At 47.6% G+C, this 283,111-nt stretch overlaps 1 protein-coding gene and 1 long non-coding RNA gene across 4 annotated transcripts; one reads left to right on the forward strand and one right to left on the reverse strand.

The window, feature by feature from the left end:
• Positions 1-87,586: 87,586 nt before the first annotated feature.
• On the forward strand, positions 87,587-194,340 carry ZNF592 (zinc finger protein 592). Of its 3 annotated transcripts, XM_063926571.1 has the most exons (11): positions 87,587-87,908; positions 88,883-88,926; positions 104,420-104,469; positions 106,512-108,820; positions 131,346-131,524; positions 134,378-134,554; positions 134,891-135,050; positions 143,309-143,572; positions 171,061-171,170; positions 186,199-186,349; positions 186,621-194,340. In XM_063926571.1, exons 4-11 carry the CDS (start codon positions 106,532-106,534, stop codon positions 187,065-187,067), a joined length of 3,777 nt encoding a protein of 1,258 aa, XP_063782641.1. In that variant the 5' UTR covers positions 87,587-87,908; positions 88,883-88,926; positions 104,420-104,469; positions 106,512-106,531; the 3' UTR covers positions 187,068-194,340. The 3 variants fall into 3 exon arrangements, with proteins under 3 accessions (XP_063782641.1, XP_063782642.1, XP_063782640.1); XM_063926572.1 differs by lacking the exon at positions 88,883-88,926 and having other exon boundaries at positions 87,587-87,971; XM_063926570.1 differs by lacking the exon at positions 88,883-88,926.
• Positions 194,341-194,630: 290 nt separating this feature from the next.
• LOC134932278 (uncharacterized) lies at positions 194,631-241,523 on the reverse strand. The gene is made up of 4 exons (XR_010179292.1): positions 241,441-241,523; positions 229,165-229,325; positions 225,329-225,438; positions 194,631-194,771 (listed from the first exon to the last, which is right to left on the reverse strand). It is a non-coding gene; the product is annotated as an uncharacterized LOC134932278 (long non-coding RNA).
• Between the last annotated feature and the right edge of the window lie 41,588 nt (positions 241,524-283,111).

Below are 283,111 nucleotides of genomic sequence, written 5' to 3' on the forward strand. Positions count from 1 at the left end.
CCCCTTTCCCCCGCCCAGCGACCACCTCTGCCTGTCACTCAGGCAGAGGCGATTGTAGCGCAGCGACGACCTTCGGCCGTCGGGCATGCGCCGTGGCATGCGCACTTCTGACCCGATCGCGACGCTGCGATAAACTGCAGCATGACATCGGGTCAGCATGACCCTCTATATATGATAAGCATTATCTAGCATGATCAGAAGTGTTGGAAGACATCTCAGCTTCCAACTCCCGAGCCCACGCTTTAATAGCCTCTGCAGCCCATGTCGCTGCAATGGTGGGCCGATGCGCAGCACCTGCTAGGGCAGTGATGGCTAACCTTGACACTCCAGCTGTTGAACTACACATCCCAGCATGCCCTGCATCAGTTTTAGCAAGGCCAAATAGCAAAACTGTAGCGGGGCATGCTGGGATGTGTAGTTCAACAACAGCTGGAGTGTCAAGGTTAGCCACACGCTTATTTGTCGGTTCTTTCAGAGACGTGACGGTAGTTACTTGCAGAGCTGAGGATACCACTAGCTGCGCCACCTGTGAATACACTGGCGTGGGTGTTTCCCAATTTTTACTTAGCTCCGCAGCGAGGGGATAGCGAGCTAGCATCTTCTTGTGAGGCGTGAATTTCTTTCCTGGATTTTCCCAGGACTCCTGACGTATGTCAACTAAATTATCAGAATGAGGTAAAACTTGTTTAACCACTTTCTGACCTTTAAATCTGTCCGGTTTCTTAGGGGCAGTATCAGGCTCCGGGTCATCAGTAATATGAAGAATGAGCCTGATAGCCTCCAACAAGTCAGGAACATCCACCTGTGAAACAGATTCCCCATCAGAAGCATCAGGATCAGAATCTGTGGGGTCAGTATAAACGCGTTCCATCTGCGTTCCGTCTCCAATTGGAACTGACGGAACGCAGTTCCGCCCCGTTCCGGCTCACTTTAACCCCTGGCACACACACATAGTCACATTGTACAATGCAGAAATTATGACATGCAATAAAACTGCACTGGACTAGCAATACAATGTAGTACTAAGTATAGCTATACACTCAATAGATATAACAATGCACAGTAAAGACTGGATTTTTATCACAGGGTACTTGTACTATATAATCCTGACTAAATGCACTCTTTCTTAACTAACACTGTCAGCAGACATGTAGAATACTTAAGTGTCCTGTAAAATTCACAGCGCTGACATGCAGGCAGCTTTACAGAGGAGGATTTGCCCAAACAGTCCCAGGATCAGCTCTGCTTGCTATAATGGCGCCCAAACGCTGACAGGGAGTGAGGGAGAGAGAGAAAGAGATGCAGCTCCAGGGCAGGAACATTTACTCTAAATTGCACCCTGGGGCTGTGGGAGGGGCTATAGGGCAAAGCCTTATCCACTGGGTACTGTGGCACTTCACCACTGGGTACTATGAGCTATTAATAAATGTTGTTTTTTTTATATCAAAACTGACCTGTGCCCTTGCCCTGGTGGTCTAGTGGGGTCCCTGTACTGCCACAGTGTCCACGCCTCCCACAGGCCGTGCGGGATTGCGATTTCCAGCCGCTCCCGTCAGAGGGACCCACTTACCTCCTCCCTGAGTGCGGCCACGCGATCCTGGAGAGCAGCGGTGGTGTGTGTGACTAACTTGAGGGAAACCGGAGCCTCCGCTGTAGGTACCCGGCAACCAGGGCGCGGGAGTGTACAGCACCGCTGGGGGAGGTGATTGAGCTGCAGCAGGAGATGTCTGACTGACATCTAACACTTACAGTGCCTCTGCTGCAGCCCTTGAAGTCTTCATTTTTCACTTTAAAAGCTCTTCTCAGGGCTGCTGGAGCAGCCCCCTGTTGTATGCCTGCACTGCATGGCACCAACTACAAAACTGAGCTCCTGTGCACGGGGATTTATAGAGGAGGCAGCACTATGCATTCTGGGAACAGTCAAAGCTTTTAGCCTGTTGGTGCCTCGGATCAAGATCCTACTCTACACCCCAATGTCATTCCCTGTGGAGCCCAGTGTACCCCGTAGCAGAAATATTTATTTCACATGCAGAAAACCTCTTACTACTTATCAATTCATATCTCTACTATGGAATCAGGGGCGTTTTATGACAGGAGGGAGCCCGTGTGCAGACTCCGGGTGGGCCACCTCCTCTCCATGGCACCATAGGCTCCGGCAATGTGCCGGAGTCTACTGCGCATGCGCAAGTCTCTGGAAACATGGCGGCCGCCATGTTCCAGAAACGAATTTGCTACTGCGCATGTGCGTGGTGGCCATTTTTGGGGTGTATTATTGCCGCGACTGCTGCAGCTTCAGGGCCCGTCGCGGGACTCCGGAAGGTAAGTTTTAACACAGCATGGGTGCCCGTGTGCGCCGCACACATTGCACCCATGGTAGAAACGCGAATGTATGGAATATACTTGTGCTATTGGAGAGAACTGTGCAATATTTATATACAAGGCATTTATACAACCAAAAAAATCTTTTACTTATCATCAACTCTCTATTGTAGAAAGACTTGTATTATTTTAGAGGATTGTGTACAGCAAAACATTTAATAGTGCAAGTTTGAAAACTGGCAAGCATACTCAGAGCCGGTCCTAGGCATAGGCAAACTAGGGGCATAAGCAGATTCTGCTGTTTAAAATGATATGCGGCATGCCAATATTTTGTGTGTGACTGCAGATGTATCTGCATATGAAATGCTATGTTACAGTGTATTCCTGGAAATCACTGTAACGTAGCATTTCCTATGCAGATACAGCCACAGTCACACACATAATATAGGCATGCTAATTATCATTTTAATCAGCAAAAGATGCTTGTGCATCCTACTCACAAAGCAATGAGAATAAGATGCATTTTCTGCGAAAAAAAGGCGCCCAATGTTAGCAGAGCTGGACGGGAGCTGCATGGCATATTGAGGCAAGATGTATTAGGACACATCTGTATCCAAGCAGAGGCAGGGGTCACAGTGTTAGTGGCAGTGTGAGTGCTGTGTGTGGGTGGGTAGGTTCGTTGGGGGTGATTCCGAGTTGTTCACTCGCTAGCTGCTTTTAGCAGCATTGCACACGCTAAGCTGCCGCCCTCTGGGAGTGTATCTTAGCTTAGCAGAAGTGCGAACGAAAGATTAGCAGAATTGCGAATAGAAATTTCTTAGCAGTTTCTGAGTAGCTCCAGACTTACTCAGCCATTGCGACCAGCTCAGTCCTTTTCGTTCCTGGTTTGACGTCACAAACACACCCAGCGTTTGCCCAACCACTCCCCCGTTTCTCCGGCCACTCCTGCGTTTTGCAACTCGAACGTCTGCGTTTTTCCGCACACTCCCATAAAACGGCCAGTTTCCGCCCAGAAACACCCACTTCCTGTCAATCACACTACGATCAGCACATCAATGAAAAAGCTTTGTTATGCCGTGAGTAAAAATACCTAACTTTTGTGTAAAATAACTAAGCGCATGCGCACTGCGAACCTTGCGCATGCGCAGTAAGCGACTAATCGCAGTATAGTGAAAATCGGCAACGAGCAAACAACTCGGAATGACCCCCGTTGTGCAATAGAGTTCGTCATATGTGTAAAGGGTATTATGTGTGTCATATGTATAAATGCATTAATAATGTGTGACATATGTGTAAGGGACATTATGTGTATCATTATGTGTAGAAGGGCATTCATTAAGGTTGGCATAATGTGTTAGGTGTTTTATAAGGACATTAATAATGTGTGTCATATATGTAAGGGGCATAACTGTGTGGTATTATGTGTATAAAGGCATTACTAATGTGTGGCATTATGTGTATAAGGTGCTCTAGTGTGTGGCGTAATGTATTGAAAAGGCACTACTGTGTGGTCTAATGTGAATAAAGAGCAATATGGTGTGGTGTAATGTGAATAAGGATCAAGGCAGGAGCACTGAAATGAGGACTGCTATTACTGAGGGGTGATGGTGATGGGAAAGGGGTGCAGGGTCAGAGACGGAACTAGCAGTGGTGCTAGGGGGCACAAGCCAAAATCTTGCCTAGGGCATCATATTGATTAGGGCCAGCTCTGAGCATACTCTTCAGTGAAGACTGCCCGTGCTATACTGAAGATCTGGCATGCTGTTTTCTGTTTAGTTTTAGAAATTCCTGTTCCCTTTAAATATATGTGTCTGTAGTTGAGGTATGCAGTGCGCGCTCAGTGGGTAATTCAGATCTGATCACTGGGCTGCGTTTTTTGCTGTCCTGCGTTCAGATATTCAATCACCTTGTGAACGCCCGTGTGAACGGATTTTTTGCACCATCCTGCCGCTGACCAGCGATGCCTTTTGTTGTTGTCCGACGCGCATGCGCACTGCGGTGCATGCACATTTAGTACCTGATCGCTCGCTGTGTGAAAACAAACAGCAGAGATCAGATCTGAATTACCTTCCCAGTTTGGCAACCGTCCTTCTGAATTTTCAGTCGTATGATGTCTGGACTGTGCGCATACCATGTTGATAATCTTTTTCTTGTCTTACTTATCAGTAATTTGTTGACGATGTAGTTCTAATAACTTAAAAAAAATCAATAAAAAATACATTATTTAAAAATATATATATGTGTCTATGATCTTGAGCTTACACTACTTAGAGTTGAAGTCCTGGCAGCTGAGTACCAGTGAACGACTGTAGTTCCAGGAAAGGGGGCTGTTATATGCAAAGCACTCGCAAAGTGTGTTCTGTATGGTCAAGATCACAGTAGGCACTCATAACACTTAGCTACACACGTGTATCGTGAGAGGGGTGGTGCGGTGCGATGCGATGCCTGCTGCCATGCAGGTGTAGTTCACTGCTTACCTCGCGTCACACTCTCTCACCTTCAGGTCGTGGAAACTTCAATGGACCTGGAACCTCTACTTGGACCCGGACACGGTTATCCCGTTCCAGAAAGAAGACGATGGACGAGCTAGGAAGGAAAACAAACCAATTAATGGGTATCAACTCTTCTCCCAGAAGAAAAGAGGATACGCCATGGGTGGCGGTGACCGGTTGGGTGAAGGGTCATCACAGGCACAAAGCCTCACCTACCCAATTTTCACCTAACAGTGCTCTCATGCTGAGGTGTACTCTGGACCTCACATGGCCATGCAGGATCCACCGACCCGGCGATCAAGGGACAGACAAACATAGAGACAAACGGACACAGATGGATTTCACCATTGCAAATCTTGTACTCCGATCCTCTCCATTTACAGATCCCTGTAAGGAGGCAAAACAAATAACAGCCGTGCAGAGCCTAACCCTAGCCTAGTGTACAGATATAACCTGTGCAGAGAGCGTTAGATTTGGGTGGGTTATTTTGTTTCTGTGCAGGGTAAATACTGGCTGCTTTATTTTTACACTTTCAGTTTGAACACACCCCACCCAAATCTAACTCTCTCTGCACTTTATATCTACCCCACCTGCACTGCACATGGGGGGGTCATTCCGAGTTGATCACACGTAGCAACGTTTTGCTGCCCATGCGATCAACTAGACGCCGCCTATGGGGGAGGGTTTTTTTGCATAACAAGACTGCGAGCGCTTGTGCAGCCCTGCTGTGCAAAAAAAGTTTTGTGCAGAACTGGACCAGGGTAAGAGTTACTTACCCTGTGCGATGAATCCAGCGTTGCAGGTCCCGGGAATAATTCAGACCTGATCGCAGCAGCAAACTTTTTCTCTAATGGGCATAGCCATCGGGGTCATTCCGACCCGTTCACATGCTGCTGTTTTTCGCAGTGGTGCGAACGGGTCAGTTCTGCACATGCGCGGCGGACGCAATGCTGTAGCGCTGCTCTCCCCTGTCTGCCCGCAGCTCTCCCCCGTCTCTGCTCCTGCATCACAGCCACCGCTCACGGCAGCGTCCACCCGGCTCCAGCAAGCGAGGTCTCGCTTACTGGAGCCGGGTGAACACTGCTGTGAGCGGAGGCTGTGATACATCCTCCGGCTCTGCTCTCCCCCGTCTGCCCGCGGCTCTCCCCCGTCTCTGCTCCCGCATCTCAATTCATCTTTTTCAAAGTCGAATTGAGATGGTCGAAAAGGGGTCCAAAACCTGTCGGTTTTGGCCCCATTTTCGACACAAGCACGCGGATCAGCAGCTATTCCGCCGATCTACATGCCTTTCGACAAGTTGAATTCCTCGACTTGTCGAATAATTTGGGGTTAGAATGAATAGGTCGGAACCCCTTCCGACCTAAAAAAGTCGATAACTGCCGTCTTTTCGACAGACGGCAACTTTCGACTTCAACTGAATATACCCCATAACCTAAAAAAGGCATGGAGCATTGTTCAAAGGGGTTCACTACGGCTGGCCGGCGGTCGGGCTCCCGGCGACCAGCATCCCGGCGCCGGGAGCCCGACCGCCGGCTTACCGACAGCTTGGCGAGCGCAAATGAGCCCCTTGCGGGCTCGCTGCGCTCGCCACGCTACGCTCGCCACGCTACGGGCACGGTGGGGCGCTACGCGCGCCACACTATTTTATTCTCCCTCTATGGGGGTCGTGGCCCCTCACGAGGGAAAATAAGTGTCGGTATGCCGGCTGTCGGGCTCCCGGCGCCGGTATACTGAGCGCCGGGAGCCCGACCGCCGGCAAACAGAAGACCACCCATTCAAAGATGCACTTTTCTAATTTGCAATACAAGTGATTCTTGCGCAATCTGCGTAGGATCTCCTGTACATGCTGATGGTGATCTTCCAGGTTAGAGGAAAAAAATTGTATATCGTCTAAGTAGACTACTACAGATTAGTATAGCAGATCCTGAAATATTTCATTAATGGAATTTTGGAATACAGCAGGGGCATTGCTGAAGCCAAAAGGCATGAAAGTGTCCATCTCAAGTATTGAATGCTGTTTTCCACTCGTCCCTGGCTCGGTTGCGGACACGATTGTATGCTCCCTTAAATTAAGTTTGGAAAAGATTGTGGCCCCTTTTACTCGATCAAAAAGTTCTGCAATCAAAAGTAAAGGGTAGCGATTTTTTTATAGTAACATCATTTATTCCCCTGTAGTCAGTACAGGGACGTAATCCTCCATCCTTTTACTGAACAAGGAAGAATCCGGCTCCTGCTGGAGAAATGGACGGACAGATGAAGTCCTTGGCCAGATTTTCCCGAATGTACTCTGACATAGCTTTGGTTTCTCAAATTGAGCGAGGATAGGTATGGTCCCTTGGATGGCTTTTCCCCAGCAGCAAATATATGGGACAGTCCCATTCCCTATGAAGAGGTAAGACTTCTGCTCCCTGTTTACTGAAGACATCTGAATAAGAGACATACTGCAGAGGAATCTGTGAAGAAACTGTAACTTGAACTTTGAGTGGCTTAACATCTTGAAGACAAAAAGAAAACCAGAACTCTACCAGGACATAATTTGCTTTGACTGCCAATCCAGACGAGGATTATGTTTACACAACCAAGGATAACCCAACACAATTCCATGTGAAGCTTTGGGTATAACCAAAAATGTAATCTGCTCTTTATGAAGAACATCCACTCGTAATTGTACAGGAAGAGTCTATTGAGTAATGACTCCATCTGAAATGCGGCTTCCATTAACCGCAGACAACCAAATGGAGTGTTGCAAAACTTGTACCGGAAACTGGAGCTTTTGGACCAGACCTGCCGTAATAAAGTTTCCTGCGGCTCCGGAATCTAAAAAGAGAAGAAACATGCTTAGACCCTTGGGAAAGCTTAAACAAAACGTCCAAAGTGGGCTCAGTGTGGCTTGGGTACAGAGAAAGTGTTCCTAACCTAGTGTCCCTGTGGCTGGTTAGGAGTGGATGTTTCCCGGATGCTGGGTGGAGGAGACTACCATTTGTACAGAGGCTCCACAATAGAGACAAAGGTTCTCTCGCCGTCACTTCAGCCATTCCTCGGGAGTAAGTCAGGTCTGGTTAATTTGCATAGGCTCCTCAGACAGTGCTGTTACAGGTGCACTCGGCTGTGTCAGTGGAGGAGGTCGCACAGTGATCACCTCGACTTTTTTCTGACTGATGCTCCTGGAGACGTAGATCTACTTTATTGCACAAGGATCATCTAGCTGTGGTGGGAGATCTTGCGTTGCTAGCTCGCCTTTTAAATGTTCCGACAATCCAGTCCAAAAGGCTAAGACCAACGCTTCCTCTTTCCATTGGAGCTCAGATGCAAAAGTCTGAAATTGGACTGTATACTACCCAACTGTCCGGTTCCCCTGACGGAGTCGCATGATCTCAATAGAGGCAGAAATTACCCTCCCTGGCTCACTGAAAATTTTCCGGAATGTGGTCAGGAACTCTGAATAGTTTGTCAAGAGTGGGTCAGCTCTTTCCCATAGTAGAGAAACCAACTCCAATGTAGGACCAGTGAGAAGAGAAACAATATATGCCACCTTGGACTTCGGCATGGGAAAATTAGCCGGCTGTGGCGTAAAATGAACATCACACTGGTTTAGAAAACCACAACATAACCTCGGACTCCCGTCAAACGTATTGGGTGTTGGCAAACGTGAGTTGATAAAGTAACCGTTGGGTCTAGAGCTGATAGACTAGCCTGAGGCTCAATACGTCTTGCGGTGATCGTATCCGCCAGGGTTGCTTCTATGGCATCCTGATGAGTGGCTCTTGCAAGCATTGAGCGAGTTGTCGCTGAGTACCTCCAATCCTTCCAGATGTCCAGCAATACTCTGTAACAAGTACGGTCCAGTATCCTGTCCATTTCCCAAATCCATGGGGTCTGTGCAAACTGTAAGACTAGGTGCGGGTTGTGGAACCTGCTCAGATACAGGTGGCTGGGTCAGATCAGAATCTTTGAACAATAAGCGAGCAGGTCGAGTGAAGGTTCTTCTCATGGATTTATTAACTGAAGAAACATGTTGGAATGTACATATGCTTTGTTCTATGTGGGCAAAACAAGCAGAAACCTAAAAACACACTTAGTGGAACATTTATATATAATATTAGAAAAGGCTTGCTTTCTCATTTCTGCTCCTTTTAAATGCATCCATTGCTCCAAAGGATATTTTATAAAAAGCTTTTGTGGTATTGAACAAGTTTTACTCAAGTGGAGAGATACTTACATTGAGCCATTGAGCTATTGGAGAAAGTAGGTACATGCATCTGCTTTAACCCTAAGTGCAACAGTGGTACAGATTTCATGACTGGATTAATGAGAAATTCCTTTATGTGGACACATAGGGGGTATATTTACTAAAAATCGTATTTTCCCGATCGAGGTTAAAGTTCAATCACGAATGACATCGAAAGTGTAAAGTTGCAACTTTTTGAATTTATTACGACTAATTTACTAAGCTGTCGTATTCTGCATTTTCGTATTTACCGATGTCTATGTAATTCGTATTTTTTTGCAGTGTTTTACGTGAGTGACTTGTGAAACACTGCCGACTTTAACACAATGAATCTCGGCCGGATCTGTGAGATCCGTGCTGGGCTTCATTGTGCAACTTTATAAAAAATAAAATCATTGTTAAAATCGTGGGGAAAAAAATGCGTGGGGTCCCCCCTCCTAAGCAAAACCAACCTCTGGCTCTTTGAGCCGGTCCTGGTTGAAAAAATATGGGGGAAAAAATGACAGGGGTTCCCCCATATTTAAACAACCAGCACCGGGCTCTGCGCCTGGTCCTGGTTCCAAAAATACGGGGGACAAAAAGCGTAGGGGTCCCCCGTATTTCTGAAACCAGCACCGGGCTCCACTAGCCAGATACATAATGCCACAGCCAGGGGGACACTTTTATATTGGTCCCTGCGGCCCTGGCATTACATACCCAACTAGTCACCCCTGGCCGGGGTACCCTGGAGGAGTGGGGACCCCTTCAATCAAGGGGTCCCCCCCCTCCAGCCACCCAAGGGCCAGGGGTGAAGCCCGAGGCTGTCCCCCCCCATCCAATGGCTGCGGATGGGGGGCTGATAGCCTTTTTGTCAAAAAATGAATATTGTTTTTAGTAGCAGTACTACAAGTCTCAGCAAGCCTCCCCCGCAAGCTGGTACTTGGAGAACCACAAGTACCAGCATGCGGTGGAAAACCGGGCCCGCTGGTACCTGTAGTACTACTACTAAAAAAATACCCCAATAAAAACAGAAGACACACACCTTGAAAGTAAAAGTTTAATACATACATCCACACCTCCATACACACATACTGACCTATGTTCACACGAGGGTCGGTCCTCTTCTCCATGTAGAATTCATGGGGTACCTGTTGGAAAAATTATACTCACATAATCCAGTGTAGATCAGTCCTCTTCTTTTCTATTTGTAATCCACGGACACCCGACCACGCACTGAAAGGGGCCCCATGTTTTCACATGGGACCCCTTTCCCCGACTGCCAGGAACCCCCCCTGACTTCTGTCTAAGAGGGTTCCATCAGCCAATCAGGGAGCGCCACGTTGTGGCACCCTCCTGATTGGCTGTGTGCTCCTGTAGTGTATGTCAGGTAGCACACGGCAGTGTTACAATGTAGCGCCTATGCGCTCCATTGTAACCAATGGTGGGAACTTTGTGGTCAGCGGTTGACCGAAAGTAACCTCACCGCTGACCACAAAGTTCCCACCATTGGTTACAAAGGAGTGCATAGGCGCTACATTGTAACACTGCCGTGTGCTACCTGACATACACTAAGGACCTCGTGTGAACATAGGTAAGTATGTGTGTATGGAGGTGTGGATGTATGTATTAAACTTTTACTTTCAAGGTGTGTGTCTTCTGTTTTTATTGGGGTATTTTTTTAGTAGTAGTACTACAGGTACCAGCGGGCCCGGTTTTCCACCGCATGCTGGTACTTGTGGTTCTCCAAGTACCAGCTTGCGGGGGAGGCTTGCTGGGACTTGTAGTACTGCTACTAAAAACAATATTCATTTTTTGACAAAAAGGCTATCAGCCCCCCATCCGCAGCCCTTGGATGGGGGGGACAGCCTCGGGCTTCACCCCTGGCCCTTGGGTGGCTGGAGGGGGGGGGACCCCTTGATTGAAGGGGTTCCCACTCCTCCAGGGTACCCCGGCCAGGGGTGACTAGTTGGGTATGTAATGCCAGGGCCGCAGGGACCAATATAAAAGTGTCCCCCGGCTGTGGCATTATGTATCTGGCTAGTGGAGCCCGGTGCTGGTTTCAGAAATACGGGGGACCCCTACGCTTTTTGTCCCCCATATTTTTGGAACCAGGACCAGGCGCAGAGCCCGGTGCTGGTTGTTTAAATATGGGGGAACCCCTGTCACTTTTTTCCCCATATTTTTACAACCAGGACCGGCTCAAAGAGCCCGAGGCTGGTTTTGCTTAGGAGGGGGGACCCCACGCATTTTTTTTTGAAAAATTAACACTTTCCCACCCCTTCCCACTGAAAAACATGCACGGATCTCATGGATCCGTGCATGCCTATCCGAACACGGTAAAAAAAAGCAGGTCTGGTTTTTTTTACCACTTTTTCACGATTTGTATTTAATCACGGCAGTGTTTGGCTATTGTCGGCAGTGTTTGTGTTTTGTACTTTTTAGTAAATGACCGATTTCTACCAAATTCCAGGCGAATTTGACCGATGGTGTATTGATTTGTAATTTTTTCCTAGGACTTCCAAAAAAATACGAATGCCCTCATCACTGCTGTGATTTGAGTTTAGTAAATTCCCGAGATGACACGTTGATGAAAAAAACACCATCTCGGTCAAAATCGGGACCTTAGTAAATATACCCCATACTGTTTTTAACAGGAAATAAGGACTAGACTAGCGCGATTACTTTTTTATTGCTTTTTCATATGTGTATAACAGTATGTGATGTAGATATGTGACCGGCGGTCACTATAACCCCGCCAGGACTCCACTCGCTTAAAAGCCAGACAGTCGGCATGCCGACTGATAGGGACTATTCCCGCTCGAGGGTGTCCACAACACCCATAGAGTGGGGATAGAATCTGTGGCGAGCGCAGTGAGCCACCAAGCCCACTGTGTGGCAAGTGCAGCGAGCCCACAAGGGGCTTCATTGTGCTCCCCCCCACCGGCAATCTAAAGCAGGGATGGGTAACTTTCGGCTCTCAAGCTGCTGTTGAACTACACATCCCAGCATGCCCTGCAACAGTTTTAGCATGACCAAATAGCAAAAATGTAGCAAGGCATGCTGGTATGTGTAGTTCAACAACAGCTGGAGGGCCGAAGGTTCCCCATCCCTGATCTAAAGCTTGGAATCCCGACGTCTGTATGGATCCCGGCGCCGGTCACACAAACTCAACCCAACAGTATCATGCGTGTATTACTTACATGGTTACAGTTCATTGCCATAGTATTGTACTTCAAAGAATTCACAAAATGAGCATCCAAATTTGCACCATGGGTGCCCAGTTTAATCTCCAATTGTCAAATGAAAAAAAAAATACCCTGAATAATATATATAGTTATACATTAGATCTTGAATGAAGTCATCATCAAATATACTAGAAGACCCTCTCTGGTTATAAACTATATGAATTTGGATGTCTACACCACACTATAAACCATTTTAAAAGTGTTGGAATGCATCTGGAACACATTTTCAGTAGCCATCTTTATCCAAGAAAGCCGTAATGCATATTGGAACACTAACAGCAGGGACGGACTGGGGGACGAAATCGGCCCTGACATTTGCATGCATGACAGGGGCATGTGCACCCCAAAAGAGGGCGCATGGACACTACCGATGGGGGCGGGCCACAAGTCGGGGGGAGAGGGGGTGCGTGGACTCGCAGCACGCCCCTATTTCCATGGAGATGCGGGGGCGTGCGACACGGCACACGGGGGCGTGCCACGAGTCAGGGGGCGTGGACTCGTGGAACGCCTACCTTTCCATAAAGATGGGAGGGGGAGCGGCGCAGCCTTCCCAGCTCTCTTTGTGACAGGACCGGCCCACCAGCCCATCGGTCCTTCTGGCATTTGCAAGAAGTGCCAGATGGGCAGTCCGACCCTGGCGAATAGTATAAAAATGTATTTGGAAACATTTAATATTTATAGTTTCCTAACACAAATATAAAATATTTGATTTTTACAATTTTAGACAGCTTGTAATGCTGGGGATAGACGTTCAGATAAAATGTCTGCCAATATCCAGGACATACACTGTTAGATCTCTCACACTTGCCTGCCATAATGCAGTAGCGGATCTTGCCATGGGCAAGCAGGACTTTTGCCCGGGGCGCCGCCTTCCGGAGGGCGCTGGCGCCTTCCGGAGGGCGCCGCACCATGGCAAGATCCGCCACTGCTGTGCCCTCCGCTGCCCGCTGTGTCCCCCGTGAAGGGAACTAGACGCTACGCGTCTAGTTTCCCTTCGTGGAGAGGACCTTTTGCTGTGCGGTGCGCAATGACGTCATCGTGCACCGCTCAGCATTTAAGCGGCGCTACTACTGTACAGGGGGCGTAACTGACCGCGCCCCGTGTTTAGCCACGCCCCCATTTTCTGCCCGGGGCGCAGAGAGGGCTCGAACCGGCCCTGCCATAATGTGTAAAAAGGGGACACTTGCCTGCCGTAATGTGTAAAAAGGGGACACTTGCCTGCCATAATGTGTAAAAAGGAGGACACTTGCCAGCCATAATGTGTAAAAAGGGGACACTTGCCTGCCGTAATGTATAAAATGGGGACTCTTGCCTGCCGTAATGTGTAAAAAGGGGGACACTTGCCTGCCATAATGTGTAAAATGGGGACTCTTGCCTGCCGTAATGTGTAAAAAGGGGGACACTTGCCTGCCATAATGTGTAAAAAGGGGGACACTTGCCTACCGTAATGTGTAAAAAGGGGACACTTGCCTGCCATAATGTGTAAAAAGGGGACACTTGCCTGCCGTAATGTATAAAATAGGGACTCTTGCCTGCCGTAATGTGTAAAAAGGGGACTCTTGCCTGCCGTAATGTGTAAAAAGGGGGACACTTGCCTGCCGTAATGTGTAAAAAAGGGGACACTTGCCTGCCATAATGTGTAAAAAGGAGGACACTTGCCTGCCGTAATGTGTAAAAAGGGGACACTTGCCTGCCGTTATGTGTAAAAAGGGGACACTTGCCTGCCGTAATGTACAAAATGGGGACTCTTGCCTGCCATAATGTATAAAATGGGGACTCTTGCCTTGCGTGATGTGTAAAATGGGGACTCTTGCCTTGCGTGATGTATAAAATGGGGACTATTGCCTGCCGTGATGTGTAAAATGGGGACTCTTGCCTGCCGTGATGTGTAAAATGGGGACTCTTGCCTGCCGTGATGTGTAAAATGGGGACTCTTGCCTGCCGTGATGTGTAAAATGGGGACTCTTGCCTGCCGTGATGTGTAAAATGGGGACTCTGCCGTAATGAGTAAAATGGGGACTCTTGCCTGCCGTTATGTGTAAAATGGGGATTCTTGCCTGCCGTAATGTGTAAATTGGGGACTCTTGCCTGCCGTAATGTGGGGATTTAATGTATCAAGGGCATTGCGGTGTGTGGCATAATATGGTGCAGGGGGAATTACTGTGTGGGGCTTAATATGGTAGAATTTTTTTTCTCCTATGGTGGGCGTTATCTGTTGGTGCAGGGTCAAATACTGGGGTGTGAGGTAGTCTTTTCAGATGAGGCCACGCCCATTAAAATGAGGCGACGCCCCCTTGCCAGGTTTTTTCCCCCATCTAAGAGGGGGGCCGCATTTTTTTTATGTCATGGGGGGGCGCATTTTTAAATCTCGCACTGGGAGCCAGAAACAGCCCTGGGAACAGGGGAAATATCCGTCGGCCACTGTAGGGCATACAATGCCTGATGCGGCTGACATGACACTTTAAAATGTTGCATTGGACAATCCAACATGCCCGACCGATCAATATTTTCGGATAGGTAGGTCACATAAACGCTGCAATTATCTGGCTGATCCGCTGATATCGGGTGTATCTGTCAGATAATTGTAGCGTGTATGCCCAGCATTAGGATTTAATCTATTAGTAGCTTCTTCTCTGCCACGCAGGTTTCCCGCCTGTGTTCTCAGAAGTTTTTCTGGCTTAGCTGTACCATCTCAGACTACGTGTTACAGCATGCTCGATAATATTCTCGGAGTAACTCCGAATTGGCAATAGAAGTGGGTACTTGAGGCACATTTTACTTACACGGGGTGTGCAATAAGTTTCCGGATGTGCAGTGCATAGGTAGAGTAGACAATCTGATTATCTGGTTGTGAACTGTAATCTCTAACTAAAGTTTTTTTGTGAAACATCAAGGCTCAAAATCGTATATAAGCAGCAATGCACACCGTAGAAGTCAACATGTTCATTTCCTTCACAAACTCGTTATGAAGTTCAACAGAGGCCGCTGGAGAGCTAGGATCTTCTACGACTACAAGAGTGGTCTGCGACAGCAGGAGTGTTTTGACCGACTGTGAGCTGCTTTTGGGGAGGAAGCACCGTCCCGAACCACTGTCTTTGAGTGGTTTGCAGAATTTTAGCACGGGAGATGTCCCTGGAAGACAAGGCTTGCTGCTGCTGACCTGTGTTCACCATCACCGGGACAATGTTGCTGCCGTGCGATCCATAGTTGAGAAGAGCGCCAGGCTGACCATGGCCCAGACATAGGAGATAGGCACCTCATCCTCTTGACACTCCACAAAAAGTTTGGCCTCAGCAAGATTTCTGCACGCTGGATGCCCCATCAGCTAATCTACAGTTTCGACTCTGAGATCAGACAACAATTGGCCCAGTGGACCCAAGTTGAAGGTGCGCCGCCACAGAAGTTCTGACATGAGCACAGTGTGGCCAAGCAAATGGTGATTGCTTTTGTGACAAGACTGGTCATGTAGCTACTGTGCCACATGTGCAGCAGCCAACTAATGCCTGCTGCAAGTGCTAAAAGCCATTTCCAGGCACCGTCCAATAACGTTTGTGGTACCCTTCTCCATCACGACAATGCACCTACCCACAAGTGGTGGATTTTCTGGCCCACGAATGCATCCAGGAGCTTGGTCATCCATCATACAGTCCAGACCTGGCACCCTGCAACTTCTTTGTGTTCCCAAAAGCAAGCACAACATCTTGGGATTTGTTTTGACTTACCAGAAGCTGTAATGGAGACCATCTTCCAGTTCGTAGAAGACATACCTGCTTCGGACTGCTCCAGCTGCTTCACCAAGTTAGTTTGAGTGCATGCAACTTTATGCAACAAATACTTTTACAAAATTTATTTTTCACTTTGTTTGTAAATGTAATATTTTTTGTGCATCTGAAAATTTTTTGCACACTCCTCATATTTTATTTTGTATGTTTAGTTTTTCTAATATCAATTGATGTATTTGCCTTTCTAACTTATAGGTCAGTGGAATTTCTTTATGAACCCGAAAAATACATCCATTAATTACATGCACATACTGGGGGTTATTCAGGTTTATTAGCAATCAAATAAAGCACACTAATGGGCAAAACAATGTTACACGGCAGATGTAACATGTGCAGAGAGAGTTAGATTTGGGTGGGGTGTGTTCAAACTGAAATCTAAACTGCAGTGTAAAAATAAAGCAGTCAGTATTTACTCTGCACAGAAACAATACCTAAATATAAATCTCTCTGCACGTTACATCTGCCCCACCTGCAGTGTAACATGGTTTTGCCAAATTGCTAACTTTTTTGGTTTGCTAACAACTCTGAACAACCCTCATTGTCCGACTGGAACATACATAAGTGCATGCTCACATTCCACTTTTGGGAACTGTCCTCTTAAAATATGGGCAGGAAGATAAAAATATTAGCTGCTGTAAATTACAGCGGCTAAAGGTCTTGCTGTAGGCTATCCTATTAGCCCTAATAAGGCAGCGCGAGCCATGGCTTATCAAAGATTTGTTTCACCTGCCTCAGGCAGGCGAAACCAAATCCTCGGGAACAGCTCTGTTTACATGCGAAAACTGGGCTGTTTCTACCGAAAGCACACAGGTAACCTGTGTGTTTTAGAGGGGAAAGCTGTTTTTGTACAGTCGATCCTAATTAGATAGCCTGTAAAAATAAATCTGTGAAACATCGGAAAAAAGTGTGAAAAATGTCCGATGTTTTAACTCCTATAACAGATTACCGCCCAATCTGTGTAGTCATTCAATGACCACATACACTGCCAGAATTTAGTCACTCTCCATCTGCATTTGGAAATTGTTTAGGATTATGGATAGCCGTATTCTGCAGAAAAATGTAACACCGCGGCTTCACATGTATTAAGATTTCTCAAGTGGCATATCTTTTCTCACTCCATAGGCTGTGGTTGGTGACGTAGGAATCAAATTTTACAAGCTCAGCTTTTCGTTGATAGTGGCAAAAACATAGGGCCTAATTCAGATCTGATCGTAGATGTACTAAATTGAGCACATCTACAATCAGTTTCACAGACATGTGGGGGGATGCCCAGCACAGGACTAGTCCGCCCCGCATGTCTGGCTCTGCCCCCCCCCCCCCCCCCCACACACACACACACAGGTACAAAAGCATTGCACGGCGGCGATTCTTTTGTACCTTGCGAGTAGCTCCCTGCCAGCACAGCTCCTGCGCACTGGCAGGCCGCTACTCGCCGCATCCTGGGTCGCAGCGGCTGCATGTGGCATCACACAGCCGCCGTGGCCGCCCCCCAATGGTCGGGATACGCCTCCGTTGTCCAGACGGCGCCCCCCAACGGCGTTCAAACGCCATTGGCACGCCCCGCCTCTGCCTGTTAATCAGGCACAGGCGATCGCATTAGTGAGATGCTGATAGCATCTCACTGGGCTCCCGGGCTGCGCATGCGCACACAAAGTAATTCAGACTGCGATCGTTGCCGCTGCAGCGATGCAATCTGAATTACCCCCATAATGCCGTTTCAGAATGGTGTCATGCTCATTAGGACCACATACTGTGCATCCAGATGCTTGAGTTTAAACTGTGCATGTGTATAAGGAAAGAAGTTGCATATCCTACATGCATAAGATTAATGGATCACACAGTATTGACAGACAAGGAAGGTGCTTACTGGGCATGCACTCTTATCAGTTCGGCATTGACGGAGAGGTAGGTTTAAGCATGATACCTCTGGCCATTGCAAATTTGATAACTAATGGCACTATCACACAGAGCCGTAACTACGTGTGTGCCAGGTGTGCCTGGCACACAGCGCAGTCGCCCTGAGGGCGCAACTGCCAGTGGCTTGTAATAAGTCAAATTTACTCATTACAAGCCGCCTGTGCTGTGTGCGCCGCACTGGAGAAGAGGATAGCAGCAGCGCCGAAGGCAGGGGAGGAGGGAGGGGGACTGGAGCCGCAGCAGCGCTATGTAATTGGTAGTGGCGCCGCTGCAGCTGTCCCTCTCCTTCCGCATTGGCTGCCTGGCGCTACTGTGAATGCTGGGATGCGCTTCCCTCATCCCAGCATTCACATCGGCGTTGGCCAGCCAATGAGGAAGGAGAGGGACTGCTGCAGCGGCGCCACCACCAATTACATAGCGCTGCTGCGGCTCCAGTCCCCCTCCCTCCTTCTCCCCTGCCCGAGATCTGCTGCATGAAGCCTGCACCGAGGAGCCCGAGCCAGCGGGGAGAGATGGTAAGTATCTATCTATCTGTCTGTCTGTCTATTCTGTCTGCCGCAATGTGTAAAAACGGGGACTGGCTGCCGTAATGTGTAAAAACAGGATTTTGATACCTACCGGTAAATCCTTTTCTCCAAGTCCGTAGAGAATGCTGGGGACCACATCAAGACCATGGGGTATAAGCGGTTCCGCAGGAGCCATGGGCACTCTCAAGACCTTTCAATGGGTGTGAACTGGCTCCTCATCCTATGCCCCTCCTCCAGACCTGTTATAGGAACTGTGCCCAGAGAGACGGACATTTCGCGGGAAGGACTTACTTTAATACTAGTGGTGAGATACACACCAACTCACACCCTCAACCATGCCGCACGCATGGCATTCAACAGAACACACGCCAACAGGCATGAAACAATTGCAGCAACATGCTGAAACCAAGATAACACAACTTGTGTAACTCGAATAACTAAACTGCAGGTAAAGTATACACTGGGACGGGCGCCCAGCATCCTCTACAGACTAGGAGAAAAGGATTTATTGGTAGGTATCAAAATCCTGTTTTCTCATACGTCCTAGAGGATGCTGGGGTCCACATCAAGACCATGGGGTTTATACCAAAGCTCCAGTACGGGCGGGAGAGTGCGGATGACCCTGCAGCACCGATTGACCAAACTTTAGGTCGTCATCGGCCAAGGTGTCAAACTTGTAGAACTTTGTAAATGTGGTTGACCCTGACCAAGTAGCTGCTTGGCACAGTTGTAATGCCAAGACCACCCGGGCAGCAGCCCAGGATGAGCCCACCTTCGTAGTAGAGTGGGCCTTTACCGACGTCGGTAACGGCAATCCAGCCGTAGTATGAGCTTGCTGAATCATATTTCTGATCCAACGTGCAATAGTCTGTTTAGTAGCAGGACACCCAATCTTGTTGTGAGCATACAGGACAAATAGGGCCTCTGTTTTCCGTATACAAGCCGTTCTAGCAACATAGATTTTCAAAGCTCTAACCACATCTAGAGACTTTGATTCAGTGAATGTGTCAGTAACTACTGGCACTACAATAGGTTGGTTTATGTGGAAAGATGAAACCACTTTAGGAAGAAAATGTTGTCGAGTTCTCAACTCTGCCCTATCTTCATGGAAGATCAGGTAGGGGCTCTTGTGAGACAAGGCCCCCAATTCAGACACTCGTCTTTCAGATGCCAAAGCCAAAAGCATCACCACTTTCCAAGTGAGAAACTTCAACTCTATCTCTTGTAGAGGCTCAAACCAATCCGATTGAAGGAACTGCAACACCACGTTAAGGTCCCATGGTGCCACTGGAGGCACGAATGGAGACTGGATGTGCAGAACCCCTTTCACGAAGGTCTGAACCTCAGGAAGAGAGGCCAATTGTTTTTGGAAGAACATTGACAAGGCCGAAATCTGGACCTTGATTGATCCCAATCGTAGGCCCGCCTCCACACCAGCCTGTAAAAAAATGGAGGAAACATCCTAAGTGAAACTCTTCCGTAGGAGCTTTCTTGGATTCACACCAATACACATATATTCTCCAAATACGGTGGTAATGTTTAGACGTTACTCCCTTTCTGGCCTGAATAAGAGTAGGGATGACTTCCTTGGGAATACCCTTCCTGGCTAGGATCCGGCGCTCAACAGCCATGCCGTCAAACGTACAGTAGCCGCGGTAAGTCTTGATACACGCATGGCCCCTGCTGCAGCAGGCCCTCGCGAGGAGGAAGAGGCCGAGGATCTTCTATGAGTAACTGTTGAAGATATGGGTACCAAGCCCTCCTTGGCCAGTCTGGGGCAATGAAGATTGCTCAAACCCTTGTTTTTCTTATGATCCTGAGTACCTTTGGGATCAGCGGAAGTGGAGGGAAGACATACACTGACAGGAAAACCCACTGGGTTACTAGCGCATCCACTGCTACTGCTTGAGGGTCTCTCGACCTGGAACAGTATCTCTGAAGCTTCTTGTTGAGGCGAGATGCCATCATGTCTACTTGAGGAACTCCCCAAAGACTTGTCACCTCTACGAAGACTTCTTGGTGGAGACCCCACTCTCCTGGATGGAGATCATGTCTGCTGAGGAAGTCTGCTTCCCAGTTGTCTACTCCCGGAATGAAAATTGCCGACAGAGCTTGTAGATGTTTTTCTGCCCAGCGGAGGATTTTTGTCGCCTCTGCCATTGCCGCTCTGCTTTTCGTTCCGCCCTGCCTGTTTATGTACGTGACTGCTGTTACATTGTCCGCCTGGATCTGCACGGGACGGTCTTGAAGAAGATGTACCGCTTGTTGAAGGCCGTTGTAAATGGCTTTCAGCTCCAGCACGTTTATGTGAAGGCAGGCTTCCTGATGTGACCAGCGTCTTTGGAAGTTTTCTCCCTGAGAGACTGCTACCCAGCCTCGGAGACTTGCATCCGTGGTTACCAGGACCCAGTCCTGAATCCCGAACCTGCGTCCCTCTAGTAGGTGAGAGCTGTGTAACCACCACAGGAGCGAAATCCTGGTTTTTGACGACAGGATTATCTTTCGGTGCATGTGTAGGTGTGACCCCGACCACTTGTCCAACAGGTCCCACTGGAATACCCTGGCATGGAACCTGCCAAACTGTATGGCCTTGTAGGCCACCACCATCTTCCCCAACAACCGAATGCACTGATGGATCGACACACAGGATGGTTTCAGTATCTGTTTTACCATTTTCTGTATTTCCACAGCCTTTTCCAACGCCAAAAATACTCTCTGAACTTCTCTGACCAGAATCATCCCGAGGAAAGACAACCTTGTCGTCGGTTCCAACTGTGACTTTGGATAATTTATGATCCACCCGTGTTGTTGGAGTATTGACAGAGAGAGTGAGATGTTTTGTAACAACTGCTCCCTGGATTTCGCCTTTATCAGGAGATCGTCCAGATAAGGAATTATATTGACTCCTTTCTGACGAAGGAGGACCATCATCTCCGCCATCACTTTGGTGAATACCCTCGGCGCTGTGGAGAGGCCAAAAGGTAACGTCTGGAATTGGTAATGGCAATCCTGAACCGCAAATCTCAGATAAGCCTGGTGAGGAGGATAAATGGGAAAATGCAGGTAAGCATCCTTTATGTCCACGACACCAAGTAGTCCCCCTCCTCCAGACTGGAAATCACCGCCCGAAGTGATTCCATCTTGAACTTGAACCTTTTCAGGTAGCAATTCAGATCTTTTAGGTTTAGGATCGGTCTGACCGAGCCGTACGGCTTCGGAACAACAAAGAAGCTTGAATAAAAACCCTGCCTTTGTTGTGACAACGGTACCAGTACTATGACCTGGTCCTGACATAATTTTTGGATCGCCGCTGTTACTGCTTCTCTCTCTGGTGGAGAAACTGGCAAGGTCGATTTGAAAAATCGGCATGGGGGAACGTCTTGAAACTCCAGCTTGTATCCCTGGGATACTATTTGCAACACCCAGGGATCCAGGCCAGACAGAATCCAACCTTGGCTGAACAGTTTGAGACGTGCCCCCACCCAAGCGGTCTCCCGCAAGGGAGCTCCAGCGTCATGCTGAGGAAGTAGGGTAGACTTCTGCTCTTGGGAACCTGTAGCCGCCGTGGGCTTCTTTCCCCTTCCTCTTCCTGCAAAGAAGGGGGAACCTCTCGTCTTTTTGTATTTATTGGGCCGAAAGGACTGCATTTGCGGGTGATAGGTCTTTTTTGCCGGTGCAGGCGCAGAGGGCAAAAATGTCGACTTACCTGCGGTAGCCGCCGAGACTAACGCATCCAGGCCATCGCTAAATAAGACCTCACCTTTATATGGGAGAGCCTCCATGTTTCTCTTGGAATCTGCATCCGCATTCCACTGGCGAATCCACAACGCCCGCCTAGCCGATACTGCCATGGTAGCGGCTTGTGAACTTAAGAGTCCAATATCCATTATTGCTTCAAGCATGTAGGCGGCAGCGTCCTTGATATTCCCTAACTTAAGGAGTATCTCATCTTTATCAATCGTGTCAATTTCTGATGACACGCTTTCTGACCATTTTTCAATAGCGCGACTAACCCACGCGCAGGCAATAGTGGGCCTGAGCAGTGTACCATTGGTTACATAAATGGATTTCAATGTCGTTTCCATTTTACGGTCTGCCGGCTCCTTAAGTGATGCTGTGCCAGGTGCAGGGAGAATTACCTTCTTTGTCAACCTGGAAAGTGCACTGTCTAACACAGGGGGTGACTCCCATTTTTTCCTATCCTCAGCAGGGAAAGGGTAAGCTATCTGAATCCTTTTGGGAATACGAAATTTTTTATCAGGATTCACCCACATCCCTTCAAAGAGAGCATTTAGTTCGTGTGAAGGAGGGAACGTGACTGGATTTCTTTTCCTTACAAAAATAAGCCTTCTCCTGAGGTACAGTAGTGGTTTCTGTAACCTCCAACACGTCCCTTATAGCCACAATCATATATTGTATACTTTTCGCCAATTTATGATCTATCTCTCTGGAGTCACTATCGTCGACACAAGAATCAGAGTCCGTGTCGGTATCAGTGTTCACAACATTCGCAAATGGTCTCTTATGTGACCCAGAGGGGCCGTCTGCATAAGGGATAACAGCATCCTGAAAAATCACATCTTCCACAGATTTTCTCCAGCATGCAGCCTTAGATTCAGACTTATCTAATCTTTGGTTAATCAGATGCATACTGTCACGTATCTCTTTCATCCATGCAGGTTCTTCGTGTGCCAGCAGCGCCATCACATTACAACTCTGTGTCCCTAACATGGTTTCCTCCGGGGAGGAACTCCCTGCCTCAGACATGCCTCACACGTGTACAGCACACTCACAGACACACTGGGACTTATTTGGGGAGAGACCCACAGTAAAATCTGTCAGAGGGACACAGTATAGGAGCAGCCAGTTCACAATCCCAGCGCCAGTATGTAATGAGTGTGAACAGAGAATGCTCACAGCCCAAAAGCGCTTTTATACAGATAATCACACTATAAAATGCACCCCAACGCCTTGTGCCCCCCCAAATATCACCCTGTACTTGTCAGAAGTGGAGGAGAGGACCAGCGTGTTCTCTGCAGCCTGAGGAGAGAAAATGGCGCTGAGCAGTGTGCTGGCTGCCTGAGGAAGAAGCTCCGCCCCCGCAATGGCGCGTCCTTACACTCAGAAATCACTGTAATATTTATACTGGTGGGGGCAGGGCTGTGCCAGCGGCACCTTATGCCCCCTTTTAGCCAGTTTTGAGGTGTATATTTGCTGCCCAGGGCGCCCCCCGCACCCTGCAGTGCCTGTGTGTGTGGGCAGCAATGGCGCGCTGTGCTCCCGCCAGCCGCGCCGGACCTCAGCCGTCACTTACTTGATAGAAGATCATTCTTCTTATACTCACCTGTCTTCTGACTTCTTCTGGCTCTGCGAGGGGGGTGACGGCATGCTGTTGGAGTGAGCATCTAGACACGGCTAGCATTCAGTACCCTTCAGGAGCTAATGGTGTCCTGTCAGCCAGAAGCAGAGCCATGAAACTCTTTAGGAAGTTGGTTCTGCTTCTGCCCCCTCAGTCCCACGAAGCAGGGAGTCTATTGCCAACAGATCTCCCTGAAAATACAAAACCTAACATAAGTCTTTTCCAGAGAAACTCAGTAGAGCTCCTCAGAGTGCATCCAGTCTGCCTGGGCACATTTCTAAAACTGAGGTCTGGAGGAGGGGCATAGGGGGAGGAGCAAGTTCACACCCATTGAAAGGTCTTGAGTGTGCCCATGGCTCCTGCGGAACCGCCTATACCCCATGGTCTTGATGTGGTCCCCAGCATCCTCTAGGACGTATGAGAAAAGGGGGACGCTGTATGCCTTAATGTGTAAAAAAATAAGAATTTACTCACCGGTAATTCAATTTCTCGTAGTCCGTAGTGGATGCTGGGACTCCGTAAGGACCATGGGGAATAGCGGCTCCGCAGGAGACTGGGCACAACTAAAAGAAAGCTTTTGGTCTAACTGGTGTGCACTGGCTCCTCCCTCTATGACCCTCCTCCAGACTTCAGTTAGGATACTGTGCCCGGAAGAGCTGACACAATAAGGAAGGATTTTGAATCCCGGGTAAGACTCATACCAGCCACACCAATCACACCGTATAACTCGTGATACAATACCCAGTTAACAGTATGACAACAACTGAGCCTCTCAACAGATGGCTCAACAATAACCCTTTAGTTAAACAATAACTATATACAAGTATTGCAGACAATCCGCACTTGGGATGGGCGCCCAGCATCCACTACGGACTACGAGAAATAGAATTACCGGTGAGTAAATTCTTATTTTCTCTGACGTCCTAAGTGGATGCTGGGACTCCGTAAGGACCATGGGGATTATACCAAAGCTCCCAAACGGGCGGGAGAGTGCGGATGACTCTGCAGCACCGAATGGGCAAACTCTAGGTCCTCCTCAGCCAGGGTGTCAAACTTGTAGAATTTAGCAAATGTGTTTGACCCCGACCAAGTAGCTGCTCGGCAAAGTTGAAGAGCCGAGACCCCTCGGGCAGCCGCCCAAGAAGAGCCCACCTTTCTCGTGGAATGGGCTTTCACCGATTTAGGATGCGGCAGTCCAGCCGCAGAATGTGCAAGCTGAATCGTACTACAGATCCAGTGAGCAATAGTCTGCTTTGAACAGCAGGTGCACCCAACTTGTGGGGCGCATACAGGATGAATAGCGAGTCAGTCTTTCTGACTCCAGCTGTCCTGGAAACATAAATTTTCAGGGCCCTGACTACGTCCAACAACTTGGAAGCCTCCAAGTCTTTAGTAGCCGCAGGCACCACGATAGGTTGGTTCAGATGAAAGGCTGATACCACCTTAGGGAGAAATTGGGGACGAGTCCTCAATTCTGCCCTATCCATATGGAAAATCAGATAAGGGCTTTTACATGACAAAGCCGCCAATTCTGATACACGCCTGGCCGAAGCCAAGGCCAACAACATGACCACTTTCCACGTGAGATATTTAAATTCCACGGTTTTAAGTGGCTCAAACTAGAGATGAGCGCCGGAAATTTTTCGGGTTTTGTGTTTTGGTTTTGGGTTCGGTTCCGCGGCCGTGTTTTGGGTTCGACCGCGTTTTGGCAAAACCTCACCGAATTTTTTTTGTCGGATTCGGGTGTGTTTTGGATTCGGGTGTTTTTTTCAAAAAACCCTAAAAAACAGCTTAAATCATAGAATTTGGGGGTCATTTTGATCCCAAAGTATTATTAACCTCAAAAACCATAATTTACACTCATTTTCAGTCTATTCTGAATACCTCACACCTCACAATATTATTTTTAGTCCTAAAATTTGCACCGAGGTCGCTGTGTGAGTAAGATAAGCGACCCTAGTGGCCGACACAAACACCGGGCCCATCTAGGAGTGGCACTGCAGTGTCACGCAGGATGTCCCTTCCAAAAAACCCTCCCCAAACAGCACATGACGCAAAGAAAAAAAGAGGCGCAATGAGGTAGCTGTGTGAGTAAGATAAGCGACCCTAGTGGCCGACACAAACACCGGGCCCATCTAGGAGTGGCACTGCAGTGTCACGCAGGATGTCCCTTCCAAAAAACCCTCCCCAAACAGCACATGACGCAAAGAAAAAAAGAGGCGCAATGAGGTAGCTGACTGTGTGAGTAAGATAAGCGACCCTAGTGGCCGACACAAACACCGGGCCCATCTAGGAGTGGCACTGCAGTGTCACGCAGGATGGCCCTTCCAAAAAACCCTCCCCAAACAGCACATGACGCAAAGAAAAAGAAAAGAAAAAAGAGGTGCAAGATGGAATTGTCCTTGGGCCCTCCCACCCACCCTTATGTTGTATAAACAGGACATGCACACTTTAACCAACCCATCATTTCAGTGACAGGGTCTGCCACACGACTGTGACTGATATGACGGGTTGGTTTGGACCCCCCCAAAAAAAGAAGCAATTAATCTCTCCTTGCACAAACTGGCTCTACAGAGGCAAGATGTCCACCTCATCATCATCCTCCGATATATCACCGTGTACATCCCCCTCCTCACAGATTATCAATTCGTCCCCACTGGAATCCACCATCTCAGCTCCCTGTGTACTTTGTGGAGGCAATTGCTGCTGGTCAATGTCTCCGCGGAGGAATTGATTATAATTCATTTTTAATGAACATCATCTTCTCCACATTTTCTGGATGTAACCTCGTACGCCGATTGCTGACAAGGTGAGCGGCGGCACTAAACACTCTTTCGGAGTACACACTTGTGGGAGGGCAACTTAGGTAGAATAAAGCCAGTTTGTGCAAGGGCCTCCAAATTGCCTCTTTTTCCTGCCAGTATAAGTACGGACTGTGTGACGTGCCTACTTGGATGCGGTCACTCATATAATCCTCCACCATTCTTTCAATGTTGAGAGAATCATATGCAGTGACAGTAGACGACATGTCCGTAATCGTTGTCAGGTCCTTCAGTCCGGACCAGATGTCAGCATCAGCAGTCGCTCCAGACTGCCCTGCATCACCGCCAGCGGGTGGGCTCGGAATTCTGAGCCTTTTCCTCGCACCCCCAGTTGCGGGAGAATGTGAAGGAGGAGATGTTGACAGGTCGCGTTCCGCTTGACTTGACAATTTTCTCACCAGCAGGTCTTTCAACCCCAGCAGACTTGTGTCTGCCGGAAAGAGAGATCCAAGGTAGGTTTTAAATCTAGGATCGAGCACGGTGGCCAAAATGTAGTGCTCTGATTTCAACAGATTGACCACCCGTGAATCCTTGTTAAGCGAATTAAGGGCTCCATCCACAAGTCCCACATGCCTAGCGGAATCGCTCCGTGTTAGCTCCTCCTTCAATGTCTCCAGCTTCTTCTGCAAAAGCCTGATGAGGGGAATGACCTGACTCAGGCTGGCAGTGTCTGAACTGACTTCACGTGTGGCAAGTTCAAAGGGCATCAGAACCTTGCACAACGTTGAAATCATTCTCCACTGCACTTGAGACAGGTGCATTCCACCTCCTATATCGTGCTCAATTGTATAGGCTTGAATGGCCTTTTGCTGCTCCTCCAACCTCTGAAGCATATAGAGGGTTGAATTCCACCTCATTACCACTTCTTGCTTCAGATGATGGCAGGGCAGGTTCAGTAGTTTTTGGTGGTGCTCCAGTCTTCTGTACGTGGTGCCTGTACGCCGAAAGTGTCCCGCAATTCTTCTGGCCACCGACAGCATCTCTTGCACGCCCCTGTCGTTTTTTAAAAAATTCTGCACCACCAAATTCAAGGTATGTGCAAAACATGGGACGTGCTGGAATTTGCCCATATTTAATGCACACACAATATTGCTGGCGTTGTCCGATGCCACAAATCCACAGGAGAGTCCAATTGGGGTAAGCCATTCTGCGATGATCTTCCTCAGTTGCCGTAAGAGGTTTTTAGCTGTGTGCGTATTCTGGAAAGCGGTGATACAAAGCGTAGCCTGCCTAGGAAAGAGTTGGCGTTTGCGAGATGCTGCTACTGGTGCCGCCGCTGCTGTTCTTGCGGCGGGAGTCCATACATCTACCCAGTGGGCTGTCACAGTCATATAGTCCTGACCCTGCCCTGCTCCACTTGTCCACATGTCCGTGGTTAAGTGGACATTGGGTACAACTGCATTTTTTAGGACACTGGTGAGTCTTTTTCTGACGTCCGTGTACATTCTCGGTATCGCCTGCCTACAGAAGTGGAACCTAGATGGTATTTGGTAACGGGGGCACACTGCCTCAATAAATTGTCTAGTTCCCTGTGAACTAACGGCAGATACCGGACGCACGTCTAACACCAACATAGTTGTCAAGGCCTCAGTTATCCGCTTTGCAGCAGGATGACTGCTGTGATATTTCATCTTCCTCGCAAAGGACTGTTGGACAGTCAATTGCTTACTGGAAGTAGTACAAGTGGGCTTACGACTTCCCCTCTGGGATGACCATCGACTCCCAGCAGCAACAACAGCAGCGCCAGCAGCAGTAGGCGTTACACGCAAGGATGCATCGGAGGAATCCCAGGCAGGAGAGAACTCGTCAGAATTGCCAGTGACATGGCCTGCAGGACTATTGGCATTCCTGGGGAAGGAGGAAATTGACACTGAGGGAGTTGGTGGGGTGGTTTGCGTGAGCTTGGTTACAAGAGGAAGGGATTTACTGGTCAGTGGACTGCTTCCGCTGTCGCCCAAAGTTTTTGAACTTCACTGACTTATTATGAATGCGCTGCAGGTGACGTATAAGGGAGGATGTTCCGAGGTGGTTAACGTCCTTACCCCTACTTATTACAGCTTGACAAAGGGAACACACGGCTTGACAAATGTTGTCCGCATTTCTGGTGAAATACTTCCACACCGAAGAGCTGATTTTTTTGGTATTTTCACCAGGCATGTCAACGGCCATATTCCTCCCACGGACAACAGGTGTCTCCCCGGGTGCCTGACTTAAACAAACCACCTCACCATCAGAATCCTCCTGGTCAATTTCCTCCCCAGCGCCAGCAACACCCATATCCTCCTCATCCTGGTGTACTTCAACACTGACATCTTCAATCTGACTATCAGGAACTGGACTGCGGGTGCTCCTTCCAGCACTTGCAGGGGGCGTGCAAATGGTGGAAGGCGCATGCTCTTCACGTCCAGTGTTGGGAAGGTCAGGCATCGCAACCGACACAATTGGACTCTCCTTGTGGATTTGGGATTTCGAAGAACGCACAGTTCTTTGCGGTGCTTTTGCCAGCTTGAGTCTTTTCAGTTTTCTAGCGAGAGGCTGAGTGCTTCCATCCTCATGTGAAGCTGAACCACTAGCCATGAACATAGGCCAGGGCCTCAGCCGTTCCTTGCCACTCCGTGTGGTAAATGGCATATTGGCAAGTTTACGCTTCTCCTCCGACAATTTTATTTTAGGTTTTGGAGTCCTTTTTTTACTGATATTTGGTGTTTTGGATTTGACATGCTCTGTACTATGACATTGGGCATCGGCCTTGGCAGACGACGTTGCTGGCATTTCATCGTCTCGGCCATGACTAGTGGCAGCAGCTTCAGCACGAGGTGGAAGTGGATCTTGATCTTTCCCTAATTTTGGAACCTCAACATTTTTGTTCTCCATATTTTAATAGGCACAACTAAAAGGCACCTCAGGTAAACAATGGAGATGGATGGATACTAGTATACAATTATGGATGGACTGCCGAGTGCCGACACAGAGGTAGCTACAGCCGTGGACTATTGTACTGTACTGTGTCTGCTGCTAATATAGACTGGTTGATAAAGAGATGTAGTATGTATGTATAAAGAAGAAAGAAAAAAAAAACCACGGGTAGGTGGTATACAATTATGGACGGACTGCCGAGTGCCGACACAGAGGTAGCTACAGCCGTGGACTACCGTACTGTACTGTGTCTGCTGCTAATATAGACTGGTTGATAAAGAGATGTAGTATGTATGTATAAAGAAGAAAGAAAAAAAAACCACGGGTAGGTGGTATACAATTATGGATGGACTGCCGAGTGCCGACACAGAGGTAGCTACAGCCGTGGACTACTGTACTGTGTCTGCTGCTAATATAGACTGGTTGATAAAGAGATGTAGTATGTATGTATAAAGAAGAAAGAAAAAAAAAACACGGGTAGGTGGTATACAATTATGGACGGACTGCCGAGTGCCGACACAGAGGTAGCTACAGCCGTGGACTACCGTACTGTACTGTGTCTGCTGCTAATATAGACTGGTTGATAAAGAGATGTAGTATGTATGTATAAAGAAGAAAGGAAAAAAAACCACGGGTAGGTGGTATACAATTATGGATGGACTGCCGAGTGCCGACACAGAGGTAGCTACAGCCGTGGACTACTGTACTGTGTCTGCTGCTAATATAGACTGGTTGATAAAGAGATGTAGTATGTATGTATAAAGAAGAAAGAAAAAAAAACCACGGGTAGGTGGTATACAATTATGGACGGACTGCCGAGTGCCGACACAGAGGTAGCTACAGCCGTGGACTACCGTACTGTACTGTGTCTGCTGCTAATATAGACTGGTTGATAAAGAGATGTAGTATGTATGTATAAAGAAGAAAGAAAAAAAAACCACGGGTAGGTGGTATACAATTATGGATGGACTGCCGAGTGCCGACACAGAGGTAGCTACAGCCGTGGACTACTGTACTGTGTCTGCTGCTAATATAGACTGGTTGATAAAGAGATGTAGTATGTATGTATAAAGAAGAAAGAAAAAAAAACCACGGGTAGGTGGTATACAATTATGGATGGACTGCCGAGTGCCGACACAGAGGTAGCTACAGCCGTGAACTACCGTACTGTGTCTGCTGCGACTGGATGATAAATAATGATATAAAAAATATATATATATCACTACTGCAGCCGGACAGGTATATATTATATAATGACGGACCTGCTGGACACTGTCTGTCAGCAGAATGAGTTTTTTATAGAATAAAAAAAAAAACACCACACAAGTCACACGACGAGTGTTTAACTTTTTCAGGCAATCACAATATAGTATACTACTAACTATACTGGTGGTCAGTGTGGTCAGGTCACTGGTCAGTCACACTGGCAGTGGCACTCCTGCAGCAAAAGTGTGCACTGTTTAATTTTAATAATATGTACTCCTGGCTCCTGCTATAACCTATAACTGGCACTGCTCCCCAGTCTCCCCCACAATTATAAGCTGTGTGAGCACAGTCAGATATATACATAGATGATGCAGCACACTGGGCTGAGCAGTGCACACAGATATGGTATGTGACTGAGTCACTGTGTATCGTTTTTTTCAGGCAGAGAACGGATTATATTAAATAAAACTGCACTGTCTGGTGGTCACTGTGGTCAGTCACTACTAAACTCTGCACTCTCTACAGTACTCCTAAGCTCCAGTAAATCAAGTGTCTCTGTCTCAAATCAATCTCACTCTCTCTCTTCTAATCTAAATGGAGAGGACGCCAGCCACGTCCTCTCCCTATCAATCTCAATGCACGTGTGAAAATGGCGGCGACGCGCGGCTCCTTATATAGAATCCGAGTCTCGCGAGAATCCGACAGCGTCATGATGACGTTCGGGCGCGCTCGGGTTAACCGAGCAAGGCGGGAAGATCCGAGTCGCTCGGACCCGTGAAAAAAAACATGAAGTTCGGGCGGGTTCGGATTCCGAGGAACCGAACCCGCTCATCTCTAGCTCAAACCAATGTGACTTTAGGAAATCCAACACCACGTTGAGATCCCAAGGTGCCACTGGAGGCACAAAAGGGGGCTCAATATGCAGCACTCCCTTAACAAAAGTCTGAACTTCAGGTAGTGAAGCCAGTTCTCTCTGGAAGAAAATCGATAGAGCCGAAATCTGGACCTTAATGGAACCCAATTTTAGGCCCATAGTCACCCCTGACTGTAGGAAGTGCAGAAAACGGCCCAGCTGAAATTCCTCCGTTGGGGCCTTCCTGGCCTCACACCACGCAACATATTTTCGCCATATGCGGTGATAATGGTTTGCGGTCACTTCTTTCCTAGCTTTAATCAGCGTAGGAATGACTTCCTCCGGAATGCCCTTTTCCTTCAGGATCCGGTGTTCAACTGCTATGCCGTCAAACGCAGCCGCGGTAAGTCTTGGAACAGACAGGGCCCCTGCTGCAGCAGGTCCTGTCTGAGCGGCAGAGGCCATGGGTCCTCTGAGATCATTTCTTGAAGTTCCGGGTACCAAGCTCTTCTTGGCCAATCTGGAACAATGAGTATAGTTCTTACTCCTCTTCTCCTTATTATCCTCAGTACCTTTGGTATGAGAGGAAGAGGAGGGAACACATAAACCGACCGGTACACCCACGGTGTCACTAGAGCGTCCACAGCTATCGCCTGCGGGTCTCTTGACCTGGCGCAATATCTTTCTAGCTTTTTGTTTAGGCGGGACGCCATCATGTCCACCTGTGGCCTTTCCCAACGGTTTACAATCAGTTGGAAGACTTCTGGATGAAGTCCCCACTCTCCCGGGTGGAGGTCTTGCCTGCTGAGGAAGTCTGCTTCCCAGTTGTCCGCTCCCGGAATAAACACTGCTGACAGTGCTAACACGTGATTTTCCGCCCATCGGAGAATCCTTGTGATTTCTGCCATCGCCGTCCTGCTTCTCGTGCCGCCCTGTCGGTTTACATGGGCGACTGCCGTGATGTTGTCTGACTGGATCAGTACCGGCTGGTTTTGAAGCAGGGGTTTTGCCTGACTTAGGGCATTGAAAATGGCCCTCAGTTCCAGAATATTTATGTGTAGGGAAGTCTCCTGACTTGACCATAGTCCTTGGAAGTTTCTTCCCTGTGTGACTGCCCCCCAGCCTCGAAGGCTGGCATCCGTGGTCACCAGGACCCAGTCCTGTATGCCGAATCTGCGGCCTTCTTGAAGATGAGCACTTTGCAGCCACCACAGCAGAGACACCCTGGTCCTTGGAGACAGGGTTATCAGCCGATGCATCTGAAGATGCGATCCGGACCACTTTCAGGTCCCACTGAAAGGTTCTTGCATGGAACCTGCCGAATGGGATTGCTTCGTAGGAAGCTACCATCTTTCCCAGGATCCGCGTGCAGTGATGCACCGACACCTGTGTTGGTTTTAGGAGGCCTCTGACTAGAGATGACAGCTCCTTGGCCTTCTCCTCAGGGAGAAACACTTTTTTCTGTTCTGTGTCCAGAACCATCCCCAGGAACAGTAGACGTGTCGTAGGGACCAGCTGTGACTTTGGAATATTTAGAATCCAGCCGTGCTGTTGTAGCACCTCCCGAGATAGTGCTACCCCGACTAACAACTGCTCCCTGGACCTCGCCTTTATCAGGAGATCGTCCAAGTACGGGATAATTAAAACTCCCTTCTTTCGAAGGTGTATCATCATTTCGGCCATTACCTTGGTAAAGACCCTCGGAGCCGTGGATAGACCAAACGGCAACGTCTGGAATTGGTAATGACAATCCTGTACCACAAATCTGAGGTACTCCTGGTGAGGATGGTAAATGGGGACATGCAGGTAAGCATCCTTGATGTCCAGTGATACCATGTAATCCCCCTCGTCCAGGCTTGCAATAACCGCCCTGAGCGATTCCATCTTGAACTTGAATTTTTTTATATATGTGTTCAAGGATTTAAAATTTAAAATGGGTCTCACCGAACCGTCCGGTCCGGTACCACAAACATTGTGGAATAATAACCCCGTCCTTGTTGAAGTAGGGGCACCTTGACTATCACCTGCTGGGAATACAGCTTGTGAATTGCCTCTAGCACTGCCTCCCTGCCTGAGGAAGTTGTTGGCAAGGCAGATTTGAGGAAACGGCGGGGGGGGGGGGGAGACGTCTCGAAATCCAGCTTGTACCCCTGAGATACTACTTGAAAGATCCAGGGATCCACCCGTGAGCGAGCCCACTGATTGCTGAAATTTTTGAGACGGGCCCCCACCGTACCCGGCTCCGCCTGTGGAGCCTGTCACGATCCGGGTATCTGGACGCCATTTCTTACCCATCAGATGCCTCCTAAGGTTGGCTCAGCGCTCCAGGACCGGATCCCATCTGTTATTCTGATGTGTACATTCCTGTATCCTCTCCTGTCACTCTGGGACGCTGTCACAGTAAACGCCATATTACACCTGGCATGGCGTCTCCCGCGGCCTCCGCCGCCGTCCCTGAACTTCTGCATGCAGAGTGTCTGAGTGGCGATTACGTCAGCCGCGGCCTCCGCTGTGTCCGCGTGGTAGGATGTGCATCTGTCAGCCTGGCGCCTCCTGTCTCCGGTGGCCGGCGCCACCATTACTGTTTTCATTACCACATGGATTACAAACCAAACTTCCCTCCAAGTGTCTGCATGGGCGCAGCCATCTTGGATTCTGTCAGCTGATCATTTCCACCAATCTGTTCTCAGTATTGATAATCTGCATAATTGCCTAGCCAATCCCTTCCTTGCTGCAGGTATAAATACACTGTGCCTGAGCAAGGAAGGCGTCAGTGCTTTGGTTGTCAAACCTAGTTCCTGTTTGTCTCTCTCCTGTGATTGTCTTCCAGGTTCCAGCTCCTGTCTCAAGACTTCCACCATAGAGACCCGCACCAGCATTCCACCTGCGGTGTAGCCTGACTCTCCAATCCATTGTGGATTCATCTGTTTCCAGCTACAACATTACCTGCTTCCAGCTCAGCTTCCAGCAGAGTACAGCTTTCCTTAAAGGGCCGGTGTCCTTTCTACACTTTACCACTCTCCACCGGTATTATTATTTCTCCGCTCTCAAGTTCTACATTTCAGTTCATATTTCATCGCTCCCAAGTTCATTTATTATTTAACTGGTTCCAGCCAGTATCCACTCCGTGCTAACAACAGTCTGGTTCCAGCCAGTATCCACAGCAGCTGTTTTATCTTCAGCAACCCAGCTTTTCCTGGAACACCAGCTGGCACAATCCTGGGTTATCTCCATTGCTACAGTCGGGCCTGGTAAGGACTTTCCATCTAGAAGATCATAAGAACTATCTCACACTACCAGTGCCCTGTGGCTCCTGCCATCCTGTAGTACCCAGGAACTGTATTTATTCTTTGCTGACTTTTACGTTTTCTTTTACTGCTGCTGTGTTGCGGAGTTGTCATAATAAACATCATTGACTTTTATCCAAGTTGTCGTGGTCACGCCTTCGGGCAGTTATTATTCATGTTACTTACATGTCCAGGGGTCTGATACAACCTCCCAGGTTCCGGTACATCTCAGCCCCTACAACTGAGGCTGCCTCCCGTCAGCTCAGGCCCTCAGTTGTGACAGTAAGCACTGACCTAATGAATCCAGCCGGAGACCAGGATCAAGCGGCCAGGCCGATGCAAGAACTGGCAGCCCGACTAGAACATCAGGAGGCTGCACAGGGCCACATCATCCGCTGTCTCCAGGATCTCTCTACTCGGCTGGATGGGATTCAGACAACTCTCCGTGGATCAGGCGCGTCTGGTGCGTCAACCACAGTGACTCCAGCTATAACCCCACCCACCTTACCCATTTCTGCTCCACGTCTTCATCTTCCAACGCCAGCAAAATTTGACGGATCTCCAAGATTCTGCAGGGGATTTCTCAACCAGTGTGAGATTCAGTTTGAGCTACAACCTGGCAATTTTCCCAGTGACCGTACAAAAATTGCCTACATTATTTCTCTTCTCAGTGGCTCAGCCCTTGATTGGGCATCACCGTTATGGGAGAGGTCCGACACCCTGCTATCTTCCTACACTGCCTTCGTGTCAACATTCAGGCGCATCTTCGACGAGCCAGGCCGGGTAACCTCAGCTTCATCCGAGATTCTCCGTTTACGCCAGGGGTCACGTACTGTAGGACAATATCTGATACAGTTCCAGATCCTGGCATCCGAACTGGCATGGAACGACGAGGCCCTGTATGCTGCATTCTGGCATGGCTTATCTGAGCGTATTAAAGATGAGTTAGCTACCAGAGACTTACCTTCTAAGTTAGATGAGCTAATCTCACTCTGCACGAAAGTTGATTTACGCTTCAGAGAGAGAGCAACTGAGCGTGGAAGATCATCTGCTCCAAAATCTTCTGCTCCTCCTCCTCGTCAACTGTCACCATCTAAAGATGAGCCCATGCAACTTGGCCGTTCCCGTTTAACTCCTGCTGAGCGCCGAAGACGTCTCTCCGAGTTTCTCTGTCTCTATTGTGCAGCTCCGTCTCACACCATTAATGCCTGTCCCAAACGTCCGGGAAACTCCAAATCCTAGCTCGCCAAGGAGAGGGCCGGCTAGGAGTAATGATCTCCTCTCCATCTCCTCAAGATTGTAATCTCCCAGTCTCGCTTCAAGTTGCTCAACGTTATCGGAACGTCATTGCCCTCCTTGATTCCGGAGCAGCTGGGAACTTTATTACCGAAGCCTATGTTAAACGGTGGTCCCTACCCACCGAGAGACTTTCTTCGTCCATTTCTTTAACTGCCGTGGATGGCAGCAAAATTTTTAATGCAGTTATTTCTTTAAGGACTCTACCAGTTCGTCTGAGAGTGGGAGTTCTTCATTCCGAACTTATTTCTTTTTTAGTGATTCCAAGAGCCACACATCCTGTGGTCCTGGGCCTTCCATGGCTCCGTCTTCACAATCCTACAATTGATTGGACGACTACGCAAATCCTGGCATGGGGTTCCTCCTGTGCTGAGACATGTTTGTTTAAAGTATTGCCTGTCTGTTCTTCCTCCCCCAGGTCGTCTGATGTTCCACCTCCTCCATATCAAGATTTCACGGATGTGTTCAGTAAAGCTTCTGCTGATATCCTTCCTCCTCATAGAGAATGGGACTGTCCGATTGATCTCGTTCCAGGGAAGGTTCCACCTCGAGGCCGAACTTATCCGTTGTCTCTGCCTGAGACGCATTCTATGGAGGAATATATTAAAGAGAACCTAGCAAAGGGGTTCATTCGACCTTCTTCTTCTCCAGCCGGCGCAGGCTTCTTTTTTGTAAAAAAGAAAGATGGTGGTCTGCGGCCGTGCATCGACTACAGAGGTTTGAACGACATTACCATCAAGAACCGTTATCCTTTACCCCTGATTATTGAGCTCTTTGACAGAGTTAGCGGAGCTACCATCTTTACAAAGCTGGACTTGCGAGGTGCATACAATCTCATCCGGATCCGTGAGGGTGACGAGTGGAAGACCGCCTTTAACACCCGTGACGGACATTATGAGTACCTCGTCATGCCCTTCGGATTGAGCAATGCTCCAGCTGTCTTCCAGCATTTTGTCAATGAGATCTTCAGAGACATTCTATACCGTCATGTCGTGGTCTATCTAGACGATATCCTCATTTTTGCCAACGATTTAGAGAAACATCGTTTTTGGGTTAAAGAGGTTCTGTCCCGTCTCCGTATCAATCATCTCTATTGCAAATTAGAAAAATGCGTCTTTGAAGTCAAGTCCATTCCGTTTCTAGGGTACATTGTGTCCGGTTCCGGACTAGAGATGGATCCTGAGAAACTACAAGCAATCCAAAATTGGCCGGTACCCTTAACCCTCAAAGGGGTCCAGAGATTCTTAGGGTTCGCCAACTATTACCGAAAGTTTATACGAGACTTTTCCACCATTGTGGCGCCTATTACTGCTTTCACTAAGAAGGGTGCTAACCCGTCCAAGTGGTCTGAAGAAGCCATGCAAGCATTTCATCTTTTAAAACAAAGGTTCATCTCTGCGCCTGTTCTGAAACAGCCTGACATCGACTCTCCTTTCATCTTAGAGGTGGATGCCTCCTCCGTTGGAGTAGGAGCAGTGTTATCTCAGAGGGCTAAAGATGGCCATTTACACCCTTGCAGTTTCTTCTCCCGGAAGTTCTCCCCAGCTGAGCGCAACTATGCCATTGGCGACCAGGAGTTGCTAGCCATCAAGCTCGCTCTAGAAGAGTGGAGGTATCTGTTGGAGGGAGCTTCTCATTCAATCACCATACTTACAGACCACAAGAACCTTTTATACCTGAAGGGCGCACAATGTCTCAACCCTCGTCAGGCCAGATGGGCACTTTTCTTTTCCAGGTTCGACTTTAAACTCCAGTTCTGTCCGGGCTCTCAGAATCGCAAGGCCGATGCCCTTTCCCGCTCATGGGAGCAAGAAAATGAGTCAGAGTCTTCAGACAAGCATCCTATTATAAATCCGTTGGCATTCTCCACGGTAGGGATGGACTCTACGCCCCCATCAGGGAAAAGTTTTGTGAAGCCGATGCTAAGGAAGAAGCTCATGCATTGGGCCCATGCTTCCCGTTTTGCCGGACATACAGGTATCCAAAAAACCCTGGAGTTTATCTCTAGGTCCTATTGGTGGCCAACTCTGAAAAAGGACGTCTTGGAGTTTATTGCATCTTGCCCAAAGTGTGCCCAACATAAAGTATCCCGCCAGTCGCCTGCGGGGCAACTGGTTCCACTATCCGTTCCCCGTCGACCATGGACCCACTTGTCGATGGATTTCATTACAGACTTACCCATGTGTAACAAGTTCAATACCATCTGGGTGGTAGTTGACCGGTTCACCAAGATGGCACACTTCATTCCTCTCACCGGTCTTCCGTCAGCTTCCAAGTTGGCTCAAGTATTCATACAAGAGATCTTCCGACTCCACGGTCTTCCTGAAGAAATTATCTCAGATCGAGGAGTTCAATTCACAGCCAAATTCTGGCGAAGTTTATGTCAAGTCCTCCAAGTCAAGCTAAAGTTTTCCACGGCTTACCATCCTCAGACCAATGGTCAAACCGAGAGGGTGAATCAGGACTTGGAGGCCTTCCTCCGCATCTATGTGTCCTCCTCTCAAGATGACTGGGTTCAATTACTTCCCTGGGCCGAGTTCTGTCATAACAACCAGTATCATTCTTCATCTGCTTCAACACCATTCTTCACTAACTTTGGATTCCACCCTAAAGTCCCTGAGTTCCAACCGCTTCCAGCAACTTCTGTTCCCGCAGTGGATATCACCTTGCATCAGTTTGCCAATATCTGGAAGAGCGTACGATCAGCTCTGCTCAAGGCATCGTTCAGGTACAAGAAGTTTGCGGATAAGAAGCGTCGAGCAGTTCCTGCTCTCAAGGTGGGTGATCGGGTATGGTTATCCACGAAGAATTTGAGGTTAAGAGTTCCCAGTATGAAGTTTGCACCTCGCTATATCGGTCCTTTCAAGATTGAACAAGTCATCAATCCTGTTGCTTACAGACTCCAGTTGCCTCCCTTCTTAAAAATACCCAGGACATTCCATGTTTCCCTGTTAAAACCGCTGATCTTGAATCGGTTTCATTCCTCACTTCCTCCAACTCCGAAAGTCCAAACTCAACGAGGCGTTGAGTATGAAGTGGCCAAGATCCTGGACTCACGTCACCGTTACGGTCAACTACAATATCTTATTGACTGGAAGGGTTATGGTCCTGAGGAACGTTCATGGACCAATGCTTCTGATGTCCATGCTCCTGCCTTGGTCCGGAGATTCCATTCCAAGTTTCCTCAAAAGCCAAAGAAGTGTCCTGGGGCCACTCCTAAAGGGGGGGGTGCTGTCACGATCCGGGTATCTGGACGCCATTTCTTACCCATCAGATGCCTCCTAAGGTTGGCTCAGCGCTCCAGGACCGGATCCCATCTGTTATTCTGATGTGTACATTCCTGTATCCTCTCCTGTCACTCTGGGACGCTGTCACAGTAAACGCCATATTACACCTGGCATGGCGTCTCCCGCGGCCTCCGCCGCCGTCCCTGAACTTCTGCATGCAGAGTGTCTGAGTGGCGATTACGTCAGCCGCGGCCTCCGCTGTGTCCGCGTGGTAGGATGTGCATCTGTCAGCCTGGCGCCTCCTGTCTCCGGTGGCCGGCGCCGCCATTACTGTTTTCATTACCACATGGATTACAAACCAAACTTCCCTCCAAGTGTCTGCATGGGCGCAGCCATCTTGGATTCTGTCAGCTGATCATTTCCACCAATCTGTTCTCAGTATTGATAATCTGCATAATTGCCTAGCCAATCCCTTCCTTGCTGCAGGTATAAATACACTGTGCCTGAGCAAGGAAGGCGTCAGTGCTTTGGTTGTCAAACCTAGTTCCTGTTTGTCTCTCTCCTGTGATTGTCTTCCAGGTTCCAGCTCCTGTCTCAAGACTTCCACCATAGAGACCCGCACCAGCATTCCACCTGCGGTGTAGCCTGACTCTCCAATCCATTGTGGATTCATCTGTTTCCAGCTACAACATTACCTGCTTCCAGCTCAGCTTCCAGCAGAGTACAGCTTTCCTTAAAGGGCCGGTGTCCTTTCTACACTTTACCACTCTCCACCGGTATTATTATTTCTCCGCTCTCAAGTTCTACATTTCAGTTCATATTTCATCGCTCCCACGTTCATTTATTATTTAACTGGTTCCAGCCAGTATCCACTCCGTGCTAACAACAGTCTGGTTCCAGCCAGTATCCACAGCAGCTGTTTTATCTTCAGCAACCCAGCTTTTCCTGGAACACCAGCTGGCACAATCCTCGGTTATCTCCATTGCTACAGTCGGGCCTGGTAAGGACTTTCCATCTAGAAGATCATAAGAACTATCTCACACTACCAGTGCCCTGTGGCTCCTGCCATCCTGTAGTACCCAGGAACTGTATTTATTCTTTGCTGACTTTTACGTTTTCTTTTACTGCTGCTGTGTTGCGGAGTTGTCATAATAAACATCATTGACTTTTATCCAAGTTGTCGTGGTCACGCCTTCGGGCAGTTATTATTCATGTTACTTACATGTCCAGGGGTCTGATACAACCTCCCAGGTTCCGGTACATCTCAGCCCCTACAACTGAGGCTGCCTCCCGTCAGCTCAGGCCCTCAGTTGTGACAGAGCCCCAGCGTCATGCGGTGGACTTAGAGGAAGCGGGGGAGGACTTTTGCTCCTGGGAACTGGCTGTATGCTGCAGCTTTTTCCCTCTACCTCTGCCTCTGGGCAGAAAGGACGCGCCTTTAACCCGCTTGCCCTTATGGGGCCGAAAGGACTGTACCTGATAATACGGTGCTTTCTTTGGCTGTGAGGGAACATGGAATAAAAATGCAGACTTCCCAGCTGTTGCTGTGGAAACGAGGTCCGAGAGACCATCCCCGAACAACTCCTCACCCTTATAAGGCAAAACTTCCATGTGCCTTTTAGAATCTGCATCACCTGTCCACTGCCGAGTCCATAACCCTCTCCTGGCAGAAATGGACATTGCACTTATTTTAGATGCCAGCCGGCAAATATCCCTCTGTGCATCTCTCATGTATAAGACTGCATCTTTAATATGCTCTACGGTTAGCAATATAGTGTCCCTGTCTAGGGTATCAATATTTTCCGACAGGGAATCTGACCACGCAGCTGCAGCACTGCACATCCATGCTGAAGCAATAGCTGGTCTCAGTATAATACCTGTGTGTGTGTATATACAGACTTCAGGATAGCCTCCTGCTTTCTATCAGCAGGTTCCTTTAGGGCGGCCGTATCCGGAGACGGTAGTGCCACCTTCTTTGACAAGCGTGTGAGCGCTTTATCCACCCTAGGGGATGTTTCCCAACGTGACCTATCCTCTGGCGGGAAAGGGTACGTCATTAGTAACCTTTTAGAAATTACTAGTTTCTTATCGGGGGAAGCCCACGCTTCTTCACACACTTCATTTAACTCCTCAGATGGAGGAAAAACTACTGGTAGTTTTTTCTCTCCAAACATAATACCCTTTTTTGTGGTACCTGGGGTAACATCAGAAATGTGCAACACATTTTTCATAGCCTCAATCATGTAACGTGTGGCCCTATTGGAAGTTACATTAGTCTCATCGTCGTCGACACTGGAGTCAGTATCCGTGTCGACATCTGTGTCTGACATCTGAGGTAGCGGGCGTTTTAGAGCCCCTGATGGCTTTTGAGACGCCTGGGCAGGCACAGGCTGAGAAGCCGGCTGTCCCATATTTGGTATGTCGTCAAACCTTTTATGTAAGGAGTCGACACTGTCACGTAATTCCTTCCACATAACCATCCACTCAGGTGTCGGCCCCGCAGGGGGTGACATCACATTTATCGGCATCTGCTCCGCCTCCACATAAGCCTCCTCATCAAACATGTCGACACAGCCGTACCGACACACCGCACACACACCGGGAATGCTCTGACAGAGGACAGGACCCCACAAAGCCCTTTGGGGAGACAGAGAGAGAGTATGCCAGCACACACCAGAGCGCTATATAACACAGGGATTACACTATAACTGAGTGTTTTCCCTTATAGCTGCTTATAAATATATATTGCTGCGCCTAAATTTAGTGCCCCCCCCTCTCTTTTTTACCCTTCTGTTGCTTGAAACTGCAGGGGAGAGCCAGGGAGCGATCCTTCCAGCGGAGCTGTGAGGGAAAAATGGCGCCAGTGTGCTGAGGGAGATAGCCTCGCCCCTTTATCGGCTGACTTTTCTCCCGCTTTTTTTATGGATTCTGGCAGGGGTATTTATCACATATATAGCCTCTGGGACTATATATTGTGATTTTTTTGCCAGCCAAGGTATTCATATTGCTGCTCAGGGCGCCCCCCCCCAGCGCCCTGCACCCATCAGTGACCGGAGTGTGTGGTGTGCATGAGGAGCAATGGCGCACAGCTGCAGTGCTGTGCGCTACCTTGTTGAAGACCGAAGTCTTCTGCCGCCGATTTCCAGGACCATCTTCATGCTTCTGGCTCTGTAAGGGGGACGGCGGCGCGGCTCCGGGACCGAACGATCGAGGTCGGGTCCTGTGTTCGATCCCTCTGGAGCTAATGGTGTCCAGTAGCCTAAGAAGCCCAAACTATCTCCAGTCAGGTAGGTTCGCTTCTTCTCCCCTTAGTCCCTCGTAGCAGTGAGTCTGTTGCCAGCAGATCTCACTGAAAATAAAAAACCTAAAATATACTTTCTTTTCTAGGAGCTCAGGAGAGCCCCTAGTGTGCATCCAGCTCAGCCGGGCACAAGATTCTAACTGAAGTCTGGAGGAGGGTCATAGAGGGAGGAGCCAGTGCACACCAGTTAGACCAAATGCTTTCTTTTAGTTGTGCCCAGTCTCCTGCGGAGCCGCTATTCCCCATGGTCCTTACGGAGTCCCAGCATCCACTTAGGACGTCAGAGAAAGGGGGACGCTGTCTGCCATAATGTGTAAAAAGGGCATGCTGTCTGCCGTAATGTGTAAAAAGGAGGCGCTATCTGCCGTAATGTGTAAAAAGGGGGACGTTGTCTGCTGTACAGTGTAAAAAGGGGGACGCTGTCTGCCGTACAGTGTAGAAAGGGGGACGCAGTCTGCCGTTATGTGTCAAAAGGGGGATGCTGTCTGCCGTAATGTGTAAAAAGGGGACGCTGTCTGCCGCAATGTGTAAAAAGGGGATGCTGTCTGCCGTAATGTGTAAAAAGGGGGACGCTGTCTGCCGTAATGTGTAAAAAGGGCACGCTGTCTGCCGTATTGTGTAAAAAGGGGATGCTGTCTGCCATAATGTGTAAAAAGGGGGAAGCTGTCTGCCGTATATATATATAAAAGGGGGACGCTGTCTGCTGTAATGTGTAAAAAGGGGGACGCTGTCTACCGTAATGTGTAAAAAGGCACACTGTCTGCTGTAATGTGTAAAAAGGGGACGCTGTCTGCCGTAATGTGTAAAAAGGGGGATGCTGTCTGCCATAATGTGTAAAAAGGGCACGCTGTCTGCCGTAATGTGTAAAAAGGGGGACGCTGTCTGCAGTACAGTGTAAAATGTGGACGCTGTCTGCCATAATGTGTAAAAAGGGGGAAGCTGTCTGCCGCAATGTGTAAAAATGGGGACGCTGTCTGCCATAATGTGTAAAAAAGGGGAAGCTGTCTGCCGTAATGTGTAAAAAGGGGGACGCTGTCTGCTGTAATGTGTAAAAAGGGGGACGCTGTCTACCGTAATGTGTAAAAAGGGGGACGTTGTCTGCTGTACAGTGTAAAAAGGGGGACGCTGTCTGCCGTAGTGTAAAAAGGGGACGCAGTCTGCCGTACAGTGTAGAAAGGGGGACGCAGTCTGCCGTAATGTGTCAAAAGGGGGATGCTGTCTGCCGTAATGTGTAAAAAGGGACGCTGTCTGCCGCAATGTGTAAAAAGGGGACGCTGTCTGCCGTAATGTGTAAAAAGGGGATGCTGTCTGCCGTAATGTGTAAAAAGGGGGACGCTGTCTGCCGTAATGTGTAAAAAGGGCACGCTGTCTGCCGTAATGTGTAAAAAGGGGATGCTGTCTGCCATAATGTGTAAAAAGGGGGAAGCTATCTGCCGTATATATATAAAAAAGGGGGACGCTGTCTGCTGTAATGTGTAAAAAGGGGGACGCTGTCTACCGTAATGTGTAAAAAGGGCACACTGTCTGCTGTAATGTGTAAAAAGGGGACGCTGTCTGCCGTAATGTGTAAAAAGGGGGACGCTGTCTGCCATGTGTAAAAAGGGCACGCTGTCTGCCGTAATGTGTAAAAAGGGGGACGCTGTCTGTAGTACAGTGTAAAATGTGGACGCTGTCTGCCATAATGTGTAAAAAGGGGGAAGCTGTCTGCCGTAATGTGTAAAAATGGGGACGCTGTCTACCGTAATGTGTAAAAAGGGGATGCTGTCTGCCATAATGTGTAAAAAAGGGGAAGCTGTCTGCCGTAATGTGTAAAAAGGGGGATGCTGTCTGCTGTAATGTGTAAAAAGGGAGACGCTGTCTACCGTAATGTGTAAAAAGGGCACGCTGTCTGCCGTAATGTGTAAAAAGGGCACGCTGTCTGCCGTAATGTGTAAAAAGGGGGACTGGCTGCCGTAATACAGTATGTAAAAAGGGGACGCTGTCTGCCGTAATGTGTAAAAGGGGGACGCTGTCTGCCGTAATGTGTAAAAGGGGGCTCTACCTGGTGTAGTCGCGCTACTGTGCGGCGTAATTTGAATAATGGAGACTACTGTGCACCGTAGTATGAATTGGTATTATTTTGTGGCCACACCCCTTCCCCATGAAGCCACGCCCCTATATATTTTCTGTGTGCCTGCGGCGTGCACTGCCCTTTTCTCATACGTCCTAGAGGATGCTGGGGATGCTTCAAGAACCATGGGGTATAGATGGGATCCGCAGGAGATATGGGCACCCTAAGACTTTAAAAGGGGTGTGAACTAGCTCCTCCCTCCATGCCCCTCCTCCAGACCCCAGTTAGATTATGTGCCCAGTGAGACTGGATGCACACTGAGGAGCTCTCCAGAGTTTCTCAGAAAAAAGACTTTGTTAGGTTTATTATTTTCAGGGAGACCTGCTGGCAACAGGCTCCCTGCATCGTGGGACTGAGGGGAGAGAAGCAGACCTACTTCTCTGAGTTCAAAGGCACTGCTTCTTAGGTTATGAGACACCATAGCTCCAGAGGGTCCGATCACTTGGTACGCCTAGCTGCTCGTTCCTGGAGCCGCGCCGTCACCCCCCTTGCAGAGCCAGAAGATAGAAGCCGGGTGAGTATTAGAATATCAGAAGACTTCAGTGACAGCAGAAGATGGCTTTTGCGGTACCGCGCAGCGGCCGCGCTGCGCGCCATGCTCCCACATTCAGAACGGCACTGCAGGGTGCAGGGCGCAGGGGGGTGCCCTGGGCAGCATTAATCCTCATTTTAGCCACTAGCAAAAGAGTATAACATGCCTGGGCACTGAATACAGACCCCCGCCAGTATAAAAAATATGAAAATAAGAGGGACTGAAGGGCGCCATGAAGGAGGCGTGGCTTAGCCCTCACAGCTCTGACCAGCGCCATTTTCTCTTCACAGAAGCTGCAGAGATGCTGAGCCTGGCCTCCCACACTACTGTACAAGTGACAGGGTGCAAAACGTGGGGGGCACAAGAGATTTGGTGCTAATTATTGTAATGTAAAAGCGCTAGCAGGTCTGGGCAGTATTTTACTCGCTTCAGAACTGGGTTAGGCGCTGGGTTGTGAGCTGGCAGAACTCCCTCTGTGTTTCTGTAACAAGCTTTGTTGTGGGTCTGTCTACTATAGCCCCAGTGTGGTTGAGGGTGTCGGTACGTGTGTGTCGACATGTCTGAGGCTGAGTGCTCTTCTCAGGAGGAGGCTGGAGTGGGAACAGAAAAGGCTGGGGGAGTGACCGTGTCGGCTCCGTCGAATGCTGATTGGGTAAATATGTTGGGTGTTTTGAATGCTAATGTGGCTCGGTTGACGAAGAGATTAGATAAATCTGAGTCTAAAAGCCAGACATGGAGGAAATCCATGGAAGATGCAATGTCACAAGCTCAGACCCCTTCGAGGTCACAGAAACTTGCATTTGCCCAGTTAACAGATACAGATACCGACACGGACTCTGATTCCAGTGTCGACTATAGTGATGCCAGATTAAATCCTAACCTGGCTAAGAGCATTCAGTACATGATTGTGGCGATAAAAGAAGTGTTGCATATAACAGAGGACCCTGCTGTTCCTGATACTAGGGTCTGTATGTATAAAGGTAAGAAACCTGCGGTAACTTTTCCTCCCTCTCATGAACTGAACGCTCTCTTTGAAAAGGCTTGGGAAAATCCTGACAAGAAGGCACAGGTTCCAAAAAGAATTCCAGTGGCATATTCGTTTCCCTTTGGGGACAGGTAAAAGTGGGAGTCAACCCCCACGGTGGATAAAGCTCTATCGCGTCTATCCAAAAAGGTGGCGCTTCCGTCTCCTGACACGGCAGCCCTAAAGGATCCTGCGGATCGCAAGCAGGAAAATACACTAAAATCCATTTATGTCACTACGGGTGTGCTACTCAGGCCTGCCGTTGCTTCGGCATGGGTGAGTAGCGCTATTGAAAAGTGGGCAGATAACTTGTCATCTGAGATATAGATTCCCTAGACAGGGATAACGTGCTTTTGACTCTGGGTCATATCAAGGACGCTGCAGCATATTTAAAAGAAGCTGTAAGGGATATTGGCCTTTTGGGATCAAGGGCCAATGCCATGGCAGTCTCAGCTAGGAGAGCATTGTGGATTCATCAATGGAATCCTGATGCCGACTCTAAGAAGGCAATGCAGTCTTTACCGTTTAATGGTAGTGTCTTGTTTGGTGACGGCCTCACTGACCTGGTATCTACGGCTACCGCGGGTAAGTCGTCATTTTTGCCTTATGTTCCTGCACAACAGAAGAAAACGCCCCACTATCAGATGCAGTCCTTTCGGCCCAATAAATTCAAAAAAGGACGAGGGTCCTCCTTCCTTGCTGCGAGAGGAAGAGGACGGGGAAAGAGGTCACAGGCTGTGGCAAGTTCCCAAGAGCAGAAGTCCTCTCCGGCTTCTACCAAATCCACCGCATGACGCTGGGGCTCCTCTTCGGTAGTCCGCATCGGTGGGGGCATGTCTCAAACTCTTCAGTCAGGTCTGGATACACTCGGACCTGGATCCTTGGATATTAGAAATAGTAACCCAAGGGTACAAATTAGAGTTTCAAGACGTGCCCCCTCACTGATTTTTCAAATCGGCCTTGCCAGCTTCTCATCTAGAAAGAGAGGTAGTATGCGCGGAATCCGGATGGCTCAGTCAGACCGATTCTGAACCTAAAATCCCTCAATTTCTTTCTGAAAAAGTTCAAATTCAAAATGGAATCTCTCCGAGCAGTGATCTCCAGTCTGGAGGAGGGGGATTTTATGGTGTCGGTCGACATAAAGGATGCTTACTTACACGTTCCCATATATCCTCCACATCAGGCATACCTGAGGTTTGCTGTTCAGGATTGTCATTACCAATTTCAGACGTTGCCGTTTGGTCTGTCCACGGCACCACGGATTTTCACCAAGGTTATGGCAGAAATGATGGTTCTCCTGCGCAAGCAGGGAATTACGATTATCCTGTACTTGGACGATCTCCTCATAAAGGCGAGATCCAAGGAGCAATTGCTGAAGAATGTTGCGCTTTCACTGACGATTCTGCAACAACATGGCTGGCTCCTAAACTTGCCAAAATCACAGTTGGTTCCGACGACATGGCTGTCGTTCCTGGGTATGATTCTGGATACAGAATTACAGAGAGTTTTTCTTCCAGTGGAAAAGGCTCTGGAAATACAGAACATGGTAAAACAGATTCTGAAACCGGCAAAAGTGTCAGTTCTTCAATGCACTCAGTTGCTGGGGAAGATGGTGGCGTCCTACAAGGCCATTCCGTATGGCAGGTTCCATGCCAGGGTGTTTCAGTGGGACCTGTTGGACAAGTGGTCCGGGTCTCACCTGGACATGCACCGGAAAATAATCCTATCTTCCAGGACCAGGATCTCCCTTCTGTGGTGGCTGCACAGTTCTCACCTTCTGGAGGGATGCAGGTTCGGGATTCAGGATTGGATCCTGGTGACCACAGATGCAAGTCTCCGAGGCTGGGGAGCAGTCACACGGGAGAAACTTTCAGGGAAAATGGTCAAGCCAGGAAGCTTGTCTGTACATAAACATTCTGGAATTAAGGGCCATTTACAATGGCATTCTGCAAGCGGAACATCTTCTTCGCAGTCTGCCCGTCTTGATTCAGTCAGACAACATAACAGCAGTGGCGTACATAAACCGCCAGGGCGGAACAAAGAGCAGAGCGGCGATGGCCGATGCCACGAAAGTTCTTCGCTGGGCGGAGAGACATGCAAGCGCTCTGTCAGAAGTCCAGGAGTGGACAACTGGGAAGCAGACATACTCTGCAGACACGATCTCCATCCAGGAGAGTGGGGTCTTCATCAAGAGGTCTTTGCAGAAGTGACAAGTCATTGGGGAATTCCTCAAATAGACATGATGTGAGACAAAGCCGCCAATTCGGACACCCGCCTCGCAGATGCCTAGGCCAACAACATGACCACTTTCCAAGTGAGAAATTTTAACTCCACCGTTTGAAGAGGATCAAACCAGTGTGATTTAAGGAACTGGAAAACCACGTTAAGGTGCCACTGGGGGCACAAAAGGAGGTTGGATGTGCAGCACTCCCTTTACAAAAGTAAAAGTACCAAGAAATATATTTCCTCCAGATACAGTGATAATGCTTCGCCGTTACCTCCTTCCTAGCTTTGATTAGAGTAGGGATGACTTCCCACGGAATACCTTTTCTAGCTAGGATTTGGTGTTCAACCGCCATGCCGTCAAACGTAACCGCGGTAAGTCTTGGAACACACAGGGCCCCTGTTGCAACAGGTCCTCCCTGGGAGGTAGAGGCCACGGATCTTCCGCGATCATTTCCTGAAGATCTGAAAATCAGGCCCTTCGAGGCCAATCTGGAACAATGAGTATTGTCTGCACTCTTGTTCGTCTTATGATTCTCAATATTTTTGAGATGAGTGGAAATGGAGGGAACACATAGACCGACTGAAACACCCACGGTGTCACTAGTGCGTCCACCGCCACTGCCTGAGGGTCCCTTGACCTGGAACAATACATCCGAAGCTTTTAGTTGAGGCGTGACGCCATCGTGTCTATTTGAGGAAGTCCGCAACGACTTGTTATCTCTGCAAAGACCTCTTGATGAAGTCCCCACTATCCTGGATGGAGATCGTGTCTGCTGAGGAAGTCTGCTTCCCAGTTGTCCACTCCCGGAATGAAGACAGCTGACAGAGAGCTTACATGATTTTCCACCCAGCGAAGAATCCTGGTGGTTTCTGCCATTGCTGCTCTGCTCCTTGTCCCGCCCTGGCGGTTTACATGCGCCACGGCTGTGACATTGTCTGATTGGATCAGAACGGGTAGGTTACAAAGAAAACTCTCCGCCTGTTGCAGGCCGTTGTATATGGCCCTTAATTCCAGCACATTGATGTGTAGACAAGCCTCCCGGCTTGACCATATTCCCTGAAAATTTCTTCCTTGTATGACAGCTCCCCATCCTCGGAGGCTCACGTCCGTGGTCACAAGAACCCAATCTTGAATGCCGAACCTGCGACCCTCTAGAAGGTGAGCACTCTGGAGCCACCACAGGAGAGAGACCCTGGCCTTGGGGGACAGGCTTATCCTCTGATGTATCTGTAGATGGGACTCTGACCATTTGTCCAGAAGGTCCCACTGAAAAGTTCTTGCATGGAACCTGCCGAACGGAATGGCCTCGTAGGCCGCCACCATCTTTCCCAATACTCGAGTGCATTGATGAACTGACACTCTTTTTGGTTTCAGCAGGTCCTTGACCATGCTCTGGAGTTCTTGGGCTTTTCCATTGGGAGAAAAACCCTCTTTTTTCCGTGTCCAGAACCATGCCCAAAAATGACAGCCGAGTCGTCGGAACCAACTGCGACTTCGGTAGATTTAGAATCCAGCCGTGTTGTTGTAGTGTTAGGGTCTCCTGCCCTGTGCTGCCACGTCGTCATGGCAACCGGGAGACAAGTGCTAGTGGAGTAACCTGAGCGCAGCTGATACTCCGGTTCGGGTCTTTTGCTGTGCAGTGGTTATAGGCTCTGTGCACGGCAGGGGATCCGGTGCTGGTTTTTGTGCTCACAGTCTGTGAGGTCTGAGTGGGGCGTGGACAGCACCTGCTTTATAAGGCCTCTTTTCAGGGTAAGCAGATGCTGCTGAATCTTTGTTGGTTAGTCAGTTCATGAAAGTTAGCCAGTACTGTGTAGCTTTGTATTTGTTTGTTGCTTACTGCAAATAGGCCTGGGAATTTGGTATTACACTCTGCCAATCCAGACCTAGCAGTAAGACTGGAGTCAGTCGTTTAGCTTGCTGGGGTTCTGTTACTACTCTGTGAACTTAGCAAGTTTGCGGCTGTATTCTAAGACTTGCCTGTCTAATCCTGTCTCACTGTGCTAGGTGTCAGGGGTCAGTTTAGTGGCAGTAAGCTAAAACCTGTGCACTGCAAGTGAGAATTAGGATTGTGGAGATTCTCCTTGTGTCTATCAATCCATCTCTGACCAAGGAGTTTACTGCCACACCCGTTGGTAACCCTTTAGGGTTTTGCTGTTGCCCTTAGCAACAGCATTTCGGGTTCTCTACGTATTAAAACACAACATCTTGCTTTTTCCATCTTAGCAGTTCTAATACAAGGGAGATACCCAGTTCCTTAGCCTCTGGGCTTCTCTGTTCACTTTGTGTGTATTTTGTTACCCTATCACCTTCTGTGTACGTTATGTCATATCCCCCAGTTTGTCTGTGAGTCCATCTGTTTTGCATAACAGTTCAAACACCAGTACATTCCTGCAGACACTGGAGTGCATAACAGTTCTGACACCAGTACTTTCCTGCTGGCACTGGTGTGCATAACATATTCAGCAGCCTAATACTCCTGTTGAAATTTTGTGGGAATATGGAGCATACCCCTCAAAATACGTTGCAACAGGTGGTCGATAAGGTGCAGGTCCTGACTCGACAATTTAATGATTTGTCCATTAAAATGCACACCTCCCAGGCTGCTGGCGGAGCTCCCGCAGCAGCAGCACCTGCAGGGGTTAAGGAGCCGAAAGTAAATCTCCCGGATCGTTTTTCTGGAGATCGCTCGCAGTTCTTTTGTTTCAAGGAGAGCTGCAAGCTATACTTCCGGCTTAGGCCTCAGTCTTCTGGGTCGGAGATTCAGCGGGTGGGCATAGTGATTTCCTTGCTACAAGGAGACCCACAGGTCTGGGCATATGGGTTGCAGCCTGACTGTCCGTCGCTTAAAAGTGTTGATGCTTTTTTTACGGCACTGGGCATGTTGTATGATGACCCTGACAAGACGGCCTCAGCCGAGGCTCAGATTTCGATCCTTAAGCAAGGGCGAAGGCCAGTTGAGGTTTACTGTACGGAGTTTCGGAGGTTGGCCCATGATACCCAGTGGAATGACCCAGCCCTGAGACACCAGTACCGAAGAGGTCTTTCTAACCAGATAAAGGACCAACTGGTACAATATCCCTTGCCTGATAGCTTGGATCAGCTCATGCAGTTATCCATCCGGGTGGATAGACGGCTGAGAGAACGTAGGCTTGAAAGGGAGACTGAGATTTCCTTCCTTCCCAAGGGAACCTCAGACTCTGAGGAATTTTCTGAGGAGCCTATGCAGATTGGGGCTACCCGCCTCTCCTCGCGTGAGAAGACGCGGAGGAGACAGCAGGGGTTGTGTTTGTACTGTGGGAATAAAGGTCATGTGGTAGTATCATGCCCAGAAAAGCCGGAAAACTTCAGGGCCTGAGGGTGATGGGAAATATCCTGTCAGGCCAGAAGTCAGAATTTCCCAAGAAGACTTTTATCATTCCGGTGACCTTGAAGATCCTCGGTCAAACTGTCAAGACTGAGGCCTTTGTGGACAGTGGGGCCGACGGGGTTTTTATGGACCGCCAATTCGCCCTGAAACACTCTGTTCCCTTAGTACCCTTGGCATCGGAAATTGAGATTTGTGGGTTAAACGGGGAACCATTATCCCAAGGTAAAATTACCTCTTGCACTAGCCAGATTTCTTTGTTTATTGGAGCCACACACTCTGAAAAATTGTCCTTTTATGTGACTGTCTGTACTTTTGCCCCATTGGTGTTGGGGTTACCCTGGTTAAGGGCCCACAATCCTCAATTTGACTGGGTCTCTGGGGAGATTCTTAGTTGGGGTACTGATTGTTTCAGGAGTTGCTTGAGCCTTCCAGTCAGGCTCTCGCAGCTAAGTTTGCCAGGATTGCCAGGGTGTTATGCAGATTTTGCGGACTTGTTCTCCAAAAAAGTTGCAGAGGTACTACCTCCCCATCGCCCCTATGACTGTGCCATTGATTTGTTGCCAAATGCTAAGCTTCCCAAGAGCAGGTTGTACTCCCTGTCACGTCCTGAGACTCAGGCTATGGCAGAGTACATTCAGGAGAACTTGGCTAAGGGATTTATCAGACCTTCACAGTCTCCAGTTGGGTCGGGGTTCTTCTTCGTGGGTAAAAAGGACGGTTCGTTGCGACCCTGCATCGACTTCAGGGAATTGAACCGTATCACGATTAAAAACTCATACCCACTGCCTCTCATTTCGGTCTTGTTTGACCAGCTTCGTACTGCCACCATTTTTTCTAAGATTGACCTACGCGGTGCGTACAATCTAATCCGAATAAGAGAGGGGGATGAATGGAAGACTGCCTTTAATACCCACTCAGGGCATTATGAATATTTGGTGATGCCTTTTGGGCTCTGTAATGCCCCGGCAGTCTTCCAGGATTTCATGAATGATGTGCTCAGGGAATATTTGGATAGATTCTTAGTTGTATACTTAGATGACATCCTAATCTTCTCCCATTCCCTGGAGGAACATCGGAAGCATGTACGCTTAGTCCTCCAGAAACTCAGAGACCACCGGCTTGGGGCGAAGCTGGAGAAGTGCGAATTTGAAGTTCAGCAAATCGCATTTCTAGGATATATTATCTCCCCAGAAGGTTTCCAAATGGAGGGTTCCAAGGTACAGGCAGTCCTGGATTGGGTGCAGCCCACTAGTTTGAAGGCGCTTCAGCGTTTCCTGGGCTTTGCGAATTTTTATAGACGATTTATCGCTGGATTTTCGTCTATAGTGGCGCCCTTGGTGGCACTCACTAAGAAAGGGGCGGATGTTGCTCACTGGTCTTGTGAGGCTAAAGCGGCTTTTGCCCGTCTCAAAAGGGCATTTGTTTCGGCCAAGGTGCTGCGACACCCAGATCCAGAGCGTCCTTTTGTGGTGGAGGTGGATGCCTCTGAGATGGGTATTGGGGCAGTGCTTTCTCAGATGGGAGTGTCTGATAATCGCCTTCATCCCTGTGCTTACTTTTCCCGTAAATTTTCGCCTGCCGAGATGAATTATGACGTGGGTAACCGGGAATTGTTGGCTATTAAGGATGCACTCGAGGAGTGGAGACACTGGCTTGAGGGGGCTAAGTTTGTGGTCTCAATTCTCACTGACCATAAGAATCTGGCATATTTAGAGTCAGCGAAGCGTCTCAATGCCAGGCAGGCACGATGGGCTTTGTTTTTTGCTCGCTTTAATTTTTTGATAACATATCGCCCTGGGTCAAAAAACATCAAGGCTGATGCGCTCTCGCGGAGTTTTGCTCCAATCCAGGAGACCACCGAGGAGCCGTTGCCCATTGTTTCCCCATCATGTATTAAAGTGGGCATTACCCAGGACCTCTTATCATTAGTCCTTAGAGCACAGGAGCAGGCTCCTCCAGACCTTCCGGTAGGTCTTTTGTTTGTGCCTCCTAGGTTAAGACAGCGAGTGTTCCTGGAATTCCATGCCAAGAAGTCGGCAGGTCACCCGGGTATTGCCAGAACTCGGGAGTTGCTATCTAGGGCGGTGTGGTGGCCCTCGGTGGCTAAGGATGTGGATCAGTGGGTTCGGGCATGTGACATCTGTGCCCGAAATAAGACTCCTAGAGGGGTTCCTGTTGGCCCATTACATCCACTCTCTATCCCATCTAAGCCATGGACCCACATTTCAATGGATTTTGTGGTGGACTTGCCCAAATCCTCGGGGATGACAGCCATCTGGGTTGTCGTTGACAGGTTTTCGAAGATGGCGCACTTCGTTCCACTGGTTGGGCTGCCATCAGCCAGACGCCTGTCTGAATTATTTATGCTGCATGTTGTGCGTCTCCACGGGTTGCCACTTGATGTGGTCTCTGACCGCGGATCCCAGTTTGTGGCCAAATTCTGGAGGGCATTTTGTTCCGATCTCCAGATTTCTGTCAGCTTGTCGTCAGGCTACCATCCGCAGTCTAATGGGCAGACTGAAAGGGTGAACCAGTCCTTGGAGCAGTTCCTCAGGTGTTATGTCTCCAAGTGTCAGACTGACTGGGTTGCTCATCTGTCCATGGCGGAGTTTGCCTATAACAACGCGGCTCACTCTGCTACAGGGATCTCTCCCTTCCTTTGTGTGTATGGGCATCATCCTAAGGCCAATTCTTTTGACCCCCTGGACTCCACGCCTGGTGGTTCCTCTGTGGTTTCGGTCCTTAGAGGTATTTGGCGGAAAGTGAAGAAAGCCCTTGTGTCTGTGTCATTAGTGACCAAAAGGGTTTTTGATAAGCGGAAAAGACCCTGCAGCTTCAAATTAGGAGACTTCGTCTGGTTGTCTACCAAGAATTTGAAGTTGAGACAGCCATCTCATAAGTTAGGGCCCCGGTTCATCGGCCCTTATAAGATCACCAGGGTTATCAATCCGGTGGCATTTCAGTTAGATCTGCCCCGTTCTTTGGGTATCAATAAAACATTTCATTGTTCCCTTTTAAAACGGGCGATTAGTAATCCTTCTTCCAGTGGAAGACCTTCCCCTCTTCTGATACGTGGCCAGAGGGAGTTTGTTGTTGAAAGGATTCTTGACTCCAAGGTGGTTCGGGGTCGGCTGTCATTTTTGGTGCACTGGAAGGGGTATGGCCCGGAGGAGCGGTCGTGGGTGCGCAGTTGTGATCTTCATGCCCCCAGACTGATACGCTCTTTCTTCTCGCAGTTCCCCGATAAACCCGGTGGTAGGGGTTCTTTGACCCCTCGTCAGAGGGGGGGTACTGTTAGGGTCTCCTGCCCTGTGCTGCCACGTCGTCATGGCAACCGGGAGACAAGTGCTAGTGGAGTAACCTGAGCGCAGCTGATACTCCGGTTCGGGTCTTTTGCTGTGCAGTGGTTATAGGCTCTGTGCACGGCAGGGGATCCGGTGCTGGTTTTTGTGCTCACAGTCTGTGAGGTCTGAGTGGGGCGTGGACAGCACCTGCTTTATAAGGCCTCTTTTCAGGGTAAGCAGATGCTGCTGAATCTTTGTTGGTTAGTCAGTTCATGAAAGTTAGCCAGTACTGTGTAGCTTTGTATTTGTTTGTTGCTTACTGCAAATAGGCCTGGGAATTTGGTATTACACTCTGCCAATCCAGACCTAGCAGTAAGACTGGAGTCAGTCGTTTAGCTTGCTGGGGTTCTGTTACTACTCTGCGAACTTAGCAAGTTTGCGGCTGTATTCTAAGACTTGCCTGTCTAATCCTGTCTCACTGTGCTAGGTGTCAGGGGTCAGTTTAGTGGCAGTAAGCTAAAACCTGTGCACTGCAAGTGAGAATTAGGATTGTGGAGATTCTCCTTGTGTCTATCATTCCATCTCTGACCAAGGAGTTTACTGCCACACCCGTTGGTAACCCTTTAGGGTTTTGCTGTTGCCCTTAGCAACAGCATTTCGGGTTCTCTACGTATTAAAACACAACATCTTGCTTTTTCCATCTTAGCAGTTCTAATACAAGGGAGATACCCAGTTCCTTAGCCTCTGGGCTTCTCTGTTCACTTTGTGTGTATTTTGTTACCCTATCACCTTCTGTGTACGTTATGTCATATCCCCCAGTTTGTCTGTGAGTCCATCTGTTTTGCATAACAGTTCAAACACCAGTACATTCCTGCAGACACTGGAGTGCATAACAGTTCTGACACCAGTACTTTCCTGCTGGCACTGGTGTGCATAACATGTAGTACTCTCAGGGAGAGAGACACGCTCTTTAGTAACTGATCTCTCGATCTTGCCTTTATCAGGAGATCGTCCAAGTATGGGATAATTGTGACCCCCCTGCTTGCGCAGGAGCACCATCATTTCCGCCATCACCTTGGTGAAAATTCTCGGGGCCGTGGAAAGCCCAAACGGCAACGTCTGAAACTGGTAATGACAGTCCTGTACAGCGAATCTCAGGTACGCCTGATGAGGAGGATATATGGGGACATGAAGGTAAGCATCCTTTATGTCTAGCGACACCATAAAATCCCCCCCTTAGAGGCTGGAGATCACTGCCCGGAGAGATTCCATCTTGAATTTGAACCTTTTAAAATATAGGTTTAGGGATTTTAGATTCAGGATTGGTCTGACCGAGCCATCCGGCTTCGGGACCACAAATAGGGTTGAATAAAACCCTTTTCCCTGTTGTCCTAGGGGAACCTTGATAATCACCTGCTGTTGACACAGCTTTTGTATGGCGGCTGAAACTATTTCCCTCTCTGGGGGAGAAGCTGGCAAGGCCGATTTGAAAAATCGGTGTGGAAGCACATCTTCGAACTCCAGTTTGTAGCCTTGGGATACAATTTCGATCACCCAAGGATACAAATCCGACTGAACCCAGACCTGGCTGAAGAGACGAAGACGTGCCCCCACCAGTGCGGACTCCCCCAGCGGAGCCCCAGCATCATGCGGTGGATTTTGTAGAGGCCGGGGAGGATTTTTGTTCCTGGTAACTAGCTGTAGCTGGTGTTCTTTTCCCTCTACCTCTGGCGAGGAAGGAAGAGCCCCGACCCTTTCTGAACTTATGCGACCGAAAGGACTGCATCTGGTATTGAGGTGTTTTCTTTTGCTGTGGGGGAACATAAGGCAAAAAAGAAGACTTACCCGCGGTAGCTGTGGAAACCAGGTCCGCGAGGCCCTCCCCAAATTAAACTTCACCCTTGTAAGGTAAAGCCTCCATAAGTCTCTTTGAATCAGCATCACCCGTCCATTGACGGGTCCACAGGGACCTTCTAGCAGAAACTGCCATGGCATTGGCTCTTGAACCCAACAGCCCAATATCTTGCGCAGCCTCTCTCATATATAACGCTGCGTCCTTAATGTGACCCAAGGTCAACAAAATACTATCCTTATCTAAGGTGTCAATGTCCGATGACAAGTTATCTACCCACGCTGCAATTGCGCTACCAACCCATGCCGACGCTACTGTAGGCCTGAGTAGGGCTCCCGTATGCGCGTAAATTGATTTTAAGGTAGTTTCTTGCCTGTGATCCGCAGGATCCTTTAGGGCCGCCGTGTCCGGGGACGGTAGCGCCACCTTTTTGGATAAGCGCGTTAAGGCCTTGTCCACCGTGGGCGAGGATTCCCACCATAACCTGTTCTTTGAGGGGAAAGGATACGCCATAATAATTCTCTTGGGAACCTGCAGTCTCTTGTCTGGAGTTTCCCAAGCCTTTTCAAATAAAGCGTTCAGCTCATGAGATGGGGGAAATGTTACCTCAGGTTTCTTTTCCCTAAGCATGCAGTCCCTCGTGTCAGGGACAGAAGGGTCCTCTGTGATATGTAAAATAAGATTTTACTTACCGGTAAATCTATTTCTCGTAGTCCGTAGTGGATGCTGGGGACTCCGTAAGGACCATGGGGAATAGACGGGCTCCGCAGGAGACAGGGCACTTTAAGAAAGAATTTGGATACTGGTGTGCTCTGGCTCCTCCCTCTATGTCCCTCCTCCAGACCTCAGTTAGAGAAACTGTGCCCGGAAGAGCTGACAGTACAAGGAAAGGATTTTGGAATACAGGGCAAGACTCATACCAGTCACACCAATCACACCGTATAACTTGTGATAAACTTACCCAGTTAACAGTATGAACAACAACGGAGCATCAGATCAACCCTGATGCAACCAAACATAACCCTTATTTAAGCAATAACTATATACAAGTATTGCAGAAGAAGTCCGCACATGGGACGGGCGCCCAGCATCCACTACCGACTACGAGAAATAGATTTACCGATAAAGTAAAATCTTATTTTCACTAACGTCCTAGTGGATGCTGGGGACTCCGTAAGGACCATGGGGATTATACCAAGGCTCCCAAACGGGCGGGAGAGTGCGGATGACTCTGCAGCACCGAATGAGCAAACACAAGGTCCTCCTCAGCCAGGGTATCAAACTTGTAAAACTTTGCAAAAGTGTTCGAACCTGACCAAGTAGCCGCTCGGCAAAGCTGTAATGCCGAGACCCCTCGGGCAGCCGCCCAAGAAGAGCCCACCTTCCTTGTGGAGTGGGCTTTTACTGATTTTGGAAACGGCAATCCAGCCGCAGAATGAGCCTGCTGAATCGTGTTACAGATCCAGCGAGCAATTGTTACGCACACCAGTGCTAACAGGAGTATACCGGTGTATAAACAGAGAGGGATGCGAGGCAAAACGAACTCACAGACAGTATAACACAACATACACAGGAGGTGATGGAATAACTAATAAACACAAAATGAACGGGGAAGCCCAAAGGCTCAGGAATTGGGTGTCTCCCTAGTGTCAGGAATGCTCAGATGAAATAGAGCGGACAATGAAGCGAGATGTAGTGATTTAACTTGTGGAGCACCCAAAATGATGTTGCTAAGAGCAACAGGAAAAACCCCAAAGGGTTACCAACGGGTGTGGGAATAAACTCCTTGGTCAGAGATAGAAATATAGACACAAGGAGAGTATCCACAATCCTAACCCCCACTTGCAGGGCACAGGTTCAGCTTACTGCCACTAAACTGACACCTGGACGCTCTGCACAGTGAGGGAGGATTAAGCAAGCAGGTCTGAGAGTACAGCCGCAAACCTGCTGGGTTCACAGAATAGCAAAAGAACCCCAGCAGGTTAAACAACTGACTCCAGTCTTACTGCTAGGTCCGGATTGGCAGAATAAAGTACCGAATCCCAAGGCCTATTCGCAGTAAGCAACAAGTAAATACAAAGTAACACAGTACTAGCTAACTCTCTAGAACTGACTAACAAACAAAGATTCAGCAGCATTTGCCTAGCCTGAGAGGATGGTTTATATAGCAGATGCTGTCCACGCCCCACTCAGACCTCACAGACTGTGAGCACAAAACCAGCGCCGGATTCCCTGCCGTGCACAGAGCCTGTAACCACTACACAGTAAAAACCCGGACCGGAGTATCAGCTGCGCTCAGGTTATTTCGCTAACACTTGCCTCCCGTTTGCCATGGCGACGTGGCAGTACAGAACAGGAGATCCTAACAGTACCCCCCCTCTGACGAGGGGTCAAAGAACCCCTACCACCGGGTTTATCGGGGAACTGCGAGAAGAAAGAGCGTATTAGTCTGGGGGCATGAAGATCACAACTGCGCACCCATGACCGCTCCTCCGGGCCATACCCCTTCCAGTGCACCAAAAATGACAGCCGACCCCGAACCATCTTGGAGTCAAGAACCCTTTCAACCACAAACTCCCTCTGACCCCGTATCAGAAGAGGAGAAGGTCTTCCACTGGAAGAAGGATTACTAACCGCCAGTTTTAAAAGGGAACAATGAAATGTTTTATTGATACCCAATGAACGGGGCAGATCTAACTGAAATGCCACCGGATTGATAACCCTTATGAGATGGCTGTCTCAACTTCAAATTCTTGGTGGACAACCAGACGAAGTCTCCTAATTTAAAGCTGCAGGGTCTTCTCCGCTTATCAAAAACCCTTTTGGTCACTAATGACACAGACACAAGGGCTTTCTTAACTTTCCTCCAAATACCCCTAAGGGCCGAAACCATAGAGGAACCACCAGGCGTGGAATCCAGGGGGTCAAAATAATTGGCCTTAGGATGATGCCCATACACACAAAGGAAGGGAGAGATCCCTGTAGCAGAGTGAGCCGCGTTGTTATAGGCAAACTCCGCCATGGACAGATGAGCAACCCAGTCAGTATGACACTTGGAGACATAACACCTGAGGAACTGCTCCAAGGACTGGTTCACCCTCTCAGTCTGCCCATTAGACTGTGGATGGTAGCCTGACGACAAGCTCACAGAAATCTGGAGATCAGAACAAAATGCCCTCCAGAATTTGGCCACAAACTGGGATCCACGGTCAGAGACCACATCAAGTGGCAACCCGTGGAGGCGCACAACATGCTGCATAAATAACTCAGACAGGCGCCTGGCCGATGGCAACCCAACCAGTGGAACGAAATGCCCCATCTTCGAAAACCTGTCAACGACAACCCAAATGGCTGTCATCCCCGAGGATTTGGGCAAGTCCACCACAAAATCCATGGAAATGTGGGTCCATGGCTTAGATGGAATAGAGAGTGGATGTAATGGGCCGACAGGAACCCCTCTAGGAGTTTTATTTCGGGCACAAACGTCACATGCCCGAACCCACTGATCCACATCCCTAGCCACCGGGGGCCACCACACCGCCCTAGACAGCAACTCCCGAGTTCTGGCAATACCCGGATGCCCTGCCGACCTCTTGGCATGGAATTCCAGGAACACTCGCTGTCTTAACCTAGGAGGCACAAACAAGAGACCTACCGGAAGGTCTGGAGGAGCCTGCTCCTGTGCTCTAAGGACTAATGACAAGAGGTCCTGGGTAATGCCCACTTTAATACATGATGGGGACACAATGGGCAATGGCTCCTCGGTGGTCTCTTGGACTGGAGCAAAACTCAGCGAGAGCGCATCAGCCTTGATGTTTTTTGACCCAGGGCGATATTTTATCAAAAAATTAAAGCGAGCAAAAAACAAAGCCCATCGTGCTTGCCTGGCATTGAGCCGCTTCGCTGACTCTAAATATGCCAGATTCTTATGGTCGGTGAGAATTGAGACCACAAACTTAGCCCCCTCAAGCCAGTGTCTCCACTCCCCGAGTGCATCCTTTATAGCCAGCAATTCCCGGTTACCCACATCATAATTCATCTCGGCAGACGAAAATTTACGGGAAAAGTAAGCACAGGGATGAAGGCGATTATCAGACACCCCCATCTGAGAGAGCACTGCCCCAATACCTATCTCAGAGGCATCCACTTCTACCACAAAAGGACGCTCTGGATCTGGGTGTCGTAGCACCTTGGCCGAGACAAATGCCCTTTTGAGACGGGCAAAGGCCGCTTTGGCCTCACAAGACCAGTGAGCAACATCCGCCCCTTTCTTAGTGAGTGCCACCAAGGGGGCCACTATAGACGAAAATCCAGCGATGAACCATCTATAAAAATTCGCAAAGCCCAGAAAACGCTGAAGCGCCTTCAAACTAGTGGGCTGCACCCAATCCAGGACAGCCTGTACCTTAGAACCCTCCATTTGGAAACCTTCTGAGGAGATAATATACCCTAGGAATGCGATTTGCTGGACTTCAAATTCGCACTTCTCCAGCTTCGCCCCAAGCTGGTGGTCTCTGAGTTTCTGGAGGACTAAGCGTACATGCTTCCGATGTTCCTCCAGGGAATGGGAGAAGATTAGGATGTCATCTAGATAAACAACTAAAAATCTATCCAAATATTCCCTGAGCACATCGTTCATGAATTCCTGGAAGACTGCCGGGGCATTAGAGAGCCCAAAAGGCATCACCAAATATTCATAATGCCCTGAGTGGGTATTAAAGGCAGTCTTCCATTCATCCCCCTCTCTTATTCGGATTAGATTGTAAGCACCGCGTAGGTCAATCTTAGAAAAAATGGTGGCAGTACGAAGCTGGTCAAACAAAACCGAAATGAGAGGCAGTGGGTACGAGTTTTTTTTAATCGTGATACGGTTCAATTCCCTGAAGTCGATGCAGGGTCGCAACGAACCGTCCTTTTTACCCACGAAGGAGAACCCCGACCCAACTGGGGACTGTGAGGGTCTGATAAATCCCTTAGCCAAGTTCTCCTGAATGTACTCTGCCATAGCCTGAGTCTCAGGACGTGACAGGGAGTACAACCTGCTCTTGGAAAGCTTAGCATCCGGCAACAAATCAATGGCACAGTCATAGGGGCGATGGGGAGGTAGTACCTCCGCAACTTTTTTGGAGAACACATCCGCAAAATCTGCATAACATCCTGGCAATCCTGGCAAACTTAGCTGCGAGAGCCTGACTGGAAGGCTCAAGCAACTCCTGAAACAATCACTACCCCAACTAAGAATCTCCCCAGAGACCCAGTTAAATTGAGGGTTATGGGCCCTTAACCAGGGTAACCCCAAAACCAATGGGGCAAAAGAACAGACAGTCACATAGAAAGACAATTTTTCAGAGTGTGTGGCTCCAATAAACAAAGGAATTTGGCTGGTGCAGGAGGTAATTTTACCCTGGGACAATGGTTCCCCGTTTAACCCACAGATCTCAATCTCTGATGCCAAAGGTACTGAGGGAACAGAGTGTTCCAGGGCGAATTGACGGTCCATGAAAACCCTATCGGCCCCACTGTCAACAAAGGCCTCAGTCTTGACAGTTTGACCGAGGATCTCCAAAGTCACCGGAATGAGAAAAGTATTTTTGGGAAAATCTGACTTCTGGCCTGACAGGATATTTCCCATCACCCTCAGGCCCTGAAGTTTTCCGGCTTTTCTGGGCATGATACTACGACATGACCTTTATTCCCACAGTACAGACACAAACCCTGCTGTCTCCTCCGCATCTTCTCACGCGAGGAGAGGCGGGTAGCCCCAATCTGCATAGGCTCCTCGGAATATTCCTCAGAGTCTGTGGTTCCCTTGGGAAAAAAGGAAACTGCGGTCTCCCTTTCAAGCCTACGCTCTCTCAGCCGTCTATCCACCCGGATGGACAACTGCATGAGCTGATCTAAGCTATCAGGCGAGGGATATTGTACCAGTTGGTCCTTTATCTGGTCAGAAAGGCCCCTTCGGTACTGGTTTCTCAGGGCTGGGTCATTCCACTGGGTATCATGAGCCAACCTCCGAAACTCCGTACTATAAACCTCAGCTGGCCGTCGCCCTTGCTTTAGGACCGTAATCTGAGCCTCGGCTGAAGCCATCTTGTCAGGGTCATCATACAAAATGCCCAGTGCCGTAAAAAAAACATCAACACTTTTAAGCGACGGACAGTCAGGCTGCAACCCATATGCCCAGACCTGTGGGTCTCCTTGTAGCAAGGAAATCACCATGCCCACCCGCTGAATCTCCGACCCAGAAGACTGGGGCCTAAGCCTGAAATATAGCTTACAGCTCTCCTTGAAACAAAAGAATTGCGAGCGATCTCCAGAAAAACGATCCGGGAGATTTACTTTCGGCTCCTTAACCCCTAAACTTGCCGCTGCTGCTGCGGGAGCTCCGCTAGCGGCCTGCGGGGTGTTCATTTTAATGGACATCTCATTAAATTGTCGAGTCAGGACCTGCACCTGATCGACCACCTGTTGCAAAGTATTTTGAGGGGTATGCTCCATATTCCCACAAAATTTCAACAGGAGTAGGGCTGCTGAATATGTTACGCACACCAGTGCTAACAGGAGTATATCGGTGTATAAACAGAGAGGGATGCGAGGCAAAACGAACTCACAGACAGTATAACACAACATACACAGGAGGTGATGGAATAACTAATAAACACAAAATGAACGGGGAAGCCCAAAGGCTCAGGAATTGGGTGTCTCCCTAGTGTCAGGAATGCTCAGATGAAATAGAGCGGACAATGAAGCGAGATGTAGTGATTTAACATGTGGAGCACCCAAAATGATGTTGCTAAGAGCAACAGGAAAAACCCCAAAGGGTTACCAACGGGTGTAGGAATAAACTCCTTGGTCAGAGATAGAAATATAGACACAAGGAGAGTATCCACAATCCTAACCCCCACTTGCAGGGCACAGGTTCAGCTTACTGCCACTAAACTGACACCTGGACGCCCTGCACAGTGAGGGAGAATTAGGCAAGCAGGTCTGAGAGTACAGCCGCAAACCTGCTGGGTTCACAGAATAGCAAAAGAACCCCAGCAGGTTAAACAACTGACTCCAGTCTTACTACTAGGTCCGGATTGGCAGAATGAAGTACCGAATCCCAAGGCCTATTCGCAGTAAGCAACAAGTAAATACAAAGTAACACAGTACTAGCTAACTCTCTGGAACTGACTAACAAACAAAGATTCAGCAGCATTTGCCTAGCCTGAGAGGATGGTTTATATAGCAGGTGCTGTCCACGCCCCACTCAGACCTCACAGACTGTGAGCACAAAACCAGCGCCGGATTCCCTGCCGTGCACAGAGCCTGTAACCACTACACAGTAAAAACCCGGACCGGAGTATCAGCTGCGCTCAGGTTACTTCGCTAACACTTGCCTCCCGGTTGCCATGGCGACGTGGCAGTACAGAACAGGAGATCCTAACAGCAATAGAGGAGAGGTTTATTTGGTCAGAGCAATAGTTTGCTTTGAAGCAGGAGCACCCAGCTTGTTGGGTGCATACAGGATAAACAACGACTCAGTTTTCCTGACTCTAGCCGTTCTGGCTACATAAACCTTCAAAGCCCTGACCACATCTAGTAACTTGGAATCCTCCAAGTCACGAGTAGCCACAGGCACCACAATAGGTTGGTTCATACGAAACGATGACACCACTTTTGGCAGAAATTGTGGACGGGTCCGCAATTCTGCCCTGTCCATATGGAAAACCAGATAGGGGCTTTTATGTGACAATGCCGCCAATTCTGACACACGCCTAGCTGAAGCCAAGGCTAATAGCATGACCACCTTCCACGTGAGAAATTTTAACTCCACGGTTTTGAGTGGCTCAAACCAGTGTGACTTCAGGAAACTCAACACCACGTTAAGATCCCAAGTTGCCACTGGAGGCACAAAAGGAGGCTGAATATGCAGCACTCCCTTTACAAACGTCTGGACTTCCGGAAGAGAAGCCAGTTCCTTTTGAAAAAAAATTGATAGGGCCAAAATCTGGACCTTAATGGAACCCAATTTTAGGCCCAAAGTCACTCCCGACTGTAGGAAGTGAAGGAAACGGCCCAGCTGGAATTCCTCCGTAGGAGCATTCCGGGCCTCACACCAAGCAACATATTTTCGCCATATACGGTGATAATGTTTAGCCGTCACGTCCTTCCTAGCCTTTATCAGCGTAGGAATAACCTCATCCGGAATGCCTTTTTCTGCTCGGATCCGGCGTTCAACCGCCATGCCGTCAAACGCAGCCGCGGTAAGTTTTGGAACAGACAGGGCCCCTGTTGCAACAGGTCCTGTCTTAGAGGCAGAGGCCATGGGTCCTCTGTGAGCATTTCTTGCAGCTCTGGATACCAAGTCCTTCTTGGCCAATCCGGAACAATGAGTATTGTTCTCACTCCTCTTTTTCTTTTGATTCTCAGCACCTTGGGTATGAGAGGAAGAGGAGGAAATACATAAACCGACTGGAACACCCACGGTGTCACTAGTGCGTCTACAGCTATCGCCTGAGGGTCTCTTGACCTGGCGCAATACCTCTGTAGCTTTTTGTTGAGGCGGGATGCCATCATGTCCACCTGTGGCAGTTCCCACCGACTTGCAATCTGCGCGAAGACTTCTTGATGCAGTCCCCACTCTCCCGGGTGGAGGTCGTGCCTGCTGAGGAAGTCTGCTTCCCAGTTGTCCACTCCCGGAATGAACACTGCTGACAGTGCTCTTACGTGATTCTCTGCCCAGCAAAGAATTCTGGTGGCTTCCGCCATCGCCACCCTGCTCCTTGTGCCGCCTTGGCGGGTTTACATGAGCCACTGCGGTGATGTTGTCTGACTGAATCAGCACCGATTGGTCGCGAAGCAGGGTCTCCGCTTGACTTAGGGCGTTGTATATGGCCCTTAGTTCCAGGATGTTGATGTGAAGGCAAGTCTCCTGACTTGACCACAGACCTTGGAAATTTCTTCCCTGTGTGACTGCCCCCCACCCTCGGAGGCTTGCATCCGTGGTCACCAGGACCCAGTCCTGAATGCCGAATCTGCGGCCCTCGAGAAGGTGAGCACTCTGCAGCCACCACAGAAGAGACACCCTGGCCCTGGGGGATAGGGTGATCAGCCGATGCATCTGTAGATGTGATCTGGACCACTTGTCCAACAGATCCCATTGAAAGGTCCTCGCATGGAACCTGCCGAAGGGAATGGCCTCGTATGATGCCACCATCTTTCCCAGGACTCGCGTGCAGTGATGCACCGACACCTGTTTTGGTTTTAATAGGTCTCTGACCAGTGTCATGAGCTCCTGAGCCTTCTCCATCGGGAGATAAACCCTCTTCTGGTCTGTGTCCAGAATCATGCCCAGGAAGGGCAGACGAGTCGTAGGAATCAATTGCGACTTTGGAATATTTAGAATCCAGCCGTGCTGTTGTAACACTTCCCGAGAGCGTGCTACACTGATCAGCAACTGCTCTCTGGACCTCGCCTTTATGAGGAGATCGTCCAAGTATGGGATAATTGTGACCCCTTGCTTTCGCAGGAGCACCATCATTTCCGCCATTACCTTGGTAAATATTCTCGGTGCCGTGGACAGACCAAACGGCAACGTCTGGAATTGGTAATGACAATCCTGTACCACAAATCTGAGGTACGCCTAATGAGGTGGATAAATGGGGACATGAAGGTATGCATCCTTTATGTCCAGAGACACCATAAAATCCCCCCCTTCCAGGCTTGCGATGACCGCTCTGAGTGATTCCATCTTGAACTTGAACCTTTTCAGGTATATGTTCAGGGATTTTAAATTCAATATGGGTCTGACCGAACCGTCCGGTTTCGGTACCACAAACATGGTCGAATAATAACCCTTTCCTTGTTGAAGGAGGGGAACCTTGACCACCACCTGCTGAAGATACAATTTGTGAATTGCAGCTAACACTATTTCCCTCTCTAAGGGGGAAGCTGGCAGGGCCGATTTGAGGTATCGGTGAGGGGGCATCTCTTCGAATTCCAGCTTGTATCCCTGAGACACAATCTCTATCGCCCAGGGATCCACCTGGGAGTGAACCCACTTGTGGCTGAAATTCCGGAGACGCGCCCCCACCGGGCCTAGCTCCGCCTGAGGAGCCCCAGCGTCATGCGGTGGATTTAGTGGAAGCCGGGGAGGACTTCTGTTCCTGGGAACTAGCTGTGTTATGCAGCTTCTTTCCTTTGCCCCTGCCTCTGGCAAGAAAGGACGCACCTCGGACTTTCTTGCTTTTTTGTGATCGAAGGGACTGCATTTGGTAATACGGTGCTTTCTTAGGTTGTGAGGGAACATACGGCAAAAAATTTGACTTTCCAGCAGTAGCTGTGGAGACCAGGTCCGAGAGACCTTCCCCAAACAATTCCTCACCCTTGTAAGGTAAAACCTCCATGTGCCTTTTTGAGTCGGCATCGCCTGTCCATTGCCGAGTCCACAGGACCCTTCTGGCAGAAATCGACATTGCATTTATTCTAGAGCCCAGAAGGCTAATGTCTCTTTGAGCATCTCTCATATATAGGACAGCGTCTTTTATATGGCCCAGGGTCATTAATATAGTATCCTTGTCTAAGGTATCAAGTTCCTCTGATAAGGTATCCGTCCATGCTGCTACAGCACTACACACCCAGGCCGACGCAATTGCCGGCCTTAGTAAGGTACCTGAATGTGTATAAATGGACTTCAGGGTACTCTCCTGCTTTCTATCAGCAGCATCTTTAAGGGTGGCCGTATCCTGTGACGGCAGGGCTACCCTCTTGGTTAAGCGTGTTAGAGCTTTGTCCACCCTAGGGGAGGATTCCCAGCGTAACCTGTCCGATGGCGGTAAGGGATACGCCATAAGCATCCTCTTGGAAATCTGCAGTTTTTTATCTGGAGATTCCCAAGCCTTTTCACATAACTCATTTAGCTCATGTGAAGGGGGCAAGGTCACCTCCTGCCTTTTCTCCCCATACATATGAACCCTCTTGTCAGGGACTGGGGTTTCCTCTGTGATGTGCAACACATCCTTTATTGCTATAATCATATAACGGATGGCTTTAGCCAATTTAGGCTGTAACTTTGCATCATCGCCATCGACACTGGAGTCAGAATCCGTGTCGATATCTGTGTCAACAATTTGGGATAGTGGGCGCTTCTGAGACCCTGACGGCCTCTGCGACATAGGATCAGGCATGGGCTGAGACCCCGACTGTCCTAAGGTTTCAGCTTTATCCAACCTTTTATGCAAGGAATTAACATTATCATTTAAAACCTTCCACATATCCATCCAATCAGGTGTCGGCGCCGTCGGCGGCGACCCCGCATTCATTTGCTCCCGCTCTGCTTCCACATAGCCTTCCTCGTCAAACATGTCGACACAAGCGTACCGACACACCACACACATACAGGGGATGCTCTTTTTGAAGACAGTTCCCCCACAAGGCCCTTTGGAGAGACAGAGAGAGAGTATGCCAGCACACACCCCAGCGCTATATGTCCCAGGAATCACACAGTAACTTAGTGTTAACCCAGTAGCTGCTGTATATAAAGCTTTTGCGCCTAATTTATGTGCCCCCCTCTCTTTTTACCCTCTTCTACCGTGTTTCTGCAGGGGAGAGCCTGGGGAGCTTCCTCTCAGCGGAGCTGTGGAGAGAAAATGGCGCTGGTGAGTGCTGAGGAAGAAGCCCCGCCCCCTCAGCGGCGGGCTTCTGTCCCGCGTTTCTGTGTAAAATAATGGCGGGGGCTCATGCATATATACAGTGCCCAACTGTATATATGCTCACTTTTTGCCAAGAGGTTCCTAATTGCTGTCCAGGGCGCCCCCCCCCCTGCGCCCTGCACCCTACAGTGACCGGAGTATGTGGGTTTAATATGGGAGCAATGGCGCACAGCTGCAGTGCTGTGCGCTACCTCAGTTTGAAGGCTGGAGTCTTCTGCCGCGATTTTGAAGTCTTCTTGCTTCTGTCACCGGCTTCTGTCTTCCGGCTCTGCGAGGGGGACGGCGGCGCGGCTCCGGGATCGGACGACAAAGGGTGAGATCCTGTGTACGATCCCTCTGGAGCTAATGGTGTCCAGTAGCCTAAGAAGCAGGACCTATCTTCTGTGAGTAGGGCTGCTTCTCTCCCCTCAGTCCCACGCTGCAGAGAGTCTGTTGCCAGCAGATCTCTCTGAAAATAAAAAAACCTAACAAAATACTTTCTTATAGCAAGCTCAGGAGAGCTCACTAAGTAGCACCCAGCTCGTCCGGGCACAGATTCAAACTGAGGTCTGGAGGAGGGACATAGAGGGAGGAGCCAGAGCACACCAGTATCCAAATTCTTTCTTAAAGTGCCCTGTCTCCTGCGGAGCCAGTCTTTTCCCCATGGTCCTTACGGAGTCCCCAGCATCCACTAGGACGTTAGAGAAAACATCTTTTATTGCAATAATCATATATTGAATACTCTTGGCCACTCTTGGGTGTAACCTCGCATCATCATAGTCAACACTGGAGTCAGAATCCGTGTCGGTATCAGTGTCTGCTACCTGGGAAAAGGGACGTTTATAGGACCCTGAAGGGTCTTGTGACACAGTCAAAGCCATGGATTGACTCCCTGCTCTGTCCTTGGACTCTGCTTTGTCCAATCTCTTATGTAATAAAGTCACATTAGCATTTAACACATTTCACATGTCCAACCAATCAGATGTCGGCTGTGCCGACGGAGACACCACCACCATCTGCTCTGCATCCTCCCTAGACGAGCCTTCCGCTTCAGACATGTCGACACACACGTTCTGACACCCCCACACACACTGGGATATATGAATATGGCGACAGCCCCCCCAATAAGGCCCTTTGGAGAGACAGAGAGAGAGTATGCCAGCACACACCCAGCGCCACTAGACACTGAAAACACAGTCCCAGCCTATACAGCGCTTTTTTATAAATATGATTTGCGCCAAATAAATGTGCCCCCCCTCGTTTTTTGTCCCCTGTTACTTGGTTCATCAGGGGAGAGTCCGGGAGCAGCTTCTCTGCAGCATGCTGTGGAGAAAATGGTGCTGGTTAGTGCTGGAGGATCAAGCTCCGCCCCCTCGATGGCGGGCTTCGGTCCCGCTCATTTTTTTTATGGCGGGGGGTTTTATAATATACTGCCTCCGCAGTATCTAACAATGGTGCCAGTGTTATTTGAGATAATTATTGCTGCCCAGGGCGCCCCCCCTGCGCCCTGCACCCTTGCTGTGCCTGTGTGTGGGAGCAATGGCGCGCAGCGCGACCGATGCGCGGTACCTCTCTGAAGAACTGAAGTCTTCTGCTGCCTTTGTTGTCTTCTTACTTCATATACTTACCCGGCTTCTATTTTCCGGCTCTGTGAGGATGGCGGCGCGGCTCCGGGACGAACAGCAAGGACGACACCTGTGTTCCGTCCCTCTGGAGCTAATGGTGTCCAGTAGCCTAAGAAGCAGAGCCTATCAGTAAAGTAGGTCTGCTTCTCTCCCCTCAGTCCCACGAAGCAGGGAGCCTGTTGCCAGCAGTGCTCCCTGAAAATAAAAAACCTAACAAAGAATTTTCAGAGAAACTTAGTAGAGCTCCCCTGCAGTGCAGTCTCCTCTGGGCACAGGATCTAACTGAGGTCTGGAGGAGGGGCATAGAGGGAGGAGCCAGTTCACACCCATCTAAAGTCTTAGAGTGCCCATGTCTCCTGCGGAGCCCGTCTATACCCCATGGTCCTTACGGAGTCCCCAGTATCCTCTAGGACGTAAGAGAAATAAAAATTAAATAAATCCTTTTCCTCTAAATGTCCGTCTCCCTGGGCACAGTTCCTATAACTGGGGTCTGGAGGAGGGGCATGGAGGGAGGAGCCAGTTCACACCCCTTTTAAAGTCTTAGGGTGCCCATGTCTCCTGCGGATCCCGTCTATACCCCATGGTTCTTGAAGCATCCCCAGTATCCTCTACGGACTAAGAGAAAATAAGATTTTACTTACCGGTAAATCTATTTCTTGTAGTCCGTAGTGGATGCTGGGGACTCCGTAAGGACCATGGGGAATAGACGGGCTCCGCAGCAGACAGGGCACTTTAAGAAAGAATTAGGAATACTGGTGTGCACTGGCTCCTCCCTCTATGTCCCTCCTCCAGACCTCAGTTAAGGAAACTGTGCCCGGAAGAGCTGACAGTACAAGGAAAGGATTTTGGAATCCAGGGTAAGACTCATACCAGCCACACCAATCACACCGTATAACTCGTGATAAACTTACCCAGTTAACAGTATGAACAACAACAGAGCACCAGATAAACCTGATGCAACCATAACATAACCCTTATTTAAGCAATAACTATATACAAGTATTGCAGAAGAAGTCCGCACTTGGGACGGGCGCCCAGCATCCACTACGGACTACGAGAAATAGATTTACCGGTAAGTAAAATCTTATTTTCTCTAACGTCCTAAGTGGATGCTGGGGACTCCGTAAGGACCATGGGGATTATACCAAAGCTCCCAAACGGCGGGAGAGTGCGGATGACTCTGCAGCACCGAATGAGCAAACACAAGGTCCTCCTCAGTCAGGGTATCAAACTTGTAGAACTTTGCAAAAGTGTTTGAACCCGACCAAGTAGCTGCTCGGCAAAGCTGTAATGCCGAGACCCCTCGGGCAGCCGCCCAAGAAGAGCCCACCTTCCTTGTGGAATGGGCTTTTACTGATTTTGGAGGCAGCAATCCAGCCGCAGAATAAGCCTGCAGAATCGTGTTACAGATCCAGCGAGCAATAGTTTGCTTTGAAGCAGGAGCACCCAGCTTGTTGGATGCATACAGGATAAACAGTGACTCAGTTTTCCTGACTCCAGCCGTTCTGGCTACATAAACCTTCAAAGCCCTGACTACATCTAGTAACTTGGAATCCTCCAAGTAACGAGTAGCCGCAGGCACCACAATAGGTTGGTTCAAATGAAAAGAGGACACCACTTTTGGCAGAAATTGCGGACGAGTCCGTAATTCTGCCCTGTCCATACGGAAAACCAGATAGGGGCTTTTACATGACAAAGCCGCCAATTCTGACACACGCCTAGCCGAAGCTAAGGCCAATAGCATGACCACCTTCCACGTGAGATATTTTAACTCCACGGTTTTAAGTGGCTCAAACCAGTGTGATTTCAGGAAACTCAACACCACATTAAGATCCCAAGGTGCCACTGGTGGCACAAAAGGGGGCTGAATATGCAGCACTCCCTTTACAAACGTCTGAACTTCAGTTGAAATCTGGACCTTAATGGACCCCAATTTTAAGCCCAAAGTCACTCCCGACTGTAGGAAGTGAAGGAAACGGCCCAGCTGGAATTCCTCTGCAGGGGCATTCCGGGCCTCACACCAAGCAACATATTTTCGCCATATACGGTGATAATGTTTAGCCGTCACGTCCTTCCTAGCCTTTATTAGCGTAGGAATAACCTCATCCGGAATGCCTTTTTCTGCTAGGATCCGGCGTTCAACCGCCATGCCGTCAAACGCAGCCGCGGTAAGTCTTGGAACAGACAGGGCCCCTGTTGCAACAGATCCTGTCTGAGAGGCAGAGGCCATGGGTCCTCTGTGAGCATTTCTTGGAGTTCCGGATACCAAGTCCTTCTTGGCCGATCCGGAAACAATGAATATTGTTCTCACTCCTCTTTTTCTTACGATTCTCAGCACCTTGGGTATGAGAGGAAGAGGAGGAAACACATAAACCGACTGGAACACCCACGGTGTCACTAGTGCGTCCACAGCTATCGCCTGAGGGTCTCTTGACCTGGCGCAATACATTTGTAGCTTTTTGTTGAGGCGGGATGCCATCATGTCCACCTGTGGCAGTTCCCATCGACTTGTAATCCGTGTGAAGACTTCTTGATGAAGTCCCCACTCTCCCGGGTGGAGGTCGTGCCTGCTGAGGAAGTCTGCTTCCCAGTTGTCCACTCCCGGAATGAACACTGCTGACAGTGTGTCACGATCCGGGTATCTGGACGCCATTTCTTACCCATCAGATGCCTCCTAAGGCTGGCTCAGCGCTCCAGGACCGGATCCCATCTGTTATCCTGATGTGTACATTCCTGTATCCTCTCCTGTCACTCTGGGACGCTGTCACAGTAAACGCCATATTACACCTGGCATGGCGTCTCCCGCGGCCTCCGCCGCCGTCCCTGAACTTCTGCATGCAGAGTGTCTGAGTGGCGATTACGTCAGCCGCAGCCTCCGCTGTGTCCGCGTGGTTGGATGTGCATCTGTCAGCCTGGCGCCTCCTGTCTCCGGTGGCCGGCGCCGCCATTACTGTTTTCATTACCACATGGATTACAAACCAAACTTCCCTCCAAGTGTCTGCATGGGCGCAGCCATCTTGGATTCTGTCAGCTGATCATTTCCACCAATCTGTTCTCAGTATTGATAATCTGCATAATTGCCTAGCCAATCCCTTCCTTGCTGCAGGTATAAATACACTGTGCCTGAGCAAGGAAGGCGTCAGTGCTTTGGTTGTCAAACCTAGTTCCTGTTTGTCTCTCTCCTGTGATTGTCTTCCAGGTTCCAGCTCCTGTCTCAAGACTTCCACCATAGAGACCCGCACCAGCATTCCACCTGCGGTGTAGCCTGACTCTCCAATCCATTGTGGACTCATCTGTTTCCAGCTACAACATTACCTGCTTCCAGCTCAGCTTCCAGCAGAGTACAGCTTCCCTTAAAGGGCCGGTGTCCTTTCTACACTTTACCACTCTCCACCGATATTATTATTTCTCCGCTCTCAAGTTCTACATTTCAGTTCATATTTCATCGCTCCCAAGTTCATTTATTATTTAACTGGTTCCAGCCAGTATCCACTCCGTGCTAACAACAGTCTGGTTCCAGCCAGTATCCACAGCAGCTGTTTTATCTTCAGCAACCCAGCTTTTCCTGGAACACCAGCTGGCACAATCCTGGGTTATCTCCATTGCTACAGTCGGGCCTGGTAAGGACTTTCCATCTAGAAGATCATAAGAACTATCTCACACTACCAGTGCCCTGTGGCTCCTGCCATCCTGTAGTACCCAGGAACTGTATTTATTCTTTGCTGACTGTTACGTTTTCTTTTACTGCTGCTGTGTTGCGGAGTTGTCATAATAAACATCATTGACTTTTATCCAAGTTGTCGTGGTCACGCCTTCGGGCAGTTATTATTCATGTTACTTACATGTCCAGGGGTCTGATACAACCTCCCAGGTTCCGGTACATCTCAGCCCCTACAACTGAGGCTGCCTCCCGTCAGCTCAGGCCCTCAGTTGTGACAGTAAGCACTGACCTAATGAATCCAGCCGGAGACCAGGATCAAGCGGCCAGGCCGATGCAAGAACTGGCAGCCCGACTAGAACATCAGGAGGCTGCACAGGGCCACATCATCCGCTGTCTCCAGGATCTCTCTACTCGGCTGGATGGGATTCAGACAACTCTCCGTGGATCAGGCGCGTCTGGTGCGTCAACCACAGTGACTCCAGCTATAACCCCACCCACCTTACCCATTTCTGCTCCACGTCTTCATCTTCCAACGCCAGCAAAATTTGACGGATCTCCAAGATTCTGCAGGGGATTTCTCAACCAGTGTGAGATTCAGTTTGAGCTACAACCTGGCAATTTTCCCAGTGACCGTACAAAAATTGCCTACATTATTTCTCTTCTCAGTGGCTCAGCCCTTGATTGGGCATCACCGTTATGGGAGAGGTCCGACACCCTGCTATCTTCCTACACTGCCTTTGTTGTTAACATTCAGGCGCATCTTCGACGAGCCAGGCCGGGTAACCTCAGCTTCATCCGAGATTCTCCGTTTACGCCAGGGGTCACGTACTGTAGGACAATATCTGATACAGTTCCAGATCCTGGCATCCGAACTGGCATGGAACGACGAGGCCCTGTATGCTGCATTCTGGCATGGCTTATCTGAGCGTATTAAAGATGAGTTAGCTACCAGAGACTTACCTTCTAAATTAGATGAGCTAATCTCACTCTGCACAAAAGTTGATTTACGTTTCAGAGAGAGAGCAACTGAGCGTGGAAGATCATCTGCTCCAAAATCTTCTGCTCCTCCTCCTCGTCAACTGTCACCATCTAAAGATGAGCCCATGCAACTTGGCCGTTCCCGTTTAACTCCTGCTGAGCGCCGAAGACGTCTCTCCGAGTTTCTCTGTCTCTATTGTGCAGCTCCGTCTCACACCATTAATGCCTGTCCCAAACGTCTGGGAAACTCCAAATCCTAGCTCGCCAAGGAGAGGGCCGGCTAGGAGTAATGATCTCCTCTCCATCTCCTCAAGATTGTAATCTCCCATTCTCGCTTCAAGTTGCTCAACGTTATCGGAACGTCATTGCCCTCCTTGATTCCGGAGCAGCTGGGAACTTTATTACCGAAGCCTATGTTAAACGGTGGTCCCTACCCACCGAGAGACTTCCTTCGTCCATTTCTTTAACTGCCGTGGAGGGCAGCAAAATTTTTGATGCAGTTATTTCTTTAAGGACTCTACCAGTTCGTCTGAGAGTGGGAGTTCTTCATTCCGAACTTATTTCTTTTTTAGTGATTCCAAGAGCCACACATCCTGTGGTCCTGGGCCTTCCATGGCTCCGTCTTCACAATCCTACAATTGATTGGACGACTACGCAAATCCTGGCATGGGGTTCCTCCTGTGCTGAGACATGTTTGTTTAAAGTATTGCCTGTCTGTTCTTCCTCCCCCAGGTCGTCTGATGTTCCACCTCCTCCATATCAAGATTTCACGGATGTGTTCAGTAAAGCTTCTGCTGATATCCTTCCTCCTCATAGAGAATGGGACTGTCCGATTGATCTCGTTCCAGGGAAGGTTCCACCTCGAGGCCGAACTTATCCGTTGTCTCTGCCTGAGACGCATTCTATGGAGGAATATATTAAAGAGAACCTAGCAAAGGGGTTCATTCGACCTTCTTCTTCTCCAGCCGGCGCAGGCTTCTTTTTTGTAAAAAAGAAAGATGGTGGTCTGCGGCCGTGCATCGACTACAGAGGTTTGAACGACATTACCATCAAGAACCGTTATCCTTTACCCCTGATTACTGAGCTCTTTGACAGAGTTAGCGGAGCTACCATCTTTACAAAGCTGGACTTGCGAGGTGCATACAATCTCATCCGGATCCGTGAGGGTGACGAGTGGAAGACCGCCTTTAACACCCGTGACGGACATTATGAGTACCTCGTCATGCCCTTCGGATTGAGCAATGCTCCAGCTGTCTTCCAGCATTTTGTCAATGAGATCTTCAGAGACATTCTATACCGTCATGTCGTGGTCTATCTAGACGATATCCTCATTTTTGCCAACGATTTAGAGGAACATCGTTTTTGGGTTAAAGAGGTTCTGTCCCGTCTCCGTGTCAATCATCTCTATTGCAAATTAGAAAAATGCGTCTTTGAAGTCAAGTCCATTCCGTTTCTAGGGTACATTGTGTCCGGTTCCGGACTAGAGATGGATCCTGAGAAACTACAAGCAATCCAAAATTGGCCGGTACCCTTAACCCTCAAAGGGGTCCAGAGGTTCTTAGGGTTCGCCAACTATTACCGAAAGTTTATACGAGACTTTTCCACCATTGTGGCGCCTATTACTGCTTTCACTAAGAAGGGTGCTAACCCGTCCAAGTGGTCTGAAGAAGCCATGCAAGCATTTCATCTTTTAAAACAAAGGTTCATCTCTGCGCCTGTTCTGAAACAGCCTGACATCGACTCTCCTTTCATCTTAGAGGTGGATGCCTCCTCCGTTGGAGTAGGAGCGGTGTTATCTCAGAGGGCTAAAGATGGCCATTTACACCCTTGCAGTTTCTTCTCCCGGAAGTTCTCCCCAGCTGAGCGCAACTATGCCATTGGCGACCAGGAGTTGCTAGCCATCAAGCTCGCTCTAGAAGAGTGGAGGTATCTGTTGGAGGGAGCTTCTCATTCAATCACCATACTTACAGACCACAAGAACCTTTTATACCTGAAGGGCGCACAATGTCTCAACCCTCGTCAGGCCAGATGGGCACTTTTCTTTTCCAGGTTCGACTTTAAACTCCAGTTCTGTCCGGGCTCTCAGAATCGCAAGGCCGATGCCCTTTCCCGCTCATGGGAGCAAGAAAATGAGTCAGAGTCTTCAGACAAGCATCCTATTATAAATCCGTTGGCATTCTCCACGGTAGGGATGGACTCTACGCCCCCATCAGGGAAAAGTTTTGTGAAGCCGATGCTAAGGAAGAAGCTCATGCATTGGGCCCATGCTTCCCGTTTTGCCGGACATACAGGTATCCAAAAAACCCTGGAGTTTATCTCTAGGTCCTATTGGTGGCCAACTCTGAAAAAGGACGTCTTGGAGTTTATTGCATCTTGCCCAAAGTGTGCCCAACATAAAGTATCCCGCCAGTCGCCTGCGGGGCAACTGGTTCCACTATCCGTTCCCCGTCGACCATGGACCCACTTGTCGATGGATTTCATTACAGACTTACCCATGTGCAACAAGTTCAATACCATCTGGGTGGTAGTTGACCGGTTCACCAAGATGGCACACTTCATTCCTCTCACCGGTCTTCCGTCAGCTTCCAAGTTGGCTCAAGTATTCATACAAGAGATCTTCCGACTCCACGGTCTTCCTGAAGAAATTATCTCAGATCGAGGAGTTCAATTCACAGCCAAATTCTGGCGAAGTTTATGTCAAGTCCTCCAAGTCAAGCTAAAGTTTTCCACGGCTTACCATCCTCAGACCAATGGTCAAACCGAGAGGGTGAATCAGGACTTGGAGGCCTTCCTCCGCATCTATGTGTCCTCCTCTCAAGATGACTGGGTTCAATTACTTCCCTGGGCCGAGTTCTGTCATAACAACCAGTATCATTCTTCATCTGCTTCAACACCATTCTTCACTAACTTTGGATTCCACCCTAAAGTCCCTGAGTTCCAACCGCTTCCAGCAACTTCTGTTCCCGCAGTGGATATCACCTTGCATCAGTTTGCCAATATCTGGAAGAGCGTACGATCAGCTCTGCTCAAGGCATCGTTCAGGTACAAGAAGTTTGCGGATAAGAAGCGTCGAGCAGTTCCTGCTCTCAAGGTGGGTGATCGGGTATGGTTATCCACGAAGAATTTGAGGTTAAGAGTTCCCAGTATGAAGTTTGCACCTCGCTATATCGGTCCTTTCAAGATTGAACAAGTCATCAATCCTGTTGCTTACAGACTCCAGTTGCCTCCCTTCTTAAAAATACCCAGGACATTCCATGTTTCCCTGTTGAAACCGCTGATCTTGAATCGGTTTCATTCCTCAGTTCCTCCAACTCCGAAAGTCCAAACTCAACGAGGCGTTGAGTATGAAGTGGCCAAGATCCTGGACTCACGTCACCGTTACGGTCAACTACAATATCTTATTGACTGGAAGGGTTATGGTCCTGAGGAACGTTCATGGACCAATGCTTCTGATGTCCATGCTCCTGCCTTGGTCCGGAGATTCCATTCCAAGTTTCCTCAAAAGCCAAAGAAGTGTCCTGGGGCCACTCCTAAAGGGGGGGGTGCTGTCACGATCCGGGTATCTGGACGCCATTTCTTACCCATCAGATGCCTCCTAAGGCTGGCTCAGCGCTCCAGGACCGGATCCCATCTGTTATCCTGATGTGTACATTCCTGTATCCTCTCCTGTCACTCTGGGACGCTGTCACAGTAAACGCCATATTACACCTGGCATGGCGTCTCCCGCGGCTTCCGCCGCCGTCCCTGAACTTCTGCATGCAGAGTGTCTGAGTGGCGATTACGTCAGCCGCGGCCTCCGCTGTGTCCGCGTGGTTGGATGTGCATCTGTCAGCCTGGCGCCTCCTGTCTCCGGTGGCCGGCGCCGCCATTACTGTTTTCATTACCACATGGATTACAAACCAAACTTCCCTCCAAGTGTCTGCATGGGCGCAGCCATCTTGGATTCTGTCAGCTGATCATTTCCACCAATCTGTTCTCAGTATTGATAATCTGCATAATTGCCTAGCCAATCCCTTCCTTGCTGCAGGTATAAATACACTGTGCCTGAGCAAGGAAGGCGTCAGTGCTTTGGTTGTCAAACCTAGTTCCTGTTTGTCTCTCTCCTGTGATTGTCTTCCAGGTTCCAGCTCCTGTCTCAAGACTTCCACCATAGAGACCCGCACCAGCATTCCACCTGCGGTGTAGCCTGACTCTCCAATCCATTGTGGACTCATCTGTTTCCAGCTACAACATTACCTGCTTCCAGCTCAGCTTCCAGCAGAGTACAGCTTCCCTTAAAGGGCCGGTGTCCTTTCTACACTTTACCACTCTCCACCGACATTATTATTTCTCCGCTCTCAAGTTCTACATTTCAGTTCATATTTCATCGCTCCCAAGTTCATTTATTATTTAACTGGTTCCAGCCAGTATCCACTCCGTGCTAACAACAGTCTGGTTCCAGCCAGTATCCACAGCAGCTGTTTTATCTTCAGCAACCCAGCTTTTCATGGAACACCAGCTGGCACAATCCTGGGTTATCTCCATTGCTACAGTCGGGCCTGGTAAGGACTTTCCATCTAGAAGATCATAAGAACTATCTCACACTACCAGTGCCCTGTGGCTCCTGCCATCCTGTAGTACCCAGGAACTGTATTTATTCTTTGCTGACTTTTACGTTTTCTTTTACTGCTGCTGTGTTGCGGAGTTGTCATAATAAACATCATTGACTTTTATCCAAGTTGTCGTGGTCACGCCTTCGGGCAGTTATTATTCATGTTACTTACATGTCCAGGGGTCTGATACAACCTCCCAGGTTCCGGTACATCTCAGCCCCTACAACTGAGGCTGCCTCCCGTCAGCTCAGGCCCTCAGTTGTGACACAGTGCTTTTACGTGATTCTCCGCCCAGCGAAGAATTCTGGTGGCTTCCGCCATCGCCACCCTGCTCCTTGTGCCGCCTTGGCGGTTTACATGAGCCACTGCGGTGATGTTGTCTGACTCAATCAGCACCGGATGGTTGCGAAGCAGAGGTTCCGCTTGACTTAGGGCGTTGTATATGGCCCTTAGTTCCAGGATATTGATGTGCAGACAAGTCTCCTGACTTGACCACAGACCCTGGAAATTTCTTCCCTGTGTGACTGCCCCCCACCCTCGGAGGCTTGCATCCGTGGTCACCAGGACCCAGTCCTGAATGCCGAACCTGCGACCCTCGAGAAGGTGAGCACTCTGCAGCCACCACAGAAGAGACACCCTGGCCCTGGGGGATAGGGTGATCAGCCGATGCATCTGAAGATGCGATCCGGACCACTTGTCCAACAGATCCCACTGAAAGGTCCTCGCATGGAACCTGCCGAAGGGAATGGCCTCGTATGACGCCACCATCTTTCCCAGGACTCGCGTGCAGTGATGCACCAACACCTGTTTTGGTTTTAAGAGGTCTCTGACCAGAGTCACGAGCTCCTGAGCCTTCTCCGTCGGGAGAAAAACCTTCTTCTGGTCTGTGTCCAGAATCATGCCCAGAAAGGGCAGACGCGTCGTAGGAATCAGCTGCGACTTTGGAATATTCAGAATCCAGCCGTGCTGTTGCAACACTTCCCGAGAGTGTGCTACGCTGATCAGCAACTGCTCTCTGGACCTCGCCTTTATGAAGAGATCGTCCAAGTATGGGATAATTGTGACTCCTTGCTTTCGCAGAAGCCATTACCTTGGTAAATATTCTCGGTGCCGTGGACAGACCAAACGGCAACGTCTGGAATTGGTAATGACAGTCCTGTACCACAAATCTGAGGTACTCCTGATGAGGTGGATAAATGGGGACATGCAGGTAAGCATTCTTTATGTCCAGAGACACCATAAAATGCCCCTCTTCCAGGCTTGCAATGACCGCTCTGAGCGATTCCATCTTGAACTTGAACCTTTTCAGATAACTGTTCAGGGATTTTAAATTCAATATGGGTCTGACCGAACCGTCCGGTTTCGGTACCACAAACATTGTCGAATAATAACCCCTTCCCTGTTGAAGGAGGGGAACCTTTACCACCACCTGCTGGAGATATAATTTGTGAATTGCCGCTAACACTATTTCCCTCTCTATGGGGGAAGCTGGCAGGGCCGATTTGAGGTAACGGTGAGGGGGCATCACTTCGAATTCCAGCTTGTATCCCTGAGATACAATCTGTATAGCCCAGGGATCCACCCGTGAGCGAACCCACTGGTGGCTGAAATTTCGGAGACGCGCCCCCACCGATCCTGGCTCCACCTGTGGAGCCCGAGCGTCATGCGGTGGATTTAGTGGAAGCCGGGGAGGACTTCTGTTCCTGGGAACTAGCTGTATTGTGCAGCTTCTTTCCTCTACCCCTGCCTCTGGCAAGAAAGGACGCACCTCGGACTCTCTTGCCTCTTTGTGATCAAAAGGGACTGCATTTGGTACTATGGTGCTTTCTTAGGTTGTGAGGGAATATATGGCAAAAAACTTTGACTTCCCAGCCGTAGCTGTGGAAACTAGGTCCGAGAGACCGTCCCCAAACAATTCCTCACCCTTGTAAGGTAAAACCTCCATGTGCCTTTTTGAGTCGGCATCACCTGTCCATTGCCGAGTCCACAGGACCCTTCTGGCAGAAATCGACATTGCATTTATTCTAGAGCCCAGTAGGCTAATGTCTCTCTGGGCATCTCTCATATATAGGACAGCGTCTTTTATATGCCCCAGGGTCAGTAATATAGTATCCTTGTCCAAGGTATCAAGTTCCTCAGATAAAGTATCTGTCCATGCTGCTACAGCACTACACATCCAGGCCGACGCAATTGCCGGCCTTAGGAGGGTACCTGAATGTGTATAAATGGACTTCAGGATACATTCCTGCTTTCTATCCGCAGGATCGTTTAGGGTGGCCGTATCCTGTGACGGCAGGGCTACCTTCTTAGATAATCGTGTCAAAGCTTTGTCTACCCTAGGGGAGGATTCCCAGCGTAACCTGTCCGTTGGCGGGAAAGGATACGCCATAAGCAACCGTTTGGAAATCTGCATTTTTCTATCTGGAGATTCCCAAGCTTTTTCACATAACTCATTTAACTCATGTGAAGGGGAAAAGGTCACCTTTTTTCCCCAAACATATAAACCCTCTTGTCAGGGACTGGGTTTTCCTCTGAGATGTGCAATACATCCTTCATTGCTATAATCATGTAGCGGATGGCTTTAGCCATTTTAGGCTGCAACTTTGCATCATCGCCATCGACACTGGAGTCAGAATCCGTGTCGATATCTGTGTCAACAATTTGGGATAGTGGGCGCTTCTGAGACCCTGACGGCCTCTGCGCTGTAGGAGCAGGCATGGGTTGAGACCCTGACTGTCCCAAGGCTTCAGCTTTATCCAACCTTTTATGCAAGGAATTAACATTATCATTTAAAACCTTCCACATATCCATCCAATCGGGCGTCGGCGGCGATCCCGCATTCATTTGTACCTGCTCTGCTTCCACATAGCCTTTCTCGTCAAACATGCCGACACAAGCGTACCGACACACCACACACACAGGGGATGCTCTATTTGAGGACAGAACCCCCACAAGGCCTTTTGGAGAGACAGAGAGAGAGTATGCCAGCACACACCCCAGCACTATATGACCCAGGAATTACACAGTAACTTAGTGTTTACCCAGTAGCTGCTGTATATACTGATTTTGCGCTAAATTTATGTGCCCCCCCTCTCTTTTTACCCTCTTTCTACCGTGAATCTGCAGGGGAGAGCCTGGGGAGCTTCCTCTCAGCGGAGCTGTGGAGAGAAAATGGCGCTGGTGAGTGCTGAGGAAGAAGCCCCGCCCCCTCAGCGGCGGGCTCCTGTCCCGCGATTTTGTGTAAAATAATGGCGGGGGCTCATGCATATATACAGCGCCCAACTGTATATATGCCCACTTTGCCAAGAGGTCTCTAATTGCTGCCCAGGGCGCCCCCCCCCCCTGCGCCCTGCACCCTACACCTGCACCCTACAGTGACCAGAGTGTGTGGGTTTAATGTGGGAGCAATGGCGCACAGCTGCAGTGCTGTGCGCTACCTCATATGAAGACTGGAGTCTTCTGCCGCCGCTTTTGAAGTCTTCTTGCTTCTCACGCCGGCTTCTGGCTCTGCGAGGGGGACGGCGGCGCGGCTCTGGGATCGGACGATCCCTCTGGAGCTAATGGTGTCCAGTAGCCTAAGAAGCATGACCTATCCACAGTGAGTAGGGCTGCTTCTCTCCCCTCAGTCCCACGTAGCAGAGAGTCTGTTGCCAGCAGATCTCTCTGAAAATAAAAAAAAATCCTAACAAAATACTTTCTATTTAGCAAGCTCAGGAGAGCTCACTAAAGTGCACCCAGCTCGTCCGGGCACAGATTCAAACTGAGGTCTGGAGGAGGGAGGGACATAGAGGGAGGAGCCAGTGCACACCAGTATTCCTAATTCTTTCTTAAAGTGCCCTGTCTCCTGCGGAGCCCGTCTATTCCCCATGGTCCTTACGGAGTCCCCAGCATCCACTAGGACGTTAGAGAAAAGGATTTACCGGTAAGTATTACAATCCTATTATCTTGCATTGGTAAGCGGGGGGGGGGGGGCAATGCCATTTCTTGCACACCGCGCTAAAATGCCTAGTCATAGCACTGCTATCACATTCTGTAATATGGCAAAAACTGTTAATGTGTGTTAGCGTAGATGTAAGACAGATAAACATACCCCTATATATATGCAGCAATATTCACCCAATGGGGTAAATTTACTAAGATTCGTGTTTTCCCGTTTGAGGTCAAAGTTCAATCACGAATGACATCGAAAGTGTAAATATGCAACTTTTTGAATTGATTACGACTAATTTACTAAGCTGCTGTATTTTGCCTTTTCGTGTTTTCCGATGTCGATGTCATTCGTTTTTTTTTTCCAGTTTTTTACGGCAGTGATTAGCAAAACACTGCCGACTTTTTCAAAATGAATCTCGGCCAGATCTGTGTGATCCGTGCTGGGGTTCATTTTTTTTTTTTTTTTTCAATAAACACTGTAAAACTTAAAAACAAATTGCATGGGATCCCCCCTCCTAAGCATAACCAGCCTCGGGCTCTTTGAGCCGATCCTGGTTGCAGAAATATGGGAAAAAAATGGACAGGGGTTCCCCCATATTTAAGCAACCAGCATCGGGCTCTGCGCCTGGTCCTGGTTCCAAAAATACGGGGGACAAAAAGAGTAGGGGTCCCCCGTATTTTTAAAACCAGCACCGGGCTCCACTAGCTGGACAGATAATGCCACAGCCGGGGGTCACTTTTATATAGTGCCCTGCGGCCGTGGCATCAAAAATCCAACTAGTCACCCCTGGCCGGGGTACCCTGGGGGAGTGGGGACCCCTTCAATCAAGGGGTCCCCCCCCCAGCCACCCAAGGGCCAGGGGTGAAGCCCGAGGCTGTCCCCCCCATCCAATTGGCTGCGGATGGGGGGCTGATAGCCTTTTGTGAAAATGACAAGATATTGTTTTTAGTGGCAGTACTACAAGGCCCAGCAAGCCTCCCCCGCATGCTGGTACTTGGAGAACCACAAGTACCAGCATGCGGCGGAAAAACGGGCCCGCTGGTACCTGTAGTACTACTACTAAAAAAATACCCAAAAAAAGACAATACACACACACCTTGAAAGTAAAGTTTTATTACATACATCCACACAAACATACATACATACTTACCTTATGTTCACACGAGGGTCGGTCCTCTTCTCCAGTAGAATCCAAGGGGTACCTGTTGAATAAATTCTACTCACCAGATCCAGGGTCCCAGGCTCCTCGTAGCATCCATTTGTAATCCACGTACTTGATTAAAAAAAAAAAAACGGACACCCGAGCCACGCACTGAAAGGGGACCCATGTTTGCACATGGGCCCCCTTTCCCCGAATGCCAGAAACCCACTCTGACTGATGTCTAAGTGGGTTTCTTCAGCCAATCAGGGAGCGCCACGTTGTAGCACCCTCCTGATCGGCTGTGTGCTCCTGTACTGACTGACAGGCAACACCCGGCAGTGTTACAATGTAGCGCCTATGCGCTCCATTGTAACCAATGGTGGGAACTTTCTGCTCAGCGGTTGACCGAAAGTGACCTCACCGCTGAGCAGAAAGTTCCCACCATTGGTTACAATGGAGCGCATAGGCGCTACATTGTAACACTGCCGGGTGTTGCCTGTCAGTCAGTACAGGAGCACACAGCCGATCAGGAGGTTACTACAACGTGGCGCTCCCTGATTGGCTGAAGAAACCCACTTAGACATCAGTCAGAGTGGGTTTCTGGCATTCGGGGAAAGGGGGCCCATGTGCAAACATGGGTCCCCTTTCAGTGCGTGGCTCGGGTGTCCGTTTTTTTTTTTTAATCAAGTACGTGGCTTACAAAAGGATTCTCTGAGGAGCCTGGGACCCTGGATCTGGTGAGTAGAGTTTATTCAACAGGTACCCCTTGGATTCTACTGGAGAAGAGGACCGACCCTCGTGTGAACATAAGGTAAGTATGTATGTATGTTTGTGTGGATGTATGTAATAAAACTTTACTTTCAAGGTGTGTGTGTATTGTCTTTTTTTGGGTATTTTTTTAGTAGTAGTACTACAGGTACCAGCGGGCCCGTTTTTCCGCCGCATGCTGGTACTTGTGGTTCTCCAAGTACCAGCATGCGGGGGAGGCTTGCTGGGCCTTGTAGTACTGCTACTAAAAACAATATCTTGTCATTTTCACAAAAGGCTATCAGCCCCCCATCCGCAGCCAATTGGATGGGGGGGGACAGCCTCGGGCTTCACCCCTGGCCCTTGGGTGGCTGGGGGGGGGACCCCTTGATTGAAGGGGTCCCCACTCCCCCAGGGTACCCCGGCCAGGGGTGACTAGTTGGATATTTGATGCCACGGCCGCAGGGCACTATATAAAAGTGACCCCCGGCTGTGGCATTATCTGTCCAGCTAGTGGAGCCCGGTGCTGGTTTTAAAAATACGGGGGACCCCTACTCTTTTTGTCCCCCGTATTTTTGGAACCAGGACCAGGCGCAGAGCCCGATGCTGGTTGCTTAAATATGGGGGAACCCCTGTCCATTTTTTCCCCATATTTCTGCAACCAGGATCGGCTCAAAGAGCCCGAGGCTGGCTATGCTTAGGAGGGGGGACCCCACGCAATTTTTTTTGAGAAAATAATCACTTTCCCACCCCTTCCCACTGATATACATGCACGGATCTCATGGATCCGTGCATGCCTATCCAATCACGGATAAAAAAAGCAGGTCTGTTTTTTTTAAGCACTTTTTTACGAGTTGTAATTTTTCACGGCAGTGTTTTGGTTTTTTTTGCTTTGCACTTCTTAGTAAATGACCGAGATTCATACTTAAACAGCCGCGTTTTGACCGATGGTGTATTCATTCGTGATTTTTTCCTAGGACTTCCAAATATTACGAATGCCCTCATCACTGCCGTGATTTGAGTTTAGTAAATTACCGAGATGACACTTTGATGAAAAAACGGCATCTCGGTCAAAATCGGGACCTTAGTAAATTTACCCCAATGTGTCCCAACTCACTAGAACAGAATGTAGGGACTTAGTTGGTTTTAGCCTTTCCTTTTCTGATTCCAGTCTTTTTATTTCCCCTCCTCTCTTAAGACCACTCGGTGAAATAGAAACACAGAATTTGATGTCATACAAGAACCTACAGGTCATTGTAGTCTATTCTTTTTTTTATATATATGTAGAAGACTTAACAGCAGCAATATGTTTGTCACGGCTATTCTTACATTTCTTATACTTTTCATTGTATATGTAATTCCCTCTCATTCTGAGCCTGCGTCCTGCCAGGTTTCTTCTCTCCATAACATTGGGGTCAATTCTATTCGGCAACTAAAGAATAGCGCCGGGAATTAGCTCCCGACGCTATTCAATTCAGCTAAAGTTAAGTCGGCGATGTCCCGTTCTCGCCGACTTAACAGGTAGTTTTGTCGGGAGAACGGGCATTCTCCGACTTAACTACCCGGCGCGAGGCTGATTCCCGACAGAATCAGCCTCGCGCCGGCCGCGAGGCAGCACTTTTGTCGGGTTTCTTCTCTCATCCCCCGGGGATGAGAGAAGAATTCCCGACAATTGCGGGCAACTAGTAGCAGAATTGAATAGCGTCGGGAGCTAATTCCCGGCGCTATTCTTTGGTTGCCGAATAGAATTGACCCCATTGTGTTGTTATTATTATACCTGGCCTGCTATGCTCAGTACTCCTGTGATTCAGACCTGTTTCTTCACCCCCAGGGAATCAGGGATATATTTACTAAAGCACAGGTTTTTATAAGTAAAGATGTTGCCCAGAGCAACCAATCAGATTCTACTTATAATTTATCTAGCACCTTGTAGAAGATAATAGCTAGAATCTGGTAGGTTGCTATGGGCAACATATCCACTTCTAAAAAACCCGCACTTTAGTAAATATACCCCCTAGCATCAGTCTCCGTCTCCCATTGCTTCCATTTCAAGCAGCGGCAGCAGCGGACCATCACCAGTGCCCTGTCGTTGCGATGTACGGCGCATGCTCAGTGCCTCCCGGCGTCTAGAGCCAGTGTCTGTATCCGTCTCCTGTGCGCCGTAGACCCCACCTCTAGCCGGCCCCTCCTTCAGCAGCAGCCTCAGCAGCAGCAGGCCCAGTCTCCCCTCCCAGTGTGGGTTAGACGCCTCCTCTTCATCAGGCCCAGTCTCTCTCCGCCATGTTAGTTTCTCCCGGTCCCGGCCTACTGATCTGGCCGATTTCTTTGAATACCGTCTGGTTTCCAGCTCCGTTCCCACCTCGGTGCCCGTGCGTGTGAGCGGCGGCCCCGGGCCGGTGCGGGGTAAGGCGGAGATCCGGTCTCTGAGCAGAATTAGCCAGGACCGTGGTGATTTGTGGAGGGGCGGTATGCATCACCTTATGTACAGCTCTACATGCACATTGGTAGATCCTGCAAATAGCGCCCGGGAGCCCCTTGCTGTCAGGCTGCGCTGTGCCAGGGGCAAGAGCTGGGGAGCGCTGTGCAGCCTGTGGCAGAATGCATTTGTGTTTATGTTGCTTGCTCCTATACAGTGACAATTCCGGGGTAGCTGCATTTGTATGTTACTTATATAGGAATGAATGGTGTTTAGGTGCATGTTGTTTTACCTGTGTCTCTGTTGCCCTATGCATATGGCAGTGTCTGTGAGTATAGCTGGTGTGAGCACTGACATTTCCATGCAGCACACTCCGCATGTGAGCTACACACTGCTTGTGTTTATCCACATGATTGTGCATGCAGAAGTTTTGGAACTGCAGTTGTCAGTGCATGCTGTGGAGGGGCAGCAGCCCCCCCTCTCCCCTCCCTCTCCCCTGTCATGCAGTAGTACATGCACTTTATTTTCTGGAAGTCCCCCTGTCCTACAATGACACGGGTGGTCTTCTGTATACCGGCGGTCGGGCTCCCGGCGCTCAGTATACCGGCGCCGGGAGCCCGACAGCCGGCATACCGACACTTATTTTCCCTCGTGGGGGTCCACGACCCCCATAGAGGGAGAATAAAATAGTGTGGCGAGCGCAGCGAGCCCGCAAGGGGCTCATTTGCGCTCGCCACACTGTCGGTAAGCCGGCGGTCGGCCTCCCGGCTCCGGTATGCTGGTCGCCGGGAGCCCGACCGCCGGCCAGCCGTAGTGAACTCCAATGACACACATGCTGCTTTTTCACTTGGCTGCTTCCTTTATTGCAGTGGTACTCGCCTTCTGTGGCTATACAGTTATGTTGACATCTGATTCTTATGATGCATGTCCTTAAACAATCTATGCACTTCTTTCTATATAGACCTCTGTTCTGCAGTGATTACTTGGGAATCTGTTTTCTCACTAGTAAGTTATTAATACATCACACGCATATTATGCAGCGTTTTATTGAGAATGTGTTCGTTATTCACAAAAGTTTACAGTCTATATTGTCTATAACATGGATACACACTAGAATTAATATTTTTTATTTAGTGTTTTTGTCAAGGATGAAACTGGAGCACTCAGAGGAAACCCACCCATTTCTGGGGGCACATACAAACTCAACACATTGTCTTTGTCAGCAATTGAATAAAGTGGAAGCACTAACCACAAAATGCCACACTCACTTCCTACTTTGCTGATATCCAGTCAGAGTAGTAGACGTGTTTTGCGTGTTGATCTCTGGTCACACACTGGTCTTTTTAGGACAGACTGACCCATGTTCAACTGCTGTTCATATAGAACCCTTCGCCCTTCAAGTTATTGTTTGAATATTTCCTACTACCATAAAGATCTTTATTTTGTAGATTTTTTTTGTCTCACCTTGATACATACTGCTTTTCATTTTGGAGCTTTTGTCTTCCTGCACATTGGTACATTCATTCCTACTGTGAACCTCCTTGATATCAACATAAACACTAAATGGATGATTTGAAATAGTCTTGCACATTATTTTTCCATATATAATGTAGCAAATACAAATCAGTTTAGTAGACTTGCAGTAATCGTGTCTGAAAATATGGCTTCTCTGTATCGTCACCATGCTAGGCCTGTCACGTACCACCTCTCTGTATCGTCACCATGCTAGGCCTGTCACGTACCACCTCTCTGTATCATCACCATGCTAGGCCTGTCACGTATCACCTCTTTGTATGGTCACCATGCTAGGCCTGTCACGTACCACCTCTCTGTATCGTCACCATGCTAGGCCTGTCACGTACCACCTCTCTGTATCGTCACCATGCTAGGCCTGTCACGTACCACCTCTCTGTATCGTCACCATGCTAGGCCTGTCACGTACCACCTCTCTGTATCGTCACCATGCTAGGCCTGTCACGTACCACCTCTCTGTATCGTCACCATGCTAGGCCTGTCACGTACCACCTCTCTGTATCGTCACCATGCTAGGCCTGTCACGTACCACCTCTCTGTATGGTCACCATGCTAGGCCTGTCACGTACCACCTCTCTGTATGGTCACCATGCTAGGCCTGTCACGTACCACCTCTCTGTATCGTCACCATGCTAGGGCTGTCACGTATCACCTCTCTGTATCGTCACCATGCTAGGCCTGTCACGTACCGCCTCTCTGTATCGTCACCATGCTAGGCCTGTCACGTACCGCCTCTCTGTATCGTCACCATGCTAGGCCTGTCACGTACCGCCTCTCTGTATCGTCACCATGCTAGGCCTGTCACGTACCGCCTCTCTGTATCGTCACCATGCTAGGCCTGTCGCGTACCGCCTCTCTGTATCGTCACCATGCTAGGCCTGTCGCGTACCGCCTCTCTGTATCGTCACCATGCTAGGCCTGTCACGTACACCTCTCTGTATTATCAGCATGCTGTCACATACCACCTCTCTATTGTCACCATGCTAGGCCTGTCCCGTACCGCCTCTCTGTATCGTCACCATGCTAGGCCTGTCGCGTACCGCCTCTCTGTATCGTCACCATGCTAGGCCTGTCACGTACACCTCTCTGTATTATCAGCATGCTGTCACATACCACCTCTCTATTGTCACCATGCTAGGCCTGTCACGTACCGCCTCTCTGTATCGTCACCATGCTAGGCCTGTCACGTACCGCCTCTCTGTATCGTCACCATGCTAGGCCTGTCGCGTACCGCCTCTCTGTATCGTCACCATGCTAGGCCTGTCACGTACCGCCTCTCTGTATCGTCACCATGCTAGGCCTGTCACGTACCGCCTCTCTGTACGGTCACCATGCTAGGCCTGTCACGTACCACCTCTCTGTACGGTCACCATGCTAGGCCTGTCACGTACCACCTCTCTGTACGGTCACCATGCTAGGTCTGTCACGTACCACCTCTCTGTACGGTCACCATGCTAGGCCTGTCACGTACCACCTCTCTGTACGGTCACCATGCTAGGCCTGTCACGTACCACCTCTCTGTATGGTCACCATGCTAGGCCTGTCACGTACCACCTCTCTGTATGGTCACCATGCTAGGCCTGTCACGTACCACCTCTCTGTATTATCAGCATGCTGTCACATACCACCTCTCTATTGTCACCATGCTAGGCCTGTCACGTACCACCTCTCTGTATGGTCACCATGCTAGGCCTGTCACGTACCACCTCTCTGTATCGTCACCATGCTAGGCCTGTCACGTACCACCTCTTTGTATCGTCACCATGCTAGGCCTGTCACGTACACCTCTCTGTATTATCAGCATGCTGTCACATACCACCTCTCTATTGTCACCATGCTAGGGCTACCATATACCACCTTTTAGTGTCATCACCATGCTAGGGCTGTTATGTACCACCTCTCTGTATCGTCACCATGCTAGGGCTGTCATGTACCACCTTTTAGTGTGGTCACCATGCTAGGGCTGTAGGGCTGTCCCTTACCACCTCTCTGTATCGTCACCATGCTTGGGCTGTCACTTACCACCTCTCTATTGTCACCATGGTGTCACGTACCACCTCTCTATCGTCACCATGTTAGAGCTGTCGGGTACCACCTCTCAGTGTCGTCACCATGCTAGGGCTGTCATGTACCACCTCTCTATCGTCACCATGCTAGGACTGTCACGTACCACCTCTCTATCGTCGCCATGTTAGGGCTGTCACCACCTCTCTGTATCGTCACCATGCTAGGGCTGTCAGGTACCACCTCTCAGTGTTGTCACCATGCTAGGGCTGTCACGTACCACCTCTGTGTCGTCACCTACCACCTCTCTATCGTCACCATGCTAGAGCTGTCAGGTACCACCTCTCAGTGTCGTCACCATGCTAGAGCTGTCAGGTACCACATCTCAGTGTCGTCACCTTGCTAGGGCTGTCACCTACCACCTCTCTATCGTCACCATGCTAGGGCTGTCACTTACCACCTCTCTGTATTGTCACCATGCTAGGCCTGTCACGTACCGCCTCTCTGTATCGTCACCATGCTAGGCCTGTCACGTACCGCCTCTCTGTATCGTCACCATGCTAGGCCTGTCACGTACCACCTCTTTGTATCGTCACCATGCTAGGCCTGTCACGTACACCTCTCTGTATTATCAGCATGCTGTCACATACCACCTCTCTATTGTCACCATGCTAGGGCTACCATATACCACCTTTTAGTGTCATCACCATGCTAGGGCTGTTATGTACCACCTCTCTGTATCGTCACCATGCTAGGGCTGTCATGTACCACCTTTTAGTGTGGTCACCATGCTAGGGCTGTAGGGCTGTCCCTTACCACCTCTCTGTATCGTCACCATGCTTGGGCTGTCACTTACCACCTCTCTATTGTCACCATGGTGTCACGTACCACCTCTCTATCGTCACCATGTTAGAGCTGTCGTGTACCACCTCTCAGTGTCGTCACCATGCTAGGGCTGTCATGTACCACCTCTCTATCGTCACCATGCTAGGACTGTCACGTACCACCTCTCTATCGTCGCCATGTTAGGGCTGTCACCACCTCTCTGTATCGTCACCATGCTAGGGCTGTCAGGTACCACCTCTCAGTGTTGTCACCATGCTAGGGCTGTCACGTACCACCTCTGTGTCGTCACCTACCACCTCTCAGTGTCGTCACCATGCTAGAGCTGTCAGGTACCACCTCTCAGTGTCGTCACCATGCTAGAGCTGTCAGGTACCACATCTCAGTGTCGTCACCATGCTAGGGCTGTCACCTACCACCTCTCTATCGTCACCATGCTAGGGCTGTCACTTACCACCTCTCTGTATTGTCACCATGCTAGGCCTGTCACGTACCGCCTCTCTGTATCGTCACCATGCTAGGCCTGTCACGTACCGCCTCTCTGTATCGTCACCATGCTAGGCCTGTCCCGTACCGCCTCTCTGTATCGTCACCATGCTAGGCCTGTCACGTACCGCCTCTCTGTATCGTCACCATGCTAGGCCTGGCAAGTACCGCCTCTGTATCGTCACCATGCTAGGCCTGTCACGTACCACCTCTCTGTATCGTCACCATGCTAGGCCTGTCACGTACCACCTCTCTGTATCGTCACCATGCTAGGCCTGTCACGTACCACCTCTCTGTATCGTCACCATGCTAGGCCTGTCACGTACCACCTCTCTGTACGGTCACCATGCTAGGCCTGTCACGTACCACCTCTCTGTACGGTCACCATGCTAGGCCTGTCACGTACCACCTCTCTGTATGGTCACCATGCTAGGCCTGTCACGTACCACCTCTCTGTATGGTCACCATGCTAGGCCTGTCACGTACCACCTCTCTGTATTATCAGCATGCTGTCACATACCACCTCTCTATTGTCACCATGCTAGGCCTGTCACGTACCACCTCTCTGTATGGTCACCATGCTAGGCCTGTCACGTACCACCTCTTTGTATCGTCACCATGCTAGGCCTGTCACGTACACCTCTCTGTATTATCAGCATGCTGTCACATACCACCTCTCTATTGTCACCATGCTAGGGCTACCATATACCACCTTTTAGTGTCATCACCATGCTAGGGCTGTTATGTACCACCTCTCTGTATCGTCACCATGCTAGGGCTGTCATGTACCACCTTTTAGTGTGGTCACCATGCTAGGGCTGTTATGTACCACCTCTCTGTATCGTCACCATGCTTGGGCTGTCACTTACCACCTCTCTATTGTCACCATGGTGTCACGTACCACCTCTCTATCGTCACCATGTTAGAGCTGTCGGGTACCACCTCTCAGTGTCGTCACCATGCTAGGGCTGTCATGTACCACCTCTCTATCGTCACCATGCTAGGACTGTCACGTACCACCTCTCTATCGTCGCCATGTTAGGGCTGTCACCACCTCTCTGTATCGTCACCATGCTAGGGCTGTCAGGTACCACCTCTCAGTGTTGTCACCATGCTAGGGCTGTCACGTACCACCTCTGTGTCGTCACCTACCACCTCTCTATCGTCACCATGCTAGAGCTGTCAGGTACCACCTCTCAGTGTCGTCACCATGCTAGAGCTGTCAGGTACCACATCTCAGTGTCGTCACCTTGCTAGGGCTGTCACCTACCACCTCTCTATCGTCACCATGCTAGGGCTGTCACTTACCACCTCTCTGTATTGTCACCATGCTAGGCCTGTCACGTACCGCCTCTCTGTATCGTCACCATGCTAGGCCTGTCACGTACCGCCTCTCTGTATCGTCACCATGCTAGGCCTGTCACGTACCGCCTCTCTGTATCGTCACCATGCTAGGCCTGTCACGTACCGCCTCTGTATCGTCACCATGCTAGGCTTGTCACGTACCACCTCTCTGTATCGTCACCATGCTAGGCCTGTCACGTACCACCTCTCTGTATCGTCACCATGCTAGGCCTGTCACGTACCACCTCTCTGTATCGTCACCATGCTAGGGCTGTCACGTACCACCTCTGTCGTCACCTACCACCTCTCTATCGTCACCATGCTAGAGCTGTCAGGTACCACCTCTCAGTGTCGTCACCATGCTAGTGCTGTCAGGTACCACATCTCAGTGTCGTCACCATGCTAGGGCTGTCACCTACCACCTCTGTATCGTCACCATGCTAGGGCTGTCACTTACCACCTCACAGTGTCGTCACCATGCTAGGGCTGTCAGGTACCACCTCACAGTGTCGTCACCATGCTAGGGCTGTCAGGTACCATCTCACAGTGTCGTCACCATGTTTGGGCTGTCACGTACCACCTCTCTATATCGTCACCATGCTAGGGCTGTCAGGTAACACCTCTCTGTATCGTCACCATGCTAGGGCTGTCACGTACCACCTCTCTGTATCGTCACCATGCTAGGGCTGTCACGTACCACCTCTCAGTGTCGTCACCATGCTAGGGCTGTCACGTACCACCTCTGTGTCGTCACCATGCTAGGCCTGTCACGTACCACCTCTCAGTGTCGTCACCATGCTAGAGCTGTCAGGTACCACCTCTCAGTGTCGTCACCATGCTAGGGCTGTCACGTACCACCTCTCAGTGTCGTCACCATGCTAGGGCTGTCAGGTACCACCGCTCTATCGTCACCATGCTAGGGCTGTCAGGTACCACCGCTCTATCGTCACCATGCTAGGTCTGTCAGGTACCACCTCTCTCTATCGTCACCATGCTAGGCCTGTCACGTACCACCTCTCTGTATGGTCACCATGCTAGGGCTGTCACGTACCACCTCTCGGTGTCGTCACCATGCTAGGGCTGTCACTTACCACCTCTCTGTATCGTCACCATGCTAGGGCTGTCACTTACCACCTCTGTATCGTCACCATGCTTGGGCTGTGACTTACCACCTTTTTATTGTCCCCATGCTAGGGCTGTCACGTACCACCTCTCTCGTCACAAGGCTAGGGCTGTCAGGTACCACCTCTCAGTGTCGTCACCATGCTAGGGTTGTCAGGTACCACCTCACATTGTCGTCACCATGCTTGGGCTGTCACGTATCACTTCTCTTTCTCTGACGTCCTAGTGGATGCTGGGACTTCCGTAAGGACCATGGGGAATAGCGGCTCCGCAGGAGACTGGGCACAAAAGTAAAAGCTTTAGACTAGCTGGTGTGCACTGGCTCCTCCCCCTATGACCCTCCTCCAAGCCTCAGTTAGATTTTTGTGCCCGAACGAGAAGGGTGCATGCTAGGTGGCTCTCCTGAGCTGCTTAGAAGTAAAAGTTTAAATAGGTTTTTTATTTTCAGTGAGTCCTGCTGGCAACAGGCTCACTGCATCGTGGGATTAAGGGGAGAAGAAGCGAACTCACCTGCGTGCAGAGTGGATTGGGCTTCTTGGCTACTGGACATTAGCTCCAGAGGGACGATCACAGGTTCAGCCTGGATGGGTCCCGGAGCCGCGCCGCCGGCCCCCTTACAGAGCCAGAAGAGCGAAGAGGTCCGGAGAAATCGGCGGCAGAAGACGTTCCTGTCTTCAAATAAGGTAGCGCACAGCACTGCAGCTGTGCGCCATTGCTCTCAGCACACTTCACACTCCGGTCACTGAGGGTGCAGGGCGCTGGGGGGGAGCGCCCTGAGACGCAATAAAACACTGTAAAAACCTTATATGGCTAAAGAAATGCATCACATATAGCTCCTGGGCTATATGGATGCATTTAACCCCTGCCAGTTTTCCTGAAAAAAGCGGGAGAAAAGGCCGCCGTGAAGGGGGCGGAGCCTTTCTCCTCAGCACACAAGCGCCATTTTCTTTCACAGCTCCGCTGGAAGGACGGCTCCCTGACTCTCCCCTGCAGTCCTGCACTACAGAAACAGGGTAAAACAGAGAGGGGGGGCACTATTGGCAGCTAATATATAAATACAGCAGCTATAACAGGGAGTAACACTTATATAAGGTTATCCCTGTATATATATAGCGCTCTGGTGTGTGCTGGCAAACTCTCCCTCTGTCTCCCCAAAGGGCTAGTGGGGTCCTGTCCTCTATCAGAGCATTCCCTGTGTGTGTGCTGGGTGTCGGTACGATTGTGTCGACATGTATGAGGAGGAAAATGATGTGGAAACAGAGCAATTGCCTGTGTTAGTGATGTCACCCCCTAGGGAGTCGACACCTGACTGGATGGTCGTATTTAAAGAATTACGTGACAATGTCAGCACTTTGCAAAAAACTGTTGACGACATGAGACAGCCGGCAAATCAGTTAGTGCCTGTTCAGGCGTCTCAGACACCATCAGGGGCGCTAAAACGCCCGTTACCTCAGATGGTCGACACAGACCCAGACACGGATACTGAATCCAGTGTCGACGGTGAGGAGACAAACGTAATGTCCAGTAGGGCCACACGTTACATGATCACGGCAATGAAGGAGGCATTGAACATTTCTGACACTACAAGTACCACAAAAAAGGGTATTATGTGGGGTGTGAAAAAACTACCAGTAGTTTTTCCTGAATCAGAGGAATTAAATGAGGTGTGTGATAAAGCGTGGGTTTTCCCCGATAAAAAAACTGCTGATTTCTAACAAATTATTGGCACTATACCCTTTCCCGCCAGAGGTTAGGGCACGTTGGGAAACACCCCCTAGGGTAGATAAGGCGCTCACACGCTTATCAAAACAAGTGGCGTTACCGTCTCCTGATACGGCCGCCCTCAAGGAACCAGCTTATAGAAGGCTGGAAAATATCCTAAAAGGTATATACACACATACTGGTGTTATACTGCGACCAGCAATCGCCTCAGCCTGGATGTGCAGTGCTGGAGTGGCTTGGTCGGATTCCCTGACTGAAAATATTGATACCCTGGATAGGGACAGTATTTTATTAACTATAGAGCATTTAAAGGATGCATTACTATATATGCGAGATGCACAGAGGGATATTTGCACCCTGGCATCAAGAGTGAGTGCGATGTCCATTTCTGCCAGAAGGGCATTATGGACGCGACAGTGGTCAGGTGATGCAGATTCCAAACGACATATGGAAGTATTGCCGTATAAAGGGGAGGAGTTATTTGGGGTCGGTCTATCAGACCTGGTGGCCACGGCAACGGCTGGAAAGTCCACCTTTTCACCCCAGGTCACCTCTCAGCAGAAAAAGACACCGTCTTTTCAAACTCAGTCCTTTCGTTCCTATAAGAACAAGCGGGCAAAAGGCCACTCATTTCTGCCCCGGGGCAGAGGAAGGGGAAAAAGACTGCACCAGGCAGCCTCTTCCCAGGAGCAGAAGCCCTCCCCCGCTTCTGCCAAGTCTTCAGCATGACGCTGGGGCTTTACAAGCGGACTCAGGCACGGTGGGGGCCCGTCTCAAAAATGTCAACGCGCAGTGGGCTCACTCGCAAGTGGACCCCTGGATCCTGCAGGTAGTATCACAGGGGTACAAATTGGAATTCGAGACGTCTCCCCCTCGCCGATTCCTGAAGTCTGCTCTTCCAACGTCTCCCTCCGACAGGGAGGCAGTATTGGAAGCCATTCACAAGCTGTATTCCCAGCAGGTGATAATCAAGGGCGAACCTGGAGAAGGGGACTATATGGTATCTCTGGACATCAAAGATGCTTATCTCCATGTCCCAATCTTCCCTTCTCACCAGGTGTACCTCAGGTTTGTGGTTCAAAACTGTCATTATCAGTTTCAGACGCTGCCGTTTGGATTGTCCACGGCACCCCGGGTCTTTACCAAGGTAATGGCCGAAATGATGATTCTTCTTCGAAGAAAAGGCGTCTTAATTATCCCTTACTTGGACGATCTCCTGATAAGGGCAAGATCCAGGAAACAGTTAGAGTTCGGAGTAGCACTGTCTCAGGTAGTGCTACGTCAGCACGGGTGGATTCTAAATATCCCAAAATCACAGCTGATTCCAACAACACGTCTACTGTTCCTGGGGATGATTCTGGACACAGTCCAGAAAAAGGTGTTTCTCCCGGAGGAGAAGGCCAGGGAGTTATCCGAGCTAGTCAGGAACCTCCTAAAACCAGGCCAAGTGTCAGTGCATCAATGCACGAGAGTCCTGGGAAAAATGGTGGCTTCTTACGAAGCAATTCCATTCGGAAGATTCCATGCAAGAACTTTTCAGTGGGATCTGCTGGACAAATGGTCCGGATCGCATCTTCAGATGCATCAGCGGATAACCCTATCTCCAAGGACAAGGGTGTCTCTCCTGTGGTGGTTACAGAGTGCTCATCTTCTAGAGGGCCGCAGATTCGGCATTCAGGATTGGATGCTGGTGACCACGGATGCCAGTCTGAGAGGCTGGGGAGCAGTCACACAGGGAAGAAATTTCCAGGGCTTGTGGTCAAGCATGGAAACGTCTCTTCACATAAATATTCTTGAACTAAGGGCTATTTACAATGCCCTAAGTCAAGCAAGGCCTCTGCTTCAGGGTCAGTCGGTATTGATCCAATCGGACAACATCACGGCAGTCGCCCACGTCAACAGACAGGGCGGCACAAGAAGCAGGAGGGCAATGGCAGAAGCTGCAAGGATTCTCCGCTGGGCGGAAAATCATGTGGTGGCACTGTCAGCAGTGTTCATTCCGGGAGTGGACAACTGGGAAGCAGACTTCCTCAGCAGACACGACCTCCACCCGGGGGAGTGGGGACTTCACCCAGAAGTCTTCCAAGTGATTGTAAACCGTTGGGTAAAACCAAAGGTGGACATGATGGCGTCCCGTCTCAACAAAAAACTGGACAGATATTGCGCCTGGTCAAGGGACCCTCAGGCAATAGCTGTGGACGCTCTGGTAACACCGTGGGTGTACCAGTCGGTGTATGTGTTCCCTCCTCTGCCTCTCATACCTAAAGTACTGAGAATCATAAGAAGGAGAGGAGTAAGAACTATACTCGTGGCTCCGGATTGGCCAAGAAGAACTTGGTACCCGGAACTGCAAGAGATGCTCACGGAGGACCCGTGGCCTCTACCTCTAAGAAAGGACCTGCTCCAGCAGGGACCTTGTCTGTTCCAAGACTTACTGCGGCTGCGTTTGACGGCATGGCGGTTGAACGCCGGATCCTGATGGAAAAAGGCATTCCAGATGAAGTCATCCCTACCCTGATCAAAGCCAGGAAGGATGTAACCGCGAAACATTATCACCGCATTTGGCGGAAATATGTTGCGTGGTGTGAGGCCAAGAAGGCCCCCACAGAGGAATTTCAACTGGGTCGTTTCCTGCATTTCCTGCAAGCAGGACTGTCTATGGGCCTAAAATTAGGATCCATTAAGGTTCAGATTTCGGCCCTGTCGATCTTCTTCCAGAAAGAACTGGCTTCAGTGCCTGAAGTTCAGACGTTTGTCAAGGGGGTACTGCATATACAGCCTCCTTTTGTGCCACCAGTGGCACCTTGGGATCTCAATGTAGTTTTAGGGTTCCTAAAATCACATTGGTTTGAACCACTCACCACTGTGGAATTAAGATATCTCACATGGAAGGTGGTCATGCTGTTAGCTCTGGCGTCAGCCAGGCGTGTCTCAGAATTGGCGGCTTTGTCATATAAAAGCCCTTACCTAATTTTTCATTCAGACAGGGCAGAATTGAGGACTCGTCCTCAATTTCTCCCTAAGGTGGTTTCAGCGTTTCACATGAACCAACCTATTGTGGTGCCTGCGGCTACTAGGGACTTGGAGGACTCCAAGTTGTTGGACGTAGTCAGGGCCCTGAAAATATATGTTTCCAGGACGGCTGGAGTCAGAAAATCTGACTCGCTGTTTATCCTGTATGCACCCAACAAGCTGGGTGCTCCTGCTTCTAAGCAGACGATTGCTCGTTGGATTTGTAGTACAATTCAGCTTGCACATTCTGTGACAGGACTGGAAAGTGGGCTCATCTTGGGCGGCTGCCCGAGGGGTCTCGGCTTTACAACTTTGCCGAGCAGCTACTTGGTCAGGGGCAAACACGTTTGCAAAATTTTACAAATTCGATACCCTGGCTGAGGAGGACCTGGAGTTCTCTCATTCGGTGCTGCAGAGTCATCCGCACTCTCCCGCCCGTTTGGGAGCTTTGGTATAATCCCCATGGTCCTTACGGAAGTCCCAGCATCCACTAGGACGTCGGAGAAAATAAGAATTTACTTACCGATAATTCTATTTCTCGTAGTCCGTAGTGGATGCTGGGCGCCCATCCCAAGTGCGGATTGTCTGCAATACTTGTATATAGTTATTGTTACAAAAAAATCGGGTTGTTTATTGTTGTGTGCCATCTTTTCAGAGGCTCCTACGTTTATCATACTGTTAACTGGGTTCAGATCACAGGTTGTACGGTGTGATTGGTGTGGCTGGTATGAGTCTTACCCGGGATTCAAAATCCTTCCTTATTGTGTACGCTCGTCCGGGCACAGTATCCTAACTGAGGCTTGGAGGAGGGTCATGGGGGGAGGAGCCAGTGCACACCAGCTAGTCTAAAGCTTTTACTTTTGTGCCCAGTCTCCTGCGGAGCCGCTATTCCCCATGGTCCTTACGGAAGTCCCAGCATCCACTACGGACTACGAGAAATAGAATTATCGGTAAGTAAATTCTTATTATTGTCACCATGCTACGGCTGTCACTTACCACCTCTCTGTATCGTCACCATGCTTGGGCTGTCACGTATCACTTCTCTATTGTCACCATGCTACGGCTGTCACCACCTCTCTGTATCGTCACCATGCTTGGGCTGTCACGTATCACTTCTCTATTGTCACCATGCTACGGCTGTCACTTACCACCTCTCTGTATCGTTACCATGCTAGGGCTGTCAGGTACCATCTCTCTATATCGTCACCATGCTTGGGCTGTCACGTACCACCTCTCAGTGTCGTCACCATGCTAGGGCTGTCAGGTACCACCTCACAGTGTCGTCACCATGCTAGGACTGTCAGGTGCCACCTCACAGTGTCGTCACCATGCTAGGACTGTCAGGTGCCACCTCACAGTGTCGTCACCATGCTAGGGCTGTCAGGTACCACCTCACAGTGTCGTCACCATGCTAGGACTGTCAGGTGCCACCTCACAGTGTCGTCACCATGCTAGGACTGTCAGGTGCCACCTCACAGTGTCGTCACCATGCTAGGGCTGTCAGGTACCACCTCACAGTGTCGTCACCATGCTAGGACTGTCAGGTGCCACCTCACAGTGTCGTCACCATGCTAGGGCTGTCAGGTACCACCTCACAGTGTCGTCACCATGCTAGGGCTGTCAGGTACCACCTCACAGTGTCGTCACCATGCTAGGGCTGTCACGTACCACCTCTCTATATCGTCACCATGCTAGGGCTGTCACTTACCACCTCTCTGTATCGTCACCATGCTAGGGCTGTCAGGTACCACCTCTCTGTATCGTCACCATGCTAGGGCTGTCAGGTACCACCTCACAGTGTCGTCACCATGCTAGGGCTGTCAGGTACCACCTCACAGTGTCGTCACCATGCTAGGGCTGTCAGGTACCACCTCACAGTGTCGTCACCATGCTAGGGCTGTCAGGTACCACCTCACAGTGTCGTCACCATGCTAGGGCTTTCAGGTACCACCTCTCAGTGTCGTCACCATGCTAGGGCTGTCACGTACCACCTCTCAGTGTCGTCACCATGCTAGGACTGTCAGGTACCACCTCACAGTGTCGTCACCATGCTAGGGCTGTCAGGTACCACCTCACAGTGTCGTCACCATGCTAGGGCTGTCAGGTACCACCTCACAGTGTCGTCACCATGCTAGGGCTGTCGGGTACCACCTCACAGTGTCGTCACCATGCTAGGGCTGTCAGGTACCATCTCACAGTGTCGTCACCATGCTAGGGCTGTCACGTACCACCTCTCTGTCGTCACCATGCTAGGGCTGTCACGTACCATCTCTCTGTATCGTCACCATGCTAGGGCTGCCATGTACCACCTCTCTATCGTTACCATGCTAGGGCTATCACGTACCACCTCTCTGTATCGTCACCATGCTAGGGCTGTCACGTACCACCTCTCTGTCGTCACCATGCTAGGGCTGTCACGTACCATCTCTCTGTATCGTCACCATGCTAGGGCTGCCATGTACCACCTCTCTATCGTTACCATGCTAGGGCTATCACGTACCACCTCTCTGTATCGTCACCATGCTAGGGCTGTCATGTACCACCTCTCTATCGTCGCCATGCTAGGGCTGTCACGTACCACCTCTCTATCATCACTTGCCAGGACTCTCACACATTACCTCTCTCTATCGTCACTGTGCCAGGGCTCTCGCACTGCACTGCTCTCAGTTGTCGTCATGCCAGGTCTGTTGCACAGCACCTCTATTATAACAATGCCAGGGCAGTCGCACAGTATTTCTCCATTGTCACCCTGCCAGGGCTGTCGCACAGCATTTTCCAATTCATAGAGAGCTCCTCCAGTTAATTTACATTCTTCACTCTTGTTGCTCTTTACTGTAGCTGTTCATTTTTCTGTCATTTATAGTATTATGCTTTTCACTCTTAAATTTCACAGAGTTATGGTGGGTACACGCTGATATATCTGCAGATCAGTTAATCTGCAGATATACTGCCCGATCTGTCGGGGACTGACGTCATGAACTGTGCGGGTGTGTACACGCTCCCGCCCAGTTCAGCTGTCAATCACCACCGTTTGCCACAGCTTGCGTACGGGCTGTCGGCTGGATGCCCGTATACCAGTAGATATGTTGGCTGTCGGCTGTGCTGCTGGGCCGACACGATATGTCTGTGAACAACGGAGTTCACAGACATATCACCCGTACACACTGGCAGACGGACCCGCGATATATAGGCCAGTGTGTACGGGCCTTTAGGCTGGTTACTAACAATTGTGTATGACGTGGTGGAAACCAGCACCTGTGGTCCAGGTAGGAATCAGTGAGGTCACACAAATGATCCCAGTGTATTTTAGTTTCAAAGAACACAAATAATTAGAGCAGACTGCATAAAAAAACCCCACTATGGAGACAGACTTAAGGTCCATACACGCTTGCCGAGTACATGAGCAATGTCGCTAATTTCCCCTCTTCCTGAGCAACGTCGCTCATTTTCTCAGCCAGTTTGTATGCCGTCAGCGACGATCGATGCGCTGGTCCGCGGGTCTGCAACAATCGTCGCTGTCGGCAATGCATACAGCTCAATCTGGACTGTTGTCCAGGAGCTGCATGCACGGCTGGCGGATGCGTGACGTCACTGAGTGATATGAGCGGTCATATCGCTCAGTGTGTACGGGTGGCCGCCGACTGCCTGGCCCGGGAGGGGAAACACTAGATGACGACGTCTAGTGTGTATGGACCATCAGCCTGGGTGCAGGTGTGAAAGGCCCATTTGAACCAGTGGGTTTAATCCACATAACCGATTACATGGGTCACGCTGTCACTGTTCCCAATAAACCTCTTCCTGTCACACATTGTTACTCTGTCTCTGGAGGACCCCTTGTTATTTTGTTTTACTCCGTTACAACCTTTTTCATACTGTGATGCATTTTTTTTCATTTCTCTCTTGTCACACCTTGGAAACAATGTAAACCAAAATACTATATTTACGATAATAGGCCTGTAAACCATTTCAGTACAACACATTCCACTTTGCTTTTCAGTGGTTACTTGAATGTAAACCATTTTTTTTTTTACTACAGTGCACTGCATCTTCAGCAGTAATGAAATAAAGATTTTCATTTAAATATGAATGAACGTCCATGTTTTAAAGGTGAAGGAGAGGAATCTGTGCACTGTGACCCATTGACTGGTTGAGAAGTTTGAATACAATTATACTAGGATTTATTTAGTGAATTCTTCCATTATTTTGGCTGCTAAATTAATCTTAAACTTGAGCAAGAGCTATAGTGTATACTGCTTCGTAATTATAATATAACCTACTTTGCGAAACTGTTTCTTGCTATCATTTCACTGTGGCTTTCTCTGTCTTTATTTTCCAAGTTGCATTCTCAGGGAACATGTTATACAATGCAATATGGATATCCCTGACCCTTGTACGACCTCCACTGTTTCTCATTTCAATATCTCTATTCCAGGTTTGTGAGTGGTAGCTACATTAAGTGGAACCATGCATTAAAACTACCAGGTTAGTCTACTTATTTTATCGAATGAAATTTACAAAATTACCAGATAATTTATGTAAAGCCGGGGTTCTCAACTACAGTCCCATACCTCCCAACATGACCCTCTCCAGGAGGGACAGAATACTCTGCTCCTGGACGTCCATCTTAATTTGTGATTGCCAACACCTGTGGTGAAACACCTTTCTTATCCATTAACCTGTTCAACCCAGGTGATGGTAATCATAAATAAAGAGAAGTCCAGAAGCAGAGCATTTTGTCTCTCCTGGAGCGGGTCATGTTGGGAGGTATGCAGTCCTCAAGTACTACCACCAGGTCATGTTTTGTGAAGTTCTTTAATCATGTGCAGGTGAGTATCTATTTACAGGGTCAGTACTTGTCACACCTGCCTCCACAGAGATACTAAAAACATGACATGTTGGAAAAACGGTTGAGGCTGAGAACCACTGCTGTAGAGAAATGGCAGGTTGTTTATTTGAGTTCTGCAGGTCCATTGTCACTATAAGAACGTCTGCTGGTGCAAGGTCTTGTTTGTGTTACAGTATTTCTCACTACATCCATTCAGTTACAATATTGAAGCTATGATGTACACAATAAATTAACAAAAATATGATTTCACTGAAGATTTTTATCACTGGCATACCACAGCTCCCAACAGAACCCTAAAGCTCTTGGCTTCAACTGGGGAGTCTTATCAACCTGTACCTGCTGTTTGTAATCCTGTGCTATCCTGTTTATTTTTCTACCTGATTTATAAACCACCCTCTGGTTAAGTTAAGAATAACCTCCATTTGCACACCTTTGTTACCTACCACCAATACGGTTAACTTCAGCTCATTCCCCATCGGCGCATCCTCCTGCACTGTGTGGGGAGAGACTGCGTGATGTCATACTGTTGTATACGAGGAGCCATGGATATATACACCGTCTGTGCATTGACTGAGCAGCTGCCCCCCAGCAACAGAGGCACATTTGCTGTAAGTGCAATGAAGGAGTGATGGGCATAAAAATATAATTGGGCAAGGGGGCATGATGAGCATAAACATACTGTATGTGTGATGATGGGCAAGTAGGGGTGATGCATACGTACCTACTGACCCGGTTTTGTAGGGACAGTCCCACATTTTGTGCACCATCCCACTGCAGTAGATAGGAGGTTGGCAGGTGCCCTCTCTCTTGCTGCTCTGTTTAGCAGAGCAAGCATGATTAGATGCCATGCACATGCATGCAGGAACTATTCACTAGAGATAGATACTGGGGCATGCCCAGCAGATTGTCAAAAACAGGTGGCGAGGCCATACCCCATATTTTTGGCGCTTGCCTTTGGTGTGTGCAAAGGTTCCTCTCTGCTCTTCTGAAAAGTTGGGAGGTACGTGGTGCGCAAAACACATAAGTGAGATGATATGCATAAAAATATAAATGGGATGGTGGACATAAAATGTATGGGATTGATGGGCTCTATCTATCAATATAAATAGAGAGAGAGGGTGTGTGTGTGTGTGGGGGGGGGGGGGGATCCTGTAAAAATTGCTTTTGTCAAAGAGGGTCCCAGAGCAAAATAATTTGAAAACCCCTGATGTACTTGATAGAGTTGCACCTTGTCACTAATTCATTAACATGCATGCAGATTCTTTCTCTCGAATAATTAGCTCTACCTAATTTGTTAATATCATTTAATTTGATGTCTTTGAAATGTTCAGAGTACATGTTCATTCAGTTTTTGGTACCAAGTCCAGATAAATGAGGCTGCACTTTACAGTTTAGATTATTTTCTACAGCAAAGAAATGGAACCATCTTGTCCTAGATTTGTTAAATATTAAGATGGCTCTGTGGCTTGTTAATATTGGTTAGCTTCTACAGCCCATATATATTTATATCCTTCATTTAGAAGTGTGATGTTTTCGAACAGTCTAGTTATCTGTGTATTATTTTGTGTATTTAATGCAAGACTTGCTATTAAGAAGAGCTTTCTATGTCTTAGGGCACGTGGTGGATATTTCCCTAAATTGAGAGTCGACGTACTCACTTTCTTCATTGCCATTGCAGATATTGTAACATCTCCAGTCATGGGGGACATGAAGACTCCAGACTTTGACGATCTTCTTGCCGCTTTTGATATCCCAGATGCCACAAGTTTGGATCCTAAAGAAGCTATTCAGTCTACAAGTGATGAACAAGAGAACCATCTGAAACCGTCAGGAATGTGTTTGGATGAGAATCTGTCCTTGGCTCAGTCTGTTCCTGCTGCTGATGTTCCTGCGGTTAGTGTGATTGTGAAAAACACCAGTCGTCAGGAGTCCTTTGAAGCAGCTGAGAAAGAAGGAAATCACATGGGTCCAACTCTACTCCAGAATGGGTTTTGTGGCCCAGAAGTGGGTTCTGAACCCCATACTGTGGGTCCAGGCTATGGAAAATTTGAGCCAGGTTTCATTAATGGCGATAGTTCAAGAAGTTACACTGACAAACTAGAGTCTCTCAAGACAGAACCATTACCAACATTTAGCCAGTTTAGTCCAATTTCTAGCCCTGAACCAGAAGACTCAAAGGATAATGGAGTATTGAGCAAGCAAAACTCAGCAGAGTCATCTTATTTCCCACAGTCTTCCATGTATATGCCTGAAGAAGGCTGCATGGTGGATTCTCTGAGAAAATCCTCAGAGCCTGAGCTGAGTATGTTTGATGAATACTGCAAAAAGGAGCAGAAATCAGATTGCATGGAGGTAGATAAGGGTCGGTCTTCTGAGCAAAGCAGAGATGGTGAAAAAGCCAGTTGTTTCCTCGGCTCATCCTTGGCATTCGGAGATGTTCAAGACAACAGCATCTCTGAGGAGAAAGTATTTTCAGGGACAGGGGATGCTTATGGTAATGCAGCTGGTTCCTCAGCTGTACCACCTCGCCAGCGTATTAAACCAGCTCACTCTAAATTATCATCTTGTGTAGCTGCTTTGGTTGCATTGCAGGCCAAAAAAGTTGCAGTGGTCCCTAAGGAAGAACCTTTAAATATCTCTAAGGAAGTTAATGTACCATTAAAAGAAAGTATCAAAGGGAGTCCCAAGATGCCAAAGTCCCCAAAGAGTCCAAGAAGTCCATTGGAGGTGGTTAAGAAGATTATTAAAAACCCAGACAGCCCTATGAGTGTCTGCAGTGACACCAGTAGTAAAGACTCCCCTTCAGTCTGTGCTGGTTCTCCTCCTGCAATTCCCAAAGTAAGAATAAAAACTATTAAAATGTCTTCTGGTGAGATCAAAAGAACTGTTACTAGGATACTGCCAGAAGTTGACTCGGATGATCTGGCAAAATCTCCAGAGGACTTACAAGATGAAAACTCATCTGGGGAGGATAACAAATCGCTTGTGCACATGGAAGATGTGGCCGATTCAGAAAAGGAAAGGACAAGGAATTCTGGAAGGAGTTCAGCCACAACTAGCAGCCAAGGACAAAATGCTGCCAATACCCCTGCAACCAATGCTAAAGGGGATAAAAAGAAAACTGTGCAAACTTCGAAACTTCAGAACCCCAGCAGTAGCTCAGTAAAGACCACCAACCCCTCACAGAACAAGAAGCAGCCAGCGGCTCCCACAAAGGTTGCATCTAACGCAACCCCCCTACTCCCCAAGGCTGTTCACCTTGCCAACCTTAATTTGGTTCCTAATAGTGTCTCTACCACTGTGGGCACTAAGGCTACAGCTTTAAGGCAGACCCAGGGACAGGGGGCAACTATGGCAGTGCCACTGGTACACCAAGTTAAAATAGCAGCTCCTGTCATTGTGGATGCATTTAATAAACTTCTGCATAGTGCCAATCCTGTTCCAACTTATACCCCCAATTTGAACCCTCCTCCTGACTGCAATATTACACTGCCAGCCTCTGGTTACAATTGCCTGGAGTGTGGAGACTCCTTTGCCCTGGAAAAGAGCCTTGCTCAGCACCACAATAGACGGAGTATCCATATTGAAGTGATGTGTACCCAATGCTCTAAAACAGTCCAGTTTTATAACAAGTGTAGCTTACTAGGTCATGCCAGGGAGCACAAGAGTAAAGGATTGATCATGCAGTGCTCCCAGCTTATGATGAAACCCATATCTGCAGAACAGATGTTGGCCCCTCCATCTTTAATTGTCCCACTGATAGCATCTCAGCCTTCATCCTCCACTCAACGAACAATAGTTCCAGCATCCTCACTTGGGGTATGGTCTGGAACTTCCACCTATGCCCCGCCAGCCATGCCACTTTATGCAGACCCATATGGACTTATACGCCATGGGTTCAAGTGTTTGGAATGCAGCAAGCAGGTCGAGGACTACACTTGTCTGGCAGGACATTATCAGAGAGTGGCTGAGGAAAAAGATGGACTGGTGAGTGAGACTTCACACAGATATATTAGCAGCTATCCTCTTATTGTGTCTGGTGTGTGTGTGGGGGGGGGGGGGGGATATGTTTTTGTTAATCCTTTTATGTTGTATGCGTTGTTACAGCTGTTCAAAAGCCTGGATTTGACAATCACTAGTTTAAAGACAACATTGTCAGCGTGACATTGTTTAACCAAAATCAGTATTTATGACCACTAATGATAGTTTACCTTAACTTAGAGATTCTATTTTCTCTGACGTCCTAGTGGATGCTGGGGACTCCGTAAGGACCATGGGGAATAGCGGCTCCGCAGGAGACTGGGCACAAAAGTAAAGCTTTAGAACTACCTGGTGTGCACTGGCTCCTCCCCCCATGACCCTCCTCCAAGCCTCAGTTAGATTTTTGTGCCCGAACGAGAAGGGTGCACACTAGGTGGCTCTCCTGAGCTGCTTAGTGAAAAGTTTAGTTTTAGGTTTTTTATGTTCAGTGAGACCTGCTGGCAACAGGCTCACTGCATCGAGGGACTAAGGGGAGAAGAAGCGAACTCACCTGCGTGCAGAGTGGATTGGGCTTCTTAGGCTACTGGACATTAGCTCCAGAGGGACCGATCACAGGCCCAGCCATGGATAGGTCCCAGAGCCGCGCCGCCGGCCCCCTTACAGAGCCAGAAGACAGAAGAGGTCCGGAAAATCGGCGGCAGAAGACGTCCTGTCTTCAACAAGGTAGCGCACAGCACTGCAGTTGTGCGCCATTGCTCTCAGCACACTTCACACTCCGGTCACTGAGGGTGCAGGGCGCTGGGGGGGGGGGGCGCCCTGAGACGCAATAAAAACACCTTGGATGGCAAAAAATGCATCACATATAGCTCCTGGGCTATATGGATGAATTTAACCCCTGCCAGAATACACAGAAAAACGGGAGATAAGGCCGCCGAGAAGGGGGCGGAGCCTATCTCCTCAGCACACTGGCGCCATTTTCCCTCACAGCTCCGTTGGAGGGAAGCTCCCTGGCTCTCCCCTGCAGTCACTACACTACAGAAAGGGTTAAAAAAGAGAGGGGGGCACTAATTACGCGCAGTATTAAAAAATACAGCAGCTATAAGGGGAAAAACACTTATATAAGGTTATCCCTGTGTGTGTATATATATATATATATATATATATATATATATATATATATATATATATATATACATATATATATATATATATATATATATATATATATATATATATAGCGCTCTGGTGTGTGCTGGCAAACTCTCCCTCTGTCTCCCCAAAGGGCTAGTGGGGTCCTGTCCTCTATCAGAGCATTCCCTGTGTGTGTGCTGTGTGTCGGTACGTTTGTGTCGACATGTATGAGGAGAAAAATGATGTGGAGACGGAGCAGATTGCCTGTAATAGTGATGTCACCCCCTAGGGGGTCGACACCTGAGTGGATGAACTGTTGGAAGGAATTACGTGACAGTGTCAGCTCTGTATAAAAGACAGTGGTTGACATGAGACAGCCGGCTACTCAGCTTGTGCCTGTCCAGACGTCTCATAGGCCGTCAGGGGCTCTAAAGCGCCCGTTACCTCAGATGGCAGATATAGACGCCGACACGGATACTGACTCCAGTGTCGACGGTGAAGAGACAAATGTGACTTCCAGTAGGGCCACACGTTACATGATTGAGGCAATGAAAAATGTTTTACACATTTATGATAATACGAGTACCACCAAAAAGGGGTATTATGTTCGGTGAGGAAAAACTACCTGTAGTTTTCCTGAATCTGAGAAATTAAATGAGGTGTGTGATGATGCGTGGGTTTCCCCCGATAACAACTGATAATTTCTAAAATGTTATTGGCATTATATCCTTTCCCGCCAGAGGTTAGGGTGCGTTGGGAAACACCCCCTAGGGTGGATAAAGCGCTCACGCTTGTAAGAACAAGGGCTCTACCCTCTCCTGAGATGGCCGCCCTTAAGGATCCTGCTGATAGAAAGCAGGAGGGTATCCTAAAATGTATTTACACACATACTGGTGTTATACTGCGACCAGCAATCGCCTCAGCCTGGATGTGCAGTGCTGGGTTGGCGTGGTCGGATTCCCTGACTGAAAATATTGATACCCTAGATAGGGACAGTATATTATTGCCTATAGAGCATTTAAAAGATGCATTTCTATATATGCGTGATGCACAGCGGAATATTTGCCGACTGGCATCAAGTCTAAGCGCGTTGTCCATTTCTGCCAGTAGAGGGTTATGGACACGTCAGTGGTCAGGTAATGCGGATTCCAAACGGCATTTGGAAGTATTGCCTTATTAAGGGGAGGAGTTATTTGGGGTCGGTCTTTCAGACCTGGTGGCCACGGCAACAGCTGGGAAATCCACGTTTGTACCCCAGGTCGCCTCTCAACATAAGAAGACGCCGTATTATCAGGCGCAGTCTTTTCGTGGGCAAGGGGGCAAAAGGTTCCTCATTTCTGCCCCGTGACAGAGGGAGAGGAAAAAGGCTGCAGAAATCAGCCAGTTCCCAGGAACAGAAGCCCTCTCCCGCCTCTGCCAAGCCCTCAGTATAACGCTAGGGCTTTACAAGCAGAATCAGGCACGGTGGGGGCCCGTCTCAATGAATTTCAGCGCGCAGTGGGCTCACTCGCAAGTAGACCCCTGGATCCTTCAGGTGATATCTCAGGGGTACAAATTGGAATTCGAGGCGTCTCCCCCTCGCCGTTTCCTAAAGTCGGCTTTACCGATGTCTCCTTCTGACAGGGAGGCAGTTTTGGAAGCCATTCACAAGCTGTATTCCCAGCAGGTGATAATCAAGGTACCCCTCCTGCAACAGGGAACGGGGTATTATTCCACACTGTTGTGGTACCGAAGCCGGACGGCTCGGTGAGACCGATTCTAAATCTAAAATCTTGAACACTTACATACGGATGTTCAAATTCAAGATTGAGTCACTCAGAGCAGTGATTGCGAACCTGGAAGAAGGGGACTACATGATGTCTCGGGACATCAAGGATGCTTACCTTCATGTCCCAATTTACCCTTCTCACCAAGGGTACCTCAGGTTTATGGTACAGAACTGTCACTATCAGTTTCAGACGCTGCCATATGGATGGTCCACGGCACCCCGGGTCTTTACCAAGGTAATGGCCGAAATGATGATACTCCTTCGAAGGAAGGGAATTTTAGTTATCCCTTACTTGGACGATTCCCTGATAAGGGTAAGATCCAGGGAACAGTTGGAGGTCGGTGTAGCACTATCTCAGGTAGTGTTGCGGCAGCACGATTGGATTCTCAATATTCCAAAATCGCAGCTGATTCCGACGACTCGTCGTCTGTTCCTAGGGATGATCCTGGACACAGTCCAGAAAAAGGTGTTTCTCCCGGAGGAGAAAGTCAGGGAGTTATCCGAGCTAGTCGGGAACCTCCTATAACCGAGCCAAGTCTCAGTACATCAATGAAAGGGTTCTGGGAAAAATGGTGGCTTCCTACGAAGCAATCCCATTCGGCAGATTCCACGCAAGAACTTTCCAGTGGGACCTGCTGGACAAATGGTCCGGGTCGCATCTTCAGATGCATCAGCGGATAACCCTGTCACCAAGCACAAGGGTGTCTCTCCTGTGGTGGTTGCAGAGTGCTCATCTTCTAGAGGGCCGCAGATTCGACATTCAGGACTGGGTCCTGGTGACCACGGATGCCAGCCTGCGAGGCTGGGGAGCAGTCACACAGGGAAGGAATTTCCAGAGCTTATGGTCAAGCCTGGAGACATCACTTTACATAAATATCCTGAAGCTAAAGGCCATTTACAATGCTCTAAGCTCAGCAAGACCTCTGCTTCAAGGTCACGCGGAGTTGATCCATTCGGACAACATCACGGCAGTCACCCACGTAAACAGACAGGGTGACACAAGAAGCAGGAGGGCAATGGCAGAAGCTGCAAGGATTCTTCGCTGGGCGGAAAATCATGTGATAGCACTGTCAGCAAGTGGGGACTTCACCCAGAAGTCTTCCACATGTTTATAAAACTCGACAAGTATTGCGCCGGGTCAAGGGACCCTCCGGCAATAGCTGTAGACGCTCTGGTAACACAGTGGGTGTACCAGTCAGTGTATGTGTTCCCTCCTCTGCCTCTCATACCCAAGGTACTGAGAATTATAAGATGGAAAGGAGTAAGCACTATATTCGGGCTCAGGATTGGCCAAGAAGGACTTGGTAACCGGAACTTCAAGAGATGCTCACGGAGGATCCGTGGCCTCTACCTCTAAGAAGGGACCTGCTCCAGCAAGGACCCTGTCTGTTCCAAGACTTACCGCGACTGCGTTTGACGGCATGGCGGTTGAACGCCGGATCCTGAAGGAGAAAGGCATTCCGGATGAAGTCATTTCTATCCTGATCAAAGCCAGGAAAGATATAACCGCAAAACATTATCACCGCATTTGGCGAAAATATGTTGCGTGGTGCGAGGCCAGTAAGGCCCCGACGGAGGAATTTTCAACTAGGTCGATTCCTACATTTCCGGCAAACAGGAGTGTCTATGGGCCTGAAATGGGGGTCCATTAAGGTTCAAATTTCGGCCCTGTCAATTTTCTTCCAAAAAGAACTAGCTTCAGTCCCTGAAGTTCAGACGTTTGTGAAAGGGGTACTGTATATACAGCCTCCTTTTGTGCCTCCAGTGGCACCTTGGGATCTAAATGTAGTTGTTGGGTTCCAAAAGTCACATTGGTTTGAACCACTTAAATATGTGGAGTTAGAATATCTCACATGGAAAGTGGTCATGCTGTTGGCCCTGGCCTGGGCCAGGTGCGTGTCAGAATTGGCGGCTTTATCCTGTAAAAGCCCTCATCTGATTTTCCATTCGGACAGGGTGGAATTGAGGACTTGTCCTCAGTTTCTCCCTAAGGTGGTTTTCAGCGTTTCACCTGAATCAACCTATTGTGGTGCCTGCGGCTACTAGGGACTTGGAGGACTCCAAGTTGCTAGACGTTGTCAGGGCCCTGGAAATATATGTTTCCAGGACGGCTGGAGTCAGAAAATCTGACTCGTTGTTTATTCTGTATGCACCCAACGAGCTGGGTGCTCCTGCTTCTAAGCAGACTATTGCTCGTTGGATTGGTAGTACAATTCAGCTTGCACATTCTGTGGCAGGCCTGCCACAGACAAAATCTGTAAAAGCCCATTCCACAAGGAAGGGGGGCTCATCTTGGGCGGCTGCCCGAGGGGTCTCGGCTTTACAACTTTGCCGAGCAGCTACTTGGTCAGGAGCAAATACGTTTGTAAAATTCTACAAATTTGATACCCTGGCTGAGGAGGACCTGGAGTTCTCTCATTTGGTGCTGCAGAGTCATCCGCACTCTCCCGCCCGTTTGGGAGCTTTGGTATAATCCCCATGGTCCTTACGGAGTCCCCAGCATCCACTAGGACGTCAGAGAAAATAAGAATTTACTTACCGATAATTTTATTTCTCGTAGTCCGTAGTGGATGCTGGGCGCCCATCCCAAGTGCGGATTGTCTGCAATACTGGTACATAGTTATTGTTACCAAAAAAATCGGGTTATTGCTGTAGTGAGCCATCTTTTCTAGAGGCTCCTCTGTTATCATGCTGTTAACTGGATTTAGATCACAAGTTATATGGTGTGATTGGTATGGCTGGTATGAGTCTTACCCGGGATTCAAAATCCTTCCTTATTGTGTACGCTCGTCCGGGCACAGTATCCTAACTGAGGCTTGGAGGAGGGTCATGGGGGGAGGAGCCAGTGCACACCAGGTAGTTCTAAAGCTTTACTTTTGTGCCCAGTCTCCTGCGGAGCCGCTATTCCCCATGGTCCTTACGGAGTCCCCAGCATCCACTACGGACTACGAGAAATAGAATTATCGGTAAGTAAATTCTTATTTTTTTTTCTTTGTTATTGTTATGATCAAAAAGGTGACAAAACTTTCCGATATTTCTGTAAGGAGCTATTATGAATATGATAATGTTCTCTGTCGACTAGAAGAGCAAACCTTGTATATCTGCAACTTGAGAAATTGAAGTCAATCAGGCATTATGGATTGAATTATTTATTATTGGGTACTAGTGGTTTAATTTGATGGTTTGATCTGATATAGGTGCTGATAACTTATGTTATACACACAAAGCGATATATCGGCTATTAGAGAGAACAGAAGATATATTGCGGACGTGTGTATGCAAACGATATGTCTGTGAATGACGTTCAGATATTGCATCTGGCTGTGTGTGTACGGGCGTAAATGCTTTGGAGGTATGCTAACACCACCTTCCCGGCGCTCTACAGGTTAATAATATTATAGCCCAGCTGCACGTGCTTAGAGACTGGTTTAAGGTCTCCAGCAAAATTAAATAAGGTTTTAGAAAACAGCACTGTGCTTTTGGTATTTAACTATCATATAGGCAATAAAGTATGAGTGGCTGCACATTTACTGAAATAATTTACTAGGAGTCTTTTTCTTCAGACAAAAATACAATTATTTCTGCTGCGGGGTACACTGGGCTCCACAAGGATTCACATCGGGGTGTAGAGTAGGATCTTGATCCGAGGCACCAACAGGCTCAAAGCTTTTGACCGTTCCCAAGATGCACAGCGCCGCCTCCTCTATAACCCCGCCTCTGTGCACAGGAGCTCAGTTTGTAAGTTGGTGCCATGCAGTAAGCAGGCACTTAACAGGAGGGCTGCCTGAGGCAGCCTATTGATAGCTTAATTGAAAGAAAAGAACAGAAGATTTTTCTTACAAGACTTCAAGGGCTGCAGCAGACAAAGTCTATTAGACTTTTCTGACTGCAGCTCCATTACCCCCAGTGGCGCTGTATACTCCCGCGCCCTGGTTGCCGGGTCACTGCAGCGGAGGCTCCGGTTCCTTCCTAAACTTCAGTCACACACATGCCGCTGTCCTCCCAGATCGTGGGGCCGCAGGTACGGGGGAGGTAAGGGGTCTCTTTGGTCGCACTTTACCGTGATCCAGTGCGGCCGTGGGAGGCGGGCCGCGCGCGCTGGCGTGGACACTGTTATTGGGCAGCCGCTCCACTAGCTACCAGGGACGATTACAGGGCACAGGTCTGGGGTTTTTTAAAATTAAAATCACCCCATTTTTTAATGCCCGCAGCGCCCGGTGGGGATGCCAGCAGGGGGAGTAGGCCTGACCTGTAGCCCCTCCCCCAGGGCGCCATTTCTGCAAATATTCCCGCCCTGGAGCTGCATTTCTCTCCTTCAATCCTGGTCAGCAGCCATCATACAGTGCTGAGCTGTTCCTGGGATTGCTGGGGTAAATCCTCCTCTGTAGAGCCGCCTGATTGCCAGTGCTGTGCTTCCTACAGGACACTTAAGTATTCTACCTGTCACTGGGACAGTGTTAGTTAAGAAAGAGTGCATACAGTCAGGGTTGTGTGGTACAAACACCCTGTGATATACATTCAGTACCTACTGTGCTTTGTTATATCTATTGTTAACACACATAGCCATACTGAGTATTACTTTGTATTGCTAGTCCAGTACAGTTTTATGGTGCATAATTTCTGCACGATACGCTTGTGACTATATACGTGTGTGTGCATGTAGCTGCTGCGTGGCTGCCTTATTAAAGGGTATTTCACTCAGTGGGCTATGCCTATATTGCTACACCTGAGGAGGCTAAGTGTATCAGGTTTTTCTGCATGATATAGGTGTTGTATCACAAGTTATACTTGCTGTGTATTTTTACCTGTGATTTATAATAAATGTGTGTGTGTGTGTGTGTGTGTGTGTGTGTGTATATATATATATATATATATATATATATATATATATATATACACACATCTCTCTCTCTCTCTCTCTCTCTATATATATATATATATATATATATATATATATATATATATATATATATATATATAATCTTGAACTCCCGGTTGTGCTGTCTTTGTCACTTCACTGGGAGTTCTTGCTAGGTATATCGCTGCTTCATCTTGTACCAGGTTGCCCAATATTGTACACGTTATTATGTCAGCTACACGTGTCAATGGCGCTGGGGTTTCTCCCACATTGCGTGGTAGTGAGGCCGCAGACGTGATGGAGGATAATATGGCAGCTGAGAGTTCAGGTTCAGGGGGTTCCTTACCCCCCAGTGGGTTTGTAGCACCGGGGGCAACAAATGACCCACCTTGGGCTACCTTTTCCACGCTGTTAAATATGCTTGTAAAGAAATTGGCACCCCCTGTGTGACCACCTGTGCCACTGCAGCAGTTTATGATCCCTGCTATTAATCTGCCATGGGCAGATCAAATCTCCACTCAGTTACAGCATTTGAACCGGTCATTGTCCAAATCTAAGTGTCACTCTCTCCCGCCTAAGACTAAGTCGTCTTCTAAACGGGCCATTACCTCCTCCCAATCCACTGCTATCCCATACACATCCTCTGAGGAGGATGGTGCATATACTGACCCCACAGGCACTGACTCAGATGTCTCTGATGGGGAAGGGAAATCAATGGTGGATGTCCCAGATTTGATTGAGGCAATTAGGCTCATTCTCCAGGTGTCTGATGAGCCTGAGGCTCTCTAAGAAACCAGATAGGTTTAAACGTAAGAAGGTGGTTAAACAAGTTTTACCTCATTCTGAACACCTGGTTGACATACGTCAGGAATCCTGGGAAAATCCGGGGTCAAAATTCACCCCGAATAAGAGACTATTGGCTCGCTATCCTCTCTCTGCGGAGGTATGTAAAAATTGGTAAACTCCTCCGCCCGTTGATTCTCATGTGGCGCGCATGGTAGTTTCCTCTGCTCTGCCAGTTACTACAGTCACCTCTCTGAAAGAACCGACGGATAGACGTGTGGAGGGCTGTGCATAGGCCAACCATTGCAGCGACATGGGCTACTGAAGCTGTTGAGGCGTGGGCTCAGGAGCTTGAGGCGGAACTGCCTTCCAACACTTCTGAGCATGCTCGACAATGTCTCTTATATATTACCACGGCTTCTCTGTACCTTAAGGAGGCGGCCTCCGATGCCGGGGTGCTGGCGGCCAAGGCTGATACTACGTCCATCTTGGCCAGACGTATCCTTTGGTTAGGATCCTGGTCGTAGGATATGGATTCCAAGAAAACCCTGGAGGTGCTTCCTTTCAAGGGAGACCTTCTCTTTGGAGAAGACCTCAATAAGATTGTGGCTGATCTGGCTACTGCTAAAACAGCTTGCCTACCTAGTACGTCTTTTTCCGCACAGAAGGCTAAAAGTACTTTCCCTCGGCCCTTTCGTCCTCCAGGTAAAGCAAAAGGTCAGGCGTATCCAAAGCAAATTCGTGCTTCCAGACCTGCCAAGCCCAGACCTAAGCGAGCCTGGGCTGCCCGTCAGCCTGCTTTCAAAACTGACAAGCCTGCTGCATGACGGGGCGGGCCTCCCTCTGGGGGATCCCAGGGTGGGGGGCCGACTTCTAGGTTTTGCCCAGGAATGGTGGAAGACCACTTTAGATACCTGGGTAAGGGAAGTTGTCACTCGAGGTTACACCGTACCCTTCAAGAATCGTCCCCCTCATCGATTTTGCCTGACAGATGTTCCTCTGGACCCAGCAAAACCAAACACTCTGCATTCGGTGGTACATTCCCTCCTGACCACAGGAGTGGTAGTACAGGTGCCTCTGGCTCAGAGAGGCAAGGGGTACTATTCACAGCTGTTTCTACTCCCGAAACAGAATGGGTCCTCGGGGCCCATTCTCAATCTGAAGTCCTTGAACAAGTATGTGCGGGTCTCGTATGGAAACTCTGCGCTCTATTGTTCTGGCCTTAGAGCTTGGGGACTATATGGTCTCCCTGGACATACAGGATGCCTACCTGCATATTCCCATTGCAGTGTCATCAGCAGTACATGAGGTTCGCGGTGGGCAACCTTCATTACCAATTTCGGGCATTACCCTTTGGTTTGACAACGGCTCCCCGAGTTTTCACCAAGGTAATGGCGTTCATAACTGCTTCACTTCGCCGTCAAGGGGTCAGGATCCTACCGTACCTAGATGATTTGTTGATCCTGGCGAATTCCCCAGAACTTCTCCTGTGTCATCTCGATCTGACGGTCCAGTGCATGAAAGCCCACCGGTGGCTGATCAACTAGAAGAAATACTCCCTGGTTCCTGCTCGGGACATGGTACACCTTGGAGCGTTATTGGACACTCACCACCAGCGGTTGTTCTTGTCTCAGGAGAAAGTCCTGAAACTTCAGGACAAGATCCGATGCTTCCTATCTCGTCCGCAAGTGTCTATTCATTCGGCGATGCAAGTGCTAGGTCTCACGGTGTCTTCTTTTGAAATGGTGGAGTATGCTCAATTCCATTCTCGCCCTCTGCAGAAGCTGATTCTGTCCAAGTGGGACGGCCTGCCTCACCGGATCAGATCTCGCATGATCTCCCTATCTCCGGAGGTCAGCCTGTCACTGAGCTGGTGGCTTCAGGACCAACGATTGAGCAGGGGCCGTCCCTTCTGGATATCCAGCTGGGTCCTGCTGACAACGGATGCCAGTTTGAGAGGTTGGGGCGCGGTGTTGGAACAACACTCTCCAGGGTCGGTGGACCGTCTCTGCTCCCGATAAACATTCTGGAACTGCGGGCAGTGTTCAATGCGTTGACAATGGCCCAGCATCTCATACAGAACAGACTTGTCCAAGTACAGTCGGACAACGCCACCACGGTGGCGTACATCGATCATCAAGGTGGCACTCGAAGCCGCATGGCAATGAGGGGGAAGTATCAAGGATTCTTCAGTGGGCAGAACGCCTACTGCCGGCCATATCAGCAGTGTTCATTCCGGGCGTTCTGAACTGGGAAGCGTACTATCTCAGTCGTCAGGATGTGCACACCGGAGAATGGAGCCTACATCCAGAAATGTTTCAACTTTTCGTAGACAAGTGGGGCCTCCCAGATGTGGACCTAATGGCGTCTCGACACAGTCACAAGGTTCTGGTCTTTGGCGCAAGGACAAGGGATCCTCAAGCAGTGTTCGTGGATGCTCTGTCAATCCCGTGGAACTTTCGGCTGCCGTATGTGTTCCCTCCGGTGTCACTCCTGCCCAGAGTAATAAGGAAGTTCAAACAAGAAGGAGGAAACCTACTTCTGGTCGCTCCAGCATGGCCCAGGCGGCACTGGTTCTCCGATCTACAGGGCCTCTCGTTGGATCGTCCCCTTTTACTTCCACAACGACCAGACCTCTTCGTTCAGGGCCCTTGTGTTTACCAGGATTTGGCCCGTCTGGCTTTGACGGCATGGCTCTTGAAGCTTCCGTGCTGAGGGCCAAGGTTTTTTTTGAGGCGGTCGTTCAAACTATGTTGAAGGCCCGTAAGCCGGATTCTGCTCGGATTTACCATAGGGTCTGGAATGCTTACTTTACTTGGTGTGCATCTCACAATCATGACGTTTTCAAGTTTTTTCTACAACAGGGCCTGGACTTAGGCCTGCGTCTGGCCTCCCTCAAGGTTCACTTCTCTGCCTTGTCGGTTTGGTTTCAGAGAAAGATTGCTACCCTTCCTGATGTCCATACATTCACTTGGGGTGTGTTGCGGATTCAGCCTCCTTATGTGCCACCTGTGGCCCCTTGGGATCTGTCGGTGGTTTTGGAGGCCTTACAAGAGTTTCCGTTTGAGCCTTTTCCCTCCGCTGACCTTAAGTGGCTTTCCCTTAATGTGGTGGTCTTGCTGGCTATTGCTTCAGCGAGAAGGGTCTCGGACTTGGGTGCCTTATCCTGTAAGTCTCCCTATTTGATTTTTCACCGTGACCGGGCGGTTCTTAGAACACGGCCAGGTTATTTACCGAAGGTGGTGTCTTCCACCTTAACCAGGAGATTGTGGTTTCCGGCCTTTAATTCTCCTGAGTTGTCTACCAAAGAGCGGTCTTTGGATGTGGTACGGGCTCTCCGTATCTATGTGAAGAGAACTTCCTCCATTAGGAAATCCAATTCTCTTTTCGTACTGTTTGGTTTTCACAAACGTGGCTGGCCTGCTTCCAAGCAGACTCTGGCCAGATGGATTAGAATGGTGATTGCACATGCTTATGTACAGGCTGGTCGTCCGGTTCCTGCTACCATCAAAGCCCATTCTACTCGGTCGGTTGGACCTTCTTGGGCGGCCCAAGGTGTGCGACCCTTGAACAATTGTGCAAGGCGGCTACGTGGTTCTCAGGGTTAGGTAAGGTTCTATGCCTTCGATACTTCCGCCTCCCAGGATGATTCCTTTGGACGCTGGGTTCTTGTGCCCGCTACAATGCGTCCCCTCCCATTAGGAACTGCTTTAGGACATCCCAATGTGAATCCTTGTGGAGCCCAGTGTACTCCGCAGCAGAAAACGAGATTTATGTTAAGAACTTACCGTTGTTAAATCTCGTTCTGCGAGGTACACTGGGCTCCACAAGGCGCCCACCCTGACGCACTTAGCTTCTTTGGGTTGGTATGGCATAGCCGCTGACGCCCTCTTCTGTGGCGAGTGTGTGGTGTAATTGGCTACGAGCGATTGTCGTCTCTGGTACCTGCTACTGCATTGTACTGGTTAACGAAACTGAGCTCCTGTGTACGGAGGCGGGGTTATAGAGGAGGCGGCGCTGTGCATCTTGGGAACGGTCAAAAGCTTTGAGCCTGTTGGTGCCTCGGATCAAGATCCTACTCTTGTAAATCCCCAATGTAAATCCTTGTGGAGCCCAGTGTACCTCGCAGAAAGAGATTTAACAACGGTAAGTTCTTACCATAAAGCTTGTTTTTTAAATAAAATATACATATAAATAATACATTCCCCTAACACATCTTAAGAAGTGTACTTAGTGTTCCAGATGTCCTGTGGAACATATAAAAGTCCTTATACCGTTCCACTGTTACTACTGAAATAGTAATGAACTGAAGAAATATAGACACTTTGGGTGGAATTCAAATGTTTGAAAAGTTGGTTGGGTGTCTGTTTTTTCCTATGTATTAGATAGGAAAAAACAGACTCCCAACTGACTTTTCAAACATTTGAATCTCCCCCTTTGTATTTAGTAACTCAAAGTGATATTGTTGCAATAACCGTTTTAAATAGGTAACATGCCACGGTGTATCCACAGGCTGTTTAATGCTGACACTGTTTCCACTCTCATGTATAGAAGAAGCCGGTGTCCGCACTATATTTAATAGTACTGTCCAAATACAAAGCGTGACCGTTAATATAATTACCCGTTTATGGTTGATGACGTGCTTTCCTTTTTTATAGGACACCTTATCCTCTTCCTGGGGATATTGCGAACGCCGCCCCGAGTAACATGGCGCTGCTGGTGCTGTCTCACTCGCTCTGTTCAGCGGTGAGCGCGGCGCTGCTAATGCTGTCTCTACCGCTCTGTTTAACGGTAGGCAGTGAGATCTCTCCTCTCTCCTCCCGGTGGTGAGGCTCTCACTGTCTCGGATAGGATGCACAATGACTGGAATAGGCAGTTGATATCTTACCGCTGTAGATGGGTCCTGGGAGCCAAATTAAATACGGTCACTGAAGCAGTATAATCTCTGCAGCCCATGGCACTGATCAGGTACATGTGAATTAATTGTCTGTCAGTGCATTTCGTCCCACAATGCACAGGCAGTCCACTGACCATCTGTAGATCTGTACCATCTGTACACCTGCTACAGGGACTAAAATCAAAGCTGTTCAGGTATTTGAATGCCCAAAGCCCCATGTGTACCCAGCATAAGTGTTATGTCGCCTCAGCTTTCAAATGAAGCAATGTTTTTTTTAATTAATATTTTCAGAAAATGTATGCCCACTATAAGTTGGGCATATATGGTACCATGATAGGAAGACAGCAAATAAAAACCATAATAGTAGGGTATGCAGAAGATAAATAAAACCATAATATGCATACAAAACTTAAAACCCCTGGCAACAGTTACATCAAGTCAGAAGACCCCATAACAAAGTAGGGGTTAATTGGCAATAGAAAATAAACAAAAAAGGGGATCATAACTAGGGTAAATAAGGAAAGTGTAAAGGTGCATACACACTTGTCGATAAAATGAACGACTTCGCTCATTTTCACCCTTCCTGAGCAACGTTGTTCACTTTTTAAAGTATGTATGCCGGCGATGCGTGGCCCTCTGGGTCATTAACGACCCTCGCTGTCAGCCATGCATGCTCAATCTGGACTGTTGTCCAAGAGCTGCCTGCACGGCCCGGCCGCTGCGTGATGTCACTGAGCGATATTAACGTCATATCACTCAGTGTGTATGCCCGGCCGCTGCCCGCCTGGCCCGGGAGGGGGAAACACTAGACGACGTCACTCATAGAGCACGTCGTCTAGTGTGTAACATAGAAACATAGAATTTGACGGCAGATAAGAACCACTTGGCCCATCTAGTCTACCCCTTTTTTTTTTTTTTTTAATCCTTTAGGTATTCTCAACCCTTTTTGAACCTTAGTTCTTTGTAAGGACATTCATATGCCTATCCCAAGCATATTTAAATTGCTCTACAGTCTTAGCCTCTACTACCTCTGATGGGAGGCTATTCTACGTATCCACTACCCATTCTGTGAAGTAATTTTTCCTTAAATATCCCCTGAACGTGTCTCCTCCCAGTTTGTGTATGTACTCGAGTTCTAATTCTTCTCTTCCTTTGAAGAATGTTTCCCTCCTGAACTTTAAGACCCTTGGTGTATTTGAAAGTTTCTATCATGTCCCCCCTTTTCCTTCTCTCCTCCAAACTATACATGTTAAGATCTTTTAGCTTTGCTCAGTAAGTTTTGTGATGCAGGCCATGCACCATTTTAGTTGGCCTTCTTTGTACACTCTCTAATGTATTTCTATCCTTCTGGAGATATGGTCCGCAGAACCGGATACAGTATTCCAGATCAGGCCGCACCACCGTACCAATGACCTATACAGTGGCATTATTACTTCTTTTTTTTCCTGCTACGGATTCCTCTCCCTATGCAACCAAGCATTTGACTTGCCTATCTCATTGCTTTGTTGCATTGCTTTCCTGGCTTTATGTGACTTGAAATAGTTCTTGACCATTTCTCAAGCCTACCTAGGTCATCAGTCATTTGTTTTACCCCTCCCGGTGTGTCTACCCTGTTGCATATCTTTGTATCATCTGCAAAAAGGAATACTTTTGCTTCAATACCATTTGCAATGTCACCAACAAAGATATTGAAGAGAACTGATCCAAGTACAGATCCCTGGAGTACTCCACTGGTAACCTTTCCATAGATTGCACTCCATTTACTACAACTGTCTGTTTCCTATCCTGCAACCAGGTTTTTTTTTTTTTTTTAATAATAAATAATAATTTTATTGACCGGTTCAGAAGCACATAATAATGACATACAATTTGTGTTCACATACATTCATGTTGCAACAAGAGACTTCACGCAGCCGTTGTGATCACGCCCTCAATGCCCCTGTTCGCACCGCCCCCACAACGCTCCGTCTCCTCCCTGGAAACAGAGCATTGCCCATCCCGCCCCGCGAACGCCTCTGCCTGATTGAAAGGCAGAGGCGATCGCATTTTCTGTGGCCCCCCACAGAAAGTGTGGTCAAATGCGCAGGACGGGCGCTGCGCATGCGCCCGCGGGGCAATCTCAAAAATTCCGGTTGGGTTGCGGTTTGTGATCCAACCTGAATTAGCCCCTAAATACATGTACAAACTCTAGTCCGAAGCCCTGGTAATGAAAGATGCGAGAGAGATGTGCCCAAGAAACGCAATCAAACGCTTTATCAGCGTCGCAGCTCAGGACTGTATTGTCTAACTCACGATTTTGGTGTGTCCTAAGCATGGCAGCTAAAAGAGTCTTTACATTATTTACTGAATGGTGGTTTTTAATGAAACTGGTCTGTGCGGGATGTAAAAGTTTAGGTAAGAGAAATTGGAGAAGGGAAGCTAATAGTTTTGTGAATATTTTAAAATCTTGGTTCAAAAAAGAGATTGGCCTGTAGGACACAACCAACTCATGGTCCTTATTGGGTTTTGGGTGTACAATCATTCGAGCTATATTGAATTCAGGAGGGGCAGCATGACCCTGGAGGATAGAGTTATACAACTTGGTATGGTAGGGGAGAGTTTGTGGGGAAAGAAGTTTGTAGTAGGCGGCGGAGAGCCCATCAGGGCCCGGTGTCTTTGCTGTGGGCAAAGATTTTATAATTAACTCAAGTTCCTCATCAGTAATGGAGGAAAGTAAGTATTCCCTGTCAGCATCAGTAAGTTTAGGGAATCCTGCCTGATCTAGAAACTCCAGACCTGCCATCGGGGAATCTGGGGGAGCCTTATATAAAGTTTCAAAAAAAGGAGAGAAATTCTTTGCTAATGCCATCTGGGTGGGTTATTACCGATCCCTGGGAGTTTCTAATTGCAATAATTGGTTTATTGGTTTGGGTGGTTTTCACCAAGTTCGCTAGTAGTTTCCCAGGCCTGTTACCCCATCTGAAATATCTATTTTTCTGAAAGTTAAGGTTCATATTAGCCTGTTTAGTACATAGATTGTTATATATGGACTTGGCGTCTTTATAAGATGATCTGTTGGCTTCAGTAGGATTGGCCAACAAGATAGAATAAATCGACGAGACCGTGGCAGCAGCTGAAGCGAAACTATCTGAGTTTCTTCTTTTTTACTGGCCACATATGACAATATACGTCCCTGTAACACTGCTTTAGAAGCCTGCCAAAAGAGGTTAATATCTTCGTGAAACAAATTATCGATCGTATAATTTCGAAAGGACTGTGACAAATAATTAAAATCAACAGAATGGGCAAGATAGTCTGGAAATCTCCTGTTAAAGGAGGTTATTTAGGGGTATCTAATTTAATGGACAGCCAAATTGGGGCATGATCTGAAATCAAAATATCGGCAACATCTTAAATTCTGTGTAGAAGAGTGTGGGATATGAGCCAATAGTCCAAGCAGGAAAAAGAGTTGTGGGGATTAGAGAAAAAGGAGTATTCCCGAGACACTGGGTGGAGATACCGCCAGGGGTTCAATAATTGCAATGAGTCAATTAATAAAGAGAGAGATGGTGGAGTGATGTGTCCACGACCTTGCTGTCTGGGACCTCCAGAAACATCTAATGAGGAGTCTAGCGGGATGTTAAGATCTCCACCTATAATTAAAGATCCTTCCAACCAATTCTGTAGCCGTGCATAGATGTCTGGGGGGAAAAAATGCAGCATTAGGGCCCGTGGGGGCATAAATACGGGCACATCTCCCCCTCCTATAGACTCCTTCAAAAATAAGAATCTACCATCCTTATCTATCCACTTATCTGTAATGGAATAATTAAGGGCGGTAGTAAACAGCAGCAGCACACCATGGGATTTGGTGGTAAAAGAAGCACTACGAAATTCCCTCACCCACCTATCTTTCAAAGTGTTGGGGTCAGAGAGTTTCCAATGCGTCTCCTGTAAGAAGACCGCGTCCGGACGGAATTTAAGATGCGTCAGTACCTTCTTCCTCTTTATCGGAGTGTTTAAGCCTTCCACATTCCAAGATAACAATTTAATATTGCGTTTAGTGGTAATAAGGGATGGGTCAGGTAATGAGGCCATTTATATTAGCCAACTCCAACCCTAGGGAATCTGAAAAGCTTAAGGGGTATATGCAATTAGCGGCAAATTATCGGCCGTTTTTCAATTCGACACAATTCGACAGGCTAATTTCGGCAAGTGGGTGCCGAAATTGACCATATGCAATAAAAAACTGATTCGACAGTCCCGCTGCCGAAAAACGGCCGATTTGACGGATTTGTTCCGTTTTTTTAAAAACAGGAAAAAACACGGAAAAAAATGGCGTGGGGTTCCCCCTCCAAAGCATAACCAGCCTCGGGCTCTTCGAGCTGGTCCTGGTTCTAAAAATCCGGGGGAAAAATGGACAGGGGATCCCCCGTATTTTTAAAACCAGCACCGGGCTCTGCGCCTGGTGCTGGTGCAAAAAATACGGGGGACAAAAAGAGTAGGGGTCCCCCGTATTTTTTACACCAGCATCGGGCTCCACTAGCTGGACAGATAATGCCACAGCTGGAGGTCACTTTTATACAGCGCCCTGCGGCCGTGGCATTAAATATCCAACTAGTCACCCCTGGCCGGGGTACCCTGGGGGAGTGGGGACCCCTTCAATCAAGGGGTCCCCCCCCCAGCCACTCAAGGGCCAGGGGTGAAGCCCGAGGCTGTCTCCCCCCCCCCCCCCCCCCCCCCCCCCCCCCATCCAAGGGCTGCGGATGGGAGGCTGATAGCCTTGAAAAAATGTAAAGAATATTGTTTTTTTCCTGTAGTACTACAAGTCCCAGCAAGCTTCCCCCGCAAGCTGGTACTTGGAGAACCACAAGTACCAGCATGCGGGAGAAAAACGGGCCCGCTGGTACCTGTAGTACTACTGGGAAAAAAATACCCAAATAAAAACAGGAGACACACACCTTGAGAGTAAAACTTTATTGCACACCTGCCGACACACACACACTTACCTATGTTGACCCGCCGACTGCCACGTCTCCTGATCCGACGATGCGGGGTACCTGTGAATCAAATTATACTCGCCTCAATCCAGTGTCCAGATATAAATCCACGTACTTGGCAAAAAAACAAACCGCATTTACCCGGACCACGCACTGAAAGGGGTCCCATGTTTACACATGAGACCCCTTTCCCCGAATGCCGGGACCCCACGTGACTGCTGTCACCGAGGTCCCTTCAGCCAATCGGGAAGCGCTACTTCGTTGCACTCACCTGATTGGCTGTATGCGCGTGTGACCTCAGACAGCGCATCGCAAAGCCTCTCCATTACTTTCAATGGTGGGAACTTTGCGGGTAGCGGTGGGGTTACCCGCGGTCAGCCACTGACCGCGGGTGACCTCACTGCTGACGCAAAGTTCCCACCATTGAGTATAATGGAGAGGCTTTGCGAGGCGCTGTCTGACAGCTCAGACGTGCAGCCAATCAGCAGAGTGCCTGGACGTTGCGCTCGCTGATTGGCTTAAGGGACCTCGGTGACAGCAGTCACGTGGTGTCCCGGCATTCGGGGAAAGGGGTCTCATGTGTAAACATGGGACCCCTTTCAGTGCGTGGTCCGGGTAAATGCGGTTTGTTTTTTTGCCAAGTACGTGGATTTATATCTGGACACTGGATTGAGGTGAGTATAATTTGATTCACAGGTACCCCGGATCGTCTGATCAGGAGACGGGGCAGTCGGCGGGTCAACATAGGTAAGTGTGTGTGTGTCGGCAGGTGTGCAATAAAGTTTTACTCTCAAGGTGTGTGTGTCCTGTTTTTATTTGGGTATTTTTTTTCCAGTAGTACTACAGGTACCAGCGGGCCCGTTTTTCTCCTGCATGCTGGTACTTGTGGTTCTCCAAGTACCAGCTTGCGGGGGAGGCTTGCTGGGACTTGTAGTACTACAGGAAAAAACAATATTCTTTACATTTTCTCAAGGCTATCAGCCTCCCATCCGCAGCCCTTGGATGGGGGGGACAGCCTTGGGCTTCACCCCTGGCCCTTGGGTGGCTGAGGGGGGGACCCCTTGATTGAAGGGGTCCCCACTCCCCCAGGGTACCCCGGCCAGGGGTGACTAGTTGGATATTTAATGCCACAGCCGCAGGGCGCTGTATAAAAGTGACCCCCGGCTGTGGCATTATCTGTCCAGCTAGTGGAGCCCGATGCTGGTGTAAAAAATACGGGGGACCCCTACTCTTTTTGTCCCCCGTAATTTTGCACCAGCACCAGGCGCAGAGCCCGGTGCTGGTTTTAAAAATACGGGGGATCCCCTGTCCATTTCCCCCCCGGATTTTTAGAACCAGGACCGGCTCGAAGAGCCCGAGGCTGGTTATGCTTTGGAGGGGGGACCCCACGCCATATTTTTTCCGGGATTACCATTCCATTTAAAAAATAAATAAATACATTTTAAAAAAATATATAAATAATACTTGTGCCTCCCAAAAAGACAAACCAAGTACCTAATCCCTTCTAATATAAATAGATATGCTATTACCAATTAAAAAAACACCAAAAAAAAACATGTTTTAAATTTTTTTTATTAGATTCACCCACCAAAGTGTGGCGGATTGAAAATGACGAATTCACTGTCTAAAAGCACTGTTGTCGAATTTCCAAACTTCAATTGAATATACTTTTGTCGAATTGCCGCATTTGTACCATTGCAGAAAAGTCGAATTTGACAAATGTCGAATTTCAAAAAGTCGAATTTTGAAAGTCCGTTTTTTTGACGGAAAGTACTGAATTGCATTGTCGATTTTTTTTTTTTTTTTTAATTTTTTTTTGGCGAAAAGTCCCGTTTTTCGACAATTTCGGGAATTCGACCGCAATTGCATATACCCCTAAACCACATAAGAGACTTCTTTAGTCTGACAAAGAAGAAATTACGAAACCACTAAACATTGAGGCATACAAGTAAAATGAGACGATGAACCCAAATTGCAGTGAGGTAGCAATAACAGAACAAAGAGAATACCTGTCAAAATTAACATTTTAATGGAACCCAGGATGATAGATTCTGAAGCTGTCTCAGTATATATGTAACATGGTATATGAGAGAGAGCACATTTGAACAGAGGTGGCACACAGCCACCCGAACAGCATGGAAGCCATCCGGAAGCATACTCTAAGTAAAAGAGAAACATTACGAACAACAATAATAAGAGCATTAAGATTATTTGTGTATCTGGCTCTGCTGGGGGGCATTATTTGTGTATCTGGCACTGCTGAGGGGCATTATTTGTGTATCTGGCACTGCTAGGGGGCATCTGGCACTGCTGGGGGGCATTATTTGTGTATCTGGCACTGCTGGGGGGCATTATTTGTGTATCTGGCACTGCTGGGGGGCATTATTTGTGTATCTGGGTGCATTATTTGTGTATCTGGCACTGCTGAGGGGCATTATTTGTGTATCTGGCACTGCTGAGGGGCATTATTTGTGTATCTGGCATTATGCGGTGGGCAATACTTGTAGTTGTGAGGCCACACCCACTTTCACAGGAACGCGCGGGCATTGGGTGGAGGGGGTAGCTCTTTCAGAGGTTTTATTTTCCGAAAGTAGCTCACACCCCAATTAAGGTTGGAGACCACTGGCCTAAAGCATTAATGGCCGAGTCTTGGGTCTGTAACAGAGACTTGGCTTCATGTAGCTCGTCTTCCAATGTAGAAATACGGTCTTCGGCTTCAGCCAGGCGTTTAGTATGTTGAGAGAGTTGAGCTGCAGCCGAGTTAACAGCTTCAGTGAGGGGAGCCAGCTTAATATCGAGCAGTGGAGAAAAAATATCAGAAATTTCTTTAGCTCTTTGCACCGCAATAGTGCTGTATTTAGTATAATCAAATAAGGCAGCAGTGGAGTCATCCCTGTGTGGAGATGCAGGGGGCTCAGAAACAGGAGCCTTATCTTTTCTCCTAGTAGTTTGAGATCCTCTGGGTATTTTAGGTGCTTTGGACACAAATTTCTCCATCGTGAATCAATGTGAGCCAAGTCCCAGCCGAGAAAGACACACATAATATGAGAACAGGGTACTTAAAGCAGTGAGGAGACTGAAGCCTGTCACGTATAGCGAGTAGGGCAATATGCTGTGTGCTGGAAGTGAGGAATACTGCATTTTTGTAATCCAAGATGGCGCTGCGTGTTATTGGAGCTGTGAGAGCCTAGAGTACTCACCGAACCCAGGGAAGGAAAGAGGAATCCACAGTCTACCTTCCTGGTCCCCAGCACCAAACAGACTGTGGCCAGCATGATGTCCGCCGTCTGGAGAGGTAAGCAGGCGCACACGGGAAGACGCCAGCCGAGTCCCGGACCTCCAGGTCTTGTACCGGTGGTGTGTGTGTGGAGCAGGGAGCAGGCACCGATAGCGCACCTTGCCTACACTTATCCCCAGCTGATCCGCCGTTACCACGGAAGGTTTGGAGGCGGCAGGGACCCCTAAAGTGTTGTTTATGGAGAGGGGCCTGGGAGCTCTCTTAAATGCGGCAGCTGCGTTGGGCCCGCCCACTGGAAGTCCTGCAACTAGGTTCTTATTCAATTAACTGTTTTATAATCCAACCCCACGCTTTCAAGTTTATTTTGCAGTCTACTATGTGGGACAGTGTCAAATGCCTTACTAAAGTCTAGATATGCTACAGCTCCCCCTTGATCTATTATTTTTTATCACGGACTCAAAAAAGTCAAGATTTGTTTGGCTTGATCTCCCATCAGTAAATCCATGCTGTTTTCGATCCTGTAAATTGTTTGGTTTAAGATATTCCACAACTCTTTCTTTTAATAGTTTTTCTTTTAATAGTTTTTCCATTACTTTCCCTACTACTGATGTAAGGCTTACTGGTCTGTAGTTACTTGCTTCTTCCTTGCGTCCACTTTTGTGCAGTGGAATTACATTTGCTCTTTTCCAGTCTTGAGCAAAAAAGGTAGTCTGCACAAGCCAGATCGCATGGGACCGGGCAGCTCACTCGCTCTAGGCATCTCACGCCACAGTGCGTATTGAAGCTAGGTGTTTGAGGACACATCTGTATCACTATTTTTCACTCTCTGAATTCAATTTATCAACTTTCTTTTTTTTTTTTTTACTTTCCTCTGTAGACTTGCCAGGTGTGCCAGATGATGCTCCCAAATAAATGCAGCTATGGGGCTCACCAGCGCATTCACACACACAAGTCTCCATACTGCTGCCCAGAATGTGGGGTCCTGTGTCGATCTGCTTATTTCCAGACGCATGTTAAGGAGAACTGCCTGCACTATACTCGCAAAGTGGCATTTCGGTGAGTGTAATATACCTGAACCAAGATAAAGCAGCGTAGCGTACACTGTACAGTTGAAGAGTGGCTGTATTTTGGGTACATTAGTCAACCACATACCTGTAAAGAAACCTAAAAACAGTTTGATATGCTCATGTATGAGCCTCAAAGTTGATATGCATTATTCTTGCTTGTATTGTCCTTTCTTGAAGAGTAAATGTATTACTCTTAATCCCTGATTTGTACACTGCTGTAACCACCCTGACAGTACATGAAATTGCAAAGGAGAAGGAAAAACACCCAAAGGTGGATTTTACTCCAGGCGCTGATTGGGGAGGTGCAACACAGCAGCTAAAACAAAAGGGGGTTGGTCAGACCCCAAGCCACAAACACAATACAAAAGAAAATTGAAGCGCTGATTAGTCATATATGAGAGAAGAAGGTCACATGAGAAATCACATATTTATTTAAATAATAAAAGAGAGTAAAAAATGTTAAAAAACACAATGTGAAAAAAATTGGAGAACACAAATGGGTGTTAGATCTCGAAACAGCTGTGCCCCTCTCAGTCTCAGTGGGAATTTAATGAGTAGAGTTCAAACCTGTTCCAAAAGACAGTCCCCTATTAATAGAGTCTGGGTTTCCCGTTAGTAATCCATCGTGTAAATATTTACCACCAGCAGTTGTCCAAGGCGTTTAAGCGGTTGGCATCCGCAGGAGCTTGTCCCTTGTATGGCTGTGTAAAGGTTCCACGGTGGAAAGATGTCCTTCTAACGGGGTCCGCAAATGGAGGCAATGGTGGGGACCTGGTCCAGGTAGAAATTCCTCAGGAGATTGAATTGTAGACAGTGGCGAACCTTTACACAGCCATACAAGGGACAAGCTCCTGCGGATGCCAACCGCTTAAACGCCTTGGACAACTGCTGGTGGTAAATATTTACACGATGGATTACTAACGGGAAACCCAGAGTCTATTAATAGGGGACTGTCTTTTGGAACAGGTTTGAACTCTACTCATTAATTCCCACTGAGACGAAAGGGGCACAGCTGTTTCAAGATCTAACACCCATTTGTGTTCTCCAATTTTTTTCACATTGTGTTTTTTAACATTTTTTACTCTCTTTTATTATTTAAATAAATATGTGATTTCTTATGTGACCTTCTTCTCTCATATATGACCAATCAGCGCTTCAATTTTCTTTTGTATTCTGACAGTACATGAGTCTACAGAACATTTTCCCCCAGGGACCCTGCAAGCCAGTCACTTTCTCTGGCTTCCCTGCACATCTTAGAGTGGTACGAGATCTACAAGGTCTGAGAAAATATCTTACAGCATTGTCATGTGACATAGCATCTGAGCAGATTTAACGTAGTGTAAATACGTTATTTTCTTTATACAGTATAATCATCTTATTAATTCACAGGCTTTGATATTTTGTTTAATAAATAGTGTTTGACTGCCAAATGGGTACTTTACATCCTGTAAACCCATATTGACGATTTCATCACAGATCGGTATATGTACTATGATTTACTAATTGTGCTACATCATTTTGAGAGTTTTTACATGATGTTACTCTTTCATCCCTTAATAATTATGCTGCTACATTATCCTACACCAGAGATTTTCAACCTTTTACAACTCGCGGCACACTGAACAAGATTTAAATATTGCCAAGGCACACTCAAATATAATGGTGATGCGTGGTGCAGTTGCGTGTCCTAGGATGTCATGTTGCAGCTTCTCCCATAGGTAACACCTGAGCCACATCTGAGAAAGCCAGAAGAGCCCAATAATGCCCGGGCCCAAAATTAAAACTGGCTCTGCAACCACAAAACCCACCAGTATTGATCGTTCCAGGGCTTCAGTAGCGGCAAAACACTAGACGGGCCTGGCCCTGCTTCTATTGAGGCACACCTGGAGACTGCTCAGGGCACAGTGGTTGAAAAACACTGTCCTACACTCTTTGATGGTGATTCAGTTACAGGCGATTTGCTACACATCATGTTCTAGCACATCAGGGTCCACCAACATCATTGATTTTGCCTTGCACCCATAGAGATGTGCAGGGAAATCATTGATGTTTTTGGTTACTGGATAGAAACATACATAGAAACATAGAATTTGACGGCAGATAAGAACCACTTGGCCCATCTAGTCTGCCCCTTTTTTTTGATCCTTTAGGTAATCTCAACCCTTTTTGAACCTTAATTCTTTGTAAGGATATTTATATGCCTATCCCAAGCATGTTTAAATTGCTCTACAGTCTTAGCCTCTACCACCTCTGATGGGAGACTATTCCACTTATCCACTACCCTTTCTGTGAAGTAATTTTTTCTTAAATTTCCCCTGAACCTCCCCAGCCCCCTCCAGTTTCAGTGTATGTCCTCTGATATGTGCACAGTCACAATGCTCAGCGGCACATCATCTGTAATGGAATTGATCCCTTTATGTATAACTACAACTGTTTGCTTTCGCTGTTTACAGAGCAGTGGAAATAAGTAGACTTGATTACCTGTCACTTTGTCAGTCCCATTGATATGCTTGACAGTCAGTTGTATAAAACTTTGTGGCGTTCCATCATGTTAGCCCATTGATTCCACTGTCAATCAGGAGACACTAGTTTGATTAGGCCGCTGTTGTGTAGGTAGGTTTACTGCAAAAACTGACTGCTCTGTAGCATCCCATTTACAAAAATGTTGAACCACATTATAATGACAGAGTAAAATAAGAGTAATACTTTATAGATAGTAGGACAACTCCTTTTATTGTTTTGTCTTTTACGTAAACACCTTATACTTTCATTGCAGAAGTTTATTGACATTACATCCCAGCTGAATTGTAACTTTCATTTTAACTTGGGACGGTTTTAACAGGTGCATACACTGTGGGGTAGTGTTTATGTCTCTGGGGTTGCTGAAGGTTCACATCCAGGACAAACACTGCGAAGTTTTCCACAAGTGCTCCTTCTGCCCCATGGCCTTCAAGAGCACAGAAAGTACAACTGCTCACATCACAGCGCAGCACCCCACCGCAAGCCACAAGAATGCACAGTAAGTGGCTCCTATATCCCATGGCTGTATGAATAGATTTTGAATGCAGGCAGAATATTGTTGGGTTTATGTGCAGACAGTACTATACGTGCATATACGTTTCCTAGATCACTGTGTGTGTCTGATGCAGACTACTTGTAGAGAAAGCTTTGTAGCAGTGTCGCCAGTATGATTGTGGCAAATAAGCAGCCACAGACTGGTATTAAAACTTAGGTTTATGGGAACATCCGCATGTATAATGTATTGTTGGGTTCCGATCATTAATTGCCTTTTGTCTTGTCTTTCTTGTTTTAAAGACTCATTCACTTATTTGCTCCTGGAATTTCTGTTTTGCAGGATAATCTACAAGTGTTCGTGTGAGACTGTTTTCAATAAGAAAAGACTTTTACACCAGCATTTCTACCAGAATACAAACACTCTACTAGTGAGTGTCTTCAAGTGTCCAGAGTGCCAGCTGGCGTACATGCAGAAACAGCTACTAGTGCAGCATCTCAAGGTAAAATGTGTCAATTCTCACTTGCTAATTAGCACATCAGTGGTATTGTAATGTCAAAATTCAGTTCATCGTAGTTGTATCACACTGAACAGTTTTCCCACATGATTCATTGGAAAATGTTCTTCCATGGAAATATATAATTAATAACCCAGCACGTACAGTGTATTCACTGTTGTCATGCAACCGTTTGTAACGTTTTGTGTCTGCGCATGTTTACACCTCAGAATTACGAGAAAATTCTAAATATCTAGAGTACTAATTGTTGGCATCAGAAAGTCCTTTTGAAAGTTTGCTCATTAAATTTAAATGGGAAATGACCACTGCAGAATCACCAGTGTGATACTCTTACCCTGCTTTTGTACATTATACTGGATATAGCCTATCCTTATTTACCTTTTTTGACTTTCACTAAACCAAACCTATCTTGAATACTAAAAGACAAATATGTAACTATTCCGGGCGCATCCTGATAGCCCCAAGTACAAACCCAATACATGTCACCAAACTTGATAATGAACAATACAAGACCGAAATAAACTGGGTTAGTAAGTCTTGCGCCGCTCTTGTTTCAATCTTTATATTGACTCTGAAGAGTTCACGAGGTCTTCTTTATGAAGCCTTTTATGTGTTGCTGAATCCTCAGATGTTTTTGTCTAAAAATAAAAAACATCAATTAAAATAGTCTGAATATACACAATATTCTCAAGCGTATGTATCCCAGATTGTATAAATTTCCTTTTCACCCACTTATATGTATAGTGAAAACCAGGATGCTCACTTCTGTGCTTACATGCAGTAAGTAGAATGAACTCCCATAAAGGTATCTTTCAAATCATGGGTCTTCAACCTGCGGCCCTCCAGCTGCTGTGAAACTACACATCCCAGTATGTCCTGCCGCAGTTTTGCTATTAAGGTATGCTAAAACTGAGGCAGGGCATGCTGGGATGTGTAGTTTCACAGCAGCTGGAGGGCCGCAGGTTGAAGACCCATGTTTTAAATAGTCCCTCTTTGTTGAAACCACCTCAGTGAATAGCTGTGACAGTATTTGCTTAACTTGTGCTTACATAAAACCTGCATTTTACATTCATATCACGGTTTCTTTACCACTTTCGATATGCAAAATAACCAAAAAAACCTCTTGTGGTGCAGTATAAAAACATTTAATTCTAACACACATGAACATAAAATATAGGGAGAGTGGCTCTGTACCAGATATAGTTCTTAAACAGTCCAAAAGTATACCAGTAAAGCAGATAGAACCCAGGTCTCTTCTATTGCTGGCACTATCATGGATGTGCTGATGAAGGTGGCTGCTTACTCTCCAATCACTCCACCAACATGTTTCAACACCATGGGGTGTCTTTCTCAAGACCTTGAGACAGACTCCCCATGGGGTTGAAACATGTTGCAGGTCCCGAATGAAGGTTTGCCGGTGCTGTGGGGAGGTAAGCCGTGGGGGTTAGGAGGTTAGGTTTAAGCACCCCTGGGGGTGTGTTAGAGTTAGGCGTGTTGGGGAGGGAGGGTTAGGTTTAAGCACCACTGGGGAGGGTTAGGGTTAAACTGCGGAGGGGAAAAGGTTAGGTTTAGGTTGCGCAAAGGGAGCATTAGAGTTAAGAGGGCATTGGGGGAAGGTAAGTATACTAGCCCCTGTTGGGATTCTCACCATTGGGATGCCGCGGTCGGTCTTCTGAACGCTGGCATTCTGACCGCCGGCATATCATACCCAACCTGGCTTGTAGTAAAAATTAAAACCTATTTATCAGCTTATAAGATTCCAGGCTTAGAGAGAGTTGGAACACTAAAAATGTGGTGTAGAGCCTAACTGTTTGTTGATGGATGGCTCCCAAGATTTTCATGGAGGTTTAGTTGAGAAACCAGTTAGCTGAATATGTAGATGTTGGGGACAGGTACTTTCAATAGAAAAATTCCTACAATTGCAAAATCTAGAAACGTGTTAGAAATGCAAACCATAAAATATTTTAACTAGCTGACTGCCATATAATGTAACTTTAGTATACTGTACTTCTGTTTAAAGCGTCCTTTCCATTTTTGTAGGTCATCCCTTTTTATTTTACGATTGTATGGTACAGCGTCAACTATTCATGTTCAATGTTTCTCTTACGTCCTAGAGGATGCTGGGGTCCACATTAGTACCATGGGTAAAGACGGGTCCACTAGGAGCCATTGGCACTTTAAGAGTTTGAGAGTTTTGGCTGGCTCCTTCGTCTATGCCCCTCCTACCAGACTCAGTTTAGAAAATGTGCCCGGAGGAGCCGGTCACAGCTAGGGGAGCTCTACAGAGCTTCTTTAGTTTAAGTTCATTTTAGAGTTCATTATTCCTGAGGGGATCGAACGTTCCCCGCCACAGGGGATCGCTCACCCCAGCAGCATGCCGCCACCCCCTTACAGAGCCAGAAGATCAATGGCGAGTCAGTCACCGACCCCCTAGCAAGCGGGGAGCCGGTGTGAAGATGGCGGCAACAGGGTATGGTGCGGAGTACTAACTGCGCTCCGGGGCTCAGCGGTACATAGTGCAACGCTGTGAGGGGCGCCCTGAGCCAGCGCCTACACCCTACACTGACCTCTTAAGCCTGTCAAGGTCCCGGGATCGCTGCCAGCATGAATCCTCAGGCCAATATAATCTCATGAAGAGCGGGAAGACGGCGCCATTAAGGGGGCGGAGCTTCTCAGAGCGGACCCAGCAGCGTTCTGCGCCATTTTCCTGCCTGCAGAAACGCTGTCAGTGAAGTGCAGTCCCTCCAGAGCAACTCCAGCTATCTCTCACGGTAGAAGGGGGGGCTGTGTAGAGACTGTGTAACCTATTAAGGTGCAATCAGCGCTGGTTGGGGTCTCCCTATACCTTGAAAGCGCTGTGTGTTGGTTGGCTCCAATCTCTGTGTCTCTCTTGCCATTCTTGTTGGTGAAACTCTGTCTAGCCTCCCCTGTGTGTGTGGGGAGTGTTTGGGGTCTCCATTTAGCTATGTCCGGGGACTCTGTGTCATATGGTGCAGAGGATATGTCCTCTCAGGATGATCTCATTCCATGTAATCAGGATTGCACTGTTTTAGCGCAGATACCAGCAAGGGAGCCTGAATGGTTATCCTCTACTAGGGTTGCACAGAATGAATCTGCAACTCGGGTTTTACAGAACTCTATGGCAGTTTGGTCCGGTTCTGTTACCTCAGGACCCCCCTCTGTAGGTTCCCACAAACGTGCTCTTGCCCAGATTATGTAAGGTGACACGGATACCGATTCTGACACGGCAGACAGTGATGGGGATGTGCTCAGGGGGGCCGCATCTCTTGCTAAAGGGGTGCAGTTAATGATAGAGGCTATTAGGGATGTGTTGAATATTGCTGATACAACACCTGAGCAGGTTGAGGAGGCTTACTTCACTGACAATAAGAAAGCCTCGCTAACCTTCCCTGCATCCAAAGAATTAAATGCTATTTTTGAAAAAGCATGGGAAAACCCGGAGAAAAAATTCCAAATCCCTAAAAGGGTTCTAGTTGCCTTCCCCTTTCCTGAGGAGGATAGAATGGGAAAACTCACCCATAGTGGACGGGAAGCGTCTGTATCCAGACTCTCGAAAAAGGTGGTTTTACCGGTTCCAGGATCAACCGCCTTAAAGGAGCCGGGTTATCGCAAAGTTGATACTAAGCTCAAATCCATATACACGTCTTCAGGGGCGATACTACGTCCTACTATTGCTTGTGCATGGATTTCCAAAGCTATAGTAAAGTGGTCAGGCACATTACTTGAGGATTTGGATACGATGGATAAAAGTGATGTTGAATTGTTTTTACTTAACATTCAGGATTCTGCAGGATTTATGGTGGAATCCATGAAAGACCTGGGTTCAGCGGCTGCAGGAATGTCTTCCATGTCTGTTTCAGCTCGTCGAGGACTGTGGCTGCGCCAGTAGTCTGCCGACGTGGAATCCAGGAGAGGTGTGGAGACCCTACCCTACACAGGTCAGGCTCTCTTTGGGGAAGCGTTGGATGCGTGGATCTCCACGGCTACAGCGGGTAAGTCACCTTTTCTTCCCTTAGCTGCACCTGCTACGAAGAAACCTTTTTCTTCAGCTGCATCACAGTCCTTTCGAGTTGCTAAAACCAGAAAGGCCAAACCGTCCAACACCTTCTTTAGAGGAGGTCGACCAAAATCCAAGAAACCTGCTGCTGCGGGTTCCCAGGAACAGAAACCCACTTCAGGTACGCTAAAGTCCTCAGCATGATGGTGGACCGCACGGCCTAGAGGTAGGACCAGTGGGGGCGAGACTCAGACATTTCAGTCACGTCTGGGTGTCTTCCGGCCTGGATCCCTGGGTACAAGATATTGTGTCCCAGGGGTACCGGCTGGAATTTCAAGATATCCCTCCTCACCGGTTCTTCAAATCAGGCTTGCCGGCAGACAGGGCTATCCTACAGGGGGCCATTCAGAAGTTGGTGGAGGCACAGGTTATTGTACCAGTTCCTACACAGATGCGAAACAAGGGTTACTATTCAAACCGTTTCGTGGTACCGAAACCGGATGGTTCGGTCAGGCCCATTCTGAACTTAAAATCACTGAACCCCTTTCTGAGGGAATTCAAATTCAAAATGGAGTCTCTATGGGCGGTGATATCCGGTCTGGAGGAGGGGGAATTCCTGGATATCAAGGATACGTACCTTTACATTCCAATTTGGCTGCCGCATCAAGCTTATCTACGTTTCGCACTGTTGGACTGTGACTATTAGTTCCAGGCCCTGCCATTCGGGCTCTCCACAGCACCGAGGGTATTTACCAAGGTGATAGCGGAAATGATGGTTCTCCGCAGACAGGGGGTGAACATAATTCCATATCTGGACGATTTGCTAATAAAGGCATCGTCCAAGGAGAAGCTGTTACAGTCCATTCTTCTCACGACCCACCTGCTCAGGGAACACGGTTGTATCCTGAATCTTCCAAAATCACATTTGGAACCAACCAGGATGTTGTCCTTTCCGGGAATGATCCTCGACACGGAAGTGCAGAGGGTGTTTCTTCCAGAGGAAAAAGCGTTGGTGATACAAACAATGGTCCGGGATGTCCTGAAGCCAGCCCGGGTGTCTGTTCATCAGTGCATTCGCCTTCTGGGAAAGTTGGTGGCCTCTTACGAGGCTCTACAGTATGGGAGGTTTCATGCTCGGTCCTTCCAACTGGATCTCCTGGACAAGTGGTCGGGATCTCACCTACATATGCACCAGAGAATACGTCTGTCGCCAAAGGCCAGGATTTCACTCCTCTGTCGGCTGCAATTACTTCACCTTCTGGAGGGCCGCAGGTTCGGGATTCAGGACTGGATCCTTATAACCATGGGTGCAAGTCTCCGGGGCTGGAGCGCCGTCACTCAAGGGGAAACCTTCCAAGGAAGGTGGTCAAGTCTGGAAGCCGGCCTGCCGATAAACATTCTGGAACTAAGAGCTGTCTACAACGGTCTCCTCCAAGTGGCCCATCTTCTGAGAAAAAGGGCCATTCAAGTGCGGTTGGACAATGTAACGACAGTGGCTTACATAAACCAGGGCGGAACGAAGAGTAGAGCTGCAATGTCAGAGGTCACAAGAATCATCCTCTGGGCAGAAAAACACGCGTTGGCGCTGTCAGCAATCTTCATTCCGGTAGTAGACAACTGGGAAGCAGACTTCCTCAGCAGACACGATCTCCATCCAGGGGAGTGGGGTCTCCATCCGGAGGTGTTCAAGGAGGTAACAGATCTTTGGGGTGTACCTCAAATAGACATGATGGCATCTCGTCTCAACAAGAAGCTTCGGCGATATTGTTCCAGGTCGAGGGACCCACAAGCAGTGGCGGTGGACGCCCTAGTGACTCCGTGGGTGTTCCAGTCGGTGTACGTGTTTTCACCACTTCCACTCATTCCAAGAGTGCTAAAGCTCCAGACTGGCTAAGAAGGTCTTTGGACGCGGATTTTCTGGATCTACTGCTAGAAGAGCCGAGGCCTCTTCCGGAGGACCTGCTGCAGCAGGGGTCGTTCGCCTATCAAGACTTACCACGGCTACGTTTGACGGCATGGAGGTTGAACGCCAGATACTAGCTCGGAAGGGCATTCTGAACAAGGTTATTCCTACCCTGATACAGGCTAGGAAAGGAGTAACGTCTAAACATTACCATTGTATTTGGAAAAAATATGTATCTTGGTGTGAGTCCAAGAAGTTTCCTACGGTGGAGTTTCAACTGGGACATTTTCTCCTCTTCCTGCAAGCAGGTGTGGATATGGGCCTGAGGCTTGGATCCATAAAGGTCCAAATTTCGGCCCTATCCATTTTCTTCCAGAAACAGTTGGCTGCCCTCCCTGAGGTTCAGACTTTTTTGAAGGGAGTTCTGCACATCCAACCTCCCTTTGTACCGCCTACGGCACCCTGGGATCTTAACGTGGTGTTGCAGTTCCTCCAGTCGCACTGGTTTGAACCTCTACAGGAGGTTGAGGTCAAGTTTCTCACTTGAAAGGCTGTCACTTTGTTGGCCTTAGCTTCTGCTAAACGTGTGTCGGAGTTGGGGGCTTTGTCCTGTAAAAGCCCATATTTGATCTTCCATGAAGATAGAGCTGAGCTTCGGACACGTCAGCAGATCCTTCCGAAGGTTGTGTCGGCATTTCATATCAACCAACCTATTGTGGTGCCAGTTGCGACTCACTCCTCAATTTCGTCAAAGTCCTTGGATGTTGTAAGGGCTCTAAAAGCTATGTGAGGAGGACTGCTCTTCACAGAAAATCGGACTCTGTTTGTCCTGTATGATCCCAAGAAAATTGGGTGTCCTGCTTCTAAGCAGACGATCTATCTCGCTGGATCAGGGTCACTAACCAGCATGCGTATTCTGCGGCAGCCTTGCCGTGTCCTACGTCTGTTAAGGCCCACTCTACTCGTAAGGTGGGTTCTTCCTGGGCGGCTGCCCGGGGTGTCTCGGCTTTGCAACTCTGACGATCAGCTACTTGGTCTGGGTCGAACACGTTCGCAAAGTTCTACAAGTTTGATACTTTGGCCTCTAAGGACCTTAAGTTTGGTTGATTGGTTCTGCAGGAGCCTCCGCGCTCTCCCTCCTGTTCTGGGAGCTTTGGTACATCCCCATGGAACTAATGTGGACCCCAGCATCCTCTAGGACGTAAGAGAAAATAGGATTTTAATTACCTACCAGTAAATCCTTTTCTCGTAGTCTGTAGAGGATGCTGGGCGCCCGCCCAGCGCTTCGTTTTCCTGCAGTGGTTATCTGGTTCAGTACAACTTTGTTTTAGTTGAGTACTGCATTGTTACTTGGTAAGTAAAGTTTCAGCCATTGCTGTGTTTCAAGCTGGTTGGCTTGATTTGCCTTGTATGTGTGAGCTGTTGTGAATCTTGCCACTATCTGTGTAAAATCCTTCTCTCGAAGATGTCCGTCTCCTCGGGCACAGTTTCTAGACTGGTAGGAGGGGCATAGAGGGAGGAGCCAGCCCACACTCTCAAACTCTTAAAGTGCCAATGGCTCCTAGTGGACCCGTCTATACCCATGGTACTAATGTAGACCCCAGCATCCTCTACGGACTACGAGAAAAGGATTTACCGGTAGGTAATTAAAATCCTATTTTAAGCATCTCCTATTCTAAGGAATCCACATCCAAGGGGAAAGAGTACAAGGCCCCCAACCTAGGATGTCCACTGTTAGGTATTGAGCAAATGCCAGGCTCAATTTTCTGTGAAAAAAATCTTACTGGGATTCTTGTTCTACTGTTCCATGTAGCACATTTAAGGAATGAGCACCCCTGGCAGATCCTAAGCCATAATTGGTCCAGTGCCTTGTGCAGTCCATCTTTATTATCCATTGGGGACACGTGAAATCTGTTTTGGGTAGTTCCCTTTCAGTCCAGTATGGCCAATTGGAGTTAGATTAAGAGCTTGCAGAAAGGTTGTCCTCCTTCCCTAGCGATAAGGCTAAACTCTTGTGGAATGTTTCAGACAAGTCAGTGAAGGCCCTTCAAGAGGAAGGTGAAATCAGAGAAAACAACCCAGACAGTCTTTCCCTGTGACCATTTCATAGGGGAGTTGCTTATCTCTCAAAATGCAAATGTAGCACCTTCATTAACTTTAAAAATGTGACCTTAAACCAAATGCAAAGTACCCTTGAAAAACTACTTACAATTTCATGAAGCCGATGTATTGAAATGAGCTGGTTTAAGCTTGCTGCAGTGGGTATTATTTAGTAGTATCAATTCTCACACATTATTTATTTTATGTGGCTTGTGTTTGTAGAGTGTCCATGGCCTTCCTAAATCCACTGAAGATTCCTCCGGCCCTCCGAAAAAGCCAGAGACTGCTGTGGAGAAAAATGAAGACTCTTCAGCATCAAAACCCTCTGGAAAGAGTGAGGGAACGTCTTCGTCCAGCAAGAAAGACAGTGGATCTTCAGAGTCGCAGCACAAGCAGAAGCTGGCAGGCTGGACATGTGGAGAGTGCTCAGAGTGGATTCTAGACAGAGAGACCTATGTCTTCCACATGAAGAAAAGTCATGGAAGGGTAAGTTTGAGTTGGACTTAATCGTAGTAGCAAATGTCCATCTGTTGCCCCACAAGTTGGTTATCGCAGTGCAATGAAATACCAATTGGCTTCTTCTACTAAGCCAAAGAGCTTGGTTACTGTAATAAGGCATACACAATAGCGTCTAAAATTATATTCTGGATATATTGCAATTTGCTGATTTTGTTTTTGCATTGAGCATTAAGATAAGCTGCTTTACTGTCATGTGAGCTTTGCACAATAGTCTGAGTACCATTCGTCTCTAACTATAGCTATGAAATTGGTGACCTTTACATACTCCTTATGCTGAGTCCCACCTTCTTCCCAAGACAGAAATCCACAAAACCTGACCCCTCAGTGGTGCTTGGGGATATTGGTTGGAAACCCTGACGTGTGTGTTTGTTTCAGCCCAATATTATGTATACGCAAACTAATTATTTAAAGATGGCTATTTTTGGTCCATATTTTCTAAACCGGAAAGAGATGGGAGCTGTATGTGTTGTCAATGCCTTTGTTTTACGTGCAGAATTTCTTTTGTTGTAGTATTGCGCTGTCCTTGATGTTAGTTACATTGATGCATTAAAGCAGGGCTGGCCAAACCGGTCCTCGAGATCTACCAACAGTTCATGTTTTCCAGGCCTCCTGGAGATCTGTAGAATTGTCAGTTAGGAATGAATGCAGCACATCTTAATTAGTAATTACTACACCTGTGCATCAGCTAGGAGGTCTGGAAAATGTGAACAGTTGGTAGGTTTCGAGGACTGGTTTGGCCAGCTCTGCATTAAAGGATGTATTCCGTAGTCTCATGCTTAAATTGTATGGCCTTAAATTGATTTATTATCGTTTATTAGAGTGCACACATTAAGCAGTATTTACAGAGAATATTTGGGCTCTCATATCAGTCATTTGTTTTAAATAGCAGCAGATAGCACATGTCAACACATAGAAAAAGCAATTCAAATGCATAAGTACAACCAGTAGAGAGTAGACTTTTGTGTTGGTCCAATTTTGAATAAGGTAAAGAAAGCAGAGCGGGACAAAGGAAGAAAGGAGGAAAAAAAAGAGGAGAGCTGTGACAGACCAATAAGGGGTGAAGGGAGAAGAGAGAGGGATTGACCTCCATTGGAAAATAGAGAGTGAGTGTTAAAGTGGGAGGTCCATAGGCCCAAATGTATTAAGCCTTAAAAAGTGATAAAGTGGAGCACTCAGAGTGATAAAGTACCAGCCAACCAGTCACCTAACTGCTGTGTTACAGGATGTGTTTGAAAAATGACTGTTAGGAGATGGTTGGCTGGTACTTTATCACTTTTTATCCGTCTCCACTTTATCACTTTTTAAGTATTAATGCAGTTGGGCCATGGTTCCCAGAGCTTGATAAAAGATCCTGAATATTTGTGTTTTATACTAGTGATGTATTCCATTTTATAATTGTACCATATATGATTAATAACTATTATTTTTTGTCACTAGCCAATTAAGCTACCAGTTTTTGAAATGAGGGCTAAAAACAGCACACCTAGTGGAAACCCATACAAACATGGGAATAATATTCAAACTCCACACAGATTGTGCCCTGCTTGAAATCATACCCATTACCTCCAGTGATCGCGTGGAGCGAACAAACAAGTGGGTTCCAGGGACCTCTACTTTAAAAAATTGGGGTTCTTCTCCACTTTTTCTGGGTCCCAACACAATTTATGCTTGTGAGCTCTCCCTATGTCCACCCGACATGCCCTACACAGATTGAGATTGAAATGCTGGCGGTCAAAATACCGACCGCGGCATCCCGATGTTGAGAATCCCGACAGGTAGAATGTAAGTATACCTACCTTGCCACAATGGCCCTCTAACCCTCCCTTCCAGCAGCCTAAACCTAACTCCCCCCCGCCTGAACCTCTCCAAGGGTGCCTAAACCGAACCCCCCCTCCCCCACGACTTAACCCTTCCCCCACAGCTTAAACCTAACCTTTCCCTGCAGCTTACCTATCAGATGGTCCAGGCTTGCTCACTGTAACAGAGTCCACGTCACGATAACTGCGCAACTGTTGTCTTCTAGCTACTCCCAGTCTGCGTAGCAGTGGCCTCGGCGACAGTGGTATCCCTGGGACACAATCAGCACCCAGTGTCTGCATATCCATGGTAGGGGACAGGGCCTTCTAGCAGTGTGTGGAACAATTGGGATGGGGAGACAGAGTCTGAGGATTCCTATTTGTGCAGAGCAACACAGTGTGTCCTATGGGACCTGCTCATTTTCCCACACCAGGTCCCTCACTTTCTGTAGCGTATATTTTGAGATCACGGACATAGGTAGCTGCATGAATGATATTATTCAAAGGGATGTAGTTATCATTCTGGCAGCCGCGATCCTGGCGTTGGTATGCTGACCGCCGGGATCCCGGCTGCTGGTCATACATACCCAACGTGATAAAAAAAACAAAACAGAACAATAAATTACTAAATACACATTATTAAATATTACATTTCTCTAACGTCCTAGTGGATGCTGGGAACTCCGTAAGGACCATGGGGAATAGCGGGCTCCGAAGGAGGCTGGGCACTCTAGAAAGATCTTAGACTACCTGGTGTGCACTGGCTCCTCCCACTATGACCCTCCTCCAAGCCTCAGTTAGATTTCGTGCCCGGCCGAGGTTGGATGCACACTAGGGGCTCTCCTGAGCTCTTAGAAAGTTATAGTCTTAGAATTTGTTATTTTCAGTGAGACCTGCTGGCAACAGGCTCACTGCAGCGAGGGACTAAGGGGAGAAGAAGCGAACTCGCCTGCTTGCAGCCGGATTGGGCTTCTTAGGCTACTGGACACCATTAGCTCCAGAGGGATCGACCGCAGGCCCAGCCTTGATGTTCGGTCCCGGAGCCGCGCCGCCGTCCCCCTTACAGAGCCAGAAGCAAGAAGATGGTCCGGAAAATCGGCGGCATGAAGACTCTGTCTTCACCAAGGTAGCGCACAGCACTGCAGCTGTGCGCCATTGCTCCTCTCACACACTTCACACTCCGGTCACTGAGGGTGCAGGGCGCTGGGGGGGGCGCCCTGAGGCAGCAATAAAAACACCTTGGCTGGCTAAAATACCTCAATATATGGCCCCAGGGGCTATATATGAGGTAAATACCCCTGCCAGAATTCCATAAAAAACGGGAGAATAGGCCGCGAAAAAGGGGCGGAGCCTATCTCCTCAGCACACTGGCGCCATTTTTCCCTCACAGCTCGGCTGGAAGGAAGCTTCCTGGCTCTTCCCTGCAATTCTACAGTACAGTAAGAGGGAAAAGAGAGGGGGGGCATTAAAATTGGCACTGTATACAGTATATTATATAAAAAGCAGCTATTAGGGACATAACTCAGTTAGTCCCTGTATATATATAGCGCTCTGGTGTGTGCTGGCATACTCTTACTCTGTCCCCCCAAAGGGCTTTTGTGGGTCCTGTCCTCGTTTAGAGCATTCCCTGTGTGTCTGCGGTGTGTCGGTACGGCTGTGTCGACATGTTGAATGAGGAGGCTTATATGGTGACAGAACAGAGGCCGATATATGTGATGTCGCCCCCTGTGGGGCCGACACCAGAGTGGATGGATAGGTGAAAGGTATTAACCGACAGTGTCAACTCCTTATATAAAAGGGTGGATGACGTAACAGCTGTGGGACAGCCGGCTTCGCAGCCCGCGCCTGCCCAGGCGTCTCAAAGGCCATCAGGGGCTCAAAAACGCCCGCTCTCTCAGATGGCAGACACAGATGTCGACACGGAGTCTGACTCCAGTGTCGACAAGGTGGAGACATATACACAATCCACTAGGAACATCCGTGACGTGATCCCGGCAATAAAAAATGTGTTATACATTTCTGACTTTAACCCAAGCACCTCTAAAAATGGGTTTTAAGTTTGGGGAGAAAAAACAGGCAGTGTTTTGTTCCCCCATCAGATGAATAAATGAAGTGTGTGAAAGCGTGGGTTCCCCCGTTAAGAAACTGGTAATTTATAAAAAGTTACTGATGGCGTACCCTTTCCCGCCAGGTGGATAAGTTACGCTGGGAGATATCCCCTAGGGTGGATAAGGCGCTCACACGTTTGTCAAAAAAGGTGGCACTGCCGTCTTAGGATACGGCCACTTTAATAGGTGCCTGTTGATAAAAAACAGGAGGCTATCCTGAAGTCTGTATTTACACACTCAGGTACTAGACTGAGACCTGCAGATAGTGCTGCTGCAGCGTGGTCGGTGACCCTGTCAAACAGGGATACTAGTTGGCAAACATAAAAACATATTAAAGACGTCGTCTTATATATGGGGGATGCACAGAGGGATATTTTGCCGGCTGGCATCCAAAATAAATGTAATGTCCATTCTGTCAGGAGGGTATTAGAGACCTGTCACTGGACAGGTGATGCTGACTTAAAAAGCGCATAGAGAGCCTTATAAGGGTGAGGAATTATTTGGGGATGGTCTCTGGGACCTCGTATCCACAGCAACTGCTGGGAAGAAATTATTTTACCTCCGGTTTCCTCACAGACAAAGGTACAGTCCTTTCGGCTTCAGAAAAGCAAGCGGGTCAAATGGCGCTTCCTTTCTGTACAGAGACAAGGGGGAAAAAGCTGCACCAGTCAGCCTGTTCCCAGAATCAAGATTCTTCCCCCGCCTCCTGTGAGGCCACACCATGACGCGGGTGCTCCACAGGTGTAGCTAGGTACGGTGGGGGGCCGTCTAAAAAATTTTCAGCAATTAGTGGGCTCGCTCACAGGTGGATCCCTGTTTCTTTCAAGTAGTATTTCAGGGGTACAAGCTGGAATTCGAGATGTCTCCCCCCAGCCGTTTCCTAAAATATGCCTTGCTGACAACTCCCTCAGGCAGGGAGGCTGTGCTAGAGGCAATTAATAAGCGGTATTCCCAGCAGGTAATACTCAAGGTGCCCCTACTTCAACAAGGACGGGGTTACTATTCCACACGGGTTGGGGTACCGAAACCGCATGGTTCGGTGTGACCCATTTTATATTTAAAATCCTTGAACACAAAAATTCAAGTTCAAGATGGAATCGCTCAGGGCGGTTATTCCAAGCCTGGACGAGGGGGATTACATGGTATCCTGGGACATCAAGGATGCTTACCTGCATGTCCCCATTTACCATCCTCGCCAGGAGTACCTCAGATTTGTGGTACAGGATTACCATTACCAAGTCCAGACACTGCCGTTTGGACTGTACATGGCACCGAGGGTGTTTTATCAAGGTAATGGCCGAGATGTTGATACTCCTTCAAAAAAAGGGAGTTGTAATTATCCCGTACTTGGACAATCTCGTTATAAGGGCGAGGTCCAAGGAGCAGTTGGTAGTCGGGGTAGCACTATTTTGGAAAGTGCTAAACAGTCCAAAGTCACAGCTTGTTCCTATGACACGTCTACTGTTCCTGGGGATGGTTCTGGACATAAACCAGAAATAGTGTTTCTCCCGGAGGAGAAAGCCAAGGAGTTGTCATCTCTAGTCAGAGACCTCCTGAAGCCAAAATAGGTAGCAGTGCATCATTGCACGCGAGTCCTGGGAAAAATGGTAGCTTCCTACGAAGCAATCCCATTAGGCAGGTTCCATACAAGAACTTTTCAGAGGGACCTGTTGGACAAGTGGTCCGGATCGCATCTTCCGATGCATAGGCTGATAACCCTGTCTCCAAGGACCAGGGTATCTCTACTGTGGTGGCTGCAGAGTGCCCATCTTCAAGAGGGCCGCAGTTTCGGCATACAGGACTAGGTCCTAGTGACCATGGATTCCAGCCTTTGAGGCTGGGAGGCAGTCACACAGGGAAGAAATTTCCAGGGACTTTGGTCAAGTCAGGTTATTTCCCTACACATAAATATTCTGGACCTGAGGGCCATTTACAATGCCCTGAGGCCGGCAAGGCCTCTGCTTCAAAACCAGCCGGTACTGATCCAATCAGACAACATCACGGCAGTCGCCCATGTAAACCAACAGGGCGGCACAAGAAGCAGGATGGCGATGGCAGAAGCCACAAGGATTCTCCGATAGGCGGAAAATCATGTGTTAGCACTGTCAGCAGTGTTCATTCCCGGAGTGGACAACTGGGAAGCAGATCTTCTCAACAGACACGACCTCCACCCGGGAGAATGGGGACTTCCTCCAGAAGTCTTCCAATAGGATTGTACACCATTGGGAAAGGCCACAGGTGGACATGATGGCGTCCCGCCTCAACAAAAAGCTATAAAAGATATTGCACCGGGTCAAGGGACCCTCAGGCGATAGCTATGGACGCTCTGGTAACACTGTGGGTGTACCAGTCGGTTTATGTGTTCTCCCCTCTGCCTCTCATACCAAAGGTACTGAGAATAATAAGAAGGCGAGGAGTAAGAACGATACTCGTGGATGGCCAAGAAGAGCTTGGTACCCAGAACTTCAAGAATTTATATCAGAGGACCCATGGCCTCTGCCACTCAGACAGGACCTGCGGCAGCAGGGGCCCTGTCTGTTCCAAGACTTACCGCGGCTGCGTTTGTTGGCATGGCGGTTGAACGCCGGATCCTGAAGGAAAAGGGCATTCCGGAGGAAGTCATTCCTACGCTTACTAAAGCCAGGAAAGAGGTTACAGCAACTCATTATCACCGCATATGGCGAAAATATGTTGCATGGTGTGAGGCCGAAAGGGCCCCAACAGAGGAATTTCAACTAGGTCGATTTCTGCATTTCCTGCAAGCAGGAGTGACTATGGGCCTTAAATTGGGTTCCATTAAGGTACAGATCTCGGCTCTGTCGTTTTTCTTTCAAAAAGAACTAGCTTCAGTACCTGAAGTTCAGACATTTATAAAAGGAGTGCTGCAGAGTCAGCCCCCGTTTGTGCCTCCTGTGGCACCTTGGGATCTCAACGTGGTGTTGAGTTTCTTAAAATCACATTGGTTTGAACCACTAAAAACCGTGGATCTGAAATATCTCACGTGGAAGGTGGTTATGTTATTGGCCTTGGCTTCTGCCAGGCGAGTATCAAAGTTGGCGGCTTTGTCTTGTAAAAGCCCTTATTTGATTTTCCATATGGAAAGGGCAGAATTGAGGACTCGTCCCCAGTTTCTCCCAAAGGTGGTGTCAGCGTTTCACCTGAACCAGCCTATTGTGGTGCCTAGGCTACTAGGGACTTGGAGGACTCCAAGTTGCTAGACGTTGTCAGGGCACTGAAAATATATGTTTCCAGAACGGCTAGAGTCAGAAAATCTGACTCGCTGTTTATCCTATATGCACCTAACAAGCTGGGTGCTCCTGCTTCTAAGCAGACTATTGCTCGTTGGATTTGTAGTACAATTCAGCTTGCACATACTGTGGCAGGCCTGCCACAGCCAAAATCTGTCAATGCCCATTCCACAAGGAAGGTGGGCTCATCTTGGGCGGCTGCCCGAGGGGTCTCGGCTTTACAACTTTGCCGAGCAGCTACTTGGTCAGGGGCAAACACGTTTGCAAAATTCTACAAATTTGATACCCTGGCTGAGGAGGACCTGGAGTTCTCTCATTCAGTGCTGCAGAGTCATCCGCACTCTCCCGCCCGTTTGGGAGCTTTGGTATAATCCCCATGGTCCTTACGGAGTTCCCAGCATCCACTAGGACGTCAGAGAAAATAAGAATTTACTCACCGGTAATTCTATTTCTCGTAGTCCGTAGTGGATGCTGGGCGCCCATCCCAAGTGCGGTTTATCTGCAATACTTGTACATAGTTATTGTTAACTAAATCGGGTTATTGTTGAGCCATCTGTTGAGAAGCTCTATTGTTTCATACTGTTAACTGTGTTTCATATCACGAGTTGTACGGTGTGATTGGTGTGGCTGGTATGAGTCTTACCCGGGATTCAAAATCCTTCCTTATTGTGTACGCTCGTCCGGGCACAGTACCTAACTGAGGCTTGGAGGAGGGTCATAGTGGGAGGAGCCAGTGCACACCAGGTAGTCTAAGATCTTTCTAGAGTGCCCAGCCTCCTTCGGAGCCCGCTATTCCCCATGGTCCTTACGGAGTTCCCAGCATCCACTACGGACTACGAGAAATAGAATTACCGGTGAGTAAATTCTTATTTTTATATATGTAATGGAGTTATGGTGCTACAATGACAGGGGCCACGGGCCACAGACTGGATTTAGACACTACAAAAGTGTGGGGGGGGAGTGAGAGGGTGACAGTGCTGCTGGGCTGTGTAGCATACAGGACACTCGGCACAGCCACTGGGATTCGAGTGATGTTGCCTGTAATTTATTTGCTGAGTGATCAACTTCAGTGACACTCTCTGTGCTGTCTGCCTTTGCTGGTAAATGCACTCAGCACATGACTTACAGCCAACTCTGAGGTATGCCTCTCAATGTATCCCTTTCTGGCCTCCCTAAAGCGGTATGATCAGCCTCCCCAGCCGCCACCGCAAGTCCAGGCACCTGCTACTCCGCCGCTCTTCTTCTCCCCCCCCACAGCATACTGTATATGCAGTCACTCCTGGCGCTCACCTCCAGGCTGCAGCACATATGCCATCACACCCTGCCCCGTAGCACATACAGACAGTGTAGCACACAGGGCCCGGCCTCTTCATGCTCTGTCCGTCCCCCGTGAAGCCGCTTCATGTGACCAGGAGGGGGGCCGCTGGCAAGGCTCCGCCTCACAGCTAGAAAGCATCATTAACGCAATTCACAACCAGGGATTGGCTGCAGTGGAGCGCGTCCCCGGGGACCCACCCATTTTACAAAAGTGAGTTCTCGGACCTCAGAATGGAGTAAAATATGCGCTATAGCACATATTTGCGAACACTGACTAAGTGCTGTGCTGCACTTCAGAAGCTATGTAACTAATTCATTGATTGGAAACTCCCAAGTATGTCACTGTTTAAAGTCTTCCTCCTCATATCAGGATACATATGATTTCCCGGCACCCGGGTTGCCGGCTGTCATAATCCCGACAGCGGCACCCCGGAGTTCAAAATACGGACAGCAGGTTAAAAGGTACCTTAACCCACCTTTACTGCAGCCTGACCCTAACCCCCCCTCCCCCCACTCCTGCAGCCTAACCCTAACCTTACCCAGTGGTCCCTAACTCTCCCTGCCCCGCAGCCTAACCCTAACCTTCCCTAGGGGGTGCCTAACCCTAACCCCCCTCCCCTAACCTCCCCGGGCTGCGGCCTAACCGTACCGGTGGAGACTTGTGTTACTTCGCTCCGGATACCAGCGTTCAGCATCCCGGTTTCGGCATTGTTATCCATGTCGCAACGCTGGCATCTTGACTGCATCCCCTTATATCCATATGGAGGGGGTCACTTAATTTTGGTGACGTAAGATTGGAAATGCTGGTGGTTAAAGCTCTGAGACTTTCATATATGATGAAGTCACTGCAATGTAGCATAATTCAGTGGGAGTCAGAGCCAACAGAACAATTCAATTTTCCATTTAGTTCTGTACATTTTGTCATATTTTCCTGCAAATCATACCTCTTACCGTTATTATATGCCTATATAAAGTAAAGGGTTGCAAATGTCCTTTAGTCACATTATCTGCACAGTCTCCTTTTTCTTTGGACCTTGATCCTTCCATAAAAGCACAATGGAATCTGGGGAGATTGGAAAGAGCGTGTTAAAGCAAGGTATTTTTGTCCATTTTTCTCTATCGTCCTAGTGGATGCTGGGGTTCCTGAAAGGACCATGGGGAATAGCGGCTCCGCAGGAGACAGGGCACAAAAAGTAAAGCTTTAGGATCAGGTGGTGTGCACTGGCTCCTCCCCCTATGACCCTCCTCCAAGCCAGTTAGATTTTTGTGCCCGGCCGAGAAGGGTGCAATCTAGGTGGCTCTCCTAAAGAGCTGCTTAGGAAAGTTTAGCTTAGGTTTTTTATTTTACAGTGAGTCCTGCTGGCAACAGGATCACTGCAACGAGGGACTTAGGGGAGAAGAAGTGAACTCACCTGCGTGCAGGATGGATTGGCTTCTTGGCTACTGGACATCAGCTCCAGAGGGACGATCACAGGTACAGCCTGGATGGTCACCGGAGCCTTGCCGCCGGCCCCCTTGCAGATGCTGAAGTAAGAAGAGGTCCAGAATCGGCGGCAGAAGACTCCTCAGTCTTCTAAAGGTAGCGCACAGCACTGCAGCTGTGCGCCATTTTCCTCTCAGCACACTTCACACGGCAGTCACTGAGGGTGCAGGGCGCTGGGAGGGGGGCGCCCTGGGAGGCAAATGAATACCTATTTTGGCTAAAAATACCTCACATATAGCCTCCGGAGGCTATATGGAGATATTTAACCCCTGCCAGAATCCGTTAAGAGCGGGAGACGAGGCCACCGAAAAAGGGGCGGGGCCTATCTCCTCAGCACACAGCGCCATTTTCCCTCACAGAAAGGCTGGAGGGAAGGCTCCCAGGCTCTCCCCTGCACTGCACTACAGAAACAGGGTTAAAACAGAGAGGGGGGGGCACTAATTTGGCGATATGCTTATATATATATTAAGATGCTATAAGGGAAAACACTTATATAAGGTTGTCCCTATATAATTATAGCGTTTTTGGTGTGTGCTGGCAAACTCTCCCTCTGTCTCTCCAAAGGGCTAGTGGGTCCTGTCCTCTATCAGAGCATTCCCTGTGTGTGTGCTGTGTGTCGGTACGTGTGTGTCGACAGGTAGGAGGACGATGTTGGTGAGGAGGCGGAGCAATTGCCTGTAATGGTGATGTCACTCTCTAGGGAGTCGACACCGGAATGGATGGCTTATTTAGGAAATTACGTGATAATGTCAACACGCTGCAAGGTCGGTTGACGACATGAGACGGCCGACAAACAATTAGTACGGTCCAGACGTCTCAAAAACACCGTCAAGGGTTTTAAAACGCCCGTTTACTTTAGTCGGTCGACACAGACACAGACAGGGACACTGAATCCAGTGTCGACGGTGAATAAACAAACGTATTCCTTATTAGGGCCACACGTTAAAGGCAATGAAGGAGGTGTTACGTATTTCTGATACTACAAGTACCACAAAAGAGGGTATTATGTGGGATGTGAAAAAACTACCATAGTTTTTCCTGAATCAGATAAATTAAATAAAGTGTGTGATGATGCGTGGGTTCCCCCCGATAGAAAATTATGGGCGGTATACCCTTTCCCGCCAGAAGTTAGGGCGCGTTGGGAAACACCCTTTAAGGTGGATAAGGCGCTCACACGCTTATCAAAACAAGTGGTGGTACCGTCTATAGATAGGGCCGTCCTCAAGGACCAGCTGACAAGGCTGGAAAATATAATAAAAAGTATATACACACATACTGGTGTTATACTGCGGCCAGCGATCGCCTCAGCCTGGATGTGCAGAGCTAGGGTGGCTTGGTCGGATTCCCTGACTAAAAATATTGATACCCTTGACAGGGACAGTATTTTATTGACTATAGAGCATTTCTATATATGCGAGATGCACAGAGGGATATTTGCACTCTGGCATCATGAATAAACGCGATGTCCATAACTGCCAGAAGATGTTATGGACACGACAGTGGTCAGGTGATGCAGATTCCAAACGGCACAGTATGGCCGTATACAGGAAGAGGACTTGTTTGGGGTCGGTCCATCGGACCTGGTGGTCACGGCAACTGCTGGAAAATCCACCGTTTTTTACCCTAAGTCACATCTCTGCAGAAAAAGACACCGTCTTTTCAGCCTCAGTCCTCTCGTCCCTATAAGATCATATCTGCCCAGGGATAGAGGAAAGGGAAGAAGACTGCAGCAGGCAGCCCATTCCCAGGAACAGAAGCGTTCCACCGCGTCTGACAAGTTCTCAGCATGGCGCTGAGACCGTACAGGACCCCTGGATCCTACAAGTAGTATCCCGGGGGTACAGATGGGAATGTCGAGACGTTTCCCCTTCGCAGGCTCCTGAAGTCTGCTTTACCAAGTCTCCCTCCGACAAGGAGGTAGTATGGGAAAAAATTCACAAGCTGTATTCCCAGCAGGTGATAATTAAATTACCCCTCCTACTACAGAAAAGGGGTATTATTCCACACTATATTGTGGTACTGAAGCCAGAAGGCTAGGTGAGACTTATTCTAAAAATTTGTTTTTGAACACTTACAAAGGTTCAAATTAAGATGAAGTCACTCAGAGCAGTGATAACGAACCAGGAATAAGGGGACTATATAGTGTCCCGGGACATCAGGGATGCTTACCTCTATGTCCCAAATTTGCCCTTCTCACTAAGGGTACCTCAGGTTCGTGGTGCAGAACTGTCACTATCAGTTTCAGACGCTGCCGTTTGGATTGTCCACGGCACCCTGGGGTCTTTACCAAGGTAATGGCCGAATTGATGATTCTTCTTCGAAGAAAAGGCGTCTTAATTATCCCTTACTTGGACGATCTCCTGATAGGGGCATAGTCCAGGGAACAGTTGGAGGTCGGAGTAGCACTATCTCGGATACTGCTACAATCAGCACGGGTGGATTCTAAATATTCCAAAATCGCAGCTGATCCCGACGACACGTCTGCTGTGCCTAGGGATGATTCTGGACACAGTCCAGAAAAAGGTTTCTCCCGGAAGAGAAAGCCAGGGAGTTATCCGAGCAAGTCAGGAACCTCCTAAAAACAGTGCATCATTGCACAAGGGTCCTGGTAAAAATGGTGGCTTCCTACGAAGCAATTCCATTCGGCAGATTTCACGCAAGAACTTTTCAGTGGGATCTGCTGGACAAATGGTCCGGATCGCATCTTCAGATGCATCAGCGGATAACCCAATATCCAAGGACAAGGGTGTCTCTCCTGTGGTGGTTATAGAGTGCTCATCTTCTAGAGGGCAGCAGATTCGGCATTCAGGATTGGATGCTGGTAACCACGGAGCCCAGCCTGAGAGGCTGGGGAGCAGTCACACAAGGAAAAAATTTCCAGGGAGTGTGATCAAGTATGGAGACTTTTCTCCACATAAATATACTGGAGCTAAGGGTAAATTTATAATGCTCTAAGCTTAGCAAGACCTCTGCTTCAAGGTCAGCCGGTATTGATCCAGTGGGAAAAACATCACGGCAGTCGCCCACGTAAACAGACAGGGCGACACAAGAAGCAGGAGGGCAATGGCAGAAACTGCAAGGACTTTTCGCTGGGCGGAAAATCATGTGATAACACTGTCAGCAGTTTTTCATCCCGGGAATGGAAACTGGGAAGCAGACTTCCTCAGCACGACCTCCACCCGGGAGAGTGGAAACTTCATTGAGAAGTTTTTTCCACATGATTGTAAACCGTTGGGAAATACCAAAGGTGGACATGATGGCGTCCCGTCTGAACAAAAAACGGGACAGGTATTGCGCCAGGTCAAGAGACCCTCAGGCAATAGATGTGGACGTTCTGGTAACACCGTGGGTGTACCAGTCGGTGTATGTGTTCCCTCCTCTGCTTCTCATACCTAAGGTGCTGAGAATTATAAGACGTAGAGGAGTAAGAACTATACTCATGGCTCCGGATTGGCCAAGAAGAACTTGGTACCCGGAACTTCAAGAGATGCTTACAGAGGTCTTATGGCCTCTGCCGCTAAGAAGGGACTTGCTTCAGCAAGTACCATGTCTGTTCCAAGACTTACCGCAGCTGCGTTTGTCGGCATGGCGATGGAAAGCCGGATCCTAAGGGAAAAAAGGCATTCCGGAAGAGGTCATTCCTACCCTGGTCAAAGCCAGAAAGGAGGTGACCGCACAACATTATCACCACGTGTGGCGAAAATATGTTGCGTGGTGTGAGGCCAGGAAGGCCCCACAAAGAAATTTCAACTCGGTCGTTTCCTGCATTTCCTGCAAACAGGAGTGTCTATGGGCCTCAAATTGGGGTCCATTAAGGTTCAAATTCGGCCCTGTAAATTTTCTTCCAGAAAGAATTGGCTTCAGTTCCTGAAGTCCAGAAGTTTGTCAAGGGAGTATTGCATATACAAACCCCTTTTTTGTGCCTCCAGTGGCACTGTGGGATCTCAACGTAGTTCTGGGATTCCTCAAATCACATTGGTTTAAAACCAGTCAAATATGTGGATTTGAAGCATCTCACATAAAAAGTGACCATGCTCTTGGCCCTGGCCTGGACCAGGCGAGTGTTAAATTGGTGGTTTTTTCTCAAAAAAGCCCATATCTGTTTGTCCATTCGGACAGGGCAGAGCTGCGGACTCGTCCCCAGTTCTCTCCCTAAGGTGGTGTCAGTGTTTCACCTGAACCAGCTTATTGTGGTGCCTTGCACCTACTAGGGACTTGGAGGACTCCAAGTTGCTAGGAGTGTCAGGGCCCTGAAAATATGTTCCAGGACAGCTGGAGTCAGAAAATCTGACTCGCTGTTTATACTGTATGCACCCAACAAGTTGGGTGCGCCTGCTTCTAAGCAGGCGATTGCTCGTTGGATTTGTAACACAATTCAACTTGCACATTCTGAGGCAGGCCTGCCACAGTCTAAATCGGTTAAGGCCCATTCCACAAGGAAGGTGGGCTCATCTTGGGCGGCTGCCCGAGAGGTCTCGGCATTACAACTCTGCCGAGCAGCTACGTGGTCAGGGGAGAACACGTTTGTAAAATTCTACAAATTTGATATCCTGGCAAAAGAGGACCTGGAGTTCTCTCATTCGGTGCTGCAGAGTCATCCGCACTCTCCCGCCCGTTTGGGAGCTTTGGTATAATCCCCATGGTCCTTTCAGGAACCCCAGCATCCACTAGGACGATAGAGAAAATAAGAATTTACTTACCGATAATTCTATTTCTCGGAGTCCGTAGTGGATGCTGGGCGCCCATCCCAAGTGCGGATTATCTGCAATACTTGTACATAGTTACAAAAATCGGGTTATTATTGTTGTGAGCCATCTTTTCAGAGGCTCCGCTGTTATCATACTGTTAACTGGGTTTAGATCACAAGTTGTACGGTGTGATTGGTGTGGCTGGTATGAGTCTTACCCGGGATTCATAATTCCTCCCTTATTGTGTACGCTCGTCCGGGCACAGTACCTAACTGGCTTGGAGGAGGGTCATAGGGGGAGGAGCCAGTGCACACCACCTGATCCTAAAGCTTTACTTTTTGTGCCCTGTCTCCTGCGGAGCCGCTATTCCCCATGGTCCTTTCAGGAACCCCAGCATCCACTACGGACTCCGAGAAATAGAATTATCGGTAAGTAAATTCTTATTATTTGTTCATGTTCATTTTAAGTGCAAACTTGGAGCAAGCATGGCAAACTAGTAAATACACTTAACCTATGAACTTATCCCGGATTCTATGGGTTAATTTGCATTAGCACGTGATATACAGCACCAGGAAGAGGTTCAGTAATTGGGTCCTTAGCTAGTTTTTCTCCGGCCGACTCCACAGGTTATCCTCAGGATAACAATAGGATATGATGGAGCGACAGCGGATTGGCACCAAACGATCAAAAGCTTTCTGGCCTCCCAGGATGCAACGGGCCCGTCCATATATCCCGCCCACTGGCTCAGGCAAATCGTTTTTTCTCTTACGTCCTAGAGGATGCTGGGGACTCCAAAAGGACCATGGGGTATAGACGGATCCGTAGGAGACATGGGCACACTAAAAGACTTTGACTGGGTGTGAACTGGCTCCTCCCTCTATGCCCCTCCTCCAGACCTCAGTTAGATTCTGTGCCCAGGAGAGACTGGACACACACTAGGGGAGCTCTACTAAGTTTCTCTGGAAAAGACTTTGTTAGGTTTTTACCTTTCAGAGAGACCTGCTGGCTACAGGCTCTCTGCTTCGTGGGACCGAGGGGAGAGAAGTCAGACCTACTTCTACTGAGTTAAGGGCTCTGCTTCTTAGGCTACTGGACACCATTAGCTCCAGAGGGTTCGATCACTTGGTGCGCCTAGCTGCTTGTTCCCGGAGCCGCGCCGTCACCCCCCTCACAGAAGCCAGAAGTAAGAAGCCGGGTGAGTATTAGAAGAACAGCAGACTTCAGTGACGGCAGAAGACTTCAGTAACGGAGGTACAGCGCAGCGATCGCACTGCGCTCCATGCTCCCACACACCAACAGCACTCACAGGGTGCAGGGCGCTGAGGGCAAGCGCCCTGGGCAGCAAGTTACCGAGGGTCTTTTGACTGGCAAGAGATGCATATTCTATGCCCGTGCACCGTGTACGATACCCCCGCCAGTATAAAAAATTTAAAATTTAAGCGGGACTTCAGCGCACCGGGAAGGGGCGGGGCTTAGCCGCACAGCTTACCAGCGCCATTTTATCTCTTCACAGCCACTGCAGAGACGCTGGCCCAGACCTCCAGTCTCCTTACAAGTACAAGGGAGCAAAACGGGGGGGGGGGGGGGGGGGGGCACAGGCAATTTGGTGCTATATATACAGCGCAGCCATCATATATTATTTATTTGGTAGTATATGGGCGCTAGGGTGTGAGCTGGCATACTCCCTCTGTGTTCTCTCTGCAGCCTTCCCTGTGGGTCTGTCCCCTTTTTGGCCGGTGGGTGTGTCGGTACTGCGTGTCGACATGTCTGAGGCTGAGTGTTCCTCCCCGGAGGAAGTTACTGGGGGCGCGGAGAAAGTTTTGGGAATGACTGTCGGCACAGCCGACTGCTGATTGGGTAAATATGTTGAGTACATTGAATGCAAACGTGGCATTGTTGTCTAAGAGGCTGGATAAATCTGATTCTCAGGCACAAACATGGAGAAAATCCATGGAGGACGCTTTGTCTCAGGTACAGACCCCCTCAGGGTCACAAAAACGTTAATTTACCCAGATGGCAGATACAGATACCGACACAGACTCTGATTCCAGTGTCGATTTCAGTGAGGCCAGTTTACATCCGAAAGTGGTAAAGAGTATTCAGTACATGATTGTGGCTATTAAAGATGTTTTACATATTTCTGAGGAACCCCCTGTTCCAGATACGAGGGCTTGTTTATTTAAAGGGAAAAAGCCTGAGGTGAAGTTTCCCCCCTCTCATGAACTGAACGCTCTTTGTGAGAAGGCTTGGGAGTCGCCTGACAAAAGGTGGCAGATTCCCAAGAGAATTTTTATAGCATATCCTTTCCCCTCTGACAGGGAGAAATGGGAGTCGTCTCCCAATGTGGACAAGGCTCTGTCCCGACTGTCCAAAAAGGTGGTGCTTCCGTCTCCTGACACGGCTGCCCTCAAGGATCCGGCGGATCGCAAGCAGGAGACGACATTGAAGGCCATTTTCGTTACTACTGGTGCACTACTCAGGCCTGCTGTGGCGTCGGCGTGGGTGATTAGTGCTATTGCTAAGTGGGCTGATAATTTAGCTTCTGACATGGATACCCTTGATAAGGATAACATTCTTTTTTCTCTTGGTTATATCAAGGACGCTGTTGATTATCTAAAGGATGCGGCGAGGGATATTGGCCTCTTGGGATCAAGGGCCAATGCCATGGCGGTCTCGGCCAGGAGGGCGCTGTGGATTCATCAATGGAATGCTGATGCCGACTCCAAGAAAGCTATGGAAGTTCTCCCTTTTAAAGGTACTGTCTTGTTTGGTGATGGCCTTGCTGACCTGGTGTCTACCGCTACTGCGGGTAAGTCATCTTTTCTTCCTTATGTTCCCACACAACAGAAAAAGGCGCCCTATTATCAGATGCAGTCCTTTCGGCCTAATACAAAAAAGGAAAGGGCTCGTCCTTCCTCGCTTCAAAGGGTAGAGGAAGGGGAAAACGGTCGCATGCTGTGTCTGGCGCCCAGGACCAAAAGTCCTCCCGCGCCTCTACCATGTCCACCACATGACGCTGGGGCTCCCCTGCGGGAGTCAGTGCCGGTGGGGGGGTCGTCTCCGAATCTTCAGTCAGGTCTGGTTTCAATCGGCACTGGATCCTTGGGTCTTAGACATAGTGTCCCAAGGGTACAAACTGGAGTTTCAGGAGATGCCCCCCTGCCGCTTTTTCAAATCAGCCTTGCCAGTTTCTCTTCCAGAAAGAGAAGTGGTAAATGCTACGATACAAAAGCTGTCTCAACAGAGGGTCATTGCCCCGGTTTCCCCGTCCCAAAGGGGGGAAGGGTTCTATTCGAGCCTCTTTGTCGTACCGAAGCCAGACGGCTCAGTCAGACCAATTCTGAACCTAAAATCTCTCAATCCTTACTTGAAAACTTTCAAGTTCAAGATGGAATCTCTTCGAGCTGTGATCTCCAGCCTAGAAGGGGGGGGATTTTATGGCGTCAGTCGACATAAAGGATGCCTACTTCCATCAAAGTGCAGATTTCGGCTTTATCTATTTTCTTTCAAAAGGAATTGGCCGCCCTTCCTGAGGTTCAGACTTTCGTGAAGGGAGTGCTGCATATCCATCCCCCGTTTGTGCCACCCATGGCCCCGTAGGATCTTGAAGTGGTGTTACAGTTTCTTATGTCTCACTGGTTTGAACCTTTGCGAAAGGTTGAGTTAAAGTTTCTCACTTGGAAAGTGGTCATGCTTTTGGCCTTGGCGTCTGCCAGATGAGTGTCAGAATTGGCGGCTTTGTCTCATAAGAGCCCATATTTGATTTTTCATGTGGATAGAGCGGAATTGAGGATTCTTCAACAATTTTTGCCGAAGGTGGTTTCTTCGTTTCCAATAAATCAACCCATTGTGGTACCTGTGGCTCCGGAGTCTTTTGATGTCGTAAGAGCTTTAAAAATTTATGCTGCCAGAACGGCTCTTGTTAGGAAAACGGAAACACTGTTTGACCTGTATGCTTCCAACAAGATTGTTAATTCTGCTTCCAAGCAGACTATTGCACGCTGGATTTGTAATACGGTTCAGCATGCTCACTCTTCGGCTGGTTTGCCATTGCCGAAGTCCGTAAAGGCCCATTCTACCAGGAAGGTGGGCTCGTCTTGGGCGGCTGCCCGAGCGGTCTCGGCACTTCAGCTTTGCCGAGCAGCAGCATGGTCGGGTTCAAACACTTTTGCTAAGTTCTACAAGTTTGATACCATGGCTGAGGAGGACCTCATGTTTGCTCAATCGGTGCTGCAGAGTCGTCCGCACTCTCCCGCCCGGTCTGGAGCTTTGGTATAGACCCCATGGTCCTTTTGGAGTCCCCAACATCCTCTAGGACGTAAGAGAAAATAGGATTTTAATACCTACCGGTAAATCCTTTTCTCCTAGTCCGTAGAGGATGCTGGGCGCCCATCCCAGTGCGTACTGTTACTTGCATTTGTATTGTTGGTTGTTGGTTTCGGTTACACGAAGGTTGTGTATCGGTTATGTTCAGCTTGTTGCTGTTTTTCGTTCATACTGTTATCTGGTATTCCTGCTAATCCAGTTGTACGGTGTGAGCTGGTATAAACCCTTAGTTTAACAAAAATCCTTTTCCTCAAAATGTCCGTCTCCCCTGGGAACAGTTACTATAACTGAGGTCTGGAGGAGGGGCATAGGGGGAGGAGCCAGTTCACACCCAGTCAAAGTCTTTTAGTGTTCCCATGTCTCCTGCAGATCCGTCTATACCCCATCGTCCTTTTGGAGTCCCCAGCATCCTCTACGGACTAGGAGATAAGGATTTACCGGTAGGTATTAAAATCCTATTTTTGTTTGGTGCGGTAGGAGCCGGACCATGGTCAGAGGGCTGCTGTTTCCTTAGCAGCCCCAAGGTTTCTAATTTTATTTTTATAGTCTTACAATTTTTTGAGTAATCTTTCTAAACAGCATCTTATACGCATATTGGAAAGAGTCGCTCCAACAACTCTCCGCTTACCCACGAGTACAGTGCTGTTTCGGCGGGCGTCTGTGTCTGATATCCTAGCAGGTCCATCAGATGTTACCAGGCTGTGGCCGGAGCACGGAGAGAAGGTAAGGCATCGGTTCCGCTTAGTAGATGGAATACGGACACAGCCGCACTGTTTTGGGAGGAGACTACCAAACAGTAGCTGACGCGCTGCCACCACGGGTGCTCCAGCATTAGGCCTTAGGGATCTTAGGCACCAGGAATAGCATGAGGCCGCGATCCCTCGGGTTGATGTCAGCAGTGGGGAGTCAGACGCTCTCCTGGTTGCCCCTCCCCCTGGCTCATGACCAGTTTCCGCCGAGTCTCCTGCCATGATCTGATTCCTCGCTTCAGTCTCAGACGCTACCAGAGGGGACTCGGTCGCAGCATAGACCGCTGCGTCAGTGTTCACTAAGCGCTACCATGAGAGATTCGGTCGCAGCATAGGCGGCTGTGTGACCACTGCGTCTGTGTTCACTGAATGCTACCATGAGACCGGTGCGTCTGTGTTCAGTGAGCGTCTCTGTCCGCTATAGGTTCCTGGCGCGGCAGTGTACACTAGTAGCATCTGGATCCACTCAGCATTCGCTAACATATTGATCGATCACTGGAAGCGAGTTAAGTCTGCCTGTATCCCACTCTACTGAGTACAGACTATACAGCACTAAATTTCGATCTACATTTTCAGTACGAATAGTTAAGTTAAGTGCCTATTGCATATGAGTCTGTATACATCGCATTGCGTCTGAATACGTTAGATCTGTTTATACAGGATTCAGTAAATGTTCATCTACATACTTTACAAAGTGTTTGTAGTTGATGATGTGCTCATATGACTAATATATAACATGTGACTGACTGCTAGTGTGATTGCTGACTTTAATATATGTTTGTCAGTTGTTTCTTCTGATCCTCAATGCTGGGCATGGGTAGGGTTAGATTGATATCACTTGAGGATTAAGGTGATTACAGTCACAAATTGTGTAGTACACTGTGAAAGTGCTGATTATTTATCATGTCTAAGAGCGGCAAAGGTGACGAAGGTACACTTACAGCAACACTCATATCATGTTTGTCTTGCAAAACTGTATTATCCTCTCAGGATCTGGTTCAGGATAGTTTGTGTTTTTTTTTTTCTACTTTTCAGCAGAACACAAGGCAGATCCCTGTACAACATCAGGTACAGATTTTTCCACCTTGGGCTATGTTTGCACAGACTTTGTCCAGTATAGCTGAACGGATAATTCCTACAGCTTCGGTACCAAGTATAGTGTACCCATACATGCAGCTCCCTACCTACGGTATATGATTTTCCCCAGCAGTTTCTCAAATTAAACAAGCTGATAAACCGATGGTAAGTAAATCTTCACCTTCACAGGCGATTCATCGGAAGATAAAAGCTCAGTTTACTCTACTGTGACATATGAAGAGGAGGAAGGTCTCCGCTCAGTAGAAATAGCTGAATTAATTAGAGCAATGAATGCCATTCTATCCTTAGAAGATTCAGCAGAGCCCGTGTTAAAAAAAAAAAAAGGCACCTGTGTTTAAATGTCCTAAAACAGTTAAGACTGAGTTTCCAGGGTCAGACCAGCTGACGGAAATCATGGAAGAGGCTTGGGTAACACCCAACAAAAAATACAGAATTTCCAAAAAAATGGGATTCCAATTATCCTTTTCTAGCCGGGGACTATTCAGTAAGGGAGGTGGCTCCTAAAGTAGATAAGCATGTGATTCGATTAGTGCGAAAATCTATATTGCCTTTGCCGTCAATGTCATAAAATGATGTCGTGGATAGGAGAGTGGATGTTTTTCTTAAAAAACATATTTTCCCTGCCTGGAGCAGTCATAAGGCCGGCCATGGCATCAGTTTGGATAGCAAAGGCAGTGGCTGCTTGGGCTGATGCATTGGAAGGTGATTTTTCATTAGCTTCTAGAGAGCAAAAATCCTATATAGCCCATATTAAACAGGCTGCGGTATTCTTGGAAGAAGCTGCATTAGATATGGGTACTATTGCTTCTAGGGCATCAGCCTCAACAATAGATGCTCGCAGAGCAGTTTGGTTGCGTAGGTGGAAAGCTGATTCAGAATCTAAGAAGGTTTTGGAATTTTTGCCTTTTTCTGGAACTATTCTGTTTGGTAAAGAATTGACAGATATTCTGGAGGCAGAAGCAGACTCCAAGAAGGTCAAGTTTCATTCCACATATAACCCCAAACCTAGGGGTCCGGTTTTTCGTCCATTTCTGTTTTGAGGAAAACCAAAGGGAAAAAGTGATTGTAAACAGCCCCAATACAATAAATTTGGTAAGTCAAAAAAGCATTGGGCTACCTGAGGGCCAGCTTCCAAACCAGAAGATAAACCATCAGCCTGATGGTGCGGGTCTCCTCCTGGTGGATCTCAGGGTAGGGGGACGACTTCTTCAGTTTGCACAGATCTGGCGGCAGTCTACAACAGATGCCTGGGTGCAAGAAGCGGTTTCTCTGGGTTGTGTGTTTCCCTTCAAGAAGCATCCTCCTTGAAGGATTTTTCTGCACTAGCCCATCTCGGGTAGAGACAAAGGCCAGGGCTTTGCAAGAAGCAGTTCAGAAATTGCTTCAGTCAGGAGTAGTCATTCCAGTACCCCCTGCACAACGGGGACAGAGTTTTTACTCCAACCTATTTTTGGTTCAGAAGCCAAATGGGTCATTAAGGCCCATTCTCAATCTCAAAATGCTAAACAAATATATTTGGGTACCAAGGTTTCACATGGAGACGTTACGCTCCATAGTTTTGGCCATGGAGCGAGGGGATTATATGGTATCCCTGGATATTCAGGATGCTTACCTACATGTTCCTATAGCACTGTCCCATCAGTGTTATCTCAGGTTCGCTATCCTTCAGCAGCATTTCCAGGCCGTACCATTTGGGTTAGCCACAGCCCCCAGAGTATTTACCAAGATTATGGTGGTTATGGCAGCTTATCTCTGCAAGCAGGGGATAAGAATTTTTCCATACCTCGATGACCTTTTAATCCTGGCACAATCACAGGAATTGCTCCTGTGCCATCTCCAACAGACGACAACATGTCTGCAGAGGCACGGGTGGCTCATAAATTGGGCAAAATCATCTCTGGTGCCGTCACAACGTATAATTCACTTGGGGGCTGTACTGGATTCAGGTCTGCAGAAAGTATTTTTATGTCTGAACAAGATATCCAAGGTACAGTCAAAGATTCAGGACTTTTCTACACAGAGGGTATCCATTCACGCAGCTATGCGAGTGATTGGGTTGATGGTGTCAACATTCGACATGGTGGAGTATGCACAATTCCACTCGAGGTCTCTGCAGCGTCTGATTCTGGCCAGATGGAATGGAGTACATCAGACAAAGAAACAGACAATGGTACTTCCAGTAAAGGTAAGAAAGTCATTAGCCTGGTGGCTACAGACATCCCATCTAAACAAAGGGAGACCTTTTTGGATATCAGATTGGGAGAACCTGACAACAGATGCCAGTCTTCAGGGCTGGGGAGCAGTGTCCGGAAAATTGTGGTTCCAGGGACTATGGACCAGAGAAGAAAGTTGCCTGCCGATAAACCTGTTAGAACTTCGTGCCATATACATGGCACTGATTCAGTCAAAGGAAATCCTTCAGGGAAAACCGCTCGGACAATGCGACGGTAGTAGCGTACCTCAACCATCAGGGAGGAACTCGCAGCCAAAAAGCAATGAAGGAGGTAAGTCACATACTAAAGTGGGCAGAACTCCATCTTCCAGCCTTCTCCGCAGTGTTCGTTCCGGGATTCCTAAACTGGGAAGCGGACTTTCTCAGTCGACGCACCATTGAAGCAAGCGAATGGGCCCTACACCCTGAGGTCTTTCAGACTTGAGTAGACAAATGGGGGTTGCCAGAGATAGATCTCATGGCATACCATCTGAACAACAAAGTGCCTGCATTCGGGTCAAGGACAAAGGATCCCGGAGCAATCTTTGTGGACGCCTTGTCGGTGAAATGGGACTTTCATCTGGCTTATCCGTTTCCTCCGATCACCCTGTTACCCAGGGTGATGAGGAAAATAAATCAAGCAAAGGGTGCCGTGATTCTAATAGCTCCGGCTTGGCCCGGAAGGCATTGGTACACAGATCTGTAGAGAATGTCGATGGACGCTCCACTTCTGCTTCCTCAACGTCCACATCTACTGATGCAGGGTCCCTGTTATCACAGACATCTGGATCGACTGTTTTTGACGGCGTGGCTCTTGAAACCTCTATCCTAAAGTCAAGAGGATTCTCTAAACAGGTAATTCAAACAATGCTCAGAGCAAGGAAACCCTCCTCAGCGCGTATTTATCAACGAATATGGCAGGCCTATATTCATTGGTGCAGTGAAGGAGGTATGGACCCGAAATCGTTTAGAGTTTCCAGTGTCCTGCATTGCTTCAGGCAGGAATAAGGATAAGGGTTTGAAGGTGGCTTCCTTGAGAGTGCAGGTATCGGCATTGACTGTATGGTTCCAAAAGAAAATTGCCATTATACAGGATATGTGTACTTTTTTCCAGGGAATGCTGCGCATTCAACCTCCTTTTGTTCCACCTACAGTACCGTGCAGGGGCGTTTCTACAGAGGAGGGGGCCCGTGTGCACCTCCAGGTGGGCCCCCTCCTCTGTACGGCGCTGTAGACTCCAACATTGTTCCGGAGTCTACTGCGTATGCGCAGGTCTCCGGAAACATGGCGCCCGCCATGATTCGGAGACCAATTTGGCTACCGCACATGCGCGGTGGCCATTTTGGAATCTATTTCCACCGCGATCGTAGCTCCTGGCGCTGGACTCCGGAAAGGTAAGTATTAAAATAGGTGCTGTGTGGGCCCCCCTGGACACAGGGGCCCGTGTGCACCGCACCCATTATAGAAACGCCAATGGTACTGTGGGACTTATGTTTAGTCCTGAAAGCCCTTCAAGTTGCCCCATTTGAACCACTTAGCAAGGTGGATCTTAAATGGTTGACAGCAAAAGTACTCTTTCTACTGACTATGGCATCAGCTAGAAGAGTATCCGATTTAGGAGCGCTGTCATGTCGTTCCTCATTTCTGATTTTTTTTATCCAGATAAAGCAGTTCTCAGAACTAGGTCTGGGTATCTTCCGAAGGTGGTGTCTACCTTAATGAAGAAATTGTAGTCCCGGGTTTTCAGGAATCTGGATTTTCTGCAGGAGATGCATCGCTGGACGTAGTCCGGGCATTAAGGATCTACGTGGATCGTACCAGTGCCATCAGAAAGACAGATTCTCTCTTCGTTCTCTACGGATTTCACAAGAGAGGATGGCCTGCTACTAAACAGACGCTGGCAAGATGGCTTCGAAAGACGATTTCAGAAGCCTATTCTCAAGCTGTTCTCCCTGTTCCGACTAATGTCTCTGCTCACTCTACTCGTAAGGTAGGTCCTTCATGGGCAGCACAACATTGTGCTTCAGCAGAACAGATATGTAAGGCAGCCACATGGTCTTCCATTAACATATTCATTAGACATTATACCTTGGATACTTTTGCCTCTCATGACGCTGAATTCGGGCGCAAGGTTCTCCTGTCCAATCAAGAGCGTCCCCACCACTAAATTGCTTTGAGAAATCCCATTGTTATCCTGTGGATAACCTGTGGACCCTGCCGGAGAAATGTATGTTATGGTAAGAACTTACCGTTGATAACGGTATTTCTCCTAAGTCCACAGGTTCCACAGGGATCCCACCCTGACGCACCTGATTTGAGGATCCTTCTACTCACTAACCTCTTCCTTCTTCTATGGAAGGGTGTGCATGTGTGTTCTTCTCGCCTGATTAGGGCTCTACATGATGCTCCTGCCTTGTGCTTTGGAATACAACTGATTTGCCTGAGCCAGTGGGCGGGATATATGGATGGGCCTGTTGCATCCTGGGAGGCCAGAAAGCTTTTGATCGTTTGGTGCCAATCCGCTGTCACTCCATCATATCCCATTGTTATCCTGTGGAACCTGTGGACTTAGGAGAAATACCGTAATCAACGGTAAGTGCTTACCATAACGTGTATGTATGTATATATATATATATATATATATATATATATATATATATATATATATATATATATATATATATATATATATTTATTATATATTTTCTTGCCGGGAAGCCAGAGATTCTCTACTGGAGTATACTCATTGTCGTCGGTGCCACTGCCATGCGGTATGCCAATGGTTCCATACTATTGACTATGCTTTTTGCAGTATACATTCTCCCATTGGGTGAAATAATCAGATGTCATGGTCTGGTTTAACACTGCTATGCAGATTATATATAACACAGTACCTGTCCTTTGCTCTGGGTACTGAGAACCCAATAACAACCCTTAATGGCTAATCTAGTTGAGAACCATGAGCTGATGAGTGCCAGTTGGCTGCAACTGAATACTGATAAATCAGAAGTCCTTGTGATAGGTCAAAGGACAAGACTACAGCATAGCCAACCAACTGGACTTGCCCGTTGGGGCTTGGAATTACAAAACACTGAACATGTATCCAGAACAACACCAGGTTTCACCCACAATCTAGTCCTCATTCTTTCATCTGAGGAACATAGCTAGAATCAGCACTTAATTCCCTCAGAAGATCTGCCTAAAGTCATAAATGCATTTGTATCATCACGCCTAGACTAGTTGCCCTCTACTTGGGGAACTAGTACAAAATGCTGCAGCTGAGCTATTAACCAACCAGCTAGTGTTATACTCATTCTCTACTCCCTTCATTGGCTGCCTGTAAGGTGGCAAATCTATTTCAAAATTAGCTACTGACTTTCATAGCCTTACATGAACAAGGGCCCAAGGTACCTGATGTGTCTTTTAATTCCTTACTACCCCGCTTGATTACTGTGATCTGTAGTTGAAGGACTATTAGCAGTACTTATAAACTCTCTGAATTCATCTGGAGGTCGAGTTTTTAGGTTTGCATCTCTGACTCAAGAGGACTCACTGTCTAGCACAGTTCCAGAGGCTTCCACTGTAGAATCATTCAAAAACAGACTCAAGACTTAGGGGTGAATTCATTTAGTTGTGGTAATTTACCATGGACTAATTGACCCCCTTCCCCCCCCCCCCCCCCTTCCAGGTGATCAAATTAGCTCTGAAGCGCGGTCACCGTTGACTGTTATTGAGGATTTTTTTTCTCAGAACCTCAACAGGCGCTGAAAATAAAAATCCCCAATAATTAGTGTATTAAAAGCCGGCAGTGAAAACACATAAGTCTGTGAACTTATCAGGGATTCTATGCATTTTTGGACGAGAGCAGATAATTTTTCAGGCGCAAAAAACACTGGCACTAATTGAATTGCAAAAAAATCCTGTTTTTTGCATTTGAAAAATTATTGGGACTAATTGAATTCCCCCCTTCCTGTTTACACAAGCATTTTGGTAATGTGCCATTAGTTCCTAAAAAATTGCAACCCACATACTTGACTCTCTTCTTTTTTTTTTTTTGTTTAAGCTTATTTCGTATTTTGTTTGTAAATGCAAATGTGACCTGCTGACTATCATCCTCAGAAGGCAGTGTGTGTTCCTCTACATCAGATAACGTGATTATATTAATACTTCAGTTTTTTTTTTTTGTTTGTTTTCTATCTGTGGCCCGAGTATTTTAATTCTAGTAATATTGTTTACCAGTTCAGATAGGTCCTGCGATATTTGATTGTGTCATAAATACATTTTATGTGCCTTATATATTGAATTATTAAAAATGTGTTATTCATTTTCAAACAAGCGGCTGCTTGTGAGTGCTTTTGTTGTTTTTACCCCTTTTTTTTATTGTAAAATCTGACTTCCTTGAGGTTAACAGAGCATCCTCTTTTCTGCAGAGTATGAAGAGGTATCCATGCCGGCAGTGTGAGCGTTCCTTCAACTGTTCAGCCAGCTTACGGCGACATGTTAGAAACAACCATGATACAAAGAAAGATTACACCTGCTGGTAAGAGTCCAATAGATACCCACTTAGTGGCTGCAGGGTGTCTCCTATACAGCCATTTTTATTACTTTATGGTGACTTAACATAATATTCCAATCAGTAGCTTGCTCTCATTAAGTCATGACATGGTTGTAAAGGAAAGTGTTTCCATTTTTGCTGTATGGTGTGACTTAGAGCAATGCCACATATCTATCTATCTATCTATCTATCTATCTATCTATCTATCTATCTATCTATCTATCTACATATATATCACATAGTTCACATGAGAGTATCCTTTATATAACTTCTATTATGGAGGAGGGTGAAATAGGACTTTTGCGCATGCACAGGGTGGAAAAAAAAATTGGCGTCAAAGCCCTATTTTATCCCCCCCCCCCCCTTAATAGAGAGTATGCTGTATAATGCGTACGCCAACAATGGTTGCCATGGTAATATACACAACAGGTCAAGTACCTTCATCACGTCAAAACAATAACAAAGCAGTCAGGAAAGACATTTGTTAGTGCTACAAGAGATTCTAAACCGCAACGTAGTAGGCCCATGTAATAATCTGGTAGCAGAATAAACACACTCACCTTCAGTCTTAAAAGTGCATCAAAATACTTGTTTTAACACAGCCTTACCTATTCATCATGGACATTCAACCATCTTCACAACAAAATCTTTAATTTTAGGATTTGTCTGGACTAGCAATTGTCCACATATTCTCATATAACCCATTTGTGGTAGTTAGGGGATTCAGAAACAGATTGTCTTCCAGCTATAATAACAAAATGCAGTCTGCTTTCTTCAACATTCAGACCAAAAGACATGTTAGATTATAAACTGCACCAAATTTTAGAGTTGAAAATAGAACATAATCTAAAAGGTGCAGAAAAAAAAAAGTGCAAATTTGTGCGATGGGGAATAGATGTAAACCAAACTGCATTTTGTTGCCACTGACCTAGAGTAAAGACCACTTTCTTGTGTCCCTTGGCAGAACTATAAGAATTAACTTTTAGGATCATTTTCTGGAAGAGTACATAACAATAGACTAAAAAGTACTGCTTTAAGCTCCTTCATGTATCTCAGTAGCTCTGTGTTTCTCTTTTTGATAGTTTTTGGGACCTGCTGTATGTACTTTTTGAAAAGTAGCATCTTTAGTGGAAAACTATACAGCCGTGAAGGCTGCAAGCCTAAGCCTATGTTAGCCCTGAATTCCTACTCTTGTTTTGCATTTGAGGTTGGAGATGGCACCTCATAGTCTGACAATGGGAGGAGATAGTACCTCGCAATGGTGAGAACATAGAAGCTTGGTGTGCAGCTTATACACTAATCAAGTGGTTTCCCAAACTCTGCCATTATAGTCCAGGTTTTAAGGATTTTCATGCTTGTGTCAAGATGGTTAAATCAAATTGACTGAGGTACTAATTAAGTCACTTTTGCTCAAGCATGTATATCCTTTAAACCTGGACTGTATTGCCAGAATTTGGGAAACTCTGCACTAATCAGTCCCTCTTATGATTGGTCTCCCATATGATCATGGAGACCAACAGCACAAAGGAGGAAGTTCCAGGAGAGAAACACCCATACATAGAGTAAGGAGTTTGGTCGTTATTTCTCAAAACTTTTAATGAAAAAATTGAATTTCTGCAGTGGGGTACATTAGTTTCCACAGGGAAACATTGGGGTGTAGAGATGGGTCTTGATCCAGGCACCAACAGGCTAAAGCTTTAGAGTGTCCCAGGATGCATTGGGGCCTCCTCTATAACCCCGCCTCCAGGCACTGTGAGCTCAGTTTTACAGTTGGTGCCTGCAGAAGCAAGTCACTTAATAGGGAGGCTGCACTGGGCAGCCCTGAAGAAGATTTTAGAAGACTTCAAGGGCCGCAGCACTTACATGTCAGGGTGACTGCTCCGTCAACTTCCCAGCGGCGTCGCATACTCCCGCTGACTCTGTTCCCGGGTACTTGCGGCGGAGACCTCCGGCTCTAGGCACACGGTTGCAGACGCTCTCCTGGTTCGCGTGGCTGCTACTGAAGGGAGGAGGTAAGAGGGTCCTCCAGGCGGCACCCGCCATTAAATCGCGTTCCGGTCGCAGTCTAAGGAGACAGAATGCGACGCTGGCGTGGACACTGTAATAGAGCAGCCACTATATCCACAAGGGCGCGGAGGAGTATAGGTCTGATATATAAATATCCTCTTTATTAAGACTCCATTGTACCAGGTGGTGAGGACCAGCATAGGGGAGAAGGCGCTTCACCTGTAGCCCCTCACCCAGATCCGGGCGACATCTACTGCTGGTGTTCCCACCCTGGAGCTGCCTCACACTCTCTCCCTCACTCCTTGACTGAGACACTGGGTGCCATCTTATAAGCGTAGCTGCGATTGGTCACTGGGACTGCAGGGCAAGGTCTCCTCTGTAAGTCCGCCTGTACATCAGCGCAGTGATTTTACAGACACTTAGGTATTCTACATGTCATAATTAAGACAGCGTTAGTTAAGAACAAGTGTACCTGTGCCAGAATATATTGTACACGAGTATTCTGATATATACACCCGGTCTCTGACCACGCATTGTTATATATATATTTTTCTTACGTCCTAGAGGATGCTGGGGACTCCGTAAGGACCATGGGGTATAGACGGGCTCTGCAGGAGACATGGGCACTATAAAGAACTTTAGATGGGAGTGCACTGGCTTCTCCCTCTATGCCCCTCCTCCAGACCTCAGTTAGATCCTGTGCCCAGAGGAGACTGGGTGCACTACAGGGGAGCTCTCCTGAGTTTCTCTGAAAAATAATTTTGTTAGGTTTTTATTTTCAGGGAGCACTGCTGGCAACAGGCTCCCTGCATCATGGGACTGAGGGGAGAGAAGCAGACCTACTTAAATGATAGGCTCTGCTTCTTAGCCTACTGGACACCATTTGCTCCAGAGGGTCGGAACGCAGGTCTCAACCTCGCCGTTCGTCCCGGAGCCGCGCCGCCGTCCTCCTCACAGAGCCGGAAGATAGAAGCCGGGTGAGTATAAGAAGAAAGAAGACTTCAAAGGCGGCTGAAGACTTCAGATCTTCTCTGAGGTAACGCTGCGCGCCATTGCTCCCACACACAACACACACAGCGGGCACTGAAGGGTGCAGGGCGCAGGGGGGGCGCCCTGTGCAGCAATTATAAACCTCTTGGGACTGGCTAATAATATATATAGAGGCTGCGGAGGCACTATATTATAGAATCCCCGCCAGTAAGAGAAAAAAGCGGGACCGAAGCCCGCCGCTGAGGGGGCGGAGCTTGAACCTCCAGCACTAAACCAGCGCCATTTTCTCCACAGCACACTGCAGAGAAGCTGGCTCCCCGGCTGAACCTGGTGACAGAGGGCAAAAAAAGAGGGGGGGGGGTGGGCACTTTTTATTGGCGCAGTGAGTGTATATTTATATATTTATTATAAAAGCGCTGTTTGTCTGGGAATTTGGTTTCCAGTGTCAGTTGGCGCTGGGTGTGTGCTGGCATACTCTCTCTCTGTCTCTCCAAAGGGCCTTATTGGGGAACTGTCTCCATATAGAAATATCCCTGTGTGTGTGGGGGTGTCGGTACACGTGTGTCGGCATGTCTGAAGCGGAAGGCTCATCTAAGTAGGAGGTGGAGCAGATGATTGTGGTGTCTCCGTCGGCAACGCCGACACATGATTGGATGGATATGGTGAATGTTTTAAATGCAAATGTGTCTTTATTACATCAGAGGTTGGACAAAGCAGAGTCCAGGGATAGAACAGGGAGTCAATCCATGGCTTTGGTTGTGTCACAGGGCCCTTCAGGGTCTCTGAAACGTCCTCTGTCCCAAGTAGCAGACACTGATACCGACACGGATTCTGATTCCAGTGTCAACTACGATGATGCGAGGTTACACCCAAGGGTGGCCAAAAGTATTCAATATATGATTATTACAATAAAGGATGTTTTACATATCACTGATGACCCCTGTCTCCCTGACAAGAGGGTACACATGTTTAAGGAAAAGAAACCTGAGGTAACAAGAAACTGCAGATTCCCAAAAGAATTCTTATGGCGTATCCTTTCCCTGCGCAGGACAGGTTACGGTGGGAATCCTCACCCAGGGTGGACAAGGCGTTCACGCGCTTGTCCAAAAAGGTGGCGCTGCCGTCTCCAGAGGGGGCCTTGCTCAGACCGGCAATAGCGTTGGCTTGGGTTTGTAGCGCTGTTGCGGCTTGGACGGATACCTTGTCAGCTGACATTGATACCTTGGATAGGGATACCATTTTATTGACCTTAGGTCACATTAAGGACGCAGTCTTATATATGAGAGACGCTCAGAGAGACGTTGGTCTGCTAGGTTCGAGAGCCAACGCCATGGCGATTTCTGCTAGGCGAGCCCTGTGGACCCGCCAATGGTCGGGTGATGCCGACTCAAAGAAGCATATGGAAGTTTTGCCTTACAAAGGTGAGGATTTATTTGGGGAAGGTCTCGCAGACCTGGTTTCCACAGCTACCGCGGGCAAATCTACTTTTTTACTTTGTTTCCCCACAGCAAAAGAAAACCCCGCAATATCAGATGCAGTCCTTTTGGTCGCATAAGTCCAGAAGAGGTCGGGGCTCTTCTTTCCTCGCCAGAGGTAAGGGAAGAGGGAAAAAGCAGCTTGCTATGGCTAGTTCCCAGGAGCAGAAGTCCTCCCCGGCTTCTACTAAATCCACCGCATGACGCTGGGGCTCCACTGAGGGAGTCTGCGCCGGTGGGGGCACGTCTTCGACTCTTCAACCACGTCTGGGCTCAGTCAGACGTGGATCCTTGGGCAATGGAAATTGTATCCCAAGGCTACAAGCTAGACTTCGAAGACATGCCTCCTCGCCGGTTTTTAAATCGGCTCTACCGGCTTCTCCCCCAGAGCGTGAGATAGTTTTAGCTGCAATTCAAAAACTGTGTCGACAACAAGTGGTTGTCGAGGTTCCCCTAGTTCAACAGGGGAAGGGGTACTATTCTACCCTATTTGTGGTCCCGAAACCGGATGGCTCGTCAGACCCATTCTAAATTTAAAATCCCTAAACCTGTACTTGAAGAAGTTAAAATTCAAGATGGAATCACTCCGGGCAGTGATCTCCAGCCTGGAGGGGGGGGGGGGGGGGGATTTATGGTGTCACTGGACATAAAGGACGCATACCTTCATGTCCCCATATAACCCCCTCATCAGGCGTACGTGAGATTCGCTGTACAGGACTGTCATTACCAGTTTCAGACGTTGCCGTTTGGGCTTTCCACGGCCCCGAGGATTTTCACCAAGGTAATGGCGGAAATGATGGTGCTCCTGCACAGGCAGGGAGTCACAATTATCCCGTACTTGGACGATCTCCTGATAAAGGCGAGATCGAGAGATCAGTTGCTGAAAAGCATGGCGCTCTCCCTGAGAGTGCTGCAGCAACATGGCTGGATTCTGAATCTACCAAAGTCACAGTTGGTTCCAACAACTCGGCTATCGTTCTTAGGCATGATTCTGGACACGGAACAAAAGAGGGTTTTTCTCCCAATGGAAAAAGCCCAGGAACTCCAGAACATGGCCAGAGACCTGTTAAAACCGAAAAGGGTGTCAGTCCATCAATGCACTCGAGTACTGGGAAAAATGGTGGCGACCTACGAGGCCATCCCCTTCGGCAGGTTTCATGCGAGGACGTTTCAGTGGGACCTTCTGGACAAGTGGTCCGGGTCCCATCTTCAAATTCATCAGAAAATACACCTGTCCCCCAGGGCCAGGGTGTCTCTCCTATGGTGGCTGCAGAGTGCTCACCTTCTAGAGGGTCGCAGGTTTGGCATTCAAGACTGGGTTCTGGTAACCACGGACGCGAGCCTCCGAGGATGGGGAGCAGTCACACAAGGAAGAAATTTTCAGGGGTTATGGTCAAGCCAGGAGGCTTGTCTACACATCAACGTACTGGAATTGAGGGCCATATACAACGGCCTACGTCAAGCGGAGAATCTTCTTCGCGACCTACCGGTTCTGATTCAATCAGACAACGTCACAGCTGTGGCTCATGTAAACCGCCATGGCGGAACAAGGAGCAGAGTGGCAATGGCGGAAGCCACCAGGATTCTGCGCTGGGCGGAAAATCACATAAGCGCTTTGGCAGCAGTCTTCATTCCGGTAGTGGACAACTGGGAAGCAGACTTCCTCAGCAGACACGATCTCCATCCAGGAGAGTGGGGACTTCATCAAGAAGTTTTTGCAGAGATAATAAGTCAGTGGGGACGTCCTCAATAAACATGATGGCGTCACGCCTCAACAAGAAGCTTCGGAGGTATTGTGCCAGGTCCAGGGACCCTCGGGCAGTAGCTGTGGACGCCCTGGTGACACCGTGGGTGTTTCAGTTGGTCTATGTGTTCCCTCCTCTTCCACTCATCTCAAAGATATTGAAAATCATAAGACGGAAAAGAGTGCAGACAATACTCATTGTTCCAGATTGGCCTAGAAGGGCCTCGTATTCCGATCTTCAGGAAATGCTCACAGAAGATCCGTGGCCTCTTCCTCTCAGGGATGACCTGTTGCAACAGGGGCCCTGCGTGTTCCAAGACTTACCGCAGTTACGTTTGACGGCATGGCGGTTGAACACCGAATCCTAGCTGGGAAAGGTATTCCGGAAGAACTCATCCCTACTCTGATGAAGGCTAGAAAGGAGGTGACGGTGAAACATTATCACCGTATCTGGAGAAAGTATGTATCTTGGTGTGAAGCCAAGAATGCTCCTACGGAAGTTTTCCACCTGGGCCGTTTTCTCCACTTTCTACAGACAGGAGTGGATATGGGCCTAAAATTAGGCTCCATTAAGGTTCAGATTTCGGCCCTATCAATTTTCTTTCAGTAGTAATTGGCTTCTCTCCCAGAAGTCCAGACTTTTGTAAAGGGAGTGCTGCACATACAGCCTCCTTTTGTGCCTCCAGTGGCACCATGGGACCTTAACGTGGTGTTACAGTTCCTAAAATCTCACTGGTTTGAACCTCTTCAAACGGTTGAATTGAAATTTCTCACTTGGAAGGTGGTCATGTTGTTGGCCTTGGCATCTGCAAGGCGGGTGTCTGAATTGGCGGCTTTGTCTCACAAAAGCCCCTATCTGATTTTCCATGTGGATAGAGCTGAATTAAGGACTCGTCCTCAATCTTTGCTTAAGGTGGTTTCATTGTTTCATATGAACCAGCCTATTGTGGTACCTATGGCTACGAAGGACTTGGAGGATTCCAAGTCCCTTGATGTAGTCAGGGCCTTAAAAAATATATGTAGCCAGGACGGCTCGGGTTAGGAAAACAGAGGCACTGTTTGTCCTGTATGCAGCCAACAAGGTTGGCGCTCCTGCTTCTAAGCAGACTATTGCTCGCTGGATCTGGAACACGATTCAGCAGGCTCATTCTACGGCTGGATTGCCGTTACCAAATTCGGTTAAGGCCCATTCCACTAGGAAGGTGGACTCTTCTTGGGCGGCTGCCTGAGGCGTCTCGGCATTGCAGCTTTGCCGAGCGGCGACTTGGTCGGGTTCAAACACTTTTGCTAAATTCTACAGGATTGATACCTTGGCTGAGGAGGACCTCATGTTTGCTTAATCCGTGCTGCAGAGTCATCCGCAATCTCCCGCCCGGTCTGGAGCTTTGGTATAATCCCCATGGTCCTTACGGAGTCCCCAGCATCCTCTAGGACGTAAGAGAAAATAAGATTTTAAACCTACCGGTAAATCTTTTTCTCCTAGTCCGTAGAGGATGCTGGGCGCCCGTCCCAGTGCGGACATATTTCTGCAAGGCTTGTATATAGTTATTGCTTACATAAGGGTTATGTTACAGTTAAGATTAGTCGTGGGCTGATACTGTTTTGTTCATACTGTTAACTGGTTGCGTATATTCCATGTTATACGGTGTGGATGGTGTGGGCTGGTATGAATCTTGCCCTTAGATTAACAAAAATCCTTTTCTCGTACTGTCCGTCTCCTCTGGGCACAGTTTCTCTAACTGAGGTCTGGAGGAGGGGCATAGAGGGAGGAGCCAGTGCACACCCATCTAAAGTTCTTTATAGTGCCCACGTCTCCTGCGGAGCCCGTCTACACCCCATGGTCCTTACGGAGTCCCCAGCATCCTCTACGGACTAGGAGAAAAAGATTTACCGGTAGGTTTAAAATCTTATTTTTTATATATATATATATATATATATATATATAAGATACAAATGAGGAGAAGGTGCGCTCATAGTGCAGGTAAATATTTTAATGGATAAAACAACACTGTGTACAATCCAGGACAGGTAATTCAAAGACTCGTACCCTGATTACCCACTCTGTGGGCTGATTACCACATGATATAAATGTTTCCACAAGGCTGTCTCAATGATCGCCTACCACAGTCCGGGGCAAAGCACCGTATCCAGCCGTGAACACGTCAAGATCCGTCCAGCCACCGTGCCGTGCAATCGACCAGATCAACCAGTACACTTGTGGAGAAAAACGTCCGACAGACCACGCCCCAACGCGTTTCGTATACCACTTCGTCAGGAGGCTGGTCTGTCAATTGTCAAGAGGGATTTTATAGGGGAACGAAGCCGCTCCCATGCAGCATCATCATACTACATTTAACAGAGCCGCTAATTGTCACAGCTTGCCGTAATTACATCTTTATACACAATCTAACAAAATATACACACAAGTATCTATCTTGGATTTCTACAAATAAGAACGTATATTCAAAATACACATAAAAATACGTACACCCATATATATATAACACATCATTGATATGCTTATCACATTATCATTAAAAATCAAAATAAAAACACACACATCGGGTCTATTAGTAAATGCTCGCTCGTCCTGTTTAGAAAAGCTCTTGAAAAAAGTCAAATAGACTGAAACGTTGACACGCAGACGCTGTTCGTCTCTTTATTCGTCGATTGAAAGCCTCACGAGTGCCGCCCATATATGCTATATATATATATATATATATATATATATATATATATATATATATATACAGGTTGAGTATCCCATATCCAAATATTCCGAAATACGGAATATTCCGAAATACGGACTTTTTTGAGTGAGACTGAGATAGTGAAACCTTTGTGTTTTGATGGCTCAGTGTACACAAACTTTGTTTAATACTCAAAGTTATTAAAAATATTGTATTAAATGAACTTCAGACTGTGTGTATAAGGTGTATATGAAACATAAATGAATTCTGTGAATGTACACACACTTTGTTTAATGCACAAAGTTATAAAAAATATTGGCTAAAATGACCTTCAGGCTGTGTGTATAAGGTGTATATGAAACATAAATGCCTTCTGTGCTTAGATTTAGGTCCCATCACCATAATATCTCGTTATGGTATGCAATTATTCCAAAATACAGAAAAATCCGATATCCAAAATTCCTCTGGTCCCAAGCATTTTGGATAAGGGATACTCAACCTGTATATATATATATATATATATATTAGTCCAGTGCAGTTGTATTGTCTTTCTAAAATAATTATCTGCATTGTCACTGTGACTGTGTGTGCCTGTATCTACTGTGTGGATTTCACTTTCAGTGTATCCCAGCTTTAGCTATCACTGTATTCTGTACCCTAAGGGACTAGGTGCCTCTGCTTCACAGTATTTACCGTCAAGTGTATTCTACTGTGTACTCAGTCACATAATACCGAATTTATTCGCTGGTGTTGTGTACTGTGTACGCAGTTACATAGTGCTGGATTTAGACGCTAGTGTTGTGTACTGTGTACGCTGTCACATACTAGGGGATTTATTTGCTGTTTTTTTACTCTGTCTGGCTGTATCGTACTTATACGCTCTGCGGTAACATTCACTAAAATGTCTAACACAAAGGGTGGGAAATCCACAGACGCTCCTGTATCATGCAGCGCATGCGCCAGGGATTTGCCTGAGGGGGAAGCTTTGTATGACTGTCTGTGTACTGTGTGCCATACATCTCCCAGTCAGTCCGCAGCTCCTGTAATCAATAAGGAGCCACCTTGGGCCACGTTCTCAACTATGCTCAATACGCTTGTGACACGCCTTACGCCCCCTATGGGACCTCCTGTGCCATTGCAACCACATATTGTCCCTATGGTAAATCTGCCTTGGGCGGATCATTTGTCTACCCAGTTGCAGCAATTGAATTAATCTTTGGTTAGACATAAACCTACCCCACGTCACTCTCGTGTCAAGGGGTCATCTAAGCGGGCCACTTCCTCCTCACCATCCACTAATCTCTCGGAAGATTCTTCTGATGAGGATGGGGAGTATACTGACCCGTCAGACACTGAATACAGCTGCTTCTTACGAGGGATCTAATATTCAGGTTGATGTGCCTGATTTAGTGGTTGCTATTAAGCAGATCCTACAGATCACCGATGATGAGGATTCCACTACAGTTTCTAAGAACCCTAATAAGTTTAAACGTCAGAAGGTATCTAAAACATTATTACCGCATTCTGACCATTTAGTAGACATACATCAAGAACCCTGGTCTTCGCCAGGAAAGAAATTCTCCCTCTCTAAAAAGATGGTAGCTCGTTATCCTCTCCCTTCTGAGTTGTGTAACAAGTGGGAAAATTGACTGCCGGTGAATTCCCATGTCACCCATCTCGTGGTATCATCTACTCTGCCTGTCACCACTGTCACCTCACTGAAGGAACCAACAGATAAGCGTGTGGAGGGATGCCTGAAGTCTATTTACTCCCTTACAGGTGCTGTACATAGACCCACTATAGCAGCCTCTTGGGCTGCAAAAGGAATTGAAGCATAGGTTCAGGCATTAGAGGAAGAGCTGCCTCAGGATATATCTGACATTGCCAGACAGTACCTGTCTCACATTGCCACCGCCGCCTATTACATTCAGGAGCCATCCTCTGAGGCAGGTGTGTTGGCGGCCAAGGCATCGACTGCGTCCGTCCTGGCTCGCTGTTTTCTGTGGTTGAGCTCATGGAAGGTGGACCTGGATTCCAAAAAGACCTTTAAGGGAGACATCCTATTTGGGGAAGATCTCAATAAGATTGTGACTGACTTAGCGGCTGCTAAGACTGCGTTTCTCCTGAATACTAATCCTTCTGCACAGAAGGCAAAAGATACCACTTTTTGCTCCTTTCGGCCTCAAGGGAAAGCAAACGGTCAGGCATTCCCGAGACAATCTCGTGCTTCCAAAACCACCAAGCCCAAAGCAAAACAATCCTGGGCCGCTTATCAACCTGCTTCTAAACACGACAAGCCTGCTGGATGACGGTGCGGGCCTTCCCCTGGGGGACTCCTGGGTGGGAGGATGACTTCTGCAATTCACCCAGGTCTGGTTAAGACCACTTCAGATGCATGGGTGCGAGAAGTTGTCACTCACAGGTACGCAGTCTCTTTCAAGAGATGTCCCCCTCGCCAGTTCTGCACAACGGTTATCTTTTCGGATCCATTGAAGACACAAACTCTACAACTGGTTGTGCATTCCCTCCTGGATACAGGAGTGGTAGTGCCGGTACCTCTGTCCCAGAAAGGCAGAGGATACTATTCGACCCCGTTTCTAGTCCCGAAACCCAATGGGTCTTTCCGGCCTGTACTCAACCTCAAATCACTGAACAAGTTTGTGAGTGTCTCCAAGTTCCATATGGAAACACTGCGCTCAATTGTTCTGGCCATGGAACCCGGAGACTATATTGTATCCCTGGATATATAAAATGCTTACCTGCATATTCCTATTGCCATATCGCATCAGCAATATATGCGGTTTGCTATTGGCAACCTCCACTATCAATTCCAGGCTCTGCCGTTTGGACTGGCAACGGCCCTTCGGAGCTCTACCAAGGTTATGGCCGTGATGCCGGCTCATCTCCGTCACCAGGGAGTCTGAATCCTGTCGTATCTGGACGACTTGCTGATTCTGGCAAACTCCCAAGATGTACTCCTCGGTCATCTACAACTGACTAAACTTCCTACAAGCCCATGGGTGGCTAATCAACTGGAAGAAGTCCTTGCTAGTCCCTGTTTGGAGCATGGTGCACCTGGGGGCACTTCTGGACACACACACAGACAACGGCTGTTCCTGCCTCCAGAGAAGGTCCTGAAACGTCAGGACAGGATCAGATACTTCCTCTCTAGCTCAAGAGTGTCAATACACTCTGTGATGTAAGTACTAGGCCTCATGGTGTCTGCTTTCGACATGGTGGAGTACGCTGAATTTAATTCCCGCCCTCTGCAAAGTTTAATCCTTTCCAAATGGGGACGGCCTGCCTCATCGGATCAGGTCTCATATGATCTCCTTAATTTCTGAGGTTCGTCTGCCTCTGACCTGCTGGCTACAGGACCAGCAGTTAAGCAGGGGCCGTCCCTTCTGGATCCCCAACTGGTCCTACGGACTACGGATGCCAGTCTGAGGGGTTGGGGTGCTGTGTTGGAGCAACACTCCTTCCAGGGTGAGTGGACCAAGGAGGAGTCACTCTTCCTGATAAACATTCTGGAATTGCGGGTGATGTTCAATGCTTTTTCTCTCGCCCTGGACTGTTCAAGTACGGTCAGACAACGCCACCACGGTGGCATACATAAACCATCAAGGAGTCACTCGAAGCCGCATGGCACTGATGGAAGTACTGTATCAAAAATCCTTCGTTGGGCGGAACGCCATCTGCCAGCCATATCGGCAGTGTTCATTCCGGGAGTCCTCAACTGGGAAGCGGATTTCCTCAGTCGTCAGGACGTGCATGCCGGAGAGTGGAGTCTTCATCAGGAAGTCTTTCAACTCCTAGTGGACAAGTGGGGCCTACCAGATGTAGACCTAATGGCGTCTCGACACAGTCACAAAGTTCCGGTCTTCGAGTCAAGAACCAGGGATCCTCAAGCAGCGTTCATGGACGCACTAGCAATTCCATGGAACTTTTGGCTGCCCTATGTGTTCCCTCCAGTGTCACTTCTGCCCAGGGTACTGCGGAAGTTCAAACAAGAAGGAGGAATTCTACTTCTAGTCGCTCCAGCGTGGCCCAGAAGGCATTGGTTCTCAGACCAGCAGGGTCTATCGATAGAGCGTCCTCTTCTACTTCCTTAATGCCCAGACCTCCTCGTTCAGGGCTTTTGTGTCTACCCGTACCTGGCCAGACTGGCTTTGATGGCATGGCTCTTGAAGCGTCACTCCTGAAGACAAAAGGATTCTCCGAGGTGGTTATCCAAACTATGCTGAAGGCCTGCAAACCGGCATCTGCGCATTTATTATAGGGTCTGGCATTCTTACTTCACCTGGTGTGCTGCTAAGAATTACGATGCATACACATTCAGAACTTCCAGACTTATGGCTTTTCTGCAACAAGGCCTGGACTTAGGCCTTCGTCTGGCCTCCCTCAAGGATCATATTTCTGCCTTGTCGGTGTGGTTTCAAAGGAAAATTGCATCTATTCCTGACGTTCATACTTTCACTCAGGGTGTGTTACGGATTCAACCTCCCTATGTCCCTCCCGTGGCTCCATGGGATCGGTCTGTTGTCCTGAATGCCATGCAAGAGACTCTATTTGATCCTCTTGAGTCAGTGGACCTTAAATGGCTTATGGTCAAGTTCCTGTTCCTACTTGCTATCGCCTCTGCTAGGAGGGTGTCGGACAGGCGCTTTGTCCTGTCATCCACACTTCCTGATATTTCACCGTGACCGGGCAGTTCTTAGAACTCTCCCCGGTTATTTACCGAAGGTGGTGTCATCTTTTCACCTTAACCAAGAGATTGTGGTTTCCGGCTTTCATCTCTTCTGGTTTGTCCTCCAAAGAGCGTTCTTTGGATGTGGTACGGGCTCTCCGTATATACGTGGAGAGGACTGCCTCTATCACTAGGTCAGATACCCTTTGTGTTTGGTTTTCACAAACGTGGCTGGCCTGCTAATAAGCCTTGGTCAGATGGATTAGATTGGTGATTGCATGAGCATATGCACAGGCTGGACTCCCAGCTCCTGCTGCTATTAAAGCCCATTCTACCCGGTCTGTTGGACGTTCTTGGGCGGCCTGCCAAGGCGCATTCGCTGAACAATTGTGCAAGGCGGCTACGTGGTCCTCAGTTAACACGTTCATTAGGTTTTATGCCTTCGATACTTCCGCCTCCCAGGATGCTTCCTTTGGATGCCGGGTTCTCATACCCGCTACGGCGCGTCCACTCCCATGAGGTACTGCCTTAGGACATCCCAGATGTTTCCTTCTGGAAACCAATGTATCCCGCTGCAGAAAAGGAGATTTATGGTTGACTTACCATGGTTAAATCTCTTTCTGCGAGGTACACTGGGTTCCACAGGGCACCCACCCTGACGCATTTAGCTTCTTTGGGTTTGTATGGCATTAGCCACTAGTCCCTTCTCCTATCGTGAGAACGTGGTTCAATGTGACTAACATCTGCCTTCTCTTTTACCTGCTTCTGCATTGGACTGGTTAACGAAACTGAGTTCACAGTGCCTGGAGGCAGGGTTATAGAGGAGGCCCCAATGCATCCTGGGACAGTCTAAAGCTTTAGCCTGTTGGTGCCTGGATCAAGACCCATCTCTACACCTCGATGTTTCCCTGTGGAACCAATGTACCTCGCAGAAAGATTTAACCATGGTAAGTCTACCTTAAATCTCCTTTTTCCTTTTAAAGTATTTAGAAAACTTTGTATTTTTGTTCTACCCGATGTAATGCCCCTAAATATTGTCCTAAAAATAATCCTTATGCCCCTATACACACCCACAAAATGCAGTTGTATAAGATGAAATTGTATTTATTCCCAGTAACAATACATAAATATTTATTTTTGTATTTACCTATATTCTTAATATTTGATTTTTTATATTTAACCTGGTCATGATCAAAAATCAATATTCCACTAAAAATACGTATTGAGCATTGCTTTCATGTCCGAGTTTTGTGACCTCTAAATACATTTTAATTAAGGCAATTCTTATCTTAATTTTAGGTTTAATTTGGCAAGTTAAATAGCAGCATGTAAAACAATATAATAATTTGCACATGAGCTCTAAACATTGCATCTTTGCATAAGGGCACATTACCAATACTTTATCATCCTGTGCTTTCAGCTACTGCACTGAGAAGCCTACTTTTGCCAAGCCATCCATGTTGGCCAATCATATCATTTTAATGCATGGCATCAAAAACCCTGAACTTCCTCAGATGTCCTCTCCTTTGTTGAAATCGGAGTCCCCTGCAGGAAGTGGACATCAAGAGCAGGTACATATTTTCTCTCTTTTGTGTGTTTGTGTATTGTATGGGCCAGATTCATGGAATGTGTCTCAGAGGATTATTTCTGCTCGCAACCTGAGGAGATGAGCTCACATCTAATGGAATTGGCCCCTATATTGGAAAATGTGAAACTGACAGGGTGCCTGGAATAAGCAGTGTTGGTTTATTGTTTTAATGATAGATGAACTGCAACAGGTTTGTTTTGTTTGGGGCTTGTCTTTTTTTTCTTCTTTCTTAAGCTTTTTCCTCTACCTACTAGACCACCGGTTCCAAGAAGGCTGTTAAGAAGGAACTTGAGGATTCAGAAGCAAAAGATTGCCCTGATGCAAAGAAACTGAAATCCGTATACAAGTGTGCAAAGTGTGGCTTCACTGCAGACAGCAGAACAGAATTTTTAGAGCACATACCTCAGCACAAGAATGATAACTCCTCATGCCAGTGTGTGCACTGTGGATTGTGTTACACATCACAAATATCACTAAACAGACACCTCTTCATTGTGCACAAGGTGAAGGAGGATGAGGAAGACGAGAGCCAAGCAAGTCCTAATCAGAGAGCTTCAAAGAAGCAGACTCTAAGTTCAAAGTCGGAGCAGGGAGGATCATGGGAGTGTGTCCAGTGTAATTTAACCTTTGATCTTGAGAGTGCGCATGCTGAACACATACGGACTCACAAAGAGAGCACTCATACCAGACAGAAAACATGATCCACTGTAGCTTAATAAATCTTGGACAATGACAAAATCACATGTTTTGAAGCGAAACAAAGCCGATATTAATGACTAAAAGGAAAGTTTTAAAACAAAAACTATTTTTACTGAGAGGGATGTTGATTTAAATTAAAACAGAGAAAATGAGGTTTAAGGTACTGTTTGTTTGTGTGGACTGTCATTTAGGACACATTTGTCCTTTACATGGAACGACAAGGCTCAGCAATATGTGGGGGACAACAGAAAGACAAAAAGGGAAGGTGGGAAATGTAAGAAGTTTGGGTTTTTCCATTTCTATAAAATAACAGTGCTTTTTCTCTTTGGTATCCTTATACCATAGTGTTCACCACCATTGCAGGAGCTTTCTGTCTCTTTGAAGGGTTCTATAAATTTGCTGGTGGGAAAAAGATAAAAAATTTAATTCACTCTGGACAGATTTTTCCACATAAATGATGCAGCATTTTTATACTTGGTTCTGTACATTTCAGAAAAGTGTTTCATTGTATAGTACAATGATAATCTTATGAGCATGGCTGATGATAGAGATCTAAAGATTGATTGCTTCAGGTCACTATAGGAACAAGTGGCATTACCTGAAGCGGTTCAATGAATACGACAGCTCTTAAGTCACACAGGAGCACATATAAGGGACCCAGCTATAACTAAGCACATATGGATGCCAACAGCATTTATGCATATTCATTCATGAATAAATATGACTCTCCTTAATTATGTAGAATATATTAATCATGTGACCCATATGTTGTTAATGAAGCCTACAAGGTGTTGAGGGGAGGCGGAGCAAGTGATAGTTGTCTTGGTAAAACTAGAGGGGTTACAGTGTCATAGTAGTTTAGTTACTTAAAGCATTTATCTACATTTGGAAACCTATGCCAGATCTTTCTCCATCCCACCGCTCTAAGTACAAGCTAGGAGGGAACGATAAATATACAGACGTATACAGCAAACACTTGCTTACATTACCTAATGTAAATCTTTTCCCTATCCATGGCATATATAATTTTACTTGCCTTGTTAAATAACGCATCATTTCAGCATCCCATGTAGTCATTATTTGGCATATGCTACTTTTTATTTATTTACTTTTTCAACAAACATGAAAGCTATACCAAGTTATTGCTCTGGGATTTTGCGGTTACTTATTTTCAGAGCTTGTCCTGTTTTAAATTATTGAATGCACTTCTTACACAGTACACATTTGCCTACGAATTCAGGTCAAATGGCAGTCCCCCATATGTCTTTGGTTTATGCAGATTAATGAGCTGGGAGAACACATATATTTAATAATTTTCAGGTATTAATGTGAATTTTGTATGTATGAGGAAAGCCACCATTGTCTTGTCTTTCATCATCATCTGTACATGGGTTCAAGCAACTGATACATACATGCAACCTTAATCCATAGGCTGAGTTTTAGTCATTTAACAAATAAACCTGTGCTGTTTTGATAGCGATCATGTTATTAAATACCCAGAGAGCAACTACTGTAACTTAGTAACCCGCTGGAGTAATGGCAATCCCATATTATGGTGGAACAAATGGCAGTGTATCAGGCTTTAGAAATTGTGTTGATCACCCTTTCAGGTATGTTTACCATTGATTTGAATGGCGTCCAGATTACAAGATTAAAGTTGTCTAAAATGTTTTTGGTGCGTTCACTAGAAGCAAAGATGTGGATGTTGTGTTTAGAAAAATAATCTTAGATTTATACTCTTTCTTTTCTGGTTAATAGGGAGATAACAAAAATGTATCATAGCTATGCAATCAATCATGATAAGAGAAGATTTTGATTTATAGTGGAAGGTTTCGCCACAGATGATGACATTTAAAGAACGTATAGGAAGAAATGTATGTGGGTTGGAACAATTCCTTTTTTTTTTTTGGCTGTTTTTTTTTTTTATTATTTAATGCAAGATTATACCATATTTACAATGGTTTATTATTACTATGTTTTTCTAGTTCTCTTCAGCATTACATATTGGCATACATTGTTAAATGGAGGATTTAAATACTTATAAATACAGTTTATATGAGTGGGAGCTGTCATATTGATTTCTATTGCCCATTTCCACCAGCAGAACCCTGCCCTAGCGACTCTATTCCCGTTCTTAACATTTGACTGTTTGCGTTAAATGACCATGCAATAATGTTTACAATTAGCATTTTTTAAATAGAAATGGTCTAGTTTGATTCAGCAGAAAGAGTCCAACATTGTCAATATACAAGATATAAATATATAGTAACATTTATTATATGGGATCAGTGTTTAAGTTTCTGTATTTAGTTTTTACTTTGAGATTGGTTCATATGTGAGCTAGTTCTGATATCATTGGAGATGTAACGGTTATACAACATATACCATGGAGGGCAAGAAAAAGTGGCAATGACCGATGTTCTTAGCAATATGTAAAAACTCTATTTCAAAAAAAGTTGTGGGTTGAATGGTTTTTACCTACTTACACAAGAACCAATAGATGTTAGCGTAACCCTGCTGAGCATTATCAGTCTCCTTGTTATCTCAATATATTTTTTAAGTTGACTAACCAACGTACTGCAGTGTCTTCAAAGGGTAGCGCAAACTAAAACGGTAAAATCAGTCAAAATAAGTAAGACCTGCAAGATTACTTACCTGCACTGTGTGGTAAATCCTTAGTCTTGCCAATAGCTTGTTCATGTGTGATACTGATGGACACTTCCTGCACCTGCTTGCTATCTTTACCTACAGATGTGTCCTCATACATCTAGCCTCAATACACCATCCAGCGTAAGGACACCTGGCGTGAGTGAGCAGCCAGGTTCTGTGCAACTCTGCTAACGTTGGGAATCTTCTTTTGCCGAAAATGTGTCTTAGTTACAGCACAATGCGACTAGCATGCACAATGATACTGTGCGGATTTCTTTGATATGACATTAGTATATTGTATGTGTGACTGAGCCTGAATACGAAGCAGAACAGAATATAGTGCTTATTCTATAGGCAACATTTCATCAACCTAATTGTTATGAATCCAGCATATAAATACTTCTGACCTCTTATGTATTTGCTTGCAGTCGCACCACTCAGCATCCCAGGTCTAGTGAGACTCTGGGTGGTTTTTTTTGTTTTGTTTTTTACCGGAAAAGGTGTCTCAGTCGCAGTGCGATACAGCTAGGGCATACCAGGAGACACTGTAGATTAATTTGATATGCAACACTTTTATATCTGTGTGCGACTGCATCTGTATACAGTGTTACGATGCAGCTGGCAGGGTTTTTTTTTTTTTCTCAAAGCCAAGTTCTGTTATGCTACATATGCAGACTCACAATATACATCCGCACAGTCTCCTATTGCATCCTAGTTGCATCACATTGCATCTAAGATGTATATTTGTACATACATCTGTATGTACTAAGTTGATAAACACACAGTTGAAATGTCGTGGATGCTGCTGTCTCTTTGGTTATGCATATTTGGATGATAACAAATCCTAAATGCAACATTCTGAGTAATGAGATTAATATTGCAGTGTTGCTGGGATCCTTGTGTATAAGGATGGTGGTATTTATATACCAAGTACTGAGGAAGTGGGACCAAAATAGATCCAGTTCCCTATAAAAAGGAAATTGTAAAACATTCACTTTTTCACTTTGAGTTCACTGAATAGGACCAGATGGGTAGGTATCCAGTATAAAATACTTTACAATTCAGATTTAAACAACCTTTTAGAAAAAACAAAACAAAAAAACTTTGACTTGCTACTTTGAGCCTGTGCTGAAAAATATTGGCAATAATATACAAGTCCGTGGTCCTGCCCAGTCAGGTCAACGTTTTCATTAAAACAAGGCACCATATATGTTGGAAATACATGGTTGTAAATGGGAATCTAAAAAAAAAAATAAGCAACTGGCCAAGAAAATTCTCCAGAAAGATGAGGGCCCCAAAAAGTTTCATTTTTCCAGTGTGTACCAAGCTTTAACAGCATTTAAGGTGAGATCTCATAGAATTATATTATCTTTACTTGTTTGCTATCTAGTAAAGAATTTACGGGCAGATGTAGTAAGCCTGGAGAAGTGATAAAGCAGTGATAAGTGCAAGGTGATAACGCACCAGCCAATCAGCTCCAATATGTAAATTGACAGGAGCTGACTGGCTGGTGCATTATCACTGCTTTATCACTTCTCCAGGCTTAATACATCTGCCCCTTAAACCTTTTGATTATTTCAAGTATTGCTGACATAACCGAAAGCGGTTTTGAATTACAGACAGTATATATAGGCTTTGGTTGGGTATTTGAGTTAGTTTTTGAATAGTTCTGGAATAGGGCTATAATACAGGTCTATAGTTCTACAGGTCACACCATTGATGTAGCACAAGCCAGCTGGTTTACATAAGTTTTGTGGTAGCAAGACGGCAAAAAGCTATTAGTTTTTCTAGCCGCCAAAATGCCAGTGCAGCTGTTTCTGCCCAAGCTGTGTATGACCTGATCTGTGAGTAATTTGTCCACATTCCTGGAATGGCAAGTTGCACAGAGTTGTGGCCAGTAAGAACCAATATCTAAACAGGAAGATTTCCCTCACATAAACTTACAGCGTCTGGGTTTGCTGGTGAAGCTACATAGGTGGTTGCTGCAGGTCGTTTGTCAGCCTGCTCTACCCAATTCATTCTGATCTAATCTAATTTTAATTGTGAGCAGTAATTGTTTGTGAAGCAGCACAGAGGAAGTGACCAAATTGGCTGAGCAAATCTGGCTAGCTTTAGCCTACGCACCAACATGCGTTTATAATTATGGGTTTAGCATGCTTTTTTTTTTTTTTTAAATGCATACCCAAATTAAAATCATTTTATAAAGTGATACTATACATACTATTATCTGTTTTGAGGACAAATTTCCCAATTTGTTCAATGAATACATTTTCAGCCTGCAGTAACAGCTTTTACTATTCCTGCCAATGGACTCTGCTTTGAGTAGTCTATAGAACGGTTTACTTATACGAACGCATTTCTTGTACCAATTGTGGTTAACTAAACAACAACCCTCTGTGGTTAATACTGGCTTAGTGATTTGGAGTATTCCCAAAACCTTGGTGGGGTGCGTGTCTATTGAGGAGTGTGAGCACCTTTTGTAATAGAAGCCATGCAAGTTGTGAGTGACAGGGGGTATATTTACTAATGGGCAGTATGTTATAGTCGCTGATCATCGACGGCTAGGCCAATAGTTTTACAATATCGTCATAAATGCTAAACCACCCCGGCTTAGCATGGCTTTCTGCTGCCGATTTTAAAACTGTTGGTCAAGGCCACCAATGATCGTGGTTTTGACAAGCTGCCACTCTGAGTCTGTCGTAATGTGTCCTGCATTTTTATATTCTTCCTGCATCATTTAAATGTCAAAATCTGAATCCAGGTGATGTACTAGTCCTGTGTTTTCTCTGCCAGTAAATACAGCATTACTGTTTGCAATGTGTCGCTGCTGACTCTGTCTTGTCACCTTCAGGCAGGGTTCCCTAACAAAGTATTCTGCCCACATTCTAGACTAGACTATGCTCTCCCAGTTTTCAATGTTATGCTGACTTATTGAAGATTGTTTTTATTGTATTTAAATGTAGTCATATTGACTATGTATACATATATAAATATAAATAAATCTATATACTTTCACAACAAGGGTATTTTTCTGTAAAGGTACCACCCCACTTGCCATATTCATTGTTGGATTTGTTTTTAATGTACATGTGCATGATTTTGTGTAGTATGTGTGTATGTGTGTACAATATACACCTTGGCCTGTCTGCAAACTGCCTTTCAGTTTTCCATCTCACATGGTCCAGTAAATCTGGCATCATTTACCTCTATATTTAATTAATATAAATACACCTTTTTCATGCAGCGATCAATAAAAGTACAACTGGATCTATTGTAAACTTTTTGGGGAACTTGTAGTGGCTGCTATTCGTTAAACATTTAAAATAAGTCGGATAACTTATCTGTGATGCCACTGGTTGCTATTATTTGATCTGACTGTTACAAACAGGCTGATTCCATTGGGTGTAGGAAACGGGTAATCCTTACCTGACCCTAAAAAACAAAAACAAAAAAACAAGCTGCTTTATATGATACTAGTTGCCAGCCCGTCAAAATAATGGAACAACATAACTGTAATGTCATCACTTTGAGTTGCTCCGTCGGGTGCCATCTAGTGGCCGCCGGTGCACAGAACACTTGAATTCTCCCCATAGAGGTGAGGAGCAGTGTTAGACTTTTATTTTTTAGTATAGCTGCTAGTAGTTTTCAAAGAATATATATGTAAATGTTTCAGAAACCTGTTAAAACTAAATTTATGTGAAAGAAAGCTGTGAATCATCAGTATTTTTTATTTTATTTTTTTTCTAAATCCTCAAAGTTCCTATCTGTAAAGATGGTCGCACCTGGAGTTTTCTACATATGGCTGACCAAATTGGAAGTTATCTGGCCACTTCGTACTGGGGGCCAGGAAGCCAGGTCACTTCCAGCTGCCCTTTTATATAGTTGTAAAACCCTCACAGGCCAATAGTGTTCATTTTCCGCCTTCATTGTCAAACATTCCCAACAACGATACTCTCAGTTTCCATGGGATCTTTCATCAGGCACATTTTATAAATGTTTCAATATCCCGCAAGTTGCGGTATATATCACTACATCTGTGGCCACGTTCATGCTGTTGAAGGACATTGCAGGGATCCACCACTCAGAATACAATGGAACCATACAAAAGGCAATTCAAATAAAATGACATACAATGTTAAATATATAAATATATATAACTCCATTATTGCTCAGTAAAATATATACATACATATAATTTGTGACTGTTTTTAATATATATCTATATTTAGGTCTACTTCCTATCTTGAAGATATGCTGCTAAGTGGCACTGCACCTTTTCACATAGCATTCATCTTTTACCTGCAATATGATCCTATTTTCTGCTGAGCCAAGTTTTCCTGTACTGTTTTCTTAATTAAATGACAATTATTTAAAGCAAGTAAAGAGAAATAACTGCTATTTATCGTGCCGCCTTTAAAGAGAAGGAATTTTACTCGTTTTCTGGTGTTTTGATACAAATCTAAATATTTCTACCCTCTTTTATAACAAAGTGCAGGTTACAATAATGTACAGAGTAGACTCCTCATAGATTTTCTGTTATGAGAACATATCTCCCATTTGTTTAATCCTTTCAGGATTGTATGTATGTTTGCTTCAGAATATTTCAAATAAAAGTTTCAAACAGGAGGCCTAAGTGGCAGTCTTTGTGTGGGTGTGTTTGTTTCCAGGTAGTACACAGGTAAATAAAGTTCATGCAATAGTTAGCCATCTAGACTAGAGCATACTAATGGGAAAGTTATGCCAGTCTAGCACTACTTTGTGCCATTAAAAAAAAAATATATATATATATTTGCACAGGAGCATGTACAAAAGGTTTAATGCATTGTTTGTTTCATAATACAGGATTATCATACACAATTGTCCTGCTCTAGTTTGATAAGAGCATTTAAATAAAAAAATAAAAAATTATCGCCGCCAGTGACTTTCATGGGTTACGGCCGACACTGTATTTGCCACCACCAAGAGTTAAACTGGGAGATGCCCCTTCCACTACGGCTCTTCGGTTCCACTTTGCTAGAAATATATACCTTTGTATCGGTAGCACAGGCCTTGCAAGACTGTAGGTTAAGAACACAGAGGTCAGAACGAGAAATTAAGTTTTAATTTCAAGAATATTTAATTGCTTATAGGCACAAAAAAGATAGTTAAAGTATATTTGATTATGTTTAAAAACACTGATTATGATTTCAGAAAATAAAAAAGTTTCAGAAGTTACTAACAAGACCTATTAGAGTTCTGCTGTGGGGGCTTCACAGATATAGGGGGTATGGAACACTCACTGCATCGATGTCCTCTAAGAGAATACGCACTGCTCCACCTAGCCAGGCAGATTTCTCAATGGCAACTACTCATGACACCCCCACCCCACCCCTTTGGGATTTTAACCATGTCAAAACCAGAATAAATGGTTTGTTCTGAGGTATCGGAGGGGTTTCCCTGCCAGACCCGCAGGTGAATTTAATTACTTGCTGCAGTCTGTTTGAAATGTAATATCTACCAATATACAGTACAGTGCAGGTTTTGTGGGCCTAATCAGGAAGGGCATACCAAATGCTTTTCTTTAGCAATTTTTCTTGCCCTACTTCAAAGAGGTTCGACAGCCAGGAGATCCATACACAGGCCCCCCTGCTAGTTAGAATACACACATATTTCTCATACGTCCTAGAGGATGCTGGGGAATCCAAAAGGACCATGGGGTATAGATGGATCCGCAGGAGCTTGGGCACACTATAAAGACTTAAACTGGGTGTGAACTGGCTCCTCCCTCTACGCCCCTCCTCCAGACCTCAGTTAGACTTTGTGCCCAGGAGTGATGGGACACACACTAGGGGGAGCTCTCCTGAGTTTCTCTGAAAGACTTTTTGTTAGGTTTTTTATTTTCAGGGAGACCTGCTGGCTACAGGCTCCCTGCATCGTGGGAGTGAGGGGAGAGAAGCAGGACCTACTTCTGTGAGTTTCAAGGCTCTGCTTCTCGGCTACTGGACACCATTAGCTCCAGAGGGTTCGATCACTTGGTGCGCCTAGCTGCTTGTTCCCGGAGCCACGCCGACACCCCCTCACAGAAGCCAGAAGAAAAAAGCCGGGTGAGTTTGAGAAGATCAGAAGACTTCAGTGACGGCAGAAGACTTCAGTAACGGAGGTAACAGATCGTGCTACACTCCATGCTCCCACACACCAACGGCACTCACAGGGTGCAGGGTGCTGGGGGGGGGAGCGCCCTGGGCAGCAGTTACTGGGTTTTCCTGGGGTCTGACTAAAAAGTGGATCGGTGCCTGGGCACTGTAGTTCCTACCCCGGTCAGCATATAGCACCCCTCCCTCCTTCCACCCCTCCACAGCCAGCTTCCCCGGGTGTGGGGCGCTGGGGGGGGCGCCCTGGCCATCTTATTACTGGGGCCATTTTATATTGATTTTATATTTATTTTATTAAAATATATATTTGACGTTATAGCTGGCAGCTCGTCGGGGCGCATTACGTGCCGTTCCTGGCCGCAGCTGGCTTTCCCCGCTAAAGTGTCCGGCGGGGCCGAGTCGCTGTGCCCCGGACCCCGCCAGCATGTTCCCGCGCACTACGCGCCGTTTCCTCCGACGTCGGCTCCACAGGGAAGGGCGCCGAGACGGATGGGAGCGCCCTGGGCTGCAAAAGTCTGAGTAAGCTGGCGGGGCCGGGGCTCCGTGTCTCGGACCCCGCTAGCGCGTTGGAGCGCGCGGTGCGCCATCTCTACACACCGGCCCCATGGGTGCAGGGCGCTGGGGGGGAGCGTCCTGGGCAGCAGTTCTAAACTCTTCCCGGGCGGGGGGGGGGGGCATACCCGGACTCCGGGTGTCTTCACCCCGCCAGGGCACCGCAGCGTGAGCGCTGCGCTCCATCGCTCCTACACACCAACGGTTTTCGTGGGGGAGGGGGGGGGGCGCCCTGGGCTGCGTGGTATATGTGTATATATGTGTGTGTATATATATATATATATATATATATATATATATATACAGGGGATTTATCCCTGTATATAAGTCCCTAGCTAAATTTCAGATTTATGTTGGGCGGGTTTAAGCGCGCCGGGAGGGGCGGAGCTTAGCCTTTACACAGGAGTCGGCGCCATTTTTCCTCTGGTCCCCGCCAAAATTTACTGAAGGTGGGGGGACACAGTACTCCTAATGCTAGATGGGGGTAATATAGCATTATGTTGATTAATGGGCGCTCACTCCTGGTTGTGTTAACATAAAGTCACTGTTTCCATTTTTACTTACACACTATTGGTTATTCGACACGTGTCGACAGGTGTGAGGGCTTTGTCAAAAGCTCCTGTGGGGATAACTGTCGGTTTCGCCGAGCTTGCCGATACTTGATTCAAACAACTAAGTTTTAGCAGGTTGCTTTTGTGTGCTTAAAAACAAGTAAACACGCTAGGGGAGACACGGCGGTCGGTCGCTGCCCTGTCGGCATCAACGGTAATGCCTGGGTAAAAGATTTAACAGGCTGTTATTGCCTTGTACCTGTATTGATATATATATTATATATATAAGTAGGGGGAGTGTTATTACAATTGTAGATGTATGCTTCCCTCAGACCACTTGTGGTTCCCAGATTATTATTTTTGCCCCAAACAAAAAGATGTAAAGATGGCGCTTTAGTTCAAAGGTGCTGCAGTCCACCAGCCGGGATGGTCAACTGAATCCCAAAAAGTCACAGTTTATACAGTCAAATTTTGCTGTGGTGCGCTCCCTGGGTTACTAGGGCAATATTCAATCTTCAGACGTGTTAGGCTCTGGTGAGTATATTCTTAGTTCGGCAAAGATTCCCCACTCCAATTCACACGATTTTACCCAAAAGATGGAAAAGAGAGTGATATAGTGAAGTATAGTCAGATTCAGTTATGCTTATATAAATGGGATTATTCAAACAAATGGAGTCCCACTGAATGGGCGGACCCACGTACCAGATTTTGTGGGGTGTCAGTAGTGCCCACCCAAATACGCCTGTGGTATTACTTCCACTGCTTTCTAGTAGTTTTCCTCAGAGATTCTTCACCAATTCACCTCTCCATTTAGAGTTATATCCCCAAAAATAGGAAGAGAACAGCAGTATATAGTGAAGTACTGTTTGTTCTGAGATACAAATGATAATTTTATTTAAAGTGCAATAGAAGGTCTTTTTCTAAAAACATATGACGTCCAAGTGCAAATTTAGCAAGAATAAAATCAATAATAAAATGTGCAATCCACCACAGATTAGTGGACCCACGTACCAGAGTTGTTGGGGTGTATCAAATGTCCACCCAAAAAAACGCCTTAAATATTGCTCCCCGGGGTTTACAGCAACAGTCAGCGAATTTCCTCTGGATGCCGTAGGTACCTCCAACCAGTCACCAACGCGTTTCTGCCCTATAAGGGCCTTTGTCAAGGTGTGTGGTGTATATGGGGTAGGGTCTATTTAAACCCCCCTCTGTGATCTGATTGGAGGACCCATCAATGCTCTATAAATGTATATACAGACTTCATAACATATATATATATATACACTCCCTATCCATCAAGACATTCTTCCCACTGAACATAAATATCCTTGTTTGTACAATTTTTTTGTGTAATTTGTGTTTCACGGCGAGTGCGTGCGTTCCAAAGTCCGTGGAACTCACGCTACTTCCTGTCAACCAACATGGAAGAATTTTGCAAATCCCTCAATTCTAATGATTTTAATATTCACTTGATTTTTAACACAAGGAGATTCACAGAGGGGGGTTTAAATAGACCCTACCCCATATATACCACACACCTTGACAAAGGCCCTTATAGGGCAGAAACGCGTTGGTGACTGGTTGGAGGTACCTACGGCATCCAGAGGAAATTCGCTGACTGTTGCTGTAAACCCCGGGGAGCAATATTTAAGGCGTTTTTTTGGGTGGACATTTGATACACCCCAACAACTCTGGTATGTGGGTCCACTAATCTGTGGTGGATTGCACATTTATTATTGATTTTATTCTTGCTAAATTTGCACTTGGACGTCATATGTTTTTAGAAAAAGACCTTCTATTGCACTTTAAATAAAATTATCATTTGTATATCAGAACAAACAGTACTTCACTATATACTGCTGTTCTCTTCCTATTTTTGGGGATATAACTCTAAATGGAGAGGTGAATTGGTGAAGAATCTCTGAGGAAAACTACTAGAAAGCAGTGGAAGTAATACCACAGGCGTATTTGGGTGGGCACTACTGACACCCCACAAAATCTGGTACGTGCGTCCGCCCATTCAGTGGGACTCCATTTGTTTGAATAATCCCATTTATATAAGCATAACTGAATCTGACTATACTTCACTATATCGCTCTCTTGTCCATCTTTTGGGTAAAATCGTGTGAATTGGAGTGGGGAATCTTTGCCGAACTAAGAATATACTCACCAGAGCCTAACACGTCTGAAGATTGAATATTGCCCTAGTAACCCAGGGAGCGCACCACAGCAAAATTTGACTATATAAACTATTATTTTTGCCCGCTTACTATTCCGTGCTGTCGACATTTACTTAGTTTCTGTCGGCCGTAAAGTTCCTGGTAGATCCACATCGGGGGCACGTCAGTACATGGTCATACACATTCACAACACATTACTGTCACTAGGGACCTGACGGGTCTGGACAATCCACTTGCGTATAGGTTAGGTCTATATGTAAATAGGTGTGGATATAACTTTATATTTGCATGATTACGATATGGGTGTTGTATTGTGTATTACAGGATGTATATCCATGAATGCTGAAATAATGGTGGTATTCTCATGTGCTGACCGCTCTGTTGATTAAGCTCTAGATTGGCCGGGACGAGTTGGTTTCGATTCTCTCAAGGAGTCAGAATATTAATCTCTTCACAACGCGGAGAGATAATTACACAGGCAGCTAAGTGAAATTTTATTTCTATACTTTTGTCCTTATTTGCAATGTATGCACTTGAGGGAGTGTGATAGTCGGGTATGCATCCGATAGAATGATCCTACCCAGGGTGGGTAGGCTTGCTTATGTTATTTTTCCTTATAACATTACAGCAGGCTGTCACGTGACGGCAGGTGGTGTGACCGGAAAAATGCGGAGGAGGTCTCCGGGAGATGCTGGTGGGAGGTATACGGCTGTTTGGTGTGGCCTCTCTTCAGTCATTCTCGGCGGTATCCGCTGGTAAGTCTAAATTCGTGAGTTAACCTCCTTCACAACGGTTGATGACGCATTCTTTTGTGGGATGCAGTCGTTTAACCGGTTCGATACCGTTCTTTTTTTTTTTTCCTGTGTAGACAGTGGAAGGTGAAAAGGTAGGTGTTCTGCAGCCTGGTTAGGTTCGCAGAAGTGGAAGTAGTTTCTGTTTCCACTACATACACCACTTGTCGCTGAGTCTATCTGGCTGGTCCCCATTCCGGTGACCACTTGTCTAATAAATTTTAGTTAGTCCAGGAATAGATTAGGACCTGTGAGTTATTTATAGAAGCCAAAGGGGAACATTCTGGGTTACGGTTGTTTCCCCTTACTGTTTTTTTTCTTTCTAATAGATCTTGCCTCCCCCCTGGGGAAGGGGAGGTAGCACGCGACACCATACAGAGGTGCGTCCCGTTCAGGACATTGTCTGGTGGTGCCGGTAAAAAGGTGCATATCGGTGTTTACCTCTGACTGCTCTTCGGCGCAGGAATTGGCCTGTTGTTCCCAACGGCGCAGATGTCAGAAGTGGTTTTCAGAGTAGCTACTGACCGGTTAAGGTTCAGTGTTTTCCTGTGGAAAGAGGTCTGAGGATCCAGAGATGGATCGGCTTTGAGGTGACATCTCATCAATAGGTTCCATTAATAAGACAGATAGATTCGGCATAAGAGGTCTTCTGCGGTGAGCAGGTCTAATACCAGAGTGGTTTTCATGGGACCAGGTGGAAAGGTGGTCCGGGTCTCACCTGCGCATGCACGGGAATATAGTCAAGACGGCCTGGACATCGCTCCTGTGGTGTCTGCTCGGTTCTTTCCTTCTAGAGGAATGAAGGTTAAGGATCCAGGTTTAGATCCTGGTGTCCGTGCATTTAGATCTCAGATGTTGGGGAACTGTCCTTTGCAAGGGACGTATTTCCAGAGGATGAGGTCAAGTTGGGAAACTTACCTGCTGTAAGCTTGTTTGAATTAAGAGCTATTTTAGACGAACGTATTCTTCGTGTTCTGCCCGTGTTAATTCTGCCAGAAGAATTGTCAGCAATGGAGTAAGTAAGCCGCTAGGGCGCAGCAAGTAAAAGGCGGAAATGGCAGAAGATGCACAGTTTGCTGTTGAGTGGAAAGTCTGGTAAACGCTATGTTAGCAGTCTTCGTTCCTGAGGTAAACGACGGAGAAATAGATTTTCTTTGTGGACACGATATCCAGCCGGGAGAAATACTGGCATCAACGAGAAGCTTGCCCAGACGTGACAAGTCTTGGTGGAAGTGTCGCAATTGGACATGTTGGAGTCTCGCCTTCACGAGAGGCCTCGAGGAGATTGTTCCAGGTTAAGGGACACTCAAGATATAACAGTGGCCATCCTCGTGACACCGTGGATGTTTTTAGTCGGTCTAGGTGACCTCTCCGCTTTCACTGTTCTGACAGTGGTAAGTGTAGGATGATAGAGGGTTCCGATGATCCTCTGAAATCCGATCTAACCAGCGAGGGTTGGCTATCCAGTTTTCATGGTTTACTCATAGTAAATTACTGCCCTCTTCCTTTAAGTGAGGTAATGTTACAACTAGATCGGGGCGTGCATCAGTACTTACTGCGGCTGCCTTTAACGGCGGGGCGGTTGAATGTCGTATCCTAAGCCGAATGGGTGTTCCCAGTGAAGTCGTTTCTTCAATTTTTCGGGCTAGGAAAGATCTGACGACACAGCGTTACCACCGTTGTTGGAGTAATTATGTGTCTCCGTGTGTATCCAGGAAGGCTATTGACTTTGACGTCCGCAAGGCGGGTGTCGGAGGTGGTGATTATGTCTCACAAGGGCCTTGTTTGATCTTTCAGGTGGATGGAGAGGATTTGAGTGCTCGATTGGTAGTTCTACCAGGAGTGCTTTCTGGATTTCGCTGGAATCTGCCTATTTTGATGCCGGGCGTTACTTAGGCATTAGCTGGTTCAAATTCCCTTGATCTAGCCAGGGATTTGAGTATGTTGGTCATCAATTTGGCTCAGTTTGGAGAAACAGAGGCCCTGTATGTCTGGTATGTTCCCAGCTTACTTTGGGGGACTGCGTTATGCAGTTTGTTGCATGCTGAATCTCTGATGAGGTTGGCATGTTCGTTCTAAGGCTGTTTTGCCGTCACCATAGTCGGTGGAGGTTCCTTCTTTTGGGAAGAGGGGTTTTTCTTGGGCGAATGCCCGAGGAGTCTCGGCGGTTCAACTTTGCCGAGCGGATTCTTGGTCGGGGTCAAACCTTTTTGAGATGCTCTACGTGTTTGATACCATGATTTTTGGGGACCTTATGTTTGCTCATTCGGTGCTGCAGAGTCGTCCGCACTCTCCCGCCCGTTTTGGAGCTTTGGTATAAACCCCATGGTCCTTTTGGAGTCCCCAGCATCCTCTAGGACGTATGAGAAAATAGGATTTTGGTACCTACCGGTAAATCCTTTTCTTAGTCCGTAGAGGATGCTGGGCGCCCGTCCCAGTGCGTACGGTGTTGACAGTTATTGCTTTTGGTTACACCCTGGTGGTGTGTCTTCTCTGGCTGGCGGTTGCTACCGTTGTTCGTGACATAGCATGAGGGGTCGTGTTTTTGCTTCTGTGGTCACACGGGTTGTGTTACATATTCTCTCAGCATGTGGCTGTGTTGTGTTCATGCCGTTGGCTGGTATCCTACTGAATGCCACGTTCTACGGTGTGTTTGAGGTGTGAGCTGGTAGGACACTCACCGTGTTTATAACAATAAATTCTTTCCTCGAAATTGTCCATCTCTCCTGGGCACAGTTTTCTGAGGTCTGGAGGAGGGGCATAGAGGGAGGAGCCAGTTCACACCCAGTTTAAGTCTTTATAGTGTGCCCAAGCTCCTGCGGATCCGTCTATACCCCATGGTCCTTTTGGAGTCCCCAGCATCCTCTACGGACTAAGAGAAAAGGATTTATCGGTAGGGACCAAAATCCTATTATTTACCTTATCAAATCCAATGACTCCAGCCTCAGTCTATTACTTGGAGTTAATTACAGAATGGCACTTTGGGTTTACAGCTTTACAAATGACATTTCCATACAGAATATACAGGAGATCATAACATACTGTTACCAATATGATTCTTAATTATGCCTATTCCGATATGAAATAGGATTTACATTCTCACTTAAAGGACTCTTGCATTTGCAATGCATTTCCTGATGCACCTGACTACTTTCTCATGCAATGTAGTTATGATTGAGAGCTCAATCTCTTTATAGGAGATGTAGCCCGATTTTATTGGTAAATGTAGCCTAAAATAATTATCATCCTTTATATGGCACCACAAGGGTTCTGCAGCGCCCAATTACAGAGTACATAAACAAATAATCAAAATAGGAAAACAGCAACTTACAGTTGAAGACAATATAGGGCAAGTACAGGGTCACTAAACATAACTACATCAGCAGAGGACACTGGAATAAGTATCAGGTGGCAGAAGACTGCTGGATGTGGTGCAGTTGAAGATTATTAAAGTTAGAAAAAGGAGAAGCACATGAGGGACAGGGCCCTACTCGTGAGAGCTTACATTCTAAAGGAGAGGGGTAGACAGTGGTGACATAGATGGGGTACATAGAGAGCGTGAAACAGAGGGTAAGGATGAGATTTGGCTGGGTTTGGTGAAGAAGTGGGTCTTGAGAGCCCGTTTGAAGTTTTGTAGAGAGTTGGAGAGTCTGAGGGGGAGAGGTAGGGAATTCCATAGAAATGGAGCAGCATGTGAAAAATCTTGGAGGTAGGAGTGGGAGGAAGTAATCAGTAGGCAGGAGAGTCGGCGGGCATTAGCAGAGCGAAGAGGACGGGTGGGAGTGTAAAGTGAGATAAGGTCAGGTATGTAAATGGGAGAGGAGTGGGTGAGGGCTTTGTGAGTGTGAGAAGCTTGAAATGGATTCTGAAAGGGAAGGGGAGCCAGTGAAGGTCTTGTAAGAGAGGAGAGGTGGACGTAGTGCGTTTGGTGAGGAAAATGAGCCGTGCAGCAGCATTGAGGATAGATTGGAGTGGATAGAGGTATTTGTCAGGAGGAGATCACAGTAGTCCAGTCTGGAGATTACCAGTGAGTGGATAAGAGTCTTATGCTGCTTTCACATCGCAAAACCTGCTTTTGAAACGGTTCTTAAAACGGGTCTGAGCAGTTAAACCCCCTTCACATCGCATGTTGTAACCAGTATATTACCATTTCATTACCGTTTTGGTACCTTTCACACTGAACCCGTTTCACCCGTAGAAAACAGTGGTTGTCATTATAAATGGACTTTTCTGGCCCACACATTATTAATAATTATTATTTAATTATTAATAATTTGGATAGTCGTACGATGGAACCCAGCAGCTTGAAGCATTTTAACCATGTTTTTATATATGAGTGCATCCTTGACTGTCCCAGTTATTTGTCTGCAGATTTCCTCATCCCCTCTGATTCTTAGCAGCTCCCTCACCTCTTCATCACCCCAAGTTGCCATTGTATAATATATTTGCAGTAAGAAAATACTTCTAAACCCACTCTCATATGTCTGATGTGTTTTTCCTCCAGCTTCCTGCTTCTGCCTGGTGACATCACACATGGAGACAGCCTGTCACCTCCTGTGGCTTGGAAATACCGTTTCAGAGCCTTTCACACTGCACAGTGAAATGGTTCTGAACCGGGTAGGACCCTGCTTTTTAACCGTTTCAAAATACCAGTATTTTGAAAACGGTAAATTCAAGGTGGCCCTTTCACATCGCAGCTAGAACCGTTTAGGAAGGCTAAAAAATCGGCAATTTACCGGGTTAAAGCTGCGGTGTGAAAGGGGTATAAGTAGCATCCTGCGTCAGAAAGGGTCTGATCCTGTAAATATTTTTTAGATGAAAATGGCAGATTTGTGAGAGGTGCTGAATGTGGTTTGAAGGAGAGGGAGGAGTCTAGGATTACTCCAAGACAGCGCACTTGGGGGCTAGAGGAGATGGTAGTGCCATCTATAGATAATGAGATTGTTGGAGGGGAGGTTATGCGGGAAGGAGGGAAGATGATCAGCTCGGTCTTAAACATGTTAAGTTTAAGAAAGCGCTGGGACATCCAAACAGATAGCAGATAGACAGTAGGAGATAAGAGTGAGGAAAGCTGGGGAGAGATCAGGGGAGGAAAGGTAGATTTGAGTGTCCTCAGCATAGAGATGATATTGGAAATCAAAAGAACTAATGAGTTTACCTAGTGAGGAAGTATAGAGAGAGAAAAGAAGAGGACCAAGTACAGAACCTTGGGGTACACCTACAGTTAGTGGAAGTGAGGAAGAGGTGGAGTCATGAGAGGAGACATGGAATGAATGGTCAGAGTGGTAGGAAGACAGCCAAGAGAGGGCAGTATCACGCAGACCAATGGAGTGAAGGATTTGCAGTAGGAGAGGGTGGTCTACAGTGTCAAAAGCAGAGAGATAAAGAAGAATAAGTAGAGAGTAGTGGCCCTTAGATTTAGCAGTATGGAGGTCATTGCAGACTTTTTGTAAGGGCAGTTTCAGTGGAGTGGAGAGGACGGAAGCCAGACTTGAATGGTTCAAGCAGTGAGTGAGAGGAAAGAAAGGAAGTAAGGCGGATGTAGACAATACGCTCAAGGAGTTTGGAGGCAAAAGGGCGAAGAGAGATGGGTTGGTAGTTGGAGAGAGTGTTTGGATCAAGGGTAGGATTTTTTTAAGAATAGGAGAGATGAGTGCATGCTTTAAGGCAGAGGGGACAGGGCCTGATGAGAGGGAGAGATTGAGAAGGTGGGAAAGATGGGAACAGGCAGAAGGAGAGAGGTAGCTGAGGAGGTGGGAAGGGATAGGGTCAAGTGGGGAGCTGGTGAGGGGACAGGAACGAATGAGGGCCATGACTTCCTCACCAGATGCATGGCAGAAAGATGTCAGAGTTGGTGAGAGGGATGGGGAGGGTTGGTAATGGATGGCAGAAGGCTGGTTACTGATGGTCTGCTGTGATGTGATGTCCTGACGTATGCAGTCAATTTTGGACGTGAAGTAAGTGGCAAAGTCAAGAGCAGAGAGTGAGGAAGAGAGACGAGGTGGAGGTGGGCACAGGAGTGAGTTGAGGGTGGCAAAGAGGCACCGGGGGTTGGAAGACTGGGAGGAGAGGATGTTCTTGAAGTATGACTGTTTAGCAAGAGAAAGGACAGCACTGAAGGACGAGAGCATAAGTTTGAAATGGAGGAAGTCTGCCTTAGAGCGTAATCAAGCAAGTAGTTTGTAAGCAGCGGCTTCTTCACACACTGAAGAAGCCGCTGAGACCAGAGGGTAGTCGGAGAAACGTGTTTGGAGACTCATTTGCTGGCTAAACACCACACCTTGCTGCCTATAGAAGTGCTGGAGAACTGGCTGCTGTTGTTACTGAGGAGAGGCATTTTCCACTGTCCACTACACTCTATGGATGAGGCTGCAATGCCCACAGCATAATAAGGAGAGGTACAAATTTGGGTACATAAGTACACTGTACTCTAGGTGGACTTTGGACTGTAGTGTTCAATTTGCCCAGATTGTCAGCTATACTGCTAATTACTTGCAAACTGCACTAAAAATCAGCCTACTAGTATGGATGGATTCTAACTAATCATATCTGCTTTCAAACTACTTGCTTGATTAACACCTTGCTCTGTTCACATGCGGATTCACCCACTAATTATCTGCTGCTTGTTGGACTAATATCTTGAATTAGTTATATGTGGGTTTAATAACAAACGTACATCTGATTATGCATGCTAAATTTATGATACTGAAAGCATAGTTACATTTTCCGATTAGAGCCTCATTGGGACTGTGGTAAAATATAGTGCATATGGATGCTAATTTGATGGTACTAATGTGCTTTATTTAGATTCCTTATCTGGAATTATTTTAATAAATTGGAATTGTTTTATTATTATTATCTGTATATTGGTACTGGCCGGTATCTCATTGTATTATCTGTGTATATTTAAAAGTAAAAATTTATTTTATACAAAGTGAGAAGCGCTGTCTTATTGTCTGTCTGGTTTTCTTCAAATTTTGGGGAAATTAGGATCAGTTCCCCGAGATCAGCTGCTCTCACTTTGTAAGTGACAGCGCCAAGTGTATATATTGGTATTACTCATTTTTGCAGATATCTGGTGTATTTGGTGTGGCAGGGTTGAGGTGTTAATTTGCGAAGGTGAATAGTGGTTGGTGGAGCAACAGAGTCAAGAGCAGAAGTAAGGGATGCATTGTATATGGAAGTGGCTTGTTCAGCGCATAAGAGAGAGAGAAGTGAGTCAAACGGAGGAAAGGAAAGTGGTGTCAATAGCCTCAATGTTACGCTTAGTGATGGTAGCCTTAGGAGGTAGAGATGGGGAAGCAGAGAGAGATAGGTTAAAGGAGAGTAGGTGGTGGTCAGAGAGGGAAAATGGGGAGTTGGAAAAATCAGAAATATCACAACGTGAGTGAATACCAGATCCAGTGAGCTCCCATTCACATGGGAGGGAGAGGAGGTCCACTGGGAGATACCAAGTGAAGAGGTGAGGTTAAGGAGTTTAGAGGCAGGTGATTTTGTGGGGTTATGGATAGGGATGTTGAAATCGCCTAGGATAATGGAGGGAATGTCAGAAGAGAAGAAGTGAGGAAGCCAGGAAGCAAAGTTGTCGATGAATTTGGAGGCAATGCCATGAATTTGAAGGAATCCATTCTATAAGTGGATGCTGCCAAAGAGAACCTAGATAAACTGTAATTAAAGTTCAGATTTTATGGTTAAGGGCATTTTCATATTATGCAACATATACATTGATTAGAACATGAAGTGAAAAAAAAAGAAGGTAAAAAACTACCCAAATTGATAATGTATTGCTTATTATTATTATTATTATTATTAAGGATTCTACTTGTGTGTCAAGATCAAAGAAGTGTAGGTCAAAGGAGATATATTAATTAATGGTAATAGGATTCATACTTCTTATCTTGAAATTATAAGCATATGCCACGATCCTCAAGGCACCCCAACGTTCCAGGGGCTTAATTCAGAGTTGATCGCAGTAGCAAATTTGTTAGCAGTTGGGCAAAGCCATGTGCACTGCAGGGGGGCAGATATAACATGTGCAGAGAGAGTTAGATTTGGGTGGGGTGTGTTCCAACTGAAATCTAAATTGCAGTGTAAAAATAAAGCACCCAGCACAGAAACAAAATAACCCACCCAAATCTTACTCTCTCTGCAAATTTTATATCGGCCACACCTGTAGTGCACATGGTTTTGCCCAACTGCTAACAAATTTTCTGCTGCGATCAACTCTGAATTACCTGTCAGGTTTTAAGTATATCCATAGTTCTGCACAGATGGTTAAATCAAATTGACTGAAGTACTAATTAAGTCACCTGTGGCCAAACACGGATATACTTCAAACTGGAACGTTGCGATGCCTTGACGACTGTGTTTGAGAACCTCTGGCATACGCTGACTTGTGAAAATAATGAGTCATGCGGCTGTGTGTCGGTGAGACAGCATTACTGAAGTGCATCTAAATAAGACTTCTGATGGAATAATTTAGTGGTGTTTTGTGCTGGAGCAATAAGGATAGTATGGGACCTATATAGTATGTTGATTGCAATATATACACATATATTATGGGGGCTTTTAATAGCCTGTGAGCTGCACGCTCTGTGGAAATTCCATCGAGTCTGCCCATATTTTTAAAGAGGCAATGATTTCAAAGGCTTTTTAAATAATTGCCACTTTAAATATATGGGAAGACTCACCGGAATTTCTGCAGAGCATGCAACTTGCAGGTTTTTACGAGATGCGGTCAAGATGCTGGCTGTTGTGATCCCGTCAGTCAGAATCCTGACAGCCGGGAGATTAGGTTTAGGCACTAAGGGGGAAAGGAGGGGGGGGGGGATTAGGGATGGGCTGCATGGTTAGGGGTAATACTTTTACCTCCCCCCTGTAAGGATGTCAACTTTCAGGATCCTGGTGTCCGTATTCTGACTGCCGGCATCCCCTGCATCGGCATGTCATATTAAACCCACTATTACATATGCTACTATATGTGACATGGGGAAAGATATGATGGCAAGTAACCCAAACTGTGAAAAATTATGATAAAATATGAAGTCTGAAATAATAAAAAATAAATCTAAAAGTATGAATAAAGATAAATATAAAACTAAATCTATAAAATAATATGGAAAGAGGTATGCAAGTGGAAAAACAAAAGAAGAATTGGTAAATAATAGATGACTACATAATAATCCACACACATAATACATACGTCATTCTGACAGTCCAACTCATGATATATCAGTTCCTCTATGAGTGGCGTATGATGATACTGCGTCTTAACTAGTGATGAGCGGATTCGGTTTTACTCGGTTTTACTCGGTTCTCAAAACGGCATCTTATTGGCTCACGGATGTCACGTGTTTTGGATAGCCAATAAGATGCCGTTTTGAGAACCGAGTAAAACCGAGTAAAACCGAACCTCGCTCATCACTAGTCTTAACCAGTAGTCTTTGGACAACCAACTACTAAAAGAGGAAAAATGGTTGTAAATATGTAATAGTGATTGTGTAGGGCAGGCATTCCCAACCACGGTCCTCAAGGCACATCAACAGTTCAGGTTTTAGTGATATCCAGGCTGCAGCAGAGATGGTTAAATCAAAATAACTGAGGTACTAATTTAGTCACCTGTGCTGAAGCCTGGATGTCACTAAAACCTGGACTGTTAGTGTGACTTGAGAACCGTGGTTGGGAATGCCTGGTGTAGGGGAATTATTTCACCTTGAGACATTCCAAAGGCATATTGATGGCGAAAAGAGAGTAGTGATGATGTCATTTTATAGATCCAAATATTTTCTCTTTACGCTAGTCTTTTTACTTTTTTTTTTTTTTGTCTATCAACCCCATTGTCACGATCCGGGTATCTGGACGCCATTACCTGCCATTTAGGTGTCTTCTGAGACTGGCCCAGCATTCCAAATCCGGATCTCATCTGTGTCAACACTTTGCACATCCCTCCTGTCATTCTGAGACACTACCACAGCGGCGCCATGTTTGAATCCAACATGGCGTCTCCCGTCCTCCGCCGCCGTTACTGTGTTATTGCTGCAGGTTCTCAGAATCATGTATCATGCCTGCCGCGGCCTCTGCTGCCCTCCAAGTGTCTCAGCATATAACTGTCATCTGGCGTCTCCTGTCCTCCGCGGCCAGCGCCGCCATTATCATTATGTTTGCACATTTCATTTCAAACCAGTTTTCCCTCCAGGTTCCAGCATGGGCGCAGCCATGTTGGATTTGATCACATGCTCCAATTCCTCCAATCCACCGTCTCTGGAATCTGCATAATTGCCCAGCCAATGCCTGCATAGCAGCAGGTATAAGTATCCTGTGTCTAGGCCAGATAGATGTCAGTGCTTTGAATGTCATACCTTGTTCCAGTCTCTCTCTCCTGTGGCTTGTTTCTCCAGGTTCCAGCTCCTGTCTCCAGCATCCACAAAGAGACCCGCACCTGCTTTCCATCCTGCGGTGCAGCCTGACTTTGCAATCCTCTGTGACTGATCCAGCTTTCAGCTATTACCTCGTTTGCTTCCAGCTTCCAAGCTTGCAGCTATTAACCCATCTGTTTCCAGCAACCTGCTTCCAACAGAATTCAGCTTCCTTAAAGAGCCGGTGTTCTCCCAGTGGATTTCTACTTCCAGCAGTATTCACTACCACCGGTAACCACTCTTCAATTCATCTGTTTCCACGCTCCCTAGTATCTGTCAGTTTTAACTCCGTGTTTCCACCATCTGGCTGGTTCCGTCCAGTGACTCCTACAGTGCATTCCAGTTACCAGTATCATCTCATACACCTACTGGCGTGTTCCTCGGTTGTCTCCACTACTACAGCCTGGCCTGGTAAGGTTATTCTACCCAAGGACTATAACATCCGTTCTGCAACCTACCAGTGCCCTGTTATACCTTTTTATGGTTTAGTGATCCAGGAACTGTATTATCTGCCACTGCTAATACTGACTGTGAACGCTGTTGTGATTATACGGAGTCTGTTTAATAAACTTTCATTTGACTTTTAACCTGCTTGTCATGGTCACACCTTCGGGTTTCCTTCCACACTTACATGTCCAGGGGTCTGATTAAACCATCTAAGTTTAACTTCATTCCAGCCCCTACAACTGAGGCTTCCTCCCGTCAGCCTAAACCCTCAGTTGTGACAGTAAGCACTGACCATATGAATCCAGCCGGAGACCAGGATCAAGCGGCTAGACCTATGCAAGAACTGGCAGCCAGACTCAAACATCAGGAGGCTGCACAAGGTCACATCATCCGCTGTCTCCAGGATCTCTCTACTCGGCTGGATGGGATTCAGACGACCCTCCGTGGACCTGGCACGTCTGGTGCGTCCACCACAGTGACTCCAGCTGTAACCCCACCCACCTTGCCCATTTCCATACCACGTCTTCATCTTCCAACGCCAGCAAAATTTGACGGATCTCCAAGGTTCTGCAGGGGATTTCTCAACCAATGCGAAATCCATTTTGAGCTTCAATCTGGCAACTTCCCCAGTGACCGTACCAAAGTTGCTTATATTATTTCTCTCCTCAGTGGCTCAGCCCTTGATTGGGCATCACCGTTATGGGAGAAGTCTGATCCCCTGCTGTCCTCCTATACTGACTTTGTAGCATCATTCAGGCGCATCTTCGACGAGCCGGGCCGGGTTTCCTCTGCTTCATCTGAGATTCTCCGTCTACGCCAGGGAACACGTACTGTGGGACAGTATCTTATACAGTTCAAAATCCTGGCATCTGAACTGGCCTGGAACGACGAGGCCCTGTATGCTGCATTCTGGCATGGCTTGTCAGAACGCATTAAAGATGAGTTAGCTACCAGAGACTTGCCTTCTAAGTTGGATGAGCTAATTTCACTATGCACGAAGGTTGATCTACGGTTCAGAGAGAGAGCAACCGAGCGAGGAAGATCATCCGTTCCTAAATCTTCTGCTCCTCCTCCTCGTCAACCATCTCCATCCAAGGATGAGCCTATGCAAATTGGTCGTTCCCGTCTATCTCCCGCTGAGCGCCGAAGACGCCTTTCCGAGTCTCTGTGTCTCTACTGTGCAGCTCCGTCGCACACTATCAATGCCTGTCCCAAACGTCCGGGAAACTCCAGATCCTAGCTCGCCAAGGAGAGGGCCGGCTAGGAGTAATGATCTCCTCTCCATCTCCTCATGACTGTAACCTCCCAGTGTCGCTCCAAATTGCTCAACGTTACAGGAACGTCATTGCCCTCCTTGATTCCGGAGCAGCTGGGAATTTCATAACCGAAGCTTATGTTAAACGGTGGTCCCTACCCACCGAGAGACTGTCCTCGTCCATCTCTTTGACTGCCGTGGATGGCAGCAAGATTTTTGACGCAGTCATTTCCTTAAGGACTCTTCCAGTTCGTCTGAGAGTGGGAGTTCTTCATTCTGAGTATATTTCTTTTTTAGTGATTCCAAGAGCCACACATCCAGTGGTTTTAGGCCTTCCATGGCTCCGTCTCCACAACCCATCAATTGACTGGACGACTACGCAAATACTGGCATAGGGTCCCTCCTGTGCTGAGACTTGTTTAGCCAAAGTTCTTCCTGTTTGTTCTTCCTTCCCCAGGTCATCTGATGTTCCGCCTCCTCCATATCAAGACTTCACGGACGTGTTCAGTAAAGCCTCTGCTGATATCCTTCCTCCTCATAGAGAATGGGACTGCCCAATCGACCTCATTCCAGGGAAGGTTCCACCGCGAGGCCGAACTTATCCGTTGTCTCTGCCTGAGACACACTCCATGGAAGAGTACATCAAAGAGAACCTGGCGAAGGGTTTCATCCGACCATCTTCTTCTCCAGCCGGCGCAGGCTTCTTCTTCGTTAAGAAAAAAGACGGTGGTCTGCGTCCGTGCATCGACTACAGAGGTCTGAACGACATTACCGTCAAGAACCGATACCCTTTACCCCTGATTACCGAGCTCTTTGATAGAGTTAGTGGTGCAACCATTTTCACAAAGCTGGACTTGAGGGGTGCCTACAATCTCATCCGAATCCATGAGGGTGACGAGTGGAAGACCGCCTTTAACACCCGTGACGGACATTATGAGTACCTCGTCATGCCCTTCGGATTGAGCAACGCTCCAGCAGTCTTCCAGCACTTCGTGAATGAGATCTTCAGGGACATCTTGTACCGCCATGTCGTGGTTTATCTAGATGACATCCTCATCTTTGCTAATAATCTCGAAGATCATCGTTTCTGGGTAAAAGAGGTTCTTTCCCGTCTCCGTGTCAATCACCTCTATTGTAAATTGGAGAAGTGTGTGTTTGAAGTTAAAACCATTCCGTTTCTAGGTTACATTGTGTCCGGTTCCGGACTAGAGATGGAGCCTGAGAAACTCCAAGCAATCCAGAATTGGCCTATACCCTTAACCCTCAAAGGGGTCCAGAGGTTCTTAGGGTTCGCCAATTATTATAGAAAATTTATACGAGACTTTTCCACCATTGTGGCGCCTATCACTGCATTAACCAAGAAAGGTGCTAATCAGTCCAAGTGGTCCGAGGAAGCTACGCAGGCCTTTCACCTTCTGAAGCAACGGTTCATCTCTGCACCAGTTCTGAAACAGCCCGACACCGACTCTCCTTTTATCTTAGAGGTAGATGCCTCCTCCGTTGGAGTAGGAGCAGTGTTATCCCAGAGGGCCAAAGATGGACATCTACATCCTTGCAGTTTCTTCTCCCGGAAGTTCTCCCCAGCTGAGCGCAACTATGCCATTGGCGATCAGGAGTTGCTGGCCATCAAGCTCGCTCTGGTGGAGTGGAGATACCTGTTGGAGGGAGCTTCCCACTCAATCACCATACTTACCGACCACAAAAATCTTTTATATCTCAAAGGCGCACAATGTCTGAATCCTCGTCAGGCCAGATGGGCACTTTTCTTCTCTAGGTTTGACTTTAAACTCCAGTTCTGTCCGGGTTCTCAGAATCGTAAGGCCGATGCCCTTTCCCGCTCATGGGAGCAAGAAAATGAGTCCGAGTCTGCAGACAAGCATCCTATTATTAATCCGTTGGCATTCTCCACGGTAGGGATGGACTCTACGCCTCCACCGGGGAAAAGTTTTGTTAAGCCAGTTCTAAGGAAGAAGCTCATGCATTGGGCCCATGCTTCCCGTTTTGCTGGACATACAGGCATTCAGAAAACCCTTGAATTTATTTCTAGGTCCTACTGGTGGCCAACTCTGAAGAAGGACGTTATGGAATTTATTGCCCCCTGCCCAAAGTGTGCCCAACACAAAGTCTCCCGCCAGTCGCCTGCGGGGCAACTGGTTCCATTATCTGTTCCCCGTCGACCATGGACCCATTTGTCGATGGACTTTGTTTCCGATCTACCTATCTGCAACAAGTTTAATACCATCTGGGTGGTAGTTGACCGGTTCACCAAGATGGCACATTTCATCCCTCTCACCGGTCTTCCGTCAGCTTCCAAGTTGGCTCAAGTATTTATACAAGAGATCTTCCGACTTCACGGTCTTCCTAAAGAGATCATCTCGGATCGTGGAGTACAATTTGTAGCCAAATTTTGGCGAAGTTTGTGTCAAGCCCTCCAAGTCAAGTTAAAGTTTTCCACGGCTTACCATCCTCAGACCAATGGTCAAACCGAGAGGGTGAATCAGGACTTGGAGGCCTTCCTCCGTATATATGTGTCTTCCTCTCAAGATGACTGGGTTCAACTCCTTCCTTGGGCCGAGTTCAGCCACAACAATCAATACCATTCCTCATCTTCTTCTACACCATTCTTCATTAATTATGGATTCCACCCTAAAGTCCCAGAATTCCAACCGCTTCCCGCAACTTCTGTTCCAGCAGTGGATGTCACCTTGCGTCAGTTTTCAAATAACTGGAGGAACGTCCGCGCAGCCCTGCTTAAAGCCTCATTCAGGTATAAGAAGTTTGCCGATAGGAAGCGTAGAGCGGTTCCTGCTCTCAAGGTGGGTGATCGTGTGTGGTTGTCCACGAAGAATTTGAGGTTGAGAGTTCCCAGCATGAAATTTGCACCTCGCTACATCGGTCCTTTCAAGATTGAACAAGTCATCAATCCTGTTGCCTACAGATTACAGTTATCACCCTTCTTGAAAATACCCAGGACATTTCATGTTTCCTTGTTGAAACCGCTGATCCTGAATCGGTTTCATTCCGCACTTCCTCCAGCTCCCAAAGTTCAGACTCAACGGGGAGTCGAGTACGAGGTGGCCAAGATTTTGGACTCACGTTTCCGTTACGGTCAGTTACAGTATCTCATTGACTGGAAGGGCTATGGTCCTGAAGAACGCTCTTGGACCAATGCCTCAGACGTCCATGCTCCTGCCTTGGTCCGAAATTTCCACTCAAAGTTTCCTTTAAAGCCTAAGAAGTGTCCTGGGGCCACTCCTAAAGGGGGGGGTGCTGTGACGATCCGGGTATCTGGACGCCATTACCTGCCGTTTAGGTGTCTTCTGAGACTGGCCCAGCGTTCCAAATCCGGATCTCATCTGTGTCAACACTCTGCACATCCCTCCTGTCATTCTGAGACACTACCACAGCGGCGCCATGTTTGAATCCAACATGGCGTCTCCCGTCCTCCGCGGCCTCCGCCGCCGTTACTGTGTTATTGCTGCAGGTTCTCAGAATCATGTATCATGCCTGCCGCGGCCTCTGCTGCCCTCCAAGTGTCTCAGCATATAACTGTCATCTGGCGTCTCCTGTCCTCCGCGGCCAGCGCCGCCATTATCATTATGTTTGCAGATTTCATTTCAAACCAGTTTTCCCTCCAGGTTCCAGCATGGGCGCAGCCATGTTGGATTTGATCACATGCTCCAATTCCTCCAATCCACCGTCTCTGGAATCTGCATAATTGCCCAGCCAATGCCTGCATAGCAGCAGGTATAAGTATCCTGTGTCTAGGCCAGATAGATGTCAGTGCTTTGAATGTCATACCTTGTTCCAGTCTCTCTCTCCTGTGGCTTGTTTCTCCAGGTTCCAGCTCCTGTCTCCAGCATCCACAAAGAGACCCGCACCTGCTTTCCATCCTGCGGTGCAGCCTGACTTTGCAATCCTCTGTGACTGATCCAGCTTTCAGCTATTACCTCGTTTGCTTCCAGCTTCCAAGCTTGCAGCTATTAACCCATCTGTTTCCAGCAACCTGCTTCCAACAGAATTCAGCTTCCTTAAAGAGCCGGTGTTCTCCCAGTGGATTTCTACTTCCAGCAGTATTCACTACCACCGGTAACCACTCTTCAATTCATCTGTTTCCACGCTCCCTAGTATCTGTCAGTTTTAACTCCGTGTTTCCACCATCTGGCTGGTTCCGTCCAGTGACTCCTACAGTGCATTCCAGTTACCAGTATCATCTCATACACCTACTGGCGTGTTCCTCGGTTGTCTCCACTACTACAGCCTGGCCTGGTAAGGTTATTCTACCCAAGGACTATAACATCCGTTCTGCAACCTACCAGTGCCCTGTTATACCTTTTTATGGTTTAGTGATCCAGGAACTGTATTATCTGCCACTGCTAATACTGACTGTGAACGCTGTTGTGATTATACGGAGTCTGTTTAATAAACTTTCATTTGACTTTTAACCTGCTTGTCATGGTCACACCTTCGGGTTTCCTTCTACACTTACATGTCCAGGGGTCTGATTAAACCATCTAAGTTTAACTTCATTCCAGCCCCTACAACTGAGGCTTCCTCCCGTCAGCCTAAACCCTCAGTTGTGACACCCATATGATATTTAAATATTATTTATATGCCTAGTGTCTTAAATTCAGTTGTATTTTTATTGTGTACCGCGTGTGCTTGTAGGCACTGTTAGTAAGGGTGTGTACACACGGTGAGATCCTTGCTATGCCCGATTTTCACTTGCGATTTCCCTTGAACTCCCCGGAGCCCAGATAGCACAGATTTTGACTAACTTTTCTTGAGATATGGACCATGTGTGCTTACGATTTTGGCTTATGTGAGATGTCACTGACATGTGAGATGAACTAGATAGTACACCGATCTAGCATGAATTGACTTGCCTGCACAGTCTATCTTTTTTTGCGATGCCGACCTGGCAGGACCGCGCATCAGGATCGAATCGGGATCGCAAGGTGACTTTCACCTTGCGATCTGCACTAACTTTTCTTGCGATTTTGACTATATAGTCAAAATCGAAAGAAAATATCTCACCGTGTGTACACACCCATAGCCTTTTTTTATATTCAGCAGGTATTATCTTAATTGATTTTTTTTTAGAGGTCTGAATGGCTCTTTTACAGGTTGGGTACGGGATACCGGCTACCAGAATATGGACAAAGGCATCCCGACTGCCATAATCTCTACAGGTGCGAGCCTAACCCTAACCCTCCCCGGCACAGTTACATTCAGGATTCCAACTGTCGGCATCCCGTCCGTCGGGATTCCCACTACATCCCCTATCTCATATATTGGTGTCTACTTTGGCACTCCAATAGGTAAATTATATAATCATTTTCCGTCAACAATTTTTTTTTTTTTTTCATCATATAATTTTTATTTTATGTTAGAAACATATACATCAACTGGAAGTATATAAACAATGAACAGGGTATTTGTATAAACAAAATGGTCGTTACAGAGAGAAGAAAATTTATTTTTTTTTATAAATAAGCTTACTTGAGAGGGATGGTGGGCGAGTGTGGTGCGGATGGTAGAGAGGTCATGTGGGAGACGAAGGAGTAGAAACTGAGGGGTCCAAAACTATGTGGGGAGGGAGAGGGCGAGGGAGTAGAGCGGTGTCTTTAAATGGACGTGGGTCCAGGAAATCAGTGGAGAGAGAAAAGAGAGGAGAGGGAAGAGATTAAAAAAAAAAAGGGGGGGAAGGAGGGGAATATGGGAGGAGTGGTTGTGGTTGCAGGGCGGAGTCCTTGTTTAACCCAGTCCTGGGAGGGGGCGGTCGTGGAGTCTGTACCATGGGAGCCAGGTGGAGTGAAACTTCTTAACTGTGTTATGGCGAAGGCTAGTAATGTATTCCATGTTTGCAATAAACCAGATTCTATTTGTGAGAGCCTGGCTGCTGGGGGCTTCGGGGTCTTTCCATTTACTTGCTATTTGATATTTTGCTGCGCAGGATATGAAGAGAACCAGGTTTTTAGAGTCTTTAGGGATGTGGTCGGGTGGGGAGCAGAGGAGTAGGTTCGCGGGTGATAGGGGTGTTGGTAAGTCGATTGATCGTGAGATAAGTTTACGGACCTTTGCCCAGTATCGAACAATCACCGGGCAGGTCCACCAAATATGGTAGAATGTACCTACGTGGCCGCAGCTTCTCCAGCAAAGGTTGGAGGTGTCGGGGTAGATTCTATGCAGTCGGTCCGGTACTAGGTACCATCTTGTGTATATTTTATATGAGTTTTCTCGTATGGCCACGCTAATGGAGCAATGTGAGATCGCGGTGCGGATTGTGTCCCAGTCCTCGTCCTCAAAGTGGCACCCCATGTCTGTCTCCCATGCAATCTCATGTGGTTCAAGAGGTGGGGGTGTTGGGCTAAGGACAGTTTTGTAGAGGAGGGAGATGGTGCCTCTATTGGTGGGATTGTAAATACAAAGTCTTTCAAGAGGTGTGGGGGCCGGTAGAGGAAACTTTAATTGTAGAGAGGATAGGAAGTGGCGAATTTGTAGGTACTGATAGAATAGAGAGTTAGGTAGGTTGTGCGCAGATTGTAGATCCGAAAATGATTTAATGGAGTGGGTCCCCGTGAAGTGGTGTATTCTGGTGGCTCCTGCCGAGATCCAAGGGCGGGCCATTTCTCGAGAGAGTCCCGGGGTAAATGCCGGGTTGTTCCATATGGGAGTCAGGGGGGAGGGGTGGCTTGATAGTTTTAGTTTTTTGTTTAGGTTTCGCCAATGTGTAAGTGTCAGTTCTATTGAGGGGGGGTGGGGTGCGTATTTTGCTTGAGAGCCAAGGCGAGTGGGAGATAGATGGGAGTCCCGACAGATCGCTCTCTAAATCGACCCATCTTTTAGTGTGTTTTGGGGCATGCCAGGCAACCATTTGACTTAATCTGGCTGCGTCGTAGTAGCGTTGAAGGATGGGAAGACCCAGACCGCCGTTTTGAGAGTGTTTAGCTAAGATATCCCGCCGGATTCTAGGCTTTATGTGGTTCCAGATAAATTTACAGAGGGAGGACTGAAGTTTGCTGAGGGTCTGTGAGGGCACAGAAATTGGGAGTGTCTGAAACAGGTAGAGAAGTTTGGGAAGGGTGTTCATTTTTATTGCGTTAATTCGTCCCACCCAGGAGAGTAAGTAAGATTCCCATTGTTGGATATCAGTAAGAATTGATGTGATGAGAGGGGGGTAGTTAGCCTTGTAAAGAGAACTGTAAGATTTGGTGATGGAGATTCCGAGATATTTGAGGGAGCGTCTGCGCCAGGAAAAATTAAAATTCTTTTGTAGTTGTAGCTTAGTCAGTTTGGGAATGTGTAAAGAGAGGGCTTCGGATTTGGTCTGGTTAATTTTATAACCCGAGAGATTGCCATATGTGGTTAGTTCTTTAAAGAGGTTCGGGAGGGAGATAGTTGGGTTTGTCAGGGTCAGAAGGATGTCGTCGGCGAAGAGGGAGATGGTGTATTGAGTGTGGTTGACTTGGACTCCCGTGATGTCGGGATTGGTCCGGATGTGGTTTGCAAGGGGTTCAATGATGAGTGCGAATATGAGGGGAGACAGTGGGCATCCCTGTCGTGTTCCATTTGAAATTTTGAGGGGGTCCGATAGTAGGCCGTTGGAGAGAACCGACGCCGAGGGGTTCTGGTATAGAGCTTGTATGGCTTGAAGGAATTTACCCTGAAGGCCAAAACGTTGTAGGGTCTGTCGCATGAAGGGCCAGGAAACTCTGTCAAAGGCCTTCTCTGCGTCTAAAGCAAGGGTCAGGGACGGGATCTTGTGTAGATTAATGTGGTCGATGATATCCACGACACGCCTATTGTTGTCAAGTGCCTGTCTGGATTGAACGAAGCCCACTTGGTCAGGGTGTATGAGCGAGGGGAGAATGGGATTAAGTCTATTAGCTAGTACTTTGGCGAAGATTTTCAGGTCTGAGTTTAAAAGTGATATGGGTCTGTAATTTGAAATGAACTGGGGATCTTTATTAGGTTTTGGGATCACGGTAATGACGGCCTTGGTAGTGTGAGGGTGGAAGGAAGACCCATCTAAGATGAGGTTGAATAGTGATGTGAGGTGAGGAATTAGTACAGGTTGGAAAGTTTTGTAGTATGACATTGGGTAGCCATCTGGGCCTGGGGCTTTGGATGGTTTCTGACTACCGATGGCTAGGGTTAATTCTTCGGGGGTGATGGGTTTGTTAAGGGCCATGGAGGTGTTGGTGTCGATACGAGGTAGATCTGCGGAGGTTAAGTAGTCAGCAACCGTGGGGTGAGTCGGGCCTATAGAGGAGGAGGTGTCTGGTAAGTTGTAGAGCTGTTCGTAATACGTCCGAAAGAGAGAGTTGATAGTCTTTGGGTTGTAATGTAGGGAGTCATGTTCGTCTTTGATGGCCAGGATAGCAGTGTGTGCCTTTCGAGCCCTTAATCTGCTGGCTAGTAGTGAATCGGCTTTATTACTTTTTTCGTAGAACTTTTGTTTCAGCCAGCGGAGTGAGTGCTCGGTTTTTTCGGCTAGTATAGCATTCAAAGCAGCCCTGGTTGAAGTGAGTTTTGAGTAAAGAGGTTGCGAGGGACGTTGTTTATGGAGTGTTTCTAAATTGTGGACTTCAACTGTAAGGGATGATATTTTTTGTTTGCGGTCTTTGTTTCTATGTGACGCATAATTAATGATGTGTCCCCTGATTACGGCTTTGTGAGCTTCCCAGATTAGTGGGGTGCAATTGGAGTCAGTCATGTTTAAGGAAAAGTAATCTTCTAGAGCTAGCTTGATTTTTTCCTGAAATTGAGGAATTTTCAAGAGCGTTTCGTTTAGTCTCCAGTTGGGGCGAGTTGTCGGGGTGTCAAGGAGGTCAAAGGAGGCAGTGATAATGGAGTGATCTGACCAAGGGTTAGTGAGGATAGATGAGTCTAGTACGTGTTGAGAGAGCATTGTGCCGCAGTAAAAGAGATCAATACGGGAGTATGATTGGTGCGGGGTCGAGAAGAAGCTATAGTCTTTGGCTGTTGGGTTGAGAGCTCGCCATACGTCGAAGAGGCCAGACTCGTGGATGTGTTTGTTTAAAGAGCGTGAAGGTGAGTCTCGATGGGGGCGGGATTGGCCAGAGGATATGTCTAGGTCGGTGTCTGGGACAGTGTTGAAGTCCCCTCCCAGAATTAAGTAACCTTTTCTGAATTTATTTAGGTCTGAGAAAAATGTATTGAAAAAGGAGGATTGCCCGGAGTTGGGGGCGTAGACTGTGGCGATCGTGCATTCCAGGTGTCCGATCGTACCTGTCAGAATGATATATCGGCCATCTGAGTCTGTGTGGGTCGAATGGAGTGTGAATGGGATTTTGGAGTGGATCAGAATGGCCACCCCGTTGTGTTTCGATTGGCTTGAAGAATAATAGGCTGTTAGGAAGCGTTTAGTGTTTAGGGAGGGGTGTGACCGGGAATTGAAGTGAGTTTCTTGAATGAGCACAATTCCCGCTTTTAGGGTTTGAAGAGAACGGAACAGGGATGAGCGCTTCTGGGGGGTATTAAGACCCTTGGTGTTCAAGGATGCCAGGAGTAGGGGCATCTTTGTAGGTGTGGGGAGGATACGCAAAGGAGAGGTGGAGGAGAAAGAGAGAGGCGTAGAAGGTGGGGAGGAAGAGAAAGTAAAACAAAAGTGAGAAGAGAGAGAGAAAAGAAGAAGAGAAGAAAAAAAATAAATAGGGGGGGGGGAGGGGGAGAGTTAGGGCGAGCCTGTGTAGAAGTTCCTTACGACCAGCGAGAAGGAACGGGCACAGAGAGTAGGATCAAAGGATCCAAAGTGGAGGAGCGTCGGGGAACGAACGTACTCCCTCCACGGAGGGGAAGAGGTAGGGAGGCGGGTCTAGAAGTTTGAAAACAACAGTGTGGGTTTGTGTTGCAAGTAGGGGGGTTGAAGGAATACGTCCCTCCAGTGGTGGTCTGTGTGGAAGAGGTATTAGTAGCTTAGAGGTGAATAAGTCTTTATGTGGATGATATGTGGTTAAAGGGTGTTGTGTAAGGTCAAACAATAAGTGCGGAGATCGCACTGCAACATTAGTGACAACGAAACTAAAAAGTAGTTAAATCTTCGAACTGAGCATCTTGGTTCCTATATGGGAATATATGGTATGTGTAAGTCATCGGTATGCTGCGTGAAGCATATATGTGGGTGGGCCCAAGGGGGTAGCCTTAACCGCTGGTCTTTGGGTAGCGGGGCTAGTGAGGTGGGCTGGGGATAAGTATGAGCAGACAATGTTCAATAGGTATATGGAACTATCAAGATGTAAAACTAAAACAGGTAAAATAGTCAACAGGAGTATTATAACAGTATATTGAATGGAGTGTCCATGTAGTAATAGATGCTGAGGCGATCAGGGTGGGTGAAGGTTAGAACTTTGGTCAGCGAGTGGGTCAGAGTCCTCCAGGTGGGATAGGAAATCATTTCCTTCTCTCGGGTCTTTGATGACTATTGTTTTTCCATTATATTCGATCAGGAGCTTGAAGGGGAATCCCCAGCGGTAACGGATACCTCGTGTGCGGAGAGCTGATGTTAGATCTCTGAGTTCCCTCCTTTTAAGTATGGTGGAGGGGGCCAGGTCCTGAAAGAATTGTAATTTGACATCCTCGAACAGTATGTGTGGTTTACCCCGGGTCGGGAAAAGGACCATCTCTTTATCCTTGAAGTTGAGGAAGCGCATGATGACGTCTCTCGGGGGCTCGCCATCGCGGGGCCTAGGTCGGAGGGCTCTGTGAGCTCTTTCTAAAGGTATCTCCCGAGAAGCTGCGTTTGGTAGAAGGGCGGAGAACAGCCTTTGGAGGTATGTTTCGAGGGCTGCCGGGGTAATGGACTCTGGGATGTTGCGGATTCTGAGATTATTTCTCCTCTCGCGATTTTCCAAATCCTCGTTCTTGGATCGGAGCTCCGTTATATCTTGGATGAGATGGTCTATATCTCTGACCGTTTCTATATGGTCTTTCTGTAGAACGTCTTGTCTGGCTTCTAGTTTGGAGGTTCTGGAGGATAAGGATGAGATATCTGACCTAATAGAAGTAACTGCTCTGTCGAGTTTGGTTTCTAGTGATTCTTTAAAGTCCGTTATGAGCGACTTCAGAGCCATGATATCTTCCTTGGTCGATGGGGCGGGTGAGGGTAGCGGGTCGTCTCCACCTGGGAAAGATAGGCTGGGAGAAGAAGGGCCAGAGTGTAGGGAGGATTTATCGCCCTTGTCAGTTTTGGTGAAGTGTTGAGAGATGTCTGTACCCGCACGTCTTCTTGTGTTCGGGTTAGGTTTGGACATGTTTGCACCTTGGTAGGTGGGTTTGGAGTATAAGGGACCACACAGAGAGTTGAGATAAATGGGGTAGGATGAGACTTTCTGGTTACAAGGGAGGGAACCACTGGAGGGTTGAGTTATGATGTAATCAGTGGAACATGAGGGTTGGTGGGCGTCTTAGAGAGTTGAGGGATACCTGAACGGTGCCGTTTGTGGGTGTGTCAGTCACCACGTATTTGGAGTGGAGTAGTATCTTTCGTGTGGCACTCGTACGTCACACTCACAGCGATGGGTGGTCTTCGGTAGATCAGATATAGCGATCCTCTGTCGTGTTGTGCAGGCGCGTATTTTAGATGAGTAGGTACGACAATGAGGGGGGTAGGTACGGTGCTAGAGAGTGTGGCGGTATCTTTCGTGTGGGGAAACTCGGACTGAAAGAGTGGTGTGCTTTTGTCCAGGAGTCACCCCAGGGAGGATCAGGTGCAGGAGTATACCGGCCGTTGAAAGTGTGCGGTGTCGTGAACAGGAGTCAGCGTGTCACCGTTGGTCTTGTTAGGAGCCCCTGCGCTGGCGGTGAGACGAGGAGCTTTGCGGCGGCCGCGGGCGGTGCTCGGCTTCACTGGCGGTGAGTGCGGGAGAGGGTCAGTCCGGGGACCTCCAGGTCACCGGTGGGTCTAGGTGGGCCAACGGGCCTCGGTGGTGCCCCCAGCTGGTCGCCTTGAGGTCTGGTCTCTGGATTGTATAGGGGAGGTAGGCTGCAGCCCGCAGAGGGGCCTAATTATTCTCTCGGCTCTGCGGTCTCTGTGTCCAGGGAGGTATAAACTGATGGCCAGGTTTTGAGGTGGCGCCAATCCCAAGATGGCCGCCGGCAGTGTCCCGTCCCGCGGGACTCCTTCACGACCGCGGCCGTCGGTGTATGGGGTCTGCGCAATGGGGGCACTGGGGGTATGGTGCTAGGCTTGGGGGACCTCGAGGGAGCGTCTAGGCGGCCGTCGCAGCTCCGGTGTGCTCGGCGGCGCCAACCACAAGATGGCCGCCGTCAGTGGAGCAGGGAGCAGCAGAGACGCGCTGGTGCAGCACCGGAGGTGCGCGTCCGTCCTCAGCTGCCGGGATCCGAGCTCCGCACCATAGGCCACCAGCGGCGCTGCAAAGGGGTCCCGGAGGTCAGACAGCAGGCTCCGCGGTGAAGAAGGTGGACGAGGGGGGGACGGGGGAGCTCCGTTCGTTGTAGGCGACGCTTAACACAGCAGGCCCCACGGAGCTTTTCGGCGGACCGGAAGTCAAAATCTAGTCCGCGGCTTCGTCCTCTGGCACAGGCCGCAACCTGCAGGGACCGAGGAAGCGGTCCCCCGGCTCCGCGGACAGGTGCACAGGTACCCAAGGTCGTCGGGGGTATTAATTGGGCATTGGGGTGGCGATATTCCTAGTGATAGGCGCTATTTTAGTGTGTGGGAGCAGGAGCTCAAATTCCCTGCTTCCAGCTGCCTCTCCAGTCAGGCCACGCCCCCGTCAACAATTTTTTTTATTGAAGTCATGGAAAACAAGAAATACATACAGTATCCATAAAGTCTTAACATCTTACATCTGTCTCACAATCACTGTTTTCCAAATATTAACAGTACTTTTATAACAAATAAAGACGTGTTGTAACCAATAATAGCTTATGTATGTTTACATTATTCATTTGTAAAACTATTCAATGCCTGTATCCTATGTCCTCTAATAGAAAGGAAGGCATCAAAAAAGGGGATAAAAATTAAGAAAAAGAAAAGAGCCTTTTTGATGTTCCCAAATCTGGGTTCCTTAAAAACAAATAGGGGGATCCCCTTCCAATATTCTTAAAGTGTACCATGAAGTCAAGTGCAAACTCTTATAAATCTTGGTTCTCATTTGTAGGGGCAAACTAGCTACATATCTCTCCCATGTTTAAAAAAAAAAAGAACCAACCCGCTTCTCCTTTTCGAACATGGTCTCCACCCAATCCATCCTAAAAATGTTGTGAAATTTCTCTGTGTATAATGAAAATACAGGAAGGCTCACCCAGTTTTGCAAGATTGTTTTCTTTGCAGCGGAGCTGATTGCTAGTAATAGTTTCTTCCCCTCTTTTGATACTCTTTGGGACCTGGGAGCACAACCAAATATAGCCCATTCTGGAGATAAAGGAACATAATTGATTAAAGTCCTTTCGGCATTTCTTTTTACTCTCATCCAAAAAACCCTTATAATTGGATAATCCCATAGCATGTGAAATAAATCTGCTGTACCCCGGTTACATTTTGGACATCTATCCATTGTCGTCAAACCCATAAGATATTGTCTGTTGGGAGAAAGATATGTTCTGTGAATAATGTTATAGAACAATTCTTTGTACGTACTTGCAGACAACAATCTACAGGAATTGTTTAGGATTCGGAGAAGATCATGGGTGGACATAGATGGAAAATTAATCAACCACTTACTCATACCTGTCTGTGAAGCAGTGTGATCATATGTTTTATATAATAACTTATAATAGAAAGAAATTGCTTTTTTAAGAAAGGGTCCTTGGTCTATTGTTTTATCTATGGTGTTTCCCCAATCTAAATCCCCAAATTCTCTGATTACTGTAGAGATGTAATGTTGTGCCTGCAGAAAAGCTATGGGATAAATTCGAAGAAAGTCGAACTTGGCAATTGCTTCTGAATAAGTAAATGGATGTATGTCTTTCAAATTAATCAGATGCCGTATACTGTTTACCTTCCCCCCCCCCCCTACCCAGACTCCAAATGGTATAGGGGTGAGTTGCCAACCCATTTTGGAAGTGAGGATTTTTACACAAAGGCAAATTTATAGAGTAAAAAGATTGAAGGCCATGTTGTTTTCGCAATATATGCCAAACCCTTCGACCAGTTCAAAGAAGAGGATTGTCCCGAAGTTCTGGGGAGATGTCCTAATCCTGGGTGTGAAGAAATGCAGAGATGCTTATGATTTTCAAAAATTGAGATTCCAGAACCGTATTTGTGTATACATTTGTACCATGTATCCAATCCACAATATATCGCAGATGAGCAGCGTGGCTATAACGCTCTATCTCCGGGAAGTTTATCCCTCCATTTTCCTTTCACTGGCACAATTTCACCATACTAATTCTACTTCCTTTTCCCTTCCAAATAAAGGCCCGAAAGCAGGCATTAATTTGCTTGACATCTGCCTTCGTCAAAAGGAGGGGGAGAACCTGCACCAAATATAATAATCTTGGGAAAGTGATCATTTTAATTAAATTTGCCCTCCCAAGATACGAGAGGGTTAATTTAGCCAACCCCTTGAGCTCCTCTGAGATTGCTTGAATTGCTCGAGTGTAATTGTATTTAAACAATTCCGCAGGGTTTCTTGTCAAGGTAATGCCCAAGTAAGTCAATGTTGTGGTGGACCATTGAATAGAAAAGGCTCTACTCCAGTTAGGGATACCAGAACCAGAACCTAGGAACAAACCTGACGATTTGTCTGTATTTAATCACCAAGCCAGAGACATCGACAAACTCTTTGATTTTCTCTAATATGGATGCCAGTGAATCCCTAGGTTATTGATGTATAACAAAAGATCGTCTGCGAAAGCAGAAATTTTTACTTCACTAGATCCCATCTTTAACCCTTTAAAAGTAGACCAATTTTGTAGAATCCTCAGTAGAGGGTCTAAAGATAAATTGAAAAGCAGGGGAGACAACGGGCAACCCTGACAGGTGCCACTGCATAGTGACAATTTAGAACTGCCCAGTCCATTTATTAAAAGAGAAGTGGTTGGAGAATTATCTAAAAAATGAATTAATCGAATATATGCCGGATCAAATGCTCTAACACAGCAAATAGATGGGGCCAAAGGACCATGTCAAAAGCCTTATGCGTGTCTAGGCTCAATAATAAATTGTTTGAGGTGGAGAGGTTCATTGAGAAGACCATCGCCACTATAGCCGAACGAATAGCTCGTACCGAATGCCTGCCACTCACGAAACCTGTTTGATGTTCTGTAAGCAAACTCGGCAGTATAGACTGCAATCTGTTAGCCATGATTTTAGATAGAATTTTTAAATCAACATTTAGCAACGTGATTGGCCTGTAAGAACCTAATAGCTGAGGGTCTTTCCCCTGCTTTGGTAATAATGTGGTATGTGATTCATTGAATCCTGAAATTTTTTTTGGTATAATTCTTGTAAAGCAGGAAGAAAGTTATTCATCAATATTTTGTAATAATCCCCTGAAAGGCCATCCGGTCCTGGAGCCTCTCGCAGTTGTAAATTTTTGATGACCCCTGCAATTTCTTCAAGGGTAATTGAACCATATCCCGTTGTTCCTGCGATAGTTGTGGAAGTCTAGCTTCCTGTAGTATATGGGTCTGGAGCTCTATATCTATATTCTGGAGCTCTATATGGTTCTGGAGCTCTATATCAATTGGCTTATCCTGAAACAAATTTAATATACGCTTGGAATCTGTAGCGGGTATTTTCACGGGGAGTTTTAATAGCCGTAATGTAGTTTCTCGACTTCCAATGGCGAGACATGGTTGCCAGCAATCTGCCCGCCTTATTTCCCCATCTATAATATTTATGTTTTGAGATTTCCAAAGAGTTTTTAGCCTGAGAAATTAGAAAACTTTCCAATAGCTGCCTAGCCTGCTTGTATGAAACCCAATTATCATCAGACAAGGTATATTCCCGAAACTTAGAGGTAACCTCCGCTCTAAGAGAATTATATAAAGTTTTGGACTCCTTTCTCTTAGCAACATATCCAATAATGTGACCCCTCATGACGGCCTCTAAGGATTGCCAAAAGAGAACAGGGTCATCCCAGTGGACTATGTTATCATCTACAAATTCCGACCATTTCCCATTCAGATAAAGTTTAAAGTCCTCGCTGGACACTTAGGCCCTCATTCCGAGTTGATCGTTCGCTAGCTACTTTTTGCAGCCGTGCAAATGCATAGTCGCCACCCACGGGGGAGTGTATTTTCGCTTTGCAAGTGTGCGATCGCATATGCAGCCGAGCGGTACAAAAACATTTTGTGCAAAACAAGACCAGCCCTGAAGTTACTTATCCTGTGCGATGATCCTAGCGACGGAGGTCCAGGAATTGATGTTAGATACCCTCCCTGCAAACACCTGGTCACGCCTGCGTTTTTCCTACCACTCCCAGAAAACGGTCAGTTGATACCCATAAACGCCCTTTTCCTGTCAATCTCCTTGTGATCGGCTGTGCGAATGGAATTGTCGCTAGAAGCATTGCACAGCAACGATGCGGTTTGTGCCCGTACAACGTGCGTGTGCATTGCGGTGCATACGCATGCACAGTTTTGCGTTTTTTTTACATGATCATTGCGCTGAGAAAATCGGCAGCGAGCGATCAACTCGGAATGACCACCTAAGTGTATTGGAAAGCTCTAGTTGCGATTCACCGATGTAGAATGTACCAAACTCAACGCAATGGAAATAGGAGCATGATCTGATATTATAATATACATTTTTGTCCGTAAAAGATTGGTAACCAGTGAATCTGAGATCAGTAAATAATCAATCCTTGAAAAAGATCGGTTGACACCTGAATGGAAAGTAAAGGACTTGTCGGAGGGGTTTAACAACCGCCATGGATCTGACAAATCTAAAGCTGTAATGAAAGATGAAATAATTTTCCATTGCGAGGAGTATGGATTATTAGGTGGAGGAGATTTATCCAATTGAGGATCGAGGACTGTATTAAAGTCCCCTGCCATGGTAAGAGGGAAATTATCACGCTGTCTTAAAATTTGCAGTATAACGTTGAAAAAGTGTTGAGTGTCCACATTTGGTGCATACAAATTTATTAGTGTATATTTATCATTATAAATCATAACATCCATTATTATTTACCTCCCCTCTTGGTCGACAATCTGATCCAATACAGTAACAGGTACATTTCTCCGAAAAATCATGGCGATGCCTCTGGACTTGGTTCAAAAAGGTGCGGAAATACATTGGGCAATCCAGGGAGCTCGAAGGGAGCAGTCGTGCCCTACTTTCCAGTGTGTCTCCTGGATAAACATTATAGCCGGATTTAATTTATGAAGATGGGACACAATACGTTTCCGTTTAACAGGACTATTTGCTCCCCCCACATTTCATGATACCAAATTTAAGTTTAGAGGAGTGTTTACTATATTATTTGTGTTTATTGACATTGCTAACCCACCCCCTCACGGGGTTGAATGATAGTAGCAGACCTCAAACTCATAAGAAAATTTAGGGTGAGACCATGTTCAGCAGGAAGGCGAGTGTCAACCCCTCCCTTCCAAGAACCAGTGGATCCCAAGACACAGGCGTTGTTACAAACTTATAGTTAAGATAAAGTATTAAAATACCTCCATGCTTCAATATACCATTTTCAAATTTTCCAAACTTAAACCAGCAGTGAAGAAAACCCTGCAGCATTTATGTTGTTTAGAGTGAAACAACCAATAAAATCCTATTGATTTTATGTATACCAACCAGACAAACCAACAGCAATAAAGGGGAAAGGAAAAAGGAAATACAAAGGAAAGATCCGAAGCTCTGCTTTTATATAATCATTTTAATGTTGTGTTCCCTGTGGTCCATATTTGATTTGAACTTGTTGGTTTTTGTTCCAATTTTGCAAAATTTGCAGCCCACACATAGGCCCTCATTCCGAGTTGTTCGCAGCAAGATGTTTTCGCAAGCTTTGCACACGCTAAGCCGCGCAACTGGCCGCAGTGCAATCTTCGCATAGTAAATTGCGAAACGTAAGATTTCAATTGCGATTACACACGCTTCTTAGCTTTCTGACGTAATTCAATTACTCAGGAGTTCTGCGATCAGTCCGTGCTTGTGTTCTGATAGACGCTCCATCTGAAAACACACCCAGCGTTCGCCCAGACACTCCTCCGTTTCTTCAGCCACTCCCGCGTTTTTCCCAGAAATGGTAGCGTTTTTTCGCACACACCCATAAAACGGCCTGTTTCCGCCCAGAAACACCCACTTCCTGTCAATCACATTACGATCACCAGAACGAAGAAAAAGCCGTGAGTAAAATTCCTAACTGCATAGCAAATTTACTTGGCGCAGTCGCACTGCGGACATTGCGCATGCGCATTCGCGACTAATCGCTCCGTTGCGAAAAAAAAATAACGAGCGAACAACTCGGAATGACCCCCATAGAAAAAAACTGTTTATGTTGAGACTCAACCAATTGTCATCAGGAATGTCTGTGAATAGTGGGAGCAAGGTTTTGTTTCCATGAAGGTGCTTTATTGAATAGAACTAGTTCTAGGAGAGGATCTATTGTAGACTATTTTTTTGTCAAGCATGCCAATGTTTGGAGAGCGTTTTTGATGCATTGCATAGTCGCTATAAACCGTAACAGTGTAAATGGGGTTCTTGAAAGAACAATCTTTTAAGTTAGGCAAAAGGATTTTTTTTTCTTCTGTTGGATAAACAGTTTCTTCAGATTCAGCTTGGTCTTTGAATATAAGATTATTTGTACAGTGAGTCGCATGATAGGGATATCCTATATGGGTTTATGGCAACTAGAAGGTTTGAGGTCATTGTTGGAATCTACCTCTTTAAAATATGTACAGGCTTCTATCTTACTGTTGGTGACATGGATCTCCAAATCTAAAAACACAATAAAAAGAGATTTGGAGACATATGCAATTAGCCACAGTTAATTACCGCAGCCAATTGTTCTACCAGGGGCTGTCCAATTAGCCCCGTAAACCCATGGCTTGCACTGGCTTATCTGGGATTTTGTTGCACCTGCCTCAGGCAGGCGAAACCAAATCCCCGGAAATAACCCCGTTTTCATCCGATAACGGGGCTGTTTCTACTGAAAACACACAGTTTTCACTGAACCTGTGTGTGTTCAGGAGATAATGTAATTTTTTTTTACAGGTGACCAAATTGGATAGCCGGTAAAAAAAAGACTGGTGAAACATCGGGAAAAATTGCGAAAAACGTCTGTTTTTCACACCTGATATATTTTCACCTCTAATTGGATACCCCAGTTACTGTTTAAAAACTCAAAGTCTCATTGCTTCTTCTTTCAAAATAAAAATAATATCACCAATATAGGGGTATATGCAATTGCGGTCGAATTCCCGAAAATGTCGAAAAACGGGACATTTTCACCCAAAAAATTTTTTCGACAATGCAATTCAGTACTTTTCGCCAAAAAAACGGACTTTCCAAATTCGACTTTTTGAAATTCGACAAAAGTATATTCAATTGAAGATTGTAAATTCGACAACAGTGCTTTTAGACAGTAAATTTGTCATTTTCAATCCGCCACACTTTGCTGGCGGAATCTAATAAAAAAAATTTAAAAACATGTTTTTTTTGTGTTTTTTTAATTGGTAATAGCATATCTATTTATATTAGAAGGGATTAGGTACTTGGTTTGTCTATTTTGGAGGCACAAGTATTATTTATATTTTGAAAAAATAAGAATTTACTTACCGATAATTCTATTTCTCGTAGTCCGTAGTGGATGCTGGGGACTCCGTAAGGACCATGGGGAATAGCGGCTCCGCAGGAGACTGGGCACAAAAGTAAAGCTTTAGAACTACCTGGTGTGCACTGGCTCCTCCCCCTATGACCCTCCTCCAAGCCTCAGTTAGGATACTGTGCCCGGACGAGCGTACACAATAAGGAAGGATTTTGAATCCCGGGTAAGACTCATACCAGCCACACCAATCACACCGTACAACTCGTGATCTAAACCCAGTTAACAGCATGATAACAGAGGAGCCTCTAGAAAAGATGGCTCACTACAGCAATAACCCGATTTTTTGGTAACAATAACTATGTACCAGTATTGCAGACAATCCGCACTTGGGATGGGCGCCCAGCATCCACTACGGACTACGAGAAATAGAATTATCGGTAAGTAAATTCTTATTTTCTCTAACGTCCTAAGTGGATGCTGGGGACTCCGTAAGGACCATGGGGATTATACCAAAGCTCCCAAACGGGCGGGAGAGTGCGGATGACTCTGCAGCACCAAATGAGAGAACTCCAGGTCCTCCTCAGCCAGGGTATCAATTTTGTAGAATTTTACAAACGTATTTGCTCCTGACCAAGTAGCTGCTCTGCAAAGTTGTAAAGCCGAGACCCCTCGGGCAGCCGCCCAAGATGAGCCCATCTTCCTTGTGGAGTGGGCATTTACAGATTTTTGGCTGTGGCAGGCCTGCCACAGAATGTGCAAGCTGAATTGTACTACAATCCAACGAGCAATAGTCTGCTTAGAAGCAGGAGCACCCAGCTTGTTGGGTGCATACAGGATAAACAGCGAGTCAGATTTTCTGACTCCAGCCGTCCTGGAAACATATATTTTCAGGGTCCTGATAACGTCTAGCAACTTGGAGTCCTCCAAGTCCCTAGTAGCCGCAGGCACCACAATAGGTTGGTTCAGGTGAAATGCTGAAAACACCTTAGGGAGAAACTGAGGACGAGTCCTCAATTCCGCCCTGTCCGAATGGAAAATCAGATAAGGGCTTTTACAGGATAATGCCGCCAATTCTGACACGCGCCTGGCCCAGGCCAGGGCCAACAGCATGACCACTTTCCATGTGAGATATTTTAACTCCACAGATTTAAGTGGTTCAAACCAATGTGACTTTTGGAACCCAAAAACTACATTGAGATCTCAAGGTGCCACTGGAGGCACAAAAGGAGGCTGTATATGCAGTACCCCTTTTACAACGTCTGAACTTCAGGGACTGAAGCTAGTTCTTTTTGGAAGAAAATTGACAGGGCCGAAATTTGAACCTTAATGGACCCCAATTTCAGGCCCATAGACACTCCTGTTTGCAGGAAATGTAGGAATCGACCCAGTTGAATTTCCTCCGTCGGGCCTTATTGGCCTCGCACCACGCAACATATTTTCGCCAAATGCGGCGATAATGTTTTGCGGTTACATCCTTCCTGGCTTTGATCAGGATAGGGATGACTTCATCCGGAATGCCTTTTTTCCTTCAGGATCCGGCGTTCAACCGCCATGCCGTCAAACGCAGCCGCGGTAAGTCTTGGAACAGACAGGGTCCTTGCTGGAGCAGGTCCCTTCTTAGAGGTAGAGGCCACGGATCCTCCGTGAGCATCTCTTGAAGTTCCGGTTACCAAGTCCTTCTTGGCCAATCCGGAGCCACGAATATAGTGCTTACTCCTCTCCATCTTATCAATCTCAGTACCTTGGGTATGAGAGGCAGATGAGGGAATACATACACTGACTGGTACATCCACGGTGTTACCAGAGCGTCTACAGCTATTGCCTGAGGGTCCCTTGACCTGGCGCAATACCTGTCGAGTTTTTCCCAACGGTTTATAATCATGTGGAAGACTTCTGGGTGAAGTCCCCACTCTCCCGGGTGGAGGTCGTGTCTGCTGAGGAAGTCTGCTTCCCAGTTGTCCACTCCCGGAATTGCTGACAGTGCTATCACATGATTTTCCGCCCAGCGAAGAATCCTTGCAGCTTCTGCCATTGCCCTTCTGCTTCTTGTGCCACCCTGTCTGTTTACGTGGGTGACTGCCGTGATGTTGTCCGACTGGATCAACACCGGCTGACCTTGAAGCAGAGGTCTTGCTAAGCTTAGAGCATTGTAAATGGCCCTTAGCTTCAGGATATTTATGTGAAGTGATGTCTCCAGGCTTGACCACAAGCCCTGGAAATTCCTTCCCTGTGTGACTGCTCCCCAGCCTCGCAGGCTGGCATCCGTGGTCACCAGGTACCCAGTCCTGAATGCCGAATCTGCGGCCCTCTAGAAGATGAGCACTCTGCAACCAACACAGGAGGGACACCCTTGTTCTTGGTGACAGGGTTATCCGCTGATGCATCTGAAGATGCGACCCGGACCATTTGTCCAGCAGGTCCCACTGGAAAGTTCTTGCGTGGAATCTGCCGAATGGGATTGCTTCGTAGGAAGCCACCATTTTACCCAGAACCCTTGTGCATTGATGCACTGAGACTTGGCTCGGTTTTAGGAGGTTCCTGACTAGCTCGGATAACTCCCTGGCTTTCTCCTCCGGGAGAAACACCTTTTTCTGGACTGTGTCCAGGATCATCCCTAGGAACAGAAGACGAGTCGTCGGAACCAGCTGCGATTTTGGAATATTGAGAATCCAATCGTGCTGCCGCAACACTACCTGAGATAGTACTACACCGACCTCCAACTGTTCCCTGGATCTTACCCTTATCAGGGAATCGTCCAAGTAAGGGATAACTAAAATTCCCTTCCTTCGAAGGAATATCATCATTTCGGCCATTACCTTGGTAAAGACCCGGGGTGCCGTGGACCATCCATACGGCAGCGTCTGAACTGATAGTGACAGTTCTGTACCATAAACCTGAGGTACCCTTGGTGAGAAGGGTAAATTTGGACATGAAGGTAAGCATCCTCGATGTCCAGAGACATCATGTAGTCCCCTTCTTCCAGGTTCGCAATCACTGCTCTGAGTGACTCAATCTTGAATTTGAACCTCTGTATGTAAGTGTTCAAAGATTTTAGATTTAGAATCGGTCTCACCGAGCCGTCCGGCTTCGGTACCACAACAGTGTGGAATAATACCCCGTTCCCTGTTGCAGGAGGGGTACCCTGATTATCACCTGCTGGGAATACAGCTTGTGAATGGCTTCCAAAACTGTCTCCCTGTCAGAAGGAGACATCGGTAAAGCCGACTTTAGGAAACGGCGAGGGGGAGACGTCTCGAATTCCAATTTGTACCCCTGAGATATCACCTGAAGGATCCAGGGGTCTACTTGCGAGTGAGCCCACTGCGCGCTGAAATTCATTGAGACGGGCCCCCCACCGTGCCTGATTCTGCTTGTAAAGCCCCAGCGTCATACTGAGGGCTTGGCAGAGGCGGGAAAGGGTTTCTGTTCCTGGGAACTGGCTGATTTCTGCAGCCTTTTTCCTCTCCCTCTGTCACGGGGCAGAAATGAGGAACCTTTTGCCCGCTTGTCCACGAAAAGACTGCGCCTGATAATACGGCGTCTTCTTATGTTGAGAGGCGACCTGGGGTACAAATGTGGATTTCCCAGCTGTTGCCGTGGCCACCAGGTCTGAAAGACCGGCCCCAAATAACTCCTCCCTTTAATAAGGCAATACTTCCAAATGGCGTTTGGAATCCGCATCACCTGACCACTGTCGTGTCCATAACCCTCTACTGGTAGAAATGGACAACGCACTTAGACTTGATGCCAGTCGGCAAATATTCCGCTGTGCATCACGCATATATAGAAATGCATCTTTTAAATGCTCTATAGGCAAAAATATACTGTCCCTATCTAGGGTATCAATATTTTCAGTCAGGGAATCCGACCACGCCAACCCAGCACTGCCCATCCAGGCTGAGGCGATTGCTGGTCGCAGTATAACACCAGTATGTGTGTAAATACATTTTAGGATACCCTCCTGCTTTCTATCAGCAGGATCCTTAAGGGCGGCCATCTCAGGAGAGGGTAGAGCCCTTACAAGCGTGTGAGCGCTTTATCCACCCTAGGGGGTGTTTCCCAACGCACCCTAACCTCTGGCGGGAAAGGATATAATGCCAATAACATTTTAGAAATTATCAGTTATCGGGGGAAACCCACGCATCATCACACACCTCATTTAATTTCTCAGATTCAGGAAAACTACAGGTAGTTTTTCCTCACCGAACATAATACCCCTTTTTGGTGGTACTCGTATTATCAGAAATGCGTAAAACATTTTTCATTGCCTCCATCATGTAACGTGTGGCCCTACTGGAAGTCACATTTGTCTCTTCACCGTCGACACTGGAGTCAGTATCCGTGTCGGCGTCTATATCTGCCATCTGAGGTAACGGGCGCTTTAGAGCCCCTGACGGCCTATGAGACGTCTGGACAGGCACAAGCTGAGTAGCCGGCTGTCTCATGTCAACCACTGTCTTTTATACAGAGCTGACACTGTCACGTAATTCCTTCCAACAGTTCATCCACTCAGGTGTCGACCCCCTAGGGGGTGACATCCCTATTACAGGCAATCTGCTCCGTCTCCACATCATTTTTCTCCTCATACATGTCGACACAAACGTACCGACATACAGCACACACACAGGGAATGCTCTGATAGAGGACAGGACCCCACTAGCCCTTTGGGGAGACAGAGGGAGAGTTTGCCAGCACACACCAGAGCGCTATATATATACAGGGATAACCTTATATAAGTGTTTTTCCCCTTATAGCTGCTGTATCTTTAATACTGCGCGTAATTAGTGCCCCCCCTCTCTTTTTTAACCCTTTCTGTAGTGTAGTGACTGCAGGGGAGAGCCAGGGAGCTTCCCTCCAACGGAGCTGTGAGGGAAAATGGCGCCAGTGTGCTGAGGAGATAGGCTCCGCCCCCTTATCGGCGGCCTTATCTCCCGTTTTTCTATGTATTCTGGCAGGGGTTAAATGCATCCATATAGCCCAGGAGCTATATGTGATGCATTTTTTGCCATCCAAGGTGTTTTTATTGCGTCTCAGGGCGCCCCCCCCCCCCCAGCGCCCTGCACCCTCAGTGACCGGAGTGTGAAGTGTGCTGAGAGCAATGGCGCACAGCTGCAGTGCTGTGCGCTACCTTGTTGAAGACAGGACGTCTTCTGCCGCCGATTTTCCGGACCTCTTCTGTCTTCTGGCTCTGTAAGGGGGCCGGCGGCGCGGCTCTGGGACCCATCCATGGCTGGGCCTGTGATCGTCCCTCTGGAGCTAATGTCCAGTAGCCTAAGAAGCCCAATCCACTCTGCACGCAGGTGAGTTCGCTTCTTCTCCCCTTAGTCCCTCGATGCAGTGAGCCTGTTGCCAGCAGGTCTCACTGAAAATAAAAAACCTAAAACTAAACTTTTCACTAAGCAGCTCAGGAGAGCCACCTAGTGTGCACCCTTCTCGTTCGGGCACAAAATCTTAACTGAGGCTTGGAGGAGGGTCATAGGGGGAGGAGCCAGTGCACACCAGGTAGTTCTAAAGCTTTACTTTTGTGCCCAGTCTCCTGCGGAGCCGCTATTCCCCATGGTCCTTACGGAGTCCCCAGCATCCACTTAGGACGTTAGAGAAATATATATTTTTTTTTAATGGAATGGTAAAAATCAGAAAATAAAATGCGTGGGGTCCCCCCTCCTAAGCATAACCAGCCTCGGGCTCTTCGAGCCGGTCCTGGTTCTAAAAATCCGGGGGGAAAACGGACATGGGATCCCCCATATTTTTAAAACCAGCACCGGGCTCTGCGCCTGGTGCTGGTGCAAACAATACGGGGGACAAAAAGCGTAGGGGTCCCCCGTATTTTTTACACCAGCATCGGGCTCCACTAGCTGGGTAGATAATGCCACAGCCAGGGGTCACTTTTATACAGCGCCCTGCGGCCGTGGCATTAAATACGCAACTTTCATGGTGTCTGTGTCCTGTTTTTATTTGGGTATTTTTTCCCCAGTAGAACTACAGGTACCAGCGGGCCCGTTTTTCTCCGCATGCTGGTACTTGTGGTTCTCCAAGTATCAGCTTGCGGGGGAGGCTTGCTGGGACTTGTAGTACTACTGGAAAAAACAATATTCTTTCATTTTTCCAAAGGCTATCAGCCCCCCATCCGCAGCCCTTATATGGGGGGGACAGCCTCGGGCTTCACCCCTGGCCCTTGGGTGGCTGGAGGGGGAGGGGGCCCTTGATTGAAGGGGTCCCCACTCCTCCAGGGTACCCCGGCCAGGGGTGACTAGTTGCGTATTTGATGCCACGGCCGCAGGGCGCTGTATAAAAGTGACCCCCGGCTGTGGCATTATCTACCCAGCTAGTGGAGCCCGATGCTGGTTTTAAAAATACGGGGGATCCCATGTCAGTTTTTCCCCCGGATTTTTAGAACCAGGACTGGCTCGAAGAGCCCGAGGCTGGTTATGCTTAGGAGGGGGGACCCGACGCAATTTTTTTTCCGTGTTTTTTTAACATTTTTTAAAATCTAATCAAAATCTGTCAAATCGGCCGTTTTTCGACAGCGGGACTGTCGAATCCGTTTTTTATTGAATATGTTGAATTCCAGCACACCCACCTGCCGGAATTCGACGGTCAAATTAAAAAACGGGCGAAAAATTGCCGCGATTCGCCGGCAATTGCATATACCCCATAGGATTTACAAATGATAATCCTTGCTAAAAAGGAATTGTTCTGCCAGATAGCGTTTTTCTCCCAAAATCCCATAAAAAGGTTGCTGCGCCCATAGAAGTCCATGGTATTTGTAAAAAGAACTGACCTTTTAACTTAAAATAGTTGTGCTCAAGGATAAAAGCTATGCTGACTAAAATGAATTGCATGTGTTTCATCTATAAATTCCTTTCATTCTTGAGGAAGAATTGGTTGCTTTTATGCCCTATTAGTGCCTGATGGATGTATACATGGAGGTGCCATCAATAGTGTAAAGCATAAAATTATCTCTCCATGTTATTGTCCATAAAATGTAAAATCATTTCTGTTGCATCTCTTATGTAGGATGGTAATTTAGATACTGCTTTTTGCAATAGTAGAAGTAGATCCCACGTCTCTGCATATTACACCAACAGTAACAGAAAGAACCATATAACTTCCTTCACTTATACGTTTCAAGCCCTCTGCACTGCATGCACAAATCCAGATACCTGCACATGTGCCAAGCCATACGCATCTATGCAAGTGTACCATCCTGATACAAACACTTGTGCAGAGAAAAATAGGAAACCTTTACACTGGTGCTATCGCTGATATGTGGAACCTGTATGATTGAGAAACGTTCTCTCAAAGTTCACCAATGTGTCAACCAAATCTTCTCTTAACAAGTTGTCCACTATATGTCCACCGTCATAGTGATACCTCTTAATCTCCTCTCTCACATTGGGTCAGCTGTGCAGATATGCAGCTCCATATGAGGAGGAAAGATGGAAAACATATATGCAGTATCCTCTTAGCCGCAGTAAATTACTGTGGCTAAAGGTCTCACTGGTGACTATCGTATTAGCCCAATAAGCCGGCAGGCGAAACCAAATCCCCGGAAACAAACGAAAATGGGTCTGTTTCTCACAAAAACACACAGGTTTCACTGAACCTGTGTGTTTGTGGGAGAAATTTTTTTACGGCTGATCTAATTGGATAGCCTGTAAAAAAAATAAAAAAAAATAAAAAAATCAGTGATACATCAGGAAAAACTGCTGTTTTTCTGCTATGTTTTACTCGGTCTAATAGGATACCACCCATAGTGTAATATGTTTTTATGACAAATGTGTATCATAAAAATAGCACATAAAAAGGATATACATAAGTCAATTCTGAAGCGTTTTGTGTGTATGACACCAAGAAAGGAGTCCTGGGTTTCTCCCAACTTGTGTCACACCAACATCGGATATCACTTTCAGTCACAGCCACTGCTGATGTGTTTCAACCTGCAGAGGGTCTTTTTGTCAAGGCGAATATCAGGGTCACTTGTGGAGCTAGACATTATCACTATCAATGTACGCTTGCTCCAACCCTATACCTGGTGCAAGAGATCCGTCAGAAATCAGACATATCTTTACATACACACAACTCAGCATAGCCTGCAATTCTGCCTACACACCCTCGCCGAACTTTGCCAGTGTGCAATTTCTCAATTTTTACCCAATTATGACCCTTCTGATGCACGTGACGATGTAACGGAGTTGAATATGACTGCGAGTCACTCACACTGGAGCAAAGTGCATTCGTTCCGACATTAGAACAAACGCCCTTGAGCCCGGATCCTGTGTATAAAGGATAAAACGATCATGTTCATGACCATAAACAAGGTCACCAGCGATATTTCTAGGTTTGATGTGCAGCACATCTAAACCTAGTGTCCATCACTAGTGACCACGAGAGCTCGATCACCCATACACATTGAGCGATGTTGGCGATTTGTCATTACTAAATGGCAGTTCAGCTGACACTGCTCCAGTGTGTACCCAGCTTTAATAAAAAATTGTATGGATTCCTAGTAACTGGCACACAACAAGCTGCCGGGAGTAGAGTCACATCAAGAATTGTCATCACATTTCAACAAATACAAAAAAAAAAAGAAAAAAAAAAGAGGAGGATTCAACTCTATTAGTATTAAGCGCTATAAATGAATAGAGATGGAATATATACAACGTCCCTTTTTGGATGAGTCAAAGGTGATCCTGTTGGTTATACTGATTCTCTTGATGATCTCTTCCAAGCTTATTTCTTCACTCAAAGTACCGTAGGCGGGAAAAAAGGACAAATGAGTAGGACAGTCATAAAAGGGATACACAAAATGAATCACACCCTTGGTGACGTTGAAAAGACTGGTTGAACAGTTTAGGATAATAAGCGTACCCTGACTCACAATCTATAATGTGATGTTATACATATCAAGGCTTCTTTTCCAAAACGGTAAAACTTCTCAGCACCAGATAGTTTCCACCAAATGTTCACAGGGCCTAATTCAGACCTGACTGCAGCAGCAAAATTGTTCTCTAATGTGCACTACAGGTAGGGCAAATATAACATGTGCAGAGTGTTAGATTTGGGTGGAGTGACTTTAAACCGAAATCTAAATTGCAGTGTAAAAATAAAGCAGTCAGTATTTACCCTGCGCAGAAACAAAATAACCCACCCAAATCTAAATTTCTGTGCACGTTATACGTTATATTCCCCCCCCCCCCCATAGTGAACATGGTTTTGCCCATTACAGAACAATCTTGCTGCTGCAATCAGGTCTGATTAAGGCCCACAGACCTAAATAGCAGGTAGGCGTGGCTACCCCACTAAATGGTAAATCAGGAATAGACCAGGAACATCAAGGTATCTTTAACACAGAGGGTGGTTGCAGAAGATAAGCGTACCCTACTTATGGTGGGTGTGAATAATGTGAAGCATATAAACGTTTCTTTTATGTATCAATCTTAGATGCATACTTTTATAGACCCCTTCATCCAACATATACAGTCAAAAGACATCAGAGCAATGGTCAAAAGCCCCAATTTTTTTTTTTATTGAAACCACATGACAGCAGGGAGAGAAAGCAATCGGTCCAGTACAAATGCCAAGGTGTTTGAAATGGGTAATCCAAGAGCAAAAACATATAAACAATTCAAAAAATGTAAAAAATAAATAGAACAAACATATCGGCTATAAAAATTAGTACATCATACCTCCGGAGATTAAAAAAAAATTGGCTGTTCACACTCCCTTTTGTCTACACGTTTCGGCTGACCTGTATCCACTGTATCACTAATGACCTGTACAAGAAAGTAGTTTTGCATTAACTGTTTTGATTGATCTTCTTTTGGGGTGGAAAAGCATGTTATAGTATAGTAACTCCCAGTACTAAAACTTAAAGAACTGCTTGTATTTGCTATAAAACTATACACCATATTGGAAATATGATTTAAATACTACACACCATATAGGAAAACAAAACAACAATCAGCAGAAGGTAATTGAGGGAAAACATAAGAGACACCGTCGTGGACATCCTAGACTTATGAACTCTCCGTGGATGACCGAGCGGCCGCCCCCCCCCCCCCCCCCCCCTCAGAGCCCGGGGCAGCGACTGGTGGGTGGATCGCCAGCCCAGGAAAGAGAATGACGGAGGCCGTCATGCGCCCTAGTGAGCTGGCAGTAACGGCACCAGTCTGCACTTCCCGCGATCCTGCTTTTGAACTTCCCGCGATGAACTGTCCTTCCTTCTGGGCAGCGCAGGGTCAGGCATTACAGGGTCGTCCGTCCTCTGCTTCACGGAGAAGTGGCTGGACGACCATATTGCAGACAACCCCATGTCTCTGCTGGGCTTCAGTCTCTTCAGGGCCGATCGCTCAAGGTTCGCTCAGGAAAAGTGAAGGGTGGTGGCATCTGCTTCTACATCAATGACAGATGGTGCACCAATGTCACGATCCTAGGCAAATCATGTAGCCCTCACCTGAAGATGCTAAGTATCAACTGTAACCCCTTCTATTCCTCCCCAGGAATTTGCCTCAATTGTCCTTGTGGGAGTGTAAATTCCCCCCCCCCCCTTGCTTGCGCGAACGAAGCCCTGCACCACCTGGTCGTATGCATATCCGACAAAGAACAAAAACACCCGACTCTCTGCTTATAGTGCTGGGCGACTTCAACAGAACTAACCTGAGCAAGGAGCTACCTAAGTACAAACAAGTCACGTGTCCCACTAGGGAAGGGCGCACCCTTGATCACTACTACACTAACCTCAAGTCTGCCTTCCGGCCTATCCCGTGTGATGCACTCTGAACACTGCCTCGTCCACCTACTCCCTACTTATACACAGAAGCTGAGAGCGGTTAAGCCTGTCATCAAGACTTGCTTCGACTGCACGGAATGGGGAGTCTTCAAAGCCTGGGCAACCGAACTGAATGACCTGACAGACACTGTCACATCCTACATCAGCTACTGTGAGGACATGTGTGTACCTACCAAGACTTACCGCATTTACAACAACAACAAGCCCTGGTTCAATGCCCAGCTCAGGCAACTTCGTCGGGCCAAAGAGGAGGCCTATAGCAGCGGTGACAGAGCACTATACAACCGAACTAGGAACTTTCTGACTAAAGAAATCAGGCTAGCAAAAAAGCGGTTCTCAGTCAAGCTGACAAACTATCTCTCCACCAATGACCCCGTATCTGTATGGAAAGGAATGCAATCCATATCCAACTACAAGAAAACATTGAAGTCCACCACCATGCACCAAGACCTAGCAGACGAGCTGAACCACTTTTATTGCTGGTTCGCAAAAGAAGTCCCCTGCGACCCAATCACCTCTACGATGCCCCGAACACCGACGGCCAACTCTAAGCACTGCAAGTCGCCCAAGAAGAGGTGGAGGCGTTGTTCAAAAGGGCCAAACCCAGGAAAGCTCCGGGTCCTGATGGAGTGTCACCATCTGCCCTGAGAGCATGTGCGGGTCAGCTCACCCCAATATTCACCAAGATCTTCAACAAATCGCTGGAGCTACAGAAAGTCCCTTCTTGCCTCAAAAGGTCTACTATCGTCCCGGTCCCCAAGAATCCCTCTATCACGAACAACAGGCCGATAGCACTGACGTCTGTGGTCATGAAAATGTTGGAGTGTCTGGTTTTAAATTACCTGAAAACTGTGACTGGCCTCCAACTGGATCCCCTACAGTTCGCCTATCAAGCGAATCGGTATGTCAAGGATGCAGTCAACCTGGGCCTGCACTACATTCTACAGCACCTAGACATTCCCAATACCTACACGAGGGTCCTGTTTGTCGATTTCAGCTTGGCCTTCAATACAATCGTCCCCAGCATCCTCCACCCCAAATTACTTCACCCAAAGGTCCCAGAAGCTACCTGTAGACTTCCTGACAGATAGGACACAGGTGGTGAAAATAGGAATTTAATACCTACCGGTAATTCCTTTTCTTGTAGTCCGTATTGGATACTTGGGATCTGTTCTTTAGCACCATGGGGTATAGATCGGGTCCACTGGAGCATGGCACTTTAAAACATTTAGTGTGTGTGTGTGTGTGTGTTGGCTCCTCCCCTCTATGCCCCTCCCACCAGACTCAGTCTAGGATACTGTGCCCGAGGAGACGGACATACCACAAGAGAAGAAAACAGGTACAACAGCTGTGAGGCACTAAGCCAACACACAATCATCACCGAAAGGAGGGCGCTAACCAAAACAGAGGATAGCAACATCAACCTAACCAAGATAGCAAAGCTATCCCAACAACAAAACGGGACCACAACGACGGGCCAACCAAACACTTACTCAGGTAAGCAGGAATTGAAGCACTGAGACGGGAGCCCAGTATCCACTACAGACTACAAGAAAAGGAATTACCGGTAGGTATTAAATTCCTATTTTCTCTTACGTGCTAGTGGATACTGGGGATCTGGACTTTAGTACCATGGGGAAGTCCCAAAGCTCCCAAATGGGTGGGAGAGTGCTGAGACCCCTGTGACACTGCCTGACCAAACTGAAGGTCATCCTTGGCCATGGTGTTCAAACCAGACCAAGTAGCAGCTCGGCACAACTGTAAGGCCGAGACACCTCAGGCAGCCACCCAGGAAGAGCCCACAAATCTCGTTGAGTGGGCCTGAATAGACATCGGCAAGGGCAGTGCCGCCAAAGTATAAGCTTGTTGAATGGTCAACCTGAGCCAACGAGCAATTGATTGCTTAGAAGCCGGATGACCAATCTTGGTGGCATCATAAAGGACAAACAGCGAGTCAGATTTCTGATGGTGAGCAGTCCGTTTGACATAAATCTTCAGAGCCCTCACCACATCCAAGGATCTGGACCAATGCAGGTGTCAGACAACAGCGGAACCAAAATGGGTTAATTCACATGAAAAGCAGACACCACTTTTGGCAACCTAGGTCGGGTCCTGAGTTCCGGCCTGTCTTCGTGAAAAATCAAATAAGGGCTATTACAGGATAAGGCCCCCAATTCAGAGACATGTCTGGCAGACACCAATGCTAATTACATCACTGTCTTCGAGGTGAGAAATTTTAACTCCACCCTATGTAAGGCTTCAAACCAGTCCGACTGAAGAAAGGACAGAACCACATTGAGATCCCACGGAGCCGTGGGAGGTACGAAGGGCGGTTGCATATGAAGAACTCCTTTTAGAAAAGTTTGTACTTCCGGTAACATGGCAAGTTGTTTCTGGAAGAAAATCTGGACTTTGATGGAGCCTAAGTGTAGGCCCATATCCACTCTCGTTTGCAGGAAAAGTAGAAAGCGACCCATTCTAAATTCCACAGGAGAAACTTTTCTACTTTCACACCACGAAACATACTTTTTCCAGATAAGATAATAATGTTTAGACGTAACCATCTTCCTGGCCTGGACCATGGTGGAAATAACCCGGGAGGGGAAGACCTTTTCTAGCTAGAATCTCCCTCTCAACTTCCAAGCTGTCAAACATAGCCACTGTAAGTCTGGATAGACGAACCGACCTTGTTGAAGATCCCATTGAAGCGGCAGAGGCCAGGGATCCTCCAAAGCCATGGTTAGGAGGTCCGAGTACCACGCCCGTCGAGGCCAATCCGGGGGAATTAGAATTGCTTGAATGCTTTCCCTTCTTAGTCTTTTTACAACCCTTGGATTAGCGGTAGAGGAGGGAACAGGTACACAAACTGGTACGTCCATGGTGTCGTCAGCGCGTCCACTGCTACAGCCTGTGGATCCCTTGTTCTGGAACAGTAACGGCATAGCTTCTTGTTGAGACGAGAAGCCATCAGATCTATCTGCGGACAGCCCCACTGGTGAATTAACTGTTGAAACACCTGGGGATGTAGGTCCCAGTCCCCTGGATGGAGGTCGTGTCTGCTGAGGAAGTCCGCTTCCCAGTTGTCCACTCTTGGAATGAATATGGCTAAGATGGCCTTTTCATTGGCCTCCGCCTAGACGAGTATTCTTGACACTTCTCTCATCACCGCTCTGCTTTTTGTTCCCCCTTCTCGGTTTATGTACGCCAGTGCCGTGGTATTGTCCGATTGAACCTGGATCCCCTGATCCTTCAGGAAATGGGAAGCTTGCAGAAGAGCATTGTAAATTGCCCAGAGTTCCAGGATGTTTATCAGCAGAGCAGATTCCTGAACTGACCATATCCCCTGGAACTGGGCACCTTGGGTCACAGCCCCCAACCACGGAGACTGGCATCCATTGTCAGTAGAATCCACAAGTGGATATTGAAATTCCTGCCTTCTACCAGGTGAGGAACTTGTAGCCACCATAACAGAGAAATCTGGGCTTTTGGAGATAAGGTCACTTCCTGATGCATGTGAAGGTGAGACCCCAGCCATTTGTCCAGCAGATCCAGCTGAAATGGCCAGGCATGAAATCTGCCGTACAGGATTGCCTGGTAAGCAGCAACCATCCTGCCCAGCAAGCATATTCAAAGATGTATGGATACCTTGCGAGAACGGAGCACTGAGCGGACCATAGCATGGATAGCCAGGGCCTTGTCCATCGGAAGAAACACCTTTTGAGACACCGTATCCAGTATCATTCCCAGGAACTGAAGACGTTGGGTCAGTTCCAGGTGAGATTTCTGGAAATTTAGGATCCACCCATGATCCGTAAGCAGGCGAGTCGTCAGATCGATGCTGTGCAATAGACACTCCCTGGACATGGCCTTTATCAGGAGATCGTCCAACTAGGAGACTATGTTGACTCCCATGATGCGCAGTTGCAGCATCATCTCTGCCATGACTTTGGTGAAGACCCTCGGAGCTGTGGACAGGCCAAAGGGCAAAGCCTGAAACTGGAAATGGTCGTCCAAGATGGCGAACCTGAGGGAAGCCTGATGAGGGGGCCACATGGGAATGTTTCGGTAACCATCCTTGACATCTAGGGACACCAGGAATTCCCCCTCCTCCAGACCGGACACCACTGCCCGCAGGGATTCCATCTTGAATTTGAACTCCCTCAGATACAGGTTTAGAGACTTCAGGTTCAAGATGGGTCGCACCGAACCGTCTGGTTTTGGAACGACAAAAAGACTGGAGTAAAAACCCCTGTTGCATAACGGAGGAGGTACTGGAACCACCACCCCTGTCTGCAAAAGTGTTTTGAATAACCTCTTGTAAGGTAACTTTTGCTGCGGTTAAAACTGGCAAACCCAATTTGAAAAATCTGTGAGGAGGAAATGCTTGAAATTCCAGCCGGTATCCCTGGGAAATGAGTTCCCTCACCCAAGGATCCCGGCAGGATATTTCCCACACATGGGCGAAGTGTTGAAGGCAAGCACCCACCTGAAAGTCACCTTGGTGCTGGGGCCAACAGTCACGTGGGAGGCACAGCGGCAGGGAATCCAGTGGTCTGGTCCAGGGAGGCAGCAGCTGCAGGTTTACGGGACTTACCACGAGATCCTCTGGGAGTAGTGGAGACCCCTTGGCCCCTACCTCTGAACCTTACCACACGAAAGGACTGCAAGAAGGGTCCTGGGTAAGAATGTCTAGCAGGTGGTGCAGCCGACGGCATATAGGTAGACTTACCCGCTGTTGCCTGGGAGATCCATTTATTTAATTTGTCGCCAAACAAGGCATCACCTGTAAAGGGAATATTTTCTACACCCTTTTTGGAATCAGCGTACGCTGACCATTGACGCAACCACAGAGCTCTGCGTGCCGAAACAGCCATAGCAGTAGTGCCGCCATTTATCTTACACAATTCTTTTATAGCCTTGCTCATAAAATTTGCAGGATCCTGTATATGTTGCAGTAGAGTAATGACCTCTTCCCGGGGCAGAGAGTCTAAACCATCAACAACAGTATCAGACCACTTGACTACCGCCCTGGAAATTCACCCACAAACAATTGTGAGGCGCTGTGCTACACCTACTGCCGTATATATTGCCTTGAGAGTGGACTCAATTTTACGGTCAGCCAGCTCTTTTAGGGATATAGCCCCTGGCACCAGCAGTACTAATTTCTTAGACAGTCTGGATCCAGACAGATCGACTGATGGGGGGATTTTACCATATCTTCCTGTCCTCAGTTGGGAGGGAAAAAGTAGCTAAAAACCTCTGAGAAATTTTAAATTTCTTATAAGGGTTTAACCATGCCTCCCTAGCCAGAGAATTGAATTCTTTAGACACAGGAAAAGTGACTGAGGTCTTTGGTCTAACATTAAAGTACAAATCCTCATCTGGTTCTGCGTCCTGATCCGGTATGTGAAAAACCTCTCACAGCATAAATGAGGGCCTCCACCCCAGGGGACAGAGAGCTGTCCTCATCCATATCATCATCATCATCCACATCAGGCTGATCAGAATCAGACTGGAGCACCTGTGGCAGTGAGTGTTTATGTGAAACCAACAGAGGGGGCTGAGAAGCCTTTTTGGTATCTGCTGCTTTAACCATACAATCAATAGACTGTTTCAACACCTCTCTCCTTTTTAGCTGCAGCTAATTCTCAATTTACATTCTGAATCATGCTTTTAAAATGATCTAACCAGTCAGGTGCCTGTGAACTGTGTCCCTGTGGAGATAAGGAGCACTGTTCACACATGAAGGGGTAGAGTTATAAGCAGCACAATATAACCAAGTGGGTAATTCAGACCTGATCGCTTGCTAGCGTTTTATGCACAGCTGCGATCAGGTCAGAACTGCGCATGCGTATGCCCGCAATGCGCAGATGCATCACATAGTTACAAAGCGGTTAGTTGCTCTAAGATGGGTTTGTGCAAAGAATCCATTCGCACGGGCGATCACAAGGAGATTGACAGGAAGAAGCCGTTTGTGGGTGGCAACTGACCGTTTTCTGGGAGTGTTTGGAAAAACACAGGCATGTCCAAGTGTTTGCAGGGCGGGTGCCTGACGTCAATTCCGGTTCCGGACAGGCTAACGGACAGTGAGCACTGCGGAGCATAAGCCCTGAGCCAGTCTAGTCTGCGGCGGCACCGCAGCTTGTGGCCCGTTACTGCCGCGTGACATGCTGCAAAAACCGCACCAGGGACCCGCTAACCGGGACCCGGTTTTGACACTCACCGCACCTATCGATCTTCGGCATCTGTTAGAGGGTGACGGCTAGCTGCTGGCGCGGGCACATACAATAACGGTGTGTGAACAGCACCTCAGTAGCTCAGTGTCCTGTTAGCTGGGATTACGAACCATTAACCCTCAGGAGGTTGGTTCGGTTTCCCCTCTAAGTCCCACGAAGCAGGTAGACTGGTTGCCAAACAGTACTACCTGAAAATAATAAACTAAAATAAAAAATAAAGGAAACTCTCTGGAGCTCCAGAGAAATACACCCAGCTCCTTGGGCACATTTTCTAAACTGAGTCTGGTAGGAGGGGCATAGAGGTGAGGAGCCAGCACACATATACACACACACTAAAGGTTTTAAAGTGCCAGGCTCCAGTGGACCTGATCTATACGCCATGGTACTAAAGTACAGATCCCCAGTATCCATTAGGACATAAGAGAAAGCGGGGGAATTCACCTCTCAAGCATGGTCCATTAGTACAGGGGCCCCTCAGGGCTGTATCCTCTCACCCCTGCTCTTCTCCGTGTACACAAATGACTGCATCTCAAAGGCACAGTCAGTAAAGATCAAATTCGCCGATGCCTCATCAAGAACGGGGACGAATCGGCCTATAGACGGGAAGTAGACCGGTTGGCCCAGTGGTGCAGCCACAACAACCTTGAGCTCAACCCCCTCAAAACTGTCGAGAAGATAGTGGACTTCAGGAAAAAGTCTGCTAGTGCACGTCCGCTAACGATTGCTGACAGTGTGGTATCGCTAGTAGACTCCTGCAAGTTTCTAGGGACCACAATCTCCTGGGACCTTAAATGGGGGTCCAACGCTGACGGCACTGTCGGGAAAGGGCAGCAGAGGTTGTTCTTCCTCAGGCAACTAAGAAGCTTCTGTTCCTCTTCTAGGATTGTCAGTACTGTGCTCCTCGATACTGGTATGGTACAGCTCCGCCAGCGCGAGGGACAGATGCAGGCTCCAAAAGATGGTCAGAACCACAGAGAAGATCATCGGGGCCAACCTTCCCTCAGTCCAGGACCTGTACCTGTCCAGAGCTAAAAGGCGGGCAACGAAGATAGTAAAGGACAGCTACACCCCGGCCACAGCATGTTTAACTTGCTTCCTTCAGGCAGGCGTTACAGGGCCATCCCCACCAGAATCCTCAAAAGTTTCTTTCCCCAAGCGGTCCGCCTCCTGAACGTTGACTTACTAGACATACATGTAACTCACTTGTGTCCCTACGGTATTTCTATCTGTATTACCTTACTTGCCCTCGCCACGCACACACCTGCTTATCTGTTGTATACCAAACCGAAGACAAATTCCTAGTATACGCAAGTATACCTGGCCAATAAAGCTCATTCTGATTCTGACTAACCATAAGATCTATATTTATCAGAATGGGTCTAGGACATGTAGGCCTCTGCTATGCAGGTTGTAGGAGACCCTTATCACTATTCACTACCAGTAGCACTAATAATATTAAGAGAAATGCCCATTAAGCATTTTGAGAGTCTTACATAGAAGATTATATTTTATTTAAACAATGTTTTTTATTGAATTTTCACGTAAAATTAGGGGATACAGAAAGACAAAAAGGGAAAAAACAAAAGGGTGTACAGGAATGTGATACAGTCATGAAACAACATATTAAAACACCACCAAGACATACAATATACTGAACTTGATTTATTAAAGAAAACAACAGTCAGCAGAAGGTAATCGAGGGAAAACATAAGAGACACCGTCGTGGACATCCTAGACTTATGAACTCTCCGTGCTTTATTGATGGTGAATTAGCAGAGGAGGAGTATGGGCAATTCAAGGTCTCAATCAGGAAACTTTTACTCATCTTGGACAGTGTGTGTGTGTGTGTGTGTGTGTGTGTGTGTGTGTGTGTGTGTGTGTGTGTGTGTGTGTGTGTGTGTGTGTGTGTGTGTGTGTGTGTGTGTGTGTGTGTGTGTGTGTGTGTGTGTGTGTGTGTGTGTGTGTGTGTGTGTGTGTGTGTGTGTGTGTGTGTGTGGTCTTCCCCCAAGCTTCCCGGGAGTCTAGCTATTACAATTTGCAACTGAGTGTTTTTTTTGGTTTTGTTTTTTACATCTGATGAATCGCATCCGATTGTGTACAAATGCATTCCGATGTATATCTTCTCCGACGATTGCAATAAATATTCATGGCAGCCATGCCGATCTGCAACCCGATCCTAGAAGCACGGGAACGCGCCTCGGATCGGAGGAGGAGGAAAATGACATGCGATGTGACACTTTTCATCCGATTTATCAAACAGAAAATAGGATTTTAATTAATTACCTACCGGTAAATCCTTTTCTCATAGTTCGTAGGGAATACTGGGAATCCATTTAGTACTATGGGGTATAGACGGGTCCACTAGGAGCCATGGGCACTATAGAAGTTTGATTAGGTGTGCTGGCTCCTCCCTCTATGCCCCTCCTACCAGACTCAGTCTACGAAACTGTGCCCAAGGAAACAGACATACTTTGAGAGAAGGATATAGAAAAGGAAAGTGGTGAGAATTCGAACCATCACAACCATAACAAGAGGAAAGCCATGCTAACCAAAACTTGTAAACAGGAACAGCAACAGCTGAACCAAACAACATAACTCAACCAAGTAACAGTGCAGGAAGAACGAAGCACCGGGCGCCTAGTATCCCCTACAGACTACGAGAAAAGGATTTACCGGTAGGTAATTAAAATCCTATTTTCTCTTATGTTCTAGGGGATACTGGGAATCCATTTAGTACCATGGGGAAATACCAAAGCTCCCAAACAGGGTGGGAGAGTGCTGAGGTTCCTGCAGAACTGACTGACCAAACTGAAGGTCCTCAGAGGCCAAGTTATCGAACTTGTAAAACTTTGCAAACGTGTTCGAACCCGACCAAGTAGCTGCACGGCAGAGCTGTAATGCCGGGGCCCCCCCTGGCAGCCCCCCAAGAGGAACCCACTGACCTAGTAGAGTGGGCTTGTACAGATTTTGGAATCGGTAAGCCTGCCGGGGAATAAGAATGCTGGATCGTGGGCCTGATCCAGTGAGCAATTAACTGCTTTGAAGCAGGACACCCAATCTTGTTGGCATCATATAAAATGAACAGCGAGTCCGAACTCCTGTGACGAACAGTTCGCTTTACATATACCTTCAAAGCCCTTACAACGTTCAAGGACTTTGAAGTAGCAAAGGCGTCCGTAACAACCGGAACCACAATAGGTTGGTTGATGTGAAACGCGGACACCACCTTAGGAAGAAATTGCTGACGAGTCCGGAGTTCAGCTCTGTCCTCATGGAAAATCAAGTAGGGGCTCTTGTAAGACAACGCCCCCAGTTCTGACACACGTCTTGCTGAAGCCAAGGCCAATAGTGTGATGGTCTTCCACGTATTACCTCCTGTAATGGTTCAAACCAGTCTGACTGGAGGAACTGCAGCACCAAATTGAGATCCCAAGGTGTTGTGGGAGGCACAAAGGGAGGTTGGATGTGCAGAACACCTTTAAAGAAGGTCTGGACCTCCGGGAGAGAAGCCAATTGTTTCTGAAAGAAGATAGACAAGGCAGAAATCTGGACTTTTATGGAGCCTAGACGTAGGCCCACATCTACTCCCGACTGCAGAAAAAGCAGGAAACGTCCCAGATGAAATTCCACCACAGAATATTGTCTGCTCTCACACCAAGAGACATATTTCTTCCAGATACGATGGTAATGTTTAGACGTTACCCTCTTCCTGGCTTGGTTCATAGTCAGGATGACCTCGTCAGGAATCCCTCTCCATGCTGTTAAACGTAGCCACGGTAAGTCTTGATAGACGAACGGGCCCTGTTGCAAAAGATCGCGAAGAGGCAGAGGCCACGGATCTTTGATCAGCATCTCGAGAAGTTCCGCATACCAGGCCCTTCGTGGTCAGTCCACAGCAATGAGGACTGCTTGAACCTTTTCCCTTTTTATTCTTTTTAGAATTCTTGGGACCAGAGGAAGCACGTACACCAGCTGATAGACCCACGGAGTTGTCAGGGCGTCTACCGCCACAGGCTGTGGGTCTCTCGACCTGGAACAATACCGCTTGAGCTTCTTGTTGAGTCAAGAGGCCATCATGTCGATTTATGGATATCCCCACCAACACGTCAACCACCGGAACACCTCCAGATGAAGGTCCCATTCCACCAGGTGCAGGTCGTGTGTGCTGAGGAAGTCTGCTTCCCAGCTGGCTACTCCCGGAATGAAGACCGCTGACAACACCATGGTGTGTTTTTCCACCCAGAGGAGAATTCTTAACACTGAACAGGCAGTTTACATATAATACAGTAGCAGATATGTATATGCAGAGAGAAAATAAGATTTTAAACCTACCGGTAAATCTATTTCTCCTAGTCCGTAGAGGATGCTGGGGACTCCGTAAGGACCATGGGGTATAGACGGGCTCCGCAGGAGATAGGGCACCTAAAAAGAACTTTGACTATGGGTGTGCACTGGCTCCTCCCTCTATTCCCCTCCTCCAGACCTCAGTTAGAGAACTGTGCCCAGAGGAGATGGACAATACAAGGCAGGATTTAGCAATCCAAGGGCAAGATTCATACCAGCCCACACCAATCATACCATGTAACCTGGAACATACATAACCAGTTAACAGTATGAACAAAACCAACAGTAACGGTCCTAGACCGATGTCCACTGTAACATAACCATTATGTAAGCAACAACTATATACAAGTCTTGCAGAGTTTCCGCACTGGGACGGGCGCCCAGCATCCTCTACGGACTAGGAGAAATAGATTTACCGGTAGGTTTAAAATCTTATTTTCTCTTACGTCCTAGAGGATGCTGGGGACTCCGTAAGGACCATGGGGTTTATACCAAAGCATCCAATCGGGCGGGAGAGTGCGTATGACTCTGCAGCACCGACTGAGCAAACGCTAGGCCCTCATCAGCCAGGGTATCAAACTTGTAGAACTTGGCAAAAGTATTTGACCCCGACCAAGTCGCCGCTCGGCAAAGTTGTAAAGCCGAGACGCCTCGGGCAGCCGCCCAAGAAGAGCCCACCTTCCTAGTGGAATGGGCCTTGACCGAATTTGGTACCGGCAATCCAGCCGTAGAGTGAGCCTGCTGAATCGTATTACAGATCCAGCGAGCAATAGTCTGCTTTGAAGCAGAAGCGCCAATCTTATTGACCGCATACAGGACAAACAGAGCCTCTGTTTTCCTAATTCTAGACGTCCTGGCTACATAAATCTTTAAGGCCCTGACTACGTCTAGGGATCTGGAATCCTCCAGGTCACCGGTAGCCACAGGCACCACAATAGGTTGATTCATATGGAACTAAGAAACCACTTTAGGCAAAAATTGCGGACGTGTCATCAATTCAGCTCGATCCACATGAAAAATCAAGTAGGGGCTCTTGTGTGACAAAGCCGCCAATTCTGACACTCGCCTTGCTGATGCTAAGGCCAACAACATGACCACCTTCCAAGTAAGAAATTTCAACCTTGTGAAGCGGTTCAAACCAGTGTGATTTTAGGAACTGCAACACCACGTTCAGGTCCCATGGTGCCACTGGAGGCACAAAAAGGGGGCTGGATGTGCAGCACTCCCTTTACAAAAGTCTAGACTTCTGGAAGAGAAGCCAATTCCTTCTGAAAGAAAATCGAGAGGGCCGAAATCTGTACCTTAACCGAGCCTAATTTCAGGCCCATATCCACTCCTGTCTGTAGGAAGTGGAGAAAACGACCCAGATGAAAATCTTCCGTAGATGCATTCTTAGTCTCACACCAAGACACATACTTTCGCCAGATACGGTGATAATGTTTTATCGTCACCTCCTTCCTAGCCTTTATTAAAGTAGGGATGACCTCTTCCGGAATCCCCTTTTTTGCTAGGATTCGTCGTTCAACCGCCATGCCGTCAAACGTAACCGCGGTAAGTCTTGAAATACACAGGGCCCCTGCTGCAATAGGTCTTCCCTCAGAGGAAGAGGCCAGGGGTCTCCTGTGAGCATCTCTTGTAGATCCGAGTACCAAGCCCTTCGAGGCCAGTCTGGGACAACGAGTATCGTCTGTACTCTTCTTCGTCTTATGATCCTCAACACTTTCGTGATGAGAGGAAGAGGAGGGAACACGTAGACCGAGTCGAACACCCACGGTGTTACCAGTGCGTCTACTGCTACTGCCTGTGGGTCCCGAGACCTGGCGCAATACCTCCGAAGTTTTTTGTTGAGGCGTGACGCCATCATGTCTATTTGAGGGGTTCCCCAAAGACGTGTTGCGTCTGCAAAGACTTCTTGATGAAGTCCCCACTCTCCTGGATGGAGATCGTGTCTGCTGAGGAAATCTGCTTCCCAGTTGTCCACTCCCGACAGCCGACAGAGCGCTTACATGATTTTCCGCCCAGCGAAGTATCCTTGTGGCTTCTGCCATCGCGACTCTGCTTCTTGTCCCGCCTTGGCGGTTAACATGAGCCACTGCTGTGACATTGTCTGATTGAATCAGAACCGGTAGGTTTCGAAGAAAACTCTCCGCTTGTCGAAGGCCGTTGTAAATGGCCCTGAGTTCCAACACATTGATGTGTAGACAGGACTCCTGGTCTGACCAAAGACCCTGAAAAGTCCTTCCCTGTGTGACCGCTCCCCATCCTCGGAGGCTCGCGTCCGTGGTAACCAGGATCCAGTCCTGAATCCCGAACCTGCGACCCTCCAGCAGGTGAGCACTTTGCCACCACCACAGGAGGGACACTCTGGTTCCTGGGGACAGAGTTATTTTCCGATGTAAGTGCAGATGGGACCCGGACCACTTGTCCAGAAGGTCCCATTGAAAAGTCCTTGCATGGAACCTTCCGAAGGGAATTGCCTCGTAGGCCGCCACCATTTTTTCCAGAACTCGAGTGCATTGGTGAACTGACACCCTTTTCGGTTTTAGCAGTTCTCTGACCATGTTCTGGATGTCTTGGGCTTCCTCTATTGGGAGAAAGACCTTCATTTGTTCCGTATCCAGTATCATACCTAGGAACGGCAGTCGAGTTGTCGGAATCAACTGTGACTTTGGTAGATTTAGAATCCAACCGTGTTGCTGGAGCACTCTCAGAGAGAGCGCCACACTGCTCAGAAATTTCTCTCTTGATCTCGCTTTTATCAGGAGATCGTCCAAGTATGGGATAATTGTGACACCATGCTTGCGCAGGTCCACCATCATTTCCGCCATTATCTTGGTGAAAATCCTCGAGACCGTGGAAAGTCCAAACGGCAATGTCTAATATTGGTAATGACAATCCTGTACAGCGAATCTCAGGTATTCCTGATGGGGGGCATATATGGGGACATGAAGGTACGCATCCTTTATGTCCAGAGACACCATAAACTCCCCCTCCTCCATGTTGGCTATTATCGCTCTGAGTGATTCCATTTTGAATTTGAATCTTTTTATGTACAGGTTTAGGGATTCGGGACCACAAATAGGGTTGAGTAGTAACCTCTTCCCTGCTGGTGCAGGGGAACCTTGATTATCACTTGCTGTATACACAGCGTTTCAATTGCAGCTAACACTACATCCCTTTCCGATGTGGAAGCTGGTAGGGCCGATTTGAAAAATCGGCGCGGGGGCACCTCCTCGAATTCCAGTTTGTAACCCTGGGAAACTATTTCCAAAACCCAGGGATTCAGGTCCGAACTGACCCAAGCCTGACTGAAAAGTCGAAGACGTGCCCCCACCGGTGCGGACTCCCTCTGGGGAGCCCCAGTGTCATGCTGTGGGTTTTGGAGCAGCCGGGGAGGACTTTTGTTCCTGGGCACCTGCCGCAGCAGGTGCTCTCTTGCCTCTGCCCTTACCTCTGGCGAGGAAAGAGGATCCCCGACCTCTTTTGGACTTGTGCGACCGAAAGGACTGCATCTGATAGGGTGTTACTTTCTTTTGCTGTTGGGGAATATATGGTAAAAAATTTGATTTACCTGCTGTAGCTGTGGAAACCAGGTCCATCAGCCCATCCCCAAACAATACATCCCCCTTATAGGGTAGTACTTCCATATGTTTCTTGGAATCCGCATCACCCGTCCATTGGCGAGTCCATAAGGATCTTCTCGCTGAGATAGCCATGGCATTGGCCCTAGAAGATGTTATGAACCCCTGGTAGTGGTTCATTCCTGTTTTCCATATTTTATGTTTATAGATCTCTTGCAGGCCAGGATTTCCCTTTACTCTGGTTTAGAAGATTATTGTTTGCTATCGGTGGTGAGTCTGTGTAATTGCAGCCTGTTTCCATGTGGTCGGCCTCACCTGTCTGCTAATTGCATCTTGTCAGTTTGGAGTCATGCAACAGGGCAGCTGCACGACATAATTAATTAGGGCTCTCGGTTATATTCTGGCTCAGTGCAATACACAGACGCTGGTGATAGTTCCAGAGTTCTTGAGTTCTGAGCTAGTCCCTGCCAGTTCCTGAGCTCCTGTCTAGCAGTGTCTGCCTAGCTGCTTCCAGTGTCGGTTCCAGTGTCTGATCCCGTGTCCTGCCGTGAAGCGTTCCTGTCCAGAAGTCCTGTGGCTTTGTCTGTGCCTGGTCGAGTATCCGGCTTCTTGGTGTCCACCGGTCTGTCGTTTGGGATTCTGCCTGTCCTCCGGTTCTGAGAGTCTGTGTCGGTTACATTGGGGGTTCCTGTCCGTTTGCCAGTATTTGTACCGGTTCCGTGAGTAGCGGCTTTGCCGCGTCCGTCGGCCTAGGCCGCAGTATTTTTTGGTTATATTTGTTACTGGTGTTTTGCAGAGGGTTCTGCTTATGCTGTCACCGCCGGTACACAACAGTATTGTGCCGGCGTGTGGACAGCATTTCCTTTGTTGTTCTTTTCCTTTGGCGGCGTGCCGCACATATATTTAGTTTTAGGGTTGTTAGTAGCCCCTAGCCTTCTGTTTGCTTTAGTTAGAGGTCCCCTTGTTATTATCCTGTCTCGGTTCATGCCTTGTCCTACTCTAAGACCTGGGGGCATCGGAGTTGGGCAGACCTAATCCGCCCTTCAAACGCAGCTGCCGTGGGCCCAAGAAACCATAGTCACTCAGGCGTGAACTGACCACACGGGTGAAACAATGGAGGTAGGGTGCTAGGGGCTATTTCCACACCACACCTTATTTCAGCGTCACGTTGTGGTGCTCTGGACTCACTACGCAACATCTCCCTTGTTCTGAGCACCAGGAACCTAACATTATCACCAGCCATACAACAAAAAAGAAACAAAGCTAAATAGTAGTTTTTTCTTTTTTGGTCCAGTGTCTTATCTAGAATTCAGTGTGCAGAATCCAGTCCGGTGTTTAGAATCCAGTCCTGTCTAGAATTCAGTCCTTTCTAGAATTCAGTGTGCAGAATCCAGTCCGGTGTTTAGAATCCAGTCCTGTCTAGAAATCAGTGTGCAGAATCCAGTCCGGTGTGCAGAATCCAGTCCTGTCTAGATTTCAGTGTGCAGAATCCAGTCCGGTGTGCAGAATCCAGTCTTGTCTAGTTTAAAAAAAAAAATCCAGTCCAGTCTTGTCTTGTCTAGTTTAGTCTTGTCTTGTCTAGTTTAAAATCCTCCTATGCCAACTATGCAAGCCCTGCAGGCGTCTCTCTCAGCCCTGAACTCTGCTTTCAGTGCTTTGAAACCTGAGCGACTGGAAGTTTTGCAGCAATCCTTAAAGCAACTGCAAAACCTTCTGACTAAAAATTTGCTTATCTTGCCAGAAGTCGTTGAGAATTCATCTACCTCTAAAGAGACTCTTGCTCACAATATGGTGACAAGAGAATCCTCAGGTTCAGTTGGAGAGAAAAAGTTTAAAAGTTTTCTGCGGCCCAGGCTCTCAGAAGAGGAGCGTCTGCGTCGCAGAAACTTAAATTTATGCCTATATTGTGGGGGTTTAGGCCACTATCTGCAGACCTGTGAGTTGCGCAAGCCAAAGTGTGGCGACAAGTCCTGCCCTCTAGCCAAGTTGAGTCAGGATACAAGACCTACTCCTGTCTCTACTGTGGCAGAGGTACTTGTCACACAACCCACACTAAAAAGCACTCTGTCCTATAATTGGGGTCCTTGGGCTAGGGAGCCCCATTATAGATTCAGGAACCAAAGGAGAATGTTTCTCTCCTCTCTTGATTTTCCTGTTGAAGCAGAGTTGCAAACCCCTGGAGCGGTGCCCAATGCCCGGGGTCCTGGAGCGGTGCCCGATGCCCGGGGTCCTGGAGCGGTGCCCGATGCCCAGGGTCCTGGAGCGGTGCCCGATGCCCGGGGTCCTGGAGCAGTGCCTGATGCCCGGGGTCCTGGAGCGGTGCCTGATGCCCAGAGTCCTGGAGCGGTGCCCGATGCCCAGAGTCCTGGAGCAGTGCCCGATGCCCAGAGTCCTGGAGCGGTGCCCGATGCCCAGAGTCCTGGAGCGGTGCCTGATGCCCAGAGTCCTGGAGCGGTGCCCGATGCCCAGAGTCCTGGAGCGGTGCCCGATGCCCAGAGTCCTGGAGCGGTGCCCGATGCCCAGAGTCCTGGAGCGGTGCCCGATGCCCAGAGTCCTGGAGCGGTACCCGATGCCCAGAGTCCTGGAGCGGTACCCGATGCTCTGGGTCATAGAGGCACATCGAATATTATAGCTCAGGTGTCAATACCAGAAGGGGTCTCAGAAGCTGTTACCCCAGGTAGGGACTTGAAAAGCGCAACTCCAGAGAAGGTGTCTAAAACCATAGTTCTAGAAGGGAACTCGAGAAGCAAAACCCCAGAAGGGATCTTTGAAGTAATATCCCCAAGTGGGGTCTCGAGAGACACAGCCCCAGAGAAGGGTCTGGAAGTCGCTTCCCCAGGAAAGGACTCAAGAGGCATAGCGTTAGTGGAGGTTATGAAGGTTATAGCTTCAGCAAAAGTCCCGGAAGTCATAGTCCCGGGAGAAGTTTCGATAATTATCGACTCAAAGAGGGAGGCTGACGGCCCGGTCCCAGAGAGGGAGGCTGACGGCCCGGTCCCAGAGAGGGAGGCTGACGACCCGGTCCCAGAGAGGGAGGCTGACGGCCCGGTCCCAGAGAGGGAGGCTGACGGCCCGGTCCCAGTAAAAGAATCCGAGGTGCTGCCCCCAGCGGGGTTCCCGAAGGCCACTGCCCCAGCGGGGTTCCCGAAGGCCACTGCCCCAGAGGAGGTTTTGAGGGCCACTGTCCCGGGTGGGGTTCAGAAAGTCACTACACCGGGTGGGGTTCAGAGGGCCACTGCCCCGGGTGGGGTTCAGAACGCCACTGCCCCGGGTGGGGTTCCGAGGGCCACTGCCCCAGGTGGGGTTCAGAGGGCCACTGCCCCAGGTGGGGTTCAGAAAGTCACTGCCCCAGGTGGGGTTCAGAAAGTCTCAGCCTCGAGTAAGGTCAGTAGTGACCAGGTCCTAGCAAAGCACTCTAGTTAGTCAGATGGGAAGGAAGCAGATCCTGACTCTGTTGATATCTCAACATCTATAATCTTTGATGGGGACTTAGTCCAATTTCTGGCGCTTTACAAACACTATTACATCATTATGTTGTCTAGACCATTTCTGGGCATCATTTCAGAGAACCTTGTGCTCTATCTGATATATTCCTTTAGAGGGGAGCCTTTTGAGTGGGCATCCAATTTAATGAAAACTGAAGATCCCATTCTTCAGGATCCCCCAGCATTCAGTGATGCAGTTATTAAGAGATATGGTTCCAAAGAAATTGGTTCAGGTTCCTCTAGGTCACCCGTCTTATCTGCTGAGAGTCCACCGTATACTGTAAACTCGGCACAAGAGTCTCAGCCCGTTGTTTTGACTGCAGGATGTGCTTTTCTGTCTTCTTCTAATAGTAGTACTTTGCCTGAAAGTTCAGCTCCCAAGGTTAAGAAACCAATCTCTGACTTGAACCCAGCCTTGCTGGGAGGTACCATCAGTTCAGACAATGTTTGGGGAATTACCTTGGTCAGACCTCAAGAACTTTGTAAAAAAAAGAAGAAGAAGAAGAAGAAGAAAAAGAAATAATTATTGACTCTTGCCTTGTGTAAAAAAAAAAATCCCCCCCCCTTGTCTTGTGTCCAGTGGCCACCGTCAAGGGGGGGGCACTGTTACAAGCTGTTGCCACAGCTTGTTTCTGTTTTCTTGCCTGTCAGACCAGTGTGTCAGGTTTTTTTTTGTATCCCTTGTTTTGGAAAGGCTGAATTTTGGGGTCCGTTGACCCCTCCTCAAGGGGGGGGGGTACTGTTATGAGCCACGGCTGTGGCTCATTCCTGTTTTGCATTTTGGTTATGTATTTTATGTTATACTTCTGTTTATGTTCCCTGTGGGTGTCATGGGGTGTTCGGAGCTCACCCTTAAGGAGAGGGTACTGTTATGAACCACAGGTAGTGGTTCATTCCTGTTTTCCGTATTTTATGTTTATAGTTCTCTTGCAGGCCAGGATTTCCCTTTACTCTGGTTTAGAAGATTATTGTTTGCTGTCAGTGGTGAGTCTGTGTAATTGCAGCCTGTTTCCATGTGGTTGGCCTCACCTGTCTGCTAATTGCATCTTGTCAGTTTGGAGTCATGCAACAGGGCAGCTGCACGATATAATTAATTAGGGCTCTCTGTTATATTCTGGCTCAGTACAATACACAGACGCTGGTGATAGTTCCAGAGTTCTTGAGTTCTGAGCTAGTCCCTGCCAGTTCCTGAGCTCCTGTCTAGCAGTGTCTGTCTAGCTGCTTCCAGTGTCGGTTCCAGTGTCTGATCCCGTGTCCTGCCGTGAAGCATTCCTGTCCAGAAGTCCTGTGGCTTTGTCTGTGCCTGGTCGAGTATCTGGCTTCTTGGTGTCCACCGGTCTGTCGTTTGGGATTCTGCCTGTCCTCCGGTTCTGAGAGTCTGTGTCGGCTACATTGGGGGTTCCTGTCCGTTTGCCAGTATTTGTACCGGTTCCGTGAGTAGCGGCTTTGCCGCGTCCGTCGGCCTAGGCCGCAGTATTTTTTGGTTATATTTGTTACTGGTGTTTTGCAGGGGGTTCTGCTTATGCTGTCACCGCTGGTACACAACAGTATTGTGTCGGCGTGTGGACAGCATTTCCTTTGTTGTTCTTTTCCTTTGGCGGCGTGCCGCACATATATTTAGTTTTAGGGTTGTTAGTAGCCCCTAGCCTTCTGTTTGCTTTAGTTAGTGGTCCCCTTGTTATTATCCTGTCTCGGTTCACGCCTTGTCTCACTCTAAGACCTGGGGGCATCGGAGTTGGGCAGACCTAATCCGCCCTTCAAACGCGGCTGCCGTGGGCCCAAGAAACCATAGTCACTCAGGCGTGAACTGACCACACGGGTGAAACAATGGAGGTAGGGTGCTAGGGGCTATTTCCACACCACACCTTATTTCAGCATCACGCTCTGGTGCTCTGGACTCACTACGCAACATCTCCCTTGTTCTGAGCACCAGGAACCTAACAGAAGCTAGCAATCCAATGTCCCTTTGAGCATCCCTCATAAATAAGACTGCGTCTTTTATATGGGCTAGAGTTAGGAATATAGTATCCTTATCCATAGTATCAAATTGATCTGTCAGCTCATCTGTCCAACCTGCAATTGCGCTACACACCCATGTCGACGCAATCATCGGTCTTAGCACAGCACCCGTATGAGAATAAATACCCTTTAAGGTAGTTTCTTGCCTGCGATCTGCTGGGTCTTTAAGGGCCGCTGTGTCAGGAGACGGTAGCGCCACTTTCTTGGATAAGCGCGTCAGGGCCTTGTCCACAGTGGGGGGTAATTCCCAAATCTCCCTGTCCTGCTTAGGGAAAGGGTATGCCGGTCTCTTATCCGGAGTCTCCCAAGCTTTTCCAAAGAACTCATATAATTCATGAGATGTGGGAAAATTAATAATCTGTTTCTTTTCCTTAAACATGTGTACCCTTGTGTCGGGACTGAGGGTTCATCCACAATATGCAACACATCCCTTATTGCCACAATCATATACTGAATAGTTTTAGTCACCCTAGGGTGCAATTTTACTTCGTCATAGTCGACACTGGAATCAGAATCCGTGTCGGTAGTAGTGTCTTGTGTTAAGGGACGCTTTTGAGACCCCGACGGGCCCTGTGAGTCGGTCCAATCTGAGGATTGACCGCCTGATGTCCCCCCTAAACCAGCCTTATCAAGCCTTTTATGTAAAGATGCCACACTTGCATGCAACGTATGCCACATGTCCATCCAATCAGGAGTCAGCACAACCGACGGGGACACACCACTCATTTGCTCCACCTCCTCCTTGGAGAAGCCTTCCGCCTCAGACATGTCGACACACACGTACCGACACCCCACACACACAGGGATTTACCTATAAGGTGACAAAACCCCAACCCGGCCCTTAGGAGAGACAGAGAGATAGAGTATGCCAGCACACATCCAGCGCTTAAAAACACTGGAATATACAACCAGATAGCGCTTTTATATGTTTATAATCGTAATCTCCACTCACTGCATCGCCAAAGTGCCCCCCTCCTCCTTTTTCCAACCTGTGAAGCTCAGCAGGGGAGAGAACAGGGAGCCAGCGTTTTCTCATGCAGCCTCTGTGGAGAAAATGGCGCTGGTTAGTGCTGAGGATCAAGCCCCGCCCACCCGATGGCGGGCTTCGGTCCCTTCATCATATATTAATAAAATGGCGGGGGTCCGCGGAGTTACTGTCCCCCAGCCTAATCCACCTTATTTATGGTCAAATCGAGGTTTATTGCTGCCCAGGGGCCCCCCCCCCTGCGCCCTGCACCCTTCAGTGCCTGCTTTGTGTGTGTGACTGGGAGCAATGGCGCGCAGCTTACCGCTGCGCGCTCACCTCATGAAGATCTGATGTCTTCTGCCGCCTGAAGTCTTTTCCTCAATACTCACCCGGCTTCTATCTTCGGCATCTGTGAGGAGGACGGTGGCGGCGCGGCTCCGGGACGAACCCCAGGTGAGACCTGTGTTCCGACTCCCTCTGGAGCTAATGGTGTCCAGTAGCCTAGAGGCAGTGCCCAACTTTACAAGCCAGCTCTGCTTCTCTCTCCTCGGTCCCACAATGCAGGGAGCCTCTTGCCAACAGGACTCCCTGAAAATAAAAAACCTAACAAAATTCTTTTTCCACAGAAAACTCTGGAGATCTCTCTGCAGTGCACCCATTCTCCTCTGGGCACAAGATCTAACTGAGGTCTGGAGGAGGGGCATAGAGGGAGGAGCCAGTGCACACCCATAGTCAAAGTTCTTTTAAGGTGCCCTATCTCCTGCGGAGCCCGTCTATACCCCATGGTCCTTACGGAGTCCCCAGCATCCTCTAGGACGTAAGAGAAATAACAATACACAGCAATACTGGATGTACATCACAGAATAATTATACCACCTATTCTGTTAGAAGCACACTTATTTCTTAACTAACGCTGTCTATATAACATGTAGAATACTCAAGTGTCTATATAAACACGGCGCTGTGACAGGCGGCTATACAGAGGAGATAGCACCCAGCAATCCCGTGGAGAGCAGCCCTGAAGTAGAAATGGTGCCTGGTCTCAGCAGGGAGTTGAGGGAGAAAGTGAAAGCAGCTCCAGCGCGGGAACATCTGCGGGAGATGGCGCCCGGAGCTGGGGGGAGGGGCTACAGGTTAGCGCTCTATCCCCCTTTTGCTGGACTTCACCACCGGTATAAACGGAGCCTGTATAAAATGTAACATATGCTCCTATAGCCCTGGTGGATATAGTGGGGTCCCTGAGCCGTACAGTGTCCACGCCAGCCGCGCGGTCCGTCTCCTAGAGACTGTGTGGGATCGCAATTTCAACCCAGCGGGTCCCACCTGGGGGACCCTCTTACCTCCTCCCCATGTCCAGCGGCCACGAGATCCTGGAGATGAGCAGTGGCGGTGTGCCAAGATACCGGTGCATCTCCGCTGTAAGTACCCGGGAACCAGGCCGCGGGAGTGTACAGCACCACAGAGGGGAGGTGATGGAGCCACAGCACAGCATGTCCTAAGGACATAAAAGTGCTGCTGCTCAGTCTTCAAAAAGCTTTCTTCTTCTAATTCTTCAGGGCTGCCTAACGCAGCCCTCTCCTGTAATACCCCTTTCACACCGCACAAATAACCTGGTATCGACCCGGCATATTGCCAGGTCGACGTGCTGTGTGAAAGGGGCATAGCTGAAATCGCAGGTCGTCTGACCCGGCAATTCAACCCAGGAATAAAGCAGTGTTATACAAGGGTTGAATACTGGGTCAGTGGCTGCGTAAACGGGCTCCCGGGTCGATGCGTCCCGGGACCCGTTTACTACAGCAGGGAGAAGCGGCGCAGAGATGATCTCATCTCCCAGAGCTGCATCCACCTCCGCCCCCCGCTGCTATGGCAACCCGCCCGGCATATTGCCGGGTATGGGAAGCCTGCAGCAGCGGCCAATGCCAGATCCCACCCGGGAAGGACCCGTTTCCAATTCCCAGGTGGGATCCGGCATTGGCAGTGTGAAAGGGGTATTAGTGACCTGCTATACAGGCACCAACTTTTAAACTGAGCTCCTGTGCACGGAGGAGGGGTTATATAGAGGAGGCGGACTGGTGCATCCTGGGAACAGTCAAAGTTTTTAGCATGTTGGTGCCTCGGATCAAGATCCAACTCTACACCCCAATGTTATTCCCTGTGGAATACAAGTGTACCCCGCTGCAGAAAGGTGTTTCAGCACAGGTGATGGCAATCATAAATTAAGAGCATTCTGTCCCTCCTGGAGAAGGTCATGTTGGAAGGTATGTGGGAGGGAATTAGTATGATATGCCGGCTATCTGGAACCCAACAGCTGGAATACCGGAGGGGAGCGCAGTGTGTCCGCTCGCCACATTTCAGGCCCGGTGGTGTCATATTCCCCCCCGGGTGGTGGCGTAGACCACCACCCGAGTGGGGATTCCAGCCACCGGTTGGGATTCTGACTGCTGGTATTTCACCGGGTGTCAGGATTCCGGTGTCGGTATCCTGACAGCAGGGATCCCAACAGCCGGCAAAACTAATGCCTCCCGTTGGGAGGTATGTATTACGGTATAGTCTGGCTTCTGGAAATAATAGGATTTTAATACCTACCGGTAAATCCTTTTCTCTTAGTCCGTAGAGGATGCTGGGGACTCCGTAAGGACCATGGGGAATAGACGGGATCCGCAGGAGACATGGGCACACTATAAGACTTTGAATGGGTGTGAACTGGCTCCTCCCTCTATGCCCCTCCTCCAGACTCCAGTTAGAGAACTGTGCCCAGGGAGACGGACATTTCGAGGAAAGAATTTATTGTTTAAACACAGTGAGTGTCATACCAGCTCACACCTCGAACATGCCGCAGAACGTGGCATTCAATAGAACACCAGCCAACGGCATGAAAAATATACAGCCACATGCTGAGAGAATATGTAACACAACCTGTGTGTCAACACAACCAATAATAAGATACTGCATGCCATGGCATGAACAAAGTCAGCAACAGCCTGACTGAAAAGAAACACCACAAGAGTGTAACCATAACCAATAACTGCAGACACAGTACGCACTGGGACGGGCGCCCAGCATCCTCTATGGACTAAGAGAAAGGGATTTACCGGTAGGTATTAAAATTCTATTTTCTCATACATCCTAGAGGATGCTGGGGACTCCGTAAGGACCATGAGTTTAATACCAAAGCTCCAGAACGGGCGGGAGAGTGCGGACGACTCTGCAGCACCGATTGAGCAAACATGAGGTCCCCATCAGCCAGGGTATCAAACTTGTAGAACTTAGCAAAAGTGTTTGAACCCGACCAAGTAGCCGCTCGGCAAAGTTGAACCGCCGAGACTCCTCGGCATCCGCCCAAGAAGAGCCCATCTTCCTAGTAGAATGGGTCTCCACCGACTTCGGTAACGGCAATCCAGCCGTAGAACGAGCATGCCGAATCGCATCACAGATCCAGCGTGTAACAGACTGCATAGAAGCAGGCGCCCCAATTATGCTGGGAGCATACCGGACAAACAGAGCCTCTGTTTCCCCAATCTGAGCCGAACTGGCGACATAAATATTCAAAGCCCTGATTACATCGAGAGACTTTGAATCAGCCAATGCTTAAGTAACCACAGGCATCAAAATAGGCTGGTTTCAGAGAAACACAGAAACCACTTTTGGCAGAACTATTTTCCGAGTTCTCAATTCCGCTATATCTACATGGAAGATCAAATAGGGGCTCTTGTGAGATAAAGCCGCTACTTCCGACACCTGCCTTGCGGACGCCAACGCCAATAGCATGACCACTTTCCAAGAGAAATTTTAACACAACCTTTCATAAAGGTTCCAACCAGTGTGACATAAGAAACTGCAACACCACGTCATGGTCCCACGGTGCCAGTGGGGGCACAAATGGAGGTTGGATGTGCAGCACTCCTTTCACAAAAGTCTGAACTTCTGGAAAGGTGGCCAATTCTTTTTGAAAGAAAATTTATAAGGCCGAAAACTGCACTGAAATGGAGCCTAACTTTAGGCCTGCATCCACACCTGCTTGCAAAGAATGGAGAAAAACGACCCAGCTGAAATTCTTCCGTAGGAGCCTTCTTGGATTCACACCAAGGCACATATTTTCTCCAAATACGGTGGTAATGCTTTGCCGTTACTTATTTTCTGTCACGATCCGGGTATCTGGACGCCATTACTTACCCTTCAGATGCCTCCTAAGGCTGGCTCAGCGTTCCAGGACCGGATCCCGCTGTTCCTGAGTTTCCACATGCAGAATGTCAGAGTGGTGATTTCATCAGCCGCGGCCTCCGCTGTGCCCGCGTGGTTAAATGTGCGCTTGTCAGTCTGGCGTCTCCTGTCTCCTGTGGCCGGCGTCGCCATTACTGTTTCAATTCTCACATGGATTACAAACCAAACTTCCCTCCAAGTGTCTGCATGGGCGCAGCTATCTTGGATTTTGTCATCTGAGCATTTCCACCAATCTGCTGTCTGTATTGTTGATTTGCATAATTGCCTAGCCAACCCCTTCCTTGCTGCAGGTATAAGTAAGCTGTGCCTGAGCAAGGAAGGCGTCAGTGCTTTGGTTGTCTAACCTAGTTCCAGTTTGTCTCTCTCCTGTGGTTGTCTTCCAGGTTCCAGCTCCTGTCTCCAGACTTCTGCTATAGAGACCCGCACCAGCATTCCATCTGCGGTGTAGCCTGACTCTCCGATCCATTCTGGACTCACCTGTTTCCAGTTACAACAATCACCTGCTTCCAGCAGTGTACAGCTTCTCTTAAAGGGCCGGTGTCCTTTCTGCAGTTTACCACTCTCCACCGGTATTATTATTTCACCGCTCTCAAACTCCAAACTTCATCAATCACCTGCTTCCAGCCCAGCTTCCAGCAGTGTACAGCTTCTCTTAAAGGGCCGGTGTCCTTTCTGCAGTTTACCACTCTCCACCGGTATTATTATTTCACCGCTCTTAAACTCCAAACTTCATTATTATTTCATCGCTCTCAAGTTCGTTTATTATTTAACTGGTTCCAGCCAGTATCCACTCCGTACCAACAACAGTCTGGTTCCAGCCAGTATCCACAGCAGCCGTTTTATCTTCAGCAACCCAGCCTTTCCTGGAACACCAGCTGGTACGATCCTGGGTGCTCTCCATTGCTACAGTCAGGTCTGGTAAGAACTTTCCAACTAGAAGATTATAAGAACTGTCTCACTCTACCAGTGCCTGTGGCCCTTGCCACCCTGTAGTACCCAGGAATTGTATTTATCCTCTGTTGACTTTTATGTTTCCTTTACTGCTGCTGTGTTACGGAGTTTGTCATAATAAACATCATTGACTTTTATCCTGGTTGTCGTGGTCACGCCTTCGGGCAGTTATTCTACATGTTACTTACATGTCTAGGGGTCTGATACAACCTCCCAGGTTCCGTTACATCTCAGCCCCTACAACTGAGGCTGCCTCCCGTCAGCTCAGGCCCTCAGTTGTGACAGTAAGCACTGACCTAATGAATCCAGCCGGAGACCAGGATCAAGCGGCCAGGCCAATGCAAGAACTGGCAGCCCGACTTGAACATCAGGAGGCTGCACAGGGCCACATCATCCGCTGTCTCCAGGATCTCTCTACACGGCTGGATGGGATTCAAACGACCCTCCGTGGACCTGGCACGTCCGGTGCGTCCACTACAGTGACACCAGCTGTAACCCCACCCACCTTACCCATTTCCAGTCCACATCTTCATCTTCCAACGCCAGCAAAATTTGATGGATCTCCAAGGTTCTGCAGGGGATTTCTCAATCAATGTGAAATCCACTTTGAGCTTCTACCTGGCAATTTCTTCAGTGACCGTACCAAAATTGCCTATATCATCTCCCTTCTCAGTGGCTCAGCCCTTGACTGGGCATCACCTTTATGGGAGAAGTCTGATCCCCTGCTATCCTCCTATACTGACTTTGTAGCTACATTCAGGCGCATCTTCGACGAGCCAGGCCGGATAACATCTGCTTCATCTGAGATTCTCCGTTTACGCCAGGGAACACGTACTGTGGGACAGTATCTTATACAGTTTAAAATCCTGGCATCCGAACTGGCATGGAACGACGAGGCCCTGTATGCTGCATTCTGGCATGGCTTATCAGAACGCATCAAGGATGAGTTAGCTACCAGAGACTTGCCCTCTAAGTTGGATGAGCTAATTTCTCTTTGCACGAAGGTTGATCTACGTTTCAGAGAGAGAGCAACTGAGCGAGGAAGATCATCTACTCCTAAATCTTCTGCTCCTCCTCCTCGTCAACCATTTCCATCCAAGGATGAGCCTATGCAAATTAGTCGTTCTCGTCTATCTCCCGCTAAGCGCCGAAGACGTCTCTCTGAGTCTCTCTGTCTCTACTGTGCAGCTCCGTCGCACACTATCAATGCCTGTCCCAAACGTCCGGGAAACTCCAGATCCTAGCTCGCCAAGGAGAGGGCCGGCTAGGAGTAATGATCTCCTCTCCATCTCCTCATGACTGTAACCTCCCAGTGTCGCTCCAAATTGCTCAACGTTACAGGAACGTCATTGCCCTCCTTGATTCCGGAGCAGCTGGGAATTTCATAACCGAAGCTTATGTTAAACGGTGGTCCCTACCCACCGAGAGACTGTCCTCGTCCATCTCTTTGACTGCCGTGGATGGCAGCAAGATTTTTGACGCAGTCATTTCCTTAAGGACTCTTCCAGTTCGTCTGAGAGTGGGAGTTCTTCATTCTGAGTATATTTCTTTTTTAGTGATTCCAAGAGCCACACATCCAGTGGTTTTAGGCCTTCCATGGCTCCGTCTCCACAACCCATCAATTGACTGGACGACTACGCAAATACTGGCATGGGGTCCCTCCTGTGCTGAGACTTGTTTAGCCAAAGTTCTTCCTGTTTGTTCTTCCTTCCCCAGGTCATCTGATGTTCCGCCTCCTCCATATCAAGACTTCACGGACGTGTTCAGTAAAGCCTCTGCTGATATCCTTCCTCCTCATAGAGAATGGGACTGCCCAATCGACCTCATTCCAGGGAAGGTTCCACCGCGAGGCCGAACTTATCCGTTGTCTCTGCCTGAGACACACTCCATGGAAGAGTACATCAAAGAGAACCTGGCGAAGGGTTTCATCCGACCATCTTCTTCTCCAGCCGGCGCAGGCTTCTTCTTCGTTAAGAAGAAAGACGGTGGTCTGCGTCCGTGCATCGACTACAGAGGTCTGAACGACATTACCGTCAAGAACCGATACCCTTTACCCCTGATTACCGAGCTCTTTGATAGAGTTAGTGGTGCAACTATTTTCACAAAGCTGGACTTGAGGGGTGCCTACAATCTCATCCGAATCCGTGAGGGTGACGAGTGGAAGACCGCCTTTAACACCCGTGACGGACATTATGAGTACCTCGTCATGCCCTTCGGATTGAGCAATGCTCCAGCAGTCTTCCAGCACTTCGTGAATGAGATTTTCAGGGACATCTTGTACCGCCATGTCGTGGTTTATCTAGACGACATCCTCATCTTTGCTAATAATCTCGAAGATCATCGTTTCTGGGTAAAAGAGGTTCTTTCCCGTCTCCGTGTCAATCACCTCTATTGTAAATTGGAGAAGTGTGTGTTTGAAGTTAAAACCATTCCGTTTCTAGGTTACATTGTGTCCGGTTCCGGACTAGAGATGGATCCTGAGAAACTCCAAGCAATCCAGAATTGGCCTATACCCTTAAGCCTCAAAGGGGTCCAGAGGTTCTTAGGGTTCGCCAATTATTACAGAAAATTTATACGAGACTTTTCCACCATTGTGGCGCCTATCACTGCATTAACCAAGAAAGGTGCTAATCCGTCCAAGTGGTCCGAGGAAGCTACACAGGCCTTTCACCTTCTGAAGCAACGGTTCATCTCTGCACCAGTTCTGAAACAGCCCGACACCGACTCTCCTTTTATCTTAGAGGTAGATGCCTCCTCCGTTGGAGTAGGAGCAGTGTTATCCCAGAGGGCCAAAGATGGACATCTACATCCTTGCAGTTTCTTCTCCCGGAAGTTCTCCCCAGCTGAGCGCAACTATGCCATTGGCGATCAGGAGTTGCTAGCCATCAAGCTCGCTCTGGAGGAGTGGAGATACCTGTTGGAGGGAGCTTCCCACTCAATCACCATTCTTACCGACCACAAAAATCTTTTATATCTCAAAGGCGCACAATGTCTGAATCCTCGTCAGGCCAGATGGGCACTTTTCTTCTCTAGGTTTGACTTTAAACTCCAGTTCTGTCCGGGTTCTCAGAATCGTAAGGCCGATGCCCTTTCCCGCTCATGGGAGCAAGAAAATGAGTCCGAGTCTGCAGACAAGCATCCTATTATTAATCCGTTGGCATTCTCCACGGTAGGGATGGACTCTACGCCTCCACCAGGGAAAAGTTTTGTTAAGCCAGTTCTAAGGAAGAAGCTCATGCATTGGGCCCATGCTTCCCGTTTTGCTGGACATACAGGCATTCAGAAAACCCTTGAATTTATTTCTAGGTCCTATTGGTGGCCAACTCTGAAGAAGGACGTTATGGAATTTATTGCCTCCTGCCCAAAGTGTGCCCAACACAAAGTCTCCCGCCAGTCGCCTGCGGGGCAACTGGTTCCATTATCTGTTCCCCGTCGACCTTGGACCCATTTGTCGATGGACTTTGTTTCCGATCTACCTATCTGCAACAAGTTTAATACCATCTGGGTGGTAGTTGACCGGTTCACCAAGATGGCACATTTCATCCCTCTCACCGGTCTTCCGTCAGCTTCCAAGTTGGCTCAAGTGTTTATACAAGAGATCTTCCGACTTCACGGTCTTCCTGAAGAGATCATCTCGGATCGTGGAGTACAATTTGTAGCCAAATTTTGGCGAAGTTTGTGTCAAGCCCTCCAAGTCAAGTTAAAGTTTTCCACGGCTTACCATCCTCAGACCAATGGTCAAACCGAGAGGGTGAATCAGGACTTGGAGGCCTTCCTCCGTATATATGTGTCTTCCTCTCAAGATGACTGGGTTCAACTCCTTCCTTGGGCCGAGTTCAGCCACAACAATCAATACCATTCCTCATCTTCTTCTACACCATTCTTCATTAATTATGGATTCCACCCTAAAGTCACAGAATTCCAACCGCTTCCCGCAACTTCTGTTCCAGCAGTGGATGTCACCTTGCGTCAGTTTTCAAATAACTGGAGGAACGTCCGCGCAGCCCTGCTTAAAGCCTCATTCAGGTATAAGAAGTTTGCCGATAGAAAGCGTAGAGCGGTTCCTGCTCTCAAGGTGGGTGATCGTGTGTGGCTGTCCACGAAGAATTTGAGGTTGAGAGTTCCCAGCATGAAATTTGCACCTCGCTACATCGGACCCTTCAAGATTGAACAAGTCATCAATCCTGTTGCCTACAGGTTACAGTTACCATCCTTCTTGAAAATACCCAGGACATTTCATGTTTCTTTGTTGAAACCGCTGATCCTGAATCGGTTTCATTCCGCACTTCCTCCAGCTCCCAAAGTTCAGACTCAACGGGGAGTCGAGTACGAGGTGGCCAAGATTTTGGACTCACGTTTCCGTTACGGTCAGTTACAATACCTCATTGACTGGAAGGGCTATGGTCCTGAAGAACGCTCTTGGACCAATGCCTCAGACGTCCATGCTCCTGCCTTGGTCCGAAATTTCCACGCAAAGTTTCCTTTAAAGCCTAAGAAGTGTCCTGGGGCCACTCCTAAAGGGGGGGGTGCTGTCACGATCCGGGTATCTGGACGCCATTACTTACCCTTCAGATGCCTCCTAAGGCTGGCTCAGCGTTCCAGGACCGGATCCCGCTGTTCCTGAGTTTCCACATGCAGAATGTCAGAGTGGTGATTTCATCAGCCGCGGCCTCCGCTGTGCCCGCGTGGTTAAATGTGCGCTTGTCAGTCTGGCGTCTCCTGTCTCCTGTGGCCGGCGTCGCCATTACTGTTTCAATTCTCACATGGATTACAAACCAAACTTCCCTCCAAGTGTCTGCATGGGCGCAGCCATCTTGGATTTTGTCATCTGAGCATTTCCACCAATCTGCTGTCTGTATTGTTGATTTGCATAATTGCCTAGCCAACCCCTTCCTTGCTGCAGGTATAAGTAAGCTGTGCCTGAGCAAGGAAGGCGTCAGTGCTTTGGTTGTCTAACCTAGTTCCAGTTTGTCTCTCTCCTGTGGTTGTCTTCCAGGTTCCAGCTCCTGTCTCCAGACTTCTGCTATAGAGACCCGCACCAGCATTCCATCTGCGGTGTAGCCTGACTCTCCGATCCATTCTGGACTCACCTGTTTCCAGTTACAACAATCACCTGCTTCCAGCCCAGCTTCCAGCAGTGTACAGCTTCTCTTAAAGGGCCGGTGTCCTTTCTGCAGTTTACCACTCTCCACCGGTATTATTATTTCACCGCTCTCAAACTCCAAACTTCATCAATCACCTGCTTCCAGCCCAGCTTCCAGCAGTGTACAGCTTCTCTTAAAGGGCCGGTGTCCTTTCTGCAGTTTACCACTCTCCACCGGTATTATTATTTCACCGCTCTTAAACTCCAAACTTCATTATTATTTCATCGCTCTCAAGTTCGTTTATTATTTAACTGGTTCCAGCCAGTATCCACTCCGTACCAACAACAGTCTGGTTCCAGCCAGTATCCACAGCAGCCGTTTTATCTTCAGCAACCCAGCCTTTCCTGGAACACCAGCTGGTACGATCCTGGGTTCTCTCCATTGCTACAGTCAGGTCTGGTAAGAACTTTCCAACTAGAAGATTATAAGAACTGTCTCACTCTACCAGTGCCTGTGGCCCTTGCCACCCTGTAGTACCCAGGAATTGTATTTATCCTCTGTTGACTTTTATGTTTCCTTTACTGCTGCTGTGTTACGGAGTTTGTCATAATAAACATCATTGACTTTTATCCTGGTTGTCGTGGTCACGCCTTCGGGCAGTTATTCTACATGTTACTTACATGTCTAGGGGTCTGATACAACCTCCCAGGTTCCGTTACATCTCAGCCCCTACAACTGAGGCTGCCTCCCGTCAGCTCAGGCCCTCAGTTGTGACATTTTCTAGCCTGAAGAAGTGTGGGAATGACTTCACTGGGAATACCCTTTCGGGTTAGGATATGGCGTTCAACCGCCACGCCGTCAAACGCAGCCGCGGTAAGTCTTGATACACGCCCGGTCCTTGCTGTAACAGGTCCTCTCGTAGAGGAAGAGGCCTGGGATCTCCTATGAGTAAATCTTGAAGATCTGGATACCAAGCCCTCCTTGGCTAGACCGGAACAATGAGGATCGCCTGAACCTTTGTTCTTCTTACGTTTATCACCTTCAGAAAGAGTGAAAGTGGAGGGGACACATAGACCGACTGAAAACACCCAAGGTGTCACGAGGGCGTCCACTGCTATAGCTTGAGTGTCCCTTGATCTGGAACAATATCCCTGAGGTCTCTCATTGAGGCGAGACGCCATCATGTCCAATTGAGGCACTCCTCAATGACTTGTCACTTCTGTGAAAACTTCTCGATGACGACTGTATTTCTCCCGGATGGAGATCGCGTCTGCAGAGGAAATCTATTTCTCTGTTGTCTACATCCGGAACGAAGACTGCTAATATAGCGTTTACCTGCCTTTCCGCCCAGCGGAAAACTTTCACGGCTTCTGCCATTGCCGCTTTGCTCCTTGTTCCGCCCTAGCGGCTTACTTACGCCACTGCTGTTAAGTCGTCTGACAGAATTAAGACGGGAAGATCACGAAGAAGATGTTCGTTGAAAATAGCTCATAATTCAAGAATGCTTATTGCAGACAAGCTTCCCAGCTTGACCTTTTCCCCTGGAAATTCTCCCCCCGGAAAGACAGCTCCCCAGCCTCGGAGACCTGCATGCATGGACACCAGGATCTAATCCTGGATCCCGAACCTTCGTCCCTCTAGGAGGTGAGAACTGTGCAGACACCACAGGAGCGATATCCTGGTCCTTAGGATTATTTTCCGGTGCATGTGCAGGTGAGACCCGGACCACATGTCCAACTGGTCCCGTGAAAACAACTCTGGAATTTGACCTGCTCACCAAAAAGGCCTCTTAAGCCGCAACCATCTTCTTCATCAACGGAACATCTTGATGGGTTGTCACTGCAAATCTGATCCGACTCTGGATCCTCAGATCTCTTTCCACAGGAAAAAACAAACTCTCAACAGTTCAATATCTAATCTTATTCCCACCTCCGACATCTGCGTCGTTGGGATCAACAGCGATTCTCTGTTGAAGAACTGTCAGAGAGAAACAACGATTTGTACCACTTGTTTCTTGACCTCGCCGTAGTCAGGAGAGCGTCCCAGTACAGAATAATAATGGCTCTTACTATTGAAGGAAAACCATCATACTGCCATCACTCCGGTGAAATGGCAATGACAATCCTGGATAGCAAACCTAGGTAAGCTTAATGCGGATGCACCGCATTTAAACCCACTTTCTTCTTTTACGTGTTGGAGATCCCTGCCGAAGAGATTCCATCCTGTAGTTCAACTTCTTTAGTAGAAATCTTCTTTTTTTTTTTATGACAGGGACAGCAGGACAATGTCCTGATCCTGACGTAATTCTGGTATGGCGTCTGTTAGGATCTTGCTCTTTAACCCCCTCGATGTGATGACCTCTTAGGTACCAGTGAGAGCAACTCTTAACACAAAGAACAAACACGCAGTTGTTGGTTAAGAATCACTCTGTTTATTATAGGGATTACAGCTTACTATATAGATAAGACACATGGGTGTATACAATAGTGCAAGAACACAATTGGATAATGAAGGTAACATACGACACTACAGGCAGGATATCATACAGCGGAAGCATGAATAGCACGAGGGCACCACGAGCTCTATGTCCTTATAAGGGTTTCCGTACACGGACAGGGGTACGTGTCGAAACTAAGGCACAGTTAGTACATAGTTTCAGTGTGTGGCGTGGGGGTAGCTTCATATGGTTATAACCTTATGTGGGAACATTGAGACGTCTTTGTCTCTGTAGCAATAACAGTAAAACAAAGGACATGGACCCTTTAACCCTTCAACCCCCTCTTAGAATCATAAATTCATGTGATATGATTCTTACCAGGAGGTTTCCCTGAACGGTATTTGGCCAGATATTGTTTATAACCTGCAGGTGAGTTGTCATGTGGTGGGGCTATAGACTCATACATGAGATTATTCTCGATGGTCTTAGTTGTGAGCCGTCGGCAACATGGTAGGATGCAGAACACAATAACACATATAAGAATGAGAACAATCAATATAAAGATTCCCAATTGTACAAGTGCTTGTTTCCAGTTCTCGAACCAACCGAAGTATTGGCTCCAGGGGTTATCAATGCCTGAATTCTTTTTCAATTCTACAGATAAATCCTCTAGTTTTTTTATGGCCAGGGTGACCTTACCATTGGGGCCGGTGTTGTCAGGTATGTAGGTGCAACATCCCTCTATCTTTCCAATATAGACACAGGTGCCCCCTTTTTCTGCCAATATCATATCAAGGGCCATACGATTTTGAAATGTCATTTGGGAAGTAGCTTCTAGTTGCTCGGCTATACCTTTAAGGGCATCTTTCGTGTCATTAACAAATCTCTGCTGATTATAGTAGATATAATTAATCCAGGCCAGATTTTTATTTACGGATATTATGGGGATGAGAGATTCAAAACCAGCAGCAACCTGATCTCTTGCCTTGAATTCATCAGGGACCCCTCGAGGGACTCCTATAGCATCAATATACACATGTGGGTCAAAACTACCTCCTGGGCTTTCCCTTTTCCTTCTCCTGGAGGCTAAAATGGGAGAAGGAGGCTGCTCCTCCTCTGGGAGAATGTGGAGGGGCATGATTACCTTAGCCAGGGCGCATTCTCCTTTCCATGGGGCATCTAATTTTGTTCTTAATTTCATATCTCCACAGATATAGTAGATATCACCTAGAGATTTGGTCTGATTGTTCAGGACAGTAGTCCTTCTAGATGCGCAGTAACCTTGAGGGAAGGTTTTTAAGTTCTTACCATGGGTATCGTTTGACACATAGCAGGTATAATTTCCTGGATATATAGTTATGGTATTACCTGGATTGGGATTTTTCGATAGTATGGGGTATTCCTTTTTCCACATTTCACACTCACTGTCGTTGGTCTTGGTGCCATTGTAGAGGCTGAAAAAACAACCCTCCTGGTATGGGGGTATATTCAGAGGCACTGTACCTAAGTGGGGTCTAGACTTGCCACAAACATAGCAGTTACTTTTATTATGTTTGATGGCACTGTATTTCATCCATTCTAACCAAAAATTTATGTCAGAAAACCCAGTCTCAATAGCTAGGGTGTCTTCGAAGGTGGGATTGTTTATGGCTATTATGTCGTTGAATGTGGTTATGTGAGGCCTCAGGGGATTACTTTGGGTACTAGCTTTAGGCTGATAATCTGAATTATTAAACATATCTTTTAAGAGAAATTGTCTTCGGGGTGACAAATATTCTCCATATTTCCCCAGAACATAGGTGTCAGCGTCAGTGGGTTGGGGATGCCGTATACTTATTATAAAGTGGCTATCACATTTACTTTTCCTATAAAGAGTGAGTCGAGAAAGCAATGATTCCCCGTTTTTATCACGTTTGAGAGTTGCCTCATGGGGCTGGTATCCCCAATTAATTCCTGAATTCCACCCCACCGCCCCCCAGGAGTCACACTCCTTTCCCCACTTAGGGCTGGTGACACAGATATAGGCCTGATTAGAGGAATATGGTGTCCCATATTGGTCACATTGCCAGGACCATCGCTTGGACTTACAGGGGACGATGGTACAATAGTCTATTATGTAGGTGGCTACCTCGGTATTAGAGGAATTATACCAAAAGGTATATGTGCCTGCTTCCTCAGTTATGGCCACCTCAGCCTCGCAGGGCAACGGAAGGATAAGAATTACAGTTAAAGTAGTACATTTCCACCATAGTTCAAAAATCGATGGCTCTTTCTTGTGGATCCCCTCTTTGTTCATGCTGGAGGTCAGGGCTGTCTGCCCCCGTTAGTACCTCTTCCTGCTGGAGGTCAGGGCTGTCCGCCCCCGTTAGTACCTCTCTTTGTTGTTGGGGGTCAAAGTTGTCTACTCCCGTTAGTACCCCTTCCGGTCTTCCTTCCCGGTCTGGTCTAGGTATGTTCTTTACTCGGGATGCATGTATCCAGGTAGGGCCTTCTTTGGTAAGGATCGCTGTTCTGGTAACTGCAACAACCTCTGTTTTGGGACCGTACGCAAAGTCTCCTGGTTCTTTGTTTCTGGGGAGAACCTTAACAACCACTCTGTCTCCCACCTGGAAGGGGTGAGTTGGTTCCTGTGGATTAGAGGGATTTTTCCGAACAACATTATGCTCAACTTCAGTCAGTTTGGTTATGAGAGACCTGACATATTCTTCCCTGATCTGATCGAGATCCCCCTCTTGCACTATCATGGGTTTCTTTGCCCAGGGCGTGGGAAAGGGTCTTCCCATGAGTATCTCAAAGGGGGAGTATCCCAAAGTCTTCTGTGGGGTCATCCTGATTTCTGCTAGAATGATAGGGAGGACTTGTTTCCATTTGTGAAAGGTACCTCCCGTGGCCTTCCTTAACTTGTCCTTAATAGTCCTATTCATCCTCTCTACGACCCCTGAACGTTGGGGGTGATACGGAATGTGAAACTTCCATTCTATCTGTAGGGCCTTTACCAAAGCCTGTGTGATCTTGGCCGTGAAAGCTGAACCTTTGTCACTATTTATTTGTAATGGGCAGCCCCACCTGGGTATAACTTCCTGTGTGAGTATTCTAGCAACAGTCTTGGCATCCTCCACCTTGGTAGGGAATGCTTCGGGCCACCTTGAAAACATGTCTACTATGACTAAAGCATACTCCTGTTTAGCCCCTTTGTTTGGGATATGAGTAAAATCAATTTGCAAATGAGTAAAAGGCGTGGTTGGATATGCCAGGTGTTGGTGAGCTGCCTTCATAGGATTGTTAGGGTTGTTTCTTAAGCATGTAATGCATCTGCTAACATACTGGTCAACTAGTAATCTAGCGTCTGTGATGTAGAAATCTTTGTCTAGTAATGTATGTGTTGTATGTTTGCTGTTGTGACCAATCCCATGATAGTGCGATATGAACAAAGGAGCGCTTGCTTGAGGTATACATGGTTTCCCCTCTTTGCAGATTAATCCTGTTTTAGGATTCTTCTGCATTATTGGAAACAACCAATCAGCTAAATCTTTGGGGGAGGCAGAAACTTGGAGTTCAGTAAGTAGATACTGATCATCTATCATGGGTGGGGTCATGACGGCCATGGCTTGGTGTATGGTGGGGAGCTGAGCTGCCTGGCGGGCGGAGCTATCTGCGAGGGCATTACCCCTGGAAATTTCATCAGCCCCGCCAGTGTGGGCCCTACAATGTAAGATGGCAATATCACTAGGCAGGAGTATCGCATGAAGTAAGTCAGTGATAAGTTTGGCATGTGATATGTTCTTACCGTCAGCTCCGATGAAACCCCGGCGGGACCAGATGACTCCATGGTCATGCACAACGCCGTAGGCGTATTTTGAGTCAGTGTAGATGGTAACAGGTTTATCCCGGTACAGAGTACATGCCCTGGTTAGGGCTATGAGCTCAGCAGCCTGGGCAGATTGGTAAGGTATGGGCTTTGCTTCAAGAATGTCATTGGGCAGGCGCACAACGGCATAACCTGCTTGGTATGTGGAGTCATTTGGTCTAGTACAAGAGCCGTCAACAAAGACGTGGTCAGAATCAGGTACCGGTATGGGGGACATGTCCAATCTGGGAGATGTCTCAGTCTCAATAGTCATGCAGCAGTCATGGTCATCGGGCAAGTCGTCTAGGGGACCTTTGAGACCAAGGAGAGCATTTAAAATAGGGGCAGGGCCTGAAGTTGCATTGGCATACTGAATAGCAAGGGATGGATTTCCCAACAATTGTACTTCGTAGCCACTGAGGCGTTGGGCAGACATATGTTGTGTGTGGAGGCCTTTAAGTAGGGTAACTACATTATGTGTGGTATGTAGTACAGTAAGGTGACCTAGGGTGAGAGTCATAGCCATCTCAGCCACCATTGCGCAGGCTGCCAGGGCTCGAAGACAAGCAGGCATTCCCTGGACTGACACGGGCATTATTTTAGAAAAAAATGCCACGGGGCGCAGCTTACCTCCATGTTCTTGAGTTAGTACCCCCGCCATGGTTTTACAGTTGTCCCTTGCAAAGAGGTGAAAAGGTAATACATAGTTGGGGAGGTCAAGTGCCGGACTTTTAATCAACAAACATTTCAAATTCTCGTATGCATCCAACATTTCTTGTGACCATTGTATGTCTCTGGGTTTGTCAGCTAGTGTGGCTTGTCTCAGAATATTGTCATAATAGGAACAATCAGATATCCACTGTCTGCAGTAGTTTATCATACCCAGAAAGGACAGCATTTCCTTCTGAGTGGCTGGGCGGACCAGACCCAGTACAGACTGAATGCGTTGTGGACTGACCTTCCTCTCGCCCTCTGTGAGGACAAAACCCAGATAATCAACTTGCTTTTTACACCATTGCATTTTAGTTTTTGACACTTTGTGTCCACATTTACAGAGCCATAGTAACAGTGATAAACCATCCTCTCGGCAGGCCTCCTCCGTTTGACTACAGAGAAGCAGGTCATCTGCATACTGTAGCAGGACAGAACCTTGGGGGGGGGTGCCATGATTTTAAAGTGGCTTGGAGGACAATGGTGTAAACGACAGGAGCGTCTATGAACCCCTGGGGTAACCTACACCAAGTTAATTGCTGGCCCCCAAAAGAAAATGCGAACAGCAGTTGTGTCTGTGGGTCAACAGGTATGCTAAAAAAAGCATTCTTTAAGTCAATGACGGTGAAATACACAGCGTCCGCAGGGATGGCTGAGAGGAGGGAATTAGTGTCTGGGACTATGGGAGCAATGGGGACAATTAGCTGGTTAATTGCCCTCAAATCTTGTACAAATCTGGTTGATCCATCTGATTTAACAACAGGGTTGACAGGTGTACAGTAAGGAGAGACTACAGGTCTAAGTATGCCTTGCTGCAAGAATTGTTCTACCATGGGCTTAAGGCCATCTATTTTTTCTTTGGACAATGGGTACTGTTTCTGGTAAACGGGGTGTACATCAGATTTCAGTGTGGCCTTGTAGGGAGTACAGGATATCAGGCCTGTGTCGAAAGGCCCTTCTGCCCATACGTGAGGGTCTATAGTGTCTAGTTCAGAGGTTTCAGTAATCACAGGGAAGTGTGGTGAGATTATGTCCATGCCTTTACCAGTAGGGGTGATGGTTATCTGTAGTTCAGTAAGGAGGTCTCTTCCCAACAAGTTAACTGGGCAGTCAGGTATGACAGTGAACGAGTGAGTCCCTATATATTGTCCACGTGGTGTGTCAATAGGGATAGGTACAGTGGAATAAGCTTTTGTGGGTATCCCATTGATTCCCATTGAAGGAGCAGACTTTCTTAAGGGTCCATGGTACTGGTCCCTACACAGGACACTGGTGGTGGCTCCACTGTCAATCAGGAATGGGACACTTGTTCCATTTATGCCTAGATTGACCATTGGGGGTTCCTTCCAGTGACCAGTGAGCTGCATGAAAGTCGGGACACTCTCCTCCGGGCCCCGTCAGCGGGGCTGTCCCTGCCAGTCAATTTGGAACCTTGGGGCGTCTCTGGGAGTATTGTTAGTGGGGACAGGTTCAGTCAATGGTTGTTTAGTTTTATTAAAGGGGTAAGGACAGTCCCTAGCCCAATGTCCATCTTTTCCACAATTAAAGCAGGATGTATGTCGTCTGCTTGGAGGTGCAGGGGGACCCCTATTATGTGGGATGTCCCGCTGCGGACGAGGGTTCCGGTGTTGCCTCCGGGGGTTCTGAAAACTGTGGGTTGGTACACTTTGGGTAATCTTTTTGATGTCAAAACAGCCTGCTGCTTCCTTTTCATATAAGTGTTTACTAAATACCTCAATGTTGTCTGAGGTCCAACTAGAAACACTTTGTTTTACAGTTAATGTCACGGACGGCAACAAGTTGTTTATAAATGTAGAAATGAGTAAGTTGTCGGTATTAACTAGGGTGAGACCTGCCTCCTCTGACCAACACTTTTTAAATCTCTTCCAGAATTCAGTCACATTCTCACTAGGTTTCTGTTTGCAAGCTACTGCTACTGGGAGAGACGAGCGGGTTTTAAACACTGCGTCCATTACAAGCCTTTTTTAAGTAAGCAATGCAGCCCTTGGGTGCTACCGTAGGTTTGGGACAGTTCTTAATAATTCTGTCTAAATCTTCAACCTCAATAGGTTTTTTTAATAGTTGATCACCCACTGTCATGAAAGGCATGTGTGTCTCCGTCCCCTGTGCACCGCCGTCCGCCCCTGAAATGAGTCTACCGGACCGGGTATGTCCAGGACTAGTGATTTCATTAGTGACAATTGTGGAGTCCGCTGACTGACGAGTGGTTGCAGAGGCGGAGCGAGGGGGTGAGAGTGAGATGGAGATGGATGATGACTGAGGTGGCGGGGGTGTAGGGGCAGATGGCGGGGCTGGAATAACTGCAGAGGACAGGGCTAAGATGTCCTCGTCTGTTAAAGATGGGTAAAGGCGGTTGTAGGGTGGGGGACAGATGTTGTTAGTTAACTTTTGAAATCTGTCTTTTTCTTTTGCATGAAGTTGGGACTGAGTGTTGGATCTGTTCTTAGTCCTGACCTTTCTTGGTTTATCCTGCCAATGAGGGGCTATGGTAAGCCACTGCTCTCCCCCCGCCCGCATATATGTCATATCCCATTGAGGATCGTGGTCATACCACGGCCAAGCTTCCTTGTCCTCAAGACATAAGCCCTTCACCATATCCATATAAAATGGCAAGTTTGACCCGTCTCTGGGAAAGGGATCGGGACTTTTCATGGCTTCTGTCCA

The sequence above is a fragment of the Pseudophryne corroboree genome, chromosome 6, assembly GCF_028390025.1.
Source record: "Pseudophryne corroboree isolate aPseCor3 chromosome 6, aPseCor3.hap2, whole genome shotgun sequence".
Classification (NCBI taxonomy): Eukaryota; Metazoa; Chordata; class Amphibia; order Anura; family Myobatrachidae; genus Pseudophryne; species Pseudophryne corroboree.

Excerpts from the sequence above, each read along its gene's own strand:
- ZNF592 (XM_063926572.1), top strand. The coding sequence starts at position 106,532 with ATGGGGGACATGAAGACTCCAGACTTTGACGATCTTCTTGCCGCTTTT. Across the intron at positions 131,525-134,377 it reads ACTCGCAAAGTGGCATTTCG|GTGCATACACTGTGGGGTAG; the intron begins GTGAGTGTAATA and ends CGGTTTTAACAG. Across the intron at positions 143,573-171,060 it reads TGAAGAAAAGTCATGGAAGG|AGTATGAAGAGGTATCCATG; the intron begins GTAAGTTTGAGT and ends TCTTTTCTGCAG.